The sequence below is a fragment of the Monodelphis domestica genome, chromosome 8 (assembly GCF_027887165.1).
Source record: "Monodelphis domestica isolate mMonDom1 chromosome 8, mMonDom1.pri, whole genome shotgun sequence".
Taxonomy (NCBI): domain Eukaryota; kingdom Metazoa; phylum Chordata; class Mammalia; order Didelphimorphia; family Didelphidae; genus Monodelphis; species Monodelphis domestica.
The window spans coordinates 100,686,313-100,974,670 of record NC_077234.1 but is presented as its reverse complement, the minus strand read 5'-3'; the positions used below and the strand labels follow the sequence as shown (position 1 = coordinate 100,974,670).

The following is a 288,358-nucleotide window of genomic DNA, read 5'->3' as shown; positions in this document are numbered from 1 at the left end:
ACTCTTGGTAAGTAGATTAGATGTTCTTGTAGGATTCAGTCTCATTGCAAATTGAAAATCTAATTACAAACTTTTTTCCTCCCACAGATTCTATTTGATATTAACATGCCGTTTTATTTTTCTGGTAAGTCATATGAAATGTAACTAAGTTTATTCAGAGGTCCCTGCTCCACCTGCTTCTTTCTCAAGAATAACCATTTTTCACTGATATCTGCAATTAAGCACTGAAAATATCTATGTACTTGTTATTGAAATTAAGGGGGTGGTTGATAAAACAGGATGGATCATCAAGCAGGCATCTGCATAAATTTTAAAGAAATTATGCTCAGTTTACAATGTAAACCGTGGTATATTCATCTAATGAATTAGCAACCATGTAGAATTGCTATTTCCCAATTTTTCCATCTATTTATTACTCTTAAGTAATGCTATTCACATTGCCTTATTAGAAAGTTGTTATTAAATCAAATGATAAGCAAACAAAACTCAGTAATAAAAAAGAAAATGCATTGAATAATAATTCTTTGAATATTTCATCTTCTCAGGGTACTTTAATACATAAACCAGGTCAAGTCAATGAGCATTTTTTAAGCATTTTATCAAGTGTGTCTGATTTTTCCTGACCTCATTTGGGGTTTTCATGGCAAAGATACTGGAGGGGTTTTCCTTTTCCTTTTCTAACCTCATTTTATAGATGAGGAACTGAGGCAAATGCTGTTGACTTGCTCATATTCACACAGGTAATGTCTAAGGCCATATTTGAACTTACAAAGATGAACTGCCCCTGCCTTTGCCATGTACTATACCCAGTGTTAAATGCTAAAAATACTGACTAAACTACCAAACAAACAAAAAACAGCCCCTGCCCTCTGGGAGCTTACATTCTTCTAGGGGAAAATAATACACAAAAAGAGGCTGAAGGGGGAAGGTAACAGAAAGGTTCTATTTAAGGAGCAAGGTGGAGAAAATACAGAGAGTAGAGATGAAGGAAGGCATGGCTGGCCTGCGTGCTTTCCTTAAAATGTCATTTCAGGGAGGAATTAGACAATAGGACAATGAGGCAGAAAGCAACTTAGAAATCTTATCCAATGCTTCATCACTCATTTTACAGTAATAGAAACTGAGTCCTAAGAAAATAAGTCACTTTATCAATATTATACAGATAATAAAAAGCCAAGTTAAAATTAAAACATAGGTCCTCTGAAATTGAGTTTTTCCCAACAGACTAAGACTTTCTCCTGGAAATCACGTTTGTGCCCTAATTTTGCATGCCACTACAGTCATTGTTCTGTCTAAACACGGGGTAGTAAGAAGACAGAAGTAGCTATTTTCAAGGATGGCTCAAAAAGAAGTAAGTGATTGAGAGTGGTACCAAGAATAAATTGCACTTACTAAGTGACTTGACTCAGGTCCACTCTCTCAGAATTATCTGCGTCTCTTTCTCTTTTGCCCTTTATAATTTCTACAATCCCAAACCTTAGTATCTCTTGGGATATTATGAATTCTCTTTTAACTGTAGCACACTTCCCCCAAATCAACTTGATTAGAAAGCAAGCTCCTTGGTTGCTACAGAAACTTCAGTTCCCTTACCCACTAAAATTGTGGAGACCAGTTTGATCCATGCTGATAATGCTAAGTGTATATGAGCAATATGAATGAATAGGAACTAAATGAATATGAGAAGGAAAACTCATTTCAGAAACCACCCTTAACTCATTAATGCATTCAGCAATAGACCCTTGAAGTTTCTCATACACAAGCACAATTTTAATAATTCTTGCTGTTGGTACAATTGTAAGAATTGGGTTCTAAACTTCTCCCAGTTAGAAATAAAGCTTCCTTCCTTAGTCCTTGCCTAGAACTTTGTAACTATCTAATGTTCTTATAATATTCTATAACCCATTGCAATATAAGGATATTCATAATATTTATATTACATCTTAAAAATGTTATTTAACTCTCATCCCCCAGATTATATTTGTACTCTCATCTGTGGCTCCATAAAGCTGTAGCATGCACAGTGGCCACACATTAATAAAACTATCTCGGCAGACTGGCTAAATCAGGTTGAGGGTGACCAACAGATCTCAAAATAGTTGGTAAATTAGGGGGAATATCTACCCAAAGTAAGTGAAGACACCCCCTACGGAAAAGGACAGATAGAACAATTCATACCAATAGTCATGAAAGAAGCTGAAGCAATCACTGCAAAATGTTCATAATGAAAGCCCTTAATTCCTAGTGTTGTTGTGAGAATCAAATTAGATAATATATATAAAGGGCTTAAAAGAATGACTTGCATATAGTAGATAGTAAACAAATTCTACTATCACTATTATTATTTTTACTAGTATAATAATAAATATTATTATTTTATTACATAGTTCCTGATCTCCAAAAGAGTATATCCTACTTATACTTTGGAAACAATGAAAGAGGCTATTCCATGCCAGCATAAGTGATGATATGTGCAAAAAACACAAGAGACAAGGAGAAATATACGTAGACTGAATGAAAAAATTCCAGATTTTTTTAGTTTTTATATAGAGTACATGAAAGCTAAATAGGTAGGTAGGTCAGATTTTGAATGCCAGCTTAATAGTTTATACTTTACTTTATTTGGTAGGTAATCTGGTAGGGGAGCTCCTGAAGAATTTTCAGAAGGGGAGTGATATAATCAGAGAAATACACTAAGAAATCTCTAAATGCACTACATGGTCCAAAGACAATTACATAACTGAGGAAATTTGTGTTGGACAAGATGGTAGTGAGGCAGAGTGATTTGAAAAGGGGAAAAACAAAGTATGCAAACAGAATATAATTCCTAGGGAGGAAAAACACTGGAAGAAGAGTTGGCCTATTATCCTGGTAAAGACATTTGTCAAAGATAATTTGGATGCAGGATACATTCAGACGCACTCTTACAAAGTTTTAATGAGAGTTCATATCATAAAGCATCCAATTTTCCAGAATTGTGCCTATAGAGCTCTCTTTGACATTGATATATTTTGCTTTGATCTTGAATTGCTTCTCTGCACCCTTGTTTGGGGGTGGGGGGGGTTATTAGTAATGATTAAAGTTACAAAATACAGACTATGGCTTTACTCAAAAAACTCTTGTGAGTTCTAAGGGAAGGAAATGACAACTCCAAGTTGCCTCTTTGATAATGTGCTCTCTAGTGTCTTCCAACTCCTCTTCTACCTTTCAGAAAATGAAAGAATTTACTACACTTACATAAATAAAGGATGGCTTCCTAAACCCTGGAAAGGTCTTTCTTGAGCAGGCAGTCACAATAATCATGCCAATTCGGGCATCCTAAGACAGTAGATCAGTACTGCTAAGTGTCTAAGTAAGCATCCTCTAGAGAATGGAATTGGATTTCCCCCTTCTGTTTCTGCTTTCTTCCTAGGATGTAGTATAGAATGTCTAAGATGCCTTCAAACAGCTGACTTAAGGTAGAGGGTTGCATATTAGCCTGAAGAGTCCTTGGAGATTTCTTAAACTAACATCCCTATATACTGTGAAGCCTTTAAATGAGCTGGTAAATTGGTCCATTTCTTGTGCCCTTGCTTCTGTTGAGATCATTTGAAGAGCTTGCTTATGTAGGTTTCCTAGGTCATCATCGTTATCAAATAGCGTTTAAGTGCCTAAATGTGCATGGAACTACACTGGGCACTTAAAAGCCAATTCAATGGACACGGCCATTGCCACTGAGGGCTTTTAAACTAAAGAACAACCATTTGCAAAGACAAAGAACAGCCCATCTGAATACCTGAATAGATATTGTTAAAACAGATATTTAGAGAGTTTTAAATAACATTTTGAAATAATTTTGTTGGAGTGGGAGAGACAGCCTGGTGTAATGGATAGAGAACAGGCTAGGAAATCAGGAAAACGTGGTTCCAAAGTCTGCTTCCGATACAGACCTAGTTATATGACCATGGACATGTCACTTAATCTTTTGGTCCTCTAGACAAATATATGAGCTCCTTACAAAATACTTATAAAATAAAATATGAGGTACTATGTGTCAGTGCCTGGCACATAGAATGCACTTCACAAATCCTAATTCTTTCTTCCCTTCCTTTCCATTGACACCATATATATTATGCATAAACATAGTTCATTTCATTTTATCTCCCTCATTAGAATGAGAACTCTTTGAAGACAAGGTGTGTGTATATCTATATATATGCTGGTTTTTGTATATTCAGCACTTAGCACAGTGCCTAGAACTTGTTTAGGACTTAATAAATGCTTGTACATTGATGACTTAAGGAGTTCCCAACAGTGACAAAAACATAAACCTTGATCGAAAGTAAAACAATATTGTGGCACATCACAAAAATTAGAATTTCTAATTATATGTTAAGTAAGGGATAAAAGTAGCTCCTAGAAGATCTGGGATGTATAAATAGACCTAGAATCATAACTAAAATAGATCTGGAGCAAGTCAGTCACTCAATAAACATTTAATAAAAATTGACCATATAAAAGGCACTGTGCTAAGTACTAGGGATACTAAAAGAGACAAAAGATCGTCGCTGCCCTCAAGGCACTCACAATTTACAAGGCAACAAGCAAACAAATATGTACAAATAAGTTAAATGAAAGATAAAGAGAAAATCAAAGAAAGAGGGAAGGCACTAAAAGTCCAGTGTTCTCATTTTATAAATTAGGAATCTGAAGCTCCATATTAATTGACTTTCTCGAATTTACCCTAGCTAGAGGCAGAAGCATAAGAACCAACATGCATGTGTTATTAAAGTCAAGAGCTCAAAAAACAGAAAAGCTTGTGCTTCCTGAAAATAGGAAACTTGTGATAAAGTGCTCTTCAGATACAAAATATTTCCACCCTTTGCCAAAGGAGAGCCATGGAAGAAATAAGAATAAAAGATTTTGAAATTCTTGGAGTACAATAAGAATAGCATCAATTCCAACCAATTTTTAATGTAATTTTTAACAAAGAAAAAATTGAGTTTCATTATCTTAGTAACAGGCCATTTAGGACAAACCACTCAATTTATAGGTGATCAACTTGAGATCCAGGGAGCTTAAGAAACTTGTCCAAAGGCAAAGGATATGAAGATATGAATCTTGTGTTTCTGACTCCAAATGCAGTGTTCTTTCCAGTATATTTTACTCATTCCCAAAAGTCTTTAGGAAACCAAGTGTGTATTCAAATATTGCCCCAGATATTAACTATCTCTATAATATTGGGAAATAACTCACCTCACTAGGTCTCAATTTCATGTTAAATGAAATGAAAGGAATAGTTTAGAAGAACTTTACCGAAACCTAATAGCTCTAGATCTATAATTCCATTATCTCTTTTGTTCAGATTTTAAAATCATAGGAATAGGTTTGTCCAAAAATATTTTCATATTTAGATAAGTTAGTCCTCTGGAAAATTATAAAGAAATAATTGAACTTTTCTAATGAAAGTTACTGTAGAAATACAAGGCATTATTAATGCCCTTACACTTATCCCTCCTACACACATTCTCTTAATGTTCATTAATATAGAAACAAAAAGAATTAAGTCTCACTGTCTGGAAGCAGGCATGTAATCAGGAACTACAAGAGGGAAATGAACTCAGATCTTCATTCAATGAAAAAAAACAATAAAAATTTGAAAGGCAAAGTATAAATAAACACCTGACATATAAAATTCTGAGGCAACCAGTATAAGAAACTCATGGTCTTGTTGATAAAGCAAAAAGCCATCTTGTCAAAGAGGCATGGGTATGAGGTATTTTTTCAATTCCCAATGATATCAATGCCAAATATTTTTAATAACTTAAAGGTAAATAATTATGTAATTCAAAGTCCAACTCTGTAAGCAAATGGCAACCAATCTCTGACACAGATTACACTTCTTTATTTTGCAACTCATTCCCTTGTCAAATAGTTCTAATTTATATTAATATATGTATATCAATTTATGTCTATTTACATGTATAGAGATGCAAATATACATGCATACAAATTATAACTACCTTACAATGGAATGAATTGCAGAATAAATAACTGAATTCTTTACTATTTGTGTGTATGTGTGTTTGTGTGTTTAATGAAGTGCTTTTCAGATACAAAATATGCCAAATTTTACCCTAAGGTGAGCTATAGAAGAAATAATAATAAAAGACTACAGAATCCCAGTATTGAAACATAAGCATCATCAGGTCCAACTCTTCTTTTTCTTTTGGTACATTTGAGGAAATTAAAATTCTTTATCTTTATTAGAGGCGACCTAGTACAACCCACCCAACCATTTACCAGTGATGAAGCAAAGATTGAGAGTTTTAGTAATTTTATAAAAGGTATACATATAATAATGAACAATGTGAATGTTTACACATATTTACACATATATGAAGAAATACATTACCTAAACACTTGTCCTACTTTTACCATCTGTTTCAATATAATTCAGTGTTTGCTTAACACAGTCATCTGAAACATAATAGGTACTTGATAAATACTGATGGAATTTTTTCACAAAGGATCCCTTCTATATTATCCTAATATTTTATATGAGAACAGAAAATTGAAACAGTGACAGCACCAAAGACATTCTGTTTATAAATAGAATTTAGGAAAGTACAATAAGGAAATGGTATATATAATTTGATGAGTATATACATACACATTCCCAAAATTTGGCTTAACTAAGCTTGTCTTTTCCCTGTAGTTCAGTAGATTCAATGCACCATTGCCCTTTTGTGTGGAAGAAAAATTATACACAAAATAATGATCTTAATAAATCAGAATTGTTACTCAATTCTGCAGTTTGCAGGCCCTTCTGAACCTAGACTGCACCCTATTGACAATCTTATAGAAAGTATTTACATTCCACGTCCCCTCACTACCAGAGCAAATTCAGAAAATGCTTACTCTCTCCTCTGTCTTTTCATTTTGGTTTAGATTTTCCCAAGTTTGATAAATTTGTTTGCTCATCTTTAATTTCATGGTCTGCTACAATCACTATAGGCACCCTAGAAACATCTTGGCTATCTCAAGGAGTTAAAATTCATAGATAACTGGAGCCAACAAAAGTTCTAGACTGTGTTAGCTTTTGTTAGTTACAATATTGCCTCCCTTAAAGGGAAAAAAAAAAGCAGGTGCTCAAACTTGAACTTCCTTTCATCAAGCCCATCTTACCATTGGCTAATAAACCATTATTGAATTTCTTTATTAAGCTAATGACAAAAGAATTATTTCCTGACTATTTGGAGCTTCTGCTCTGATACTCTGCTTTGAGAGTCTATAATAAATCTTTGCTCATCTCAGGAGTCATACTCATGGGGTAAGATTATTTATTGGATGATTTAAAAAAATTTTTAAAACAAATTTCATTTGTTTTCCAAAGTAATATTATCCAAATTGTCTTACTCTCTCCTTTCCTCCCTAGTCCCGGAGCTGGCCAGCAATTTAGACTGGGTTATATATGTATTATACAAAATACATTTATTGGACATACTTTAAACTTTGGCTAAATTCTTTACAATGATGTGAGAACAGCCCAAGGCTCCAGAAGATGATGTTAATGGTATACAAGTGCTAACAGATTTTTCCAACCAGGAGAGTCTTCAAGACATGGCAAGGTGGATTACTGGAAAAGAAATTTTGGGACCACAGAATTTCTTAAAAGATATATACTAGAAAGTGGGTGGGAGTTTCAGTGAATTGAAAGCCAGATCCATAGACAGGAGGTCCTATGTTCATATCCAGCATCACACACTTCCTAGCTATGTGACACATGGGCAAGCCACTTAACCCTTTTTGCCCAGCAGTTATTGCTCTTCTGTCTTGGAATCAATACTCACTATTGACTCTAAGAAGGAAAGTGAGTTAAAAAAAATGATATCTACTAAGTTAAAGAAGGACTACAGTATACTGTAAACTACAGACCTTAGATCTTAGGCTCTTAGGCAGGCATAAACAGCCATCATGTAGGGAAGAAACCTTCTTGGAAATGAAACCTGACAATGTTCTCTGGAGTTTCAGTAATCATTCAGAAAGCATTTATTAAGTACCTACTACATAAGTGCACTGAGCTAAGCATTGGGAATTTAAAGAAAAATATCTTCATCATCAAAGTCTTCAGCAAAATCAAAGTAAAGGGTCCAAAAAATGGGGTTTTAGCAAATGAAATATCACTGAAGAAGCTGTATTCCCATTTGTGGTATTATTATAGCCTAAGGACCATTGGGCCTTTCCATTTGTCTTATGGGTAAAAGCTCCTAAATGAGTTCCTTCTCCTTATGAGAATGTAAACTCATTGAGAGAAGGGACTAAATTTACTTTTCTCTCCCCTCCCCCCAGTTTCCCATGTTAAGAAGAGGGTCATAGTATGTCCTTAATAAATGCTTTCTTCATTCATTCATGCATTCATACACATCATGGTATTGAACATGGAAGGCTGTATAAGGAATCATAGGACCTTAATTTGAATCCCTGGCTCTTCCACCCACTATTTACTTGACCTGGAACAAATCACAACACTTCTGGGCCTCAATTTCCTAATCTATAAAATCAAAAAGGTGGAATTGATAACTATTTTGGTCCTCTACAGCTCTAGATATATGCTCTTATAATCTGTAAAAGAGAGCTCTTCAGAAATAAAACATCTTTTGAATTATTTTAAACATTAAGGAATTTCATAAATACTAATGCATATAATATGTCTCTTTTGACAATTACATTATTGAAATACACACACAAACATGTATCAAACTTTAAGTCATTGTGATACTATTTGTAGTAAGTCAGATAAACCAAGAATTACCTATCAGTCTGTGAGTACTTATTTCATTCCTCCTTTCTAGCACTGCCCTTTCCTTTCATCAATAGTTCTCAAGGGAAGAAAGGGATACATTTTCCAGGTATTATATTGGTTCTTCCTTTCTCCAAGAGTTTGGGGCTTCTTCAGCGATACATTCTTAAATCTGTCCAAGGACAAGGAGGGGATGAGGAACTTCTTTCAGAACTTCCATGTTTTCTGACAATTTGTAGTTGTCCTACCTATGTCATGGCTGCCTCCTTCAGTGAATAAATGAATGAATAAGTAAAGCATTTATTAAAAGTACAGTCCTAAGGACCAGCCTGAGTTAAGGAAATCTCACCAAAAGAAAATCATACACAGAAATCTTTGGAGACCATCTGTCGAATGGTGGAGTATACAATTCTAACTGATTCATTAAGTTTCACATAGACGGAATCACAGATCTTTTGACAATGAAACATATTTGTGGTGCCTGCAAGGAGCCACAGCTTGAAGGAACTCAGTGATAGTCTTATCAATGGATGAATAATTCAATCTTAAAAATGCAGAGTGATGTAGCAGTCTTGCACTGCCATGGACAGAGCAAATAATTTACACAATTCTCTTTTGACCTCTTTTAGATGTATATACATGAGACATAATTAAGCACCAGAAACTTTCCATTATCACTATTAATATTAAAGGGAAAATATCACTTGGAGGAATGAGAATATATCACCACCAGTTCAGTTCAAAGTAAGATTTTTTTGTGTGTGCTCTCTTTAATTCAGACCAATCAGACAAATATGTTTAGTATGCACAAAGCACAGTGTTAGTTACAAAAGACACCATGAAAAAAAAAAAAACCTCCCTTCTCAAAGAACTTATAAATGTAGATTTAATATTCTTTTTGAAATTCAGGAAAATAATGTAATTAAAGCACCTTCCCACTTCACTTCACAGTTTATATACACATTTGAGGGGATTCAAAGTATAAATGCATACTGCATCTGTTTCCCCCCCTGTATAGATTGATTAAACTTCAATATTAATTAAAATTCTTGAATTCTATCCAGGGATGAATTCTTATCACTACAGATTTTTCAACTATATTATACTAGTTTGTTTATGAAGCTTAAAGATCCTCAATTTGTATGATTATATCAAAGATAAAGTATCAGTTAACTTATAGATTCAATACAAAAATTTACAAAACACTCAAGAGTTTAACTAAAATTTAAGACACAATCAAGTTTCATTCTAAATTGTTTGGGACCTTTTTTTTATATGTAACCTTTCCTTTGTCCATGCTGTCAGTTCTCCTCCCTCTACACATGCATCTCTGGCTCTCATCCTACTCTGTGTTTTGCCAGTAATGCAGTCTTTTGCTTGTCTGCTGTTCTAGAGGACATTCAAACACATTGGACAGAGATTGTATCAAATTCCCCTGTCTTCCCATTAGCCAACAAATTCTTTCTGACAATAAATAATAATGGTAATGATTATTGTGTTACTGATACACAATAATAAAAACAATAATGATGTTAATAATGTCCTGACAGGAAGCAAAACATCCATTTCACAGTACCTGCAGACATCAAAGCATTCCTCCTGGCATAGAGACATTCAAATTTCATTAAAGCTGTTTGGTTTATCGCTAATTTTACTGTCATCTAGAACCCTGGCCAAACATTTGAATGGCCTCCTGGTAGTTTAAACTACTCCTCATAGTAAGAATTCCAAACCAATTTAAACCAATTTAGCAACTGGTGCATTGACTAGCAAAAATGTCTCCTAAAACCTCAGCAATGACCAACATACAAAGGCATCAGCTGAAAATTTCTTTTTATCAAATTAGTCATCCTAACAGAGAATCATTTTGGAACAGTAAAAGAGCAGAAAAATTTCCAGGTATGCTCCTCTACTTAATACCTTTTTCAAGGCTGTCCCTGTATGAGAATGCCTGTGAATTTAATGAACATGGTCTTACTAACTTGGACAGTAGAAAGAACACTTGATCTGAAATCAGAGGACATCTCTGATGTATATTATTTCTGGCATTTGGAGTAAATGACTTTCCTCATTTTTACCATCAGATAAAATTAGAATTGAACCAATTTGCCTCTATGGCCTTATTATCTATTTAAAAGATATACTTATTGGAAACTAAGGTAAGGGATATTAAGCATTTTACCTAAAAGTTACATAAGTTATTAGTAGGAGAGAACTCTGGTTGTTTTAACTACTACAAGGTTTTTGCTCCTATACCAGCCAAGCACCCACCATTGAGAAAGAAAGATATTGATTGTCCATTGTACTATCAATGGACCAATGATTATGTCATGTCCATTCTCCAACCAACTTACTCTCAGAATTGATGGGCTTCACCTTGTATCTCAGAATCAATTTAGAGCCAACACCCCAATCCCCACTCCCCTCCCATATTCTGAACATTTTTCATTTCTATCTTGAGGAACAATAAATAGACACTATTATTCCTAAATAAATATGCTAATCAATTCTATTTACTATCTCTATAATTTTTCTTGGTCCAATAACCCTTTTCTGGCTACCACTCCTCTGTTTTTATTGTTGTTGTTGCTGTTTTCTTCTTTTAGAATATAAGCTCCATTAGGTAATGGACTGTCTTGATTTTTGTACTTCTATCTCTATTCTTTAACATAGTCCCTGCCATATAATGAAGACTTAATAAATACTTTTGTTCATTTATTTATCCAAGTAGCTATTAAATGCCAAATAGTATAGTTGTTCTGAGTAAGTATTTCTCTAGATAAGAGTTTTGTTGTTTTTTTTTTTAGATAATCAGAGAAGGTACTATAAAATTAATGAATTTTATTGATATAAATTTTAAAATACTAATCTTGAAAACATGATTTAAACCCTTTGGATATTATTTTCCTGAACTCCTTTTATATTTTTTGTTCAGTAACATTAAAAAAAGAAAAACAATATTTTGGAAGAATCTTTATAAAAGTTCTGTTCTGATAGAGCCTATATGGGTGCAAAGATGGTAACATATTGTTGAAGACTGTAGAAGTGGATTGAATGCATTGCCAGTTTCTACTTTCCTGAAAAAGTCTGAATTCTGATGTGTGACAGATTATATATGTCTTCTCTCTGAACACCATCTATACTAAGTGTGGGAAGACTCCCTATCCCTAGTAAACAAATCACTGGATTATAACTTATTTGGCCAAGGGACCACAAAAAAAAAAGAAAGAAAGAAAGAAAGAAAGAAAAACGCAAAATAGCTATTAGTTCTAAGTATTCCATACAAATTTCTCCTTTGGAAGTGGCATAATGAAAGGGGAGTAAATGGTAGATCATATTAATAATCATGCATTTTTTCTGTTTCATTCTCCATAAATGTGATTTTAATTGACAGTGTTCTAATTGTAAGATCTTCATTTGATGGCTAATGAATCAACATAGTTTTAGGAGTTGAATCATAAATATTTATATCTTTAATATAGGGATTGACCTATGTGGGGAAAAGGTTAGCTCTTAAAACATGAGCAGACATTTCATGCCTGATTCCAGTCCAAATAAGCATCTGGAAGTTTGAGAAAAGACTGTTTCTCAAGTGATGTGTTACTAATCGAATGGTACTGTATAACAAGTCTTCTAATTAGCTGCAAAGCAAGGAGAATTGATAATACAGGGTTTGCTGAGTTTGGATTGAGTGGGTGTATGAAAGAAGTAATCCCTCTATCACTCTCTTTTTATTCCTGGCTGTGAAGATGAAGAAATGCTTTGAGTTATTTTCACGAGGACTCAGTATGGGAGGTATGGTGGCTATAAGTGTGGTTTCTTCTATCGCTTTCTATTCATTCTTTCCTTATCTTAGAAGAATTATTATTGGGAAATGGGAGTGTCCAGGCAACTTGTGATTTCAGGAGATCCAAAAGACCAATAAAAGAGCACCATATCCAGAGCTAAAAGGTAGAAATAGAATTGGGGTGGTGATAGCCAATGTAGGGGGGACATGGGGTTTAATTGAAATGATTGAGGAAACAATGGTTTGAACTTCTGATCATATCAATTGATTAAGCAATGAATGTCAGGTGCCTAACAAATCAAAAACCAACCTCCTCAGCTTGGCACTGGAAGTGTATACAGGGGGAAATAAATTTATATGTTAAAAGGAAGCAATTAGCAGGATATAAACTAGAATACAAGATTAGGTCGTCTGATTTCTAATTGGAGAAAGGATCAGAGACTTTGTAAGTTAGGAGGGAAAAAGAAAATAGTTGCAATTCCCAGAAATCCCCCATCCCATCAAAGGTCTGTTTTCAATCAAAGAACAAGAAAATAGTAATAGAGCCAGTTTTCAAATAGGACATGGATTGCTTGATATATATAATCTTGAAAAAACACTTTGCATCAATCTACAGATCTGACTGGGCTTGGTCAGCATAGCCTACATCCTAATGTAAGGATCTCTAAATCAACAGGTGAAAAAGGTCCAATTTGCCAGCCATGCAAGTTTTCTCACAAGACATAAACTGAACTAGACCCATAATTTAATAGAAATGGAACTGAGCTAGGTTCAGAACTGAGTCAAAGATGGAGTCAGTGTGGTTCACTCAATTACCATAATTCCCTCAACCTGTATGGCAGAGATAAGAACTTGCTATGGGTATCAGAAAGTCATGAATCAGCAAAACCAGATATTCTATAAAAGGGGGAAAGAGTTACTGGCTTTGTAACTTACTACTTCACTTCTCTAAGTCTCAGTTATCCTCCACCAGCCACCTTTTAACTCAAAACCTACAAAATTATGATATAAAGATAAATGACAAATTATATTCAAGAAGTGGTATAAAAGAGGTATTCAAACAAAAGTGTAACTAGATAAAAAAAACAAAAGGTGGCTGGTCATTCAGTAAGAGGGTTGCATCCTAGATGGACAGCTCATTTGTGCACCATGAGTACCTATATTTATTTAAACGACCTAGGTTTAGTTACCTAGTATGTGAATGGATGGTAACTATGTAAGATTTGTGGAAGAGAATGCACAAGAATCATACAGGATGAGAAAAGATAGATGGGATGAGTTCTGCATTATCTCAGATACAAAAAGTTTCGAAGTTTAAATATGAATCAGAGATCTAGTAAATAAGCATGCCTATACTGAGATAAAAACTAGTCCTAAACTGGGACTTTCTTTTTCATTTTTTAACTGTTGAATTTATTTCTTAGCTAAAACTCTGGGAGGTTCACAGTCTTTAAGAATCTTAGTCTGTTTCCCTTCTATAAGACAGAGAAATCCCTAGAGTTGATTTCACCCCAAGAATTGGGTGTTCTGATAGTTCCTGCAGGCTCTCATAGCTTTGGTGATTATAAATGGCCTTTAGCTGTTCTGGTTCTCAGAGGCTTCCAAGTGTGTTTCTTCTGGGTTTGCTGAATCTCAGCTTGTTAAAAAAAAAAAAAAAAAAGCCTGTAGGCTTGCCACTGCTTTCTTCCTTTAGGCATCAAGTCTTTAATTATGGGTTTACTCTCTCAAAAACCTTGGTTAACCCCTCAGCTGTTGTTTCCTTCTGTTAGTGTCTTCCAGGTCTAGGGAGACTATCTGCATTCTCCTGTCCCTTGTCATCACCTATCCCTGAAATAAATGGAAAAAAAATTGTGGAAAATAGAAAAAAAAAAGTCTGCTTTCCTTATTATTTTCATGAGGCATATAATTCTCTGTTATTTTCCCACAATAAGGGGAACCTGGGTAATTTAGTTTCTATATTACTCCTTTTTACTCACTCTTACCTAAGCATCCTTGTCAAAAGAGCCTTAGTTCAAAATTCTACTAGACACTCAGTACCCTCCTCTTTTTTCAGGAATCATTTAATGAGCATTGAATTTTGACTCTTTACTGCTGAAAGAGACTTCACCTTTTACCATAATGTTTAACCCTGAGCTTCTTTAAATGTCTTTTAAGTATGAAATCTAATTAAAAAAAAGTAGACACCTACTATTGAATCTTCTTGACTTTTCTCTAGCTGTTGGCACTGCCAATCACCCTCTCCTACAAAGTCTCTCTTCTCTAGATTTTTGCAATTATTCTTTCGTAGTTCTTTGTCCTTTCTTTCTAACAACTCCTTTTTATCCTTTGTTGGATCTTTATTCAGAAGACATCAATTTCCTGATTAAGTGTATTGGCACTGACTTTCAATAATACCTGGAATGTCTCTTCTCTCCGCCCTCCACCAGCCCCTACCAATCCCAGATTACCTAGTTACCTTCAAGGCTCATATCAAATCCACTTTCCTCAGATCCCACTCCTCCCTTCCCACCCAAGTGGCCTCTCTCCACTTGTTAACTAACTGAATGATTATAAAATTAGTCTCTCCAGATTCACTGATTCAAGTCTGACCCCATTTCACCAAGAATTCTCACATTGGTCTCATTTTCCCTACTCATTGGCTTGACATTCTAGTACAGAGGTTCATTACCTCACTTGCCTCAAGTCTGTCCTGCTTCTTTCTAATCCATCTTCCATATAACCAGCAAAATGGTGCTACTAAATCCCAGATCTGACCACATCACTCCCTTACCCACAAGACTCAGCCATAGGATTAAATACAATCTATCTGTTTAACATTTACATTGCTTTTAAATCCTTGCTTCAACTTTAAGAGATTTATTATACATTTCTCCTTTTCATTCGTTCCATGGACCAGTGAAAATATCCTCCTTACTATTAATCATAGGTTGCAACATTACATTTCACTTTCATGTATATCCTAGTATTGTCTGATCCCATGCCTAGATCCCCAACTCTCTTTTTTCCGTGCTGAGCTCAAGCATAATCTATAAGAATTCCTTTTATATACATTGAGCAATTAGTGCCTTCTCTTCCATGAACCCTCCAAATTACATGGTATTTACTATTTATATATTTTGGATTAACTTCAACTTAAATATGATTTATTCCAGAAGAATATAGAAAGGATTTTTTTTTCTTATTGCTCTCTAACACCTGGAATAATTGCCAACACATTGTTAGCATTTAATAAATCATTATTGAGAGTTTAATTATAACTTGGGCTAAATTAAAATCATCTGATCTCTGTTCATCACCTACTCTGTACCCCCAAACACAGGTCAGGCTTTGATTTGAAAAAGAGAAACATCCTTGGGGCAGCAAGGTGGCCTCAGTTGATAGAAAGCCAGACCCAGAAACTGGAGATCCTGGATTCAAATATGACCTTAGTCACTTCACATCTGCTAACTCTGGGCAAGTCATTTAAATCCAAATGCCTAGCCTTTATTGGTTCTGCCTTGGAATCAATACTTAGTATTAATTATGAGACATAAGGTAAGTATTTTTTTTTGAGAGAGAGAGAAAGAGAGAGAGAGAGAGAGAAGCACTCCCAAGGTTACTGAATTTAGACATGGCAATCATATAGCAGCACAAGAGGTGAGAGATGGAAGGGTCCTTAGAAAACCATTTCTAAAGAACTTAATAACTTCTTATTTCTAGTTCAGAAAACCCTCTTTAAATGCAAACAAAATAGGGCAAAGAAAATATGACTTCATAATATTCCATAAAATGAGAACCAGAGAGGTTAAGTGATTTACCAATGGTTCACAGAATTTTTATGAATATTCACCAGGAAGATTTGTCACAGTAATTTCATAAGTTCAAACACTTAAATTTGGAAGTTACCTTAAAGTGGTATAACAAAAAATGGCATGGAATTCCAGCTTCTCATTTTATTGATGAGGAAACTGATTTTATAAATAAGGAAACATATTGTTAAAGTGACTTAGCCTGGGTCACATGGGCAGTAAATGGCAAATTTGAGATTTGAAACTTCCTTCTTCTGGCTCCTAATCCAACCATCTTTTCACTAAACCATTGGTTATTTCTTTTGGGTTAAACTTCAGTACATTGCTTGTTCCTTGAAGGGCCAAGCCCTCATTAATCTATATTCCTCAGAAAAAATTGTCCAACTCATGGGCATTATACAGAGTTGATTATTCCATCCTTAAGAGAGCCTTGGAGGGAGTTATTGCAAATATTTTCACCCTTCGTCCTATGCCAACCTACTAAAGCATTCCCTCTGTAGGCTGATAAATACCTAATCTCCCTCTGCCATATTCCTTCTCTCTCAGTCTCTCCATTGACTCTATTCTTCCTTACAAGCACATTGGGGATATTGCCAAGAAGGGAAGAATCAAACTCAACAGACTCATCCTTTCTGTTTCTAAAGGAAAGTCTTTTAAAAATATTTCTTCTTATAACTGTGGTACAGTCTTTTAGACTAAATAACCAGAGAGACTCATTATTTGCTTCCCTGCCTTGGCACTGCAGGAAGGAAGAACCTGTTACAAAAATCATTTAAGCTTGTATAGATAGTGGTCTGAGATGAAAGAGATGAACTTTTGTATTTATGCGTAGCTAGCTGTTATATGGCATTTTAGCATGAACCTAAAAGTCATTTTGCATTTCTCAAATGTCGCCAATCATCTTAAAAAAACAATTTGGCTTTGGCAAAAGTCCAAGGGCCCTTTTCCAAGCTCTTTCTTCCTTCTTTCTCTCTCTAATCCCTTGTTTATTTTCCTAGAATCTTACATCTGAATGTTGCTGAACCCTTTCCTTTTACCTTGGGAATAGGTTATTTTGTAAATGCTGTTTGATGAGCAAGGGAACTTTGATTCTTTGTAAAAAAGCCTATATTAGGTATTTTCTTATAAAAGAAGTAATTTGTCAAGAAGAGTAAGCTAACTCAATTCCCAGAAGGTCAAAGTTTGATTCAGAAACCCAGAAGCCACTGAATACTATATTTGGTTAGATGTTTCCTTCCTATACTAAATGTATACTGCTTTTTTCAATACACTTATCTACATCCAGTGAGATTTCAGGGAAAACTGCCTCTCTAGGATAAATTCATATGATCACACATATGCACTAAACATTACTAATTCTATTCAGATTTTTCTGAAATTTTTTATTATCTAGTGTGATTACTTAATTAAAACAATATTTTTTGTTCAGAGTACCATTTAATTTTCACTAAACTGTATTCTGATATTAAAATATGGAATATTCTTGACAACCTTATTTTTGCTTAATAAAGAATTGATTTATACCCATGCACATGAATTAAGAGGGGAAAGCATGGTATCACAGCAGAAATGGTGATCCTCTGTTTCTAGTTCAAACTCTACTAATTATGTAAGTCTTGGGACAAATGATTTTAAATATTCTAGATTTTTTTCTCAATTGTAAAAATGAAAAGAATCTGGATATGTGATCTATATCATCTTTATTTTTAATGTACTTTAATGTGTCTAAAGTAGAATTTAGGACTTCCTGTCAAGATGGCGGCTTAGAGAAAGCTAAAGTTCAGATCTCCGGACACCTTTCCCTACGGAACTCAAAGTATATGCTCCTAGGGCACCGAAATTCAAAACGATCAACAGCATAGACCCCGGGAATCCTCCTCCTGGACTCCTCCTGGAATCAAAAGGTACGCCCCCCCCCCCCCCCCCCCGCAAAAGCCAGAACCTGAGATCACTTGGACCTAAGGGGTAGGCAGAAGGAAGGTCCCAGGACCCATCCCCCCCAACCCAGAGCGAGAGGAGCAGAACCAGGAGAACATTGTACACAGAGACTAATACACTGTGGTATAATCGAATGTAATGGACGTCTCCATTAGTGGTGGTGTAATGTCCCTGAACAATCTGCAGGGATCTAGGAGAAAAAACACTATTCATAAGCAGAGGATAAACTGTGGGAGTGGAAACACTGAGGAAAAGCAACTGCCTGACTACAGCGGTGGAGGGGACATGACAGAGGAGAGACTCTAAACGAAACTCTAATGCAAATATTGACAACATGGAAATGGGTTCGAATCAAGAACACATGTGACACCCAGTGGAATCACGCGTCGGCTATGGGGGGAGGGGAGAGAAAAAGAAAATGATCTTTGTCTTTAATGAATAATGCTTGGAAATGATCAAATAAAATATTATAAAATTAAAAAAAATAAATAAAGTAGAATTTACATGAAAACTGTGCTATTATAGAATTCTTTTTGAATACTATAAATACTTTTAGAGCCGTCATGAACTATCATTTACAGTAGATATTCACAAGTCCCTGTTAAGAGAGGTTTATGGTTCATAGAATGTCGGATTAACCAGCTTTTATTCAAACTCACTTGGATTAAGTTGAATGTTCACTTTCGCAGTTGTTTCTAGTCTTTGGTGTATTTTGGTCACAAACATACAGTAGTCTATTAATTGCTTAATATGATGTGTTTTTAAGTTGAAGAAGTTACATAGTTGCCTATGTCTAATGCTTTAAAGCCTAGTGAAGAGAAAATACTCAACTGATTCATCTTTTTTTTCTTCTTCTTCATAGAAAACAGAATGTGCCCAGTGCACCTGGCCTTACTGGTTGCTTCAACCAGAGTCTACTGCTGGGAATCTGTGGACAACAGCAATATTTTCAATCTAATTATCTTCATTCTATTTAAAATGAATCTAAATGAATGATACAGTGTTATTGGGGGAAAGGTTCAAATGATAATGAGAAAGTCAAAATAAAAATATGTGTTCATGTTGACCACATCACTGAGAAAGAAAAACGATGCATCTGGTACATAGGAAATTATATTGGCAACAATTTGCTTTATTCTATGAAAAGGCATGAAAATGATGGTTCTTCAACAGCCATGGAAATGTACATGCTGAGTAATTTGTAGGAAAATACACCCTCTGGGCTATTTTTATAATCCTTGCCTGGGAAAAATTTCCTTCAAAGTAAAAATGTTTGCTTCCATAATAAGATCTGTATATCCTGGAACTCATTGTATCATAGAAATTGATGAGAAGAAAAGAAAGACTAGAAAAAGAGAGAAGAATGCAACCACTACATTTTGTAAATGAAAAACTGAGTCCCAACTGCTTACCTATGGAGTCCAAAAAGATACTGTCAGAATAAATATATAATTATGTCTTGATTTCCAGTTCAGTGTGCCTTTTGCTCAATAAATATTAATAAAAATAAAATAAGCAATTCCAAATTGTTCAAAGGTTTAAAAAACACTTTGTGGATATAATTTCATTAGATCCTTATAATAATAATTTAATGAACTAAATGCTATTATTATCCCTTTTACAGTTGAGGAAACAGAGGTTGACAGAAATAAAATATTTATCTCAGAATATAAAGCCAGCAAGTGTGTGTCAGATTTTAAATTCAAGTTTTCCTTACTCCAAACCCAGTGCACATTCCACTGTGCCACCTAGTAGCTTCTCTTTCAATTTCAGTTTTTCAATTTCATTAAATATTTATTAAATGATTACTATAAGCCAGGCACTTTGCTGAACAGGGAACTTGCAATCTAATATAAAAGACAACAAAGGAAATGACTGGAAAGTGGAGTGTTTGTGGGTGTGGGAATGGTATATTGTTATGTGGCATTGAAAGCAAACACAGCTACAGATGCAAAATGGCTTAAACTGAGTTTCTATTTTCTGCCCTTTTTAAAAGAAAACTTTTGAAGGAGTTTAGTGCTCTATCCTCCACCCCTCTAATTAGAGGGGAAAGGAAGCTGAAGGAATTAAGGTGTCTCACTTAGCATTAATTAGGATTAGTATTTAAAGCTTGATTAGCAGCTTGATGATGACTGGTTATGCAGTGGATAGAGTTCTGAGCCTGAAGTCATGATAGATAATCTTCCTGAGTTCAAACCCAACCTCAAATACTTACCTGCTCTGTGGACCTAGGCAAGTCACTAAACCCTGTTTGACTCAGTTTTTTCACCTGTAAAATGAATCAGAGAAGCAAATAGCAAAACATTCCATTATCTTTGCCAAGAAAATGCCAAATAGGTTCACAAAATATAGGGTATGATTGAAAATAACTAAACAACTGATGAAATCTGAAGCTATCAGCTTATCCTGGGAGAGGTATCTTGTTGAGACAAGTAGACTTCCAAATATTGAGGTATTTGTGATATTATAAATGTTGGTAGTCTCCCTACATGGAACGGAGTATAAGACATTCTTGCCTTTCCATTTAATGATATGCTATTTTTATGTTTCACTACTCTCAAAATAATAAAAATCACCTAATAACCAACCTCTCCGTAATGAACACATATACACTTAGTTCGTCTTTGAACAGAAATTTTAGTTTGCTGACCAGTCTTGAAGCTCTTCTAGCTTGGTACTTGTCAGAACCTGTATGTCCAAAGACAGCATCTTGTAGCACAGAAGTACATACTGGATCATGAGACTTTCAAAGCTTCTTAAGCAATGTTTCAATATAGATATAATGAGAAAATTTTATTAAAATCTTTCAAACTACAATAAAGATTAAGTGACTATTAAAATCATATTTTAATTAAAATGCATCATCCCAACTTCTCTATTTTAAATTATTCACTAAATTCAACTTCTGCTTACTTTTACCAATGCACTTGCTCTACTTTCTTTAGAAAACATAGAGATCAGTTATGACTAAAAGATAGTGACTATGAAAGTGTCAAATATTTTCTTGTCGTTATGAACACTTTTTTTAATAATTCAAAGAACTGTGAGTTAGCCAGTGACAGTATTCTTCCCACCGATGCATATCAAAAATATCCTGTGTCTTATTAGATGGTCTTTGAGTGATACCTTTGCCAAAAAGTTCATTATTATATGGCCAACCCAGAGATGAGTCTCTACATCCTTGACTTGCTGGGGTACATTCCAGATATCAGACATGTAAGTCATCATTAGAGCAGGGAGTCTCCTATCATCTCTTAAAAAGAACACAGAGCTCCATGTATTCCACAATAAGGCATCAGAATGGAGTCTATTTTGTATTCTAATTTGGATCCTATACAAACTTGGACAGCTTTCTTGATCTCTGGGAGCAGTAACAATATGCTTTTCTATAGGTTGTATAGGTATTCTTTCTTTATTCTTTAATTATTCTTTCTATCAATGTCTCTGTCTCTCTAACTCATTATCCACAATTATCCTAAAGGTAGATATAGATATTCTTCCTTCCACAATTCTAAACTTCTTTTTGAGTGATCATAGATGTGGTAGAGTGAAAATTAAATGTTCCACACAAGAGTAACAATTGTGTAGATAATGTTGAGGAGGAGGTTAACATGAGTGTGTGTATGAGAGAGAGAGAGAGAGAGAGAGAGAGAGAGAGAGAGAGAGAGAGAGAGAGAGAGAGAGAGAGAGAGAGCATACCTATTTTCCCCTTTAACTCTAAGGGACCTCCTAATCTTTCTACAATTAATTCATATAATGGATGAGGAAGTTGTTCTGGTCCTTATTGGTATTAAATAAGATGACAAAAAAAAGAATAGCCAAATATGATATTAACAGACACTATCTGGCAGGCACCACCATAAGGCTAAATCAAAGTAGAATAATTTGAGCACAGAGTAATTCTAACTAAACCTGAATCTCTATTCTTCTTTCAAAGCCAGTGCAATGTCAGCTAGGCTTGGTTTATGTAGCAAGGGCCAGTGGTTTAATGTATATTTTCCAGAGGAAAAAACAGAAACCACAAGTTTGTTATCTCAGTTGAAAATGGAAGTAGATGGCTTTGTAAATCAGGAAAAGATATCTATCTCTATAGCCCTTTAAAGATAATTTAGAAGTGATACTTCCCATCAATCCTTAAACTCTGCATTGAAGAATAACCAGCAAGTCACAATTAAGTTACCTTAGACAAAGGCATGAGGCAGTATATTAACATGGAAAGACCTTTGAGTTTGTAATCAGTGGATATGGGTTCAGATACTGATTCTGGGACTTAATTCCTTGAATACCCCTACCTGTAACTTCATATTTATGGCTTCCAGTTTCATCATTTGTAAAGTGAGGGAAATATATAACCTCTAAAATCTCTTACAGATCAAAATCAATGATATCATGAAATAAAACTATTTGAGGAAACAGTATTTACAAAAAGATTTTTTACATAAGTATTTTTTTTCTGTCCAAAGCAAGCAATGATTGGGTGAATAGAAAGATCCTCAGAAATTATTGTAAGGCAGAATAGGATAGTAGAAATAGCAATAAACTAGAGCTCAGGAGTCCAACATTCTAGAGCCTGACATTGAGTAGGCCAATCTACTTTGCCTTGGCTTACAAGTCTGTAAAAAAAATTTGAATTGTCTGATTGAACTAGATATTGCTAAATTCTCTTCAATTCTATTATATCAGTAAGAAAGCAGAGCTAATAACCTCAAACTCTCATAAAATAAATATAGAGAAGTAACTTGTACTGTCTTAGAAATAATTACTTACCATATACACACATTCAAACACAGATGTATTAGGATAATGATTAACTCCCCTCTCTGGCAAATATTTTTATCCAGTTATCATTTATTGAGTGCATACAAAATGTAAAACACAGGAACAGGTGCTAAAGGGAAAATTAAATGGAAAAAAAAAAACTTGCTCTCAAAGAGCTTACATTCCATTTGTGAAACAAAATGTTTACATAGAAATGTAAATACTAGATATTTTTTTTTCTCTAGCACTAATATCTAGACAGATCAAGAAGTCCTCCCATAGGAAATGGCATATGTTAAGCCTTAAAGGAAGACAAGCATTTTATATGCAGAACACTCCAATTACTTTAAGTAATATTGTTAACCATTAATATGATGCCTTTTTATGAATGTGTCTCTGTGTTATACAGACAACCTATCTCTGAATTTAGAGATATTAGGCAACTCTACATGATTATTTGTTCAAATGAATGATTTTGATTACATTAAATTAAAAAGGTTTTATACAAACAAAACCAATGCAACCAAAATTAAAAGGGATGCAAGAAACTGGGAAACAATTTATTACAAAAATCTCTGACAAAGATCTAATTTCTTGAATTTATAGGGAACTAAGTCATATTTTAAAGAAATCAAGCTATTCCCCAATTGGCAAGTGGGCAAGGAATATGAATAGATAGTTTTCAGATACAGAAAACAAAACTATCAATAATCATGAAAAAGTATTCTAAATCCCTCCTGATTAGAGAAATGCAAATCAAAACAACTCTGAGGTACTATCCCATACTTAGCAGATTGACCAATATGTCAGTAAAGAAAAACAATAAATGTTGGAGTGGATATGGCAAAATTGGGGCACTAATGCTGGTGGCATTGTGAATTGATCTAACCATTCTGTAAGGCAATTTTGAATTATTCCCAAAGAACTTTAAAAGATTGCATGCCCTTTAATCCAGCTATAGCACTGCTGGATTTGTAACCCTAAGAGATAATAGGGGAAAAGACCTGTATCAAAATATTCATAGCTGAGCTCTTTGTGATGGCAAAAAAATTTGGAAAATGAGGGGATATCCCTCGATTGGGTGGTGACTTAACAAATTGTGGTATATGATGGTGATGGAATACTATTTTGCTATAAGGAATGATAAACTACTTGATTTCTATATGAACTAGAAATACCTCCATAAATAAATACTGAGCAAAATGAGCAGAATCAGGAGAATATTGTTCACAGAAAGTAAAACACCATAGAACCATCAAATGTAATCAACTTTGCTACTAATAGCAATGGGATGATACACGAAAATCCTGAGGGGCTTATGAGAAAGAATGCTATCCACATTGAGAGAAAGAACTGTGGGAGTAGAAACACAGAATATAAAAGATATGATTTATCACTTGTTAATATGGGTATAGGATATGTGGTTTGGGTTTTTTAAAGGATTACTCTATTACAAAACAGTTCCTAACCAAGATTAATCTTTAATTTTCTTTAATTAATTTAATTAATCTTTAAAATTCAGAATGGATTCTTAGGCTGCTTAGACTTTGGAAAAATAATTGTCTTTATTGTTAGTATTTTATTTTTTTACTTTGCCAAGGATTTGGCATTTGTCACAATTCCTTGAATTTTTTTTCCAGTATCAGAATCAATTTGGGGCCATCAAACATAGCTTTTAGCCAATACTGACATGAAAAATTTACAGGCATGCTGCAATCAGTGTGGCCAAGATAATATTGATTTCTGGAATAACAATATAATTCTGATATAAAATGTATCTTTTCTAGGAAGATAATTCTTTTTGACAGCTTGTGAATTCTTTGATTTTTCTTTATCCCAAAAGATTTGGGAGTACTCAAAGGTCTAACCAGGGGAATAGGTATCAATAGTAGAAAATGAGAGAATCCAAAGGCTAGCGGAAGGCAACGGAAGTTAAACTTTGGAGGATTACTCTAATTCTTTGTTTACATATTCAAAGATACAGACAGAAATACCCTAGAATACAATTTGAGAGACTCTATGTCATGGACAGACTTACCCTGTACACAAACACTGTCCAGCTTGTGACTCTGTGTATATTGCATCACTACCTAAGATTTGTTTTCCCATTAAGAGAATAGTATGGATTCAGAACCGTGCTAAACTGATACATCATATAAGAAAAATTGTTTGTGGACAATAGAATTAAAACTCAATATACATTCAGTTGCTTTGGCTGAGGTCTTTACATATAGGGGTTATCTCAAGTCTCACAATGCCTTCAGAACTTTTCTCTTTCCAAAGGAGTCACACAACTTTTTTGGTGAGTTATATCCAAAGATTCCAAACAGCCCAGGGATCCACATTTAAACATTACTATTCTTTTTGTTCAATCCACTCTTGCTCTCTGCTTTACTACCAACTCCTATGGTCAATATGGTGTATTGGTAGGTTTTAGTTTGGTTTGATTTTGTTTTGTTTTACTAGATATCAGGGGAAAAATAAATACATTATATGTTCAAGTTTAATCTTAATTATTAATATTTGCTCCAATGCTTCTTAAGATAATCAACAGAACAATAAATCAAGCTTTAATTTGTAGCTTTTGGCCAATTTCCAATGTGTAAATGCCCAATTAAAGTTTAAAAATTGCATTTCATAAACTAGAACAAGCTAGTTTCAGCTTGGAAATTTTTCATCCACTCCCTTTATATGTATTAATAGGAGTATCTAATCAGTGAGCAACTTCAAGCCTCTTTGATCCCTTCAGAAACATAGCTGATGTGTTTCCTTGTGTCTAACAATGCTTTAAAAATATACCATAAGAAATGACAAACAAGATGTGAGAACAAAAATAAAGAAAAGGCAGTAGAAAAGGATCAAAAGAAAGGAAAAGAAAGGGTCTTTATTTCTGAATGAAAAGGGTCTCTTCTCTGGCAACTCTCCCCTCAGATTCTCACTGGCTCCAAGTACCCTTCCAAGGTCCACCCCCCTGGTGTGGGGTAGGAACCCTGGGAGGTACACTGCATACTGGGAGATGTAGTTCCAGTATACATTATTTTTCTCAAAACTCACAAAGATGGTCACAAGAAATCCTGGAAAGACTTATATGAAGTGATACAAAGTGAAGGAAGCAGAATCAGGAGAACATTGTATACAGTAACAGCAATACTGTATGATGATCAACTAACTATTCTTAACAAGCCAAGGATCCAGGACAACTCCAAAGGACTTATGAAAAAAAAAAGGGGGGGGGTATCTACTACCATATAAGAAACAGATGCAAATTAAAACACTGTTCCACAATGTATTTTGTCCATGAATCTTTCTCTAGTTTAAGTAATATGTGTCTTCTTTCAAAAGATGATGAACAGGGTAAGTAAGATGAATCATATGATAATATGTGTACAATTTATGTCATATTATCTACCTTCTTGAGGAGAGGGAAGAGGTGGGAGGAAGTAGAAAAAAGGAATGAGACAGATTTTTGGACACAACTAATAAGAGAATTTGTTTCTCTTGGATAAATGTGTTTAATATAATTGATCACATATTTATAACAAATCATTTTTATTATATTGTTAGGTTACTTGATATTGTGTTATATATAAAATTAAATAATAATATGTATATATATATATATACATATACATATACATACATACATCAGAAGAGAGCTTAGAAAGTCATGGGAATTTGTATCACCTAACATCAGTTGACTTCGATTTTTCTAATAATAACAAAATTTGAAGTGATATTGTATTCTTAAAGTCATTCACAAATTCCTCAAAATATATCATTTTCAATAGTATATTTAGCATGAGATGAAATTTGACCAGAAAAGATGGTTAAATTGTCAGATACCTTTCACAATATTTTCTCCTAAGACTTTTGGACAAAGCTGTAAAAACCACTATAAATTTTTCCCTTAGTTTTATTTGCTGCTTTTTGTTTTATATCATTGTAATTTCCATATATTTCTCATTCCCTCAACTTGCCCACAATAAACATTCTTATTTAATGAAGAATAATGAGTAAAAATATTGGGAAAGCAATCAACTCTGAGAAAATCTATAACATTGCAGACCTTATGCTCCAAGAATATGAATATTTTCTAATTCTGTAATGTTCAAGACTGGTATTTACAAATTCATAGTGGTCAGCTTCATTTTTAACATTGACTTAATTTATAGCATTCTGTTTATTATGTATGTATACATCTAAATATTTAATATGTAAATATATATGTATATACATTTGTTTTCTTGGTACTACATGTTTCACTCTGCATCAATTCATACGTAACCTTCCATGTTGTATATATCATCTCTATCACATTTTAAAACTATAATCAATTTAGATTTCCCCCAACTAATAAGTACATACTTTATATATATTTTAACTTATAAGGGATATTTCTATTGTTGACTTCCTTGATGTATATCACCAGTAGTTCCACTATATATTCTTCAAAATAATACCCCTAGCCTAGAGGTAAAAATGAAAGGTCATATGGTAAATTGAGAAAGAATGTTGAACAAAAAGTCTTCTGATTCTAATTATGATTCTATCCTTAAAATAACTGTCTGACCTTAGGCTATAAACTCACTTCGCATTTCTGTACTTCTTTTGCTCATCTACAGAATTGGACTTGATATAGCTTCTAAATGACAGACTTTCTATTCTTCTCACCCCTTGTTGGGATAGTGCAAAAGATCTAATGTTCTATCAGAAGTTAATACCCAAGGCAGTCCTAACTACAGGCCATTGCCAAAAAATAGCCCAAGTTACTCCCTGAGAAACTAGCAGCTTACAAAACTCAGACAAGTGTCATTCCACATAGAACTTCTAACCTAAAATTTAGGATTGTACCGTTTACTCTAAAAAGAAATAGCTGAAGAGGATCTTGAACATTTACTCAATCAAAGTAACTTTAAACTAATTACATATATGGGATATGCTACTCCAATTGAGTCAGAATTAAATCCTGAAATCTAATGCCACTTCAAGAAATTGGAAACCATAGACCACTGCTAAGATGGAACCTAAACAGTTCTCATGTATAGAACCTATAGTCAATCAAATCTTTGCATTCTTTCTTAGGAAGGACCTAACAAAAATGGAACTTGGTCAATCTTATAAGCAACTAATTACTTGCACAATGTCACACATCTCTGATGTTTATTATCTATGTGACATTGTGCAATTATTTTAATCTTCTTCCCTCAGTTTCTTCATTTGTAAAATAAAAAGTTTGGCCTAGATGTCTTTTGAGATCTGTTAAACTTTGAATCTATCATCTTAAAATGATTTTAAACAAATTGCCAACCTTGAACTCATTCTTGTTACCACAATATTGTTACCCAAATGACTTTATCCAGTAATATATCCCTATAGAAGAGGAAGCTGGGATGAGGATAGTCTTGAGATACTAACCTGAATATGCATTTTGTCTGTAAACCCGAATTGCAAACATCACACATTCTGTTTTGTGCAGTGACTGTACCACAATCCTAGTAGGGAGCATAAAATATATAACCTAGAAACCAAGATACCCAAAGGATAGGGAAAGATACAGCACTAACTCCCATGATTGCCTTCCCAGAAAGACTGGTATGCTAGTAGAGTACATAAACTCAGGAAGAGAAAAGCAAACCAATCATTGAGATAAAATATTGTTGCTCCCTGCTACCTAAAAAGCCTCATCTGGGTCCATTCTTTTCCCTCATTTCTGTAGCTTCGCACCTGCAATGTCATAAAGGGCCAGCATCACAAATCCTGGGGAAAGATTGTATACCTTCTCCCATTTAAACATACTAACTGCTAAGAGCTAACATATATGGTGAGAAATACTTGCCCTTCCCTTTTGCAAACTATTCTACCAAAAACTTTTTTCTTTCTTTCTTTCTTTCTTTCTTTCTTTCTTTCTTTCTTTCTTTCTTTCTTTCTTTCTTTCTTTCTTTCTTTCTTTCTTTCTTTCTTTCTTTCTTTCTTTCTTTCTTTCTTTCTTTCTTTCTTTCTTTCTTTCTTTCTCTTTCTTTCTTTCTTTCTTTCTTTCTTTCTTTCTCCTTCCTTCTTTCTTTCTTTCTTTCTTTCTTTCTTTCTTTCTTTCTTTCTTTCTTTCTTTCTTTCTTTCTTTCTTTCTTTCTTTCTTCTTTCTTTCTTTCTCCTTCCTTTCTTTCTTCCTTCCTAACTTGCTTCCTTCTTCCCTCCCTCCCTCCCTCCCTCCCTTCCTTCCTTCCCTCCCTTCCTTCCTTCCCTTCCTTCCTTCCTTCCTTCCTTCCTTCCTTCCTTCCTTCCTTCCTTCCTTCCTTCCTTCCTTCCTTCCTTCCTTCCTTCCTTCCTTCCTTCCTTCCTTCCTTCCTTCTTTCCTTCCTTCCTTCCTTCCCTTCTGTCTTCCTTATTGTCTTAATTTCTTCCTTCCTTTCTACCTTTCCTCCACAGTTCAATTATTTTGCTTTCTCCTGTGATAACAAATGGGGGGAGGGAATTTTGCTGTGTATTAGTAAACAGGCATAGAAACAAGAAGGCCTTCAACATGACTGAACTTTATTGCTGCTAAAGGTACTATGGGAAAAGCTTTGTCCTAGAAATTGCTGCTGCCTACAAAGATTAGCTCTCAAAAGGAACAAAGCACTAAAGAAGTAAAAGGAAATGAAAACTAGTATTACCCCAGAGCATCCCATGGTACGAATGTGAAGAGAATAACAGTTATGTGCAATGAAAAGAACATTGAATTGAGAGCCAAAGGACCTGGATTCAAACCACACTTGTGCTAGCTACGAACCAAGCAAGTCTTGTAACTGCTCTGAGCCCCATTTTTCCCATTGATAAAACAAAGATTTTGTTAGATGACTTCTAAGTTCTCAAGGTGGCTATTTGGCACATTGGATAAAAGACTGGACTTGCCTTCAGTAAGACCTGAGTTCAAATATTGGCTTAGGCACAACCTTTATGATCCTGGGCAAGTCACCTTATCCATCCTGCCTGTTTCCTCATTTGTAAAATGGGAATAATAATAATTGCATATGCCTCCCAGAGTTATTGTGAAGATAAAAATGAGTTAATGTTTGACAAAAGTTAAAGTACTTACATCAATGCTAGTGATTATTGTTAGTTATTATTATTATGGTGATGATTATGATTATATGAATAGCTTTCTTTCAGGTACATCTAAGGAAAGAAGCTGTTTCTTTTGTTTGTTTGTTTTCACCCAGCATTTCCTTCATGTTAATTTAGAGTAGATAGATGGTTGAGATGCTTGGTATAAAACACAAGATAGTGAGAGACTTTTTGGGAAGACAATGATATTAATGGTCTTTGCAGAAAAGTAGGAGTGGAAAAGGGCATACTGCTTATTCACTCTTTTCAAAGTCCCCTTACTATCTTAGCTGATGGTCTGAACTCCCAATGAGTTTATTAAGGCACTGTGAGGTCCTTCTATCCTCAATATTATAAATCTCTCTTTGCCCTCAATGATCTTCTAGTTCTTTTGTTCTAGTCTCAGAGAGAGGATGAAGGTGGCCATCTAAGGTATAAACTCTTTACCTGTGTCCTTGACTTCATTCCCTTCTAGTTATTTCACAGTCTTATTCTCTTTATCATATCTTCACCTTGTTCCTTCTCTTATGCCTCAAAATATACCTTTCCCTGATACCTGTACTCCACAAAAATATTAACACTATTACTAACGATAATTACTACAATCACCACCATGACGACAATTAAAAAAATTAAAATCTTCACATTGTCTTTCTGTACTTTTATTCTCTCCTGATATGACTGATAAATATTTGTTTGGAACTGGATTCCCAAAACAATTGTCTCAAGGGGCTACAAGAGATTGAGATGATTTTTGGAGGAGGAAAGAGTTGGCCAGCATCTGAACTATTTTATGAAAGTGGGATGTGAGAGGCATTGCATATGAGATGAGAAAGAAAAGCTCAAAGAAGATCTCTAAATTCAGGCTCCTTCCTCAAGTGGTCACATCCCTAAGAGAAAGAGGGACATAAGTTATAATTAGGGTGATTCTAACATCTACTCATCCCACTGAGGTAATAACAGAATGGAGGAGTTATAATAAAAAAATAAATGAGTTCATAAGACAGAGATTCACAAACATTGGCCCTAACATCTTCTCTCACTTGAAAGCTAGCCTCTAAGATCCTTTGATCTCATAAAGTAGTTAATTCTGCTCAGGACCTGGGGTTCTTCCTTTTTTAAAAGACTAGCTCTAAATCTCTTGAATTTGAAGACACTAGAATAGCCTCAATAATGGTATATGACAGGAATTTGGGGTTCTTTCTAGGAATCTAAATTCTTGAACTTGGCCTCTAGGAATTTTCCTGTCAGGCCGTATATGTTTTGCTACATCACCAAAATAGAGTGGGATGGTGAAGCTCTATGTGAGACTAAGTTCCCCCTCTACCCTGGAACTCAAATTCATACCTACATTTGCCTATCTTTGGTCTCCTCTAAAAAAAGAGGAAAAGGCAAAAATAAAGTTCTGAAGTCAACTTCTTATTTTATAAGCCTGGCATAAAGAAGTGATTTAAACTCATCTCTAACACAGCTACTAGCCCATTCCATTCTATGAGATAAAAATCAAAGTCTCAAGCCCAAAGTCTTACTCTACTATGAGCTCATTAGATAAAACTGAGAACACTTTTCAACAAATTCCAACATTTTATTTTTATAATATCTTTTTTCTCAAAAGGAGGGATGTAATCATTGTTATGTATGTAAATACACATGGGAAAATATGTGAAGGCATTAAATAAAAATCATTCAATAAACAATTTGAATAATACATACATTGTAGTGTGTTCTATAGACTCTAATGGAAATATAAATAAATGCCACTCCTATCATTAAGGAACTTATATCCTAGTAGGTAGTAAGATGGGAAACTAGGTAATACATTCATTAGAATCCTTTTTTTTGGGGGGTGGTGTTTAATGATTTATTTGTAGTTTTTTAAAACCTTTTATTTCATTTAAAGTCAGAATATTGTATGTTTTTCCAACCACTTTACAAATATTTAGTCATTACAAATTTCAGTCATTTCAAAATATTCCATATTGTTACAGAGGCTGGCACATAAGAAAAGTGCCAGGCTGAAGAATGTGTGGAACTGATCACCTTGACAGGGAAGGGGCCCCAGGAGATTGGAATCTGGACAAGGAGAAACTCTGGCTGGTAAAGGATTTGGGCTCTCAGTCAGGAGAAGGTGAAGAGAGAAGGTTGATTAAGACTTTCTCCTGAGGGTTACCCACTTTTCCTGCTTGTGACTGAAATCCTTCCCCCAACATTTCCCAATTGAAAAGTCTATTGAAGAGGAAACTTGAGAAAGACATTTTAAATCTCTGTCTGGCTTTACCTCAGCTCCTGTTGCCCTGAGTTTGGACTGTGGCCAAGGGGCCAAACCCAGGGTGAGTCAACCTGACTTTCTTTCAGGGGGCTCAGGCTGCCAAGGCCTGAGTTCCCCCCCAACATCAAGGAGGGAGGGAAAAGGGTTTTAGATGGAGACAGGGACCCCCTTTTCTCCACTTTCCTCTCCCATTCTTTCCCTGCCAGTTATTCATTAGTTATCTGTTCTCCAAGCTGTGAAAAAGTGTGAGTGAACATATCAAGGAGAGACCCTTTGCTCTTGAGTAGTGGAGGGGGGACAAGAGGGAGCAAGAGCAAATCTAGGAGAGCAGCCTTAGCTAAAGAGGGAAGGCAGAAGGGGGAAAATCTTCAAACCCCCTCTCCTCTCTCTGGGCCAACCCTAAACATCACCTATCTCCCCTGAATCCCACTTTGAGAAGGGAGGTCTCCACTCTTTCCCCCACTCAATACTGAAGGACCAAACCCCTCAAATACAAATTAATCTCCCCTCAAATACAATATTTAGCTATGACAATTTAGTATAACTACAAAATATACTTTTATTATGATTTCTTTCTAAATGCACTTTAAAGTCAAGTCCAAAATATGTAACCTTGTACTATTACTGGAATTGATTCACAAATTAAGTTTACCATTTTTCAGCCCTTTATTCTGTTAGAAATTGGCTGTATGATTTTGTAGGCATCTGGGGGTAAAAGAGCCAAATAAACTGGGGTTTGGAATCAGGAAAATATGAGTTCAAATTTGGCTTTGGACTCTTAGTGAGTGAATAGAGTGATGGGCCTGAAGTCAGGAAGACTTCCTGAGCTCAAATCAGGCCTCAAATACTTACTATGATTGTGTGACCCTAGGCAAGTCACTTTACGATGTTTTTATCAGTTTCCTGTAAAATGATCAGAAGAAGGAAATCATAACTTCATTAAACTTTCTGAAGAAAACCCTAAATGGGGACACAGAGTCAGATATAACTGATAAATTACAAAATGTACTAGGATACATAAATGCATTTCTTGAGGCCTTAATTTTATGAGAATCTATTTCCACAACTCAGTTTTGTAGGATACATAAAGAATGCTCATTAATTATTCATCTTGATGTTGACTATCATTTAGCATTCTTTCAAAAAATATAAATATGTGAGTACCTAAGTATTATATAAGTGATATATATTGAAGTATAAAGTATAAATTATTCATAATATATCATGTATCAATTGTTTTTATATTTTTAATATGCATTACATGATATAATCTTTTAGTATGCATTTATAATTACATATAGGGGATAGAATTAGGATACATAATTTGTATGTTTGTGTGTAAAATATATTTACATATATGTGTGTATTTGTTTGAGAAACTGAGGAAACTTGTTTTGCTTGACTACTGATATTTGTTTAAAGAAATGCTTAATTTTCTTTTTTTTAACCTATGGGGTATGGAGTAGGATAGAGAGAAAATACATTTTTGTTAAAATTTTAAATAGGTGGAGATTTTACATAAGTGAAGTATTTTAGACACTTTCAAATAAGGCCACTATATTATTTCTTAAATTATTTAATTTTGTTATGAAATATCTCTCTATCTCTCATGAAGTGCTTTTAATCTGTAAATGTCTGTAATGTAAAAATAAAATACACCAATAAAAATTTGAATATGTTTTACATGTATAGATTTATATGATTTTATAAATTTTGTATAATATTATATACATAGTCATAATAGTTTTTACTCTCTACTATAGATCAGAGTTGTCAAATTCTAAGAAAGAAGGCTCCATGAGACAAAAGTCCCAACTGAGTTTAGAATTACATTAAAATGTAAATGAGGGAGGCTTAACAATATAAATAAAAATACAATAAAAATGTCAATTTTTTATTTTCTAAGTCAATTTGATACCACTGATGTAGGTAACTTATGTACAGATTTTAAGGTAAATGCTATATAATATATAGTATAAATTGCAATTGCATACAATATGTATATTTATGGTATTTATATTTATACAATGTCTAAATATGTATGGGTGATTATATATATCTGTGAATATGTTATATATTATACTTCATATTATATAATTGAAAATCTGTTACCCTAAAAAAGAACTATATTTCCTGGGAGCCCACTGACTTCTTGTTGTTATGTACTTCCTATAGACAGAGGATATTGGGCGTGGGAAGTGGAGGGTCCCGTCTCTTGGGCTTGAAGGCAAGGATGGTAAGTGTGGGGATTTTGAAATGACTGATTAACCACGGAAATGGGGTCTTTATTTTGTATTCCCTTTATTCCTTTATTTCTAATGATCTTTAATAAATCTCCTAAAATATAATATTTTATTATTGAGAACTAATTTTAAAATTTTTATAATATATCTATTAGGATTGAGTTATCTAGATATAGACATTTATATTTATGTATCTCCCATCTAAACCACAGAAGAAAAAGGAATATAACAGAAAATTATTTGCCTTGGAGTCATAAAATCCTAGATTCCACTAATGGATCTGCCATTTGCTAGCTTTAATTGAGTCAATCAGCTTCTGGACCTCCCAGTTTATAATTTAGGGATGTTTAGTAATAACCTCTAAGATCTCTTCTAGCTTCAACAGTTTATTAATTTATAAATCCAATATGCTCTTTGTAAACATTGGTTAAGTTGTCATGTTTGTGTTTTAAAATATTTTCTATTAAAGAGACAGATAAACATTTCATCTTCTGTTCAGGGAACATAAGTTTGAGGGGAAAAAAAAGAGTATTGGTAACAGGTAGTTATCGTTCAGTAATTTTACAGTCATATTCCACTTTTGGTGACCCCACTTAGGCAAAAATACTGAAGTAGTTTACCATTTCCTTCTCCAGCTAATTAAAATTTATATTAAAATTTTTCTTGTCCAGATTACATGTAGATACAATTTTAATAATAATTTTTTATATTTTTGCAATACATGTTCTTTCCTCTATCCCTCCCCCTACTCTTCCCAAAGACAATAGGTAAAATGATATGCTTCAATCTGCATCAGACTCCATCTATTTCTTCCATGGGTGTTGGATAGTCTTTTTTGTCATGGTTCTCTTGAAGTTGTCTTGAATCCTTTCATTGATGTTAATAGTTAAGTTCTTCATAGTGGATCATCCTACATTATTGTTGTTACTTTGTACAATTCTCTCACTTTTCCAGTTCATTTTACAGATGAGAAATGGAGACAAATAGAGTTAAGAAACTTGTTCAGGTTGTATAGTTAATAAGCATATGAGGCTACAATTGAGCTAAGAAAGAAAATCTTCCTGATATCAAGCCTGCTACTGTATACCATTGTGATAAATAAAACTGACTTCTGTGGCCCTTTTTTGTTAAAGATTACTTTGTTTCACCTACTGGACTATTAAAGAAGATATTAATTTTTAAGAAAAACTAATCTTTTCCTACTTTATTTTTTTTCTACTTAGGATGGTATAGCAAAAATAGCATTGGACTTATCATCTCAACATAACTTGGATATTAAGCAAAATATTTAGAATAGTCCAGAAGACAAAGATTCATTATATTTATGCTACATATGCTCACAATATTCCAAGAAGATAGAGAAAAAATATGTTTAAAATGATTTGTAGACAATTGTCATAAGGATTTCCATAAGAAATACTATTTAAGTTTTGTCTTTAAAAGTAGGTTTAAAATCTCTTTTTCATTGAGTTTCTGCTTAGGACATACTCTAAAAGAGACAGTTGTACCTATTCTTCTGTCACTGTAAGGTAACTAATTTCTTTACTTCTAGGTTTTTCCTCCTTTCTAATTCATTCTATGCATGGATACTAACTTAATTTTGTAATAATAATAACAATCTATGACACTTTAAATTTGCAAAGTGCTTTACATTTGTAATATGATTTGATCTTCATAACAACCCTCTAAAGTATGTGATATTATTAGCAACTACATATTATTTGACAGATGAGGAAACTTAGGTTGAAAGATTAACTCTTTTTATAAATCTTCCTTCTTAAGAACATCCAGATTCAGTTCTTTAGCATCCAAGGGCCTGAATTATCTCATTTCTTCAACTATCACATTTCATCTTCCCATATATAGGATCATAGATTCACAAGTATAAGGAATGATAAAGTTTACTGCATTCAACTCCTTTATTTTACAAATGAGAAAACTGAGGCCAAGACAATCCAAGTGTTTTTCCCAGAGCCACATAGCTATTAAGTATCAGAAGAAGAATATATATATATATTCTCTCCTCCAAACACATTGTTATACTCTAACCTAAATGTGTGTTGACAATTCTGTTTCCTTCTCCCCAACACTATTTAGAATATCCAATTGCTGAGTTCTTTAAATTCAGTTTAATTAAATGAACACTCGAATCATATCAGCTTCAGCATGAGAAGAGTATGCCAGAGTCGATAGAAATTAGAATTAGAATCAGGAAAACCTGATTAGGCTTGTGACCAAAATAAGGCATTTAATCTATCTGAACTGGGTTCCTTCTGCTATAATGTAGGCATAACAATACCTGTATTACCTATCTTATAGAGTGGTTTTAAGGCTCAAATGATATAAACTAAGTTATGTGTTAATTTATTATATATATATATATATGTTATATTTTATCTAAGTTATATGTTATCATTATCATACAATATCATCACAACTTCTTAATTCCTGTAGTATTTTTTCTGACCATTCACTAGGCACAACAAAAATGGTGCCTACGTTGTATTTTTATGTATGGATCCTGCTTACCCAATGAAATGTTTTGGTCATGTCATTGGCCAGTGAATACTTCATTTCACCTTTTTTTAAGATGAAGTAACTGAGGGGGAGTTGTCTGAGTCAATTTTCCCATGTCAAACAAACAGTAAATGTGATGTAGCTATTAATTGAACATTGATTTACCAATGGTGCAATGGACCCCTGATAAGAAGATAAACCTATATTTGAGAGCTACAGAACCACCATGAAATCAGTTGCCCAAATCTGCTGTTTGATCAATGCTTTTAGTATTATGCTAGTATAGTATAATTATTGATTAAGACTTTACACTAAGAGAATAAGGTTCATAGCTAGATGATTTCCTTTTCAAAAACTTTTTAATGCACAAGATTTTGTGGAATCCAGGCAGTAAGGGTTTTAGTTGAATATGAACTATGAAGACAATGCAGCAGATGAGTTATGATTTCAGTATACAAATCCAAGATAGTCCCTGCCCTCGAGGGGTTAAATTCTAATGTATACACAAATCTCTTCTAACAACATACACATATTTCCTTAAGCATAGAATAGAAGGTATACAGCTTAAGATCCTAAGGCACTAAAACTGAGATAAGGAAAAGCCTCTAATAGGTGGTAGAATCCCAGCTCTATTTTAAATTGGTTGTGAGAGGCAGAGAGAGATTAGAAGTAATAAGAACTACCACCAGTCAGTATAAAGTCACTGAGAAATGACACGTAAGAAGGCCCATATAGCTGGATCCTAGAGTGTATGGAGGAGAATAATGTGGCAAAAGTAAAAATACACAGGAACAGTCAGGTTGGGATGAGTTTATAGTGAATCTTAGAAAAAATAGGAAGCCCAACAATCAGAATTTATTGACTAGGGGTCAGGAGTACTGATAAAAGCAGGCCTCCATTTTAGGAAAATCATTTTGGCAGCTCATGTCAGACTCTTTATTCTTCATCTACTTATTTATTCTGCTGAATCTCTGCTGATAAATATCTACTCTTGGATTTTCTTCCCAGTAGTTAGATTCTCTTCTGACAACTAACTTAGATTCCCAGAGTAGGAGGTACCTCAGACAGCTTTAGTCCAAACTCTATTTGAAAAAGAATTCCTTCTATAATAGACCTGAGGAGATAACAGTTTTTTAGGTTAATCCCCTTGCTTTGCCTTAGGGTTTACTCATTCCCAAGGTGTGCAGAGTCCCATGAATTAGAGTATTTCTAAAGCTTGAGAAGAAGGAACAAGGGCAAGTATGGATCCTGAGGAAGTACTTCCTAGAAGAGGTTGATGACCAGAATCATGGTGCTAATTATAGCTATTTAATACCTTACAAAAGGGAATAAGCAACTATAAGAAGGAATAACAGAATTTTAAGGAAAAGACATCAATGCAAGAGTTCTTCAGTTTCCCCTTGGAAATATACCAGAAGATCATCAGTGTAAATATTTTCAACATGCTATATAGGACCATTTGAGAGCTTGAAGAATATGGCTAAAAAGGAGTATGGAAACCAGAAGAGAGAGGAATCCAGGACAACTCCTAGTCTTGTAGCCTGCAGGACTGGGAAGATGACATTTTCCTCTCTAGTGATTAAGGAGGTATTATGGAGAGAAAGCTAAAGGTAGAATATAAGTTCAATTTTTGAAAAAAATTTAAAATATCTACTGGACATCAAATTTGAAATGTCTGAAAGTCAGTAAACAAGAGAACATTATAGATAGTAACAGAAATATTTTTGGAAGAATAACTTTGAATAACCATTTTTCCATTACCAGAAAACTGATAAACAGAACAATGCATTGTATGGCTTTTCACACTCAGATGATGTATCTATGCATATATGTATATATCTTTTTTAAATGGCAATCCTCTCTAGTGCCCTGTGAGGAGTGAAGGAGACAGCTTAGAAATTAAAATGTAATAAAAAATTAAATTGAATTAAATTAAAGAGAAAGAAAATCAGAAACTCAGTTCAACTTCCAAGTGACCAAGAATGTTTCTTCCAAATGCTTTGTAAAAATCTCTAATAAGTGGAAATTTACTTACAATCGTGGTTCATTCTGCTTTTGAGCAGCTTTAGTAGTTGGGAATTTTTCCTTACATTATTACTAAAATTAATTAACAAGGCAAAATGAGAGTTATAAGAACAGGTTTAAAGATTTGTTCCCATTTTCAGCTTTACATTCTATACTTCCTTTTAAAATTATTGTTTTCATTAGAAGGGCCCCTATACTGTTGGTCTAAGAATACTTTGGAAGACACTTTCATATAGTGAAAACCTTTGTGATAAATATTTGCAGTTGTTTTCATTCAGCAAATGAATCTGGTGATGAAAGATAAAATACTTTTTGTGCTTATGAAAAGACCAAAGAAAAGGACTTTAAGAGCTACTCATTTCAAAAGTTCCTCTTGTAACTGATCCATGTTTTTCCACCACTACTACTTCCCAATACTTTCTCCCTCCATAAATTGACTTGTATTTTCTTTTCTATTTATATGTATTTTCCAGGAAAACTGTTGCTCCTAAAAGATAACTTATTTGTTTTCTTGTATTGCCAGTTCAGTATATTTTCTTAGCCTGAGTAGGTCCCAAATAAATATCTGCTGAATTGAATTGAAAAGGCTTTTCTTCCAATTCAGCCCTCTATGAGCAAACAGATGCAAGCATACTAATGTTTCTTCAAGGCAACAGCCTTACAAATACTTAAATTAGGTCAGCATTCTTAAACTTTCCTAAATCTTCTCTTTTCTAATCTAAATATTCCAGATTACTTCAACTAATCCTTATAGGGAATTGGTATTTTGATTGACCTGATCTCAATATATTCCATTATATCAAATTTAGTTCTAAAAAGGGATACCCAGAATTCGACATAGCAATAGATACATGGCCTTATCAATCATTGCGTTATCTTTTTTTTATGCCCAGGATATAACACCATTAGACTTGACATTCATTAAAACATATCTTTGCTACCATTTCTCCCATGGGGGCTCTTGATTAGCCACAATTCTCACTAGCTTCACAGATTGATTTTTTTTTCCTTTTATTAACTCAAGGACTTTGTAATTATTCCTAAAAAATTTCAACTTAATTGATTTGAATATCTTACTCTAGCCTTCCTAAATCTTTTTGAATCTTGACTGTCAACCAAAATGTTAATATTGATATGTTTTGTCAATGTGGAAATCTAGAAGTCCCCAGTTTATTTAGTTGGGAGGTAGAAACCCCAGGTTTTGACCTTGTCACAGGAGACTTTTCCCCCTGAGGGAAGGTCCCTCTTCACCAGACAATAAACATCCACTTCAGCTTTGGAGCAGTAGGTAGCCCATCAGTCTCACAAGCTGAAGGTCCAGAGTTCCATCCTGGAAAGGAGGGTGTGATATACTGGGAAAGACTTCTGGAGACAAAAGAGCTACTTGACTTCAGATGGGGTCTACCTCCCACCTAAAGTGGATGTTTATTGTCTGGTGAAGTAGGACCTTCTCTCAGGGTGAAAATTCTCCTGTGACAAGGTCAAAACCTGGGGTTTCTTCCTCCCAACTAAATAAACTGGGGACTTCTAGATTTCCACGGTGACAGTTTTATAAAGATCACGAGCAAAGAATTAATTAGGCAAAGAATTGACAAAAATGTTAAGTTGCATAGTCCAAGGTCGAACCCTCATAAAATTACACCAAATAGCTCTCTCTAGGTCTTGGCAGGCTCATTAGTGATTTCTTTTTTTTTTTCTTGTCATTGAAATGGTTTCAAATATACTTCATTATATATCATCATCTAGCTCACATTTCCCCATCTTATACACAAGGAATGCAAAAGAACCTCTTACATATTTTGCTGAAAACTAGGCATATTAAAGCTACTTCAAGGTAGCAACTGTCAACAATAGAAATGAGTTTATTTTGTTCCCTACTTCCCATTATAAAAGCTTGCAAACCCTTCTTTAAAAATGTTCGTTGATTTATCTAGATATCAAAGACAAATTTACTGGTCAAGAATTTGAGGATTTAGTCTACTTTTCTCTTTTGCTCTTCATGATAAAAGATATACATCTCCCACATCCACACCCAGCCTCTCTCCTTTTCTACATAATCTTTTTAAGACAATTGTTTCAGCAATCTTATGTACCAGTTCTATCAGCCAGTTGGAATGTATATTGGAAAGATCTAGTGATTTGATTACATGGAAACAGCCAAGTATTCTCTTATCATTTCCTTACTTATCTTTGGTATCAAAAATGCATGTATGATTTTTTCATAAATACACTAGAATAATTATTTTTCTTAATAGAAAGACTCTCCATGGTCCTTTCTTCAGTGTTCCATAAACAAGAAGTGGTTCCAATCCCTTTCTTGTTTCTTGATTACCTCATAAAGTTATTGTTATTTTTGTTGTTCTTTCAAAGCTCTCTTTGTTGTCTTTTGTATTCATCACTAACCTCTATTTTTTGGGAGATTAAATGCTTCTGATACCATTTCCACATATCTTTATAAATTCATCTCCATTATAATTTGCGACAGCATTACTAGAAGTAAATACATTTAAAAATGTATAATTAGGTCAGTATTTTAATGAAAAGATAATAATGGTAAGAACTTACTCACCAGACTCAAACTAAATGTTTTAAACCAATATAGTGTAATATGGATTTTCTTTTCCTCCTTCTTGTGATTGGTCCAGTTCAATGAGGATTTTATAGGGTATCGCTCTAAGTTATATTAGACTTAGGTCAACATTCAACTGAATGACTTCTTTTTAAAGCTTTCTGCTTTTTCCCCTCTGGATGGCATGTCAAAAGCAAATTTTAAATGATACATGAGATGAAATGCCCCTGTTGAAGAAACAATGCTCAAAGATTTGCAGCTACCCTTTTTAAGACCATGCTCTGACAATTCTCTCCTTAAATAATAGACAACTGCAAACATGAAAAAAAAGTTCTAGTTCCTTTCATGTTTTACTTGTCTCATCTCTAGAGTTCATTCAATAGGAATATCATAAGTCAACCTATAGTCAATATTTCAAGTAAAATGATAGATAAAGGCATCATTCAGTTCCCATTGCTTTTAAACTATCTAGCTCTTGGGAGGTAAGATAACTACTAGCTTTGTAAAGTCAACTTTATACAACTCCTTAAATATAGAGTTGAGTAAACTTTTGTGATCTCCATTGATTATAGGAATGAACACTTTTTGCATGCTTTTCCTCACTTTAGAATTGAAAGTTCACAAAACAAATGCCCTCTTCTCTCTCTTCATCATCAATACAATGTACTTAGAAAATCTGTATTATATGCATACTTTATGAAAAACATTAGTCAGTAAGGCATTCATGACTGTTCTTGAAAAGTTTGTGATCTACGATGAAAATGAATTACTTTGAGATAGTGCTTTGCTTTTAATAAAGCAGTTTCAAATCAATTATTTCATTTAATTCTCACAACAATCCTATAAGGTAGGCAAAACTGAAACATTAATCTCCATTATAGAAAGTGAAATTAAAGTTTAAGGAAATGTACTAATTTGCTTCCTACTACTTTGGCAGTAAATAAGGCTGGACCTAAAATGATGGTCTTGACCCTTAGCCCAGTGTTCTTTTAACTAGTCCACACACTATCTCTCCTCTGCCATACCATACATTACTAGAATGCATTTTTCAATCTCTTGTAATGCCCCTACTGCATTCTACTTTGCATTATATGTATTTTTCTATATTCTTTTTTTTTTTTTAAACCCTTACCTTCCGGCTTGGAGTCAATACTGTGTATTGGCTCCAAGGCAGAAGAGTGGTAAGGGCTAGGCAATGGGAGTCAAGTGACTTGCCCAGGGTCACACAGCTGGGAAGTGTCTGAGGCCAGATTTGAAGCTAGGACCTCCCATCTCTAGGCCTGGCTCTCAATCTACTGAGCTACCCAGCTGCCCCCTTTCTATATTCTTTATGAAGGACTTTAGGTCTTCTATTGTTGAGGCGGAGAGAGAGATAACAATGGAGAAAGCTTTAATTAAATCTAGAATTATTTGTCCAGAAATTGCCTTTTACCCTTTCTCATTGAATAATCCACTTCTTTATGAAGAATACTAAAAAAGAATTTTATTAAACAATCAGCTTAACTTTATTTGAGGACAAACTTGTTATAAAAATAAATACAGCAAATATATAAATGATGCTATTTTATCATATCGTATCACATATTATCAGTTATTGATGAGACAAACTTGTTATAAAAATATATGCAGCAAATAAATGATGTCATTTTATCATATATCATATATTATCAGTTATTGATGAAGCAGAAGAGAGGGAGAGGGAGGAGACTAGATGAATTCTCCATGTAACAGCAAATTCTAATAATGATGGTCACTGTTTAGGTAGTTCACTATCAGACAAAGCTCCTATTTTATTCAGCTCATTATTTTATTCAGTTAAGGATAGCCAATCCCTTCCTCTGAAATCAGTGGCAACCAGTGAGGTTCATGTACCTCAGGAATATATCTAGGGGTTCACTGGAGTCAACCTCAATCAGCTTCTGAAGACCAAACATTAAATTTTCAGTATGAGTATTTATACCACATAATTAGGCAAATATTACAAATCAGGAATTTGTTTTGTTGGTATTTTAGATTTAAGAAAGTAATGGAGAAAATCCCTGGCATAGAAAAGTTCCTATTTTCCCTCAGGATCCCACTTTTTATGATCTTTCAATCTATCCTTCTTGATAAAAACAAATTATTCTTTCCATCAAAGCCCTTGGAGCTAAAGGGTTATAATTTTTTTTTTCCTATTTGGTATATGAAGATGCCAAGTACATGTACTATAACACTTAACCTCCCCAATCTTCCCTTTCTGTAAATCGAAAGCATTGGATTAGATTATCTCTAATGTCTACTCTAGTTGTTTTTATGTTCCTGCATAGACAAACTCATTGAACTATCATTTTTTTAACTGTACCCTTTCTCATTGTTTAATGGAAATTGAAGACCCTTGTGACAAATCCTTTATTCTTTCAAGTTTTACAAAGAGATTAAAGCAGAGGATCAGAAATCATATCTTCTAGTGCTTTCAGTATTGAAATATGATTCATCCCAGCCGGACAACTTGAAGTAATTGAGGCCGGCAATATAGCACACCACTTTTCTTCATATCTCACACTCTATTAAACATTTTGGCTTTCTATCTTTTCTAGTTCAGAGAACATGTTCTTTGGAAGATAATATGGAAGCGAATCTATTTACCCCAAGCCATAATCTCCCCCCCCCCATTGTCCTCTTTCTTAAACAAATGCTATTATTTTTAAATGAGAATTAAAAAACTATTTGAATTCATGGAAAAAGATTATTCATTTTTCTTGAAAGGATTTTTTTTTGTATTATATAATGTCTCTTCTTTTCCTCTTTTGTATGATTTAGAAGTATTTTAAGGCTTTAAACTTTATAAATTATAAACACTATGATGGCAATATGTTTTATATATAACTTGATAATTTCCTCAATATTTGCTGAAAGTTGAAATAATGAATGAATCATATAGATAATAGGATAGTTTATAAATTTATAAATAAGATAGTTTACAAATTTCATTTAGTTATTAAATTCTAAAGAGAGGACAATGCATAAAAATTGTGTTCCTGAAAACTTTAATATTTTTTTGAAATTGTTATAGGTCATACTTTCTTAAGTATATTAATTAGATAAATAAAACTCTGATAAATCATCTTTAGCAAATAATTCTCAAATTTGTTTTACAGGGCAGGGTAAGGTAACATGTTATAGTGAGAAATCTTGAGAAGCTTAAAAGATACTCCACCTCTCCTGTTCCTACTATCTCTCCTACCAAAAGTTACCTTATATTTGATTTGTACGTTTCAGAAAAATGGATGGATAGATAGATAAAAAGATAGATATTCAAATTTCCTATATTATTTGAATGTAAGTTCATGTAATGAATGTGATGGATGTAATTGAATGATGTAATTGAACCTGATCTCTCATTTTTCTCTTTATAATCCTAGTTAACAATACTTACACTACAGCATTTGTTTAATAAATGCTTCCTGACAGATTGATTGATTGATTAAGGAAAGCCTATAGGAAGTAATCATCTGGCAGATGTTGAGGAATAGCATAGGTAAGTGGAAGAAAGAAATACTGGTATTCCATTCCACTTTTTCCTGGATACACTCCAGGGTTATGATTCCTTTATAGCATTCTTCCTTGAAGCAAAACAAAACAAAAAAAGACAAATACAAATGATTTAAGCAAAGAACAACTTTCAGACTCCCTGATAACACAAATTCATGCCAGAGATGGTAAAGTCCCATTTCTCCAAAATTTTGGCTTCTGTTCAACTTTTATATAAAATCACTTCTATTTCAAGAAATTTAGAAAGAGCAGAAGTTTCTATGTGATTACCAGCTGGACAATAGAGCAATGAAACCATCTGGGCTAGCCTATACATGAAAACTGATCATTCATTTGTAGTTATATCTTGAATGTTCCCAATGACTTCAGTAACATTTTAAAGTGTTTAAATAATGACTAGAATATGCTTCCTTGAACCTGACATATTTTGTGAAAAGCATTAGAGAGAGATCCACATCTGAATAGAATGACAAGTCCCCTTAGTTTGAGAATACTTTGAAACAACCCCTTCGTTCTTTCAAAGATATACTTCTTATGTCTATCATCCAAGTTTTTTGACCTAGTTAGACTTCTTGAGACTAGTATTTTTGGTTCTGTTGCTCAGATAAAGCATATGTTACACATGAGAAAGAAGACCGACATCTGTTTTGTCCAGATAGGCCAGTTGGGTTCTCCACAGATAACTGACAAACTCCATCAGAGACTCTAATTAATAGAGCAATAGTTTGCTACTGCTAACACATTTGACCCAACTGATTTGTTGTATGTGTGTGAATACATGTTTGTGTGTGTTTATGTATGTGAACGAAGTAGCAATTTGCTATTCACCTACTCTCCATTTATTTGGCCAACAGTCCAATTTTGGTGTTTTTTTTGTTTTTGTTTTTTTTTAGACTATCAAATAAAGAACAAAAAATCAAGAGTTTTATGACAACTTTCAAACATTATGGACATGACATTTAGGGTGACTTGGAATTAAGGAGTATCCATCTGGGATTATTTCACACCATCCAACATTTTCATTTGAGAATTATCAATTTAGTACGGCATTGAAAAAACTACCCTTTCTTCCCAGACAGACAGGAAATCCAGCTTAATGAGCCTCAGAAAGACTCCTGAACATTGATTTCAGTCATCCCTCTTGTGTGGTCAGAGTTAGAGACAGAGATACAGAAAAGGTAGTGAGCTTGTCATGCAGCCTCAGTGATAGATCATGAAAAAGAAAGCTTGCATATTCTAGTGATACCCAAGAAATATACGTATATATATATATGCACATATATCTATATGTACACAGAAGTGTGCTGGTATATATTTAACATTGTTTTTCAAGCTTTCTGAGAATATGTGTGCATGACATCCTTTTAAATTCAGTCTACATTATTATCACTTTCTCTATCACTTCATTAAGTACAATCAACAAAATATTAAATCAACCCTAATTTGAAGCATTTGTTGATTTTCAAAGGGCAAATTCTCACACTGAAAATTTAATAAGTTCTTAAAATTTAGTCCAAGGTGTCTACAGTACTCTTACATATCCATATCCATGCATATACACACCTAAAATATATATATATACTGATATATACAAATACAAACATGCATCTACATATAAATGCAAGAACATAAAATATATTCACCTGAATATACAATGTATATGTGCACATGAGCACATAGAATATATATATATGATATATTTTCCAAAGGAAGTTATAAAATAAATTGAGGGTATGTTGTGTAGAAAATTTAATTATATGAAAAAGATTTTCAGAAGATAATAAGACTTGAATGTGCGGCAATTTTCATGGTGAAGAGAAAACCATTGTTGAAAAGACAGCAGGTCTATTAAAGAACTAGAGAAATAGTCAATATCTCATTAACAGAAAGTTCAGTTCAAAGAAACCATCTTACTCTATGTAGAGAGACTGAAGTAAGCACTGCCCTACAGTCCATCTTTGTAGGCCATGAAGATGACAAGAAAAAGAAAGTTGGAATTTTGTCTAAGAAGGTCATTTGCAGAATTCTGGGATTCACTGGCATTTTCCAAAGCCTCACAGAAAAATCTTTGTAATCCTATTCTTTCCTTTTTACCATCAACACTTCCTCATATCATTCCTTTTGTTTCATCATTAGAATTAGATGTGAAGAGTTATAAATAAAGGAGAATTCTGTTAATAGGACTATGGCAGAGAGACAGACAGATAGGTTCATGTATATATACTATGACATTTAGGTAAATGAATACTTTTAATCTAGAGAAATAAAAAGATTTATCAGACCAGGTTTATCTATTCCCAATTAACAACAAGTCCTTAAAAAGGCATTTAAGACAAACTAGGTCATTTTGAAATATTATATAAGTTCACAGGTAAATGCCAGTTCTATCCTCATTTATAGCTTTTTAAAGGTCTATGATTTCTGTTTGTTTTTTTTAATAGGAAAAATGAATTTGAATATGAACCACAATATAAGAGGTGAAAATATTTAATTTACATCAAGGACAATGTTGAAATGCTAATCAATATGTCTATTTTTATGTAATCTTCAAGCAAGGCATATAATGGAAATTAGTAATTCTTATGTAGAACTCTAGTATTACTCACTTTCTATAAATGAATTTATTATGAAATGTACTTTACTAAAACCAGGTCATCTCATAAGCAAACAGTGGTCAAAATATATTGGAAATTTTAAAAATAGGGCCTTTCACTTAGTGATTTGCATGCTAAAACTCCAAAGAATTAATCTTAGAATTTAGTCCTTAAAAGATTGTATTTTTAGTTAAGAGGTATCAGAGCAAAATGTAAGACCTAGTCACTGACACAAGATGCGATATGTATCTCTACAAAATATGCTTAAATTCTCAGTGTTACTGGTAACTCTCAAAGCATATACTAGTTGTCTACAAGTGATCTCTATAGTACTGACAATATTTATGATATCATGAATTCAGAGAAAATAATTTTGTTGGTAATTGTGATGATTCCTCATCAAAGTCCTATACTGATGCTATATCATTATTTGAAGATGACTCAAAGGCAAGGAAAATAAAGCATTCAGCTTTCCATGTTTTTCACATTTGTGGCACACTAAAGTTCTGGGCTTAGAATGAGAAAATTCTGAGCCCAAATTCAGTGTCACATACAACTGGTTACATGATTCTGGTTTCATGGAGATAATAATAATAGCACTTAACTCCCAGGATTTTTGTGAGGATTAAATAAGATAATATTTTGTGGAAAATTAATATTAATTTGTATCTTTTTATTTATTTATTTTTTGGTACCCAAACACAACCTTTGGATTTTAAAGGGGAAGAAATTTAAATTTAAAATTGAATTAACAGAAGCTTCTACCCCTTGGCTGAATTAGGGTGGAGAAAAATTCTTTGTTTATCTGTAAACAAGCCTCTTGGATAGTGAAGAATCTAAGTAAGCTAGGCAGAGTCAGGCACAGAAGAGTGGATGTGCAGTGTATGTGGCCATTCTAAATGTCACATAACTTTCCAAGGATCTGGAAGACCAGCCTCTTGTTCAGAATAAAGTCAAAGACTTGGAGAAGAGATACCATGAAAAATAGGAATTGGAGTAGGGGAAGGAATAGGGTCTTTTCCCCTTGGCATCTCAAACTGAGTAGGCATGTTTTCTGGCATGGACTAGTCTAGGGGCTGGGACCAGATCACAGACCATTCTGGGAAAGGTAACTAAGGGAGCTGCCTGCCACATTTGACTGGTGCCTTTTCTTTCTCTGGCCCACTTTTTGTTATTTAACAAATAATTGTAAATTAAGATAAGGTTTCTGGAGAATTTTTATGATAACATTTAAACTTCACAAATATTGAAATGATATGAAAATATTAGCTATTCTTCTTCTTTGGTATTTTTATTATTACTACTATTTTTACAGTACAAAGAAGGCTTTGAATATAGGTCCAGCAACAAACTAAGTCACCAAAGTCATAAAACTGAGCATGCTCTTTGACTCAGCAAAATCACTACTAGGTCTATATTCCAAAAAGATCAAAGATAAAGGAAAAGGACACACTTGAATAAAAATATTTATAGTAGCTCTTTTTTGTTTTGGAAAAGAACTAGAAACAGAAGGGATGCCCAACAATTGGGAAATGGTTGAACAAGTTGTGGTACATGATTGTAATGGAATACTATTATGCTATAAGAAATGATCACCAAAAAAAAAAAAAGACATAAAAGTGAAGTGATGTAAAATGAAGTGAGCAGAACCAAGAGAATCTTGTACAAAGTAATAGCAATAACGTATAATGATCAGCTGTAAATGACAACTATTATCAGCAATGCAAGGATCTAGGAAAATTTCATGGGACTCATAATTAAAAATGCTATCCAAGGAGAAGAATTTATGAATAAATAAGAGAGAAAGCATTATGAAATGTTAAATGGATAATTTTGAATATATTACATTCATAATGTTTTTTGTAAATAAAATTAATGTAATCATGATTAAAAGGAAAACAGTAGGTTAGGGAAATTTTTCATAGACCGTTTTTCAGATAGTATTTTCATATCTAAAATATATAGGTAAGGGTTTTAAAAAAAGTAAATAAAAAAAGCTATATATTTACATATATAAATAATTATATGAAAAATGTTATAAATCTTTACTGATTAGAGAAATGCAAATCAAAACAACTCTGAAATATCTCATACCTATCAGACTGGTGAAAATGATAAATGAGCAAAATGACAAATATTGAAGGGGATGTGGAAAAATAGGGATACTAAAATACTGATGGTAGAGTGACCTTTTCCAACCATTTTGGAAAGTAATTTGGAATTATGCTCAAAGAATTAAAAAACTACATATACCTTTTTGACCCAGCAATACCACTGTTAGACTTATTTACTATGATGATCAGGAAAAAAGAAAAGAACCTATATGTTCTAATATATTTATAGCAGTTCACTCTGAGGTAGCCAAGAACTAGAAATTGACGGGATGCCAATCAACTAGGGAATAGCTAACCAGACTGTGGCATCTAATCTTGATGGAATACTGCTGTGCAATTAAAATGATGAACAGGTTAATTTTGGAAAATATGAAAAAATCTGCATGAACTTATAGAGTGAAATGTTAGATATAACAACATAGATGTCTAACTCCAGAGAACGATATGATAAATTTATATAATTTATATATTTATATATATAATCTATAAAATTATAGAATTGTGCATTTTATCACTTTGTATATTTCAAAAAATGTTTATTATCATAGGATTGTTAAACAAGATGAAAGGTTTTGTCCATCTTTCAACACATCTTTTATGATTGTGAAACATATATGGAATTATCCAAAAATTGACATAGATTTCCATGTAAACTCTCTGAATGAAATTTGCCTTACTTTTAAGTGCTTTTAATCAAGCAAAATTGTATCCTCAAGTTATTTTTTGTTATTGTATTGCTACAGAGACATTCAGAAGAATCTCTGCAGTGGAGAAAAGCTCTACCTGTACAGAGATATCATGACTCAAAGCACTTCCAAACTTTATCTCTTTTGCTTTTGTTCTGTTCACATATGCCTACAGCTGATCTACTCCTCATTTAGTTCCCAGCTGAGCTTCTTATTGATAGTCAGTGGCTTGGCTGGATCCCAAGTCCCTGCCTTTTTGAGTTTGTTTTTTTTAACCCTCTTCTTTTTCTTCTCTTTAGTTCTTCAGTTCAGCTGTTCAGCTGCTACTGCCAGCATTTGGAAATGACTGGCCCCATTATTACATAATGTGTGTTGGTTTCAGCAAACATTAAGTACAACTGTTGCTTATTATGAGTTCCTCTTCTTTCACAGTCAGTGGGGCTGGCAAAGTGCCAAGTGCCTTTTACCTTCTACAGCTGGAGAACCAACTTCACAATGCCTATTCCTTGTTTTGCAGTTGTTGAAAATAATTAGCATATAAAATGGTGTGACCATAATGCTTTCTCTTCTTTTAAATGGACTATTATAGATTATACACATTACTAACTTAATGGATGTGTTCTTTTATCTAATTTCAAGTCACCTTCTTTAAAAAATCATGATGATTATACTGAGAATGTAATATCATTAAATCCACAACATAGAGAAGTTATGAAAACAGAGGTGATATTTTACAACAGTGAACTGACATGGCAAGGGCTTGCAAGGAATTGGAACAAAATAATCATCTGTGCTATACACAAGATTGCTTAATGTCTGCTAGATTTGAAATCAGAGTGCCCAGGTTGGAATTCTATCTTGTCTGCTTACTACTTGAGTGACTTCAGACAAGACAAGACATTTAATCTTTGGGGACTTCAGTTATCTCCTGTCAAATGGGGAGGAAGGAGATCTTCTAAGTCCCTTTCCTGTTGTAAAGTCTAATCTCAAGGGCCTACAAAAGGAGCAGAAGAATTAGAGTCAAGTGAGCTCCAGCAGTACATAGTCTTGTTGTGTTCTTTGGCTGTGTTCTGGGGCGCAAGCTCTGCAACACATTAAGAAAGGCTCAACTTAGCATATGAAGGAAAATGGCATGTGTGCATTCTCAGGACCCTGTAGGTAGGTATTCATGAGAGCACCTCCAAGGTGCTTAGATGGTGACAAGAAGGTCACGGCCTCATTTTCTGAAAAGAGGTCATCCATTTGCTTTTGGTCTTGGGAATTTATATATAAGAAAGACTAATGTGTACAATTAGGGATGATGGGTAAATGTATGAATCAAAAGCCTGTTTTATCTCTTTGACGAGAGATAATTAACTTAATTCTGTCTCTGTGATTAGTAATATCTCTGAGCCCTAGGAAAGTATAAATTAATCTCACAATAGCTTCTCATTCTGAAGTACAAGATGTAGGAATTCAAATACACTTTTATGAACTCAAGGACACAAATGATAGTCTTCAAACAAACAATTCAAACCCAAACACACTATTAGTAACTGCCTTTGCTCCTCTTTAATGTTCTTGTAATACCTCTCTCTCTCTCTCTCTCTCTCTCTCTCTCTCTCTCTCTCTCTCTCTCTCTCTCTCTCTCTCTTTATATATATATATATCTTTTCACCCACCCCCCACATATATATATAGAGAGAGAAGATGGGGTGAAAAGCTATTTTTCAAAGGAAATGTATCATTCTCAGAGTTAAAAAAAAATTCTACAAAATCATTAAAAGGGAAGGGTAGTTAAAGAAACAGAAACCTCGACTTCATTAGAAGAAAGAATGCACAAACTGGTGACTTTGAAATAAGAGTTACTATTACATAGACAGTGACTTGCATTTATAGCAGATCCCAGCAAGGACAGGCAGTTTTGGTTCTTTTTAAAGCAAACTGAAAAGTTAGGTACCTTAAATCTCATAGTGAGTAGGGAGCTTAAGTCATTAGGGTTTGACAACTCCTAAAACTAATTCATAGTTTTCAATATGAAGCTACCTTGCACAGCAGATATCTCAACAAACTAGTACCTTCCACTTGAAATTGCCTACTGTATTTATATCCTGTATGAATGAGCATAGCTCTTACATATTGCTTCTACTCTTATAACGTAAGCTCCTTGAAGGCAGGAATTGTGCTTTTGCTTTTCTTTGTATCCTAAGGACTTAGCAAAATGCCTGGCATTTAGTATTTAATAGAAGCTGACTGACTGACTAATTAATTAAAGTGAGGAGGAACTTTATTTTAGTCTTGCCACTGACACATGTTGGCTGTTTGACCTTGGGGGAGTCATTAAACCTTCCATGGTCTATAAACCTGGTAAGACTTTAATTGCAGAGAAAAGGTTAAATTACATAGTAAAGCAAGCGCTCTCTGTCAATAAAAAGCTAGTTTTAGTCCCGCTTCTTTAAAATACAAATAAGCCAGTTTTCTGAAAATCAATAAGAAAGGATTTGTTATATACCTTTGAGATAATTTAAAACAAAAGTAGGTTGGTCAACAGTAAGTGTAAACCCAAATACCTGTCAAATATATCTAAACAGTAGGCAGGACAAAAGCTTTGGTTCAAACATTGTTTTACTATTATATGTAGGACCTTGGACAAATTATGGAAAGTCTCTGGGGAACCACCCAGTTCTCTTAAAATCAGAGGTTAGATTATATAGCTTCTAAAGCCTACATCTCTTATTCTGTTATTCTATGATTTTGAACAAATCAATCAGTTCTTCTGGTCCTTACATTCTCAATATATGTATAAAGAGATATACTAGATGTTTCTAATTTTTTTGAGCTTCAATGTTTGAATCTCAAAGACATATTCAGACATATATCCTAAGGAGACTATTGTATAAAAGAAAGAATTCATAATAGTTGTAGAAGCACTTTTTTATAGAAACAGAGAACTAGAAACAAAATAGATGCCGATCAATTGGAGAATAGCTTAAAAATTTTGAATTTTATGCATGAAATGGAATAGTACTATGCTATAAGTAACAGTGAATATGATGAATACAGGTAAGCATGGGAGGATTCATATGAACTGATACAACATAAGTAGAACTAGGGAAACAATGTATTCAAGTTCAATCACAGTGTAAAAGAAAGGAGCAGACAGCAAACAAATAATATATAATTTAATAAATAGATAAGTTAATAAACAAGTTAATAGAGAATTAAATAAATTGTAATTGTAATGATCAAGTTTGGACCAAACCAAAAAATAAAATAAAATAAAATAAGGATCCACCTCCCTCCCTTTTTTGCAGATGTAAAAGACAATAGATATGGAGCACAGCATGTTATGCCAGAAAGACTTGTTCAATATCTTAGTTAATTTCAGTGAGCTTTATTTTGTTCTACTGATGTTCTTTTTCTTTATTATAAGGAATGGTTCTTTGGAGTGAGGTGTGAGGAAGAATATATTGACAAATGAAGGTGAAGTGATGTAAAAATAAAAAAAAAACATCAATAGGAATTTAAAAAACCAAATAAAAGGATTAGATAAACTGTGAGGTCTATTAGAGCTCCAAATGTAATATTTAAAAAGAAATCTAAAGGATTTTTATTCATGTGTCTAACAGAAAAGCTGATCTGATTTCACAATTTCTTTTTTATAGAGAATAACCCAATGATCCATTAACAAGAAAAACTCTTTCTGACCTTCAGCCTCAAAGTGCCCTTGATGAAAAGAGAAGTTATTATTTTCTGCTATATAATAGTATCAGCTCTCAAATTTTGTAAGACTGACTCCAATAATGCTATGGTGCCTTACAAGGAAAATTCAAGAATATCTAGGTAAAGGGTTCCTATAATATGATACACATAGGCATACTTTATTTAAAGGAAAAACAGAGTTTGCTATTGCTGAATTTTAATTTCAGTTCTTTGATGGATTCATATGTGATATTACTTATGTAAGTACTCCATTTGCATTTAGAAATCAAAACTCTTGTCTTCTCATCTTCAACCCCATTTCTCCATTTCTTCCATAAATATTTCCTAGGGAATCTATCCAATTCTATGAAATTCTACTCTAAGTCTTTTGATATATTATTGATATCAATGGAATATCAAGACTATCAATATGAAACATTTTCATGATAGCCCCTCCTGCAGTTTTGTCCTGGATGTCTTCACCATTTTTCAGGCATTAATAATTGTGGGTAGTATCTCATAGTCTTTTAAACAACAATTATGATTCTATTGGACGGCAAGTAATTTTGATTCTTCTAAGATTGTAGTATTCTATAATGCATCACTACATAGTATTACTGAGAAATTAAATAGTTAAAATGGGTTTGTAAATCAGGAAGAATGTTGTGATAGATTTAAATGAATAACTCCAGGTTCTTATTTTCCATGGAGTTTATTAATAATCACTTGAAATAGAGAAAGCAGATATATAGAGATTTAAGTCTAACCTAACCTAACCCTGACCATGTTGTTCTCCACAGGGCTGTCTCTCTCAGCCATGATGTTCTACTGTCTGCTCCTAGGGAATAGAGAGACTAGGCATGTCTTGCATCATACCTTCTTTATCCTTTCTCTTGACTTAGACCTGTAACCTTTAGTTCCAGGTCATGTTCCTAGGGCTCTTCACCTGTGACATCTGTTTTGAGAATTCATGTGACATCCAGCCACTCAGCAAGGTGGGACAAGCTGGAGGGAGGGGAAAGGATTTTATCTACAAAGTAGGAATTGTTGGTAGCCCAGTACTATTTCCACACATACCTTATGAAACATAAATTAGGAAGAAGATGATTCACACTCTTACATATCCATCTCTTTCCTGAGCTGGATGTCCTGCCTCAAGATATTCCTTCTGGGAATTTCTACCTGGATGTTCCACAGGAATCTAAAACTACAAAACAAACTCATTAGCTTTTTCTTTTAACTATTCCATCCTCCTAGCTTCCCTATTTCTGTTAAGGCCACCATCATCTTTCTAGTTACTTGAGTTTCCAACTTTGAGGTTGTATTTGAATCTTCAATACTTTTGTATCCCCTCTCTCACTCCACAGCTGATAATTTCCCAATTTTTGTAGAGTGTAGTTGAACAAGATCTTGAAACAGTATGTCTCTCCATTTAAATAGGCAGCATCCTAATTTAGGCCCTCAACACCACTTTTCTGGTATTTAACAGTAACCTCCTGATTTGTCCCTCTGCCATCTCCAATACATTCTTCACAGTCAAAATAATGGTTTTAAAGCCAGTGTCTTTCTATTAGCTCTAGGGTAAAAAAAAAAGATTCTTATATTTGGCATTTAAAGCATTTATTTTATTCTTACTTCACTTCATATATTCTAAATTTCAGCCAAACTGATTTATTAGTTCTGACTTCATACATGACTTTTAATTTCCTAACCTTTTGTTTTTGTATAAGTTTTTCTCCACATTTGGGATGCTCTTCTAGGTCAGTCAACAAACATTTCATATGTACTTACACTTGGCCAGGCACAGTGCATATAATACTGTGCCCTGATTATACAAATACAAATAGAAAGATGGCTTCTGCCCTCAGAGAGCTTACATCTTCTGGGAGGAAACAGTATATAAAAAGGATTTGAAAATGGTAGTGGAGTGGGAAGGGCTCCAAATCTCTATTGAGGGTTAGGGTCTAATTGCCTTCAAAGTTTAAGTTAAGTACCAGTTCTTAGCAGAAGTTATTTTTTTTCTGATTCTCCAGTGTGTTAGTTTGCCTCCACAAAGATTGTACATCTATTGTAAAGTTGAATTGTGGGGTGTGTTCCCATGTGAAATGTAGGTGGAGGTAGGAGTAGATGTACATAAAGTAATTTACTCCCCCTCTTTGTTAAATGTTCAGGAAGTTTTCCCGACTACAACAAATGCATGTTCCCTCTAATTTGGCTTATGTTCCCCAAGGCTTTGTTGATATTTTAAGAATGTAAATCATCATTCATATGTAATATTTCATAAATGTATCACAACTCTGACTTATAACATTTTGTTCCCACCTTGTATTTTATTCTAGGGATTAAATTTCCAAATATAGTCCAGGTAAAGCTCACCTGTCATTGTCTATTGAAATTATTATTTCCTTCAACATTTCATGTGACATACAGGGGGAAAAATACTTATGTCATACATGAGAATATCTTCACTGCAAGAAAACTTATGTAAAATGACAAAGCAATAGAATTCCAGGGTAAAATATCAGACATATGCAAGATTCCTGAAAGTCATAATATTAATGAATGAGTTCACACATTTACCTTTTCCAAGGGAACCTTCAAGACTGCAGAGTTTAGACTTGTCCCAGAGGAAGGAATGCTCTTAGAAGTCATTGTCAAAAGAGAGCTGCCTTCATCCTCTTCCCTGGTAGCCAATTTTAGTATTAAAGTGTGGAAGTCTATTGTATCCTTATACTTAGCCTGGCTTTTAAGTACTTCTTATAAGAAATTATTTTTATCTTTCCCCCGTAATCTCTACTTTGCAACCTTCCATATCATCTCTTCTCCAGTTGTACATCACTAGGTCTAATTTCATCTTTTCAGCATCACAGATGTTTATGTTATTGAAACCCTTCCAACCTGAGAATGAGAGAGCCAGTCTCTTTTGATGAGAGGGTAACTCAAGTTTGGTGGATCATCTTGCATGATGTGATCATATGACATAACTCTCTCTTAATAGTAAGGGAATCTAAGCAGACTTTTGAAAGAGACATATTACTAAGGCACTTGATAACAGTTGTTATTTTGTCATTTAGGCACTTCTCAGTACTATGATTCCATGCTGTTGAGAATTTGATTCCACAATAAAATCAGGAAAATCCAAAAGTTTCACCAACTGGGTAGGTAACCAGTGTATATGCCTCCTGTACACATTTACATATGACTATCAGTCTGTATGTATGTATGCATATCTATTAGTGTATTTTTAAAAAAGGGTTTTTTTTTAAATTTTTTCTTTTTTTTTTTCATTTTTTTATTGTAAGTTATTTATTTAGTCAATTTAGAACATTATTCCTTGGTTACAAGAATCATATTCTTTCTCTTCCTTCCCTCCCTTCCCTCCCTTCCCTCCCCCCACTGTTCCTGTAGCTGACTCACAATTCCATTGGGTATTACACGTGTCCTTGATCAAAACCTATTTCCAGGTTGTTGGTGTTTGCATTAGGATGTTCATTTAGAGACTACATCCCCAACCATATCCCCTAGACCCATGGAATCAAGCAGTTGTTTTTCTTCTGTATTTCTACTCCCACAGTTTTTCCTCTGAATGTGTATAGTTTTTTCTGGTAGATCCCTCCAAGTTGTTCAGGATCCTTGCATTGCCACTAATGGAGAAGTCCATTACATTTGATTGTACTATGGTGTATAGGTCTCTGTGTACAATGTTCTCCTGGTTTTGCTCCTTTCACTCTGCATCAATTCCTGGAGGTCGTTACAGTTCCCATGGAATTCCTCCACTCTATTATTCCTTTGAGCACAATAATATTCCATCACCATCATATACCACAATTTGTTCAGCCATTCTCCAATTGAAGGGCATCCCCTCATTTTCCAATTTTTTGCCACCACCAAGAGCACAGCTATGAATATTCTAGTACATGTCTTTTTCCTTATTAACTCTTTGGGGTACAAACCCAGCAATGCCATGGTTAGATCAAAGGGAAGACAGTCTTTTAGCGCCCTTTGGGCATAGATCCAAATTGCCCTCCAGAATGTTTGGATCAATCCACCAGTATTGCATTTATGTCCCTACTTTGCCACATCACCTCCAGCATTCATTACTTTCCTTTGCTGTCATGTTAGCCAATCAGCTAGGTGTGGTGATACCTCAAGGTTGTTTTGATTTGCATCTCTCTAATTATAAGAGATTTAGAACACTTTTTCATGTGCTTATTAATAGTTTTGATTTCTTTAACTGAAAATTGCCTATTCACGTCCCTTGCCCATTTATCAATTGGATAATGGCTTGATTTTTTGTACAATTGATTTAGCTCTTTATAAATTTGAGTAATTAGACCTGTGTCAGAGGATTTTGTTATGAAGATTGTTTCCCAATTTGTTGCTTCCCTTCTAATTTTGGTTGCATTGGTTTTGGTTGTACAAAACCTTTTTAATTTGATATAATCAAAATTACTGATTTTAAATTTTGTGATTTTTTTTCTAACTCTTGCTTGGTTTTAAAGTTGTTCCTTTCCCAGAGATCTGACATGTATACTATTCTGTGTTCAACTAATTTGCTTATAGTTTTCTTCTTTATATTCTAGTCATTCACCCATTCTAAGTTTATCTTGGTGTAGGGTGTGAGATATTGATCCAAACCTAATCTCTCCCATATTGTCTTCCAATTATCCCAAAAGTTGTTTTTTTTTTTTTATCAAATAGTGGATTTTGGTCACAAAAGCTGTCTTGCTGAAAAAGATAACTTCTTTATGAAATATAGACTATCAAAATTTTATGTGAAAAAATTCTAAATAAAGGAAAATACACCTATAACAGGTCCTTGAATCAGGGACCAATTAAATTAATTTCTATCCTACAAGCCTGAAAGACAAATGCAGTATTATTTCACTTACCCATTTGCAGCCAAGACTACAGGAAGTTGCCATACTTATACATATTTTTTCTCTCTTATATAGAGAAAAAAGGATTAGATTTTTGTGTGACAGGGAAGTGTCATTCCCTGGTCTGATTTTACCTTCATTCTCAAGGATAGGGAGAGCCAGGATCATAGTCAAACTTCAGTACTTGTTTGTGAGTATTTCACAAAGAGAGTGGATACAAAGTGTCTTGTGTCTTAACATATGTCAAGAGCCACAACCTCAAGTGTCACACTAGGTACAATTCCTTTTGTATTGGCTTAGAAGTTCATCAATCCCATCTGGATTAGTTTGGTCCTTTTTGACCTTGTGCTCCTTGACACTGTGCAGATTTTCATCAATTCCATTGGGATTGGTTGGTCTCCTTGACCTTATGCTTCTTGGTACTGTATAATGGCTCTTTTTTTCCCTTCTCTTGGAATCAGACGCAATCATTAATCAGAGTCCTGTAATATTTATCAATAAATGGTAGGTTTCCATAGTCTAAAGATTTTCAGTATATAGTAATATTATAGCAATATATATTTAACTTTTATTACTGAAAAATAAAAAATTTAAAGGAAATCTCAATACTGGTAACATATTCTTCAAATACAAAAAGGAGAGAAAAAATAAAACTGAAACAGTATATTGGATGTGCAAGCAAAAACAATAATAAAATAGTTTTAAAAATAAAAAATATAAAGCTTACAATCATTGACTCACTTTTTCAGCTAAGGAAAGGTAGAATCCAAAGGTTTCTCACCCCCAAAATGAGATCCATTTCCTCTTCCAACTTAGCCATGATCCACTCTCTAGGAGTGCAAATGATTTTCACAAAGTAACAGTTTGTTATAAAGAACAGTAGTGCAACAGGTAATGCACATTCAAAAAGTTTCAAAATCCCCAAAGTCACAATAGTCCATTTAATGACAATAGCAAACAAACCCACCATCATTAGGATTCACATGAGTATGCTATGTGACTTTTAAAACTAATGGGCACTTGTCACAAGTTTTTCACAATGTTTAAACCTTGGCTGAGATATTTTTTAAAGAATCTATTATTGCCTCATTACCAAAAAAAGTGGCAGAGGAGTCTAGAAACAACCAAACCTCTGTTCTGTTGATGTTGGGTCTAGAAATATTACCCAGTATCTAGATCATTCTGGTGGAAGGGTATAATAAGCTGAAGAGTTACAAATAAGAGATGCTCCCTCTTAGGAGCCAGACCCTAGAAGCAACTTTCCAGCTACTTTGGTATGAGATTGTTATGTCCCATTCATTCGTATTTTTATAAGTGTGGAGGTAGGGATTATAATAGTGTTTCACTTCAGCTACTAAAATGTACCTCTTGGTACAAATCAATCAGAGGTAGGCAAAATGATCAGTCAGAGTTGTTAAAATTAAAAATCATGTCAAAAGACCCCTTAAAATTGGTTTAAGATATTTAACTCATTAAATTTTTCAAAGGTTGTTAGTCAGGTTGAGTCCATCCATTATCTCTGTGACAATTAAATGCAAAATGGGGGGAAAAATCTGTTTATGGGCTTTACAATATTTTGTGCAGTATAGTTATAGGGGAAAGGTAATAGAATATGTCTAATAGTTGAAACACAGTAGATTAAAATGATTCAGTGTAATAGAATAGGATTAATCAGATTAATATATGAATTTAAAACAACAAAATTAAATCTTAAAGCAGATAATCGGCGAAATACAATAAAATACAGAGATGTTCATAAAACAATGGAGTCTGAAAAGGCATAAAATCTTCACCTCCAGTCTCTTTAAAGTTCCTTTCTCTATCAGATCAGATTCCTTTTCTCACATTTCTGGGATCTCCCATAGTGAGGGAGAAAATGGTTTTGAGGAATCACAAACTGGATGAATCTCAGAGACTGAGCAGGCCCAAATGGCAAATGGTTGTAGGGAGATGAATTTCTCCTCTGAATCTCAGGCAAGATAAGTGAAAGGATCAGTGTACTCATAAAAAAAAAATCCTAAAACTGGAAGCTTTTTGAAATACGTAATGCACTGTTCTTTCGAAGAGTGCCCCGTGCTTGCAATTTTTACTTCCTGTTTGGAAGAGTATCTTCCTTTCCCTTTCCCCCTAAGGTAAAATGCTAGGGAGCAATTTGTTTCCCCTGCCATGTGGATAGGGATACCCCAGTTTTTACCAGATGACCTGAGAACAGCTCCAACGACTCCTAGCTTCTTGACTACAGAAATCAGCAGCTCAGCAGGGGCAGCTACCAAGGTTGGAGGTCAGAGGGGTAGGGGTGGTGCAGGGGCCAGAGCAGGAGAATGAGCAAGCAAGATCAAGAAGGTCAGGAGTGGATGGCTGAGACAACCCAGGAGGCTAGATTGGCAGCAGTAACAGGAGCATAAGCAAGAAACAGGCCACTGGGATTTAGCAATCAGATCAAGCAGACATCAAGAGGAGCAATGCCAGAGGTAGTAGCAAGGAACTGAGGAACACAGGCTCGCTCAAGCAAATGGGTGAAATGACTTATCTCTTAGTCAAGAGTCTCCTGGCTAAAAATAGCCTGGCCAGTAGGGAGGGCAACCAGCCAAAAGGTGGGGATGGCAGAATTAAAGCAGCAGCTCCAAAGAGAGTTTGGAGTTCTCTCAGAGTTGCTAGGGTGGCTGGGAAGCCTTGGCAAGAGAAATGCTACTTATAAAATTTTATCTAGGCTATCTTAAAAAGATTGAGAAACTTTTTCCAACTTCTGGTGGCCAAAAATGTAAAACTAAACTTAAATCTCAATAATAAAAATATTATGTTTTAGGAGATTTATTAATGATCATTAGAAATAAAGGAATAAAGAGGATACAAAATAAAGACCATATGCCCATGGCTGATTAGCCCATTTAAAAATCACTCTTACTACTGCCATCATGCTCACTGTAAGCCAAAGAAGCAGGACTCTTTATGTCCCTGCCTAATATCCCCTGTCTACAGGAAGTATGTAAAGACAGGAAGTCAGTGAGCTCCTGGGAAATGTAGTTCTTTTTTTTTAGGGTAACATATTTTCAATTTCACAATGATGATGCTGTTGATGATGTTATGATGATGATGATGATGTAGATGTTAATAATGTTGTTCTTGATGAAGATGATGTTTGTGTTGATCTTGATGATGACAATTGAATTTGGAGTTGGAGGTTTACCTTCTATTTGAACCTTTCTGACCCTTTCTATTATAATGATTAAAATGTTCTTGGAGACTCTCTCCAACTTCTTTCACCCTTCCACTGTATTGGTCTTCTCCCCACCTCCCCCTATGTACTTATTTATGCAAAATATATTTACCCCAATTTATCTCTTTTTGCATTTCTCTTAGAATTATCCTATTTTATTTTTGACATATCATCCTATACAGTTCATCACTGTACCCTCTAAGTATACTTCTAGCTACCCTGATGATAATAACATTTTTTAAAAGTTAACAATATCATCTTTTCTTCTAAGAATACAAATTATTTGAGCTTATTGGATCCCTTGAAAATTATTTTTTCTCATTTTTTAATTACCTCTTGGTAATTAAATTCTATGTTTGGGCATCAAATTTTCTGTTTAAGTCAGACTTTATGAATGCTTGGAAGTGTTCTGTTTTATTAAATGTCCATACTCTATCCTGCAAGAATATAGTTAGTTTTTCTGGGTAGTTGATTCTTAGTTGTAGACCCAGTTCCCTTGCTTTCCAGAATATCATTTTCCATGCCTTCTGGTCCTTTTTTTGTGGATGCAGCCAGGTCCTGTGTTATCCTAACTATGGTTCCATGATATTCGAATGGTTTCTTCTTAGTAGTTTGTAGTATCTTTCCCTTGTTCTGGTAGTTCTTGAATTTGGCTATAACATTCCTGTGCATTGTCAATTGGGGATGAAATGCAGAAGTTGATCTGTGGATTCTTTCAGTCTCTACTTTTCCCTCTTCAAGAATGTCAGGGCAGTTTTCTTAGATAATTTCCTATAGACTGATGTCCGGGCTTTTTCTTTTGTCATGATTTTCCAGTAGTCCAATAATTCCTAAGTTGTCTGTCCTATATCTATTTTCCATGTCTGTAATTATATTAATGAAGGGTTTCATCTTTTTCTTATTTTTTTTATTCTTTGGCCTTGTGAAGTCATTAGCTTCTAGTTGTTGGATTCTAATTTTTATAGGCTGAATTTCATCCCTGGAATTTTGTTCATCTTTATCCTTCTGGTCTGTTTTTCTTTGTAGGTCATCTTACATTTTCTTTACCTCATTTTCAAGCTGGTTAATTCTGACTATCAAGATACTTTTTTTTTTTGGTTTGTTTAGGTTGTTCCTCTGTTTTCAGATGACTTATTTTGCTTTTTAAGTTCTTTTCCCAATTCTATTCAGCCTCTTTTAATTGTTTTTTGAATTGTATTTTGAGTTCTTCCAAAGCCTGTTTCTAATTCACTGAAGTTTCTGTGTTTTTGCTTGGTGTTCTATGATCCTCCTCTATTCCATTTTCTCTTTGTTCATTGCCTGGATAGAAGCTGTTGATTGTAATTTCTTTTTTTATTTTTCTGTTGTTTTCTCACATTTGACCCTTCTTTTCCCCTTGTAGTTGCCTTATCTCTTGCTCCTCTCATTATGTGTTGGATCTGTGGGTTTGGGTTGTTCTGTCTTACTACCTTTGTATTTTCTGTCTCCTATTCCTTGAGTGCATGCTTTGTTCACTTCCACTATATATACATTTTCATTTTTTTCAAAGAACAACTCAAGTAACACCTACATATGGTCCACAACACTCCTAAGTGAAGTCTAAACCAAATTAAAATGAAGTTCCTATATAATTTTGTGTTAATGAATTAATTTATATAAAATAAACATTTAGTTTTCTAAATGAAGGTATAGTACATACAGTTTGTACCTCTGATTTCTATTTCACTTAGATAATACATCAAACCTTTCTTGATGGTGGTCAAATGTTAATGCTTTTACCACCACCAAATATATACCCTGTATTGAACTTCTTTGCACTTTATAATATATACATATATAAAATTCATTACTATAAATACACTATAGTAAGGAAATTAGTAATATATTAATAAGTTCTGATAAGGTGAAAAATTTTATAAGATTGTCCCAGAGACTGAAGAGTGGATGAGGCAGGAAAGAACTCTGTGCATGAGAGTAGAACTTTGAAGGAGTAGAACAGGCAGAGTTCTGGGAGAAGTTCATCTCTAGCCAACACAGCTTTTGCTCTCTGGATATAGCTCTGCTATGATAGGAAAGAAAGAGAACTCTGAAACCATCTTGAGGGGTTTTCACTTTCCTTACTGTGGAAATTCATGATGAAGAAGAAGTTTTCAGATCTGTTACTTTGAGAACTGTTGTGAGAGGAGAAGACCTGCTTGCCTGGACTCTGAGTGTCATCTGAGTCACACTTTGGTCAGTTAGCCTCAATATCTCATAAACTAGAAAACAACTGCTCCCAGAACTCTGTATGCTCTACTACTCCTTCAAAGTTTCAATCTCATGCACAGAGTTCCTTCCTGCCCCATCCACTCTTTAGTTTCTGGGACAACATTACAAAATTCTTCACCTTATGAGAACTAATCAATATATTACTAATTTACTTTCTATAACACACACACTATATAAATATATATACACACACACATATATATGTATATATACATATACATACCTACTGTGGAAAGGAAACAAGACTGAAAGTTGGTGGGGGAAGGGGCAACTGAAAGTGGCAGTTGGGTCTTGTGACTAGCACTTCCTTCCTGCCTGGTGGTCTTCCTTTCTGGTGTTGGAGAAGAGAGGAGCTTGTTCAGCCCAGTCTGATGTGGTGTGCCTCTTCTTGGTTCAGCCTGAAGATTCAGGCCCAGTCACTTCTGAAGGTCAGAACTGTTCTCGTTTGCTTTCTGTCTACTCCTAAGATTCTGAATTAGACAAAGCAGGACTGATATAGAGTAGACGGGAGTGGGAGAAATCCTCTGCCAGCCTCTGGGGCCTGGCCTCAACTCTAAAGCTGAGAAAAAACTCCAATCCCAACTGATTAATAAACTTTATATTATTTGAACTCTCAGTCAGATAAGTGGACTATCTTTTCTGGGCATAGAGGTAGCTGAACATCAGTTCAGTCATTCAATGACAAACAGACCTTATTGGACCCCTGCTACTTCCTCTCAGCAGGGTCATCTCTCTCCTTGGCCTCACTGAGCAATATTCCCTCTCTCCCCTCAACTCCTCCATACCCCCATACAAACCTCCCAGTATCTCCCATTTTTTCAATCCCCCCATTTCATCCTTTCACTATAAATATTACAGTTTTTGGCAGAGCCAGCTAGGTTTTCCAACCTATTTTGTCAAGAATTTGGGAAAAAGAAGGCAATTGGAGTTTCAGAGAAGTTGGGCCTGCATACATTTCAAAAGCCTGTGTGACTGTGAAAAGTAACTTTTTGAGAGCAGTGTTGAGTGCAACTAATCTGCCCAGTGATGCCACACCCAAAAGAAACCACTCCTCCTGAAGGGAGGAGGCAACTCTTAAAGGGCCAGACTTAAAAAACATTTTTTTTCTGTTGCAAAAGACTTTTCAAGATACAAGATGGCAAAGAAACTATTACTTGCCATGAGTTATCTATCTTGGATTGGATATTTCTTTTATATGTTTTCCAACTTATTTTTTGTCACAATTCTGGATTATATTTATTTTCTGCTTAGCATCTATGAAAGTTTGCAATGGCTGAATATAAGTACATATCACTTGATTTCATTCATTCCCACATATGCTGGAGCATTATTCTTCTTAACCCAATTATACAATGCCCTAAAAAAAGGTGTGCATCTAATTTATGGAAAAAAAGCAAAAGATAATGAAATGGCTGTGATGATTTTAGCCATGAAGGAGGAGATGATGCAACTAAAGCAAATGAGTGAGCAACTGACTGAGGAGGAACAATGTTGCACCTAAAAATAACAATGTAGTTAAGCAAGAAAATACAGATGGGGCTGAAGGTGGAATACCAATATTGCCACTAAGAGATCAAACAAGCCTACAACCACATAGCAGCATAATTCATATTAAAACACATAAACCATTTACAACAGCTGACCTTGAAAGTCTGAAAAAATGGATGCCTTCCTGGTTTTCAGAACCAATTAGATGTTTAAAAGAATTTAAAAGAGCAATTAGGTTTTATGATCCAGATTTCCAGGACACTGAAATTCTTCTCTCAGAATTATTTTCAAAAAGGGAAAAACAGTTCCTTAATGAAACAAGAAACAATCCAAATTTAACATCATAGCCAGAATAAGGAACAGACTTAGAGTTATCTAATAATGAAAATCTACATTACCTAAGAAAGGCCAGAGAAGGCTTATTAGAGGCAATGATAAGTTTTTCAAAAAGACTGGATATTTGGAGACGATTTGAGAAATTGAAACAGGAAAGTGGGGAACATCCATCTATGTTCCTCTATAGAGTGATTGAAGTAGCAGAGGGTATGCTTGGATTTGAAAATTTAACTGAACAAAATCTCCAACACATAAAGAGACAATTTGTGAAAGGCAGTAACACACCTATTAGATCATATTTTAAACTTCAGTGCCCAGATTGGGAAGCACTAAGTATGGAAGATTTAAGAAAAACTGCAACTTACATATTTCCAGGTCATAAAGAAATGCTAGAGGAAAAGGATGAAATAATAAAAGAGCTTAAAGCCAAGATCAAGGGGGCAAATAGCACAAGTAAACATAAAGAAATTGAAGAAATAAAACAAACAAATAAATAAATAAATAAAAAGGAAAAAAAAATGTAGCCACTCTACAATCATACAAACCCTCAAGATATTACACACAAAACAATCAAAGGAGAAATGTACCCAGATGTTTCCTCTGTGGGAAAATGGGTCACATGGTTTGAGACTGTTATTTAAAGGCACACCACACCAGACTGAGCTGAAAAAGCTCCTCTCTCCTCCAACACCAGGAAGGAAGACTGCCAGGCAGGCAGGAAGTCCTAGTCACAAGACCCAACTGCTACTCCTGGCAGGAAGTAAGTGCTAGTCACAAGACCCAACTGCCTCTCCCTGTTGCCCCTTCCCCCACCAACTGTCAGTCTTATTTCCTTTCCACACTACATTTGTATATACTATGTCCATTCATAGAAGGTAAAATATGAAATACTTGAAAAAAGGGATGGGTTATTTCTTTTGAGGGGAGAGGGAAAGAATATATAGTATCTAGCAGAGAGCCTAGCAATAAAAGTCAATTATTTAATGCTTATGAATTGATTGATAGCAAAGTCATAATTTCCATAAGAAAAATCATATTTCACTTTAAATCTGTCTTTCAAATTTCACTATTTTTGTTTAAATAGTCCTAATCATATATGTTCACAACCACAAATTCATCCTTTACTCTATCCTTTCTCTATCTCATCATCAGTTACCATATTCAACCAGTTTCCTTTCTATTCATTCCAAATCCACACTATACCTCATATATGTCAGGCAATTATTCAATAAGAATTTAAGTAGCAATTACTACATGCTGTATATATTGCAAGATGCTATGAATATAAAGTAGAAGTAAAATAATCCAAATTTTAAGGAGCTTTCAAGACAGAGGAAGTATGTGTGCATGTTACACAGATCTACATGTGTGTGTGTGTGTGTGTGTATATATATATATATACAGATATATGCACATACACATCTACAAGTACACCCAATATACTATATAGATATAGGAATATGAAATGTGCAATATACAGGTATATATGATATATAATATAAATATATACATGTGTATATACATATATGCACAGATACACATATATAATCATGTATATAAGAAGATTGGGGTGGAAGACACTAAAATTTGAGACATCAGAAAAGTGATTTTTAGAAGGTGGTATTTTACCAAAGTCTTAAAAGATATTGAGGATTTCAGGAGGCAAAGATGAGAAAAATATATATTATAGTCATGAACAAAGGAATGCAAAGGTATTAAGATGGGAAATGGAGTATTGTATATGAGAAACAATTAAAGGACCGATTTGGAAGATAGGCAGTATAAATGAAAATAATCTATAAAAAAGCTAAAAAAGATGATTGACACCCTCTTGTGAAGGTTTTTTAATGCCAACAGGGCAGTTTATATTTTATTCTATAGGCAAAACGGTGTTATGTGAATTCATTGAGTAGAGCAACAAGACATGGTCAGAACTTCACTTTAGGAAACTTTTCCTTGGGGCTATCTGGAGCATTGGATTGGAATGAGGAGAGATGATGATGAGAAGTCAATAAGGGGCCATTTAAAATAGTTTAGTGACTGTGGCATAGTCGAATGTAATGAACTTCTCTATTAGCAGCAATGTAATGATCCAGGACAATTCTGAGGGACTTACAAGAACGAACACTATTCACATCCAGAGAAAGAACTGTGGGAGTAGAAACACAGAGGAAAAACAATAGCTTGATCACTTGGGTTGATGGGGATATGATTGGGGATGTAGACACTAAACAATTACCCTAGTGCAAATATCAATAATCTGGAAATTTGGTCTTGATCAATGACACATGTAAAACCCAGTGGAATTGCTCATTGGCCATGGAAGAGGGGAGGGAGGAGGGGAGGGAAAGAACATGAATAATGTAACCATGGAAAATACTCTAAATTTAATTAATTAATTAATTAAAAATAATAATAAGTAAGTTTAGCAAGAGCTGCAGAGGGTCTAAACTAGGCTTATGGTTCTGTGTATGGAAAGAAAGGAAATAAAGAAGAAATTTTATTGAGGTACAAACTAAAATTTTAAAATAATTAGATATGTTGATTGTGTGAGAATGAGGTCTTGAGGATGACTGAAGCTGACTATAAGAATTGTAGAATCCATGCTCTAGAGCTGGAAGAGAACTGAAATGCCATTTAGTATAATAAATATCTTCATTGTAAAGATCAGAAGATAGGACCAGAAATCATGGTACCTTGAAAAGAAATAAGGAAATTCAGGAGGAGAATACATTCTATGATGACATGTTCCATTTCAACTATGTTAAATTTGATGTGACTGTGGAACACCTGGTTTGTGATATCCAATATGAAGTCATTTATATGGGTCAAAAACTCAGGAGAGAAACTAAGGATGAATATAACCCAGAGAGTTGTTTTCATATAGTAGATGATTAAAGGCATTGGGGCAAATGGGTACCAAGTGAGATCAGAGATAAAGATAAGAAGACAATCGTATTAGACTATGTGACAAAAAGACTAGTCTTTCATATATAATTATATGTTATATATTATATAGAGAAATATAATGTATAATGAAATTATATAATTATATACATAAACATCCTTAATAAGTATCAATTCTAAGACAGAAGAGTGGGAAGGTCTAGGCAATTGAAGTTAAATGCTCAGGGTCACACAAATAGAGAGTGTTTGAGACCAAATTTGAACACAGGTCCTCCTAACTGCAGGCCTGAAAGTCTTTCAACTGGGCTTTGTAACTGGCCCCACCTATTATTTCCTCCATCTTTTTTTTTTAACTCATAACTTCCAGCTAGGCAATTCAGTTAAATAACTTCCTCAGAGTCACACAGCTAGGAGATGACTGAGGCCAGATTTAAACCCTGGACCTCTGGATTCCAAGCCAATCTAGGCTCTGAGTCACTAAGCTATCCACAATGGTGGAAAGATTAATTATGCACCAGGGGTAGAACAATTACAGATGTTTACTTTCCCTCACAGTTCTATTTTTTTTGGACTTCTTTGAACTTCTCTATAACTCCCATCAAGTCTCAGTAAACTCATTAATGGAAAATCTCATCATCTTGTAAGAACCAGTCATCCTTGTTACTTGGACCTCATCTCTGCTCTGTGCCCCTCAGACTGGAAGGCAGTGCCAGGAATTCCAACACCTCATTTTTAGAAGGGAGCCCAGGACAACTATCTCTTCATTTAGTTCCTGACTGAGCTCTTTTGGACTGCTTCTTCATGCCCTTCATGATAAGTCTCTTATCCTCCCTAACCTTCCTTATCAGTTTCCTTTTGGGTGATGACTTTTCTCATTACATGATAAGCTCCTTAGGAACAGGGACTGTCTTTGCCTTTGTATCTGTATCTTCAAAGAGTGCTTAGTCCAATGTCTGGGACATAATTGGTATTTAGTAAATGTTTATTGACTGCCTCCACAGGCCAAAATAACAAGAAGTCTCACATAGTAACAGCTATATGAATCAACATAATGTAGAACATGAATCTAGAAGTCAGTTCTCATATCTTTATTCTTCACCATACAGCTAAGGATATTTTCCCACCCATCAGACTGGCATTATGTTTTATACAGCAATTTTCCTTCTACTGTTGCATTGGCTGTTATCAAATGCTGCCCCTGTCCTCAATGCAGTATTGTGTTGGAAAAAAGAAAAAAAAACCATCATTATCTCTTCTTCTCAGAACTGGTTAGGGGGAGAACTAGGAGAACAGAATTGGGTTCTGCCTGTGGTGGCTTCCCTCAGGCAGAAAAAAAAAATGAAGGGGAACTGTTAGCAGTATGAAGAAATGCATGTGTGGAGCTACCCCTACAGAAAAGGGGACTAATTATTGAGCTATGGCCAATCCATTATCCACTCCTATTCCATAAGTTCCTCAGTATAAGGGTAGGGGATGAGGAAAAGTTGGTTGCCCAACTTGAAAGGAGCCTGAGAAGCTTTGAGGGATTGAAACAGTAAACCAAATGAGTAAGAGGAGAGTAAAGAAGAAAAGATCTCAAGATGAATATTCAGTCACCAACTCAGGGCTCAGGAAGATGGGTCAAAAAGAAAAAAAAATAAGAAGGAATGGTTAAACAAATTGTGGTATATGCTTGCAATGGAATATTTTTGAGCCATAAAAAATGAGAAAGAAGATGATCACAAAAAAAGTAAAGTGAAGCAAAGAGCATAGAATCAAGAGAAAGTTGTCTACAGTAACAGCAATAATGTATGATAATAAATAGTGGATGACTAATATCATCAAGGCAAGGATTCAGGACAAACCCAAGAGATTCAAGGCAAAAAAGAATATCCACTTCCATAGAAGGGACAGAGTACAAATGCAAATTGAAACATTCCATTCTTTCCTTTATTTCTTTCCTTAGTTTTTGTACAGTCTGAGCAATATGTATATTTTATCACAATATGATGAATATAGAAATATTTATTATATGATCTGTTTAACACCTAAAAAAGCAAATATGTAAACATGTTAAATTGAGGGGCTAAAACATAATTTACTAGATATCAGGTGAGAAAAAATGTTACAATCATACTTTGAGATAAAACAGAAAAAATACCTTAAGGCAGAGTAAATTAAGGAAAATACACAAAAAATGAAAAATACTCCAAGAGTAATATTAAAATACTATACTCTAAATGTAATCATTTTAAATCAGAAAAAGAAAAAATACTGAATTTCAAGGCATACATAGTAAAGATTTGAACAATAGCAGGATACTTTAATGTCCTTTCTCAGATTTGAACAAATCTAACTAAAAGGTAAAGAAAAGAAAAAATATAAAATATAGCAAAGTGATAGAGGAATTAGAGCTAAAAGTTGTGGCATTTTCTGAAAGAGACTGGTTAAGAATATGTGCATTTCTTAGCACCAAATTTAACTTTTCCAAAAATTTTCCATGTATTTAAGAAAGCAAAGACATATTGAAAATAATTGTAAAAAATAGAAATAGTAAACATATCCTTTAAAAATTAATCAATGAATTTATTTTTATAACACAAAAATGTAATAAATTCAGGGATTATAATCAAAATAATATCTTCTATATAATCTTACAAATGAAAGTCTAAATGGCCAGCTGGCCAAAAATAATAGAAACAATTTACAATTATGCAAAAGTCATTGATAATGAAGAAATGAAGTGGAAATATTTTTTTTGAATATTGCTAAAATCATACTCAAGGGGAAAATATATCCCTAAACATATATACCTTTAAGAGAGAAGGGAAAAATTAATGAAGTATTTTTATTAGAAATTTACTATGTAAATTCATAATAAATATAAAGAATGAGATATTGAAAATTAGAAGATAGACAAGTTCAAGATAAAAACACTGTTGAAATGATAAGCAAAATTACAAACTTCCTTTGAAAAGGCAAAAATAAACCTCTGAAAAAGATTAAAATACTCAGTTTTTTTTTAAAAAGAGGGCAAAAATATCAGATCAGCTAAATAATAAATGGACAAGCTTAAATCATAAAACCAAAAGAATGCAAAGAATGATCAGAATTTACTATTCATAGCTATCTCTTAAGAATACCAAGAACACAAAAAATCTTGAGGGATTGGCTTAAAAAACATAAAGTATACAAAATGTACATATTTTAAGTAATCTATTCTCAACAAGGGAAATACTACTAGCCCAAAAAAGAGTGGCAGAAGAGGACTTGATTCTGACAAAATTATTAGAGAATTTATTTCAACCTTTTAAAAAAAATCAAGACTAATTCTAAGCAAAGTATTCTCAAAAAATGAGAAAAAAGTTCACTACCAAACTCTCTTTAAAAACATAGGTTTTACCTTAATCAGAGTAGGCAAGAGTAAAGAGGCAGAACTTTGGGACAATATTACTAAAGAATAGCGTTTTACAAATATAAAATTCCATTGACCTGATCACTTTGATTTACCCAAGATTTCATTTATTAGGATCTTCTTGGGTTGATATATATATCAGCAAAAAAAAAAAATCAACTTAATCAACAATAATAAACATCAAAGCTTTTCACCTAAGGTTACCTCAATAGATAAAGAAAAAGCCTTTTTTTTTTTGGCAATACAAAGCCCATCTATGCCAAAACCCCAACAAATTATAAGCATCAAGATTCTTTAAAAAACATCTAATATATCCATCAAAAACCCATGATTATTTTGACTATATTAAAAAGTATAACTTTCTTAAATTTTCTTTTAAGGTTGTCACAGTCTATTTCCTCCCCCCTTATTTATTTAGTTTCATCTCTAGAAGATATGTAACTTTCCTACAAACCCCACACTGTCTGAATTGTCTACTAAGTATCTTAAATTTTTATACTTCAATAAATCCACAAACTCATCCATTGGGAGTTTTACTTCCTCAAGAAGTATAGATTATTAGAACTGTGCAATCCTGGATATTTTCCTCTACATTCTTATTGCAAATGCATTGACTACATAAACTAACCATTGGTTTATCTCTCATTCTTTTTGCCCTGTACATGTTTTGTTTATATATTTTATTTTGCTTTTACTGTTCAGTTTTTCATTAGTAATATTGTAAAGTATATGATTCACAATATACTTCTTAGTACTAGTAGGGCTCTCCAACTAAAATATGTTAATTCTTTATTCAAGTCTTTCGAATGTGGGTAATTGTTTTAGGAATTGAATTTATGTCAATAAATATTCAGAGATCTACTATGTTCAAGTTACTCTTTTGGGCACTAGGCATGCAAATAATAAAAAGAAAAGTGACAGGAACAGATTTACGCAAAAACTAAGAATTGTGAAGGATGAATTACTGAAGGAAGAGGGAGGACTTGGAAAGAAGTGTTAGAGGTAAATACAATGGTTTTGGAGGAGGAGAATATGTTCTTTATTTTCTACAGTATTCAACACAGTGGTCAAAGTTTAAGGGCAGTCAATAAATGCTGTTGATTGATAGATTGATTTGGAAGAAAACCTTCAACAGTTCACCTTGAAAATAATGAATATTTCAAAATAAAAAATAACCAGCTGAGAAATATTTCCTTCTCTAAAAATTTTCTAAAATTACCCTGTCATTGTATTGTTCTACAGCTACAGACAAGATTGTTTGTTTGTTTTTTCTATATCTTTTCTCTTTAGCAATATTTTATTATGTTTATATTTAATCACAGTTTCATTGTAGTTTTTTGTGGGAGGATTTCATAGTATCTTTTGATTATTTGCCAATACATTTTTCTCTGTAAGTTAAAGTTTATAATAGGCTAATTTCTCAAAGAATACCATTAATTCTACAAGGAAAATCTCCATGATTTGGCATTACAGATGCTTTGCTATGCAAATGATTATGAAGTATTAAAGATTTAAAGAAGAAAATCTTTCAAGAAAACACAATATCCAATGCACACTTCTATTAGATTTGAGTCAAACAGGGCATTATCTAAAATTAATTACATGAATTATAGATAAAGAATTCCATTTTTGAGTCACCATGAACTTATAACAAAACAATGAAATTATACCTGTGTTAAAATGATAGCTTCTGGACAACCCAAAAGGAATGAAGGTAAGATTATTTTAGACTCCACCATCAGGCTACTTAATACCATAGATTATCTCCCCCTCCCTTAATGAATACTTCAATCGGTAGAATTTATTATAAAGCATGTCACTGAAATACCATTTGGATGCAACCTGATTCAAAGCATATATTATTGCCATTATTTTTAGACTTTTAAAGGAAGACAGGAGAGGAACATGAGCGTTTAGCTTTAATAGGTTGAGTGGAAGGACATTTTTTATTTTTTTTTCTGGGTGTGTGTATATGTGTTGTTTATTGGTAACATATTGATTGTACCAAAAAACTACTTAGGTAGAGCACAAAAGGTACTTTTTCAGGAAATTCTTCTTTTGTATAAAGACAGAATAAGTAAGAAAATGAGTTTCTCATCATAGATGGAATATATGAAAAGATAATGACCAACTCTATTTTTTCTGTTTTGAACATAATTGAACTAATAATGTATATCATGTATTCTCCCTGAGCTTCAGTTTCCTCCTTTGTTCAACGGAAGAGATTTGATTAGCTAGCCTCTGAGTTCAACTTAAGTTTATGATTGTAGGCTTAATTTCAGTGTATATTTAAAATTGTACTATTGTTGTAAATACATTGGTGAAATCTCCAACTATGCAGAAGGCATTAGGACTTAGCAGTAAAAAAGTGAAGTGGAAAATTAGGTCATGCTGGATCTACTACAAAGAAGGAAAGTACTGAATGTGTCTGAAGAAGCAGTAATTGTATTGAATAGTAGCTGTGATGCTGTGATACTGCGATGCTAGAAATCATTAGGGCTGATCATAAATCAGACATCTCTACAATCAATCCTTAATCCCAGGAAAAGAATGCAGATGTTATAAAAACATTTTTATTGCATGTATGAATCTTGTTGGTAGAAATGGATATTTAGAATAGTCAAATATACTTCCTATTTTAAGAACATTTTAGGAGTTGCATGCCTTATGGCTTTAACATAATGTTATTTATTTCATGTATGAAATCACAAATCACATATGCTTTTCTAATGCAAGGATGACTTATTTAACCTAGAGGTCTTCCTCAATCTTCCTTCCTTACATATGCAAATCAGTTGTCAAATCTTTTCCTTTCTACCCTATACATCAATAAATAATCACTGAAAATCTGCCTATGAGGGAAGAGATAAGAGATGAACAAAAACAAAGAAATGTTAAAAAAAAACCCAACAACTTTACCAATCCTCTCCTAAAATAGATACGGGTGAAAAAATAATAAAAGAATATAGAGGCTTTTAGTTTCAAATATAATGTCCTACACAGAGTAGGATCTAAGTGCATGTTTGCTTAGTGTCTTAACTAATGAATTTAATGCAAAAAGACAGAAGCCTTATATAGCTTCTCATATCATCACAACATAATATAACAACTCGGAATGTTATCATTACATTTTCACGAAACACTTACATTGTGTTCATGGAATTCTGTAATTCATGAAAATATGCTCTAGACTTTATGAAGTATGTGTGTATTAGATATTACACTAATATATGGATATGAGTATTCACATATATGCATATACATATTTATACATAGGTATATGTGCACTTATGTGTATATAAACAGTTTATATATACATGAATATTACATTTTTAATAAATCTTGTCTAAGATTTTGCCATATCTATAAAACTGCTAGCTACTGATGCTATATGTAGTATTAACTATTTTTAAGAGACATCTTAATTATGATCTCAAAGACAGAGCATTTAAAGCATTTAAATGAAATTAAAATAATAAATTAATAAATAATGCAATTGAGGAAAAGGTAGAAATAGAGAAAGAAATGAATATGACTACACAAGTTACTCTCGATTGAGTTGTGATTAAAAAAAGTAATATGGAAAGAGGAGGACAATACAAGAATGAATACAAACAAGAAGAGATTCGCTTTATAAAAAAATGTAATATATCCCCTGGGGGGGGTTTAAAGTGAAAAATGTATTATCCCTATCATAAAGTATGATGAAAAGGAGTTATCCAAACAAATTAGGAAATGGTTAATGAAAGAAACAGAGACATACCCACAGAGACATATAGACAAAGAAACAGAGAGTCAGAGAGATCTCAGGTTTGCCACATATGATTTTACCAAATCTGATGTCCACTACCTAATTCTTTTGATTTGGATGTGCATGTATGATGCCAATGGAAAGAGCCTAAAAACTATTGCTATCAAACTTAACATTCTGGAGAAGAAATTATAAAATTTAGACAGGTGGTCTTTTTATGATTGCTGCCAGTTGAAAGTAGGGGATTCAGAAGAGAAATGTGAATTGGGGGGAAATGAACAGCTGGTTAAGAAGATGGTATTTAAAAAGAGGATCTGAATTTCTGAACCACAGCTTGAAATATAGTTATGATAGATTCTTGGCCAACAATTAAATAGGCTTAATTAGGGCTAATAAAAAGTATATTGGTCTAGAGACTGGTGAAACTATTCAAGAAAGCTTTAAAGTAAAAAGAGAAAGGACACTAAAAATGAAGCTACAACATGGCAAGACAATTAGTACTAGCAAAAAAGCCCAATAATTTACAAGAGTAAAAATAAAAGCAGGGGGACAAAATATAAGCAGTGGCCTCAGGTGTCTATATATAAATGACCAACTTTTGGCTAATAAGTAATATCGAGGATCCCAATGCATTTAGGCAAATTTTATTTCACTGATATTATTGAAACTAGGAAGTAGGGAGATGGGACTCACAAGTGGCATAAAATCACAACAAAATATACATATTTCAATACACAGAAAAGATATTGCAATATCATTAGTAAGATATAGGAACTCTCCATAAGAAAAAGAGCCAGGCTTGGAGAAAGGAAGTCCTGGTTCAAATTTGGCCTTAGAAATTTCCTAGCTGTGTGATCCTGGGCAAGTCACTTAATACTCGCTGCCTAGCTCTTGTTGCTCTTCTGTTTTAGAATTGATACTGATATAGAAAGTAAGGACATTGCCAAGCAAAAGCTGGATAATCTTTGATATGTTGTAGAATAGTTTTCTACAAGGGAAGGCAATTTAAATAAAAAAAGGTATCAAAGATGCCTTCTAATTAAAATAATTTATTATCCTTACAAGTTTAAAGAAGAGTTTTAGAAATATTTCCAGGAAAAGACAGGTTGTTGCTTTAATTTCAAATTCCAGATAGATTTCATATATCTATTTCTCTTTTGTCTTCTTACCCAAAAGAATATTGTGGTATTTAAATTGCAATTGAATATAAATCATATCATTTCTTATTAATTTTGTGGTCAATACAAGTATAAAACTGTATTCCCTATCCAAAAGCATGTCATGTTCAGGCTAACAAATTCATATTTTGCGTATTTTCTACATGTGTGAGAAAAATGCATTACCTGTTGAGATGTTACTTTTAATATAAAAAAATCTATGTAAACCTTTAATTATTTAGATGTCACTTCTATTCTTGTAGTTCTCCAGGGTCATCATGATGAACATCAGCTTTCATTCTACTGTATACGGCTATTAATACAGAATTTCCATGGGATGAATACTCAATTTGCTATCTCTAAGTTTAGAGGTCTGAAATTAATAAATGAATGAATGTTTTATAGAGTCTAAGCAATGGGAACATGCATAGTAGCACAATTATCCCTGTCTTCAAGGAGATTACATCATAATAGAAGCAGGTAACACACATAGGGGAATGTTGACCTATAACAGGTAATTAAATTGTTTCATTTTTTGCATTAACACAATAAAATTTATACTCTATTAAAAATAGAGGCTTTTTAAAAAATTGCTGATGGAGTTACACTAAGGCACTATTTCACCGTGTATAAAGTATATTATAGAGTTATTTTCCATGGCACATTTATTTTTCTGGATAACAGGGTCTATTTTTCTTCACTGCAGATAAAATGAATTTGGCAGTTTGTATATGGAAAATGTTGGCTGTGACATTTTCTATCAGACTTCCTTCTTCTGCTTACAACTTCTGCAGAAGACAGAATCCTGCCTGTTTCCTGACTTGCACCTATGTAGTTAATTTATCTATGGAGTGCCTCAACTGACTTTAAACTGGGCCCTGTTGGTTCTTAAGCAGTGCTTATCCTAAAAGGTATTAGTGTATTAATCATGAAGAATTTGATTGTTTAAGCTTGTCCTAAAACATGGATTCTATAAGCCTGGAATCATATACTCATAATGTACCATAGCTGGAACCAATCATTTCTCTGGTCCACTTTATAGAGAAGACTTAATTCAACTTGAAAGCATGCCCTGATTGATCACAATTCATCCTTAGACTAAAAAATAAAATAAAATGTAGATCCATTTTTCCCTGATTTCTAGGCTTGGTGGATTGTGTAAAAATGGAAGAGTGGGGAAACATAGGTAATATTTAAATCTTATTGAATACCTCTTCTCTATTGCATATCAAAGATACGCTAAAATTTTGCTACAAACTTGTCACTGTACTGATGAATTTCAGTATTATATGCAATGATGAGATTTTCAATAATTGTGTTTTTAATAGTTGATTGTGGTAACATCCTCCGCTTCTCTTTTTCCCAACTCATCTCACCCCCATACCCACACAGAACTGAGAGAATAAGTAAGCAATGGAAAGTTGATTTCCCATTTAAACTTGTATTCATGACTGATTCATTTCTGCCTCATCTTCTCTTATGTTTCTCTTGTCACTGAATTGCCCTGTTTTTCTTCTCATTCAGATGATCACCAGTATGCAAATATGGTCCCAGAACATTAAAAAAGCACATACATTAAGCATGTTAAACATTCACTATACATCCAAAAATTGCTCCGGAGTTACTCCCAACAGAGGGTCCCCATCTCAAGCTAATGAGTTTTAATGTATGATTTTCTTGTACCTTGCCTTTCTTTACACATCAATCTGTTCATGGCATCTGTCATGCAAGCAGTAACAGGAAAACCGCTGGGGCTGTCAATGAAATGACACCTTTCTCCTTTACTAGAGCTGGAAAATGATGCCCAGATTTCTCTGAAATTCTCTAGGCAAAGTGTGTCTTTCTTTTAAAACCAACACCATCTGCCCAGGCAGACGTTTGTGAGCCAATTGTCACATAAAAGATTTCAGCTGATCTCTGATGTTCAGGCTTGTTATATTAGGTTATCAAGCTTTCACTTAACTAGATGACTTACCTTGCACATCACAAATTGAAGACGGAAGCAATAGAAAGCAATGACATGGGTTAATTTTAACTGGAATCTGGGATGCTATCACAGGGGACACTGATTTACAGTCAACAACAGAGTCCCCTGACATTTCTTTCAACTATGGAAATTCTAGTCAGATATTTTGTCTTCAAGTTGAATTAAAAATAAAATTCCTTAGAAGGAAAATAAAACTAGTCCATCAAAGGACTGATCATAAAAAAGCTAAGATATGGTAAACTATGGACATTTTAATTTAATATCCTTTTCTCCACCACACTTTTGTTCTGGAAAGGAGAATAGAGGTAATCCCAAACAATTTAATGTAACCAAAACGTCAGTAATCAGCAATGGTGAAGATATATTTCCTTTGTCATCTTCTCTCATTTTGTAAGTTATTTGTTTTTAAGCAGATGGGGTTTTCAAACTTAGTGATGTCTTTCTTTGTCTCTTCTTGCCACTTTGATCACATAGCGATAAGAACTTATGGAGTTTTCATAAGAACTTGCCTTTTAATTAAAAAGAATTGTGGTATGAAAAGAGTAGCTATCCAGGCAATTTTATTTTTCTGAAAGTAACTAGTAGTAGGATTAAAAAAAGATATTCTTTCAATCACATCATAGAACACATACACAAACACATACCCCTATGTATAAAAGATTTCCTTGACTACTTTCAGGGTTTTTTCCATAGTCCTTGAATCCTATTTCATAATGCAGCTAAAATGACTTTCTCCTAACACACAACATTTTATCTCTCATCTCCATGTCTTTTTACTTATGTAGAATGTACTGTCTGGTCCTTTCTGATTTGTAGAATCCTTCCCTTCCTAAAAATCCTCAGGGAAAGCACAATCTTCAACATGACACATTTATTACTCTCTATATAAGTCCTTCCTCACTGCTTTGTATTTATTATAAATGTAAGACAGCTGAGTGTTGGCCCTCCAATCACGAAGATCTATGTTCAAATCTGGCCACAGAAACTTCCTGTATAGTCCTAGACAAATCATTTAACTTCTCTCTATCTCAATTTCCTCCACTTTAAAGTGGAGAAGAAAACTGTAGCTCCTACCAAGGGCTGTTGTAAGGATAAAAGAACATTTGAAAACCTTAAAGTACTATTTTAATACTAGCTATTATTATTATACTTATTTTCTTGATCTATGAACATGTGTATGTTTTCTCCCCCAATAAAATTTAGGAGTTCAAGGACTGATATGGTTTGTGTGTGTGTGTGTGTGTGTGTGTGTGTGTGTGTGTGTGTGTGTGTGTGTGTGTGTGTGTTCCCAGAAACTAGCACAATGCTAAATTTAAAAAAAATTATAAGACAGTGAGTTCCATAGGAATTATTAGTATTTGTATTCAGTAACATGATGATAATAAAACACAAAGACATTTAAGAGAGTTATGAATATAGAGTCACTTTTGCAAAATCTGATCAATTCTGAATACCTGATACATGCCTTGAGTTATGCTAAGAACAGAGTTCAAAGAACAGGATAGCTAAGGAGGAGATAACCCAATATGCAATGTGGGCACCAAGAGAAGAGAAGGAGAGACACACTAAAACAGGTTGGCATTCAGAGTTAGCTGCCCTTTAACAAAGAGGGTAGAGTGTTTTTTTTATTAAAAAGCTGGTATCCTTGACTACCTGATAAACATAAGACAATAATGCAGTGCATAATGCAGACAGGCAGGTGGCTACTTGAAAAAGAGTTCCAAAGATAATTAAAGGATGCATGAATCATGTCTAAGCTTGCTGAATCTTTCTTTCAAGTTTAAGTTTTGGAATGCATACATGTATCATTAAATGGTGAGTGGGACATTAACTTGTAAGTGCAACATTAACGTATGAGTCTTCTAGAGTTATCCTTAACAAGGAATTCTTTTTGGCCAAAGATCTTGTCTCATCCCACAGAGTGGGACATTAACTTGTATTAGGACACCAGCTTATGGATGCAACTTTAACTTATTATATGGAGTGTTAGCTCATAGAGCTTCTGATACTATCTAGGCAAGAGAAATGCCTTTGCATCTTGCTTTTCCCTGTATCAATACTTTGGTATTGATCCAAGAGTGACAGCTTCAGACCCTTCCTGAATTTGGTTGTCCAGCATTCATCCACATAGAATTTTGTAATGTTACAGTGGTAGAGATACACATATATGTTTAATATATGTATATGCATATAATATACTTATAAGTATGTTGTATATATGTACACATATATGTCTATATGATATATGTCTATATAATAAATTTTGTTTTTGATATCTTATGTATCATATATAATATACTTATATGTAATAAATATAATAAAATATTCAAATGTGTATATAAGTATAATGAATTTATTTTTTAAAATATACACATATACAGACACATATAATGACCTTCACTGGGACAATGTTATATAGGATAGAATAGACCTATAAAAGAGATGTGTATTCCTTTAGTATTCTATCAGGCAATGATGATTTGTAAGCTCCTTTTCATGATTGGCTATAGTGTACCATTATTAGCAATAAGAAACTTGGCTTTGGTTTAAAAATATGTGTGTGTATGTATGTCTCATACTACCAATCTTGATATCTTGAATCTAGAATCAAATATTCAAAAAATGAACCTGTAGGTTACTAATAACAAATCATTTCTCAAACTCAAAATAGAAAAATAAAATTCATTTCAAATTTATGTTTTAGTCAATCACAATTCTTCTTTCATAAAAATTATTTTTTTCTATTTCAAATCATTTTTTTTCTCCCAGGATCATTTTCACTTGTTGGGCCTGTTACTCCCTACATTATTTATTCTTTAAACTCCTCTTTCCACATATCAGGTTTTTATCTCTTTCTCTTCTTTCCCCCTCCAACTTTCATCATTTAAATGCTCTCCTTAAATTTTTTCATGCAATATCTGTATCATATCTCGTCCCTTCTTGCTAGACAGCTAAGTGGAACAATAGGTAGAGTGTCAGGAAAACCTGAACTCAAACATTGCTAGAGGCAGTTGCTACCTGGGTGAACCTTGGCAAGTCACTCAGTCTGTATCTGCCTCATTTTTTTTCCCTCTAAAATGGGATAAAATAAAAGTGATCTTTCTGGGTTGTTATATGAAGAAAAAATAAGAGAATATTTGTAAAGAACTTCATAAACCTTCAAGTGCTATATAAATGCCATTTGTAATTTTGGTTGCTATCTCTCTTGGTATCTAATGATTTTTTTCCATTCTCTGTAAAAATCGATTACTCACCAATATTCAGATCAAATTTCCCTTATCTTTATAATTTATTTTCCATTCCAGAATGTGATAATTAAGTCACAGAATCTATATTATTCCTATTTTTTTTAACTTTTTAATCCCACATATCTAATCTGTTGCCTTCTGCCTTCACAGCATCTCTCTTAGAAACACCTTTGACTTGATTCACACAACAAGCACCTTGGTGCAGTCCTTTATCACTTTTGGCCTGGACTACTGCCACAACTTCTGTTTGGTCTGCCTCCTTCCAATTTCTCCTCATTCTAATGCATCCTTCACTAATGATCCCATCATTTTCTTAAAGTGCAATTTTAATCTTATAACCATTACCCTTAATCAATAAACTTCAGAGGCTCTCTGTTACCTCTAGCATCAAATTTAAAATATTCTGCTTGCCTTCATAATTTGGGTCTTTCAGTCTTTTCTGATCTTACTCTTTACTCCTCTTTCTGTTTTCTAATCTCATAATTCTGGCCTGACTATGGCTTATTGCACATGAAATTCTTTCTCTCACACATTGTAATTTTTCATTGATTATCTCCTATTCTTGAAATAGTCTTTCCCCTCATCTCCATTCATTAATATCCCTGGCTTCTTTCAATATTCAAATCTCATCTCTGAAATGCTCTTAATGGTACCCCTTAATTCCAGTGATTTAATTTTATAAATCTTGCATGCACAGAAAATACCAATGATATAATAGAAAAGTCAACCTTAAATCCTTATGCAGAAGAATTCCAACCAATAGTAACTGCCCAAGAAAAAGCAAACACAAACATTGTTATGCCATCCTTAAGTCTCCATGATAATGCAATTCTATTGCAAACTGATAATGAATTGCAAAATGAATGTTCAAAGCAACAAGAAAAGTCTGTAGATGAAGAACAAAACTGGGATTTGAACAAACTAGAAATAGAGGCACCTATGGTCCAAGTGTGCCAACAAAATGAGAACACAGAACCAACGGTCATAAGAGTGGGTAATGAGATCTACCCAGCTCTTATTGATACAGAAGCAACTAAATCTGTTTTAAAAACATCTCCTGAAGACAGCCAAATCACAAGTTATATCCAAGTTAAAGAGCTTGCAAAAGACTTGGGATATATAGAAATCACCAAGCAAGAGTCAATGCAAGACATGAATCACACAGAATCACTATATTCAATAATGTTTGATTCAGAAAATGAAGAAGACCAAGAACCTTATGAATATATCAAACCTTACAATCAAGATCACAAAGCTTTACAAGAGGAGGAGATGGATGATTTCATTAACAACTCAAATCAAAAACAAACGATCCAATCAGAAGAGTTAGTTAAGGAAATAAAGTACACAATCACATTAGAAGCAATGCTGGCAGCATTGGGAGTCAAGAATTACCAAGAACTTTGTGAATAGTATGTGGAAGTGGATAAAGTGGATAGAAACACTAAATTTGCAGTACAAGAAAATCATATACCTGATCCAAAACAAAAGGAAGAAGAAGCAAACAATGTAATGCTCCTATCACATCTTCCTTTCTCTGAAATAGAACTTCTCACAAACTCGTCTGTCAATTAATAAAATATATACAAGCTTATAGACAAGAATAGTAGAATTGCATGAAATGGGCTTTATACAACAAACAGTACCCCTGAATTACAATTTGCACAACATCAAACCAGGAGATATGGTATACTTTAAAAATTTCAATAGAAAATTGGCTACAGACATAAAATGGACTGGACCACATGAAGTATTGCTTACTACCCCAACAACTATAAAAGTTGCAGGGAAAGACTCATGGTTTCACTGTTCCCACGTGAAACCAGAAAAAGTTCAACACCACTGTAACAGACATCAAAGATAATTAGACAACAGATAGGGCTGAGAAATGGAAACAAAAACTGATTAACATAAGAAGTACAACACAAAGAAATAATAGTGACACATAATGTTCGAGACAACTTTCCATCCCAGAGGAAAAGCAACCCAGAGGAAAAGCAACCCAGAGGAAAAGCATCCCAGAGGAAAAGATTTTAAACCAGCCCAGAGGAAAAGCATCAAGAAAAGATGCTAGAGGCAAGAAACAAAGAGGAAAAGCTGAAATGGACAGCTAAGACTTTGAACTTTGTAAATTTGTTTATACAAGAAAAGGACAGATCAAAAACGAGACTTATATGTAAAACTGACTGTGTTAAAATAATAAAACCAAAGTAATTTCACATATTAGGGAAATAGCATGCATCACTACATAACATGGAAGAAAGAAGAGATCCATCAGTCCACATGAGAAGTGGAGATCTGAAGAAACTTGATAAGTATTAATTCAACACACTATTAGACACAAAACACAAAATTACTGACATATTGAGAGACCTTGTTTATATAAACAAGTGTCTGAAATTGTATTTATGCAAAATGTAAATATGTATATAGTTAGTTCCATAAGGTCTTAGGCAAATAGAAAGATCAATAGATATCTCTATTTGACTGACATCATGATGTGGAACAATATATATTATTTTATTATATGTAAATAATTTCTATACATAATGTATTAGTTTTAGTTAATGTAGAGTAAGTAGTATTAGCACTAATATTCAAATAAATTTTTTGTAATAAGTTTTGTTCAACATGTATTGTACTGAATTTATTGTAAAACCCCAAAACTACCCTTGCCCAAACTTTCCTGCTAAGAATTCCTTAGAGTAGATTTAGTAAATTGGTAACTATAATATAAATATGTGACCTTGGGAAGGTCACAACAAAAAAAGGGGACGATTGTGGGAAGGAAATTAGACTGACAGTTTGTGGGGGAAGGGGCCAACTGGGAGTGGCAGTTGGATCTTGTGACTAGCACTTCCTTCCTGCTGGGAGTGGCAGTGGGGTCTTGTGACTAGCACTTCCTTCCTGCCCTGGGGGACTTGGCTTCCTGGTGTTGGAGGAGAGAGGAGCTTGTTCAGCCCAGTATGGTGTGGTGTGCCGCCTCTTCTTGGTTCAGCCCAAAGATTCAGGCCCATTCACTTCTGAAGGTTAAACCTGTTCTTGTTTGCTTTCTGTCTACCCCGAAGATTCTAAAAGACAAAACTGGACTGATATAGAGTGGAAGGGAGTGGAAGGACCCTCTGCCAGCCTCTGGGGCCTGGCCTCAGGTCAGAAGCTGAGAAAAATGCCAATTCCAATTGGGTTTTAAACTTTATATTATTTGAATTCACAGTCAGATAAGTGGACTATCTTTTCTGGTCATAGAGGGAGCTGAACTTCAGGTCAGTCATTCCAGGACAAACCGTCCTTATTGGACCCCTGCTGTTTCCTCTCAGCAGGGGGCATCTCCCTCCTTTGAATCACCAAGCAATATTCCCTCTCTCCCTTACTTCCTCTATACCCTGCTACAAACCTCCCATTATTCCCCATTTTTCCTATCCAATTTCCTTTCCCAATAAATATTACATGTCTTCCCCATTAGAATGTGGGGTCCTTAAGGCAAGACCTGTTTTTACCTTTCTTTTTGATCCCAGAACTCAATACAGTCCCTGCCACTTGGTATGCACTTAAGGAATGATTGTTCACTGACTAAGAGACTGAACCATAAAACCTAAGAATTGTAGAAGATCTTGGGTATCATGTAATACAACTTTCCACCCAATTCATGAAATTCTTCTACAACATACTGACAATAATTGAGACTCTTGGGATTTGACTCCTAATGTCATTATTCAGAATATATCACAACCAATGTCTGTTCATAACCATCTATCTTCCCCTAGGCTTTCTGACCCCTTCCCCTGTTTGTTGATCTAATCATTATTTGTATTCCCCCAGGCCATCACCTTTATACTTGCTATACACTCTGCCTTTTTCTTTTTCAACCCTTCGGCCAACTAACTCAATTTTATATTCTCTTCCATCATTGATTCTTGTGTTCCTTTATCTTCTCACTAATCAGGCTTTACTAAGCCCCAACTGTATATTATCCCATATCAATTGCTTCTTTTGGTCTTGTTATCATGCTGTTGAACTGAACTGAAGAAAATCAAGACATTGTGCTGAATGGAAAAATAGATAGTATCATTCCAAGTCTTCCTGCCTTAAGTCTTTCCCCTCTCTAATCCATCTTACACTCAACTACAAGTTTTCAGAAGTATAAGTTGGTCCTTGTCATTCCCTCTTTCCCTATCACTTTAATCACTACATCTTTCATTTCCCCCTCATTAATTTGTATTATCTAATTTCAAGTGGGCTCTCACTGCACCGCAGCATATATTCAATTCCTCTTTATTTGACAACCTATCCTACTCTCCGCAGTGGCCATTTTAGTGTTCTCATATCTCCTCAAACCTCCCACCACATCTTCAACTCACACTCTCCTCGCTGAGGACCTTGCTTAATCTTTCAAAAATAAATAAAAATAAACGAATGTTCCCTCTTCTACTTTCTTTCTCAGATCATATCACTCAATATCTTTTACTCTTTCCTCCTTCATTCCACACTGAAATGAAGAGGTGATCCTTTTCTTTGCCAAAGCAAAAGCCTTTTCATGTGCCCTTGATCACATGACCGCTTGGCTTCTCCAGCAAACTATCATTTCCCCATCTCTTTCTTTGAATTTCTACTACATCTTTCTGTGCTGTTTACAAACATGCTTATGTCTCCTTTAGCCTTAAAAATAAAGAAAAACAAGAGAAAAGGAGAGAAAAAGAAAAAACTTATCTTCAATACATGCTATCCTCCCCACTAATATTATCATATATTTCTCCTTCCTTTTTAGTGCTAAACTCAGTGAGAAAGACATCTATAAAAGCACCTCCATTTCCTATCCTATTTCTGTTTTCTAAATCCACTGATACCTGGTGTTCAAATCTATCATTCAACTGAAACTATTCTCTGTAAAATTACCAGTGATTTCCTAACTGCAAGGATTCTAATTCTAGAAATCTTAAGATCTTTTCCCAATCTGGATTTTCCTATAAATCTTTCCCATTTGTGAAACTTCTGATCACCTTCCTTTCTGGATAATCTCATCTATTCTCATCTGGTTCTTAATTCTTTTGCTGATATCTTGTCAAATTGTCCTGTCCCTGCCTTCTTTCTCTTTTCTCTCTCTGCTATATCACTTGATAATCTCATCCTCTCTTGTAGGTTCTATGATCATTTCTTCAATGACAGTTGATTCCCTGATTTTTTATCTCCAAAGCAAGTCTCCATGCTGGGCTAGAATCACAATTCTTCATCTGCCTCTTAAACATTTAATATTGTATTCCAGTGGACATCTTCATTATTTTAGGACCAAAATGAACTTATTCTGCCTTCTCCAAAGACTCCTCCCTTTGATAAACTTCTCATTTACCCAAGACTATAGCATTAGTATAATGTTTAATTTCTCAGTCTTACTCCCTACACCTATGTAATTAATTGACAAATTTCATCATTTCTAGCTTTACTGAATCTTTTTATATATGTTTCCTCTTCTCAATTCATTCATCCATAGCTCAGATTGAGGACTTCATTGCCTATCAATTTGATTATAATAGTCTTCCTACAATTTCTCTTCCTTAAACCTCTCCTCACTATCTTCTGCTCAACTACCAAGGTGATTTTTCTGCAATATAAGTTTAACTATGTTTAACCCTTTCTCCCCATCACTTCAACCTCAACTATCATTATTTAGTAAAATCCACTGGCTTCCTGTTACCTAGGAGATCAAATATAAATTGCTTTTTTTTTTTTGACATTTAAAACTCTTAATTATAAAATGGTCCTTTCCTAATTTTCCCTTCATCCTACACTTTACTTCACCCTTCAAGCTCTCTTCCATCTGTCAATATTAGTACATTGAAGTTTCACAAACCCAACATTGTGACTACTATTTGGTCTCTGTGGCTTTTTACTGGCCATTCCACATGCTTAGAATTGTCTTCCTTTCATCTCTGTTTCTTAGTTTACCTGGATCCTTTCAAGGACTCAAATCCAAACTTCTGTAAACATTTCCTTCACACCAGACTTCCTCAAAACTCAACTATTAATGTTTTTTTTTTTCCCTTTCAGATTACTTCCATAGCTATCTATGAATAGGGAGATTCTAAAACTTGGAATTCAAGTATCCTGCCTCAGTCATTAATAGACTTTGGGGCCCTGGGCAAGTCACTTAGCCTATATAAGCCTTATTTTCCTCATTTATTAAAATGAGGATAATAATACCTGTTTCACAAAATTGTCAAAAAAATCAATTAGATAATACATATAAAATACTTTATGAACTTTAAAGTATTATAGATATATTAATTGTTATTGTTATATATTCTGAATATATCTTTTATAAAGCTAAATGTTTATCTATTGCTTCCCCATTAGAACATGAAATCCTTGAAGGCAGTAACTTCACTTCCCTATCACTTCCCAATATTCCTGGCACATGGGAAGGAAATGTTTAATAAATAATTTTTTGACCAACCCACTGACAAATACAATAATAAGCATGTATAGAGAGGGGGGACATATGTGTCAGCTCTATATTTGGAAAGTTAAAGATACTCCTAGAAGATTTTGTGGTAATAATACTTAATTATAAAATGTTTCTTTAATATTTAATTGATTGTCTTATATAGTTATTTGTTGCTCTATAAAAATAGCTAGATCAGAATATTAAGAGTACCTTCTACTTTTGTGATATTTTTCAAGTTCTTTTCAAATTTCTAAAAAATTAAAAAATAGATTATCTATAATCAATAATAATTCATCAATAATCTATTTTTAAAAATATTTTTGTCTTCTTAGTTAATTCAGTTGTAGTATTAGGTCACATAAGTTCTTGAGAATTCAATAATAACTAACATTTCTAAAGCACTTTTAAGTTTTGCAAAGTATTTTACATGTTATATCATTTGATCTTCTCAATAATTCTGTTATAGGTGCCATTGTGATCTTCATTTCATAAACAAGGAACCTTGAGACATTAAAGCTTAAATGACTTGTCCAGAGACACACAACTATGTAAATATCTGAAGGAATACCTTAATTTTTCCTGAATATAACGGCAGCACTCTATCTCCTGCTTCTCCTCTCTGCCTTGAATAGACATTAGGGATTCCAGCATTATAGTGAATATAGCATGCATAACACAAGAAAAGGTTTTTCCAAATGCTACTCCAAAGTGCAGTAAAGACTTCATCTGCTCCCTTCCCCCCTCACCTGTGGACTTTAAGAATATAGAAGAGAAAGTTTACTTTACTCCAAGATTTGTTTTCATGAGAATATTTGCTCCTACATATTCAGAAGTGGCTCCCAATAGCATTAATATGACTTACTAATCTTCAAAGACACTCTGGTTTTTATTCTTTGTAAGAGCCAAGACAGAAATGAAAGCTTTCAAGTTTGTTGATTCTGAAGCTGTTCTGATTTTCTCCACACCGCAGTAAATGCCCTCTCTCTGATTTGACACTGGAAATAAGAAAGCAAATTCTGTCAACATAAGTCACCTGAGGAACAACATCTGTGCTTGTCTTGCTCATGGTTTTCGAGTACCCCAGACGTGCGGAATAACTGAACTCACTGGACTTATACCAAGTTATCTATCTCTGATGGCTGGAATGCTATAAATTCATACCCAAAACCATTATATTCTCCTGAAATGCTGCAGCTCCCTAGATAAAATGGTAAATTTTCCACAGATTTTCCTGTCAACTTCAACCTGGAGGTAGGATTTAGGATGGTTACATTTCTCAGCCCACTGACAGTGAGAGATTTCTTCAGCATCCTTAGAGCACCCTTCTACCAGCTTAGTTTAAAAAAAAATTTTGGTAATAAGATTTTGCTGTAACTGTTCCAAAAATGTTGTCTTTAGGCCCTTCCTTTGTCAAAAGAACTGATAAGTCGTCTTTCGGCATAGACTGAGTTACAGTTTCTTGTTAAGTAGCCTTCCGGTCTAGTGTTGAGCAATTTGGCAGCTCTCTCCTCACAGGCTCATTAACTTAGGCTGTTGAAGTCACTCATTTGAGGCTTGAAATTGAGTTTCTGAGGGGAAAAAAAATCCACATTATACTTTAGAAAGACCAACATCCTTTTTGAATGAATATACCAAAAAACCTTGATTAATAAGGATCTATTTTTTAGACGTCTTAAAAAAGTAAGAAATAAGTGCTCAATAAAATAATAAAATAAATATTGAAATGGCAAATCATTACAAATACTTATTTATTGATTAACTGAAATAATCAATTTTTCTTTGGAATATTAAGTGATGGGCAAGTAAAAGAAGATGAAAGGGATAAGAATCCAAATACACTAGAGGTTTCCTAATCCTTTTCTTCAGTTTCCTTGCCTTGTGCCCTCTCTGGGAGTGAAATTGTCTTTGGGCCCTTCAATAATTAAGCTCTTTAGATGGGTTCATGCCATATATAATATTCTGCTCCAAAGCTTGTAGTGAATGAGAAGGGAGACTGCCAGTGAACCTTAGGGGCCTAAATTGGTTCTTGCCTCTTTTCACTTATGTCTGAAAACTATAGCATATTATTGTCCTGAATATAGACTGCATCCATTAAAAGAGATACCATTGAAAGTAAAATACATAAAGATAGATAAAACTACGAAGTGGAAAATATTTAAATCAAGTTACCATATGAAATATTTACTATGGAGGCTAACCTATTAGAAAATTGAGGGAGTAAGAGGGGAAGCTAACAATATTATAACAGAAACGTGTATGTATTATCTGTACACATATCTACATGCAGCCATATACACATAAACAATAGAGGTTACCCGCCCCATTCAGGGAATCTTTGCCCTCCTTGCCTCTACCTTATGGGACCTCTAGCTTCCTTCAAGGCTCAGCTCATTTGTCACCTCCTTTATTTGTCTTATCCTGTCCCACCTCTTGCCTTTGATAAACATTGGAAATAACTGATTTATGTCCATAATATATATTTTGTGTTTACTTAGTTGCATCTGCATTTTTTCTTTTAATAGAAAAATAAGTTCTTTTAGATAAATCCTTGCTTGTTTGTTTGTTTACTTATTGTTTTGGGGGGTTGTCTATGTATCTATCCCCAGTGCCTAGCAAGAACTAGTCACTTAATAGCTACTTATTAGGCAATTAAATGCTTGAATGAGGCCAGAGCAGGAAATGATAAAAGTCAATCAAAGCATTGTAGGGTACATTAACAGGTCAGATGGTAATGCCCAGGGATCTGGAAGATGTAGTGTCAAGGAAAATGATAAGACCTGGTGAGACAGAGAACATAGTAGTAGCACAGATGGTAAGACCTCATGGTGCCCCATGTTACTTTGTGACATGGATATTCAAGCTTATGCTGTTTTAAATGCCATTATGTATACAGAAGAAAAAAAGAGTCCTAATTCATGTAAAAAATGCTAATGAAACACTATGTTTCTATATAAAGAATGATATCAGTTTGAGAAGTTTGGGGGAAGAGAAATATTCTTTGAGAGGTAGATGCCCATGATTCTAAACATTCTTCAAGATTAATTCCAATGGGTCAAGTGAAAAAAAAAAAGCAATAGAAGCTACAGACATATAATGGAAGCCAGCTTCTCAACAAATCCCAGATTCCTAGTTTGACTCGCTAGAAATTTCAGAGAATTTCCTCTCAAGTGAAACTGAGGTCTTGTCATCTTGGTTTGAGTTAAAATCTTTTCTTGCCTCCATCAAAAAAGGTCATTCATTCTTTTTCATTTTCCATAAATATTAATCTATATAATTTCTTCAACTTCTATTTGCTGTTTTACTTGGATAAATGAATTCACAGCTACCCTCTACTATGATGGTCTTTTGTGTAACCAGAGTTTTGTGGGAAAGATCCTAAGGCTGTGCAGTTAGTACTCGTAATCAGTAAAGGGGGTTTCATTTTGGACCAATCATATGCCTAGAGCACCAAATTTAATTGGGATAAACTGACATAATTATGGTCCAGTACCCCTCTCAGTGACTGTAGAAAAGAATACTCTGGTCTTTTTCTGCATCTCCTTGTAGCAGGAAACAAAATCTCCTTTAGAATGGGGTGGGCAGATTTCAAAGATATCTAATCTTGCTGTCCCCCAGTTCATTTTTATATAAATTTAGACAACTCATATGGAAATATATGCCTTGTATGAGGACTGGTTTCTATATTGAAGCCAGTCAATCAGTCAGGAAAACTTGTGTTTATTATTTGGCATTAACTATGTTGAATAAGAAATAATTATAGTTGGAGATTCCCTACCCTTTCAAATGTTTTAATAGCCTATGTCTATCCCAGAGGGAAGAAGGGAGAAGCAAAGTGAGGCTGGTCCATGACCTTTGGGAAGAGAGAGGGAGGAAATGAGGCTTTAGGCTCCCAACTAAGAGGCTAAGAATGAAGATAAGGGGATAAGCAAAATGCTAGAAGGGGACTAAGGGCAAAGATGAGAAGGATAGTAGAGGGTTCCCAAAGTGCTTATTTCTCTAGAATCTCCAATTCCAGGTAGAGTTTGGGCATCCAATAGATTGAATTAGGAAAATAAATTAAAGAATAAAAATGTACTGTATATAAAATGAGTAGATTCAGTTACCTAGAAGTTAGTCCTTAGAGATGGAGTCTAACCCCCTCATTTTATGATGAGAGGTTCAAACACTTACTCAGTCAGAAAGCTAGTAACTTTCCAAAGTAGGTTTAGAGTCTAGTTCTCTTTGATTCAAGTCCAGTGTCCACTACACTGACCACTCAATGCAAGACATAGAAATAGCTGCAATATGAAATGGAATCCCAAATTCCTAAGAGGTCCCTTGAGAAACTGAGCCAAAAAAAGTCGAGTGACTTGTCCAAAGGAAAGGGGATGTTTTTTACGCTACGTCTTCTGAACTTTAAGTACAAGACTACTCATATTTTCCAGAGCCTTTTTCCATATGCAAAAAAGTAGTATATTCATATTGAGATTATGGGTTGGCATAAATAACCTATGAGCTCCCTCATTGCTTTGAGAGTCCATAACTTTCAGATAACTGTGAAAGAGCATAAATCTTAAAAAGTAGAAAATTAAAAAAAAAAGAGGTACCATTAAAGAAAACTAATTTCTGATTTGATAAACATGGAAAAAGTCACCAAAAAAGTCAGTGTCTGAACCTTAGAAACCCAACTGTATCTTCATAGTATTTCCTTCTTCCTTAGATCATTTCTTAGGTTCACCCCTTTCCCTAAAGCAAAACTACAGATTCCTGGGAGCAACCATTCCCTTCCAAGATGGCAACAATTGCAATATGAAAAGGGATCCCAAATGATACAGGGCTTCCATCTAATTCTGCTTTAGCTCTTAAGCATATACAAGACCTCCTACATCAAACCCTCCAGTTCTACACTCCATTCATTGGTTTCCTTAGCCCCTGACACGTAGAAGAGAACGATCATTTATTACATGCCTACTCTATGTCAGACACTGTGCTGAGCACTTCCCAAATAGTATCTCATTTGATCTCCACAACAACTTTGGGAAGGAGGCACTACTATTGTTTCCATTTTACAGTTGACTAAACTGAAGTAAATAGAGGTAGAGTGACTTGCACGTGGTCACACATCTAGTAAGTGTTCAGACCAGATTAGAACAGAGATCTTCTTGACTCCAGGCTTAGCACTCTGCTCTATCCTGATGGATAGGAACATGAGAACGAATTGACTGTCACTCTATCAAAAACAAAAACAATGGGAAAAAATGTGGGTACTTATAGACCATCAGTTTTGACAGTGCAAAGCAAAGGATTTAGCCCTTCCTGTTGCTACTGCCTGGAGGTACACTTGTAGAAAATAAACAAAAAAAATAGTTTCCTAAGGTAAAGCTTAGAAGGAAAAATAAATAAATAAAGCACCATCTGCATCAAAGGAAAATCTGAGAAAGGCTGCGCTGTTAGACTTAAGAACCACCACAGCCTTCTGGAATTACATGGCCACCTGTCACAACTGCATTTGAGATTTTCCTGGAACAACAGGGGTCTGTCAGATAAATAGAACCTATAGCATTTAAATGATTGGAGACCCTGAGGCCAGCCCCAACGAACAGTGAATTCTTCTAACTAGAAATGACAGAAAGTCATCCTCTTGTTTTCCATGGCTCCTAATCACATTTAAATCAACCCTGCAACTACCCTCTAGTTCCAGGAAAGCATATATCAAAATGCATATGCAATTAACAGCAATGATTTATGTTTTCAGGGCACATTGCAATGATAAAATACTTTCACATACAGTCACAACTCTGATGGAACAAATTTTTATTATTATTTATTATTATTATTATTATTATTATTATTATTATTATTATTATTATTTCCACTTTAGAGATAAAAAACCTGAACCTTCAGAGAGTTGACATGACTATTGAGAACAGGCATTTGACACAGGTTCCAGAGAAAAGGTAATGATGCTTTGAATTAAATCTCATTCCTGAATTCAAGAATCTTAAATATGAAAGCCACTTACAACTTAAAAAATAATTTTTCTTTTTTGTTTTTTAGTTTGTTTATTTGTTTGTTGGTTGGTTGGTTTCATTTTGGTCCTGATGTGTTATTTCATTGGCATCAGCTTACTTCTGGTAAAGAAGCTCCTTCAACTACTGATAGCTGGTTTGTAATGTCAAGCCTTAGAAAATCTCCCAGAGTATTAAAAGGCCCATGAGATCATAGATTCCGGTTTAAAAGGAATGTTAGAGACCAAAGGGTCCAACATTTTACAGATAATGAAATTGAAGACCAGGAAGTTTAATGATTTGCCTAAGGTCACATACAATTAATAAGTAGAGTGGCAGAAGAAGGAGTTGATTTCAGGGCCTCCGAATCCCCATTCTGAACTTTTTAACTGCATCATGCTGTGTAGAGCATGCACAGTTAATATTATTAGAGCCCAGGCTTATACTGAGGTCTTTCTAACAGCAAGGCCAACTCTCTACCTTCTAAATTATGCTGCTTCCCAACAGAAAAAATAAATATAATTAATTTTTTAGGTCTGAACCATTTAAAAGCAATTAACCATTCTGTGAACTAAAAATACAAGAATCACTTTAGATATGACTGAATATTTTAAGATTCTTTTTCAGGGGTTGATTTTAACTCATAGGCTGAAGAGAAGGCAGACCACCTACCTGAGATGATCATAAAAATTCCAGGAAGGCCAACTTGGTTATCTCCCATATATCTGCAATACAAAATTAGAAAAAAAAAAAGAATATCACCTCTAATTAATGTAGATTAAGCTAATAGATTTACTCAACTTAGAATATAAGAGAAATAGAAACTACTTCTTTTAGGGAGAACATTTTTAGTCAGGATTTTGGTTTCATTTATCAATCACAAGATTTTACTATATAAGTATCTGGAAACAATTGTCTTGCTCAGAACTAACTAACTCCCAAAGATAATAAAGTGCTATCAACAGATATAACACTGTCTTCCAAACTCTTTGCCTTCCCTGGAGTTCTGCTAGAGGTCTCACACCCACATTTTTATCAGACTCAATCATTTTTTCCCCTTCCTTAAATTCCAACAGTTGTGAAACATACAAAGAGTCACAGTGTAGCAGGAAAGAAGAGACAGAGATTGACAGCTTCTAAAATAAAGCTGGGACATGTTTTTTTAAGGGCTTTCATGGTATTTAAAAATATAAATACTCCAACAAAATATTTTTCATACAGATCATTTTCATGATTTTAGTGGCTTTCAGCATCTGAGAATGTTTGATCAATTACACATTAGAGCCCACTGAAACGGAATTATCACATTTTCTATAGAAGTAAAAAAAGTAAAAAGATTACTTTTCCTGCTTTTTGAAGCCCCATCATCCTTTGATGGAACTGCCACTTATTTTCCTCCTCCATTTTCTTTCCAAACTTCTTAGGAGATGGCATATGTCTTACTGCCTTCCTAGTACATCGACTAATTGCAGAAATTCTTAGCAAAAGATGTCACATTTCAAACTGATACCAGTGGTAGAAATGTACAGCTAGAGTATTAAAAATTGCATCAAATTGCCAGAGTCCTAGAATTTAGATTTCTGAATATCTCTCCTTTTTCTCCTACTATATTTGGGGACTTCTTATTTTTTATATCTATTCTGTGAGCCATATGCCAAACCTTGATGACTCTCAAATACAAATTGTAACATTGTTTTGATGTATTGTCTCTACTGAGTTTGGGCCTCTCAAATATATTGGTGACTGCTAACAATGTCTTGGTTTTTGTATGGGAAAAGAAGGAATCCCCTTTAGAACTCCATTCACCCTATAATACACCAAAGTGAGCAACCAGAGATCAAGGAAATATTTGATCTCTTCTGGATCTCATATTTCCTAGTCTATTGCAATGATCTCCCAGCTGGTGTCCCCAATTCCAGTTTCTCCTTTTCCCAATCCATCCTCCAAATAGCTACCCTGATCATGTTCATAATGTTGAGATCTGACAATGCTGTTTCCATGATTAAGAATCTTCAGAGGCTCCATATTGCCTGTGGTATAATAAAATTCAAAATCTTCCATATATCTATTAAAACTTTTCACAATTCGACTCCAACCTGCATTTCCAGCGTCATTTGTTAGTACTCCCCTTTATATCCTCTATGTTTTAGCCAGACTGGTTTATTGACAGCCCCTAAAATTAATATTCTTTCTTCTTTTTCTTTACATTTGTATTTTCTCTTCTAACCTTTGGAATCCTTCATTTTCTTCAAGACTATATTTGGATGCTAACCCTTAAGAAAGGTCTTTCTGAAACAACTAGTGTTCTCTCCTTCCTCATATTCTGATCTGTGTATGTACCCATGTTCATATGCCTCCAGTAAAATGTGAAGTCGTGGGGTACAGGAACTATTTTCCTCTTTGCCATTGCCTTCTTATTCCATCATATTAAATTGAATCAAGTTCTTTTCCCCTTTGTAAATCTAGAGAAGCCTTTCTTTTGAGTTCCCACAATAAATAACCTGCTACTCTCTAACCCAGGTGTCAGAAATATGGGCCACTAATTACACCTAATATTATATTTGCAATATTGTCATTTGAAAGCATTTAGATGAATCTGTGATTTCTTCAATATGATTTATTCAAGTGGCTTACTTTGGGGAAGAAGGAATATTCCCATCTCTCTAATGGTGTAGATGGCAACTCATACTTATCTTCTCCCACTATATGACTCTTGCTCATTTCCCTTGCTACGTCCTCTCCAGGGAATAGTTCAATAAATCTATGGCAATCCTCAAAATTGTGAAATGTTATACCAGTACCAAATGGATGATACATTCTATTCCTTAGTCTTATTGAATGACTGGCACACTAGTCATGTCTTATTATATACCCAGTGCACTGAAAGTTAGTCTTTGAATGATTCATATCCTTAATTTTTCAGAGATTGTAGGATTCCTTAATTCAAAATCACGTGCCTTCTCAAGAATTCTGGCATAAAAAAAATGTTTTATGGAGAATCTTTACACCATTTAAAGCACAACATAATTGCACAATCAAAATACACACTATCCTCTTTCTCACATCTATCTAATCCCAGGGATATATAATTCAGTGCTATCCCATTCAATTAAAATCAATAAATAAATATTAAAGCCCTAATAGGCAAGGGATTATGTTAGATACAAGAGGAAAAATACAAAATAATCCCTGATTTGAAGAAGTTGAAATTTTTATGACAATAATATTTAAACGTGCCATTTTATTAACAGAATGTTTCCACATATATTGTCACCGTTGATATTCTGAACAATCTTGTGAAGTAGATAGTATAAGTATTATTATTTGTCATTCATATTTAAAAGATTCAGAGATCAAGTTTCATGACTGTTATTTAACTTGTCAAAGGTGACACAGAAGAATCAAAGAATTTTAAAATCTCAGAATTGCCAAAATCATTAAGTCCAGGCTTTATCTGAAGGAGGATCTCTTCCTTAAGACTCCCTTCATGGAATCAACCAGCCTCTGCTTTTAGCACTCCTGTGAAGGATAACCTACTGCTTCATCAAGTTTACAACTTTACAAAAACTTCAGATGTGCTCTGGTAGAATGTAGAAATGCTCTCATCTATGTGGAAGCTAGGGAGTGCATAAGACAGAGCACTGCGTCAGGAGTCAAGAAAACCTAAGTTCAAATTAGGCTTCAGACAATTATTAAATATGCAACCCTTAACTACTGCCTGCTTCTGTTTTCTCAACTATGAGCTTTGGATAGTAATAGCACTTGCCTAACAGAGGTTTTGTAATGATCAAATGAGACCACATTTGTAAAGCACTTAACATACCTGGCACATAAAGTGTTTCTTTCCTTCCTTTCCCTCATCTAGTGAGAGAACCAAACCAACTCCATTTCATATAATCACTAACATTTTGTGAAGTTGGTGGAACCAAGTCTTATTTTCCTTATTTAAGTCTGGTCTTCCTGTAAGTCACATAATTTTAGGAAAGTTATTTATTGTTATGTCACTAACTGTTGTGTAATATGCAGGTGGATGCAACTTACAGTTTTCTAACTGGAAAAACAATTTCTAAATCTAAAAATAATTACACTAAAATAATAACTGTAATTTATTATAAAACTCCTTGTAAATTTCTCTTCAAGATCCTTGTTCCTATGCTGGATCCTTGGACCCAACGTGTTCTGACATTGTATAACCTGCTAATAAAATGTATAATTCAGAATTTGTTTCTTCAGCTATTAAATTATTTGCAATAGTTTTTTTGGGGAGCCAGGCAAGAGGATTAGAGAGAACCTTTCTAAAGAACTCCTTATAATGTTCTACTTGGTTTCTCACTGAAGGATTAATCTACAGAAGGTGACCATGAGGTCAGATTACCCCTCAATTTCAGTCCCCAAGATAAAAGTAAGCCTCCACTGATGAAGGCTCTTTAAGAGATTAAAGAATAATATCAAACTGAAGGGAATCCATTGGAAAAGTTTCTCAGAGCATGAGCCCAGAGGAAGTACGTTGTTGTTCCCTATTAGGGTATGTGAAATTTGGTCTAAAACTCTGAGAGATTCAACCAATAAATTGTTTTGAACTCAATTTAGTACCTTTGGGATATGAACTTCCAAACCAGATGGGATTCTGGTTCTTTCGGGCATCTCTGAATGCCCAACACATCCTGGATATCTTCTGTATCCTGTCTTGCCTGCTCTTCTGTTATCAACAACCCCTTTATGCCACTCCTTCTCCTGTTTCTGCCTCCTCTTCCCCAATATCTGCATACTCATCTTATTTTCCTCCTCTATTAACAGTAGATAAATCTCTCATGAGTAAGAGGTACCTTCACCTGGTATTTTCCTCTTTCAAGAAAGACTTGTATATGCTAGAAGCTAAGATGACAGAGTAAAGGATGCTTTACTCCCCTGATCACCACACACACACACACACACACACACACACACAAATAAATTACCTCAAAACAAAGGAAATCATAAGGAACATTTCTCACTAAGGAAAGAAAAAAGTGGCATCACAGCATCTATGATGTGTGAACATAGATCACAGAAGAACTCAGACTAGCCCAACATACTACTCCTCCTCAGAGATAATGGACCTGTAGAATGGGAATGAGCCCAGTCCAAGACATTTGACAAAGCTATAGAAAGCAGAGAGGGAAGGGCAGGCGACCAGATCAGCCTAAGCTACTCAGCCTGGGCAGCAATGTCATAGAGGGAAGGAACCTATGCAGTCCCATGTGGCAGCAGAGTACCTGAGGCAGTAATATGATGAAGAGACTGAGGCAGGAAAATCCAGAGCAGGGGACTTGCCCAGACCAAAACACTTGGCAGGGGCAGAGAAACTGAATGGCAAGGACCAACCCACCTCATAAAGCAACAGGAGAACTGATAACAGAGGGTGTTGAATCTAGTTGGACAAATTTATAAGATAATGGCAGGATAAGTAGAAAAAATGGGCAGAAAGATTAAAAAAAAACCACTTAACCTTAGAAAATAACTTTAATGACAGAGATGAGCAAGATATGAACTCATAAAAGAAGTGATAATACAACACTGCCCAAAATAAAGTATGTGAAACCTCAAAGGGAAATAATAAAGGATGTCAGCTCCCAAATGAACCCCTGGTAGAACTTGAGAAGAAGTTAAAAAAAAAAAAAACAAATAATAAGAGAATTGACAGAAAAAAAAATCAACAACTGGGGGAAAAATGAAATCAACTCCCTTAAAACTAGAATAGTCCAAAAGGAAATGGAGGCTCAAAATACATTTGAAGAAAACAACTTCCTAAAGAATAGAATAGGCCAAATGGAAATGGAAGCAAAACCAAAAACCAAAAAAACAAACAAAAAGAACTGAAGAAAACAACTTTTTAAAGAGTATGATTGGCCAAATAGAAAAGGAAACAATAACTCAGGAAAAAAACAACTTCTTAAAATTATAATTGAATCAATAGATGCTAATGCATTCATAAGACCTCAGGAAACAATAATCCAAAATAAAAGGAATGAAAAAGGAAGAGAAAATTTAAAATAACTCACTGCAAAAACAATTGGCTTACCTTGAAAACAAATCCAAGAGAGATCATCTAAGTATCATAGGTATACCTGAAAGCCATAATAAAAAAAAAAGTACCTGGACATCTTATATTATAAGAAATCATCAGGGAAAGCTGCTTTAATATCCTCAAACAAGAAAATAGAGAAATGATACAATTCACCAATTGTCTCTTGAAAGAGACCACAAAATAAAATACCCCAAGACTATTGGAATCAAATTCCAGAACTTCCAGGCCAAGGAAAATGTACTATAAGCATCCAGAAGGAAATAATTCAAATATCTTGGAGCTATGATCCATATTACACAGGACCTAGCAACTTTTCTCTTAAAGGACCAGATATTCCAAAAGGTAAAGGATCTAAATCTATAATCAAGAATTATATATATACATATATATATATATATAAACTGAGCATAATCATCTGGGATGGGGAGGGGGGAATGATAGTTAATTAAATAGAGGAGCTTTAATCTTTCCTGACCAAAAAAATAGAACTGAAAAGAAAAATTGATGAGCAAATGCAATGGTGCTATTCCTTGCCAAGACAATCTCCTCTATCTAGGCCCTTAAACTTATTCCTTTTTCTCAGAGAGAACAAAATAAAACAGAACCCCCTTGGCACTCTAACCATCAAACCACCAGCATAGTACATGTACCCTTCCTTTCACTGAAAAATTCCCAGAAAGAATAATGTATACTTCGACCTCACCACTCATTTACTTCTTGATACTTTGCAATCTGGTTTTCCCCTCTACTGCTCAACAGGAACAACTCTTTTCAAGGAAAGACATGGCCTCTTTTTCTGCTAAATCTAACAGCTTTTTTTTAGTCCTTATCATATTTGACCTCTATGCAGCTTTGGATACTATTTACCTCCCTGCACACCTTTTATTTCCCTTGCTTTTCTGACACTGATCTCCCTTGGATCTCTTCCAAATATCTGTCTACTCCTCCTAGATCTGCTTTGCTAGATCAATATTTATATCCTGTTCATATGATAGGACTCTTCCCCTCAGGATTCTGTCCTGGGTCCTCTTCTCTTTTCACGAGACCTTGGAGAACAGATAATTCCTCAATTTTTATAACCTGCTATATTTTATCACTTGAATTCCAGTCTCACATCATCAACTACTTGATAGATATACTGTCATTCCCAAAGGCAAATTAAACTCAATATATTCAAGAATCATTTCTTCTCCTCCCTCCCTCCAAAGCAACTTTCCCCACCTTCAAACTTCCCCATTTTTCTTGAGGGTATCATAATTCTCTCAACCACTCAGTTTCATAATTTTTCTTTGTCTCTCTCTTCCTCTACCCTTTACCAATGCCAAATATTCATTATTTTATTTTCACTAGACCTTTTATATCTGTCCCCTCCTCTCTACTCACAAAGATGTCTTCTAGTTCAAGTTCTCATCTTCTCTCATAAACTATGATGATGACCTTTTAACAAATCATCCTTCTCCAATTTTATCTCCATGCCAATCCAGCTTCAATGAAATTGCCAAAATCTTCTTCATAAGTCACAGATCTGACCATAACACTCTCTCATAAAACTCTCCAGCAGTTTCCTCTTGCCTGTAAGTTCAAATACAGATTCTTTATTTTTTAAAACCCTTACCTTCCATCATAGAATCAATACTATGAATTGGTTCTGAGGCAGAAGAGCAGTAAGGGCTAGGCAATGATGGTTAAGTGACTTGCCTAAGGTCACACAGCTGGGAAGTGCCTGAGTCCAGCAGCTTCCATCTTTGAGCCTGGCTCTCAATCCACTGGAGCCACTCAGTTGCCCCTACAAATTCTTTAGAATGTAATTTAAGACCTTCCACATTCTGAAACTCATTTATTTGAATAGGCATAGTACCCCCCCAGTAACTTTAGCAGAAAGCCTTGTATAAAATACTCATTTAATATAAGCTTTCTTAATTGAACTGTCTTTGGGTTTCATCTTATTAGATTTGGCCTGTCCTATTTAAAAAAAATATATCTTTTTGAATATTCATTCATTTGACCAACATATTATGTTTCTCTTCTAGTTTTGTTATAGATAAAAGTAATAAATATCCCAGGACAAAAACATAAATCCTTGAGTACTCATCCAGAGATTTCCTTCCACATTGACATGAAACCATTAATATCACTTTGGAATTTGGAATTTAGCAGTCTCAGAATGGACCTGGTTGTTTTATGTTTTAGCTATATCTCCCCATAATTTCATAAGAATATTATGAGAAATTTTGTCAAATGCATTGCTTAAACTTTGGAAATCTTCATCAACAAGATTCTTCTAAGTGAATAAGTGAATATCTTTTTTCTCCAAGGTTTTCAAGTTGGTACTTTAAATGTCTATAATAATTACTAAGCTATGGGTAAAAAACAAACAAAGCATACTCTCTGTGCAGGTCATTCAAAATTCTCTCATATCACTAAGCTTTTAGTAAGTGAGATAAGTAAGTTTCAGAAACAAGACACATTCTGACTTCAAGTCTGTTGCTCATTCAATCAGGCAACACTATACTTTCCATTCCTTCCTTCCTCCCTCCCTTCCTTCCTTCCTTCCTTCCTTCCTTCCTTCCTTCCTTCCTTCCTTCCTTCCTTCCTTCCTTCCTTCCTTCCTTCCTTCCTTCCTTCCTTCCTTCCTTCCTTCCTTCCTTCCTTCCTCCCACCCTTTCTTCCTTCCTTCCTTCCTTCCTTCCTTCCTTCCTTCCTTCCTTCCTTCCTTCCTTCCTTCCTTCCTTCCTTCCTTCTCTCTCTCTCATTATTTGTCTGGGGAACAAAGAAGTGAAGTCCCTTGTGTAAGATCAATTGCAGAGTCAGTATATGAAGCAAGATTATTCAGTATAATATATCCTACAATAGAAAAGGCTAAGTCACACAGCACCTTGGTATAATGCTATCCTCCAGTCCAAAGATCATAGATTTAGAGCTAAAAGAGACCTGAAAGATCATGCATTCCTCTTGACTCTTCAGATAAGGAAAATAAAGGTCAAAAAATTTAAGAGACTTGACCAAGGCATTGACAAAGGTACGATTTGAACCCTAATCAGCAGACTCTTTAACCAATTATCTTTTTCATTGTATTAAATTATTATTTCCTTGATATTTTTGGAATTCTAGTCAGTAAGTCCTTCAGGATAGTAGCCAAAATAGATACTTATGACAAATCAAATTTTACCTGCATACAAACATTTTAATTACATGTTCCTTTTAGATTTGGGGGGTACATATTTCCTTCACCTTGATACCATTTGGCAGCACAAAATTACCACTTTGCTGTATCTATGCATCCAAGTGAATCAGAAGGCTTGATCATTATTTAATGAATATGGGACCAACCAGAGATTATCCCAGCAAAGGCAGATGGTTAAATTACTTTGGAAGGTTATGGATTGGCTGTTTAGAAAATCCAAATTGTGGTCTGTTTCCTGTTAGTAAGGTTTTAGAAAGAAATCCAGCTTCCTTCCTCTCTCCCACCTTCCCTCCCTCCCTCTGTCTCTCTCTCTCTTTCTCTGTCTCTTTCTCTGTCTGTCTGTCTGTCTGTCTGTCTGTCTCTCTCTCTCTCTCTCTCTCTCTCTCTCTCTCTCTCTTTCCTGTATCTTGATAAGAAGTTGTCTTTAGTACTCAAAACCTTTAAAACATTTTATTATAATATTATTCTTTGATGAATAGAAGCTGGTTGACCTAGTTACCTAGTATGCATCCTAGTATCACACTGACCTTAGCATTACTCTCCATTTTCAAATGTATTACTATCTCTCTGAAATGAATGCAGCATTAGCTATTATTCAGTTTGATCTTTTTCTTGTCTTCTATATCTGCTCTGTGCATTTCTCCATGTCCAAAAGGGTTATGGACATCAGGAGGTTTATTTGTTTAATTATCTCTATTAAAATCCTGGCTGGCCCTGATGCTTTGTACCTATGTTGCTCATGTCTCATCCCTTATGGTAGACCTACATTCTTCATATGTAGGTACAATCTAAGGTGGTCTTTTCCATTTTACCTTACTGCTTCCATATAATAGGTAATTAATAAATTGATTCATCAATCAAAAGCATTTAATAATGTCTGCTGAATTTTCATTTTTTAAAAGAAATTACTCCCTATTAAGTAATTATAAAACAGTATCTACTTATTAATGTTTTTATGGATTAATTGAATTATTGATGACGAATTTGCTCTTTTAACTTTAATTTTGTTTTTGTTCAGATTTATTTGAAGGTCAAGACCAAAATGATTTGGGGGCAGGACTAGAGTCTTGAGGAAAACAACAGTTCCTCACAACCTTGAAATTGGTTGGAAATCAACCTCTGAAACCATGTGAGGGGGAAGCAGATTGACAATCAGATTCTGAAAGGCTTTAATAGGACTTCTTGACCCTAAATCATATTAAAGCATAGGATGTTGATAGGGATGTTACCAGAGAAACTTAAAGACATTAAAAGTCATATTAAGTATTTGAAGACTCTAATTAGATGTCTATCTCTTTGCTATTCCAGAAAAATGTATCCCTGGGATCAAAGACTACAGAAGCTGTCAGGCCTCTCCTTTATGGAGAAAAAACTACTTTTCCTCATTTTGAAGACTGAGTGAATTAAATCTTGCATTACTAATAGGGTAAATTCCTAGAAACTGGGTACTAGATACAAAGTGAGAGTTAGCCCACTGCTCTTATGAGGAAAAAGTACCACCTTAGCTGATAAATCTAGTTGAAAGCTAATAGGTGGCAGTAAAGAAGGAGAGAGGAGTAAAAACAATAGATTATAAAACATTCAAGAAGCAGATCTATCAGAGTTGAGACCCAGCAAGAGGAATTCCGACATCATTCAAACATTACATCAACATCATTATCAGAGAAATTTCCCATCCATGTGTGTGCCCTCACTGCATTTGTTATGTATAGATTTGCCCCTCCATATGTATAACATGGTCACATTTATTCCCTATGTATGCCTTTCTTATATGTGATAATTATCTAAGTTTGGGGGGGGGGATTATGGGGGAATAGTAGGAAACAGGAGAATGCACCTTTTTACTTTTCCTACTATGAAATTCCATTAAATGCCTTTGCTTAATACCAATTGGGTCCTGTGCCTAACTAGTAAAAAGAAACCTATTAGTGGGCAGTGAGGGAGAAACTCATGGACTAAACATTTTTTTAGAAAATGAGGAGCCATTGTGTACCTTGAAAAAGGTTAATTTTTTTTTAGCCTGAGGGACTGAGGGATTGCTCCAGGTATTAATACATCTTATAATTTTTTTTTATTTTTTTCATTATTATACAGTTCTTTTCTAGTTTGCCCAGTACCTCTGCAAGTAACACCATGTTGACTCACTTTTGACTCACGTTCAAGCACACTAAATGAGCTATCTTCCTTTTTTCACAAAATATGTAGAGAAAGAAAAATCTCTCTTGTGGTTGCCTGTGAGAAATTCATTCCTTCATTTAACTCTAAGAGGAAAGAGATAATAATATGCCTCACTAGTAGTAGAACATGTCTCGAAGAGGTATATTTTGTTCTCTGGTTCGCTGGTTCCTCCTTTCTCCCATCTGCTGATTTTCTTCCCTTTTTCATACCTCTATTTGCTCAGGGATAATTCTCCCAAACCCTTCTTTGCCCACATCTTTCTTTCTGTTGTTGATGGTGTCCTCCTTTTGTCCTGGTTATTTTCCCTGGCTGCTTTTCTTCCTGCAACAGCTTTGGGATGTGGTGATACATTTTTCATTTAATTATAATTTCTTTATCATGCAAATTCCAAGATTAATAATGGTGGGAGCAGATAAAAAGTCTCTTGGAGTTCCTGCAAATTCACCACAAGATACACTAGACGAAATCATTCTATATTTCTACAGATTTTTATCAACACCATTAACTAGAATTAAAATTAACATCTTGGCTAGGGGGAGGAAAGATTTTTTTTTTTTAAGTCATCAGGGACAGTTAGTTTCTAAAGTTAGAATTGTAGAGGATATTTGGCAGTAGTATTTTCAAAGATGTGCTAATACAGTGAATTAAATTCTTAAAGTACTCCAGGGTTTCTTTCGTACAATGGATGGAAGAGAGAAGGGGAACCGAATCCTTATTATTTAGCTATCAGTTACTCATTAAAATGTAAAATTACTTCTCAAATCTATATTTTACTTTAAAATTTTTAGATATTAAATTTTTCACTGTCTGGAAGTGACAGAAGACCTTTAGGCTTTTTCTTCTGAAAAATATTATTTTCCAGTATCCAAATTCTCAAATGGAATCATTTAAATCCAGTGATAGAATGATCAATGACCTTTATTATTTAATTGTGATGGGAATGGATACAGAGATCAATTGAAAGAACAATTTTTCTTCTACCATCAAAGAAAAGGAATCTGATGCAAAAAGCAGAATCTCATTCTTGGACAGCTAAGAAATTAACACAAGTAAGAAAGGAAACTCAGGGAATTGTATATCCACAATATAGTCTATGCAATGTACACATATTATCATTTATAGAGATTTTCACGATATAGGGAAACATAAAAATTGCCCAAAAAGGGCAGAATACTGTCTTTTATGCAGCATATATTATATGTGGTTCAGTTACTGTCAACCATTTAATGGTGAATTACACAAAATACCATTTGATTTTCACCAAATTGCTGAACTTCGTAGCTAGTTCATTCTTTTAGAAGAGTAAATATTATAGGACTTATGGTGGTTACTCTGATACCCAAAATACTTAATGATAATGAGCCATAACTGTAACATCTCACATAGAACACATTGTTTTGTTTCTACTTCATTTCATTTTTTTAAAAATAAGTCCAACCAAAAGATTGAGTAATGAGTCCTTTAGTGCATCAGAAACAACGAAGAATCATTTCAAAAGCCTTATACTCATATGAGCAATGATGTTCTTCCAGTTAAAGATGATTTACATTCATGAGCTGAGTGACCATGAACAAGAAACTTGAAAGCTATATGGAAAAAGGCATGACACAATTTCTCTTAACTTTACTTTTCTCATTAACAAAATGAGGAAAAGATGTGCTCTAGCATAAGAAGAATCTTAGCCTTTTTGTGTCTTGGATCTCTTTAGCAATCTACAGAAATCTATGAACCTCTTCTCAAAATAATGTTTTTTTTTTCCAAATCCTTAAAATTAAATACATGGGATTATAAATAAAATCAATTATATTTAAATACTTACCACATATTTTTAAACTTCATACTCTCAGGTAAAATGTTCCTGTTATCTATCCCCAATAGATTTTTTAAAAGGAAAATACATTTTAAACATCAAAAGATTTGGCAAATATAAATTCTGAATACATACAAATTTACTGTCATGCTTAAAGAACACTATATTGTAGATCTTATTTTGGGGGTTCCCATAACTCTTCTATGTCAGAGGTGGCAGGATGTACATCTAGGTCCTCTTGACCCCGAGGAAGCTCTCTTAAACATTACCTTTGCTGCCTCTCTCTTTTCATGTACAATTTTCAATTTACAAAGCATTTCTAACCCAACAATTCTGTGTGATTGGTAGTGAAAATACAATTTAACCAACTTTACAGATGAAGAAACTGAAATGTTTCAATGATTTGTCCATGGCCACAGCTAGTTAACATCTAAGCCATAATTTGAATCTCCCTCTTCTGATAACAAGTTCAGTTCTCATTCCACTGCACTATGCTTCTACTGCCAACAATATTAATATTGTTATTATCAATATCAATACTGATAGCAAAATGGAATATTTTCTACTTGTAAGTAGAGAGGAGTAGCAAATCTTTTTCTTATAATGTTAGATCTTCATGATGGATTGAGTTAAATCTTTTGAAAAAATAAAGATAAGAAAAATGTAATTAAATATCACATAATTTTTTTATATCAGTACTTAGGTATTTCAGAGTTTTATCAACATTATAAAATTACAATAGTGAAATACTTTGCAGATTCAGTAAAAAGAACATGATATGGGAACATTTGGATTGCTCAGTGAATTGAGAGCCAGGCCTATAGATGGAAGGTCCTGGGTTCAAAGTTGTCCTCAGACACTTCCTAGTTGTGTGACCCTGGGCAAGACACTTAACGCCCATTGCCTAACCCTTACCACCACTCTTCTGCCTTGGAACCAATACACAGTATTGATTCTAAGACAGAAGGTATGGGTTTAAAAAAAAAACATGATATGCCTAATTGTCAAAATTTGGGTTGAAATTGAGTTCTTGGTAAACAATATACCATCCAATTGAAGTAAGATATATGTGAAAGAGGGCATAAGAATTAGGATGAAAGAATAAATGTGGCATTCAAAGATTTTTTTTCAAATTTTTCATATACCTATCTCTAGTTACATGATTATTTTTCTGGATGGTGATAGTTAAGGATATTGTCAGAGAGTGATAGAAAGCAATTAAAGACGTTCTAAGGAATAAAGCCCTGCTTTTCCAAAGGCATATTTCAAATTCTCAACTTCTTTATTGGTATTGGCATAGTACCCTAAATATCAAAACTCTTTCCTCCTACAAGCACACAAAGAATATTTTTTGTATTTACTCCATTTCATAACATAGAGCCTCAGTGTCTCAGTTTTGATACCATCCTCCAAAATGGAAGTAACATTATTTCTTAAGGGAATATATTGTATACATTTTTTGAAAAGCTTTCTGAGTTCCTTGTCAGAGTGAAGTAAAGACTGAAGAGTAAGAGTAAGAATAAGAATCTAGTTTAAAATAAGTAAAAGTTAAGATATAGGGACAAGTTCACTGATGTGCAAATTGTAATAATAAATTATACTTCTTAATAATTTAGGAAATATTTGTATAATTGACAAATAGCAGTAAAGATCAGGATCACTTAAAAGTGACATCATTTCCCTTTGTGCTTGGTCGTACAGGAGTCATAGACTCCTGTGACTGTCTTTCTTCAACCCAATAATATTTTGACAGGATATAATCTCCTCCATATTATTTTACATTTGTTTGGCAATATGTCAAAGGAGCTATTTTGAGACCTTCAAGAATTACCTTCTATTAAAATCACAAAGTCTCAAAGCAATCAAAGATTCAACAGAAAATCTTGCTTAGTACATCTTGTTCTCTTAATGCAAGTTGAATGGGCCAAATGTTATGCTGTAATCTGATTGGGCCATGCTCAGGAAGACAGTCATAGTCTCAAAGGGGTTTCATCACATTGAATTAGTTTGAGCCCAAGTTTATTAAGTTATAGTCATAACAGAAGTCCTACTTCAGAGGAGAAAAAAATCCATTGCTTTTTCAATAAGAAGGTTTTGCCGTTCCTTCCTCATGTGTTCACGAAGAGACAAATAGTAGGCTTTTGCCGTAACACCTTGGGGTTTTAAAATCAAAAACATTATTCCTGTCAGTGATAGACCTTAGAGTGAAAGAAAAGGATTGTGCTTTGCAATGACAATTGTCATGGGATACTAGCCAAAGTACAAAGGTCCTTCGTGAAGCCAAAGATAGGTATTCTTACCTGTCTTGTTACATTACTCAACTCACATCAGATCTAATAACTTGTGCTTCAGCTCAAGACCCTGAACTACTTTGTCAAGTATTCCTGCAAAGAACTCTTTAGAAAAAGAATCTGGGTCCAGGACTGAACTGGTCCTTAGTACAAATCCAGAAAACTTTCACCATGTTAGTTTAATAAGCAAAATTTCCAAGACAAGACTTGCTAATGGTACAGAATCTGGGGAAGAGATATAAAGAAGGCAATATTACAATATGGTCTGCCCTATTCTGTTCAACTCAAATTACATGTAAGAAAAACAAACAAACAAAAAACTTTCCTTGAAGTCAGGGGTACAGAAAATATTTCCTCGTTAAAGTCCTGAAGGACTTGGACTTGAGAGAATTTTATATAACTATCTAACATTTCTTTCTTTATACTTCTTCCTTTCAGTTTGTTTTTGCTTTGATACTATATTTAAATCTTTGTAATAACCTGTCAGGAGATTTATGATGCTATAATAAGAGTAATAATGTAGTTCTCTTTTAGACTTAGAACATATTAGTATCATCTACTAGAGGATATCCTTACAACTAGTAAGTAGAATATACTCTGGATTTAGTCTCCCAATCCCTACCTCTACAGAAAATTCAGGTTCCTAGAACTCAGGTAGCTGCTTGGGTCCTCAAGGTTTTAGGGGATCCTGGGAGAGGATTTCACTAGCCTAGTCCCTAGTCACTGAAGAGGGTGTTTCTAGTCACTAGCTCCAGCTGGTGTGCTTACTCCCACTGATTATCAGTTAATATCAACTGGACAACCAGACAATTTTTAATCAGTAGTATTTACTAACGTGGTATAGTAAAAACACTGAAGAGAAAAATCTGTGACATACTCCTCCTAAAATATCATGTCATAGTCTCCCTCAAGTATTTAGAAAATCCAAAGGAAAGTTGGCTGAAGCTTGGAGCAAACACATGTGGTGAAGAAGATAATATCTAGCTCCTAGAAATCCTTTATTATAGACTCCTCAAGATGTTACTTTTCAGTATAGTTTAACTTTTATGGTGAGCTCCTTGTAAAGTCATCAAAAGTACCTTTTCTCAGCATGTCTAGTTTTTCCAGGATGCAAGCCCAGATACTGCAACCAGCCACTGCTGTCATAGGAAGAAGATGCCAAATACACAAATTCTCCAAAACTCACAATGTCTTCCTCTAGTCAAGTGGAAGGCTGGCAGAGAATTCAGAGTTGCTAATCTCACTCCATCACCCAAATAATTTATTCCTTTTTTTAATTTGGATAATTTTATTTAATTAATTAATTTAGAATATTTTTCCATGATTGTATGATTCATGTTCTTTCCCACCCATGCCTACACCCCCCTCCCGAAGCCAACGAGAAATTCCACTGGGTTTTACATGTGTCATTGATCAAGACCTATTTCCATATTATTGATGTTTGCCCTAGGGTGATCATTTAGAGTCTACATCCCCAATCACATCCCCATCAACCCATGTGATCAGTCATTTGTTTTTCTTTGGTGTTTCTATTCCCACAAACCTTTCTCTGGATGTGGAGAGCATTCTTTCAAATACGTCCCTCTGAATTGTCCTGGATCATCGCATTGCTGCAAGCAGAGAAGTCCATTACATTTGATTGTACTACAGTGTATCAGTCTCTGTGTACAATGTTCTCCTGGTTCTACTCCTTTCACTCAGCATCAATTCCTGGAGGTTTTTCCAGTTCCCATGGAATTCCTCCAGTTCATTATTCCTTTGATCATAATAGTTCAATTCAATCAACAACAGATACCACAATTTGTTCAGCTATTCCCCAATCGGAGGGCATCCCCTCATTTTCCAACTGAATGATTTATTCTTGTAGGACTTGATTGGACTGTTTCTTCCTGGATAAGCACTCAACTCTCCTTGATTCCCAACATATCTGTACTTTATACAAACTCACAAGGAGGAACCAAGTTTCTTCAGTCTATATCAAAACACCTGTATAGTATGGCTGTATTTTATCCATTGGCTTTCAAGGACTTTCAGAACTACATTAATACTTTTGATTGAATGAATGATTAATTCAAAAGAGGTATTCTCAACTGGTTAAGGGACAATTTACTGAAATGTTATAATAAATGGATTGATTCAGTCTCAAATCTTGTTCTTACCTAGTGCATACTCTGATTAATTCAATCAAAAAGTCAGGGTGATGGGAGACATTAGCTGGTAAAATAGGTAATTCACTATTTAATCCTATTCATTCTACCCCTAACAATATGTCACTTTATTCACTCATATCTTTTACCACAGCAGCACACTTTGAAAGACTTATATTACCACTTGAATGAACTATTTAAATAGCCGTCATTGAAAAATATTACTTATTTATATTCTCTTCCTACTCTACATCCCATTCTATATTTATTCTGGTTGATTGTTGCCCTTTCTACTCAAAGAGGACCAAAATGACATAACTATGGGTGATGTCTTTTGATTCCCAATACAACACAAATTGGATTTAAGTGAGGCAGAGTTGTACAGTCCTTGGCCTCACTCTGTCTTCAAGATTCATCAAAATCTGGTGGCATGTCTAAAGTCAAGATGACCAGCGATGACTGGGATGCAGTAGATGAACTTGACTTTATCCAACAAAGCTATAAGCACTCCACAGTGCCTGCTTCCACTGCCTTTATGGCCATTGGAACAAAATGTTTTCATTCCCTCTTTGTACTAGGGGGAGTCTTCACATGCCTGGGCAAGAAACCTTTTCCAACTCAGTGATAGGCTTAAGCCTTTTTGGTTATCCTCAAACTGGTTTAGTGCTTCTTCAGAGACAATCAGGATGTGGCCATTTTGCTTATTTCTTTTTCTTGGAACTACAGATGAGAGCTGGGTGGCAGATGGACACCAAATGCTACTAGTATTGGTGAGCCTTTTAGAGATCATGTGCCCAAACTACACCTTCAAGTCACCTGTGAGACCCCTACATTATCCTAGAGAGTGGAGGGAGGAAGTGCTCACACTGGGCTGCTGGACAGAGGGCTGAGGCATGCAAAAATATTCTCAGTAGCAGTGGGGAGGGGAAACAGAGCAGCCCCCTCTGTGATGCCAGGGTATGCATGCAACATCTTGTCAAGATGGTAATAATCTTCCTTCTATGCACATTTCTGCATAAATCTCTTAAGTACACTTTTAATTACTATATTCATCAACAAGCATTCAAAGCCTTAGGAAAAGTGTATTATTCCACTTTTGGGCCATACTACTCTCTTTAAAGATTCCATACTCCAATCAAGTTATCCCCTCAGCCTTAAATATTCCATATCCTCTCCCTATTCTGCCTTTGTTTACCTTATTCCATTTGTCATAACTATTTTTGAGTTGTCCTTCATTGTTTAATTTTCCTTAAATGCATAAAACTTCCTCCATTAAAACTTCTCTGATATACTCTAATCAATATGACTTCCATCACTGCCTCCACCTCAAAAAACCTCCCCTATTCCATGTTTACAATTCTTGAAATTAGAAAAATTTTAAGATGATCAATATTAAAAAAAAAACAGTGGGTAAGCATTTATGTGAAGAAACAATACAAGGCCTGGAATACTAAAGAAAACCAATGGTAATTTTCATTTCTAAAATCATTTATTTAGGCAAGGCTATATAAAAACTCTTTTCATAAGTCCAAGTGAGACTACCAAATATGAACATGGTTAAGAGAGTTTAAAATTTCCATATGAAGGATGTTGTGTGACATTTTAAATCCCAACAAACCTGGAAAACTTGTCCATATTGAGGGAATGATAAATTTATCATTAGGTAAGGCTTGAGGCAATAGACCAACTGGCAGGCTATTACAATAATCAGGGCACAAGAGGCCTTGAGATGGAATGTCCTGTGTTCAAATGTGACCCCCGATACTTCCTAGTTGTGTAACACCAGGTAAGTAATTTAATCTCTGTTGCTTAGCTTTTACTACTCTTCTGCATTGGGAAAAATTCACAGTGTTGATTCAAAGTTAAGGATTTAAAAAAAAAAAACAATAATAATCAAGGCATAAAGAGAGGAAGTCTTGCACTAGAATGGTGGTGGAATAAGAGGAGAGAAGTGGGAATATTACAAAGATGCTGAAAAAGTGATGCAAATAAAGTTGCATAAAGTTTTGTTTCAAATAATTTGTACAACAATGGAGAATGTAATGAAAGTCTTTTACACTGACTGCTAGAAAAGATGAGACAAGAGAGATAACTTCTGGATGAGTGCTTCAGAGAAAGTTTCATTTGTAAGGGGACACATAAGCTGAAAATTATTGCAAATTTATAACTTAAATTTGCAGAGAGGGTACAAAAGAGTAATGTAGAGATAGGGTATTCCTTAAATGAATACCTGAGGCGAACAACAATGAATTGAAAAGGATGCCACTGAAGCTGAATTTGAACTCAGGAAGAGGAGTTTTCCTGAACTGACTAACAGCCCTCTATCCACTGTACCAATTAGGCACACAATGACTGAATGACAAATGGAAAAGAGAAGAAAATGTTCATGTTGACCTTTGGCTAGTCACTTTTCATTTATGGTATTGTAGATTTTTTTTTTTTAAGATTATTAGAATTTAAGTTTTCTTATTCAAGAGTTTATGTCTTCTTTTCTGCCTTTCTTCTCTTTTGAGTCCTTTACTAGTTGATATTCTTCTTTTTCCTGTATTCTGATGCAATAACTATTTGCTTGCATGGAGGAATTCATGCCAGTAAACTGGTCCCCCCCCCCCCACGACATAAAAGCTAAAAGAAGAAATCCTCTAAAAATATACATGCAATCTCTGGGCCCAAAATTTCTTGGTTGTTTATAATTGAAACTTACTTCTTTCAAAGGGCTATATATTCTGGAGGATTGTCCATCAAGTCAATGAAAATAAGAAAAACGTGGAAATAAATATTAATATTACTTGAAAAACTCCAATTCTATTTTAAAGCTTACATTCCATGGACTTTGTCCTTATTCTTCTTAGAGTTAAATTCTCAGAAGTCAAAACATGAGTAAATTAAATTATATGCATGGTAGTTTGATCAGAGAATTCTAACATCAGGACTTGTGAAAAAATAGTTTGCAGTTTCATTATCAGACTCTACACAGAGATAGCTAACTGGGAAGTATAGAGGTATCTTCTAGTACTTCCTAAAAATTAAGTTCTTCCACTCAAGGAGAAATAAAGTGACCCATTTTTAGAATAATTCAGAGTGAATCCTTACTCAAGTTTTATTGTTGTTGTTGTTGTTGTTGCTTTTCCCTCAATTCCTTTGTTCTCCAGAATGACAGCATCAATTTACTGATTTCATTCTCAAATCTTTTTTAGAGAGTCATTGTAAGAGGCAATAAACACTGAATTCATGCTTTAATGTAAATTGTTTAAACTATTGAATAATTGCTATTAAATTGCTTACTGTGCACTGGTAGCATTTAATTCATGACAATCTTACTGTTTTTTTTTTTTAATTGAAAGCATATATTCTCTAATGTCTTTATTTCACCTATGCCATTGTTGCTGTAATTACATATGTGACTACTTTTTAAAATGTACATAATATTTGGAACCCAGAACTTCCTTTATCTATTCAGATATTTCTATCAGTTTACTGATTAAACTCCCTGGAAAATAAATAGTTACCTCCCTAATAGCTCATAGGATCATAAGATGACCAGTCTAGGGCTAGAAGAAGTGTGAGGGGAAAATAGGAACCATTGTAATGAATAAGGGATAGGAAAAATGCATGGATATCATCTGTTAGAGGAAAGGAGGAGAATTTAGACACAAACCCTGGAAGAAGATTCTGGAAGGAGAGGCTGTGCACAGGAAGATCTTGGGAGTTACTGAGTTTAATGGTCACTCCTGAACTGACTTTTCTCTGAGCTGGAAGGGAAGACTTTTGTTCTACCATCTCCTGGGAACAGACTAATCTTGTGGAAATATTAGGAAGTTTCTGGGTTTGGAGAACTGCCTTGGAGGAGAGCTGTCTTTCCCTGAAGTGCTGAGACCAATCTGGCAGAGACAACTTGGTTAAGGTAAACCCACCCATGGGGTTTTCACCTGGGACTTTGGGTTTACCTGGGAAGCCAACCCCAGGCTTGGGAAAGGACTTAGTCTTTCCTCTTGAGCCTTTTAGAGACAATCTAAAATATTTAGGTTTAGTAAGATAGTCAGATGATTTTGGGTTTAGATAGCTCAGGAACTGGTAGGAAGGGCTTGAGAAGACAAAAAAGACAACCCTGTGATGGAGAGCATAGAAAAGTGGCAGGTGCTAGAGCTATATATAGATTTAGGACATTAACTACCATTTCCCTAATCCTCAATAAAATTTGTTTTTATACTATCAAGGGGTTGTACTTTACTGGCCCTGGGAAAGTCCCTCGTTTTTTTTTTCCCCCTAACCCTAACCCATCTAGGTCATTCCCAATCAATCTATCTCCTTTTGAAGGTAGATTTCTCTTTCACCATAATCATTTCTCATCATGATGAACTAATAAATGTATAAACTCTCCAATCTCCTGGTAGCCTAATAATGAAAAGTAAGGAGAAATAAAATAAAACAAACTATATAAAGTGAATATTATCCTCCATTGCTATAAAAACTACTTGTGACCTTAAATTTAAAAAAACAAACAACTGTATTCTTTTCTAAATGATTACCAACTTCCTGAAATTTTGTCAAAAAGGGACCTCTTTCACAATTATTTAAGTTTTTGGCCAATTCCTCTTGTTTCCTGACCTTAAACATGGAATGTCTTCTCATTCTGAAAATAGATATTGCTAGCTGGATGACAAATATTCCTCTAGTAGTCTCTTTTTCTTCATTGAATGATGCTCTTTTCTCTACTTATTCTCCTGTGAAAGATGCTACCTCTCATAAGTTATTGCAGAATATTGATGCTTGTGTACTACAAATGGGTCTCAAAATTTATGAAAATTAAATTTGTACCCTAAGAAGTGGAAGCTGTTATCAGTAATTCTCTTAGAATATTAATGTTTCTTTGTTTCCAATTTGTTCTCCTATCTTTGACTCACAAGTGGTCTTGCTAACAACTGGTGTGCTTCTCCCAAGGGGATCCCATTTCTCTCACTAGAAAAAATTCTCTGATGAAAGCCTGTAGGCTGCATGATCCAACCTCCTCTTTTTTACAGGGAAAGATAATGAGGCCAAGACTTATTTTGGTGGGGTTTTGTGAGGGTTTTTCAGGAAATGAACTAGTATATCTCTCCAGAGGAGATATTCTTTTTGTATTCTACACACATTGACTTACTGGAATCCCACATTAAAAATGAACACAACTTAAATTTATAAATCATGTTTGGTCAAAATTATCTTTTGCCTTATTGAAAAGTAAAGATTCCCAAAGGACAATTAGGAAAATGCTAAGTTCTTTTGGCAGAGCAAATATCCATCAATTAAATGCTTTAAAGAAACAACAAGGTAATAGAGTGGCTACAGTACTGGACCTGAAGTTGGAAAAACCTAAATTTAAATTGAGTCTCATAGTCTTACTAGCTCTTTAACCCCATATAAGTTACTTCACCTCTCTCAGCCTCAGTGTCTTTACTCATAAGATTGGGATAATAGCCCTAATCTCACAGGATTTTTGTAAGGAACAAAGGAACTGTTATATGCAAAGTGCTTTGCAAACATTAAAGTACTATTTAAACACTAATGATGATTATTAATTATATTAGTATATTATTAATAATAACAAGGCAATCGACAAAAATCATTTGCACTTCCCACCCCCAAGTCTGATAAATGAATGATACAAGTGTGAAGCAGACACTTAATGAAATGGTATACCAATATAATCAATGACTCTTGGCCATAGCAGGTCTCTGCTTTGAGGAAAAGATTTTAGTTATTCTATAACTTAAACTACCTACAAGCTGAAGAAGTCATCCTTTAGAAAAAGGTAGAGTTTTTAAAATAACAAGAGCTTCTATTTCTACCTGCCCAACACTCAACATTTTCTGTGTAATGCATTGTAAGTAAACTACACTATATTCTAACATAACCTGTTAGGACATGTCACCTTGCCACCTTGACCATCCTTCCAACGGCAATAACAAAAACATCTGTTTTCCAAAGAGTCAGGTGAAGGAAGAAAGGAAAAAACAAAAAACAAGCCAAGATATCAACATTTTCTATCTTTAATTATATGGGGGAAGGGGAAAATTGGAAGCACTTTTACATTGTTAATCAGCAATATATTAGTCCTTTTAATCTGAATCTAGTGACATAAATTTCAAATCATCATTACTTATTTAATCAGATTGCTTATTAACATCATCACTATTGTTTATATATATGTTATGACCCACATTATGACTTACTAAGTATTGACCAAAGTCTTTTGGACTTCCACACACATTTAATGGGGTCATAACTAAAGAACTGAAATGCTTTATCTTAGGAATTGCATGGAATGCCTACAATCTCTATACATGAATAGATTAATGATCCTCATTTTTAGGAAGGGAAAACTAAGGCACAAAGCACTTGGGTGATTTTCTCAAGGTTACAGTGGAGAAGGTAAAAAAGTCTGAAGCATGCACTTAAAATCAATGAATGAAGTAAAGCTATATTTCAATGAATTCAGATTATTTTTCTTCCTGGGATAATGGAATGTCAAAGGTGGAAGAACCTTAGAAATCATCTCTTCCAATCCTCCCACTTTAGAAGGGAGGAAAATGAAACCTAGACATGTTTAACGGTTGGTCCAATTTCATAAAGGTCTCCTAATTTGCATCCCAATATATTATGAACCAAGCATATCCTGTTCTCCTTTTTCTCAAATTCATTTCTGTAAATGTGGAACTTGGGTAGCTATTCTGCACTTTTGAAAACATTGAGTTCAGAAAACTCTATATCATCTTTATTATAATGATCATTTATTCCTATCTAAAATTATTTTCTGGTTAACAAACTGACAAAAGCACAAAGATTTAAAAATCCCTAAAATTCTAGTAGCTCCAATTACAAATTTGAAAAAGAAAGCAATTTTGGAATTATTTTGTGAATAAACCAAATTTTTACACTTAATAGTTTTATGACTAAAATCATGAATTTACAAGTCAAGAGATCATTAGCAACCTTAGAGAAAGCAATTTTAGGTGAGTGGGAGGACTAGAAGTCAGACTGACTACTTAATAAAAGATAAGGGAAGTCAGAAGAGAGAGTGGGAGTTGAGGAAGAGGAGGCAAACAACTATTTTAATATGTTTAGCTATGAAATAAAAAAAATATGAGTATACCCTGAAGAGATATTGGGGAAAAAATGGTCAACCATGGAATCAAGACTATGAAGGGAAGGAATTAAAGTTGGAGCAGGGAGGGATGTAATAGGAGAATAGGAAGGAAAAGGTGGGACTAGATAGCAGTCATGATCAGGGAGAAAAATAAGTTTAGTAGTGTAATGGGTATAGAGTTTAACAGATAGAATAATGTGCTCAGAGAAAGGAATTTCAGAGTTTGGGACACAGAGGTACAATTATGGGTGTTGAAGGGGCTGACTATCTTTGTAGTGTATGAGTGCGGTAGATGGTTTGAATCATAAAAGAAAGGCTACTGCATGATTATACCAAAAGGGAGAGACAGTAGCTTTACTCTTCTTTCTGATGCAGTGCTTCAGAGGGCACAAGAGAGAATACATCCAAAGTGGTCAGGGATGCATTATCTTTTGGTCTCCAAAAGCACCAGAACATAGAACATACATACATATATATACACATATATATATGTATATGTGTGTGTGTGTGTGTGTGTGTGTGTGTGTGTGTGTGTGTATAGTGTAAGATATAAGTAAGATCAGGGCTGACATTAATAAGGATGATCATATAGAGAGAATTTGTTCTCTGTAGGAGTTAACTTTGGATCAATGGGTTGAGTAGAACAAGAAGGAGGAATGGCCCCATCCTAACATTAGGAATGGCTATTTAATAGTCACTCTTGGGATTTTAATAGATCTCATAGACATTCTAGAATCTTTCTGTATTACTAAGCATGAAGTCAAACACAGGTCTTTGTCTTTGACTCATATTTCTCAGATGCCAGGAGCAGAAAAAGCATAAAATGGAAGGAGCTGTTGAGTCTCTGTAGGCTAGACAAAAATCATACTTTGAGCTTACCCTAGAACTTCATCCTTAGATAGCATGGGTAAACACACCCCCATTATATATCCTACTTGAATAATAGGACCTTTTCTCTCAATTTTTGAGACCTCAAAGTCTGGCAAGTGGAACAATGAAGAGAGTACCAGTCTTCGAATCAAGAAGACATGAATCCAAATCTGGCCTCACACATTTGTGGCCCTGGGCAAGTCATTTAATCTCTCTTAATCTCAATTTCTCCACCTATAAAATGAAAGGGTTGGATTCAATTGCCTCTGAGGTCCTCTCCAGATTCCAAATTTATGATCTTATGGTCCCATGAACTTTCAGTGTACTTCGGGCATAGAATCTGGTGATTTTAGATTACCTTTTGGAGTAGATATTAGTTGTCCTGAACACTTAGAGGCTGAGATCTGAAACAGATGTGTGGTGTACAAGCTTCCGCTGGCTCCCAGAAGTTGGGGTCTCTGATTGTCCTAATACCTTGGGGAGGAGAAAGAATAAAGTGGCAATTAAATCTGCGAACTCTGGGTGATATGTCATGTAAGTTTTGTGTGACTGCATAGAGCCCAGTGAAGAAGAACAGTAGAATCATTCTATTTCCCATTCCCAGAGGATGCAATCCTAAAAAACACTTACATTTGTGAAACTGTCAATGACTTTCATGGGAGTTCTGTTAGCAGAAGGAATGCATTAGAAATGCATTATTGCACCCAGAGGAAATATTTTGTCTTTACACTTCATGTTCTTTTGGTAACTACAAGTACGGATGACTTCCTCTATGACTAGGATTCAAAGGGGCTAACTTGTAATGTCACAGATCCCCAGACTTCCATCACAGAATTTTCCTCCAAAATTTTGGAATTTCACGTGCATGGTCTTTCCATTGAACCTTTGATGTTAAACCTAAATCAATATCTTTCTTCATCCCTTTAGTTAAAGAGAGGGTGCCTGCCTTCCTATACACTTCAAGTTCCCATTGCCCTGTGGAATATTTAAACTTGCTGGTTAATGAGGGAGCAATGCCTATTAGCTCAGAACCTAATGCTGCTAACTATTAATATCGACTGCTGCATCAGATTAAAGAGTAGAGAATGGGCTAAATTAATCGCCTGTCCTGGGGTCCCCAGAGAACCAAGAAAATGTGTTCTTCAGTTTACCCCAGGAGTGTATTCCACTGGTGCCAGAAGAGGCATAACTTTTCAAAGCATTATGTCCTCCTCCTCATAAGTGCCTGAGCTACTTCATTTTTATCTGAGCAATGATGCAGGACAGAGGTGCTGGCCAGTTCTATGGCAAAGAGAATCACTACAGAAAAAAATCTCTCTTTCAGATACCTGCCTCCTGCCCCCAATCCTTCATTTAAGAAGCATCCAGCCATTTTGTGTAAATGTTGATGTTAAGCTCATCTTTGGTAGTTATTTTAGGGAGGGAAGAGGAAAGCCTGGAACAGCCCTGATGAATTTAATGAATATCTAGCCTGAGAGGAGGAATATAGGAGCTGACAGCAGCAAAATTACAGAATCAGAGGTGTCTGAAACCTTCAAGAAGCCCTAGCTGACATCTTCCGGGCCAGGTTTGTTGAAGGAGCATGGAAATTTCTGCATCTACATTATCTACACCAGGTCAAATTACAACTGGATTTGGCTCCTGGGTAATACTCAGAAATTCCCACAGAGAGGGTTATAGACAGTAAACCTATTCCTGGGTAAGCAAGTCAGGGCACCCATTTCCCATATAATTACATGGAATGAGAATTTGATACATGACAGTAATTACTCAGCTGAAGGTGCAATTAGCCATTTGTGACCTCATTCTGAGTGGCAACTCATTAACCCTTAATGTCAAAAATGTCAACCTTCATCAAAACACCAAAGAGAAGTACTACCCAGCCAGCTAATACTTGTTCTTAGCTAATAATTGTTGAATCTGTCTTTAGGAATAGGAATATATATATAAATTTGTATATATATATATATTTTTTTTTAACATCAGCATTTGTGCTATCATTTAGAGTCTGCATGGATGTGTTGTGTTTATTTGTGTGCATTTGTTTGTTTGTGTATTTGTGTTGTAACTGCATATACACTTTCACTTCTCCAAAGACAAAGTTGTTTAAAATGTGACCTTGGTCAATGAAATGAGTTTAGAACACTTTATAAAACAGCAACACTAAAAACAAACAATTCTGAAATCTGTATTATCAACACAGTGACGAGAGGACCAATGATGATGAAATAGATTATTCATTCACCTTCTCACAGGAGGTATAGGATTCATGATACAGAATGAGAAACATTTTTAAAATGTCGATTGAAGAAATTTGTTCCAATTGAGGGGGGATATAATGAAAGACAACTCTGTCAAATATATATGGGGAAAGTAAGGCACCTAAAGCTGAAATGGGAGAACCATTCAATCACTGAATGATGATACCTAATAGACTAACATGAATATCTTCAAAACATGATGTTAATACTATACTAGAGAGAAAAGTTGCAGAATGTTTGTAGGGAATCGATTCCAGATGAAAAATGATCATGAAAAAGATTATATGGCAAAAACAAATAAAAGTATCTGTAAATAGGATCAATTTGTGAGTAAGTCAAAACTCTGATTCAAATAGAAAAGTAATCCCTGCAGAGCCTCTGATTGCTTTGGATTCAGCACTGTCCAGGAAAGGCAATGCTCATGAAATTGGGTAGGCATCATAATGTACTATATATTTTTTTAATCTAGCTTGGATGGTTTGAGAACCTACACTTAATCCTAAACTGCCATAATAGCCTCCTAACTGGGGCATTTTGTTTGGTCTTTTGTATTTCTAATCCATCTTCAAGACAATTACAAAAATGGTCCCCCTAAATTATAAATTTTTCCATGGGATCACCCTAAAACCCTCTCTTTTGACTTCCTATTGCTTCCTTTTGCCTCTAAGTTAAACCATAATTTCTTCAAATAGACAAGGTTTCTCACAATCTGGATCCAGCCTATATTTATAAAACTTACTTTATGCTACTCTCCTTTATACACTATATTTTTTATTCAAATTGGTTTCCCTGCTCTTATTTGAGCATAGTATCTTCTCTTTCTCCTTTTTGCCTTTAGAGATGCTCTAATACTTGGCTGGAATATACTCTGTCATCACTTCCACCTCTTAGAAAGCTTAGGTTCCTTCAAAGCGCAGACCAACTGGTACTTTCTATGAAAAGCATTTCTTGATTCTTTATTGGGCATTATTTTCTTCCTCTACAAATTTACTTAAATTTTTTTTAAATTTCCCAGATTTTATGTTAATATGATTTTTATTTATAATTTTCTAATATTGTGCAATCCATGTTCTCTCCCCTTTTCCCTGTCTATACCCCAAGACAGCAGGTAATATGTTATAGGTGGTACATATGTTGCTGTACTATATATTTTCATGTAGTGAAAAAAGACATATATCACTTCCAGTAAAGAAAAAGTCATGGAGGAAATAAAAAGAAGTCCACATTCATACTCTATCAGTTCCTTCCATAGCAGTGGATGGCTTTTTTTGACATTGCTCCCTTGGAGTTGTCCTGGATCCTTACATTTCTGATAAAAGTTATTATTCATAGTTGAACTTTGTTGTTGTTACTGCATATAATATTCTCTCGGTTCTACTCACTTCTCTTTGTATCACTACATAAAAGTCTTTCTAGATTTTAGAGGGTTTTTTTTGCCATTATCTTGTTAATCATTTTTATGGCTTAATGTATCCATTACATTACAATCATATATTGGGTATATTAATCATATACCTGAAATATATGGCTATCTCCAAATGGAGGTAGATTGTTTAAGAAAGTTCTAGATGAATTGAAGATGAGAAACACCCACTTAGGGACCTCCACAGGGCCAGTAAAGCACAAAATCCTTGGACTTCGGAAACCAAGTTTATTTTGATAATTGGGGTAAAATGATGGGTAGGAAGGGGTCTAAAACTACAGATCTAGACTCAACCCAACTTCTATGCACCTTGCAAGAGGTACTCTTCATTGCTTCCTTAGGTCCTGCCTATCCACTCCCTGCTCTTACCTAAAACCCCAAATACTATCTGATTATCTCCTAATCTAACCACCCAGATTATCTTTAAGAAGGCTAAGGAGACAGGACTCACTAGTAACTGGAATCCCCTCTCAAGCCTGGGGTTGGCTTCCTATATAACCCAGAGTCGCAGGTGACAAACCTTTGCCAAGTTGATCTTTGATTGGTAGCTCTCAGACAGGTTGATCTCTGTACTCCAGGGAAAAGGCAGTCTCATCCAATGGCAATTCTCCAACCCAGGAATCCCTAAATCTTTCCAAAAGATTAGGTTTTCCCAGGGAATGCCAGAGCAAAAATCCTCCTTCCAGCTTAGTGGAAAGCCAGATCCAGAGTGACAGTCAATGCCAGTAAAAACTCCCTAGATCCTTTTCTCCTTTCCGAATCTTCTCCCAGGGTTTGTGTCTAAATTCTCCTCCTTTCCTTTTAAAGCCATTCCATACTTTGTCTCTATCCTTTATCCCTTACATTCCTACATACCCAACTCATTCAGCCATTACTCTTTCCATAAATTTCTTGAATTAATTTATTTTTGAACTTGTGAATAGATTTCAAGTAGAATCTAAGCACCTTGAGGACAGGCAGTTGTTTCTCCCTGCCTCCTAAGTACCTAGAGGAATCCTATATGTAGTAGGCATTTATTTAATGGTTATTGAATGAATGAGCATAGGTAATTTTAAATTTTTTCTGAAAGGCAGAAGAAATGTTTTATCAAAAAACTCTCAAACTCCATTGCATTTTGAGAGAGCAGATAGATAATATAGTGAACTAGCCCATCAGTCATCAAAATTGACTCTGTTACATGTGGTGTACAAAGCTCAGCTTGCCTATTGACTTTGACATTAAAACTGACTTCAGCAAAATTTCAGAAGGGGTGTTGATTGTCAGTTGATCAAAAAGATGCCTGACTGCAGAATCATTCCAAATTATTCTAAAGGTGAATTTTGAAAAGGTGGGCTGCATTAGACTTTTAAGGAAATATAGAAGCACAGGCATATCACTGCAATTGACTCAAAAGGCCTTTAAAAACAAATCTCATCATGTACTGACATGTTCTTCAAGTTTAGAAGCATGCATTTGACTTCATATCTTCCTGTCACTGAAGAAAGAGAATTCTGCACTGACGTATTTGGCTCTCCTTTCAATCCATGAAGATGAGAAATACCCCTTTGATACTGGCCCAACTGTTATGAACCAAGATGGGCAAAAATGGTGAAGCAGCTTGTTGAGAATTCATACATCATATTAAATGGTAAAGGGACTGTTACTCATTAATATGAGGCAAAGAAAAAGTGATGGATTCAGAACTTGTGTCACCCTAGGAAGACATGATGTTTGCTTTGGTTCACCACACAAGAAAATCCAGGCACAATTCAGTTGCCTTGGACTACACAAGGCAAGCTCAATATTGCAGGGTTTGTTTGTTTTTTCCCCAAAAAATATACCTATGGCCTCCTATAGCTTTATATATGCTTTTAAATAATACATTGAGGCTCAAAAACAAATTTTTAAAGGACATTTATTTAGATGGTTAAGTGGATAGAAAGCCAGACATGGAGACAAGAGGTCCTAGATTGTAATTTGGTTTCAGATACTTCTTAGCTGTGTGACCCTGAGCAAGCCACTTAATCCCAATTCCCCAGCCCTTACCAATTTTCCCCCTTGGAACCAATACACAATATTGATTCTATGACAGAAGTTAAGGGTTTAATTGTTGTTTTTTAAATGTAATAATACGTTGAGCCCATATTATCAGCTTTTTTTTTTCATTTGGAAAATAATGTTTTCCCATTGGCTCAATCTACAATTTATTCTTTATAATCCTGAATATTTTAATCAGAATTAAGGAGATGAATAGCCAGTCTGACATACATCTATGTAACCTGCTGTGTTTGAAATGGGACCAATTTTTATTCAAAAACCATAAATAGGAAATAGTCTTAGGTTTTCCTATTGAATTACAAATAATAGACTACAGGAACTTTCCCCATAAATTCCACATTTTTGGTGAGACTATATCATTATTTGAAGTGTTAACATGGTCTATCACAGTAATGTGGATAAGTACATGCTAAAAGGATATTTTCAAATTAAAGATTTTTCAAACATCTAGCAAATGATTTAGCTAATTATAATTATTATTATATAATTATGTTATATAAAATATAATTATATATAAATACATATACATACACACATATATACATAACTGGCAACAATAACAATTTTAAAAGTTTGACCAAAATTAACTAATTAGAAATTCAAAAAGTATTTTTCAAGTAACAAATAATATTTTTTTTTCAAACCCTTACCTTCTAGCTTAGAATCAATACTATGTATTGGTTCCAAAGCAGAAGGGCAATAAGGGCTAGGCAGAGGGCAGGGGTAAGTGATTTTCCCAGGGTAACACAGCTAGGAAGTGTCTGAGACCAGATTTCAACCTAGGACCTCCTGTCTCTAGGCCTGGCTACCTAGCTACCCCCAACAAAAAGCACTTATTTCCAAATAATTATATAATTTCAAGTTTCAAAATCGGGAAGGTTTATATTTCAAAAATGGCATCAATTTTTTTTCTCATGTGAAGGGATTTTAGTAATATTTACTTTTTGGAAATGTCTTTTACTCAAGACTAGTTTTAAATTCAGCACATCTAGTATTAACCTTTCAAATATCAAAAACATATTAAAATATTATATCAGGCCAAAACATATGGAAATCTCTATGTTATGCCAAACTTTCAAGAGGTGATGGAAGAAAACAACAAAAAAAGTGTATTTATATACTCAAGCAATGTGTGAAAAAAGCTAAATTATATTTATTTATTTTTTTAAATTTGTTTTGTCTTAGCTGTATAGCTAATTATAAAACTATAGAAATGCTTGTAGAGATACTCATCTGTTCATGTCCAAAGTGGTACCTATTTATTTATACTTGCCCAATCTGATTGAAAATTCTCATGTTCCATAGATCCCTTCAATGTGTCTGTCCAAGTAAAGTTTGGTCCAGTGGTTTCATGTATAATCTTAGAAGGCTTGGCTAAATCCAATAAGCTCAGTTCAGAAAGGGCCAGGCAGAATCTCCTGTTTGAAATAAAAATTAGTTCCTGAAATAAAATAAAATGGAGAATTTTATAGATAGTATATTTGTGGGGAAAAAGACAGAGTTTTAGTGGGCTGAAAGTTCAGTATGGTGGAAAAAAAAGGTAAGATTTTAGAATACTTTAGGTATGGCCTTGTGTCTTGTATTAGGAGAGTGATAATTTTTACATTCTCTGCCATGGAAAAATCACATTTAAAATTTTTTTCATCCCAGGAAACCAAAATGGGTTCAAGAATCTCTTTTTGGAGTAACAAGTAAAGGAGCTGTTAGAATTAATTCTATCATTAGCTTAATGGCAACAAGAAACATCACTTCATAGAATATAGAGTCATCTTCCAATTCCTTACTCATGAATAGTATTCCAAAAATAATGATAGATAAAGTCCATATATGGACATTAATTGAAGAGAAATTGTAATAACTATAGATTACAAAAATTATAGTATAGTTTGATACTTTGATATTTCTATTCATTGTTGGGCATAAGTGATTGTGACAATAAATATACTTAAATTTATGGATTAGGATTGAGAAATGAAGGTAACTAAAGACTTTTAGGCTGCACAGAAATTTTATAATTACATTTAATGAATACTTTTTATTTGTGTAAATAATTGGAAGTACTTATGAGGTAAGTACCATTATGAAATTAGGTTAAATTTATTTTTCACCATTTTTTTTAATTCACCAATCTGATTTATCTCACCAAAACTGAAATAGACTTAAATAGACAATAAACAATTCAGTATGAACTGGGAGTCATTCCTGAATCAGCTATTTATTATAGACAGCCAACTTGTTAGAGCAAAGATCAAAATTACTATAAAAAAAAGATAATTGAAAAGGCAAAATAGGATATGGTATGAAATGAAACAAATTCCACTAATGGTAGAAGATATACTCTTGGGGCATTAAGTTTAATACCGAAAAGCACAAGCAGAGTTGGGGGAGGGGGGGGTGGAGGTTGGCTGACTTCAGTCATCCTCCAAATGAAATACCCTGGAAAGAACTCACCAATGGAAGAATGAGGTAAGCATGGTAGAGAGATGTCTCAGGGTAAGAATACAACAGGTATGGATAAATATTTGAGGGTAAGAAGGCTCTTGTAGCTAAGGGAGGTTCCACAGTGAGACTGTAGTTGAGGCATAGTTTTAATGTACAGAAAATTAAAAGCACATTTGGGAGAAAAAGGAAATTTGACCAGCCTGGGTCTCTCCCCAATATGAATGATGCCATCTAGATGGAGCCAATTCTATTCTGTAGAAGTCACTTGGAGGACAGAGATAAAGACTAGTGAAAAGTGAATTTACCAACAAGGGAGAAGGCTGAGAATGATTTGAAATTAATTGTCAGATGGGCAAGAAGTTTAAAATAAAGGAATATAAGGATGTGTAGGGTTGCCGGATGATTTAAATAATCAAATATCTCAGGAGGAAAATGTACAATAAAGTGTTTCATAGTACAAGCATATACATATATATATAAGTTGTACATATATGAGTTATATATGTATATAATTTATGTTTTCAGTTATATGTGGAGACAATTTTTGACAATTGTTCTCTGACATTTTAGGATTCAGATTTTCTCTCTCCCTCCCTGAGGCAGTAAATAGTCTCATACACGTTGTACCAGTGCTTTCATGCAATACATATTTCCATATTGTTCATGCTGTGACAGAAGACACATATCACACAGACAACAAAAAACTCATGAAGGAAATAAAGTGGAAGATGGTATGCTCTGATCCAACAAGGAACATAATAAAACTGAGAGGATGTATCTACCAGGACTAAATGGATCCAAATATCTCTGAATAAGTATTGAAAGACAAAGGAAATTGAACTAAAAAACCTAATAAGGCAGAGGATCCTGTAGATCCAGAAAATATGGAACCACAGAAGGATGTTATTGAAAGTTAAAGAGAGAAACACAAATCATGAAACCAAAATTGATTGTTTGCAAAGGAGATATGATTAACAGAATAGAAAATCTTGGCTCCACAGTGTTATCTCTCCAAAGGGGGAAAAAAAGAAGAAGAAAGTTTTATTAGGGAAACAATCTATAGAATTTAAAGATAATCTAAGATTGGAAGATAAAAACAACATTGTTTTAAAAATAAAAAATTTACATATAAGCAAATCATATTGATTTTAAAGATGTGTTGCATAGAAACAGGGATTAAGGATCTCTGAGAAAAATGAGAAGTCAAAAATTCCAAAAACCATAATGCAAGAAATAAAGCAAGAAAGCAATTCAGAATTTCCCAAGAAGAAAAGTTCCAATCCCAAAAAAATCCACAAGAAAAAACAACAAAAAAAGAATGGGAAATAAATATACTTCAGCTTCCAAGTCACAGTGGTTAAAATATAATAATTCCAAACAATTCCACAACCAAAGAATTTTGACAAATAATACCAAACTCTAATTAGAATCACATCCTAAAAGAAAAAAGAATCAGCAGATGAAAAAGCTAGTCTAAACAAATTTAATGAGAGAGAAAATGAAGCAAACTCATTTCTAAAAATTGTAAGGAATTGAAAGAAATCATTTGAAAAGAATAATGAATTCTGAGTAGGTTTTATAATGAAATTTTCATGATCAAGTAGATTGAAGCAAGCACCCTTGGTTTAAAATATCACTGTTTCATATGTGTATGTCAAGGAGGTTGTAATGGTGCTAAATAGAACACATATAGTAGAAGAAGCTTGATTAAATTGATTATTCATAGATAATATCCATGCTATACTTGACACAATTATTAGTTCTTTGAAAGATTGAGGAAAATATCAAAGGCTTGGAAAAAAATGATTCGATCTTGTTAATAATGAATAAAAGATGACAGACCAAGCATCATTAAATAGCAATTATGGAAATAATTACCAAATGCATGGAGGTCATTGTAGTAGATATCACTATTAGGGAAATTATGGTAATAGGAAATGCTAAAGCCATAACACCAGGAAGCCAACTAGGGGAAAGACTGGATCCTGTGCTCCTCCCCCAACCCTACTTTCTGTTCGGTCCCCTGCAACTATCTTGAATGTTCTTCTCAGAAATAGTAAGTTTGAAGATTTCCTCTAATAACTAACTTTCATAATTTAATCTTTCAACTAAGAGGTCCTTTATTCTTTTAAATAGAGGTGGTAAGGTGAGGGGAAGGGGTGAGAGGAAAATAGGTCCCCCTAATTTTATAAGTTATCCCCGTTGTTTGATGATTGTAAGATGTATTCAAATTCAGGAAATAGCATTATCTTCCCTAAGGGGAGATGTTAACAGCAAAGGCTGATGGGTTTTCTTCTGAACTAAATCCAAAAGTCTTTTCAGCACTCAGTCATATGGATAATCAATGACCAAAGATTGAGTTTTTCTTCCAACAGCCAGAGAAGGAAGTGAAGTTCAAGCAGTTGGGCTTCCCTAACTGCTCCCTTCAAGATTCCATTGGAACTCTTGTCTCCATCTCAGTTGATTGGCGTTTTACCAAGTTCCAAGCCTCTTGCTTTTCTGCAGATCCATTTGTCACTTCTCAAAATCTTCCTTAACAGCATCCAAGATGAGGGTAGTAAAAGCAAAGAGAGATATTTTTACACAAGCTGTTTTAGAGTGGTTTACAACTTTACCCTCATGTAAATGACTGAGAGGCTGGGTTTTAGGGGTTTTATGCATGAAGATCCACAAGCAGGTATATATGGAGGATCTCACCATCTATAGGAAATTCCTTTTCAAATTAGACTATGGATTAGCTGTCCTGAATGACTATGGAAAACACAATTGGTGAGATTATACTTCATTGCTTAATATTTCATCTGAAATCTATGAAATCTGGGATCTTAACAAGGTTATATTTTTAAAATAATTTTGAAAAAATATTTTTGCATGGGATGTAAAGAAAACCTTTAAAGGGTCTATTGTAACACTAAATTATTATTATTTTTTCTAAACCCTAACCTTCCGTCTTGGAATCAATACTGGCAGAAGAGTGGTAAGGGCTAGGCAATGTGGGTCAAGTGACTTGCCCAGGGTCACACAGCTAGGAAGTGTCTGAGGCCAGATTTTAACCTAGGACCTCCCATCTCTCAATCCACTGAGATATTCAGCTGCCCCCAATACTAAATTATTTTTATATTATACTATACTATTGTATTAGAGATTTTTAAAATATTCAACAAAGAATGAACACATTCGCATCTTATATTCTAGAATTCTTCCAGGCAATTGAATGATTTCCTCTTAATTACTACTGTCCTCATTTTTGGAGGCTCTCAATGCATTTGTAGATTGTTTTCATAACATTTTTAACATGTAAACATAGGAAAATAGCTTGGTATTTGATGAAATTTCTCTGACAATGCAAATGGACAATGAATTGGACACATAATATATCAGGAGAAAAGAAGGTTGAATTACCCTCAAGTAATTGAATAGTCCTTTTAATGACCCATAGATAATCCTGGAAATGAATGCCCATTGTTTTGATATAAAGTGATATTAGTGTTGCTATAGGGCTATGAGTCACAGAACACAATAATCTCCCAAATTTTAAAATGAGTTTCACTTAGAGAGTAATGGATGAAAGCAGGCATCAGCACACAATAAGAAATTCTAAAGAAAATAGATAAAAGGATGTCATCAAGATCATGTACAACTAAAAAAAAAATGGGAGGGCAACATAGTCAGAGAAGCAGTAGTCAGATTGTGTGTGTTCTACTATGAACCTCATAATATCAGGAGTAAAACCTTAATGCCCCCTGAATATTTCATCAATCTTCTGTGGCAACATATGGAAGAATTTGAACAAAAATACATGGGATGCTGAGGTATGGATGGAAAGAATTTCCACATGTATCAGATCAGAGATTTGTTTGACTATTGGGACAAATTATAAAAATAACTTTACTTTAAAAAAACAGTTCACTTTCAGTGTACCAAGCGTGTAGAAAATTCATTTAAAGAGTATTGTGTTGAATTACTGAAATAACAAAGAACTGTGTAATAATAGGATGAATCCTATCTTTATTTCCACTACCACCACTTTCATTGCAAGGGGAAAAAAGAGAGAAAATTTCATTGTATAATAAAAAAAGAAAAAGAAGCATTGCTATATTTATTTATATTTTGACTGCTTATAGAAGGTTCTCTTTGTAAGAAATATCAATTTGTCATGTCTCAACTAAATGCAACAGTTCAAATCAACAAATATTTAAGTGCCTACTTTGAACAGAATTGTGCTGGTATTGTGGATTATAAAGTTAAATATGGCATATACTTTTTCCTCATGTAATATAGTAAATAATCTAGTAAAACAATAATAATACATGGCCATAATTACATAATTTAAAAATTGGAACAGTCCTCAGTGGTCGTCTTACCCAACTAATATCCAAAATTAATCCTTACTATAGCATACCTGACAAGTAGTCACATAGTCTTTCATGGATGATTTTCATTGAGGAAGAGCCCAAATATAGGTGATTTTACTATTTTTATAGCTGCATTTGTTAAGATATTTCCTTTGACATTAATATTCAATTCGCCTTTCTGTAGTCTCCAACCATTGCTCCTGGGTCTGTCCTAAAGGGACAAATGGGACAAATCTAACTACATTTCCACACAATAGTCCTTTAAACATTTGTATACAGTAATAATTCCCTGACCTATATTTTGTGTTCTCAAGCTATGAACCCCAAGTCCTTTTAGCTGAGCTCCAATATAATAATGAAGGTTAGAAATGGAGGAAGCCAGAAAAAAAGGAGAATAATAAGAGCTGAAAATCCCTATTGACAGTGGGCTAAGAATCTTGTGAATCTTCTTATGATAATTCATAGAACACAAGAATGATAAAAGTATAATTTGTGTTCCAAAGAAGGAAAGATCACTTCTGATTTCAGGACTCAGGAAGGCTTCATGGAGGACACTGATTGCATTTGAGCAGTTTTGACTCTAAGCTCCATGTAGGAAGAAACTTAATGTTTTCCAATCAACTTTGTACCTCTGATGCTTAATGCAATATCTGTCACATAGTAGGTACTTCATTGCTTGAGAAACAAATGAATAGATAATGTTTAAATAAGCAATTAATTAATAATTGCAATCAGAAAAAGACTACCATGCAGGTCAAATGAACTTTAGTATTAATAATAAATGCCTGAAGAACTGGCTAATATACCTGACAAAAAAAAAAACAACCCAAACAATCAAAAATGGCCACTAAAAGAAGTCCGCAGTCAATATATGGTAGTATTCTTTAATCATGGAAACATTAATAGTTATATTCTTATTACCATATTAATCATACCCATATTATCAGTGACTGCAGACTATTTATTCATTAATCTATGTGTATATTAGTGTATGTATATGGGGGGTTGTTTAGTCATTTTTTAGTTTTATCTGATTCTTTGTGACTCCATTTGGTGTTTTCTTTGCAAAGATAAAGAAATGGTTTGCTGTGTCCCTCTCCAGCTCATTTTACAAATGAGGTAACTGAGGCAGCAATATAGTTGCTATACCTATAGGCATGGAACGAGGAAGGTTGATAGTTCTGATTTCAAATATTGTCTCAGACAATAACAAGCTTATTTTCCCTGGACCAGTCATTTAACCCTCTTTGCCTCTATTCTTCTTCATCTGTAAAATGGGTGGAAGAAGCAAAAGGCAAATCACTGCTGTATCTTTGTCTAGAAAACTGCACATGGGGTCATGAAGAGTTGGACATAATTGAAAATACTGAACAACATGGTACAGTAGCATACAATAGGTAAAAACATGCATGTGGAAATTAGTTCAGAATCTGACAGAATTCTACAAAATGTCTAATACTACTTCCTTCAATAGAACATGAGTTTTCCTCTGAGGCCTCTTACCCAAATACTGATCATACCCAACCCTGCTTAGCTTATGAGATCTGACAAGATCATAGCCTGAGGTAGTATGGCTGTAGGCAAAACAAAAAAATTGAAAAGTAATCAGAGATAAAAACAAGTCCCATGATAATGAATAACATCATATATCTAGAATAGAAACTTTTCAGAATAAATTTCCAAGTCCAAGAAAATTATGGTAACTGTTAAAATAGAATTCTAAATAAAACAATAAAAATATTGAAGATAAATAGCACTTACATGCTTTCCCTTTTCAGCTATATATACTGAGTAAGAAGAGGTTAATTAAGGCACATTTGATAGATGAAAGTGAGAAATTAATGGCAGGAAATAGACACACTTGTATAATTAACTGAACAGAGTTTCATCCCACCTTCAAAAATAATAATAATTAGAATAAAACTTTTAAGACCAAGTTAAAAGTTTGAAAAAAGGTATTTGTGAAAGCTGAATGTAAAGGAAAAAAATATTAGTCCATATTATAAAAAGGTTTGGAAATGGTCCATGAAAAATACTATTAAAAGCTAGTAGAAATAAGCTCAAAGTTTTATTTATTTATTTTGTTTATTTTTTAAAGTTTTACTTAATTGATTAATTTAGATTATTTTTCAAGGATTACAAAAATCATGTTCTTTTCCTCCCCTTCTCCCAAATCCCTCCAATAGCCAGGGTACAATTCCACTGCATTTTATATGTGTCATTGGTCAAGATCTATTTCTATATTGTTGATATTTGCAGTAGGGCAATTATTTAGGCTTTATAGCCCCAATCATATCCCCATTGATCCATGTGATCAAGTAGCTGTTTTTCTTTTGTGTTTCTACTCCCACTGATCTTCCTCTGAATGTGGATAGTGTTGTTTCTCATAAGGCCTTCAGAATTGTCCTGGATCCTTGCATTGCTACTAGTAGTGAAGTCCATTATATTCGATTGTACCACAGTATATCAGTCTCTGTGTATAAGGTTCTCCTGGTTCTGCTCCTTTCACTTTGCATTAATTCCTGGAGATCATTCCAGTTCACATGGAATTCCTCCAGTTCATTGTTTCTTTGAGCACAATAGTATTCCATCACCAACATATACCACAATTTGTTCAGCCATTCCCCAATTGAAGGGCATCCACTCATTTTCCAATGTTTTACCACCACAAAGAGAGCAGCTATGAATATTTTTTGTACATGTGTTTTTCCTTATTATCTTTTTGGGGTACAAACCCAGCATGCTATGGCTACAGCAAAGGGTAAGCAGTCTTTTAATGCCCCTTGGGCATAGTTCCAAATTGACATCCAGAATGATTGGATCCCCTCCAACATTTATTACTTTTCTTTGCTGTCATGTTAGCCAATCTGCTAGGCGTGAGGTGGTACCTCAGAGTTGTTTAGATTTGCATTTCTCTAATTATAAGATATTTAGAACATTTTTTCATGTGTTTATTGATCGTTTTGATTTCGTTATCTGAAAATTGTCTATTCATTTTCCTTACCCATTTATCAATTGGTGATTGGCTTGATTTTTTGTACAATTGATTTGGCTCTTTATAAATTTGAGTAATTAGACTTTTGTCGTAGTTTTTTGTTATGAAGATTTCCCCCCCCCCCAATTTGTTGCTTCCCTTCTAATTTTAGCGCATTGGTTTTATTTGTACAAAACCTTTTTAATTTAATGTAACCAAAATTATTTATTTTAAATTTTGTAATTTTTTTCTAATTCTTGCTTTGTCTTAAAATTCTTCCTTTCCCAAAGATCTGACAAGTATACTATTCTGTGTTCACCTAATTTACTTATAGTTTCCTTCTTTATATTCAAGTTATTGAACCATTTTGAGTTTCTCTTGGTGTAGGGTGTTAAATGTTGATCTAAATCTAATACCTCCCATACAGTTTTCCAATTTTCCCAGCAATTTTTGTCAAAGAGTGGATTTTTGTCCCAAAAGCCAAGATTTTGGGGTTTATCATAGACTGTCTTGATGAGGTCACTTACCACAATTCTATTCCACTAATTCTTCCTTCTGTCTCTTAGCCAGTATGATATTGTTTTGATGATCACTGCTTTATAGCATAGTTTGAGATCTGGTATTGCTAGGCCACTACCATTGATATTCTTGATTTCTTTGTTCATACAAATGAACTTTGTTATAGGTCTTCCTAATTCAGTAAAAAAGTTTCTTGGTAATTTAATGAGTATGGCACTAAATAAGTAAATTAGTTTGGATAGGATTGTCATTTTTATTATATTAGCTTGTCCTACCCATGAACAATTAATTTTTTTTCCAATTATTTAGATCTAGTTTTAAGTGTGTGGAAAGTATTTTGTAGTTGTGCTCATATAGTTCCTGTGTTTGTCTTGGCAGATAGATTCCTAAGTATTTTATATTGTCTAGGGTGATTTTAAATGGAATTTATCTTTCTAAGTCTTGCTGCTGAGATGTGTTGGAAATATATAGAAATGCTGATGACTTATGTGAGTTTATTTTGTAACCTGCAACTTTGCTAAAGTTGTTGATAATTTCCAATAGCATATTGGTGGATTCTCTAGGATTCTTTAAGTAGACCATCATACCATCTGCAATGAGTGATAGCTTGGTCTCTTCATTACCCATTTTAATACCTTCAAATTCTTTTCCATTTCCAATTGCTACAGCTAGTGTTTCTAGTACAATGTTAAATAATAAAAGGTGATAATGGGCATCCTTGTTTTACTTCTATTCTTATTGGGAGTACATCTAGTTTATCCCCATTGCAGAAGATATTTGCTGATGGTTTTAGATATATACTGTTTATTATTTTTAGGAAAGACCCTTCTATTCCTATACTTTCTAGTGTTTTCAATAAGAATGAATGTTGTATTTTGTCAAAGGCTTTTTCTGATCTATTTAGATAATCATGTGATTTTTGTTGGTTTGCTTGTTGATATGGTCAATTATGTGGATGGTTTTCCAAATATTAAACCATCCTTGAATTTCTGGTGTAAATCAAACTACTATCGGAATGAATGACTCTCATGATAACTTGCTGGAGACTTTTTGCTGGTATTCTATTTAAAAATTTTGCATCTATGTTCATTAAGGAGATTGGTATATAGTTTTCTTTCTCTGTTTTTGACCTGCCTGACTTTGGAATCAGTACCATATTTTTTTCATGAAAGGAATTTGGTAGAACTCTTCTTTGCAAATTATGTCAAATAGTTTGTATAGTATCGCAATTAGTTGTTCTTTGAAAGTTTGATAGAATTCACTTGTGAATCCATCAGGCCCTGGGGATTTATTCTTAGGGAGTTCTTTGATGGCTTGTTCAAATTCTTTTTCTGATATGGTGTTATCTAGGTATTCTATTTCTTTTTCTGTTGACCTAGGCAATTTATATTTTTGTAATATTAATCCATATCACCTAGATTTCCATATTTATTGCCATATAATTGGGCATAATAGATTTCCTCTTCAGTAGAGTTGAGGTCTCCCTTTTCATCTTGGGTACTATTCATTTGATTTTCTTCTTTTCTTTTTTTGATTAAATTGACCAGTACTTTGTCTATTTTATTTTTTTCAAAGTACCAGCTTCTAGTCTTATTTATTAATTCAATAGTTCTTTCACTTTCAATTTTATGAATTTATCCTTTAATTTTTAGGATCTCTAATTTAGTTTGTATCTGGGGGTTCTTAATTTATTCACTTGCAAGGTTTTTGATTTGCATGCCTACTTCTTTGACCTCTGCCCTCCATAATTTGTTAATATATGAAGGATAGAAATATCCTTCTGAGTATAGCTTTGGCTGTGTCCCATAAATTTTGAAAGGATGTTTCATCATTATCATTTTCTTCAATGAAATTATTATTTCTATGATTTGTTCTTTAACCAATTTTGAAGAATCATATTGTTTAATTTCCAATTAATTTTATGTGCTTCTCCATGTATCCTTATTATTATTTATTTTACATTATGATCTGAAAAGGTTGCATTTATTATTTTTGCTCTTTTGCACCTGTTTGCCATGTTTTTATGCCCTAGTACATGGTCAATCTTAGCGAATGTACCATGTGTTGCTGAAAAGAAGGTATATTCCTTTTTTTCTCTATTCTTCTCTACATATCTATTAAGTCTATTTTTTTAAAGATTTCATTCACATCTCTTACCTCTTTCTTATTTTGGGGGTTGATTTATCTAGATCTGGTAGAGGAAGGTTCAGGTCCCCCACTAGTATAGTTTTACTATTTATTTCCTCCTCCAACTCCACTAGTTTCTCCATTAGAAGTTTGGATGCCATACCATAATTACTGATATTTCCTCATTGTCTATACTGCCTTTTATCAGGATGTAATTACCTTCCCTATCTCTTTTGATCAGATCTAATTTTACTTTGGCTTTGACTGATATGATTCTGACTCCTCCCTTATTTTTCTCTGTTGAGGCCCAACAGATCTTGTTCATGCCTTTGATCCCTATTCTGTGAGTATCTCTCATATGTGTTTCTTGTAAACAACATATGGTAGGATTTTGGTTTCTAATCTAGTCTGCTATTTGCTTTTGTTTAATGGATGAGTTCATTCCATTCACATTCACAGTTATGATAACCACCTCTGAATTCCCCAACATTTTGATATCCTTTCCTAGTTCTGCCCATTCTTCTTTCACCATATTTTTTTAGACCAATGGTTTGCTTTTTTTTCAGTCCCCCTAATCCCCACCCTTTCATAGTCCTTTTTCTTCCCCCACCCTTTTTGGTCCCTTCTTCTTATTTATTTTAGTGTCTATTAAGTTCTCTCCCCCACATCTTTCCCTCCTTTTTTTTACTCCTTGCCCCACTTCCCCCCTTAGTTTTTCCCTTCTGGCTTTCCCTGTAGAGTAAGATAGACTTCTACACCCTAATAAATCCAGATGCTCTTCCCTCTCAGAACTGATTTCACTGAGAGTAAGGTTTAAGTATTTCCTATTAGCAATCTCTTCCTCTCCTATTTATAATACTATTCCCCCCCCCCCTCCTTCCCATGTGACTCTTTGTATGATATCAATTATCCTATTTATCTTATTCCTTCAAGTTTATCTTGGTGCCATCTTCTATTCCCCCTTCCCTTTTTCTTCCTTTTATTTTGCATATCATTTTAGACCACTTATTACCCCAATTTTTACCTATGAATGATTCTTTGAATTACTATAATAGTGAATATAATTTTTGAGAGTTACAAATAACATTTTCCATATATTAATATACATAATGTTATATTATTAAAGCCCTTAAAGAAGTCAATTTAAATAAAAAAAATTTATCTTCCTTTCTCTTTCTTATTTACCTTTTCACGTTTCTCTTGATCTTTGTGTTTGGATATCAAACTTTCCACTTAGTTCTAATCTTTTCTTTACAAATATTTGGAAATCTTCTACTTTGTTGAATGTCCATAGTTTCCCTTGGAAGTATATAGTCAGTTTTGATGGGTAAGTGATCCTTGGTTGAAGACCCAATTCTCTTGCCTTTCTGAATATCATATTCCAAGTCTTGTGGTCCTTAGGTGGGTAAGCTGCCAGATCTTGTATGATTGGTGCTCCATGATATCTGAATTGTCTTTTTTTTTGGCTTCTTGTAAAGTTTTTCCTTAGCTTAGAAGCACTTCAATTTGGCAATTACATTCCTGGGGGTTGTCATCACTGTGGTGGTTTTTCCTTCCCTTTCCAGTCAGAAATCTGAGTGAGCAGGGCAGACTCTCTGTATATGGAGCTAAGGAACTAGGTTTTTGCCTGAGGCCACCTTTGGAGTCTCTGGAGATTCTACTGTTTGCAGTCCTCTCTGACCTATTTCCTCACCCAAGGTCTGCATTCTTCTGCCTGTTGGGGTCTCAAATCTAGTTATTCTCAGGGTCACATCTTTGGTGGTCTTAGTCAGCTGCCAAGGTCCTAGAGGTAACTCTCACTCGCTCACTGATTCTAGCACATGCTGACTCTGAGTCTAGTGCACTGGTGAGGTGGAGGAGGGTAGATCAGCTCATGTTTTGGTGGAAGGTATTTCACCCCCTTATAGTGTGGAAATACACAAATCCAAAGTACCTTCAATGCTGTGCCCTTCTTTGGAGTCCCTTTGTTTATATGAATTCGGGGTTTTTTGCTTTTTGAAGTAGTCTATATTGGTAGGCACTTAGGAAAGGCAGATTCCTGTGTCTAAACTGAAGCCAAGTTTATCCAGAAGTTCCTATTTATTTTTTTTTAAGACTGGACATTCAAAAATATAGCCTTAATCTATTCTTTCCAAGTACTCTACAACAATAAAATTCTATGCAATTCAAGTAATTATACTCCTAAAGTCACAGAACCCTAGCATGAGAAAGATCTCCAAATGGAGCTTGTTTATCCATCTAGCCATTCCCTCCCACTTTGAATATACCCCCATGCTTATCCAAACCCTATAATTTTTCAAGATACAATTTAATTTCTACTTTTGCTACAAAGATTCCTTCAATTCTGCCAAACCACAGTGAATTCCTACAAAAATTATTGACTTTATCTCTGGATAATGATAATGATGTTGATAATTAACAACTACTATATTCATATAATACTTTAAGTATACAAAGAAATTTATAAATTGATATTATCTGATATTCATAACAACATGTAAGAGAGGTGATATCACTGTCCCTATTTTGAAGAGGAGGGTCATTATACTTTGCTCAGGGTTACAGATATTTTAAACTTCTGAAGCAAGATTCAATCTCAGATCTCCCTAAAAGTTATTTGGTCCTGAATCTAAGACACCATCTAGTTATCTTGATCATACCCTGCAAAATAATGCTAAATGCTTCACTAGATTGTGAGGTATTTATGGACTTGGACATATTGTTGGAGACACAGTAGGTGTACACTAAATATTTGTAGTATGTAGGGAGGGGGGAAATGAAGGAAGGCTAACCCAGGGATTAAGAAGTCGATATTGTAAGGTATTATATCTCAATTGAAAATGAATAGCTAAGTCAAAAACATGTTTTCAAATCTATTCAGTCATTTCAGTCTTGTATGACATTTTGTTACCTCATTTGGAGTTTTCTTGGCAAAGACACCAGAATGATTTGTCATTTCCCTCTCTGACTCCTTTTACAAATGAGGAAATTAAAGCAGAGTTAAGACACTTCCCTAGAATCATGCAGCTAATATCTAGATCCAGATTTGAAACCAGGTCATCCTGACTCCAGGTGTGGGCTTTAGTCACTAAGTCACCTAACTGTCCCTAGAAACTACAACAATAACAACAACAACAAAAGGTAAATCCAGTAAATTGACCCTTTAATATATTTCATCTTAAATATTTTAAATATCATCGTCAATGTGCTTATGTACATGTCTACATTAATGTATATTCTTTCTCAGCCTCCAGTTCCTCATTTGTAAAATAGAAATAATCATAGGATTAATCTCACAATGTTGTCAGGTAGGTCAAATGAGAAAATAAATGTAGTATTTTGCATACATTAAGTCTTCTATAAATGGCTCACTGTTATTCATACATTAATGTGCTAAAATGATGGTACTTTACCTAGAAAGATATCCCTTCAAATACTGCATGACTAAGCTCTTTGACCTTGGGAAAGGAATTTTTCCTCTCTTTGCCTCATTTTCCCCATCTATAAGATGTGGAACTTGGCCTCAATAGTCTCTAATGTCCTTTCATACTCCAACTATAATTGAGTCACACACATACACACATATATTTATTGACATGGATGTACACTATATATACACAAAGTTTCCAAATATACAGTATATACAAAAACATAGATTCAAAGTATATGTTTAAGAATATACATGAATATTGTTGCTATATGCTCCATGTCATCGGGCAACCTTAGGCATTCATAGATAATTTAGCACTCCTATAATCTACATAGGAAGTCTTTCAAAGTTATTACCCATAATTTTTTCGAGTAAGAAGCCTCCAAGGAAAGTATGTCTGTAAAAAGGAGTGACTCAATGTTCATATATTCAGAACATTTATACAAAGTTATCCTCTGGAGCTTAAAGTTTTAAAAATTAGCTATGTCCTGGGCAACATCTCTTCTCTTGTTTAAGTAACACTAATAGATTGTGAACATGTCAGTGAAATTGATAGAGGTTGTGCAATACTTTGTCCTTTGATGTCTGTATTGGTCAATAGTACTTCAGTGTTAGGATGGACAGAATGCCAAATGAGAATCATGTCAGATACATTTTGTAGGCTCAGCATTCTAAAGGATAACACAAATATTCAATAACAGATATTCTTTGGGTAAAAACTCTAAACTCTTTATCCTATTGTAGTTGTTACAGTTTTTTGTGGTCTTTAACTTGCAATGATGGCATTTTGCAAATAAATATCAAGGTTTGCAGATAAAAATGGAAAGCAAACTTTAACCTTCTCTAGTCTTCATTTTGTTATTCACTTGTTTCAGTTATGTCCAGTTCTTCAGAACCCCATTTGGAATTTTCTTGACAAAGATATTGGAATGATTTGCCATTTTCTTCTCAAGCTCAATAGACAGATGAATATCTGAAGCAAATAAGATTAAGTGACTTACCCAAGCTCACACAACTAGTAAATGTTTGAGGCTAGACTCAGAAATATTAATCTTCCTGACTTCAACCCTAATACTGTATCCCACTGTGCCACCTACTTACATTCCATTATTTATTATAGTGATACAAAGTAGGTTTAAAAGATGAAAGTATTATTTCAATTTACTTACAAGTCTGAATACACAATCAAGATCAAACTAAGGTAGTCAGTAACTTTATAAGCTTTACTATAAAAAAGAAAAGTGAGAAAGTGGAAGTAGGAAAAATAAGGGAAAAAAGAAAGAAAAAATAGTTTTCAACCTGAATATTGAAGTGTAGGCAGGACTTATTTCTCCATTATCATCAGATGATTTTCTATTAAAAACCCCAAAGCATGTGGACACTGTAGCTAGTACTGTGAGAGTGGGGAAGGAAATTAAATATCAGACTTAAATCACATTCTTAAAGGGTACCCAATTAGGTTGACTAGTACAATATTCAATTTGAACACCAGATGCACTAATTGCCAGTTTTCTGGCCTCATATAATTCATTTTATCTCTATTCACATTCTTGATAAAAACATTAAATTGAGAACTGTATTACCTCTTTTGGATTTCTATAGACATAGCGGTTAAAAAACAAACAAACAAACCAGATGTTGCCTAGGAAAATTAAGCATACACAAGTGTAGTCAATTATATGGGGTTATTTAAGAGCATCATGAAGTAGCCTCCATATTGATATTGATCAATTTGGAGGTTGAGAGACTGGAACTAGGAACTAAGACCCTATATTAGAAAAACGAGCTAGAATTTGTCATGAAAGCAATTCTTGTTATGGATAGAAAAATTCCAAAGGATGACCGAACAACATATTGGATCACAGAGACCCCTCTCCCATCCAACCCTGTAATGATGCAATCATCAATTACATATTTATGTTGTAATGAACCAGTAATAATTTATTAGGTTGGCTATCAAATTTGCAAATGGAATAGTGTCAGTAGGGAAAATTAACATGTTTGATGATCACATGATGCTGAATCTTTAATCTCATGTCAGTATTCCTAGTGATTAACATGTGTATAAGCAATTGATGATTATCAAGTGTTTACTATCTAACAGTGCTATGTATGAGTAAAAAGAATGAAAGAACCCCAACTTACAAGGAATTTATGTTTTAATGGGAGAGACATGAAGTTCATAAATACGTGAATATATATGGACTGTAGATATGTTTGAGAAACAAATAGAGTAAATAAGTGCAAATGAGTACAAGAAACTTAAAGTTATTTTGAGAAGGAAGGCAGAACTTCCAGGAGACTAAAAAAAGCTTCATGCAGAAATTGGTTCTTGAACTTCATCTTAAAAAGAGAGAGAGAGAGGAATTGTAAGATGGGGAAGCAAAGTGCATTTCATCTGTTTGGAATGGCCATGGAAAAGGCATGAAGACAAGAATATTGCATAGAGTAAGGAACAGAGAGATGGCAGATTTAGAAGAATCAGTTTACAATTTAGTAGCAAAAATTTTGTCCAATATGGCTTAAAAGATCAGTTTCAGAGAGGTTGCAATGGAATTTAAAAGCTAAAGAGGGGAGTTTAAAGTGAGTCGGAAGCACTTATTTTGATTGGGTACCATAATCATATTGGCATATATCTTTGAAATAACTTTGGCAACAAAAGTTGAATGGAGTGTATTAGAGAACTGAGTCAAGTGGACCAATTAGGAAGCTAGTGCAAGGCAGGCAAACCATCTAGGAAACAGTATTTTGGGCATAAAATGATGAAGGCCTAAAGAAGGTGATGGCTCTTTGAATAGAGAGGTATCAGAAGAAAGAGATTTGTACTGTTAAAAATGAAAGATTATGTAATGTTGAATTTGTGGGATAAAAGTTGAACATGATGCTAATATAGCAACATGGGAGACTGGGAGGACAGTAGTACATTTCTCATTATCATAGTTTTTCATAAATCCTCAACAATAGCACAGCAATTGTATCTGTTAATTCTTTAGTTCTTGAGGTGTAATTTATTCAAGTCTAATAAGGTAAACTCAGAGCAACCTAGAGCTCTCATACCATATGCTTAATTTTATTATACTTCAAATCCCTGCTGTCTTCGTGTTCTATTTTTCCCAATAAAGAAAATAGGAAAAAAATCAAACAAAAATCCAGTATTGAGTAATTTTGTCTTCTTTTCATCCTTCTATCCTCTCCTAGGATAATAATTTCTTTTTGTTGACCTTTAAAATAATCTTCCCCCTTCCAACTCCATGGTCATTTGGATTTCTTTAACATTCATATAGTCCTATATGTGATTTTACTTTGATTGTTGGCAAGTTTGACACTAGATTTACAAGGGTCCTTATTATTCTTTTACTTGCAGGATTCATTTTGTGTTCATCCTGTTCTTGCTCCTTTATTTGCAGATGAAAAAAGAGAGGCCAATAGATGCTACAATTGCTTGTTAATAGCAAAAATGATCAGAATTCTAGTATGTTCCCTCTGAGTTAGAGCTCCTTCCATACATCCTCTAAGATCTCTTACTGAATACTGAGCACTATGATAAGAGGAAGGAGGTTTAAAAAAAAAAAGAAATACTTTGTTTTTATTGTTATAATTCTACTGGCACTTATTTTGCCACCAATCACTTATGTGTGTGTGTATACATATATATACATATATATATATATATGTATGTATGTATATATATTTAATTCTGGTTTATTTTCAGGAAGGACATTATCTACCTCAGCCCCTAAGAGAGTAAGAAAAATGAAATCTCATTTACAAACATATAGTGCCAAGGAAAACAAATTAATGTATTGGCCATATTTTTTTAAATTTATATTTGTATTCTGAGTCCAACACTTCTCTATCAAAAAGAATATAGCATGTTTCATCACACTCACACACACTAAAAAAGACTAATTAAGTTAAACTTACCCAGTGCTTTCAATGAAGTAAACTCTTGCCCAAAATGCCTCAGTATGAGATGGGAATATGATAACTGTGGGAAAGGAAACAAAGCATGGAAGATAAAACTGAATTTCAAAATGTTCTCATCTAAGCAAGAGAAATGGGAGATAACAGTGGGTTTAAGAGCCACAGTGTAAGCTTGACCACAGTTTAAAGACCAGGTCATTTCAGCACAAATTTATAGCTAGTAGCACTTATATGAGGATGTGATAGCAATTTAGTCAGGATAGGGCCTTGATCTTGTTTTGGAATAATGACAGAGTATGAAGACAATATAATTTCTAGGCTTAAGCACAATACATTTTAAAGGGAATAAGATAAAAATTAAATTTACATGTGGAAAAGTTAAAAAGTTATCAGAATGAATCACAAAACAGATTATTTAAAATTACTTTGTCTCCAATGAGTTATATTACAGTTTCAAAAATAACTCAAGATATAAAGATAGAAGGAAACTAGTTAATTTTATTCAGGGTAAAGTATATCAGGATTAATTCTAATTCTGATGATTGAGTATAAGAAAGTAAATTCATAGAGATAGATAGATAGACAGACAGGCAGACAGACATAGATGATTAGTCAGATAGAGAGAGAGCTAGATTTGGAAAGTCAGATAAGCACTTTGAAAAGCAAATGTCTAAGAGGGAAAGGTTTCAAGATTAAATCTGAATTTAATTGAACTAAATGATATAAATTTTCTTTTGGAAATCTAGATTTCATTGGTATAGGTTACACAGTGGAAAAAAAGTTCTCTGCCAATACAAATCAATACTTCTCTACCATTTGTAATCTGTAATCTTTGAAGATTCACCTAAGGTTCCTGACCAGTATGTGTCGGAAGTAGGATATGAACCTCTGACACTAAGACTAGTTCCATAGTGCCATACTTTGTCTCTTATGTTACCCTTTATATGATAAATTAAAAAGAATGATGAATTTAGAGTCAAAGAACCATGGTTCAAATTACAAATTTGATACTTGTGACATTTGACCAATAATTTAACATAATCGAGTTTCAGTTCCCTTTATTATTGAACTAGTATATTTAAGAGGCCTTGTTACTCTAAATGGAAATGTATTCTCTTTATTAGGGGGAAATCTCATTGCCTCCATTGGATATTAAGAACATGTTAGAACTATACAGTTTAGAGAGAATATAGCTCACTAGCACTGGGATAGCTTAAGAAGTTTAGAAGGATGCTGGAATATAAATTCCCACTTTGAAGGAATTGAACTATTTTTTTTTAAATTTGTGCTCTCATTATATAAGGGTTTTTTTTTGCACTGAGGAATTCTAAGTATTAACTCCCAACAGAGGTAAAGATTATTATACTCCAAAATCTTAAGACATGGTTAAATAAAAGCCTTCTCTCTCTCTCTCTCTCTCTCTCTCTCTCTCTCTCTCTCTCCATATACATATGTATATGTATATATGTATATACTCCCCTGAAGGCACAGTAGATAGTACATTCAAATAAAAAAGGAAGAATGAGCTTAAAGCAGTGATTATTCCAAATTGACTACTCACAAAGTTGTTGAACTTGTTGCTCCTGAACCACAAGAGGTGGGCAAAAGTTTAGTGTGCTACCTCACCCAGATTAAAATGTAATTGTAAAATGTTTAACAAAAAATAAAAAATTTAATGCAACATAGAAAATATTAACATGTGGCAGGAAGGGATCATTTCTATTTAACTTTGACTCCTGTGGCTCACTATAGAATTGAATACATAAAGGAACTTGTGGGAATCTAAGGTATAGACAGATGGCTTGAAGTCAGTATGGAAAGCCTGAAAATTAATGTAATGATTTTATATTTCATCTGGTAGTCAATGAGTAGCCACCATGGCCATAGAGCATGAGAATTGTTAATATATTAGAACTGTGTATCAAGATGATTACTTTACTAGCAGCATGAAGAATGGTTTGGGGAGGGGGAAGATTAAGGTAGAGGGAACCTTTTAGAATTGGTAATGAATCTGCTTGTAAATAAGGATCGCTGTTCTAGAAAATGGTGATTTTTCAATAGATATGGAGAAAAATAAAAATTATGTAGAGATTTAGAAACTCTTGCACTTAAAGTACTTACGCCTATGCTCTTCTATATTCTAATGTACAGCACTGTTTGGGGAATTCATTCTCATACTTGCTATTAAATTAAAAGGTATATGAAGAGAAAGATTTTATAGTTTTTCTTCTTTGTAATCTTGGCTCCTAGGATAGTGGTTCCACACATGGGAGATACTTGATAAAAACTTGTCAAAGTAAATCTATTTTGTGATAATTATTTTTAAAGTCCACAAACTCATAGATTTAGACATGCAAGGGACCTCCCCAGCTCCTCTGACAAAGGCCCAGATGTTCTCTTGCTCAAGAGATCAAGAATCTAGACAGAGGAAGAATTAGATTTAGGACCTTAACTTCAAATCCAGCCCCTTTTTTCCACTGGAAAGAGATGAAGGAATAAACAAATTCAAACAATTCCAAAATATTCAATAAACTTTAAAAAAATCAATTTCCACCTTGCCTCTGCAAGATGCAAAACACTTAGATATATTAAAACACCTTGAACTAAGATGGATTTTTAAGAGAGATATAAAAATGTATGTTTGGCATTATGTAGATTATTATAGAAAAAGAGGCAAATAGATGAAAAACAAAATGAAAACAAGACTAAATAACAGAGAGGAGAACAATTTTATGTTGCTTATAAGTCATAGTGACAGAAATTATCTTGTACCTAGAGGCTAGTAAGTTATGATTTCAGCCAATATGTTTAATATGGAAATAAACCAACTGAAGGGTATGTAAGCATCCATTATACTAGACAAAATTAACATTGGTATGTAATATTGGAAATTTCTATTTCTATTCTTTGTTCATATTGTAATTGCTATAGAAAGCAAAAGAGGCATCCAGCTATATTGACAGTGACCATATGAAAGCTAATAAATAAGAGAAATAACCTCACATTCCCAATATACTCCTGATTAGTTTTCAAGAAACTTATTTCCTTCTCTTAATGACTACTTATTCAAGGTATATTAAATTCACTCTGAACTATTAAAAAAGAGAGTATTGAGATTAATACAACTGGATATTACCTACAGAATTTTTAAAGGATGACAAAAATATATTTAGGAAATGAATGATGAATTTTAAAGCAATTATGGTAAAGTATACTAAGAGGATGGTTTAACCAAAAGTAATATTTGAGGTACTGTAATTATATAGAGAAAATAACTTAACAGAATCATGTTCATTTTGACTTAATGAAAAAGACTAGATACTACTTTTCTCAAATAGTTTCAGGATATTTTGAAAGTGACTCAAAACAAAATGAATTTTGATAAAAATATAAAGCATAAAATTTTTAGCCAATCACCGTTTTATCCTTTTTTCTTCTTTTGTTTTTAAAGAAATAGGACCTCATAGATATTGTCTATCATTCTAAGCATACAATAAGTAGATCTAATAATTAGCTGTTGATTTCTGCATTGATATTTCCACAGCAGTCTACTGAAACTCAAAAAAAAAAAAATAAAAGGTCTACCTTAACAATGGGGACCAATATCCCCTGAAAAACCTAGGCCTGAACCTAAAGCCTATCTATTTACCTATTTCACATGCCAAGTCCACAAGCATTTAATATGAACCAGGCATCATGATAAATATTAGAGATGCAAAAAAGAAGAAAAAATACAATCTATTTATTTGAGGAGCTTACATTCTAATAAGAGAAACCAAAAAGCAGAAGTGGGAGTGTAAGTGGAGAAAATATCAATTTGAAGGAATGCTAACAAAAGACGTTTGGGGAGTCTGGAATAGGGTGAAAAGGGCAATGATGGAATAGACATGATGGACCTGGAAGTCCTTCTTCAAAGTAGAAATTCCAGGAAAGGAGATCACTGAATGAAGGGTTATTTCAGTGTGAGAAGCCTGCAGTGGTGGAGATATCATTCTAGGTTGAGAAAGTTATTGGAAGAGGTAAGAAAAAAGTCTTGAAAATCAGAAGCATCTCAGAGAGGAATAAATAATAAGCACAGTTGTTGATACTCTATAATTTACTAATATATATATATATATATATATACATATACATACATGAATACATTTCAGTTATATGGTGCTTTGTTTGAATTATGTTTTGATTTTGAAAAGAAAGGTGGCTTCTTCACAGAAATTTTCCTAACAAAAAAAGCCAACATAGAAAACTGAGCTGCTGAGAGCTGACATTGCCCTAACCTATAGTACTAGAATCTTTATAGCTTGGGAAAGTAATTCAGTATACTTGGAGCTAGGATCAACATAGGTAAAAGCTAGAGATCTTCCTTTTATCCTACTAAACAAAGCAATAAAGAATCAGGACCACAGTAGCTTAGAATGACCTAATGTTTTTGCTTCAGACATCAGTTTTGGTTTTGTGAAGTATTTGGGGCTGAGTGGACCCAGAGAGTAAGGGTGATTATGTTAACCTTATGAAGAAAACATTTAAGTATAGATGGTAGGTTAAAGTATAGATTTATAACAGGAATTTGAAACATTCAAGCAGGTAGCCTAAAGCTATGCTGGAGACACAGAAGTATCAGATCATAAATATTTCCTAGGATTACAAACCACAAAAAGAAGGAGGAAGGAATTTTTTTTTTTAAATCTTGCCAGGAATGAACAACAGAATAGACAGTGTTTTGAGGAAGAAAACAAATTAATATTGTTTAACCCTTATTCTTCATGTCAAATTTAAATATTAACTCCAGAGGTGAGATGGTTTTCATGCAATTATATTTGCTAATAAAATATATACGATCTATATTTTACATTTTAAAAGAAGTCAGGAATCTGAATTTTGAAGACCCAATATTGCCCTATCACTTTACAAACAAACTTCACTACATAGTGTACAAATTACAGGCACATGGTTCCTGGAAACAGAAAGGTTATGTTGGGGCATATTTATATGATAAGTTTGACTTATTTTAGCCACTGCACACATCACACCATAGACAGAAGGGTATAAAATTAATGCAGACTTTTTCTCACTTAAAATTTTTTTGTTTTCAGGGAAGGCTTATGTGAACTGATGCAAAGTGAAGTGAGCAGAACCAGAACACTATACCTACTAATGAGAATTAGGTACTCTAAACATTACTATGACTTAAGCAATTCTAAAAGATTTATGATAAAAAGTTCTGTATGCCTCTAGAAAGAGAACTGATGAAATATGAGTGCAAATGTATTCTTTTATTTAGAATATTTTTCCATGATTAAATGATTCATGATTCCTCACCCCCTTTCTTTGAAGAATCCCCCCCCATATTTTTCTTAGGTTTGTTTCTCTCTTTTTTTAACATGGATAACATGGAAACGTTTTACATGATTTCACATGCATAATTAATGTCATAGTGCTTGCTGGGTGGGGGAGAAAGAGAAAAAGAGAAAAATTTGGAAATTTAAATTGTTTCAAAAATAAATGTTCAACAATGCAAATCTTTTGATCCAGTAATACCACTACTAGGTCTGTATCCTTGAGAGATTAAAAAGGGGGATGAAGGATCTTCTTGTACAAAAATATTTATAGCTGCTCTTTTTGTGCTGGCTAAGAATTAGAAATTAAGGGAATGTCTACTAATTGGGGAATGTCTGAACAAATCCTGGTATATGATGGAGATGGAATATTGTGTTATAAGGAATGAAAAACAGGATTATTAAAGAAAAGTCTGGAAAGATCTACATGAAATGATGCAGAGTGAAATAAGCAGAACCTGGAAAACATTATACACAGTATGCTATGGAATGATAAACTATAATAGATTTAGCTGTTATAAGCAATACAATGCTCCAGGATGATTCTGATGGATTTACACGAAAGGCTATCCACCTCAAGAGAGAGAACTGTTGGAGTCAGAATGAAGATGAAAGCATATGATTTTTCAATTCTTTAATTGGGTTTATGTGGGGGGGTTGTTTTATAAGATTACTCACAAAAATGATCGATAATGGAAATAGGTTCTACATGATAATACATGTATAACCCAGTTTGAAATGCCTGCCAGCACTGGAAGGGGAAAGGGAAAGGAGAGAAGGAGATAAGTTAGGTCATATAACAGGAAAACTTGTGTGGAAAATTTTTATGATATGTAATTGGTAATATATAAACAAAACAATTTTTAAATAATGTTAAAAATGAAGTTTCCTATTATTCCAACTTTTAAACAATCATAATGAAATAACATTCTTCCTCACATTTGATCTTCAGATGAAGATGCAGTTATCTCATTGAATTCATTTATCCAGGGGATGAATATAGAGTTTGTGTGATAATTTCAATAATAATAATGATTAGCATTTACATAGTGTTTTAAGGCTTCCAACATTCTTTATCACTTTTTATTTTCACAACAACCTTGGGATAGAGATTCTATTAATAGCTCCCATTTCACAGATGAAGAAATTGACTCTGAGACATGTTGAGTCTTATCTAGGATCACATAGAGCATAAGTCTCTGAGGTAGGATTTGAATTCAGGTTCACCTTACTATTGAATCCATCACTTTATTTCCATTATGAACCAGGTAGCTATATCATTCCTGGCTATGTAACAGTGGGTATGGACAAAGATACTCTTAGTGAGTCAGAGATATGAGATACAAGATAGAAACAACAATTTAGGTTCATAGTCTGAAGAGGCACTGTGAAAGGTTAAGGTTAGTACTTATTCTGCCCCTGCTACAATGTAAGTAACAATATGACTTCTCAAGTTTATACCTTTAGAAAGAAGGAAGGAGGGATCTTAACAATAAGAGAGATCCAGACCTACGTAGGGAAACATGACTATCTCCCATATCTCTCTCAGAGCTACCCCTCTAAACCCTAGTTTATAAACCAAAGGACTCAAGTAAACACATATTTCTTGATCAACTGCAGGAACTTTTGAGAACTGAAACTAAATCTGTAAAACAGTTTACAAAAGAGTAGTGTGACCTGCTTGTAAATAGGCACTACTTGAATCTAGCCAAAGAAGTAAAGAATAGAAATAGAAATATTTCCGTTTGCAATTGGTCACCAACCATAAGAATAGTCAGTTCCTTCTTGCCTACTCCCAAGGTTTTACCTTCCTTTCAGCTTTGAAAAAAGAAAAAAAAAACACATTTTGGGCTACTTTAAGCCTGCCACACCTAGTACCAATTTCAGACTGTCCTCATCTCCACTCTCTACTTCTTCTGGACTGCTAGGGGAAGCAACCAGCTCTCTCTCCTTTTAGAGAGTTTGCTCTGCTTTTCTTCTTTAGTGCAGCCCAAATTCTACACCATAGACCATGTCCTTACCTTGAAAAGTGTGAGGAGACTGCAAATCCTACATTCTATGAAAGTCTGGTCCCTTCTCTCCTACTTTCCAGAAACCCCTGATACATTTACAACTAAAATGTCTTCTGTAGAAAGGAAAGTGGGGCTAAAAAGATCTGCTCCAATCTTCTTATATATTTCTCTGTACCATCTGAGATCCAGGCAATAGGCTAAAATGACCTACTTCAACTGTTCTTTACACAGGGCACTCTAGCTCTAATTTAGCCTTGTCTAAGTGTTTTCTCCTTTATCCAGGTGTTTTAAGTTTTAAGTTTTTTTTAAACTTAGCTCAAGCTTCACAGTCTCATGGAGACCTTTGCCAGACCTTCCCCCTCTCCCAACACCCCACCCCACAGTACCGATAACCAGCACTTTCCCCTATTTTCTCAATAGGTAGCTTACTTCTTGAAATTAGGGGCTTCCCCTCCCTTTTGGGGGTGGAGGTAAGGGGGAAAAGTGTTATTCTCAGCCCTTAACCCAATGCCTACCACACAGTAAGGACTTAAGTTCTTGCTGCATGAATGATTGTCTTGTCTATTTCAGTACATTTCAGAAACTCGAGTATCTATTGACTGAAATGAAATTTGGATATTATCTTGAGGTTGCATATGTATAGGATATTCCCACAATTCATAATCCCAGATAACTAAGAACTGACAAGGTCCATATTATGCCACTGAAGAAATTTCTATGTGACCATTGCTGACTTCTCAGGCTCTCGGTGCTCTGGGAAATATTCTAAGACACTTCCATATAAATTAATTTAAAAAAATACATCCACATAGGCTAAAAAAGGAAAAGTTGTCCAGGCAGTGACAATTAAGATTTCTTTCAATGAAAAACAAAAAAGATAATTAGCAAAGAGCAATGAAATTATTAGCTCATCTTTAAAATGCTGAAACATGAGAAGGAAGATGGAAAACAAAAACAAAAAAAATGAAATAAATAAAAAAAATAGAATTGTATTTTGAAGATTACCCATGTTCTGTTTCTTGTGGATATTAAAAAGGTTTTTTTTTAAATGTGAAAAAGTTCTTTGTAGATAATTATATAATCAGGGAATTATCCATCATACATAGAATAGAAATATTAAGAACGATTTGAAAAGTTTTGCTTAGTTACTTGGGAATAAGATATACATGTCCAAATATATGTATTTCATAGAGGATACCAAATATATTCAAGTTAGAAATTAGATTTTATCAGAGGATGAGAGCTTATATTCCAATTTGGTTAACAAAGAATAAAGTCAGCATTTATATAATTCATAGACAATCACTACCTAAACCTTTGTTATAGTATCTTCTTACTGTATAATTCAACTCAGCATTTTAAAAATAAAACCTTTTATTTATGTTAAGAGATTATACAATTTTATTCACACTCTTTTTAGACTTTAAGATCAAATATGATACAACCAAGTTTTGAACTGGAAATGTCTATAGAATTACATTATTTTCTTTATTTCCTTTCTTTTTTTAGTAACTAAAAACCTTCACCTTCTATCTTAGAATCAATACTTAAGTATTAATTTCAAAGCAGAAAAGTTGTGAAGGCTAGGCAAATGGGGTTAAGTGACTTGACAAGAGTCAGACAACTAAGAATTTTCTCAGGTCAAATTTGAACCCAGGACCTCCCATCACTAGGCTTGTCTTTTTTACCTACCTAGCTGACCAAAAATTACATTATTTTCAGAAGAAGCTATATTAAATTCAGTCAATATAATATCCATTAAATATAAAGTATCCATTAAAGAAGATATAAAATAATTATTTGGTATGGTCATTGCTGTCAAGTACATTTCAATTTAATTTGCCTCACATAGAGACAGTAAAGACATTACAAGGAAATGAAATATCAAAGATAACTGAGTGTAGAACTTTGCAGTATGAACTGAATGAAATAGCACAGTGCTAGGCACAAAATAGGTTTTTAATAAATCTTTATATAACAAATATATCAAATTATTTGAATGACATTAAAATGAAATGACATACAAATATCATTCATTAGCAAGAGGGAATTTATTTAGTCCAAATATTAAAAAAATAAAAAGACTCAACAAAGTCATAATCCAATTGGGACAGCAGTCACCTTTTCTTTTTATTGAAATAGGTCCAGACAACAGGGTATGGGAGATTTCTAAAGTATAAAGAATTCAAATTTCACAGAGGCAAGAAAGCATGTCAACATGTTCTGAAACCAAAAAGAAGATGCCTTAATGGAATGTGGTCTAAACATTAGACTCATGATCCAATGAATTATTGGGGATAACTTCCTTGCCTTTTAGAGAAAGAATAGTGTAGACATGTTAGGAATAAGACAGAGCTGTCTACTTTGATTCTGTTTCACAAGTCCTAATTTTACTTCTAAAATTTCTCTCAAATGCCACTCATTATTTCTATTCTCACTCTCCCCATATCTATTACCATCCACTTGCCTAAGTGGATGTTTACCTAAGTGGTTTGTTTATGTTTCTCCAAGAGTTCTCCTTTCCTTCATTGCCAGATTAATCAATTTCATGCACAGATCTGACCAGAGCCCTTTGCTCTTCATCTTATTCATCTTCATCATCCACAACATGATATGTGCCTATCTTTCCTGGCATGGGTCAGTGTGATGCATCTTACACACATTTCCATTTACAGAACATTCTTACTGAACTATTATCTCTCATTTCTAGATACTTTGCTGCAACCACACTTTTCTTCAGAATTGTTTCCTATGGTTGGTGTTCAATCTATTTTAATAAGTAGCTATCAAATTCTGTGCAGAATAATATGCTGAGAAGTGGGCAAAATACCAAGTTTAGAAAAGACTTGATTCATCCTGTCATAGGTCTTATAGTCAGGCAGAAGGAACATGATATACATGTGTAAACAGTTAGAATACATTAAAATCACATATGAGAGGAAGAAAAAATGCTAAAAGATTTCAAAGGAAAGAAAGGTTATCACATAAAAGGGAATTAGCAAAGCCTTATAGAGGGATGTAGTATTATTTGTGATTCATTGGATAGTTAGGAATTCAAAAAGAAGAGGCAGCAGAGGGGATTGCAGGAATAGGGAACAGGGTGACAGTACAAATGAAGTGAGGAAAGTTGAGAAAGTTATATAGAATTGATGTAGTTCAGTTTGACTGATATATAGAATTCTTGAAAAAGAGTGATATGAAGTAGGCCTAGAGAGGTAGGATGGCATTAAATTATAGAGGGTGTTAGACTCCAGACAAAGGAGTTTAAATTTTATTCTCTAAGCAACAGGGAGAAGAGCATCATATTTTTCAAAATACTTTCCCTTGCATCTCTGCCTTCTGATGTTTGAACACCTACCTGTCTTTTAAGACTCAATTAAAATTTAACTGTTCCAGATACCATTCCTGAACTACTCTTTTCCCATTTGAAAATAATCCTTCTTTTCTCTGAACTTGCTTGACATTATATTTCTCTAGTATACTATTATTATATTACTATATAATTATATATTGTTATATAATGTTATTATATTCTATTTTTCCCTATATTTATCTATGTAACTGCATACCAGTATATGTATCCTATCTTATCCTTCTCATCCCAGGAAACTAAGGACTGTAATAATCAATATATCTTTCATAGTATACTACATTGAACATAGTAGGTATTTAATAAATAACTGTTAAATAAACGGATGGTGATTTTTTTCCCTAAACCACTAGATTTCTCTTGATGAATACAGAGGTCTAATTTAAGATCAATTTCTATTACTTTTTTACATTTAGAGGGAAAAAAATCAAATGATCTCTCTCGCCTTAATTTTCTTTTACTTTTAAATACTTTTTTTTTCTGTAAATGGTTCTAGGCATTTCAGATAAGATTGCAAATTGCTACAAATAGCTAGAGGCAAGCTTTATCTTATTTCTATTTCATTATGTTAAAATATGTCTGCACATCAAATTATTATTTTGGTAAATGTTATTATTTAACGTGTATTTAGCACTAACAATGTGTTAGATACTGAATAAGTCACAGCTCATTTCTTCCTTTCCTTTTAAAAATCTTTTGTTATGGCCAGCTTTGAAATGTTCTATCCTATTGCTTTGGCATTATACCCCCACACTCATTTTTCCGAGAAATATGATCAAGAGAATGGGCACGAGGGGAACACATTTCATTGACAAATGCAGAGCAAAAGGGGAGGTTACTGTTTCAGAAGACTGAGAGATTAACATACAAAGATAGCTATGGGAGCAGAGCAGAAGCCCACAAGGAACAGCATGGGGGGATGGGGGTGTCCCTCTGCTGTCCCCAGTTCCATAAATAGTTAAGTGGGTTAGATCTGAATTGACTGCCCTCCAATTCAAGATGTCATGTCAGGCAGGGTTCAAATTATATAGTCATAGACTAAAAACTGACATGGAACTAATGAAAGACTGCCCCATTACCCATGAGGCATGACAGTGGGCTGGTTTAGATAACTGAAATCAAAGTATTTTCTGATTTTATTGATAAGGAATAAGGAAATAATGAAGGACCAAGAATCTGAACTTGAACTGGACCATAACAAACAAGTGACTGGAGAGAGAGACAATGATCAACTCCGGGTAAATTGAGCCTTAACATACTTGCATCTTGGGAGCTGAGGCTGTACTGGTAGTCCAATTGGTTTTCACGAACAATAATTCAAAATATATCATTTTAATTTCAATGAGAAAAATAAATCATTGATTTAAAGGAGGTAGTATGGTATAATGGGAAGAACATGAAATGTAAAGTCATGAAGCATGGGTTTATTTCATAACTGTCACTTCTACACACCGTATTGATGAGGAGGATTGGAATTGAATTGGACTTCCATCCAATTCTAAATACATCATCCAAACAACAATAAACAAAAAACCTCTCCACTAAGATGTTATTGTGTTCACGTGCGAGAAAATATTCTCTCATAAAAATTATAAATTCAGACCATGATTTTGTAATTTGTTATTATTCAGATACTTCAGTTGTATCTAACTCTTCATGACAGCTTTCGGGATTTCCTTGGCAAATGATACTAGACTAGTTTGCCATTTCCTTCTCCAGCTTTTTATAGATAAGGAAACTGAAACAAATAGGGTTAAATGACTTGCCCAAGGTCACACAGTTTCTGAAACCAAATTTGAGCTCAGGTCTTCCTGACTCCAGGCTCAGTACTAAAACCATTTTGTCATCTAACAGCTTACCTCATTAATAATCTGCCTCCAAATAAACAAAACTGAACATGATCCAATTATAATAAGAGTAACGTTGGAGAAGATTTATGATCAGATACTTAGAATTTTAGAAAATTTATGAGATTATCTGCTACAGAACTTTTAGCTCTTCCTTACTTAACTTCTAAGCACAGGATTTCTATGTATAATTTCAAGAACATTCAGATGGGTATCAATAGATACTGCTTTTCTTTGCCCTGAGATTTGCTCATTATTCTAAGTTTTATCATAACTACATGCTAGTATGTATTGAGCTTATAGGCTATGGACCTTCTAAAGTTCTTCATTTTCTGTCAGACAAACTATCAGGGATATGACAGAAGCAGCTAAGTGAATGGGAGAGAAAAATCACCTAAATTCACCTCATAGCTATCCCTCCAAGGATATATCTAAAATTAGATGTATTGATCTTTACTTCCAGGAATAGAAAATACTGGTTTTCAGAAACTCTTTAAATGTGCAGAGTAACCATAAATACTTTCTAAACATCCTTTCTTTTCCAATAGAGTTCCCCAAAGGAAGCTCTTTTATCTCTGAAAGTATAGACAAGAAATCACACTTGTCACTGATTATTAGCTTTCTTAGGCTAGGCAGGATGAGAAAGTTTGAATGAAGGTCATGTCCTTTCAGTATTGGAACTAGCATTTTCCTAATTAGCTAAACATGTATCATGAGGCTACAGAATTGGATAAAACAATATGAAAATACCTAGCAGCATCCCATCACAAGTAAACTAATTAAAAGGTCTAAAACTGAGAGCTTCAAAATCTAGCTAAGACTATGCTAAAGAAAAAGTGGTGATCTATATTGTCAAAAGTCCTTCATAAGGAGTTCAGATCGAGGACACAAGGGATACCCAGAGGAATCACGCATTGCCAATGGGGGGGATGGGAGGCAGAGGGGAGGAAAAGAAAATGATCTTTGTTTCTAATGAATAATGTTTGAAAATGACCAAATAAAATATTTTTATGTAAAAAAAAAAGTCCTTCATAAGGTGTTTCATAGACCAAGAAAAAAATTGATTACCAGTCAAAAACAAGCAAAAATTTGAGAATAGATTATTAGATATTTCTTTGGAAAACAAAAAAAAATATTAATCTATGTCTATTATTTGGCTGAGAAACTCTTCATTTGCTCAGTCTATATTAAGCAAAAGCATTTTAATCTCCTGCCTCTGCTCATTCTACAAAGAGTTACAGTGAAGGTAGAGTGATAAGATTTTTACTTAGAGTGTTTACATCTAGCACAGGAACTCATTCCTGCCCTAAGGGATTGGCTATGTCAGGCCTCCCCTGGCTGTTCTATCTAGCAAGATATTGCTCTTTTTGTAAATACCTAGGTCATCATCCCCTTGGTTGTCCCATATCCTCTCTAATGCTTAGAAGGGATCAAGAAAAACTCCTGGGAGAGCACCCCCTCATGCTACTTCACACCCCCATTCCTCTAGCTTCTTAACTGACACCAATGAAAGAATTCCTAGTGATCACTGTGGTCCAGTATGTTTTTATAGTCATTTTTATTTCCCATGGCATAAATTTATGTTATTTTTGTATATCTACATATCCTCAGTAAACATTAAGGATTTTTTAGTGTCTGTGTGAATTACTATTTTAGCTCCTTAACTTTTTATTGTTTGGTCTTACTTGCCTTTTGAATGAGAAAAAAGCCACTTGTTTATATATTCAATTTGGAAATACATTTATATAATCTATTTAGAAAGTAATGATTGAATGACTGATCTGAATATATATATATATATACACACATATATAAACAGAAATGATTGTTTTCATCATCAACACATTGTCAACAAGGCATTCTCTACACACCACAACAAAGTATTTGTGTGCATCCTTCCTTTCTATTTGAACATATTTCATTTGCTTTGATGGTGTAACCATGAAAATATGGTTTGCCAAGACTGTGAATTGCCAAAACTATAAAAGTTTCAGCCAAAGTGTAAAGATAATTTTTAGTGTCTTGATTTGTATTAAAAATAAGTGGTTGCCATGGGAAAATTCCCAAATATGAAAATACCCAAGTCAGCTGCGTTTTATGGAGATTTTAATTAATACAAATGAAGGAATTAAGGGAAGAGAATAGAGAGAGAAGAGAAACAGTACAAAGGGCCTAGGCCAAATGGCCTAAGCCTGACCCTTAAGGGAGAGTCAGCCTTTATCACTCACCACAAGATCTTCTCAAGCAAGCTCCAGTCCTTCACTGAAATCCTCAATTCTTGAACTGAGCTCAGAGACCCTCCTCTGAACTCCTTAACTCCTCCTCCAATTCAACTTCCAAACTGAACTAAGTTCAGAGCCAATTCAATTGACTTCCTTTTAAAGAGAATTTTCTCTTATGTCACCTCCCCTAAATTTTCACATCTACCAATCATAGTAGACGCTTTTTCCTAGGACTGCCTATTCTTAGTTCCCATCACTCTTTAGTTCTTACCTTCTCTGGGTATATTAGCCTTTTGTAAGTTGCTTGACCTTTTAGTGATTAATTTAACCTTTATAGGTACTTAGCACCCTTTTGTATTATATCTAAAAATAGACCACCTAGCTTAAGGTTTTTGCTTCATTATAAGTATGAGTTGGGGACTTTTCATTGTTCAATCAGGAATTTATAACTTTATCTTCCCCTAAGGCATTGTCTGAGCAGGGTGGAGTAATTTTAAAAGTTCTCAATACATTCCTGATCAAGTATTACAAGTGTTACAATCAAGTGTTACAATAGGGGAATAGTTTAAACCAAATCTTCTAAGGTATAGTCTGAGAAATTTTAAGATTCACAATGGATAACACATGTTTGGGAGATGGTAGACAAAGGCTAGAGACAAAACTGCAATCATTGACTAGATTATCAAAGTCAACTAAATGAAGTTAATTTACCCATGTGGTATTGCTACATTAGTTTAATCTTATTAGATTCATAGACTTATGAAATGTTAGAGCTGAAAGGACCTTAAAGATCATCCAGTCTAATTTCTGTATTTTATAGATAGGGAAACCAAAGGCCAGAGGGATGAAGGAGTGCCCCAGCACTAATAAATGGCTTGGATAAAAATTGAACTAAGCCCTTTTATTTCTAAGTCCAATACTCTCTCCTCCAAAACGTGTGCCAGTCCTTTCTTAAAACATATTTGTTTGAACTCTAATAAAAATAACAGCCAAAACAAGTCTGAAAAACTTAATAATTGATATTTCCTAATTGAATAATTCATAATTATTTAGGGACCAGGTAAGATGAAGTCAACAATACAAGTGGCTATTGTAAGTGTCTAATATGCTTGGGGTATTGTGTTAAGTATAAAGAAAGTAAAGAACAGCTCCTCCCCTCAAGGAACTCACAGTCTAGTGGGGGAGATCACATGCAAACAACAAATGCATTAACAAAATATATTGGATAATTACAGATAAAGAAAAAATGTATTGATTTAGTAGTATTTCTCCATTTATACCATGGCATGAGTCACTATGTTTAAATAATTCTGGGTGGACATGAAACCAAATTGAAATAGAAAACAACATCATATCACTGAATACAAAGGGATAACTTCTTTGTGCCTGCTCATCACTGGGGAAAAAATTGTTAGGGTTAAGAGAAAAAGGGGATATTTTGTGGCAATCTCAGAGGAAGAGTGTGAGAGAGTATGTGTATGTGTGTATTTATATATATATATATATATATGTATATATATATATATATATATATATAGTATATGTATATACATTTCTATATACCATGTATATATTTATGGTATCCATATGAACTTGAAATTTTCTTCATTTCCACTTAGTTTTAAGCTCAATGGCATTGCATGCAATAAACCAGAAACGTAATACTTTCACAGGTATCCGTCCCTAATGTTTCCATAAACACATTGGCTGTAGAGAAGAGGTACTGATTAATAAATACCGTGCTTCAATGCAGTTGTGTATTTCAGGCAATTTCAGTGAGTGAATTGACGGCTCAGATTAAACTCAAATTCTGACCTCACAGCTCTACAAATGAGCTGCTCTTCCAACTGTACCCACCTTTTTATCCACACACCCTTCACTTCAGCTGTCAGCATTCTCATTAGAGAAAGGACCACAGTCAGAGCTGGGGCTTCTGTAACTGCCCCCACATACACCTCCACAGGAACTTCATTGTCACCCTTTCTAATTCAAGGATTTTCTGTTAGAATACCACATGTTTATCCACCATCTCTTTCCCTGGCTTCCTCCATCCCCAACCTGACCCCCACTCCTCGGTTCCTGAAGCATACACAAAAGTATGGTCTGGCTTTGTAAAATTAAGATGTGGTGTCTCTTCACCAGGGTCAGAGTCCCAGCACTATGCACCTTAGCTCACTCACTGCACTTGGCTAGGACAAGCCGACTTGGCATGAAAAGGACCACCACTCTCTTTTTTTTTAATGATGTAATTAGCTCTCATAATTTATCTGTTATCGTTGGTTAACCCCTCTATTCTACTGACTTCAAATTCCCTAGTCTCTAGATCAGTGCCATTAGGATTTTCAACTTTCAACTACCAACTAAATAATTGAAAGAAGATGTTTTGGTCAGGAAAAGGTTTCCTCATTATAAGATCCCTCAACACAAGCAAAATGTAGATAAAGATCTCTGAAAGGTCCTCAGTCCTATTTTAAAAAGTCACTGCAGCAGAAAGAACTTTTAGGTTTGGGGGTGCAAATACCTTAATTGTCATCATGAAATTTTTGTTTTGATAGAAATCCCAAATTTTGCTGTTTATTTAGCCCATGTTCTAGAAAACTCAGAAGAATAATGTTAATCCTACAAAACCATGCTTTGCATTATTTTGTCACACTATACAAAACATTTCTGACAGCCCTTAGATTTTTTTCCCCTCAAAGATGTGCAGCCTTTTAAAAGAAAATAAACCTCCAAGCAATCAGGAAACTCCCTCAAAATAAGATTTTCCACTCATTTTTAAATGTTTTCACAACTCGAGAATCCTAGAAAATATTCACCTCTAATAAATTTAACTGCTTTATTTGGAAATTATCTTTATTTTGCTCCTCTGTTCCTACTGATCTCTCAGAAGTTAAAAAATCTACAGAACCATTATCAAGTCAAGGTATTCCAGTGTCTGACATGATTTTGATCTATATTCTTTGAGATTCCAGAAGTAAAAGCACAGAGTGAGGAGAAAGATCAGATCTCGACAGATATATGACTGAAAAGAGCTTTGTACCCACCAAAAAAAGACATTCAGACTTCACAAAGATCCACCCATAAAGGAGACCCACCAGGTAAAAGACCCCTTGGTCTAGGAGCCTATTTGATTAAAAAGAACAAAAGCTCTCCCTTGTGACTACATGAGGAAGAAATTTATATCACTGCTATTTCCATGACTAACCAATTGGTATTGCTCTCCCATCTTGTAAACAAACATGAAATGACTGAGATTCATTTTAAAGATCATTATGGAAGAGCCGAGATAGACTTGATGAAATTTCGAAATGGATACTTAATCAAGTGAATACTAGCCAAAAGAGAGAGAGAGAGAGAGAGAGAGAGAGAGAGAGAGAGAGAGAGAGAGAGAGAGAGAGAGAGAGAATAGAGAGAGAGAGAGAGAGAGAGAGAGAGAGAGAGAGAAGGGCAGGATTTTCATTTCACAACACATGAATATCCCTGTTACAATACAGCTATCTTTAACCAGAATTATGTCGGTAACTCCCTGCACACTGAAACAAAAAATTCACTACTAATGTCTAATTTGATTTCCTTATCAGGCAATTAGTATATTATTAAAAATTCACGGCAGGGTCAATCTACTGTTGATTTACATAATTAAGTTACCTTCTCTCAGTTAAATCAAGGGTGTTTCTGTAATCATTTCTAGGGCACAGTTGGGAGTGTGGGAATGAGACAGGTCTTTTCCCAAAACAAGCTAAAGTCTATCTAGTTCCATGCACCCCCCTTTTGTTTGTATTCTTTCCTGAAGTTCAAGTTGTCAGCTTGTGGCATGAGATGCCCAGTTCATTTTTATTCCCTCCGTGGCTAGCGCCGAAATATCTGTAAATAAATAGTTATTTCTTTAATACACGCTGAAAGCATACTTAGTGCTTGCTGAGAAGCTACTTGCTGCCTGTCAGCGAGAAAAAGAAATAAACATTAGTGGAAAAAAACCTCGTGAGGTTCAGAGGTTTGGTTTAGATAAGGAGGCAAAAAGTGTTTTCTAGATTGTATTAAAATCTTTAAATCTCTCGAGTCCCGGAAGTTTAGCTGAAGGCTTCCTCTTTAGATTTTTATTACTTTTGCAAGTGAAGAATAGTCACTCAAGGGAGTTTGGCACTTCTCATTTGGCTCTCAGCCAAACTCAGAAAATGCAGAAGCACGAAAAAAGATTTATTTTAAAAGATGAAGTTTACTGCTTACAAAACATTTGACTTCCATTTATTTCTATTGCTTAATACCAACTCTTTATTAAGTGCCCATTGTATGCATAACAAGAACAGATAAAATGTCTGCCCTATGGTCTACCAGAAAGAAGCTGATATTACATTTAGGAAAGAGTATCGGAGTACTTATACACTGTTGGTGGAGCTGTGAATTGATAAAAGTCATCCTGGAGAGTAATTTGGAACCATTCCCAAAGGGCCATAAAACTGCACATATCCTTTGACTCAGTAATACCACTACTAGGTCTGAATCCCGAAGATGGGTGAAAAGGACCTACTTGTACAAAAATATTCATAGTATTTTTTTTTTGTGGTACCAAAGAACTGAAAAGGGTTGCCGATCAATTTGGGAATGACTGTACAAGATGTGGCATATGTTTGTAAGGGAATATTATTGTGTCATAAAAAATGACAAATTAGATGATTCCAAAAAAAAAAAAACAAAACCCAAAAACATTTATATGAAGTGATGCAAATTAGAGTGAGCAGAACTGGGAGAAAGTTGTATTCAGCTTCAGCAATAATGCACAATGATCATCTGTGAATGACATGATTCAAGACAATGCATTAATTCAGGAGAAATCTAAATGACTCATGATAAAAAAAAAAAGAGAAAAGGTCCTCTCCTGACAGAGAAGGAATTGATAGAGTCAATTCAGATCAAAGCATACCTTTCTTCACTTTATTTCTTCAATGAGTTTTTCTCTAGTGTATGCAATATGTGTCTTCTTTTACAAGATTATGAATTATGTATTATATGATAAAACATATACAATATGTCATATTATCTTCCATCTTGGGGACAGTGGAAGGGTAGGAGGGAAAGAGAGAACATGGATCACAAAATATAAGAAAGTGATCATTCAAAATTTTATCAACATGTAAAAATGTTAAACATTAATTTTTAAAAGAAAGAGTACCTGGAAATATAAATGACTGCTCCTCTAGAACAATACGAGAAGAGTGTACGTCTCAGAGAATAGCTGTTATTTCTAATGGTGCTGTGGATAGTGTTTATTTTTGTTGGTTATGATGTCTGAACCAGTTTTGCATCACCACCAAAGAAGATTAAAAAAAAATTCCTTTTCAAAATGTATGGGACACTTTTAATCTTTAATCTTGACCTTTCTTCACAACTGATACAGGGTGTGCAAACATGTGGTTGTCCAGTCATTTTTCAGGTAAGCCCCACTCTCCCTGGATCCTTTTGGGGTTTTCTTGGCAAAGATCCCCAAGTGCTTTACCATTTACTTCTCCAGCTCATTTTCCCGATGAGTCAGAGACAGAATTTGAACCCAGGATCTCTGATTCTCTTTCCAGTGAACACTCTTTTTCATCCCTCTTTTTTTAAACTCCAAAGATATTCTAGTCATTATTTCATGGTTCATTTTTAGAATAAAAGCTAAAATATTTATTTGATAATTAATATGGGCATTTTATTTTTTAAAATGACTTAAAAACAATATTCCAATTTGTTTGTAGCAAACTCTTCTTCCATAAACCATCTCTTTTCAAAGAAAAGCTTTTTGCAAGAAACTAGTGAATAGCTGGAAATGAGTTCATAGCCAAAAGGGGAGAAAAACATTTTGCTTTATATATGCTTCTTCATTATTTGGGTAACCTTTTACTTCAACACTGAAAATAGTTTTCCATATTTGTTTTGAGTCCTAATCCAGATTGGGATTCTGATTCCTTAATAATGGCACATCACTGCTCAGAACAGGGGCCAGCCAATGACTGTGAGTGAATATCAACAGTCTTGTTGGTTTCAGCATTCAGGTGGACTACACACTTTCTCTAAGTTGCTAAGCAACATTTAGCAAAGAAGTCAAGAGTCAGGCTGTAACTCTTCATACACGTATTTTCACTTTCAACTTCAAAGGTGAAAGTACTTCTTGTCGATGCAGCTTTTTAATGTAAACAGTAGCAACAGCCCTAAAAATATCTGGATGAAGACCTAAAATCAGACAAAGACTGTATGATATTTCAGAATAACTGTGTGGGGGGGATGGAGAAAGAGAGGGATGGAGGGCATGAAACTATTCTCGGAATTTAGGAGGTGGCATATTAAAAATAGCTGCTAAAATGCTCCGTTATTACCAAAATCTGTCATGATTTCCCCCCTTATTCTCTTTTTTCCAGCTCCCATTATAAGTGAGAGGCACCACCAGATAAAATAAGGACAGAGAGAATTTTTGATGAAAAGTCAGGGGCACACCTTAAAGGTATGCCTGGAAGAATGTTCATTTGAACAGGCAGAGAGTCCATGATTGACACTCTGCATAAGGGCTTTGAAAGTCACATCTTTGACATGCCATTCGTTAGAAACCCTATTATAATAACTGACAGCCATACCTAGCAGATGTACCAAGGAAATGTTGTGCCAATTTATTTCCTAAAAACATTAAATATAGTGAATTTTAATAGGAAATATGCCACAGAAGAACTTGGTGTTACTGTTTCTTGTTGACAAGGTGGGGACTGCGTATCACGTGAGAAATTCTGAAAGGTATAAAGGTTGCAAGTGACAAAGAAGATATCAAACACGTACAAGAGATACACAGAACTAGATGAAAGGAATCCTGGTCACCACAGTCTGTTAAAAAGCACACAATCTTTTTAGGTATAAGATTTCTTAAAGAGGGACACAAGAGAGAGGGTCACAGAGTGGGTAGATGTTTGGCCTTAGATTAAAAAAGAACTGTGTTTTCCCAATCAATGACACATTCTTACTCTCTGACCATGGACAAGCCATTTAATCTTTCAGTGTTCTAGGCAGTAGTTTAAGACTAAAATTGTGTAAGTTCTATGGGTATAGGGAATACTGGTCTGCAGTGAGCGGAAGGATTTCTCCTATCAAAGAAATATCCCACATACATGAAATTACAGGTCCAGCCCTTAGTCTTAAGAGGAATACATTACAGAAGCATATTTAGCATTCTTAACAGATAATCTTTACCCTTCAGACATTCTTTCTTAATAAGCCAGGGTATACCTGAATAATAAGCCTTCTCTATATTGAAAATTCCCCTTTATAAGACAAAGGATCAAGATTCAAGCTCCAGAGAAAAGAAATATATGCTCCTCCTTCTTCATGTAGCTAATTTAGATCTCTGCTCTTCTAATAGTTGAATAACAGATTTTTTTAAGAGATCATGATAGAAAATAGGAAAACATAAGAAGCTTCAACTATAAAAGTCAGCATTTCCATTTGCTGGACAAGTCTCTCTCCTCCTCCAGCCTTATTTATATATCATAAATGAGGCTACAGTATTTTAAAAAATAATTCATTTAACATGGCATTAGAAAGCCATGCTACTTGTTTGTGACCTTTTCTAAACTTTCTTCTCTTTTTTGTATTTTATAAATGGTGATTGAGGCTCTTCTTTTTTCTTTTTTTTTTCTGGATGGACTCTGAGGAACAGAATAATTTGGGGATATACCACTCTACATGACCTGGGGGCTTAGGAGGAGAGGGACAGTTGATTGACTTTACAATGGTAAGAAAGGAAAATGAGGAGTTCCAGACAGGAATGACAGTAAGGGGCTGATGCCCCACAATGGACACAAAAGGGAAAGACTCAGCCCAGGGCTGGGCCACCTTGGTAATGGACCTTAGCATAGGGGGAGAAAATATAGGGACAAAAGAGATGCTTAATATTGGATGGGATTAGCTGTTCCCACCCAAACTACCAGGATGTCCATTGTCTGGTGAAGAGGGACCTTCCCTCATCAGGAAACCTCTCCTGTGACAAGGTCAACACCTGGGGTTTTTACCCTTAAACTAAGTGAACTGGGGATCTCTAGATTTCCATGTTGACAATATATAGAAAGGGTTTACTTGGTTCTGCTGGTTTATGGGTCTAAATCCTTTCCTTTCATCATTTCTTAGGCTATGATAATAAAATTTTGTATTATATTCAGTCATTTCCCCAAATGAAGGGGGCCCTTTTTGCTTATAATTCTTTGCCACTATAAAACAAAAAGATTTGTAATAATTTTTTTTCTCTCTCATTCTTTGATCACTTCAAAGTATATACCTAATAGTAGCATCTTTGGGTTAGAAGTCTTCCCACTCTTACTAACTGGCTATGACCCAGAAGTCTGAGAAACACAAGGAGATGAAAAAGAAAAAAAAATGAATATTTCTAAGGGATAATAGAAAAGATTTAACTTATATTTTATATACATCTACACATTCATTATGGGAAACATTCTAGTGTTATCAACCTTATAGATCACAAAGCTGTAACATACAGGGGTGAGGGGATTTGTAAAAAAGTATCATGCTAATGGACTCAGTTGTTTTCTGCCCTCTTCCCATTTATACCTCTGACATCTTTCCTTTTACTTATGTCTGGGCACCTGAAGGTCAGAATCATTTTGACTTCTTTCTGTTAAAACCCAATTACAGTATCTTGAAGATTTAGAATTCCTCTTTTATCTTTTAAGACCACATGCATTTCAAACCTAGATATCCTTAGCCATCTGATAGCTGCAAATTTAAATTGGCACTAATAACATCAGGAGGGGTATTGTCTAATAATGGCCTTGAACCTTGGATCTGACAGCAAAACCTCAAGTGTCTGCTGTGGTTTTGATTCTAATGGTTTATAGAGACCATTATGCTAAACATAGGAATCCTTAGAGACTGGCACCCAGAAAGGAGGACCAGAAGGCATGTCTCCAATTGACAACTAATGAATTAATTAATCCAAGGGGTGTGTATTTCTTAGGAAAGATATATGTGTTTCTGACTCTAGAATGCAAACACAGATTTTTTAATGTCTTTCCAACCTGAAATTGCAGTCTTATTTTTCTGTGGGGGAAAAAAAAAACTACCCTTGGAAATTTTAATGTAAAATTTGTCAGAGAGAGAGAGAGAGAGAGAGAGAGAGAAAGAAATAAAGAGAGGGGAGGAGGAAAAGGAAAGGAGAGAGAGAGAGAGAGAGAGAGAGAGAGAGAGAGAGAGAGAGAGAGAGAGAGAGAGAGAGAGAGAGAGAGAGAGAGAGAGAGAGAGAGAGAAAACAATCTCAAAGACAATTCCCTAATCCTTACAGGTGGTCCTAGTGCCCTAATTTTGGTACTACCTTCCCCACTTGCTTGGGACTTCTCGTCATTGGAATTGCAATTAGAGAATGTCTGTACAATGCCCCTAATTAATGCTAATTTATGCCCGTTTAGTGACCATAAAAATGTGTCACCAATTTTTAATTGCAAGGGAAGTGTAGATAGATGAAGGTGCTAAAGAATTAGAGTGTCATTTCATAAAGGGGCCTTTAGGAATAATAAAGACCATCTGCCTTGTCAGGTTCCACTATCTGGAGATACTGCTGTACCTTAAAAATCAATGATAAATAAAAACATACTCTAAGAATATAGAGGGTAAATTTTGCCCTTCTTCACAATTTGTATCCAACCAGTTAAGGAGAAACTTTGTGAAAGACAGCTTGCTTCAAATGCTGACTGCTCATTTTAGTATTAAGTTTTACTAGTAGCAAAGCATTTTTATGGAACAAAGGTGACATCTATTATCCACTTAGGTCTCAAGAGTATATTTTTCATAGGTTGTTAATTAAATAGTTCAGAAGGTAGTTTGTGAAATGTATCAAGTGAATTCTTTATTTATGTATGCCCCAGATTCCCAATATTCACATACTTAAATGAGAATTTCATGTCAGTAGGTTTTTGCAGACTGCAGCAATGCTATTTCTAGAAATCCTAAGCTCTCCTTTATATATAAGAGTCTTGGTTCTCTAGTGACTTCATATATCTAGCTAAGCACACCTGCTTGCCTGAGCTTAGAGGTAGCTGCAGAAGACACCATACTTGCAGTAGAACCACATTCATTTTAATGCCTTCAACAGAGATGCTGCTCTCTAATCAGGTGACCTGTTCTAAGTAGTAGATTGCCTTGTTACCATAGCCTTTTGAATCTTGTATAAAGTAGATCATTCCTTGCTCTGGGAAATTTTTTAGATTGTCTTTGGATTAACCATTTGGAGCAAGTGACTTTCACATAAGAGTTTTGAAGAATTCAAGGGTAAGCAAGTGTTGGTTAAAATGTATAATGTGCCATTATAAACAGGTACAGTACCAGAGAGCTATGCAATTGACCAACATCTCTCATCCATTAAAGGGGTTTCAAGATAAGATTCTGAGAAACATGGACACAAAAATGGGGAAATCTATAATCAGTGGTAAAAACCATTGATTACTTAAGCAAGCACAAATAACTGGAAGTAGAAAAGTTTTTGTCAAGAAAAAACTATATTGCATTCATTTGAATTCTTTGAAGGTTTAAATAACATGAGGATAAGGAAAAACAGGGGAACATGATATCGATTTTTCAAAAAGCTTTTGTCAACATCTAAAATTAAAAGCTAAATTTTTTTTAAAGTTAATATAAGGAGGCAGCTGTGTTGCTCAGTGGGGTGTGAGTCAGGCGCAGAGATGGGAGGTCCTGGGTTCAAATCTGGCCTCAGACACTTCTTAGCTGTGTGACCCTGGGCAAGTCACTTAATACCCATTGCCTAGCCCTTATCACTCTTCTGCCTTGGAAACAATACCTAATATTGATTCTAAGATGGAAGGTAAGTTTTTTTTTTTTTTAAAGTTAATATAAAATTGGAGAAAAATGATTTGACATTGATGGGAAACATTTAAATGCAAGTTACAAAAACTAAAGAGGCTTTTTTGAATGTAAAAGTATTAATAGTAGAGATTAATGCCTAGACCAGTTTTGTATAATATTTTTATTAACGTACTGAAAGATATAATACAGAGTGAGTGATGGAGATTTGGAGATGACAATATGCTCTTTTAGTTAAATATCATGTCTGTGAAGATAAACTTTAGGGTACTCACAAGGCTTTGTGCGGAGACAGAAAAATGATAGATGAGCTTCAATATGAGAATTTAGAGAAAAAAATAGAAACAAAGTGTAACCTAACTGACTGTATACTATCAATTATGACCCAGGAAAAGGGACATGGGAATCTCTGCAGATTTTTTTTTTTTTGCAGATAAAAAATAAAATATATTGCTATAGTTAAGAAAGTAAAAATAAGAGCTGAACAATTTCATAGAAAGGATATTTTTGTTGTTCAGTTGTTTTCAGTCATACCCACCTCTTTGTGACCCTATTTGGGAATTTCTTAGTAGAGCTGCTGGAATGGCTTGCCATTTCCTTCTCTAGCTCATTTTACAAATAGGGAAACTGGGCAAATGGAGATACATGACTTGCCTAAGGTCACACAGCTATTAAATGTTGGAGGCCAGATTTGAACTCAAGAAAGTGAATCTTTCTGATTTCAGGCCCACCACTCTTACTACTGTGTCACCTACTTGCCCTAAGAAAGGATATTATCCTGGTAAAAATCAGCATAATCATCAAATCAAATAAATCATCAAAAAATGGCAATCCCCCCAACATGGCATGACGTTTCCTTACTGCTTCCATTCAAAGACACACATGAACTATAAAAATCTAGAATTTTTTCTAAAACAATCAAAATGATCAATAAGACAAAGTTATCTGCTCTCATTTGGCATAAAATTTTGTGCTCCCATTTGATTCATTTTCACATTTTACTTTGTAGTATAATTATTGTTGGTTATGTCATATCTCTGTTAACTTGTTTTAGCTTAAAGCATATAGTATGATGTCTTGTATATAGCAGACATTCAATCAATGTTTATTTAAGTTAATTAAATCAAAAGAAATGAGAAATTTTCATGTGAGCAAGGAAAGACTCAATTGGTAACCATCTTTACTCTTGAGAAACTAAGACTCAGAGGGGATTTACTGTCATAAGATTATAAAACAGTAAGTGAAACCATAGGATCTTAAAATTTGTGTCAGAAAAGACCTCCCAACCCAAGTCCATGAGCAGAAAGTTTTAGTAACTTGACCGGTATATTCTGTATCTGAGATATTCTATTCACTCTCCCCATTCGCCTTATTCTCCATATTTTGGCGGTGGTGTTAACTGTTTTGAATTCTTCATGACCATATTTTGGGAGTTCCTGGCAAAAAGTTTGCCAATTCTTTTTTTCAGCTTATTCCACTAATGAGAAACTGAGGTAAAGAAGGTTAAATGACTTGTCCAGGGTCGCATAGCCACTAAATGTCTAAAGCTGGATTTGAATTCATAAAGATGATTCCAAGCCCAGTTCTCTATGACACTCTGGTTCTCCTCCTCATTCTCATTTTTTTTTCAGTGTCATATCATGTTTTAAATCCTTTTGGTAAGCAGAACTCTATTTTCTGCCTCAAGACAAAAAAATCTGTATTGTCCTAATCTAGGTGCAAGTACACCTCCATTAATCCAATTAATTTAGCCATGATTATGCAGTGTTAAAACAGAAAAAACTCAATGTACTCAAATTAAGTAGCAAAAGAATGTCTTATCTCTTCCATTAACAGTTAAAGCCAGTATCATACATCTTTCTTCACTGGGCATTAGAGCTCCCCAATCTCTCTTTAGGAAGACAGACAATAGACAGCTATTCTTTAAGACTGTGTCTTCATACTGATGTTTTCAATTATCTTTCTGACCAAATTTCATATCATTGAGAGCAATGACATTTTCCTGCATGTCTTCATCCTCAAAACCTCAAGGTAATCTTCAAATAGATTCCTTCATCCCAGAATCTAGAATCCTTCCCAGAATGGCTCAGACCTGCCCCTCCTTTCTTATTCCCATTTAGTTTCCTTACATTTTTATAAATATTATTTCCTCCTGCTCATTCTTCCAAGCTCCCCCCAATTCTTCACTCCCCCCAATCTGGTTGTTCTCACTCATTCCTAAATAATTTTCCAAATCAGCACCACATTATCTCATTTCACTCTTTCTATCCATGCAATGATTTTGTACTGCCCAAGGGTTTAAATGCCAACGTTTTAATATTACATTCAAAAAGTTGTAATAAGTTAGCTCAGTCCTCATCTTCTCTTATCTGAAGTCACATCCCAGACCATACCTTCTTTTCTGGATAAATTCAACTTGGTATTGTTTCCTATACTTAAATCTCCCATTTCCCTACAAGTCCAGAAAGCACAAACCAACCTTCTTTTTGATGTGTAAACATCCTTTTTCCTTTTTAAACATCATAGCCTAAGGATTCTTTTCTTATTTTCCCTAATTAACCCTCCCGCTCTGTTCCTCACAATTCCTTAATTATACTTTCCTGAACAGATCAGTGTCAGTCATGTTTATAGTGGGCTGTTGTGTGACTTTTGGATCCAGTTTTCTGGGGCCATGATTTTTTCAAGACACCTACAATACAGGCAGCTGAGTGACTCAGTGGGTCTCAAATAAGGAAGACCCGAGTTTAAATTCATGTTCTGACACTTCTGACAAGTGGGAGCCTAGGTATCAGAACCACTCTCTGCCTCAGTTTCCATAGCTGTAAAATGGGAATAATTATAGCACCTCTCTCATAGAATCATCAGAAGGAGCAAATCAAATGACATAATATTTGTAAAGAACTTAGAACAATGCCAAACACCATGGTAGAAACGTAAATGATTGTTCCCTTCTCCTTCAATGAAAAGACAAGGACTGTGTCAAGAATCAGGATTCTAAGACAGATGAATGAATCATGGATAACTTAAATAGGCCTATATGATATTTGCACATAATATACACATGAAAATTATACATGGTTGTAAATATAGAAACATATAACAATACACATATGTGTGTATATGCACATATATACCTATTTTGTAGTGTATTTGTACATGCATATACACATGAAACCCCCAAGATTAGCACTTGTTAAATATCCTTTGAAGGGGCAGCTGGGTAGCTCAGTGGATTGAGAACCAGGCCTAGAGATGGGAGGTCCTAGGTTTAAATCTGGCCTCAGACACTTCCCAGCTGTGTGACCCTGGGCAAGTCACTTGACCCCCATTGCCTAGCCCTTACCACTCTTCTGCCTTGGAGTCAATACATAGTATTGATTCCAAGACGGAAGGTAAAGGTTTAAAAAAATATATCCTTTGAACGCTCAGGAAATGCTTATTGCTTTGATGATATTAGATGATCCCCAATGAAAAACCCAACCAACATTTATTGAGTGCCTACTATGGGCTAGGTTCTGTGCTAAATGCAAGAAATAAAAAAGACAGAAATACCATAGTCTCAGCTCTAAAAAGGCTCATTTCCTATCAATTGTGCTGAAGGGGCTGAGTTTGTTTTCGTGGTGTGTGTTTTTTGTTTTTTTTTTTGGTTAAGGTTAAGCAAATGGTTTCATTTTTTTTTCTTGACAACTTAAATAATAAAAAGGCCAGTTTTATTCTCAGACATTTTAAGGATACTTAGTACATTCACTTGGCTCCCATGAGGCTCTAGGGCCTTATCAAAAGATAGAACAGAGGCAGGAAATAAAAAGAGAGGAAAGAACAGGACCAAACCAGCCCCAAAAATAAAAAGGAAAGAAATCAAAGGAAAACAAAAGGAAGATTTTTCTCCCTTTCTTACCAAATTCCCTATGGTAAGGTTTTTAATGCTTCAGAATGTCTTTGGAAGCAAGGATGGTTATCTCATTCACATCAGCAAGGCTATCCTGGGGATTTTATTACAAGAGATGTGAAAAGGATGCCCGAATCCTGTTTCCGTCCAATTCAGGGTCACCTCTAGCTACAATGCTTTCTGTGTTTGGGCAAACAGTTATACAATACATACCCTCTAATGGTGTTTTCTTTTCCCTTTTATTAGTTAAGGACATTAACAAAAACTAGAGCTTTTTTCCTCCTTGAAATGAATCTCATAGTCAATAGGTTAACAAGAACATTGAGAGGATTGTAGTGTATGGCTTTGGCTGGTAGACATTGAAATGGATGGTATTACCCATGAACAATTTTTTACTTTAATTCCTTGTTTTTTCTTTCATTCCTCCCTGATCTGAGTTTTTGAAAGAACTCATACAAGGTCAGTTTAATAGAGACAATATATTGTTTCTCCTAATATCAAAATGTACCTTTTCAAAACATATAGGCTATTATGAAAGTAGATCAAGATATTTGGCTGTGGACTTTAAGATACTTAAACCCCTGACTGCCAATAATAAAAATAATCAGTCAGCAAAGGAACTGACAAGTGGAATTTTTATAGCTGCTGGCATGCAGAGATTGTACTAAGAGATATATTCTTGAATATATGGAATAAAAGAGAGGAAGGCTGATCTGTATGGAAGCAAGAAAAGTGTGAAGTTTAGATAGCCAGCTAAATTTCAGATACTTGGGAAGGAAGCAAATACACTGAAATTGTTTATGGTTCTTAACGGATTATTTAGGTGCTTGCTGCCTCATGATAACATTGGTTATGACACAGAGTCATTATGGCTATATTGATGAAATAATGTCTGGAGATGGACCGATAAACACTCCAGAAATGGTGTTTATGATTGGGGAAGCGGTGCTAGTTGCTTTCTGGCTTCCTTGGAATTAAAGCAAACACCTCTGAATACAGAATGTGGGAGAAATTCAGACTGTGATAGGAAAGCTTTAGATAAAGAAAATGAAAGAACCCAATTCAAGTGTAAAGGGCAAAGAAAGCACATACATATACAAGCCTGGACTTTTAGGCACTCCTGTGTTTAGCAGATGATGCAGAGAAGATGGAGGAGGGGAAATCAGAAGACCACAGTTCAATGAAGATCTGTAATTGATTAGAATGCCCACAGCAGTGTGAGACAACTGGAAGAATCAATTAAAGATTAGAAATGAGTTGTGATGGCAAGCAGAAAGCTCTTAAAAATCAAGTGCCACCAAACAACATAAATGAAATCTTGAAAGCTGAGGGCCTGATGGAAAGGAGAGTTTATGTGAATGTTCTCCTGGGACACTTCCTTTGTACACTGACTGGTACTCTCGATATAATTTCACTTTCTCCTTATACAAATGAGCATAGAAAATATACATACATTTTACACATGGCTTCCCATACTTACACACAGGTAGCACTTCTAGCTTCCATGTTTTCATTGTTATCAAGGCTGCCAGGAAAGGGAAAATTGTTTTCAATTACAGGTACAAAAGGGGAAGGAGGGGAAAGCTAAAATAAGGTCCTACATTTTAAACTCTAAAGTCTCAGTTTCATTCACCTGAATAAAAGTCATAGATTTTTGAGAGCTCACTACAGTTTTCATATTAGAATATAGTCTTCTGGAGGAAAAGGGCATCCTTACATAACAGAATATTAGAATATAACACACTTGAGGATAGAGACTTTGTCGATTTTGCATTTGCAGCCCCAGAACATAGCACATAATTTGACATGTAGTCAATAACATTATAAAATGCTGTTTATTCATAACATTGCCAGAGTTAAGATTTACATTGTAATGGAAAGGAAAAAATATGAGTTTGATACAAAAAAGAAAATTCTTAATGAAATCATTTTTATTTGTTTTCAGAAGTTTTCCTTCTGCTTACATTTGACTTTGTACTGGATGTTATGGGCCCCTGAGAAATCAAACCATCTAGACAGCTAGAAAACTATACAACTTCTCACATGGCCCACTTGCCCCTCATGTCATGGTGGAAAATTATTCTTTGGTGCAAATAGCAAAAGATACAGATACAAAACTATCTATTCTCTCTTTAAATTTAAAATGTGCATTCAATTAAGGGAATATTTTATTTGCAAAAGTTGTTCCTTCCAGGTAATAAATGAATTAAAAGTAACTATTCATAGAAGGCAACAAAGTGACTCAGTAGATAGAGAGCCAAGCCTTAGAGATGGAGGTCCTGGGTTCAATTCTGTCTTCAGATACTTCCCAACTGTTTGGCCCTGGCCAAGTCACTCAACTCCCAATGTCTGGCCCTTCCTGCCCTTCTGCCTTAGAACCAATATTGGTTCTAAGGAGAAATATAAAGATTTTTTAAAAATAACTAATGTGGAAAGGAAAACTGTGAATCAAGCTTTTATATTTCTACCCACTGAGATGGAACAAACATCTTCAATAAGGAGAACAGGTTGTGAAAACATAAGTTGTAATAAAAAGGCAAAATCTTTGGTTCATAATGTAAGGGGTGTCTTGGGAAGGGGTTTATTTTTAAAAGAGTTGTACTGGATTATTTAAGAGTTTGGTCACCAGGAATTTAATCTATCCCAAAGATATGTGTTTACAATTTATTTACAAAATATAGAAGTGTAAAGTAAGAAAATCAGAGAGTGGATAAGGTAAGATATCTAGCCTATGCACTAAGTAATTCACTCCTGGCCCCTAGCCCAACCCAGGCAGGGAGAGTTGGTTATTAGCTGGCCTTGGCAAAGCCAAGGAACTGGGCAAGTCTCTTCATAATAATCCAGCAGTTAAGAGTCAGCTTTTTCACTCACCATGTGTCAGTTCAAAGGAAGAGATTAAAGAACAGCCTCACCAGGAATAGGGTCTCAGGTCCATTCAGCACATTCTTCACCAGCCTCTACTTCAAAGAATGAAGAACTACCAGAAGAACTCACTCAGTAATTTGTTGCTCCCTTTTAAAGACACTTTCTCTTGTGTCACTTCCTGTGTCTTCTTCCACTTTTATAAGTGGAAAAATCATAGTCTAAAGCCTTGCTTAGGACTGTCCAGGAGACAGTTAGTCAATTCTGATTCATCACCCACCACTGCACACGTGGGTCACAGACTTTGCACTCAATGATTAAGTGGAATGTCTATATTCTTGGTGAATAGATATAAAAATGGGCAGATCTTCCTACTCAACTTTTAAGTAAGGTGTTTACACTTTTGGTGATTAAGCCTAAAAATAGGCAGGGGTTAAAATTTAATCTTCACAATCAAGGGAGAGTTAATAATTTTCATTTTCACAATAAGGGGAGAGTTAGATTTAATCTTCACAGTAGAATTATGATGGGAATGAGTATAAAATTATTTTATTCAAGACATGAATCATATATCCATTGAATTTCAAATAAGTGGCTATGCAGATTCCATTTGATATCCTCCAGTGGTGGAGAACTCACTATTTTCTGTAGTAATGTGGTGATTCCACTGCCAGATATCTTAGGTTTGAGGATATACATTGTATATGTCAACCATAACCCACTTTACCTATGAGCAATGGAGATAGATGGGGTGATCAAGGGGTAGGGGCCATTTGAACATAGAGTGTTGATAATAGATAAGCAAAATGGATTTTGTGGGAAATACAAGCAGTGTAAGGGATGTATTCCATTTCTCAGCCTACAGTTATAAACTCTAATCTTCTATCATACTATATTTAAAAGGTAGCAAGGAAACCAGAAGGGCTAAAAAAAAAGTACAGGACTGCATGAATGCACAATGGGAGAAGATCTGTATAGCTTAGTATTCTGTTATATAATAAAAATGTTGCATATATAATTTGCATTGCATCTATGGAGATGCCTTTAAGAACCTGCTTTCCCTCCAGTTACCTGGGAATGGGCCATAAATATTCAAGCCAAATGTGTCATAGTATGTAAACATCAAAAATATAGTCCATTTAGGTATGCTCCCCTTCACTTTGGCTGTAGTTATTTCTATTTATGAGATAGTTTCATCAGTATGAATTCCTAATATGTGCAGGAATGCATCACTTTAGGAAGAAGTGAGATCTTTTGATATGTTTTCATTATTACATTTGAAGATCATTAGCTTAGAAAATAATAAATGCTAATGTACAAAGTGTCTCTATGACATAGACTACAGATTAAAAGTCATCTTTTCTGACCTCCCAATTTTACATTTGAAACAATTTTCCAAAGCAATAAGTCAGAGGACTAAGGCATCTACAGGATGAAGAGGTAGACATGGATTTTAAGAAAATCATAAGACAAAATATTAGTTAACGTTAACATCACACAATAAATCCTGACCTCAATCAGGGCTATTTGACATTTCTATTAATGATTTAAATGAAGGTATGGGTGGCATGGTTTTCAAAAATGAAGATGCAAAGGTGGCATATATAGCCCCCATATTAAATGACTGACTCCTTATTCAGAAATATCTTGATAGAATAGAATATTTCATCTAACAGGAAAAATTAATAAGTATGAATACAAAAGCTTGTGTTTGGGATCAAAAATCAACTTCACAAATAAAAGCTTGAACAGATATACCAAGATTTCAGTTCTTATGGAAAAAAAGATATCAGATTGTGTGTCTGTGTGTACATAAATTTTGGTGGGAGGTGTTCTGTGTGATGAATACAATCAATGAAATGATATAGCACTCACTGAGGTAATTCAATCTCAGGCTGCATTAAGTGTTGAGGACGAATGTCATTATAGATTCTCTGAACTCTTTCCTCAGAAGATCACATAAGAAGAATTGAATTCATTTTAGGACACTACATTTTAAGGGCATTGAGAAGTTGGAAAATGTCCAGAGGAAGGTAATAAGGAGGATGAATGGCTTTGAAATTATACCTTATGTGGATCAAGTGAAGTGCTTGGGTGTGTTTAGTCTGGAGAAGAGAAAACTTAAAGGGAGCATATAGCTATCTTCATGTACTTGAAAAGATGACACTTGGAAGAGAGTTTGGACTTTTTCTGTTTGATGCTGGGAATCAAAACCCAGTAGATGACGTTACAGAAAGATACATTTCTGTGAGAGGTAAGGAAAAACTTCCTAAGAATTAGTACTGGACCTACAGTCAGGAAGACCTGAATTCAAATTTGACACTTCTGCCTGCCTCATTTTCCTCATCTGTAAAATGAGGAGAATAATGACACTTATTGCCCATGATTGTTTTGAGGATCAAAAGAGATAGTATTAGTAAAGGGCTTTGCAATCCTTAATAGAATTCACTGCTTGGAATATAGTGGATAACATTACTAGAAATCCTCATATAAAAGTTAGGTCATAGGTGGCAAATATTCAACTGGCTTGACTACTGAGTACAGCTGGATTAAGATTCAAAAATCTTTAGGAAGTATTTATCAAAAGAAATAAAGATATAGCTATAATAAAACAGAGATGATATTAAAATTTAAAACTAAGTAAATGTGCTACCCACAAGGATCCTTTTTTACAGCTTCATGGTCCCCATTTCTATTTGAGTTTGACACTACCAGGTATGGTAATCATCTGCACAAAATACCATAAAGAGAATTCTTGCTCAGATATAAACTAAATGGCCACTTTGTGAAGCATAGAGCACAAGGTAATTATATTTACATTTCTGTTGTGAATAGTAATTTTTCATAAGTTTAAGATATATAATTGTTGTGGCTCTCCAGGTGAGTAAAAATCTATCACTAAAATATTTAGCCCAGGAATAAGCATTTATTAAGGTTACTATGTGCCAGGAACTGTGCTCAGCTCTGGGAATAAGAAGGAAGACAAAAAGAAAACTATAAATATATTTGTAGAAATCCAAGACTATTTAATTCATTCATTCAATCCATGGTCATTTCATATTTTAATGAGGTTGAGACATATTATTGAAAAGAAAATAATACAAAAACAAGTGGTCTTGCATATCAGTCTTATAATAGTAGCTCTTAGTTCTATAATAGGATTTTATGCTTTTACAACAATGTTGTCAAACTCAGGTAGAAACTAGGGACACTATACCATGTTAAAAGATCCCTGGAGGTGAATGTTGACTTTGTTTCAAAATGTAATATCTCTAATTTATCATGTTAAATATCCCTGAATCCATTTTAATCTCATTCAGGCCATACTTGGGAATATTGCCAAGACAAGTCTGATGCCCTACCAGTGTAGTCCCATCCTTGTTAGTGAACAGAAAGTAACTAGCAACATAGTTCCATTTAACTAATTCACATTAGTTAGAATTAATAACAGTATATTTGTATCAAAGATACAGCAAGAAGAAAAATAGAAATCTCCCCCCCTCAGACTTCAGGGGTCACACTTTCTCCTTTACTTTATTGCTCCCAGGGAAGAGTGACCATAGCATTACCCAAGTTCTTACATAGCATTGGTCCCTTCAGGATTATAGGGTTTACATTCTTGGACTCCTAGAGGCTCATTTTACCATTCAAAATTTACAAAGCATCTTAATCAAAATAACAAATGCTGAGGCAGGCAAAGAACTGAAACCATACTCATGAGGCCACCTGTTTTCCTTATAGGATTGTCTCTAAAAGAATTCTGTCATCAAAGTAACCAAAACAAGATCAGAAATCTACTCAGAAATCACCTGAAGAGAATGAAAGAGAAAGAGAATTCAGCTGATGCCTTTTTGAAAATCCGCAGGGCCAATTATAGAAATTCAAATTCACATATAGTTAGCCAACCAGATCTAATTATAGATTCAATTCAAGAATCTCTACACTTGAGCAAACATCTTTCAAGGAATTTCCATTTCATGCCATGATGAAAATTATAATAATAGATATAGATGGGCATGTAGGTGGCATAGTGGAGAGAATGCCAAGCCTCCTAAGTCCACATTTGTACTCAGACACTTACTAGCTATGTGACTTTGGAAAAGTCATTTAACTCTGTTTGCTTCTGTTTTCTCACTTGTAAAATGAGTTTGAGAAGGAAATGGCAAAGCATTTTAATATCTTTTCCATGAAAATCTTAAACACAGATCATGAAAGATAAGACACAATTGGAAAACAATTTAAAATGTATAGCTTTTATTTTAATCAAAACCAATTCAAGAGTATATGTATTTGAGCCAAAATCTCTTCAAGGAAATTAAATTTTCTGCCAGATGGTAATGATGATAATGAAGATAGCTAGATACACACACAAACACACACACTGAAAATGTTAAAATTAATGACTGTACTTAAATTATATGAAATAACATGGTCTCCAAAATTATTATATCTCATGTGAGAAGTTTATTTACCAAAATAGAAGGGAAACAATAGAGAAATGTGGAAGAGGTTAGAGAAAATACCTATACTAGTCCTCAGAAAGGATTTTGTGGCTTTATAGTGGTTTCCTGTCCTTGCCCCTCTTCATAAGGGCCAATCACAGTTTCTGATTTGTCCAGCACTGCCTGGGGCAGTGTCTGTGGGATTGACTTCTCACCTTTAAAGGTGTTAACTCTCCTTCTAGGATTCACAGTTTTCTGATTTGTCACCTTTGGATTCACATGTTTCTGAGCATGTGAACTCTCCAAAAACTTCAAAATGTTCTGGAGTTAGAAAAAAGGGTAGAGCTCTCTAGTATCTTACTCGCTTCTCACCTAGCACTAAGTAGGGTATGAATTCACTAAGTGGTTTGCAAGCTCCTCCACCTAGTTCAAGCTTGTGTTGATTCAATCAAAAGGTAGACAAAGGACAGTTTATTCTGTCTTCACAATCTAGTCAGGTACTTAAGTTATTGTTAATCAAAGTTTTAACTCTAACTAGGTAAAGAGAATAAAAGATTCCCTTTTCACAAGTGTAAACTCAGAATAAACAAAGACAACCAAGAATTTCCTTTCAAAATACATAGATATGTACATATATATGGTTATTTATAACACATTATTGTAACTTTATAAATATAAATGATATGTAGATGAAAGATTTACACAGATTTCTAGTTTTATTTTCTCTAATAAATTTGTAATTTCCTAATCATCTGGTCATAAATACCCTATTATTCAGTTATTTTGAATTATGCATTCAAGAAAGAAAATATATTTCATTATCACTTTTATATTTAGTTGATCATCCAAGGTAGAATTACTTATCTCCTAGAGTATGTGATATGCATTATTCAGAAAATGTTTGTATATTTTCTATTCCTCATTTAAAATGTTTCATATAATCATGGACGTGTGTCTTATTCTTTCCATTCATTTTTCTAGAGTGTTTTTATTGATTTCCCATGATTATTTTTCTGTGCAATATTTTTCTATGTGTAACCACATATAAACAAATTAATATAAGAATGAATAGTTAGTATAATAGATAATTGATAGTAATAGATAAACAAAAATATGAATAGAGAATGATTATAGAATGACAAATGAAATATATTGATAGATGATAGACAAGTAGAATAATAAATAGATAAATGCATTTATTCCATTGCACCTGACTTGTACTTGGGATGATGTAGTTATGATTAAGTTGTTGACACTGTGAACATTTCAGCAATTCTTGTGACTTTTTTTGATAACTTCACTGATAAAGAATATATTTCACTTAAGACTTCATTTCCATAACTATAAGAAAGTAGTCATAAAAAATGATACTTAATGTCCAGTCCAGTTCTAAAATTATTATATGATGCTCCACTGAATGAGTTTCTTGCATCTAATTCTGGTTACAAAATAGATACCCTCATCAGAAAGCTAATGATCACATTTTTGTTGCTTTTCAGTAGTCAACAGCCTTAATACATTATTGAAATGACCTAAAACATTTTAAATGGTATTATATGCCATGCTATATTTTTCAGCTTTATGAATTTTAGAAGAGGATCTCCTATGTTTGAAAGAAATAAATAAAATGGCAATATAAAGAGAGAAAGATACCAGAATATTGGTTTTTCATCATAATTGTATTCCTTATGAAAATATGGTACAGAGAGACACTCTCATAGATCACTGGACTTGAAGAGAGCAAGGAATGGATTATATATGGTTCTGCCTCTGACACATACTGGCTGTGTGACTACTGACAAGTTACCTCATCTCTCAGTGCACCTAACTATGATATTACACAGGATTTGTCTGACTATGATATAATGAGATGAATATCATCAATGAATCAAATTCCATTTCTGTAGCTAGCTACCTTGATTTCCTTGGGCAACTCAGTAAACCACTATGGATATTTTAAAAACGGTAATAAAAAACAAGTTATATCTCTATAAAAAAGGAGATTGGATCAGAGTATCTCTTTCCTTCTAATATTAATTATGTTCTCCAATGATCCTATTGACATGGGCACTGTACCCCAGAAACACAGGGGAACTATTATCAGGGAAACTCCCTTGCCTTTGCGTCCTTATGACTCTTAACCTAGAAACACCCAATGACCCCTCCTATGGTCCCAAGATGTTTACCCTCTTTTGTCCTCTAGATTTAAGATGAACAAAGAGATGAATCTTTAGGCCTCCAGGCAGACCCCAGTCAGATGACCTCCTCACCCTCCCAAATACCTGAGGGACTAACACTCTACAGGTCAAGTCTATATCTTGACATAGCATCTGTTGTAAAGAGGATAAAAGCCCCAGAACTGATGTCGTCTGGAGGAACAGCCTTTCCATTCATGCTGTCCTCCCATGAACTGCTCCCAATATTGCTGTCCCACCTTGCTATCCTCCTGGCCATTCTCAACATTACTTTCTAAATTAATAAATCTCTTTTTTGTTTTTAAGCTAAGTTTTGGAGTCTTGCATTCTTGCAAAAGGTATCCTTCCCGAACCCCAAAGGTATTCTTCCCATCCATAACATTTTGGTATCCAGAAGAAAGAGGGAAACCCCAGGGGTACACATTGACCCCCATAACACTATGATATGTACATTGGTTTAGTACACTTTCATGGGAAGAAATTCCTTTAACTAAGACCTCAGAGTTTCAGGGTACAAAAACAAACATACTAGTGCATATGCATATGAATGCATTATACTTTCATGGATATATGGGTATAGTTATATGAGTGATATACATATTGGAGATTTTGCTTATTGCATTAATAAAAAACTAATGCTTGTGTTAAGGATTAGTGGAATTGCCTTATTCTACTTTCTTATAACCGCACTGTAGGTGACATTGTTCATAATGTATTCTACCATAGTTTTGTGTCTTCTACTATTATCTGGATCTTTGGTATTTTACAAGCACATTATATATATATATATATATATATATATATATATATATATATATATATATATATATATATATATATATATATATGAACAGATATATGCATATATGCAAATATGTGAATGTATGTATATATATGACATATATATATATATACACACAAAGACTATAAGGCTTTGTTAATTCCTAAGTGTTAAACATTTTATATTAAATAGGATTCATTTTAACAAACAAGTGGCTATACTTATGTATGTGCATATATAAATGGGTATATATATATATTTAAATGTATCTATAATCATAAAAATATAAGACTTCAAGAAAGAAATGATCATTTAGGAGTAAACATCAACAATATCTATTTATTTATAAGAGCAACAAGTAATGCAGTCATTCCTACAATTCTTCTTTTTGGGGAAGAGATTGGGGAAAGTCCTGGGTTGATGATTTCATCAGACTGGCAAACTTCCTGCTCTGAAAGGAATCAACAACTTGTCTGTTGCCTCTAATCTGAGACTTGATGGGTATAATGAGAAATTAATTGACTTGCCCAAGATCTTATAACCAAGCAGTAAGTGTGATAGGTAGGACTTGAATTCAATTCTTCACTTTATGAATCAATCTTTTATGTTGCTCTTTCACTGTTCTTCAATACATTTTTGTTCTTGTTGTAGAAACATAGAGTTAGAGATAAAAGGGAACTCAAAGTTCAACAAATGAACTTGACTTTTATTGGTATCAAAAAGGAGACTACAGAGCTTACTAGACTTAAGCAAGAGCACATAAGTACTACGTGATGGGCCCAGAATTCAACATCATTATCTGAATCCACACTCAATGCTTTTTCCTCTATAATTCTTTGCCATGTGTTTCCCCCCCAAAGTATAAGAGTATTATGCTGTTAAGGAGAAAAAAAAGATTCCTATAGCTTGTTTCTTATTTGGGGCAACATAATTATAACTTCCTTTTAGCTCCATTATTTTTAGTAGGGTTTTTTTTTTTTTTAATATATGAAGCATCTGTGATTTTGTTGGTACTTTCTCTACTGATATCATCATCTCTTTACATAGTCCATGACTGTCAAGAATTACTGGGACCCTTTCCCTTCACCTCTTCTCATAACTTCATCATACAAGATGGTGATGAAACTCTCAAGTAAGCTAGTTAATTCCTCACACATCAGATGTGCCACTTATCACCAGTTTCATATTCAAAGCCTTCTAGCATGGTTAGACCTTAATTGAGTTAATGCTCTCATTCTTGGTCTTCAGGAATTAAGATTCATTCCCAGACCTCAATGAGGCATTGGAGAAGATTGTTTTGTGCAAGATTCTTTTTAAACAGTTTAAAAGAGAGTTGGAAAAACACAACACATTCTAACAGGGTTGTGTGTTGTCAAAAAGTTTCACAGGGGCCAAATGCTGCTATCAATTAAAACAAAATACTTGACTAACCTTCATTATGTTAGGTTTCTTTTCCTTCCCAATATTTTGTTACACTGTTATCCAGACTAGTCCAATTATTGTACTAAAGATTAATACAAGACTCTAAGCCAGGGAAACACGAAAGAGGAAGGGAGCTTAATACAATTAGTCTTCAGTAATTACTCTAAGCCTTAAATGATTCCTTCTCTTTAAATGGTATTATTTTTTGAAGAAAATGTTAAGAAATTGAAAATGTTTAGGGGAAACAATTATTCTGAAATACAAAACACTAATAAAGTTTCCTTTTTTATTCTCTTAATGTTTGCCTTTAGTTCTTTAAAGACAGATGAATAAATTTAATTCTGTGCAAGCAGTAGGTCATAAATTTTTGGTGAATTGACATTTCTCTATTCTGGATTGGAAAATGCTAATAAATTTGTATATTTTTAGATACTGAACAGTTATGGTTTGTTTATTCTTGTATAATTTAATAAAAATAATTAATCCAAACAAATAAAAATCAGTGCAGATCTTACTATCCTAAACCGAAGTTTATTTACTTAGTGACAAATGTGAACCAATGATATCTGTCCCTAAGTTTCTAAATTAAGGCATATTGGACAAGAACCTAATTCAAAGGGAGATTATGTTTGTGAAAGTAATATCAGAATTTCTTTTTATGGAAAATGTCTGTAATCAGGCAAAAGAATCAATAAAGATATTTTCTCATGCTCTTAGCTTGACTCTGGTCTACAAAACAGAGCACAAAGATCTGCATAAGCCAGAGGCATGAAGTTAAGATCAAGGCAGGTCTAAAGAAGGTTCAGAGCATGAAAGGAGTCTGACTTGGGTTACTCCATAATCCCAGCCCTTATCAGAAGAAAATCAAAGAAATAAATACTTCTCCATCCATGACTTCTGGGCCAGCAAAGTCTGATAACAAGAATCTTCTTTATTCCAGAATACCTTTTCTGAAGTTATAGGTGCTTCTGTGGCTCATTGATTTACTTTGTTTACAACACAGAGCCAATGAAGTCATTCTTCGGGGTAACAGCAATATCTTGGCTCTGTTCCAAGGGCAACAACTTCAGCCTTAAACCACTCAGGTGTATTTTCAATCAGAAGGGGATCTGTTTGAAAGTTGTGAAGCTAAGGTTGATATATAGAAATAAGCAAATCACACTTTTATATATTTATATATCTTTGTGTCAAATGATGCCTTCTCTAATGGGAGGAGGGAAAGGAGTTACCTGAATATTTTAATGTAACAGATAAAAAATTAAATGAATAAATTTAAAATTAACTTAAAAAAAGAGATCTGAGTAAGGTAGATCAATGTAAATTCATCACCAATGAAAGAAAGGCACATGGAAGTTCGGGTCCTATAGTTGAAAAGGTGACAAAGCAGTAAGAGGCCTCATCTTCGTAGATGAACATCATGTTACATATTTAAAGATTTATGGAGCTCTTTGGGATGCAGTGATTCTTGGTTATGATGAAATAAATTACAATAAGCTATATTGATGGAATGCCTGCTGGGTACAAAACCTTTGCTACATAGGTACTCTTTCTACTCATAAGTTATTATAAAAAATGGAGCAGAGATTATACAATAGTTAGGTTTTGAAGGCCTCTTTCTCCTTCACCTGTCTTATTCTCTCTGCAAACCTCATATAGTTTCAAAGAAGTGAGAACAGAAGTTGTGTTGCATTTGGGAATGGACTGACTCCTTTGCTCTGTTGAGTATACAGTGCCCTCTGCTGTTTTTCATTTTAGCCTGTGTTCCTCTATGCCCAAGTTTGTCTTGTCTGACCTTGATATCTCAGCTCCCTAAGGAAAGGAACCGAATCTATTTTCTATTTTGCATGCAAGGCCTTGAAAACCGAATGCTTAATTAATAGCAAATAGCATTATTAGCAATGCTATTATAATGAGAATGGAGCTAATAATAATGAGACAAACATCCATTTTCATACACTAAATCAATTATTTAAACACCCTAATTAAGAATTTTATACCTCGTGCAGTTCAAGCTTGACCCTATAAATAAATTATTATTACTAATAACAAAATCCAAACCTACATCCTTGCCACTGAGACCCAATAAAGTGGAAATTTAGCAATGGCCTTTCCAGTCACCAAGAATCTGGACATCAATGAATGGGCTGGCAAGTTATCATGGTCTCGGTAATTGCTCTGAAGAAGAACAAACTATTTTGGGCAGGGGGATCAGAAGGGGATTAAAGCAGTGGTACAGATGACATTGCCTTCCCTTAAGGACAAGTTTATATTTATTGCAGGAAGTGCACCAAATCTTATTCTGCAAGGGAGAGAAACAACAGGAAATTTAAGAAAAACTGGACCAATGAGAAAAAAGGCCCCACTCCAAGGGTTTATGCAGAAAAAAAGCCAATACAATTCCAGAGATTCACTGAAAGCTATCCAATTCATATGTATGTGTGCATATACATATACATGTATATATAGCTACAATAATATGTTAAACTTGTTAGATTTTTATCCATATATTAGAATAAATTATCAAAATATCAAAATTGAGTCTTTAATATGAATAATTCACACATACAGTATCTTAAGATTTACATTTATCTCAAAAAAAGGCAAAGGAACAACAAAACAAAGCCTGTTAAGAAATGGAAGAGGAACTATTACTCCTTCCTTTCTTACAGATAAGTAAATTGAGGATCTGAGAACTGAAAAGATCTTAATGAAAGCTTACCCAAGGTTACATGGCTCTCAAGCAAAATACTTAGCATTGAAACCTGACTATCTTCATTTCTAATAGAGCACACTTAATACCACTTACACCTCATCTCCTTTAGGTCTCTAATGAAAGGAAGTCTAGAAGGAAGTAAAAAGTCAAAACTTTGATGTTTCAGAGAGAAAGAAAATATAAGCAAATAGGTCCTCAGTGATCACAAGTAGAAGAGGAGGAATCCCCTAGAATGATAAGGAATGATGAGGAAAAGAGCCAAGAGACTGTGAACAAAGGCATGGAACAACAAATCTTTCAGTGCTTGAAAATTATTTGAAAACTGTCATGATCATATTTCAAACTCTCTGTAGAGCATAAAGACAGTATACCAAGAACACAGTGTGAAAAAAAGGATAGGTATTAAATAACAGGGTTTTATCTTGGAAGAGACTTGGAATAATTAAATCTGATCTTTAGTAAGCAGCAGGTACTACCCCCCCAAAATGACAAATTGGTCCAAAATCATTTTCACCACATAGAAATGAAAATTTTCTGGAAATGCAGTAGACACTAATAAGTACTTGATGATTTGAAAAAGTGAGTAAGTGAAACCTGAGTCTGCAAAAGAAAAGAGACTGGAGAAAATCAGCAATATTAAAAAAGATCTGGAAAGTCTTATTAAAAGCAAAAAATGAGTGATCAAGGAAACTGAATAATGAAATTACATAGATAACCCCTAGCTCCTAGTGAGTTAAAGGAAAATCATAAGGAAATATGCAACCTATATAAGTAGAATTAACTGTGCATTCAAAACAATTACACAAATAAAAGGAAAACCAAGAAAGAAAAAATCTCAGTAAATAACCAGAAGAAAGGTGATTAGAAATCTCAACAACAATAAGATGACTCTAGAGATTATGTGCCACCAATTGAAATGATGTGGGAATTTTGAGCAAAGTGTTTTAAAAGAACAAACATGTCATAAAAGAAGAATAGCATAGTTATAAGAGAAAACATGTAAGGACAGCATAACAGAAATATCACCTTTTATTTTGACAGTTTTGCTTTACTGATGTTGTGAAAGGTAGACAAATAGTACTGAAAAAAAACTAAACAAAAATTACCAAAGAATATAACAATCTCATCTTTAAAAACTTGGAAAATTAATCAGAAAAAAATGAGTCCAATTATTCTCAAGTGACCAAAGATATATCTAGACTTTATTCAGATTTTTTTGAAAATACAAAAATATCCTTGCTTCTGTTCTGATTCACAGGGCAAAGTTAACTTAACAAGTTTCTTTTCAGGTTTTAAACACTGTTTCTTCTTTACAAAAAATAATTAGCCATGGTACAAGATGTGGAGTTAGGGGAAATGAGTTCAAATCTTAGTTCTGTTATTTTATTGCCTGGTAGCCTTGGACAGATAGCTTTATATATCTAGCCCTTTATTTCCTGAACTGAAAAAGTAAGGGGGGCAGTAAGTAAGATAACTTCAAGATAGAAGTTTATAATTCTATGATACAGGCATGCAAAAAAGAAAAGACCTATTTTCTCCACCAAGAGACTTTGACAGTGTCTTTGTAATGCTTCTTCTGCCCTTTGTGTGAGTGTTTACCTTGAGTGAGTTTTCCATAAGCTCTTTTTGACATTTAAAGATGGCTAGCCCATTGGAGTAGAGTTTAAATGAGTTTAAATGCTTGGCAGTTCAGTTAAAGAAATGGCCTCAGTGAGCAGTATCATTCTGTTGTATTTGTTGACTACAGATGGTAGCTCTACTTTGACTCATTCCATATAGTATAGATTTCTTGCTAGCTGTCTCTGCAGAGAATGCTGGGAGCACATGTTGCACTACTTTAATTTGTGAGAAGATGAGCTCACTATTGAGGCACCACGTAGCTGACAGGTCATACTTTAAATTAAGTTTCCTAAATAAGAATTTAATCTAGTTTCAACCAAACAGTTATTAACCACTTTTAATTAGAAAAAGCGGGGCTGAACCTGGGGTATTTCCCTCAGCTTCCCCTAGAAGGGCTCATCATTAGTCACTTGTGATAGCAGTGCTTCCCTTCAGTCCAGGGAGAGTGCAATCACCCTTGAAGCAAAACTCAAGAGAGAACAGAAATACCTCAGAGATGTGCAGTTTGGAGGATTCAGCAGATCTGCCGTTTGCTTTGATTTGGGATACTTCTGACTTTTCTTAGTAACTGGACAGCCTCAGTTTTGGAAATCATACAAATGCCAGGTCACCTACTATACCCATAAACCATCAGGGAGCACTGTCTACTAAGGGGAAGAAAAAATAAAACACGATCATTAAACATATCTCAGGTGCCATGCTAAGCACTTCACAAATATTATCTCATTTAACCGTCACAATAACCCTGGAAGGGACATGCTGTTATTATTCCCATTTTACAGTTGAGAAAACTGAGGCAAATAGAAATGGGTACTGATCAATACTCTCACGTCAACAGATAGTATTTATTAACATCCATATGCACATGACCAGACAATAAGGCAAAGAAACTTTATTCTGTCTCATTTGTCATACCTACAAGGAACTCAATAATTCTGATGGCTTTAACCTCAAAAGTCTCCTCTAACTCTAAGATATTAGAATTTGATAAAACTTTATTAAGTTGCTACCATGTGAAGGCTACTATGCTAGGTACCAGGCATCCAAAGATAAAAATTAAATACTAGCCATCCTCAATAAACGTCCATCCTCCTAAAGGAATGCAAAATATTTGTAAAAATAAGTAAATATGAGGTAATTTGAGGATAGGGAATACTAGTTGTTGAAGTAATCAGGGAAGCCTTCATGGAAAAGGTGCTACTTTGAGCTGAACCTTGAAGGAAGGGAAAGATTTTGAAAGGTAGGGATAACGGTGAAGTAAACTTAAGACAGCAATTTATTTCCATTTTTCAAGCACACAGAGGATAGAATCTAGGATTTTTGAATTTGGGAACAACAAGTAACCCAGTATAGCTAGAACATGGAGAAAGTGAAGAAGGATAATGTCAAATAGACTGAAAGGGAGGCTGGAATCATAATGTAAAGGGATTCAAATGCCAGGGTGAGAACAGGAGTGGTATAAATGGGTTCTATCCTTTCAAGTTTCAAAGGTCATGGCAAAGACTGGTACAATGCATAGTTGTCTCTCCAGAGAAAGGGAGGAGGCTCTCTGCTAGTTTTGTCCTGCTTGTATATCTATTCTGAATGCAGCAGCCTCAAACAAAGAAAGTATTAAGGTTTTATTTATAGGTTTATTATATTCAATTTCATTTGCAGGCCCTTTTCTGAATGTTATATTCACCCAGTAACATTTAAGGAAATTGAATAAAGGTAAATTTGAAATATAGAATAACTTGCAAAAAGCAGTTTAAGAGGAATCTTAGAAATTGCTTTTGTTTAGATATAAACATGAGACTTAATTGTTTTCTGCTTCTGAATGTGAGGCTTGGACTATTAAAGCCAATTGATTCCGATATCCCTTATAAGATGCAGATGCCCAACTTTTCTCCCCAGGGGCTAGCCCAATATTTTACAACTACCCAGCTTCAGAAATCTGCTTCTGGTTATGCCTTTTAAAAAATCTCCTTTACTCTTTTGACAATTATAGGAAGCATTTATTTTATAAGTTTAAAAAAAATGTGAATCTATCAATTCAATTAAATAATACACATTTATTAAATGTGTCTGATGCATAGAGCACTCTCCTAGCCACTGAAGTTGGTATAAGGATTAAATAACAGGTCTTTTAGACACATAATATCTTATTTTTGCTTCTTGTTTCCAGCATTAAGCATGGTGCCTGGGATTAGTTGGTATATAATAATTACTGAGTGATTCATGGAACTTACCCTCTGCCCCTCTAGGTGAATATGATCCATATAAGGATGATTAAAAAATATTTCATGGAGCAGTTGGGTGGCTTAGGGGATTGAAAGCTAGGCTAAGAGATGGAAAATGCTAGGTTCAAATCTGGCCTCAGATGCTTCCTAGCTGTGTTACCCTGGACAACTCACTTAACCCCCATTGCCTAGCCCTTACTTCACCTCTGTCTCAGAAACAACACATAGTATTGATTCTAAGATGGAAGGTAAGGGTTTAAAAAAACATTTCATTAGTGCATGTATTTGTCCTCCAGGAGTTTACATCCTTCTAAAGGGAAATAATATGTGCACAAATAAGTTAACATGAGGTAATTTTATGATAGGGAACACTCAGGAAAGCCCTCATGGAAGAGGGGATATTTTGAGCTAAGCCTTGAAGGAAGAGAAAGATTCTGAAAGGCAGAGAAAGAACTAAAAAAAAAAAATCATAACTACACTAAACTATAGGGGGATCAGGAAAAGCTTCATGGAGAAATAAATGGTTGAGACTTTAAAGAATGAGTAGGAGTTCAACATTTAAAGAGTAGTAGAAAGAATATTCAAAGCATAGCAAATAATCTGAGAAAAAGACTGAAGACAGGAAAGTTTACATGATTAGGCTAGTATGAGTTACCTGAATCACAGAGGATAATGATACATAGTAATAAGGGATAAGGTTCAAAAGCCAGGATCATGCCAGTTTGCAGAAGGCTTTGAATGTCTGGAAAAGCAGTTTGAATTGTAATTAGTATGCAAAAGGGAGTCAGCAGATTTTTGAGTTGATATATGATGTAATACAAATAGATGTAGTAAGTAAGAATAGTCCAAGTAAGACCCAGTATATATTAATAGGAGAAAAATGGAAGCAGGAAGACTTCTTAAGAGTCAATAGAACTAGCCTGTATGAGTAACAAAAGAGATATAAGATGGTGACAAGAACAGTAAAGAGAAGATGGATGGAAAAGATTTTGCAGAAGTATTGATTATAAGTTGTCTATTTTCTTTTTTTTTTTTTTTAAATATATTTTATTTGATCATTTCCAAGCATTATTCGTTAAAGACATAGATCATTTTCTTTTCCTCCCCCCCACCCCCCATAGCCGACGCGTAAGTCCACTGGGCATTAGATGTTTTCTTGATTTGAACCCATTGCTTTGTTGATAGTATTTGCATTAGAGTGTTCATTTAAAGTCTATCCTTTGTCATGTCCCCTCAACCTCTGTATTCAGGCAGTTGCTTTTTCTCGGTGTTTCCACTCCCATAGTTTATCCTTTGCTTATGAATGGTGATTTTTTTTCTCCTGGATCCCTGAAAGTTGTTCAGGGACATTACACCGCCCCTAATGGAGAAGTCCATTACGTTCGATTATACCACAGTGTATTAGTCTCTGTGTACAATGTTCTCCTGGTTCTGCTCCTCTCGCTCTGCATCACTTCCTGGAGGTTGTTCCAGTCTCCATGGAACTTCTCCACTTTATTATTCCTTTGAGCACAATAGTATTCCATCACCAACATATACCACAGTTTGTTCAGCCATTCCCCAATTGATGGGCATCCCCTCGTTTTCCAGTTTTGGGCCACCACAAAGAGCGCAGCTATGAATATTTTTGTACAAGTCTTTGTGTCCATTATCTCTTTGGGGTACAGACCCAGCAGTGCTATGGCTGGGTCAAAGGGTAGATATTCTTTTGTCGCCCTTTGGGCATAGTTCCAAATTGCCCTCCAAAATGGTTGGATCAGTTCACAATAAGTTGTCTATTTTCAAATGCTATAATGGAGTGATGACTTCAGAAGCAGAGGATGTAATATATTCAAATTTCAGTTTGTAAATTAAATACTTAGTACCCTTTTTAAATTGACTAAATAGCTTTCTGACTACCTGAAAGAAAAAAAATCATCTCCCACATTTTTTAAGATAAGAAAATTAAAATATGTCATCTAATCTTTATAGCTATAAATCTGGACAAAGAGATTGTATCTATAAACTTCATTGTATTTTTCTTTGAATTACTCAGACTCTATGTTTACTAAATCATATATTTATCTCTTATAAAGAAGGAAGTTCTAGGAACAAAGATGGGAAAGGGTACTTTAAATTTAGCAATATGCCTATACTTTTCTTTGACAGGGATGATGTATAGATAAATGAATTAAATTACTCAAGAACTCAAATTAATAATCATTCTCTAAACATTAAGTATATTTGTATAATATTTATGTATATAGATATACATAGATAATATGTGCATTTGTATGTAATAAGTAAATTACATTTAAATACTCAGAAAATACTATGTACATATATATTTTATTTTATATTTCTTTCTTATAATGATTTAGTAACCATTATTATCTTCCAAACATGACCTAGGGACATGGCAGATATGAACAATGTGTTTGAACTATCAGTTGTATGTCATGAATACTTTCTTCAAGGAAACAATCAGAATGTACTGGTCCTGTGAGTATCAAATAGCTAAAAATGTTATTTATTGTTTTGCAAAAACATGAAACAAGTGATTAGAGAAGTAGGAACCTTTTAAAATCAATTATCTGCATATTTAGACCACAGACATGCTAGAAAAAAAGATTAAAACTTCTTTAAGTAACTAGAAGTAATTAGAAAAAATATATGACATGCAATGAAAGCAACCACAATATGAAATATTTTCATAATGCTGACCAAAAACATTATTAGTCATAAAATACTTCATGTACTTTCCAAATGGAGAGAATTGGACAAATATCCTAATACTGGTTTAAAATAGAAATTCATTTCTAAAAACATACAAGTAAATGCCCATACTCCATAAATTATTCTCAAAAACAAAGAAGGAAAACACTACCAAACTCTTTTCATGAGACAAATATATTCATAATATCTAAGCAATGGAAGAATAAAAGAAAGGAAGTATTAATCAATATCACTTAAGAATATTGATGAAAATAGTCAATAATATGTTAGCAAAATATTGCAATAACAATATTTGGAATAAAAAAATAGAAAGGAAAGTCCCATTCAGAATAATTATAGCATACATAACAATCAAGGAATCAATCTACCCAAACATATGCAGGAAATATAAATAAAATTATGAAACACTCCTTAAAGAAAAAAAAAAGATTGACAGAAAAAAAATTAAGGAATATTTGTTGTCAATGGATGGATGGGCTATTCCTTTATGAAAACAACAATGAAATTACCTAAATGAATTTTTAGATTTATGTTTAAATAAATATTTTTAGGAATTTCTTCTTAGGAATAGGATAAATAATGACAGGGAACAATCAAAAGAAAAAATAAAGGTATAAAATCTAAAGGAAATTAATACTTAAAAGAAAGAACAAAGGGAAAATAATCTTTCAGTCTTTTATTACAATTTAATGCAGTAATCATTAAAACTACTTGGTACTAATCAAAACAGTGATAAGTAGGTCAAATGAAACTGAATAGATAAGGAAGATTCAGAAATAAGCAAATTCAATAACCCAGTATTCTATAAGCGAAATAACATAAATTACTTGAACTTCCTGTCTAATGAGAAGATTTGGGGAAATTAGGAAGCAGTTTGACAGAAATTATATTTAAATAAGGATTTTATATCATATCCTTTGATGAGGTTAAAATTGATAACAGCCATAAATATTAAAGGACACTGTTAAAAATAAACAGGAAAACCATGTTAGGTGGCTTTCACATCTAGAGTTAATGAAAGAGTTCTTAATCAAAAAGGGAATTGAGCCAATCACAGAAGATGAAATTGATCGTTTTATTTACCTGAAGATGAAAGGTTTTTTTTTTTTTATTAGCAAATTCAAAGCAACTAGGAAAATAATTCTGAGGGTGCACTTCATAATTCACAAATTAGGATAGGTTACAGAACACACGGAGAGGTTCAGTTGGAAGGGCTACAGAAAGAAAAAGGTACCTTGATATTTTGTTGATCCTATTCTGAACTGGAACATCTAAGCTAAAAAAAAATTCTAATATTGTTGCTATCCTTAGATCCTGAGGTCCTACTGCTATATATATATATATATATATATATATATATGCCAAAAAAAGAAAGACATTTCCATTTGTACTAAAATATCCTTAATAGCCCATTGGGAGTAGAAAATAATTATCACCACCACCTAACGTCAAAGTGGATATCCATGAATTAGGTAGTGGTATACTTAAGGTAGAGGAGGAATATGACATAAAGTCATGAAATGTATTTATTCATATGTAAACTGTTACAGATCAAGTTTACAGTAAACTGAACCAATTCAAATTCTAGGTCTTTTGCTTCCCAAAGCCCATTCAATCAAATGTATCTCCTGTGGTAAATATTTTAGAAAACCTGAATTAGAGTTTCAAAAAAATAGGCAGAAAAAGAGAGTTTGCAATACATCTCATTGATGGGACTATGCATATTGACGAAATCATAGTTTCACTGAAGTCTTATAGTTGATAACAAATGCTTTTTCAAATCTCCAATTGTACCTAGTAAATATCCAAACAACCTCCTGTTGTTTATATGACCTTCCTTGACCATCTTCCTCTTGACACTAAATTTTAAGTCAGAAAGTGAAGTTATTTTCTGAGGTAATATGATTTATTTACTCAATGTCATGCAGCGAATAAATGCCAGAACCTAGAAATGAACTTGAGTATTTTAAGTTTCCCAGTGACTGACTAATTAATTAACTCCACAGAACTCTATTCTACGCTGACAATCTATCATGCCTGTTATTTCTGACTCTCCTGACCCTCCCATGGTTTCAACTCTTACAGCTCAATTCTTGTATTTCAAATTCTACATGTCCCCCCCCCCCACATTCTCTCAGACAGCCTATCATTCTCCTAAGAAACCGAGTCACAAAGCCCTTGAAAATCCTAGAGTGACAGCTAAAGTCGTTCCCTGGAAATGCATATTATTAATGTCCTGTGAGTGCTTCTTCCTCTGAATAACTACCAGATTTTGATGGCCAACAACAGAGAGAAGTAGTCTTTCATTAAGGATAGTTAGCAATATCTCTGACTGTCTCTCTTTCTCTCTTTATCTCTCTGTCTCTCTTTTATTCCTGAAAGATAGCAGATTAGGCAGTGTGAAAATCTTTTCCCTTACCAAATGTTAGTCCTCAAATTGTACATTTCTAGGCGAAAAAGCCAGAAAAAAAGAGAATTCTGATCTTGAAAAGGGAAATTAAAAATAATATTCACAAGAGAATAGACTGTGACAAGAATGATCTGTGCAATGTATGTTTATATTCATTGCTTGTGAACAGTATGTATCTCATCCTGACTCGAGCTCTGGTTCTATGAAACAATGTTCCCAAAGTCAATATGCAAACACTGAGAAGTGCTGATACAGAGAATATGAAGGTGCCTGAGTATTGACTAAATTGTGGTCTTCAAAAACATACATTGTACTTATACATAGAACCATAGGATATTAGAGATAAGAGCAGAAGAATTCAGAGAGAATGGGCTGAATTCCCTGGCAGACATAGATCTTATGTATATCTATTGCTTAGTGATCACCTTGTTCAAAAACATTCATTTTATAACTCAGGGTACAGAAGTCCTATTTGGTGAGAACAATTCATATTATTCTATCATTGATTTTTAATATTAATCTGTAACACTGCATTTTATGTCTAAGCATTTTCCTCATTCCTTTGTCCTGATACTCCTAGGAAAGTCCTTACTTCCTTGCCTCTGATAATCTTCTAAAACTGCAATAATTAAAACAGAGAATGCAAGTTCCATTGCTCTTGGCTTCAGCCAAACATGTCCAAAAGTTGCATGGTCACATCCTTGATATCTTCCATTAAGATGAATGATGAAAGTCAAACTTAACCAGGCCTAACTTGCTTTCTCCATCTAGATTACTAAGGATATTGGAATTCTGTGATAAGGCATGTGGTGACTTCTCTATACCACCATGAAGGATTTGGGGAGGGGCTGCAAAATATTAACCCAACTCCTTATTATATGCCCACCAATTAAGATATCTTATGCTGTCAAGGGGTGGGTTGAATTGTTTTTAAATGATTAAAGGCACTGGATGGATTGTGTCTTGTTGCTGAGAGAATAATTGATCAATTAATTTATATATTGAGCATTCTAATAAGTAAATTAATTAATTAATACCAAGACTGCTAACTTGGAGTTTTTAATCATAATATAGGTTAAGTGACTTGCTTGAGGGCACACAGTTGTTGACAGAAATTAGAATACAATACAGGGAAAACTGCCTCCCTCTCTAAGCTCTTTCCATGATATCAAATGGAAGTTATCATTTTGATCTGAACTCAGGCAATGGTACATCTAGGCTTCATCCATACAATGAAATGGTTGAAATGAAAGATAACTATGTAGTTGCTAACTATTTTTAAAAAATGATTCAATCTTATTCATAGAAGTCAAAATTTGAAAAGAAACAACAATGGTGTGATCAAAAGATAGACTACTGTCATCCAGTAGATAACCTACTATTTAGCTTATTTCTTTTCAGTTCATTAAGAATTTCAAACAATTTTTGTTTATTTGTTTCTAACTTTACTATGTCTGTTTGCTATTAAACCTATCTTTTCCCTTCTATTAAATTCTCATCTCTTTTCCCCTTGGCTTTATCTATTGTTTTTTTTTCCTAATGCTTTTTTATTATCAGGTTCTTATTATGCATAGTTGTACAGTGCCCAGAGCATTGGGATAGTGGGAATTCTCTCCACAAAGCAATTTTTTTTTTATTGTTGTTATGTATGTCTCAAATCACAGCCATTTCCATGGTAACAGACAATGATTTCAAAAAGACAGGAGACATGAGATGATGGAAAGAGCTCTCCCAACAAGTAACAGTCTTGAAACTTGGAGAAGGCAAGGGTTCATATTGTTCCTCATCTTAAAAAAGAATGAATTAAAAAAGATGACCTTTAATGGTGCTTCTAATTCTAGAAATATAGTATTCTATGGGTTTCATTATCTAGAATCAAGTAGAAAAAGTTTCTAAGTCAAGCACAAATATTTCAAATAATTAGCATTATATTGCAAAAAAGAACCCTCAGGGTAGGAAGTGATCCTAAGAAGCATGCTAGGAGTCCAAAAAAAGGTCTTCTAGAGTCTTCTTTCTTTATACAAAACGTGTTCTAAGCAGCCCCTCACTGCAACTACTCAGCTTAAGGGCAATGTTCCACAATATTTGTAGAATATTCTCTTCTTTATGGCAGAATCTGAATTTCTCCTTTTACTATATCTTTTCTAGACTCATCAATGATATTCTTTGTCTTCTCTCCACCCATAGGCAAGATGAAACATTGAATAGGTATGAATATATGTAAACATTCAAATATATATTTATATATCAATATATGTATATCAATATGTGTATGTTCAATTTCTCCCTCTATAATATTTACCTGATATGCAGGTGTATGTATATGTGTGGATAAAAAGCAAGAAAAACCTAGAAATCAAGAGAGACAGAAATAGATAATTCAAATTCATATCTGGAATTCCAACCCAATGACTATATGTAACTGGATTTCCCCTTTTCCTTCACTTCATAGACCTTCTGTAGTACCTATTTAGGTAGCAAAATAACAATTAACTAAAGTAAGTTATCTTCAAAGAAATTTTAGTTTACTTCTCCCTTTTCTCTCCTTTATTCTTTTGATACCCCAAATAGCTTACCCACAAATGTGTCATAAAAAATGTGGCATTTATCCCTGTCCTTTTAACATGAATATATTCATTTAATTTCTTAATATTCTCTTATTAATTATACTTATTTACCTTTCTAAAATCACATTTATTTTATGAGCAAATGCTTTGTTATCTTCTGGTTACTTTTTGGAGAAATTACTCCAATTTGCACAGTTTGAAAGTCCTCTATTTTGCATGGTTAATTGTTGAGTGAGTTCACTTTAACAGGATATTTGGTGAATATTTGTACACTTCATGTTTCTAAATACATTATTGAAATTTTCCTTCAATCTTTTGTGGGGATTTTGTTGAGAAATATGAATTTTTTCCCTATATGTCTGATATATTTTTCCCAGGTCTCAATTTTAATTATGATATTTCTTGATGGGTTTAAATTTTGGTTTTCTTCCACCAGACTCCTATTTATTCTATTATTTTTGGTTCCAATCAATTTAATACTTTTCTTGCATGATTTCTTGCAATATGTTCTTTAGACTTTTCAATTCATGCTGCTATTATTGGAGACCTTCAAATTCTTTTTGTATTTCTCTTCAAGCATTTAGAAATTCCTTTATTCTTGCAATCCTCTTGTTTTCTGAGTTGTTTAGTAATATTATTGTTCAGTTGTTTCTACATTTTTTTAGTTCCAAGTCTATAGTTCTTTTTCACCTAGTGCTCTAAATTCTCTACCCTCATTCATTTTTGATAATTCCAATTTGTGTTCTGGTTTTCAATTTGATTTTTCTTTTAATTGTATTATTCTTCAAAATCACTCAAGTCTTACATTTTTTAATGTCTGATGGTACCTTAGAATTTATCATACTTCGCTTTCATTTCAGCATTTCTCAAGTTTAATTCCTTCACTTCATAATATTTTAATTCTATTGTATCCTTTCTTGATCTTTACTCATTTTTCTTTTTCTTTAGCTACTCTGCCAATTTTTCTCAGATGCCTTTCCTGGGATAAGATCTTTCCTATCATCTCTTTTCCGCATATAATTTATTACCTCTATCTGTCCTGTTCCTCACTACTAAAAGATAACGTAGATAAAAACTGGTTGGAATACCATTTATATTGACTTTCTGTGAAGAGGACTGAAAAGAGTAGTATGTGACCTAGTAGATTTCAGTCTAGAATAGCATCCTTTAAGAAAGAATGTATGAAGTAATATTTTGAATAATTTTCTCTCAAGAATATAAAAGAACAGTAACTCTGTTTGAATGACCCTGAGAAAGCCATTAGATACATCTAGTTTCATTTTGTTTTTATATGAATGGGAGTCAACTGAACAATCACTTGTTAAGCATCTATTATGCGCTAAACTCACAGAAGAGGCAGATAGGTGACTCACTGATAGAAAAGTACTAGGCCTGCAGTCAGGAAGACCTCAGTTCAAATCAGACCTCAGATACTTACTAGGTTTTTGAGCTGAACATCTGTTTGCCTTAATCCACTGGAAATGCAAACTAGTATCTCTGCCAAAAACAACAACAACAAAAAAACAAAAAACAAAACAAAACCCCACGTGCTATCACTGAGTCAGAAACCACTGAAGGATCAAACAATCACAAAGTACCAAGTACTGTGCTAAAGTATGGGAATATAAAACAGAGGACAAAAGGTTATTGCACTGAAGAAGCTCCCAGTTTAATGGGAGATACAACATGCAAGCAATTGCATACAATCAAGATGCATACAGGATTAATTTGAGATGATCTAAGAAGGAAGGTATTAAGATTAAAGAGGATGAGGAATGACTTCTTTAGAAGGCAAAGAGAATTAAATAGCATTTCTACTATGATTATTGTCCTGATTATAGTTTTGCTTTGGACTTATTTGCTATATTAATAGTAAGGGATGTAGGATAGAGAATTCCTTTTTGCTTCTCTTTTTTTCCCTAAAGCTGTTTTGTTTCTTTATGATGTTCATTCCTTGCTTTTTTAAAGTGAGTTAGTACAGGAGAATTGGGCCATTCCATAATCCTCTCCCTTGGACATCTTAATGGAAGTACCTTCAAATATTTTGGGATTTTGAGTTTTTTGGGGGGTAGGGATGCAGGAAGGATTAAATTATTAAAAAAAAAACAATAAACATGGTGTCATTTTATATTGTTTACATCTTTCAGTCAATTTTGTGTCAGTGAAATTGTGGTCTCCAATTAATAATTGCTTATCTATTTCCTTCTTATATTTGTAAGAAAGATAAGCTTGGGTGAATGCATAGTCCATTTCCATTAGGAATTTACACAGATAAGAAATTCAACATCTGGGTCATTACTTGCTCATCTTTTCTCACTTGCCTTCCTCTGCTTCCCCCAATAATAGTATCCATGATGTTTTGTTAGTTTTCTTTATTTTAGATAGCTTGAAAATTGATCCCTGAACATCCAATATCAAAAGTAAAGAAAATGAAGTTTTTGTTGAAATATTCCCTTAAAAATCTCTTTTGTGAAAGTCCACGCATCATATCTCTAACCTCCAACCAAGTTTTTAGCCATACATTTCTAGAACTCCCATAAGGGAGAGCCCACCAACCTCCTGAGATAGCCCACTTCTCTTTTGAATAGATTGAACAGGAAGATTTTCCTTTAAACAAGTTAAACTTGGGAAAGCTATGTTCAAATTCAGTTTACCCATTGGGATTGTAAGAATGTCTTTGTGTCAAAAGACTTGTTTTACATTCAAGAAATCAGAACAAAATAAAAGTTCACTTTATAATGGTGATCATCAATAACAATTATGTAAATAAAGGGTTTTTTCACCCTAGATTCACTTTAGTAGAATAAAAGTTTACAAAGCTGAAAATTAGTTATCTTTTTCAGTTTTTGTGCTTTTAAATTTAACTGTAAATACCCTTAGGTCATCAGTAACAGAGGATAAACTATATCTGTTTCATTTTGTGAAGTCTTCTTACTTTACAGAAAAATAACAAGTAAATGTTCTAGCAAACAGCAAAGAAGACTCATTTGATTTTGGTTCCTGTCAGTTGAGTTTAAGTTTTGCAGGGGTGTCATTTTAGCTGATGGTAGAAATGTAAAAAATTTATGATCAGGAACCATAGCATCTGGAGGGAAAATCTAAGATGTCTATCCTTCAATAACCTCATTAAAGAGATGAGAAAGAGATAGCTCCATTTGCGTATCTTGGGGAAACTTGTCTTCAGGTCGAAGTTTATAAACTGCTAAGAACTTGCTATTATGTACCCCCTTGCTTCTCATCTAGGAGAAGGAACCATGTCCCTCAAAATGTTTGTTCCGCCTATTGATTTACAACTTGGCAGAGAAACCTAGGTTAAAATAATGTGATTGTCAACAGACTGAGGACTTCAGAGTGTGGAAAAACAAATGTTGAGGTGAAATGCCCCATTTTCGACTTGGATATAAAAGTTAGAAATGGTTCTGTACTGATCCCAGGGAAAATCTTCCTTGTTTCTTTGAAAGATAAATACAGACCATCATTTGAAATATCAATATAGTTAGTTTTCAGAGACATCTGACAGTGCTTTATGTATAGAATGCACTTAAGTATAAAGCGGGATTGAATGATACTTTTAGTTCATTGGTTTTAAGTTTATACATACATTATTTCTTCTAGCTTTTTACAATACAGTTCTTTATCCCCCAACTAGACCATGAGCACAGGATTGGAGACGTCAGCCATTGCTTCACTCTTCATCTGGTTTTGGAGGTTCTCCACAGTAAAGGTAACCATGGAATGTGAAATATTGCTGCGCATTTCACAATTTCAGAATTATTATCTAGAGTCCATATATATGTCAGGCTTTGACCTTCTGCTTTTGTCTATTTCTCTTCTAATAAGTATGTATAAACACTCACTCCAGTTTAATAGATTGTTTCCTTTTTTCTGCCTTCAAGATCATGTTTACCTTTGGTATTTCAATTTCTCTTCTGTTCTTTTTCCTTTCTACTGACTTTACCATTAGCCAAAGATAGCTAATCTCTATTTTCATTGATAAATTACACTGGGACCTGTTATTATTGATTTCTTTTCCTTTTTAAATTCCATTTTATTTCATTATTGTTTTATTCCATCCCTTCATTTCTGTTTTATAAAGGTAAAAATTCTTAAACACTGTATAATTCAGCAGTCAGGATATTCTGGTCTGATCACCCTACGAGGGGCTTACTTTTCCCAGATTGTGGACAGCTTTTTCCAGTTTCCCATAGTATACATTTTCCTGCTGGGCCAATTCAAATGATCGCCATTCTCCCTTGACCAGAAAGAGCTGCCCTTGGTTCTATAGTGCAATAGGAGAAAAAAAAAAGTGACAATACCTAGATTAAAGGGGCTAACTGGTAGACAATGCAGAGCCAGGGTTCCTCAGTAGATCAAATTCTGCAGGCCTTTGCTCATAGGTCTTAAGGGCCTTTGCTTACTGTCACTGCTGATTCCCTAGAGCTACTGCTTTGGCAAAGCAGTTAGGACTGTGTCATGGGGATAGTTTATCTATTTATGTGGCTCTCTATTAAATTGCTAGAAGGCAGACTGTCAGTCTCATGGATGTGCCTCACATCCTAGCTATTGGCAGAACCTCTCTGTCCTCAGGGATCATATCATAGGACCACCTTCTAGTTGAGCCAATTTAACAATATACTTCTGGTATTTCCCTTAAAGAAGTATATAGCAAGTTGTATTATGATGAGATTTTAGTGTATTGTTTTATTTCTAAATATTTAAAATATTTAAAGTTTATCTGAATTTATTATTTGAGTTTATAGTTGATTCTTAGAAAATTGCTCATAAAAAGGCCACTATGGGGCAATTAGGTGGCTCAGTGGATTGAGAGCCAGGTCTAGATATGGGAGGTTCAGGGTTCAAATCTGGCCTCAGACACTTCAAAGCTGTATAACCCTGGACAAGTCACTTAACCCCCATTGCCTAGCCCTTACCATTCTCCTGCCTTAAAACTAACACACTGTATTGATTCTATTGAGGAAGATAAGGGTTTTGAAAAGAAACCAAAACAAAAGAAGAGAAATGAAAAGAAATATAAAGAAAAGAAAAGAAAAAGGTCCTACCAAAGCTGTGTCCTCTTCTTCTGACTAGTTGGTTTCTCTAAGAACCCCCAATTTAAGAAAGCTTTGGGTATAGTCTAAGATATTTTCATTCCTCTACAGGCTGTTCTTCTGACTCATCTCCACAGGACTTTTTCTACCATGTTCCCCTGCCAGATACCTCCCTCCCTCCTGTTTTTAACTTATTTTTACATGTTGCTTTCCCCATTGGAATATAAGTACCACAAGAGTAGCAACTGTCTTTCTGCCTGTTTCTGTATTCTCAACACTTAGCACAGTGCAGTTAGGTGAAGCAAAGGATATAGCAGTAGTCTTGGAATCAGCAAGACTCATCTCCCTGAGTTCAAATCTGGCCTCAGATACTTAATATCTGTGTGATCCTGGGCAAGGCATTTAATACCATTTGCCTCAGTTCTTTAACTGTAAAATGAGTTTGAGAAGGAAAGAGCATATCACTTCAGTGTCTCTGCCAAGAAAACCCCTTATAGGGAAACGGAATTGGACACTACTGAAATGACATGGCAACAACAAATTTAATGCTAATTGATCCTAGAAGTAATAGGGAACTACTGAAATTTGTTGAGGAGAATGATATATGGCCAAACCTAGGGTTCAGGAAAATCACTTTGTTAGTTGTGAGCAGAAAGTATTGGAGAGAATGGGGAGAGTCTTAAAACTGGAAGATAAAGTAAGAGTTTATTACAATAGACTAGGAAAGAAGTGAAATAATCTAATTTTTGCTGCAGGACCTTGTTGTATTAGCATCATTAGCCCAGGAGACAATGTACAAAACAGGCGTAGTAGTCAATGTAAGACTCCCCAGTAAATAGCTATCAATACCATCTAGTAGTTAATTTTTAATATGCATTTCTCTTTTCATAAATGATTTGGAACAATCTTTCATGTGGCTATTAATAATTTTCAATTCATCTTTTTTAGAACTGATTGTTTCCTGTTTTTCCAGTTCTTAATTCTGCAGCCCACAGAGGTGAAGGTGACTTGTTCAAAGTCACATAAGCAATTATAATGAGGGAGCCCAAACTCAGAATCTGTTTTTTTTCCCTAGCTACAAATACAGTTCTCTCCCTAGATCTCATTCTTTTAGAATATAAAGTATAATTTCTTAAAATATATCATCCAGATCTGGGGGAAAAATTCATTTTCGTCTTTCCCAGCCCCCCACCCATTCTCTTCCTCTGCTTCATCCTCAAGTATTTCTAGAAATACTTTGATAAACAGCAAAATGTCGTTCTTGGGACTTTATTTTAAACCGTTGCACTCTGCAGGGTGGCCCCCTGAGAGTCACAGCTTGCGCAGGTACCAGGGAGTCTATGATCCTCCGGTCTTTATTCTAGGACTGGTAGAACGTGACTGAAATTGAAATACCAACGGCTCCTGAAACCCACAAGGAAGCCGGTTCTTTGTGTCTCCTTGGGGTGAATGGTGGTGAATAAACTTACACTGAAAAGCAGAAAGCTTCGGTGAGGAGCTGCAGAATAGCCTCAAGTTCGAACGTTTTCCAAAGCTGTCTCCTCCCAACAAGTCAGTGGCCCCGACCTGCCCAGAAAGTTTCCAGCCACCTGCAAGAGCCTGACTACCATTGCACTTTATCTGCGCATCTGAACAGTAAACACAGTGGGAGGGGAAGTCGGAAGGATGGAATTACTGGCAGGTGTGGCTTGTTAGCAAATGTAAAACTCGGGGCTTTTCGAGAAGATTTGCTAAACTCTAGGGTTGTCAGCAGTCTGTAAGTTCTGAGTACCAGGCCCTGCGGTGATTTTCCCTAGTATTTTTCTGCCCGTGGCATAACTTATATAAAATCCCCAAAACTCAAAAGTCTGCAGTTTTTAAAAACAAACTGTTAACCAAGTGAGTGGCAGCATCTCCGGGCGCCTGTAAAGATTCCCTTCCTCTTCCAGATCCCCAAATTCTCCATGAACAAACAGGTACATTTCTCCACAGGTGTAACTTGTACTCACTTTGAGTGGTTGGCACTTTCCAAAGGGCCATTAAATCACTTTCTGGCCAATTTGCCTGAAGAAAGAAAGTATTAATTTGGGGCTGCTGGAGAAAATCTTCATGCTTTGTCAAGCATTGTTGGAACATTTGGTGAGCTCGGGACAAATATTTAGCTTAGGGAGACACTTGCCAGGCTAAAGGTCTTACAGTGAAAAGGGCAGTTGGAGTTTCTTCTGCCTGGAATAAAGCATCACTAGAATCAGTAGTATCCGAAGAGCACATAGAATCTGTCAAAGAATTTGTGGTCATTTTCCTTGGGCGAAATGAATGGGGAAGAAAAGGAAATTCAAGCCTCCAAAGTTCAGCTAAAATAATAAAATTAACAGATGTTTTAAATATTAACTGTTTTCCTAATTGTGACTATATAAAATGAATGAATTATTAATGGTGAGAGACAAAAGAATATGAGCTGTCTAGAGAGGTGGATTCAACAATTCAGTTAAGTATATCTTGCAGACCTGCTCTTTGGAAGAATTTTCTGCCAAATGTATGCTCCAAGGCTCACCTGAGGTGATGCATTAACATTCTGAAAGCTTTTACCTAAACCAATAAATGAAACTCCCTTATTAGCCACAAGCCCTGTAGCCTCAGTAACTCTGCCCATTAATTAACAAAGGAACACAGGAAAAGGTGGGGAGGGGAGAAAGGGCAGGAAAGACAGAGGGCAGAAAAGTCTTTTCACTAGTATTAATTCTCAGCATAACAACAAAAATGAAAACTAGTGATTGATAGGTACTCTTTTCAGAGCAATTTGTTGGAACCACATATTGAAATAACATAAACCAGTTGATCAGTCATATGTATTTGTGTTATTGATGCATCCACTCTTACAATCCTTAGCTGATAAGTATAAATATTTATGTAACATTTATAAATCCTGTTTTGGAAACCATACTTATGGTTAGTGTTAGACTGAAAAAATGTGATGGTAATACTTTGAGTAGATTATAAATATGTTTCCTAATGGTAGTTCAGCTCACACATGTTAATATAAAGGGCAATAATAATGAGCTCATTTTTCCTCTCAGAAAGTAAAGAAATGGCTGGGTTTAAAAGATATACAGCAAATCTGGCAATGAAAAATTTATTAACCAGCAGCATCAGAAACAGATCATTTTTCCCCTTCATACACAACTGATTCATTTGGATAGGAAAATGTCAGACTGAAACACAAAAGCAGCTGGGCAACATTTACGGAGAATGTTGGTTACTCATGCTATAGATGAGTGAATTTAGCAATCTTAATATCTGATAACGGCAGTGTTAGAGAGATTCAATAATTTTCCCACAGAGAAAAATATCAGGAGTGGGAAACCCAAATATCAAGGAGTTCTAGGAATCAGTGATACTAGGAGCCAAAGGTGGATTTTAACTTAGCAATAATGTTTCTTGCCTTATTTGTTATTACAGTATTTGTACCTTCTTCTTGCCCCTAAAAGATGGAAAACTGCTCAGTAATTCTTAAATTGATAGTCCCCAGGGATCCAAAAGGAAAACCAGATGGTTACTGCCTCAAATACTAATGTAAATAATTACCTCAATCCCTCTGGACTCATTCTTCCACTTCCCATTGGAGTAGCTAGTTAGGTTCCCCAGAGACCAAGCTCTGACTCTAAGGAGTTAGGGTTTCTGGTATGGTTATTCCTAAAACATCTTCCACATGCCCCCAATCTAGTACATTCTATGACAGCTTTGAAATAAATTAGTATTAACAAACAAGTATTTACTGAGGAGTCTGTCAAAAGAACATTAGTCCTGGGGACAATTAGGTGGCTCAATGAATTGAAAGCCAGACCCACAGAAGAGAGGTCCTGGATTCAAATTTGACTTCAGACACTTAATCCCCATTATCTAGTCCTTGCCACTTTTCTGCCTTGGAACCAATACACAGTATTGATTCTAAAATAGAAGATAAGAGTTAGAAAAATCAATTCCAATACTATCTTCTCACATTGAGAGGTGTACTTTGCTTATATACACATATAAGGTCCCTGGAGAGAGTGGGTTAAAGTACCAAAGAATTAAGGCATAGATATAGATAATAAGGGCTAAGGTGGACCTAATGACTCTTCTCTTCTTACTATGAGGCCTTTTCTTTTCTTTTTTTTAAAGTTCCTACCAAGTTTGCTTTGGGGTAGGGAATCAGTAGTAAATGGCAAATCTCTCCTCTCATTCAGGTCACAGATCAGTCCATGGCTTGTGTAGGAAGAACTAGTCATTGAACTTCTATACTGGCTACTTATGGTTCTCCGCCCCTCCTCCCCAGCTACTAGTTTATAATCTCCCAATGTCAGTGGCTCCCTAGAAACTTCTCTCTCAGAATCTTTTTTTTCAGAATGTTACTTTTAGATACTTTCAGAATATTACCAAGATATTAAAGAATGAATCAAAAGAACCAAGGGATCACAGATATTGACACTATATGTGTGTGTGTGTGTGTGTGTGTGAGACACAATGATATGAGACACAAGATAGCCACTGACTTTTCCCTGACTTGTAAGCTCACAATAGTTTTTACCTCAGTTACTGCCAGAAAGAAAATGAATAAGAAAAAAGTCCCAAAAGAGAGGCATCTTCAGTTTTATCTCCTCAATGGACAAAAAGACCACCAAGATACCACTGTCTAGAACCAGTCTCCTAAACATTCCTAGATGGAAATGAGTTCATCAAACCTCAGAGTGTTAGATTGGAGCTAGACAAATAATATGGGGAATAATATTCTATTATATAAAACATTCAAGAACAGTAAATCCAAATAGATTTTCATGAACTGGTTCTCATTGATGAGTTCTCCATTGTATAATAACTACATTTATAAAAATAACAGAAAAATATCATTATTTGAGTTATATAATATATGAAGTTGAAAAACAGCATCCATCAGAAAGGCTAATGTTTTATAATTTTGGGCAAGTCACTTCACTGGAACTCAATTCTTTGCTTAATAATAAGAGCCAACATTTACATAGTACTTGATCTGTTCCAGGCACTTTGCTAAGTATTTTACAATTATCATCACTTTCAATCCTCACAGCTTCCCTTGAAGATAGGGACTATAATTATTCCCATTTAACTGATGAAGAAATTGGGACAAGTGGAAATTAATTGACTTGCCAAAGGTTATACAGCTAAGCAGGTGTCTGAGGCTAGATTTGAATTCAGGTTTTTCCACCCTCTAGTCTCTGCATTTTGTCCTCTGTGCTGCCTAGCTTACTAAAATAAGAAGGTTTCAAAGAAAGTCATTCATTGGGAGTACTGGACTAATCCTGGTACTAGAGAAAATGATGATGAAGTACACAAGCCTTCTCTCAAGAAAAAGTATGGGTCTAAGTTGGAGTTGGTTGCATAGACTAATAACACTGGATAACCAGTTTTTCATTTGTGTTGGGTTTTTTTTTTCTTAACAGGCAGAGACCAATTGGGTGGAGTTTAAAGGGGAAGGACTTGGTATAAAAATGAAATCAAAAATGTCATTTTTTAATGGAGATGGACTAGATGGTCACTAAGTTCCTTTTCAGTTTTTCTAAGTCATGTCAATTAACCAAGGATAAATTTTAAATATATATAGTGTGACAAGTCCTTAATAAGATTTGATAAAATACCAAGAATATGTTTATTATGTAGTATTTGCTTTATTCCCCAAATGACCTGTACAATTGTCTATTGAAAATGCTCTCTCCAGTTAGAGCTAGAGATTAACTGTTGAGAGTCTGCTACATGATAATTGATGAATGGCTCTAAGGAGAGAAGTTATGTTGGGGGTGTGCCTTGGACTTCCCCTCTTAAGCCAACCAATACTCACGTCAGACATAGTTATTTGTTGTTGGTTTTTGTTAGTGTTTATTTGATTGTTTTACCAGAGTGAAGCTCTTGCCACAAGACCAATTGTGCTCCTATAATCAAATTCTTAGGTGCCCATAAAGAACTGAATCTGAAAAGGATTCATTCCTTCTATTCACTACAACCCTGCAGAAGTTCCATATTCATAGACACTTATCAGAGAGTAGGAACACACACAGATACACACATACACACATATGGCAATGAAGAATGTATTCAGGGAAAATAAGTATCTAGGACAACTCCAAAATCTGCACAATAAAATTTTATGCCCTTAATATTTTCTGGGGATATTCTGTCCTAGAAATTCTCTGTGGGCAAAACTGTTTCTCTGCTGGTTCATTCTCTTCTGGATTCCACAGAACTCCTGCTGGGCAAAATGACTTCTCTATTATTCTTGGGTCACTGAAGCAAAGTCAAGTTTCTGTTTTTGTTTTTACCCAATTTCTCTTAGTAAGGCACTGAAAAAGTTTTACTCTTTTAGTGAAAATATCTCTGTATAGCCCCCACCAAAATATCTCTAAAGCTCATCTTTCTCTCACCCTTTCCATTCTCTGGGCAAGGGAGGAATAGCTTAGAGATTTGCGGGTCTGTAGATGGTAACAGAGGGCAATAATGATAAACCTGCCCGACTCCTGACCAGAATTCTACTTAGTTCAACTAGCCTCTAAGAGCTATTGTATTCTCTGTCCATAAGGACAGACACCTAAGAGTCTTCCTGGTTTCATACAGGAAGCTTCTCAAGTCTCTCAAATGACAACTTTAAGAATCTGCTCTTTTGCAGACTGGATGCTAGAAGCTATAATGGCAGAGTAAAGGATGCTCTTCTCCCCTGCTTCCTCCACATACATACATACGCACTGTAGCAGTCCACCCCTAGCTATGGGCAAGGGAAACAGTTAGTATGTACAGAGGGGCTTAGAAGAGAGCATGCTCAATCTTGCGCATGGCTAGGAAAGCCTCTGACCCTTGACCCCAGCTTCCCCCAGGTTAGGCAGGAAAACAGGTTTCTTTGTGTTCACCTGGCTAAGAGAAACCACACCAATACCTTGTCGTTAACCAATGATAATCATCCCTATGTATGGCCTCTGGCCAAGCTCCATCTTTAATTCCTTTCCTTATCTACCTCTCCCACCTGGGACCTGGCCTTCAGCCAGACACTTTCTTCTCTCTATCATGTCTCCGATCTGTGTGGTATTAAATTTGGATCTTTGGAAGGGTATAAGCCTTCTGAGTAGTCCACTGATCGGAGTTTTTGCTGTGGCTCCTTTGTAATCAATAAGGCCTGGATTTCTGACTCATTCCTGCCACTTCATATCTCTAAGTTGGCTCCGCCATCCCCCTCGTGGCATCCAGAACTTCTATCCTTCCTCTATCTTCCTACCTTGAGGCTTCTCGCTGGCTCAAGAAGCTTCACACACAAAGAAAATAAACTGCCTCAAAACAAAGGAAAGCAGATGAAATACACTTACCAAGATAAAAAGTGAGAGCAGCCCAAGCAACACAGCTTCTGTGGAACCAAAAGAACTTAGACCAACCTAACACTGCTACTCTGGCAGTGGAAACAAAGCTGCAGAACAAGAAAGAACACAGACTGAGTTGTGTAAGTTGTTGTACAAGTAAGTACAAGTGAGTTGTGTGAGTGAGTAAAGAACACACACAATACAGGTATAAAAGGCAGAGAGAGCAGGGTAGGATACTGACAGCCTAAACCACTCCATGTGGGAAATGAAGTCACAGAAGGCAGGAGAATTGCATCCTCCCACATGTCAGCAGAACACTTGAAGGCACAAAGCATCAGAGTGAGGGACCCATCCAGCCTAAACTGCTATGCACAGGTATTATGCCCACAAAGAGGGCAGGAGCCTAAATAATCCCATGAGGCAAAAGTGGCTGAGGCAGTAAAGTGGCAGAGGAGGGGACATTCTTAGCATGAACCACTCTTGGGTAGCAAAGGCACAGAGGACAGGAAACCTACTCACTCCCACATGACAGCAAAGCATCAGAGGTAGTAAAGCATAGAGCAGCAGAGGGGATGACCAGCCTAGCCTAAGTCATTTTGCACAGGTAACAAAGGTAGAGAGGGAAAGAACCTAGGCACTCTCACATGGCAGTAGAGTTTCTGAAGAACCAGAGACCAGATCTCAGGACCTGATCAGCCCAAGGCATTTGGCAAGGATAGGGAAGCAGTAGAACTAGCTCATCTCATAAAACAGCAAGGAACAAAATAGCTATAAGCCTCTCCAGAGAAAGATTTCAAGGCTATCTCCTCAACAGACACACCATGGAAAACAAGGGAATCTGGGCCTACCCCAAATACCAGAGTCTATAAGCTTGGAGCAGTGCTCCCTCTTCTCCAGGGTCAGAGAAGAATCTCAATAGATTGATAAGATAAAAGGGAAAAATAACTAGAAAAATGAGCAAAAGACAAAGGAAAAATCTGAACTTTGAAAGTTAATTTAGTGATAAGGAAGACCTATAAAAATGGAGATTTGAACCCAGGACTTCAATTCCCAGAAGTCCTTGGTAGTTCCCAGAATTCCCTAAAATCTCACCGGAGATACCCACCTGGGCAGAGAACAAAATGAATATTTAAACTGACTGTACCTCCTACTTGCTCTCTCTCTCTCTCTCTGCTTCCATTTCTAGGCTCACATGTCTCTCTACCAAGCAGGCAAAATGTAGTGAGTAGGTTGCACGTGCTTTCCTTAATTTGTATTTCTTTATTTCTTAATTCTAATAATCTTTAATAAACCTCTAAAAATATAATACTCTTAGTAGAGGAACTAATTTTAATTGTTACAGACCATAATCAAAATCAGAAAAGAAGAATGCCAAAAAGGAAATATATGCAGAAATAAAAGACGACATAAAAGAATGTCAAACCCCAAAAGAGCCCCTTGAAGATGTGAAAGGGAATTTTTTATTCCCTTTGTCTATTTTAAGTTAATCAATTGGGAACTGGAAGCACCCCTATTTAACATTTAGTAAGTCACTAACCAAGAGAGTTCAAACTTATTTAGTCTTTAAGACTTAGTTCTGAAAGACCACAAGTATTGCCCCTGGGGAAGTCCTGGACAAATTGAGAGACTGTGATTGGTTCCTGAGATGTGAAAGCCCACAGTGAAAAGAAGGAGAAACCAGAGAGACGGGAAGTGATGTGGAGAAAACTACTTATAAAAGCCAGCCAAGGGCATTCTAATCAATTCTGCTGCCTTAGAAGCTCTTGTGGAGTGAGGACTTCTGCATCAGTGTCTCTGCATTGGAAGGATTCTTCTGCCTTGGAATTCTATGTTGGAGATCGATTATGTGCAGGTAAGATTGTTGCTAAAGAGACTACCATGACCCCTGGTTGGAAATTGGGACCTAAGGGAGCCTTTGTCTGAGTTGAGCTGGATTTCTTTGGATTGGCAATTATAGGGTATTTAGCTAGGTAATATTTTCCAGATCCTTTGTTTCTCTCTTTACTATCTCTACCCTGCTGTAATAAAACTACTAAAGCTACTAAAATACTAATAGTTTAATTTTTAATTTTTATAAACAGTCACCACAGTAATTCTTTTTTAACTATTATTATTTTTTTCAAATCAAAGTTTTACTTTTTACATTTGGTTACCCAATTTTACTTATTACAAAGGACTTGGAAAAAAGTTAAAAATCAAATAATAAAAGAACTGAGGGAAAAACTCAACAGCTGGTAAAAATAAAAATTTTTGATCAAGAAATCAATCCTCTAAAAGTAGAACAGGCCAAAAAGAAATGGAGGCTCAAAAGGACACTGAAGAAAATAACTCACTAAGGAACAAAATTGACCAAAAGGTAATGAAAAACACTCCTCAACCCCCCCCTCCCAAAACAAACAAAAAACACTGAAGAAAACAACTGCTTAAAGAATAGGATTGACCAAATGGCAAAGGATACACAAAAACTCAAGGAAGAAAACTACTTCCTAAAAAATAGAACTGGACAAATAGAAACTAATGAATCCATAAGACAGGAAAGAGTAAGACAAAATTAAAAGAATTCAAAAGTTGAAGTCTAAAATAATTCACTGGAAAAATAACTAACCTGGAAAATAGATCCAGACAGCCATAATTAAAAAAAATCTGGATAACATATAATAAGAAATCTTCAAGGAAAATTGCCCTGATATACCCCTATAAAAGGTAAAAATAGAAAATTAGAAAAACTACCAATCCTCAAAGAAAGCCCAAAATAAAATTCACTATTACTATCACAGCCAAATTTTAGAACTCTCAGGTGAAGGAAAAGTACTACAAGAATCCAGAAGGAAACAGTTCAAATATTGTGGAGCCACAGTGAGTACTTTGCATAGTAGCTTCTACATTAAAGGACCAGAAGGCATGGAATATGACACTCTGAAAAAGCAAAGGATCTAGGACTTCAACAAAAATTACATATGCAGTAAAACTGAGCATAAACTTCCAGGGCAAAAAAAAAAAATTGAAATTTAGAAAAACTGAGGAACTTTCAAGTTTGCCCACCAAAAACCAAAATTGAAAATAAAATTTGTTAAGCAAACACAACTCCAATAGAAGTATAAAGAGGTAAAGTGAAAATTTAAGTGTTTCAATAAGATTAAATTGAGTATAGTCATACCTGGGATTCAAGAATGAAAAAATCAACAGTTTCATTAAATAAAATGACAAAGTGACAACATAAAATGTATGATATACAGTTACAATTACACTTAATAGGAAATTAATATCTAAGAGTTTCATTTCTCAAATGAAGAACTGGTTCAAATGTATAAGAATAAAAAGCATTCCTCAATCGAAAGATTGTCAAAGGAAATGTACAGGGTGTTCTCAGTGGAAGAAATTAAAATTAACTATTATCATATAAAAATGTTCCAAATCACTATTGATTGGAGGAATGCAAATTGAAATACCTCTGAGATACCAACTCCAACATATGAGATTAGTCAACATGACCAAAAAAAGGAAAATGATGAATGTTGGAGGGTTTATAGGAAAATTTAGAAAGAAATACACTGAAGTTGGAATTATGAAGTGATACAATCAATCTGGAGAGCAATATGGTACCTAGCTCCAAAGGTCATAGAACTGTCCAAACTCTTTTTATACATGTAAAAATTAAATTAGTCTCTAGTAATAGAAATATTATATCTAATGAGGTTTATTAAAGATTATTAGAAATCAAGGAAAAAAGAAATACAAAAGAAGACTTCCAGGTAATCATGGCTGCAAACTAGATGCCACACACTTCCTCTCCCAGGCACCGAATGAAATAGACTACATCAAAGGAGCATAAAAATCACATTTGGAGGAACAGAAGGACTCCCCAGTACTCCCCAGTACCCCACAGAGGCGAAGGTACGTGGGGTTTAAATATTTCCACACTATAATAAGGAGGGAAAGCTTGCACAGAAAAGTGAACTGAGCCACCTTTCCTCCCCCCCTCCCCCACAGCTCCCCCACCAAACCAGAGTGAGCTACCAAAGCTCTCACTGGGACAGCGAGTGAGTGAGGAACGTCTCTGTCAGGGGGGTCACTCCAGGGTCCTTGAGATCTGGGGACTGCCAGGAAAAACACGGGAGAATCCTGCACCAAGCAAAGGGGGCCCAGGGAGCTATACTCGGGGCTTTGAACTGAGAATCTGGGAGGAGCTAAACACCAGGGATGGACCACACGCTGATTATCTGGGCAGAGCTGAATACCTGGGCAGTGTGGCTGTGATCAAAGTCCTGGTGCTCTAAGAAACCTCAGAGGCTGGGAAGAACTAGTCTGAGGCAACCTAAATTCACAGAAAATCCGCCCACATCACCCAGACCCCAGACCAAAAAGGAAAGGGGAATAAAACCACCAAAGGGATGGCTCACATGGCCTCCAGGAAGAAAGGGGAAAAGGTGACTATTGAAAACTTTTATGGTGGAAGTACCCAAGGAAAAGAGGAGATTGAGGATGAAATCCAAAAAAAAAAAAAAATTAGATCATGCCTCACCAAAAAGGAAACTATCAACAAGCTCTGGAAGATCTCAAGCTGGAGCTTACCCAAAAGATGGAAACCTGGAAAGAAAAATGGGAGAAAGAGATCAGCAGTTTGACAGATAAGACTGCTCAATTGGAAAAAGAGCTCGAAGCATCCAATACAAAGGCAGACAAAGCTGAAAAGCAAAACCAATCCCTAAAGACCAGAATTAAGCAACTCGAAGAAAGTGAGATCATAAAACAGCAAGAATCAATAAAGCAAAGCCAAAAAATTAATGAATTAGAAGAAAACACAAAATATCTCACTGAAAAAGTCACAGACCTGGAAAACAGAGGAAGAAGAGACAACCTCAGAATTTTCGGTCTCCCAGAAAAACCAGAGATAAACAATAATCTCGATGTTATTCTACAGGAGATCATAGAAGTAAATTGCCCACAGGTTCTGGAGCAAGAGGGCAAAATAGAAATGGAAAGGGTTCAAAGAACACCCTCTATACTAAATCCCCAAAAGAAAACCCCTAGGAATGTAATTGCCAAATTCAAGAGCTTCCAAGAAAAGAAGAAAATCCTACAAGAAGCCAAGAAGAGGAGCTTCAGATATAGGGGGGCTCTCATAAGGATCACATAGGACTTAGTGGCTAACACACTAAGAGACTGCAAAGCATGGAACATGATATTTAGAAAGGCAAGAGAGCTGGGTCTCCAACCAAGAATCAACTACCCAGCAAAACTGACTATATACTTCCAGGGGAAAGTATGGGCATTCAACAAAATAGAAGATTTTCAAGCATTTGCTAAGAAAAGACCAGAACTTAGTGAAAAATTTGATATCCAAGCACAGAAAGCAACAGAAACATGAAAAGATAAATATGAAAGAAAGGGAAAAGGAGATAAATCTTATCTTTTTCTTTAAGTCAAACTCTATTCTATATGGATTACATTTACATCAAATTGTATATATTAATATGTGGGGGAAATGTTTTGTGTAACTCTAAAAAATTGTATGCATCATAAAAGTTGTTAGAAGAAACATGCATAGGGAAAGATTGGGGCATTAAGAAGATTTGGGGAAATTGTGGGCAAAAAAAGTGAAAGGGAGGGGGGAACCATCGATAACACTAAGATTTACTTCAAGAAATAGGGGGGGACTTAATAGAATAATCTTTCCCATATAAAGATACACTGGGAAGGAGAGGGGAAGAACTCTCATAGGAGAAGGAGAGGAAGAGAGCATGAAGTGGAATTACTTAAACCTTACTCTCAGTGAAATCAACTCTGAGGGGACTAGGGGGACTGACCTAAAGTAAATCACTGGTTCAAAAGGATATAGCTAAAGAAGAAAGGTCAGAACTATGGGAAGATATCAAAATACCAGCGAATCCACAAGTGACAATCATAACTTTGAACATGAATGGGATGAACTCACCCATAAAACGTAGACAAATAGCATATTGGATTAGAACCCAAAACCCTACCATTTTTGTCTTCAAGAAACACATATGAGGCGGGTTGACACTCACAGGGTTAGAATTAAAGGTTAGAATAAGACCTTTTGAGCCTCAACTGATAGAAAGAAGGCAGGAGTTGCAATCATGATATCTGACAAAGCCAAAGCAAAAATAGACCTGATCAAAAGGGATAGGGAAGGTAAATATATTCTGTTAAAAGGGAGTATAGACAATGAGGAAATATCACTAATCAACATGTATGCACCAAATAGTATAGCATCCAAATTTTTAATGGAAAAACTAGGAGAATTGAAGGAGGAACTAGACAGTAAAACCATATTAGTGGGAGACTTGAACCAACCACTATCAAATTTAGATAAATCAATCCAAAAAATAAACAAGAAAGAGGTAAAAGAAGTGAATGAAATCTTAGAAAAATTAGAGTTAATAGACATATGGAGAAAAATAAATAGTGACAAAAAGGAATACACCTTCTTTTCAGCACCACATGGCACATTCACAAAAATAGATCATACACTAGAACTATTGACCTAATAAATAAGACTAGAAGCTGGTACTTTGAAAAAACAGACAAAATAGACAAAGTACTGGTCATTATTTCAGTAACCTAGTGTATGATCTATTTTTGTGAATGTGCCATGTGGTGCTGAAAAGAAGGTGTATTCCTTTTTGTCACTATTTATTTTTCTCCATATGTCTATTAACTCTAATTTTTCTAAGATTTCATTCACCTCTTTTACCTCTTTCTTGTTTATTTTTTGGATTGATTTATCTAAATTTGATAGTGGTTGGTTCAAGTCTCCCACTAATATGGTTTTACTGTCTATTTCTTCCTTCAATTCTCCTAGTTTTTCCATTAAAAATTTGGATGCTATACTATTTGGTGCATACATGTTGATTAGTGATATTTCCTCATTGTCTATACTCCCTTTTAACAGAATATATTTACCTTCCCTATCCCTTTTGATCAGGTCTATTTTTGCTTTGGCCTTGTCAGATATCATGATTGCAACTCCTGCCTTCTTTCTATCAGTTAAGGCCCAAAAGGTCTTACTCCATCCTTTAATTCTAACCTTGTGAGTATCAACCTGCCTCATAAGTGTTTCTTGAAGACAACATATAGTAGGGTTTTGGGTTCTAATCCAATCTACTATTTGTCTATGTTTTATGGCTGAGTTCATCCTATTCATGTTCAAAGTTATGATTGTCACTTGTGGAATTCCTGGTATTTTGATATCTTCTGTAGTTCTGACCTTTCTTCTTTAGCTATATCCTTTTGAAGCAGAGATTTACTTTAGTTCAGTCCCCCTAGTCCCCTCCCTTGAGAATTTTCCCTTTCTAGCCCCTCCCTTTTTATGCTCCCTTCCCCTCCCCCCTCTCCTTCCCTTGCTTTTTTATACTCGCTCCCCCTCCCCCTCCTTAATTTCCCTTTCTTTCTTACCCTGTAGGATAAGATAGAATTCAGGATCCCACTGGATCTAGATATTCTTCCCTCTCAGAGTTGATTTCACTGAGAGTAAGGTTTAAATAATACCACTTCATGCTCTCTTCCTCTCCTTCTCATATGAGAAATCTTCCCCTCCCCTTCCCATGTGTATTTTTGTATGGGAAAGATTATTCTATTTAGTCCCCCCCCAATTTCTTGAAGTAAGTCTTAGTATTGTCAAAGCTTCCCCCCCTCCCTTTTCCTTTCTTTGTCCTCCCTTTCACCAAATCTTCTTGATGCCCCAATCTTTCCCTATGCATGATTCTTCTAACTACTCTCATCGTATATACAATTTTTGAGAGTTACACAATACAATTTCCCCACATATTAATATATATAATTTGATGTAAATATAGTCCTTATAGAAGAGAGTTTGACTTAAAGAAAAAGATAAGATTTATCTCCTTTTCCCTTTCCTTCATATTTATCTTTTCATGTTTCTCTTGCTTTCTGTGCTTGGACATCAATTTTTCCACTAAGTTCTGGTCTTTTCTTAGCAAATGCTTGAAAATCTTCTATTTTGTTGAATGCCCATACTTTCCCCTGGAAGTATATAGTCAGTTTTGCTGGGTAGTTGATTCTTGGTTGGAGACCCAGCTCTCTTGCCTTTCTAAATATTGTGTTCCATGCTTTGTGGTCTCTTAGTGTGTTAGCCACTAAGTCATGTGTGATTCTTATGGGACACCCCCTATATCTGAAGCTCCTCTTCTTGGCTTCTTGTAGGATTTTCTCCTTTTCTTGGAAGCTCTTGAATTTGGCAATTACATTCCTGGGTGTTGGCTTTGGGGGATTTAGTATAGAGGGTGTTCTATAAACCCTTTCTATTTCTATTTTGCCCCCTTGCACCAGAACATGTGGGCAATTTTCTTCTATAATCTCCTGTAGTATAGCATCTAAATTTTTGTTTATCTCTGGTTTTTTGGGCAGACCAATAATTCTCATGTTGTCTCTTCTTCCTCTGTTTTCCAGGTCTGTGATTTTTTCAGTGAGATATTTTGTGTTTTCTTCTAATTCATTAATTTTTTGGCTTTGCTTTATTAATTCTTGCTGTTTTGCATGCTCACTGTCTTCTAGTTTCTTAATTCTGGTCGTTAGGTACTGGTTTTGCTTTTAAGCTTTGTATGTCCTTCTATTAGATGCTTCTAGCTCTTTCTCCAATTGTGAAGTCTTGTCTATCAGACTGCTGATCTCTTTCTCCCATTTTTCTTTCCAGAAGGTTTCCATCTTTTGGGTAAGCTCCAATTTCAGTTCTTCCAGAGCTTGTGGATAATTTCCATTTTGGGAGGCATGTTTTGATTTTGTTTGAGTTTCATCCTCTTTCTCTTCTTTTCCTTGGGTACTCCCGCCATAAAAGTTTTCAATAGTCACCTTTTTCCCTTTCTTCCTGGAGGCTTGATTTTGGGCCATGTGAGCCATTCATTTGGTGGTTTTATTCCCCTTTCCTTTTTTGTCTTGGGTCTGGGTGATATGGGCGGGTTTTCTGTGAATTTAGGTTGCCTCAGACTAGTTTTTCCCAGCCTCTGAGCGTGGGCCCCTGTGCTCAGAGTGGCCACCCCTTTGCTCCACGCAGCCTCTCAGCGCAACTGCCCCTTTGCTCCGCACAGCCTCTCAGTATGGCCTCACATTTGCTCAGCACAGCCTCTCAGCATGGCCGCCCCTTTGCTCAGTGAAGCCTCTCAGCATGGTCGCCCCTTTGCTCAGCACAGGATTTTCCCATGAAACCGCCCTGAGAGGTCCTTTCTTTGCAGTCTTTAGATCTCAAGGACCCTGGTGTGCCCCCCCCCCCCCGACAGAGATGCTCTTCACTCACTCGCTGTCCCGGTGAGAGATCTGATACCTTACTCTGGTTTGGTGGGGGTGGGGTTGGGGGGAGGGGAGGCTCAGTTTACATTTTTGTGCAAGCTTTTCCTCCTCCTTATAGTGTGGAAATGTTCAAGCCCCTGTACCTTCATTTCTATGAGGTACTGGAGAGTCCCTTTGTTCTTCCAAAGGTGATTTTTATGCTCTTTTGAGGTAGTCTATTTCGTTCAGTGCTGGGGAGAGGAAGCGATTCACATCTAGATTGCAGCCATGTTAACCCGGAAGTCCAAATCTCCATTTTATACCCAACAATACCACTACAAGTTCTATATCCCAAGGAGATCAGAGATAAGGGAAAAAAAAGACCCACCTGTACCAAAATATCTTTAGCAGTTCTTTTTGTAGTGGCAAAGAATTAGAAATGGGAGTTATCCATCACTTGGAGAATGGATGATCCAGTTGTAATAGATGGTTGTAATGGACTATTATTTGGCTTTAAAAAATGACACATTGATCACACACACACACAAACACACACACAAAATAACTCTTGGAAAGACATATGAAGTGATGATGCAAAGTGAAGTGAATAAAACCAGGAGAACAATGTATACAATAACAGAAATATTATAAAATGATTAACTGTGATAGACTAAACCATTATCAGCAAGCAAGTTCACAACATATCCACAAGGAACACATGAGGAAAAATGTTATCTGCAGCTGAATAAGGAACTATTGGAGTATGGTTATAGTTCAGAGCATGCCATCTTCTACTTTATTTCTTCATGAATTTTTTATTATATATATGATATGTGTCTTTTGTCATGATGTGAGCAACTTGGAAATATGTATTGCATTACTTAAAAGAATTGATATAACCTATATTAGACTATATATTCCTTCATGGAGGAGTAAAGGTGGAATGGTTGGAGAAAATCTGAATTCTAAAATGTCAGAAGAGAAATGTCAAAAATTGTATTCATGTAATTTAAAATATAAATAAAAACTATTCCTTAAAAAAGGAAATTTTTCTTTTGAGTCTCCTCTGATCTACTAAGAACAAATACTAGGGGGGTAATCTCCATAATCACCTCCTCTGTTCAGGCTGCTGCAACTTCTTTTCATTCTTCTGATTTCTGTTCCTTTTATCTTTTCATTGTTTATTTTCATATAGTCATTTCCGGGGTTTGTACTGCCTCAAAACAGAGTTTCCTTATAAATTATCATACATCTCTAACTCATGTTGAAATGTTCTTCAGTTCCTTCAGGTATAATACAAATAATAAATATTTCACTTAAAACTGACAAAAGTCAAGGGTAAATTTATTGCTGGACCACATTAACTTACAGCTGGAATTCTTACCATTAGCCAGCAAAGAGAGAGATTTGCCTCTCAGAAAAAGTATTCTCTTTTATACTTCTCAGAATAGTTTGTCTCTCATTTGTCATTTTTTCTGATTAGCTGTGTTTCTGTTCAAGTTGATTTTATTAATGGTCTACACACAACTATTCCATTTTTGCCCCTTTCAGGAAAGAAAAATGTTTCAGAAAAAAAGGTAATGATACAATACAACCTAATAAATGAAAATAGAAGGATTTTAAGCAATCAGGGATTCCAAAGCTCAATTTCAGAAATGGAGAAGCTGAAGCCAAATGAAGTTTAGTCATCAAATACTGAGTAGTAGAATCAAAGTTTGAACCTAGATTCTCTGACCCTCAAATCCCATGGTCTTTCACATGCTGCTGTTAAACTATATCTGGTTTCACACATGGCAGGCACTTACTAAATGTTTGTTAAATGAATAAACACATGATGTAGTGGAGAAAAGTGTCATATTCAAATATAGTTCAAGATTTATGAGTTCCACAAAAAAATGCTTGATGTTGACAGCAGTAATTCACTATTGAAAGGAAGGGGGATTTATTTAGTAGCAAGAAAATGTGGGAAAAATTAGACAAAATTCTTTTTAAGATGAGCAACCTACAAGCTGAATGGGAAGTAGCCAGAGGATAGGTAGAACATCTATCTTATTTGTCTTAATGAAATAGGGAAGAATAGTTTTCTATATGGCCACTTTTCCTTAATTTCTTTAACAACAAAACCCTATTTGAAGATAAGATTTTTCCATATATATTGACATTATCACCATTTTTACAATTCCAATGTTGCTAATCTTCATTACTCTTGTATCCTATCCAAATCATCCTCCTTATGATGCCTCATGGTAATTTTCTTGACTAGAATCAATTAAAGCAAGATAGCAAGCATTTACTATGCCATTGCTATGTGCCATGGTACTGTTCAAAGTGCTGAGGACCCCACACTCCAAAAATATTTCAAAAAGCAAAAATAGTTCCTGTCTATAAGTAGCTGACAATCTAACACAGGAAATGACATGCAAATGATTATATACAACCAAGACAGATAAAACATGAATTGGATATCATCTCAGAGGGAAAGCATTAGTATTGGAGAGTTGGGGACAGACTTTACAAATATGAGATTTTTAGCTGACACTTGAAGGAAGCCAGAGAAGTCAGAAGGTAGAGATAAGTAGGGAGGACATTTCGGGTATGGGGCATAAATGTCACACAAATTGAAAATGTCTGGAATCAGGAGATAAAGTGTCTTGTATGTGAATAATCAAAGGGACCACTGTTGCTGGACAGTAAAGTACGTATAGAGGAGTAAAGTGTAAGAAGATTGAAAAGCTTTAAAAACCAAGCTGTATTTTATATTTGATTCTGGAAGTAATCGGGATCCATTGGGGTTTATTGATTCAGGGCAGGCCATATCACATAATCAGACTTGTTCTTTTAAAAGATCAGTTTGATAGCTCTGAAGGATGGATTTGAGTAGGGAGATACTTTAGACAGAGAGATAAACCAGGCTGAAATGACCTTCAGCACTCCACTCTTACCAAATCCTACCTTCATTAAGGAGCTATTCAATTCTTCCTCTTTCAAGAAATGTCTTTGCCAATTTTTTTCAAGGTAAGTTTGGGGAGGGAGAAGAGTAAGGTTATGTTTTTGAGTCAGTATGTGAAATGGAATAATCAATGGCTTAAAGCTAGAGGAACAGCAAAAATATGGTCTAAGTATAAAAGGGAACTTTTTAAAAGCACTCAATTGGAATGGATCAATGGATATTTCCCCATATGTATCTAGGGAAAGAAATTCTCAGAAGGATAGACAAAGTGATAACTCAATTTATCATAAAGTCTATACCCCATTACAAAACTCATCACCATTATAATTTGTCACCTAAATTCATAAATACATAAATCTATACTTATTGCAGTTGAAAGTTAGCTAAAAACATTGGTCCAACCTAGTGAAGACTACCCCCCAGACAAGCAATAGCGAGTGCTGTAAAGATGTCATCATTTTCAACATTTCCTTTGGGCATGATAATGCCTATATTTCTTTGTGCAAAAAATAAAAATGCAAACTCTTGGGTTACCCTTCTGCCCAAGAGTTTTTTTGCAACAATTTCTACCAGTCAATTTATGAAGTCCTTTTGGTTAAGATGAAATTCTAAGGTAATAGGAATACCACCTGGCCTGTGGACCTCCAGATACACACATGATTTGTCTCTTTTTTCCCTTCAAAATCAACCACTAATTTGGTCCCCATGCCATATAGTCCATTCTCTTTGAAATTGTTGGACAGAGGATATGCCTTTGAAATCATTTGACTACAAGTATGCTCCCAAATAAACTTCTTTTCAACTGGAACAGGCATTTCAAAGGAAAAACACATGTCAATGTAGAATCTGCCAAAGTGAGACGAAATAAGGTCTGGAATTAGAAGGCAAAGAGATTGTGTTAAGCAAGGACCAACACGTTATACTTGAGTCCACAGCAGTAAAATAATTTGTATATTGGAAGAGGAACGATTACTGATATAGAAATAACTGACTGACAAGATAAATCCCCACCAGAACATGCTAACTGTAAGTAAAACTCACTGCTCATTCTTTAAGCTTCCCATTTTTATACCATGAAAAAAATTATTTGTTGCCCATGAGAATTGAACAGGGTAAACATTCACACACAAGACCAACCTACATTCTACAAAGCTCATTAAGTAATGGTTATTGCTGGCATGGCTAAAAGAATGAAAAGAAATATGAAACTTTATTTCTCTTTACACAAATTAGATTAGAAAGACAAAGTAAAAGATCAATGAAAAATTTACATAGTCCAAAACACTAGAATTTTCACCATTGTCATTGTATTTTTTTTATCCCAGTAACATTATCTTACATATTCACCAAACATTTATTAAATTCTTATTAGGTTCAAGGCTTGTTTGGCAAGATGACTTTTGTTCAAATCTAACCTCAAATGCTGATTAGCTAAGTTGCCCTGAGTCAATCACATCATAGTTCATTGCCCCAGTCAACCCTTTAAGACTCTCATTTAACTCAGAGTTTTATCAATTCTTTGCGTTGAGTCTTCACATTGAGTTCCTTACACTCAGGAAACATAATACCTGAATACCTCCAAAGTCTCAGCTCCACAAAAAGATAAACACATCAAAAGAATACCCGAGACTGCTTTAGGTACACTGGTAACATTAGTTATTCAGACAATTATTTTTAAGTATGTTCTAAATAAGAGTAGCTGCATTCCTTTAAAAATCATTTTATTTTTAAAAATCAAGTCTTGAAGAAGTGGAGAAAACCTTCATCTGTATGTAGAGAGAAATCTGAAATTGATACTTCATTAGGCAAGTGGAATTCTTAAGGAAAATGGAAAGGAAAAGACACATAATAATAATAATAATACATATTTACCTCCAGTCAAGCTAACAGCCCATACACTCCAAATCTGGGCTTCCTTTCTACACTAGAACTCTTTTTTTTCCAATGATACCTTTTCTCAAATTTGTTGGATTTGTTATTACAATGGAAAAAAAGAAGCAAAGGCTGAAAATTTTAACCTTGATATTTTCAATTTATGTTATCACTTTTAGATTTAAGTTACTAGGTGTTTCGGGTGATAGAAAAATTATATGTAGATTTTGGTATTTCCTTTTCTATATTATATTATCCTTTTCAAAGCTGTAAATTAGTCTTTGTTTGGTAGGCAGTTAATCATGCCTGTGTTTCTTTTTTATTTTTTGATTTGAGAGGTAGCTATAGCAGCAAAACTTGAGGTAAGAAGTTTGGTATGAATTATTATCAAGGGAAATATTCCTTTTTTATTAGGGAACCAAAAATGGAAAATGATGAAGGACTTCTTACAAAGAATAATATAGGAAATCCTCTAGATTCTCAGGTTTGGGGATTCTCATATTCAAGTACTCATAAATGTGGTATCTCTTTCTATTACATAGATCAGAATGTAAGCTCCCTGAGAAGAGAGGACAATTTTTTCCCCTTTGTATTCCTTGGCCCTAGCAGAGCACCTGACATGTAGAAGACACTTAACAAATCTTTAAAAAAAAGATTTTCACAAATGCTTATTTATAGATTTGTTGATTTCCTATAGCCAGACTAAGGAACCACACAGAGAAAGTCAACTGCTACTGCGATATACATCCCAGAGGCTCAAGCCACATAGATTATGCCCAAAGATTCTTTTTTCATTCACCTCCCATCTCAGCAGTTCCTCTCTAGGAGTCAGAATTTCCTAAGCCTAAAATTAGAGAAAGGGCCTCCTTTGAACAATCCTACCCTGAGTTTAGATCCCTTACTGGGAGTTCTCACACTAATAGCAAATGCTATAGGTCTTTTCTACCTGTGTGTTTCTGGGAAGAAACTTTAGGAAAAAAGAATAGGAAGCTGATTGCAGAAGCTGAATTGTGGGAATCTACTCCCTCATCCCCCTCTCTTTAACCCTTTACAATAGCATGGGAGAGCATCTGCCATGAAATGCTACTATATCTTTCCAAATTGGAGCATAGCCCAATGAACAAGCGATCACTAGGGATTTGCTAGCAGTTCAGTCATCTTGAGTTGTGTCCAACTCTTCAAGATCCCATTTGGAATTTTCTTGGCATAGCTTCTCCAGTTCTTTGCCATTTCCTTCTCTAGGTCATTTTATAGACGAGGAAACCAAAGCAAACAGGCTTAAATGATTTGCTCAGAGCCACACAGGTCGAGAGTGTCTGATGCCAGATTTGAATTCAGGAACACGAATTTTATTTGGACTCCAACTCCAGTATTCTATCCATTGTGGTACTCAGCTGCTCTATACAGTAAGTAGGAGAGCAAAAAATATAGAAAACAAAGCAGAATACTGAATCAGTTAGTTGATAAGCATTTTTTAACCTCTTAAAACTGTGCTAAGGTTTGGAGGTAAAAGCAAGGTGATTGCTGGCCACTGCAAACCCGATAAAAACGAATGTGAGAACACTGTCAATGCCAATTGCATCTCAGGTACATGAGTTGGGTTCTCCTGCTTATCATCTGATGCCTCCTACTCTCCGTGGTTCAATTTCACTCCTTTTGTGCTCCAGTTAGTGAATCTTCTGTTCAAACATGTACACCAGGACTCAATAGCTTATATGTACAAGGGTATTTTTCCAAATTTGATAGCATACATTTTTTTTAATCACCAGAAAGATCTGCCAGTCCCAAATGAATCTCAGTTAACAGAACTACTTAATGAATATGAACAATGATCTCATTCTCTGTCTTATACCTAATAAGAACTATTGTCCTATGATGAAATTCCCATCTAGGAAGAAGGCTTCAGAGATTTAGAACTAGAAGGGAAATTACTCGTTACAGATTCTTGTCCTCTTATTTCATAGATAAGAGAACCTGAAGCCCCGGGAAGAAAGCTGATTTGCCCAAGGTTACTCAGGCAGTAAGTCGTAGGACTAGCATTTTTGTGGTACTACCTTAAAATCACCAAATGTCTTTTAGCAAGAGGTTTCTTTTCCTTTTTCCAACAAAGGCATCACCCAATCAAATTCAGGGCCACCTGATTTCTCTATGATACATACCCACTTAGCCTGATTAAAAAAAAATGTAGGGCTAACTCTAACAGACTAGCTATAATAGCCAGAGAATCCTATTATAACTTTAGAATATTTTAGATGCCTTATAGCATAGCCTAGTGAACAAAACATCCCTCGGGATACACATGAGGTAGAAGAACACAAATACAGACAGACAAGAAAAGTCACCAAGGAACATCAGATCCCTGGAGCCACACAGCTCTCTCACACAGTGGTCTTGCCTAATTCTGTCTTTCCCTGCTTTCCAAACAAATAGCTTTGCAACTACAGAATAATGGACCAGAGTATAATGACAGAAAAGTTCCAAGGTTCAGACTGTCACTGATTTTATATGTTACCTACTGATAACCTTAGAGAGGAAGAAAAGACCAGTGCCTCTACTAAGACCACTGGCTGCAACATCCCTAGTTAACTAACTACCTTGCCAGCCTAATTGTAGTAAAATGTAATGAGAGCATGAGTCTAAGAAATACAGGAAATTCTTATGTTGTGCTTGTTATTTCCATGTTGATTCAGTTCAAGTCTCTCCTCAGAACTGCCAACTTAATCTGAATGTTTCCAAAAATAATTCATCATTTACTAAATAATTTATCATCCAGTTCCCCTTGCCCCTTCTTCCCAATTTACCTAGTTTAATTTGTGCCAATCAATTTGTTCCAAGTCATTTAGAATTGGAACTTTGAAGTCATCTTTTGCTCTTCCATTTCCCTCATAAACTACATCCTATCAGATAACAGTTTCTTAATCCTACAACCACCAGCCGAGCTCTTGATTTCACTTCCTTTTCACACACATGGCCAATCCCCTAATTCAGTCCCTCATTACCTCTCCCTGACTTAATGGAACAGGCTCCTAACTGATCTCCTTAGCTCTAGCCTCTCTCCTTTCTAATCCATCCTTCACATAGCAGCAGCAAAAATTAATAATGTCTTTAGTGAAAGGTCTTACTGTGCTGCTCTCCTGCTCAAAATATTTCAGTGGCTACTAATTGCTTCTAGCATGGAATGCAAATTCCTTAGCTTGACATTTAAGACTCTACAATCTGGCTTTTTGGCTTTATTCACATTATTCTTTTTTGTATTCTTGAAATTCCTACTGAACTGTACTACTTGTTTCCCAACCTTGATATGCCACCTACTTTCTGCAATGTATGTTCATTTTGTCTCCATGTTTTAGGATTCTTTTATTTCTTTGAACTTCAGTTCAATTGTCTTTTCCTCTATAACACTTTTCTCATAGTCGCCTCCCCTTTCCTAACCCATCTGAAATTATTCACTTCAATTTCTCCATTGCAATAGGATATATTCTTCACATTCCTTTAGATCTCTCCTTTGCCCTCATGACACCCTATTTTATTTATCTGTGAATATATTATATTCTCTTCATGCAGAAGCAAAGAAGTGGTGTAACAGATAGAGTCCTGCACTTGGAATCAGGAATTCCTGAGTTCCACTCTGACCTCAGATACACTTATTTACTAGTTCTGTGTCCCTGGGCTTGATCTCTGCCTCAGTTTACCAAAGTATAACATGGGGATAAAATATTTAATCACCCAATCTATTATTGTAAGAATTAAATGCGGTAATAGTGATAAATTAATACAGTACCTGGCATATAAGTATAATATGAATTTCTTAAGAATAGAAACCACATTGTTGTTTGTTTTTAATCTTTTTATTGTAGGAAAAGGAGGAGGGGCAAAAATAGAAAGATGAGGAAAAGTATGGGGAAGAGGAAGAAAGACAGAGAAGAAGTAGAGGAAGAAGAAAGAGGAGAGAAAGAAGAGAAGGAATTACTTTTTATTTACTTTACAAATATATCATATTTATTTTGATATATATTATTTTCCCTCCACTGAAGTTTAAGTTCCTTCAGGACATGGATTGCTGATTTTTTTTTCTTTGAATTCCCAATGGCTAGAAGAGGTGTCCACCTATGGTAAACACTTTAATAATGCTTATGATGAATTGAATTAAATCAAACCCAGTCAACTTAGTTGCCTCCTAAAGCTGTTTGGAGCTCTGTGAATATCACTCAGGTACTTTGGTGGGCTTGTGATCTCACTGATACAGATTCTTAGGGCTAGTACAAAGCAAAACATTTATACAAAGTGTTATAATGTACAAAGCACAACCATGATGTCTCATTCTACATGATCCTCTTCTATATTCTCCTACAAATTCTTCTCAAAAGTCCAATCCAACTCACTGGCCACTTTCCTTGGAGTCTTTGGGAAGCAGTTACCTTTTCTCCGTAGTCCCTAATTTTCACTAAATGACTGTCCTACCTCCTTTTTCTATCATACTTGTCTTCAGTTCTAGTTTTTACATGCAAATCATCATTGTGTCAGATTGTGGGTCTCTTTATTGTTCTTTCTGTCCCAGCAATTTTGCTTCTTTGCCAGTCACAGTGATCTATGATTTACAACTTTGTGTCCTCACCAGAAGGCTATTGCTATTCAATAAATGAATTTTAGTAGGATCCTGCCACCAAAGACCATTGTAAGTAAAATTTTATTATCCAGCATTAATGTTGCTCTTTTTCTGTTTTGGATAAAAAATGACCATAGAAGTAAGAAGAAACATGCTAACAAGTATCTTTAAACCTGAAAAAGTACATTTACCTTCCAAATTTGCCTGAATTAATCCTGGGAATGAGTTTATATATAGCATACCAAGAATATGACACCTTCTATGGAGCCACAATTTGCCGGTTCTACCTAAAATTCTCTCTAAAAAAGTGGTTCTTGAATACCCATAAAATTTTTTGAATCTTAACTACAAAATAATCATTGTTCAGGTAAGAGTGTCTTTGAATTCCTCAATATCTGACCTCTGGTGCATCTTCTCAAAGTATGAAAAGGATACATAATTTGAGGAAAAATCTGGCCTATGCATGTAGTCATTCTAGACATTTTGTGACTCTATTAGTGTAACTATATTTTAGATCTAATTTGGAACACATTATTTTCATTTGAGTGAGACAGAAAATGATTAAATTGGTTTTGTTCTAAAAACATATAGCCTCATTTATTTTGTGAACTCTGCCTATAATGATTTGCATTTCATTGTCTCTACTGCTAGCTGACATCCACCATAATATAATCATTTCCCTCTAGTTTTGTTCTATTTCTTTTCTCACCTCCTCTTAATTACCCCTTTTGTACCTCTGCCTGTGGTCTCTGTGCCTTGAATGCATAGAGGTACCAATTTCACAACCCCTAAGGCTTGTCAGGTTAAAGATTAATGAGCAAACTTTACCCAGAGGCTTTAGAAAGGTTAAGCATAATTACAAATGGGTATTTTATGCAATGTTGGAGATATGCAAGCTGCTTCTCCCCCAAAAAATGAGAAAAAAAGGGAATGGAATTTGTGAGATTCATGTCAACCATGCGTATCTTCTGAAAAAAGAAATAAATTAGTATGAAACCTGCAAAGACCTGGGAAGTCCTGCCCTTTGTTTTAAGCATGTTTATAATTTTTTTTTAAAGCACTATATGGTAGAAATTAGGCTCAATCTCCAGCCAACAGTAGCATTGATTTTTAATTTTACCTTCCTTCTTTGCTTTGTAAAAGCACTTCACATACCTTTAAAATAAAATGAAAAGACATAGTCTAAAGAGCTCATGTCACTGAACATTAATTTCAGGAAAAATAAGGTAACCTTGATCAGAATAATTTGTAATTCCCATTTGAAATATTACAGCACATAGTGAAGTGAACCACTTTCCACAAGCCAAAAAAAAGTCTTAAAGCCTTTTCAGAGGTGCAGGTTATACAATTACTATAAAGTATGAGATGAACATATGGTCATCCCAGCACCATAGGGATTGTATTTGGATTATGGTAATTAAAAGAAATGCAGTCAGTGTTTTACTAATTATAAAATTTATCAGGGTTAAAACATTAATGCTTATGTGTCAGAAAGCTATTGACCTAATTGGCTGTTCTTTTCCCCACAATGTTTCAGAGTAAGGGAAAATGTTAGAATAGAACTCTGAAATGGAAAAGCAAGAATATTTAACTCTATATGGGGAGTGAGGGAGGATGGGATTGGTGCTTTGTGAAAATGGATAAAATGATTCTTCGGGCATATAAATTCAGGAATAGAATGATTTCATTTTAAAGAAAAAATATTTCTAAATTCTGAGACCCAAAGACCTTTATTTTAATTGAATTGCAAGGATTTGACAATGTCACATTTTTTGCCTGGCATTTTAGGGCCATGAACTCAGGAACTCTCTCTTCTTTGCCCAGCAGGGCAGGCTTACATTATTTCCACTGGGGGCCCATGAAAGAATGCTCGCTATCATCTGCAGGGTAGAAGAATCTGTATGTACTGATAGCTATTATAAATTGGAATTTTTCCTATATGTTCATATTCATAGGATGATAGGATTATAGGCACAGAGCTGAAAGTGAATGAAAGAGATCATCCAGCCTAATTCCCTCAAGAACCCAAGATCCAGAGAGGTTAAGGAGCTGTCTGAGGTCCTACAGCTACTAAATGTCAAAGGTACTATTTGAATTCAGGCCTTCTCCACTCCTACTATAATTCCACCATTTGTTGAATAAAAATCTTAGGGGAAAACAAAAGGCCATTGACTATGAAGTGAATGATAAATCATGGCATCCTAGGTAAGTTGCCTTTGGGAAAAGTCCTACACTACATTAAAGACAAAGAGATTTATCAGCCCAAATCCAAAGGTTAGAATGCTGATAAGGAGAGATTTTGAGTATTCATTCAGGGAATCAACATTTACTGAACCTAGACTGGGACCAGAATTGCAGGGCTGTTCCACAAGGTAGCAGAAGCACCATAAAGGTTAAAACCAAGGGATTGTTGAGATCCCTGGAGATAGTGTTACATCCTTAATGCTTTAGAATATGTGAGTATAATACTTTATAATAGAATGTGGTTTCCATATTGGAAGAGCTCTTTCCACCTACATAGAGAGTTGGTCTTCATGAGTTAAGTGTGGCCAACAAAAAATTTTTCTACCAGTGTTCAAGCTTCTGTTGATAGACTTTTCTGAACTCTGCTAGGTTGTTCCTTAAAAGGTAAATTCACAGTCCATTATTGGACAACATATAAAAACACAAAACAAACCCAATTTCTCTAGCTAGTATGAAAGTGAGTTTTTCCTCTCTCAGTTTTCAAGAGCCCAACATCAAGGAGCATCTAGGTGGCATATTAGGGTGCCAAGCCAAGAGTTGAAAAGACCTGGGTTCAAATCTAGACACTTTCTAGCTATATGACCCTGGACAAATCATTTAGCCCTGTTTGCTGAACCCTTTGCCCTTCTGTCTAACAGTTGTTACTAGGACAGAAGGTAAGGGTTTTAAAAAAATAAGTCTCTCATCTACTGGAAAAAAAAAACCCAACAACTTAAGTACATGTATTGCAAAGATTGACATATTGGGACAGCTAGATAGATCAGTGGATGGAGAGCCCAAAGACAAGACGTCCTAGGTTAAAATGTAGCTTCAGTCACTTACTACCTATGTGACTCTAAACAGGTTACTTAAACCCAATTGCCTAACCTTTACTACTCTTTCTGCCTTGGAACCAAGACTTAGTATTCATTCTAAGATGGAAGAGAAGGGTTAAAAAAAGTATCCAAAACCAACTTCATTTCTTGATGAGGCATCAGTGTGAGCCTCTTTATCCTTAAAGTTTCATGTCTATTAAAAAAGAAATACTATTCATAATTCAGAGTTGAAATCGTGGTCACCAAAGATTTGCTTTACTTTCCACCAGCAAATACAAAGGAAACTGCCTTTTGACCCCACAGAATTAAAGAAATAAACCTGTTGTCAATAACTTTGCCATCAACCACATTAGTGTATAGAGCTCTATAGTCATAAAAGTAACACTAATTTGTTACCATTCTGCTTGAAAATCAAAGAATAATTTTCTCATTAAATACATTAATATTCAGATAAGAGGTTCTTAACCTTTTTAATACCGTAGATCTCTTTGGCAGTCTGGTGAAGTCTACTAATCTCTTCTCAGGATAATGTTTTTAAGAATCATAATTGAAGAAAAAGCAAATTTTCTTTTAGAAGCTAGTGAAAATCAAAATATATTTTCCCACTTGATGTGATAGAATCTTTTAAATCTCTCCATTAAATTGTGGAAGATCTGTGGCCTCCAGATTAAGAAATCCTGGATTAAAAGGATAGATTTCTATGATCCCATTCATGGTGGGTGAGGACACAATGTACACAAGAGAAAGAATATTATCTTTGGAATCAGAAGACTTTTGTTTCCAATTCTACCTCTGGCACTTACTACCTAAATGGCCTTGATCAAGTCACTGAAATTCTTTATGTCTTGGTTTTGTCATCTATAAAATGATAGGATTAGACTAACTGGTCTGTGAGGTCCCTACTAACTCTATAATCTTATGTTTCTATGACAGTCTCTGCCACACTAAAAATATTCCACTTGGACATAGACTTTAATTGTTTAAAACATTTTCTTTTCAACTCCTTTGTAAATCAAATATTACAAGCCCCACTTTGCATTTGAAGAAAGTGAAGTTCAAATAGTCTAAGTGATTTTCTCATGGTCTCACAGCTAGAAGTGTTAAAGGTAGATTTAGAAGGTAGGTTTCCTGATGTCAAGTTCCCACTCTTTCCACTACTCCTTTCATGCAGGACCATAATTGATTTTACTATATAACATCTAGGAATAAAAAAGAGACTTGAGTTGGAGCCTACCATCTAAATCTTTATAGGAAAATTGGATACTAGAAAGCTATCTTGGGAACACTGAAAAGAGATCCACAGAAATATTTATTTGTATTATGAATAGCTAAGAAATAAAAAAAAAATAAGTGGGAGACACAAAACAGCTTCATAATTTGAAAAACTAGATAACAGATTATAAAAGGGCATCTTCTTTAAACTTTTTAAAAAGAAAATTTGTTTTAAGTAGGCAACAATTAAGACTTTACAATCCTCTGCAGCCTGCAGAAATGACTAGTGTAGTTTTCCTTTTGTGTTCTTATTAATGATAATAATTGTACCTGATTCTTTGACAGTTGAGTACTTTGGTCATTTGAGTCCCACCCCTAATATCCAGTGATCTGATGAGGAAAAATTTTCTCCTCACTTCATTTCCTGCTGAATGCATTTAGACCATGTTTTTGGCTGAATAGTCTTCGAAATTATAATGACAGATAAAAACAAATAGTAGAAGGAGAGGCATTGGTTTAGGCCAGATACTACCTATGTAAATCTTAACATATTCTTTTTCCTTCAATTAATCATTTTCTTTCAAGTTTTTGATATCAACCATGATTTTTCATTATATTCTCAAAAGAAGAAAAAAATGTCAATGGAAAATAAGTGCTTTAATTTAGTAGCACATAATGAAAGCAAGATGACAGTCTAAATCAGAAGGAATCATTTTTCCACTCCTAAAGATTTTCGTTCTTTGCTGTAATTGTGGGTCAGAATTCAAAAGAAGTTAAACAAGATCAATCAAGAAAACAAAATGGATCAAATGGGTCATGAAGGAATTTAATAAACGAGCAATAATATGGAATAGTAATTGTTATATAATAATTGTATAAAGTGGGTAGTAAAAACATTATATGACCATTTTTTAGATGAAGAAATTGAAGTCTAGAAAACTTAATTTGTCTAAGGTTACCTCACTCGTAAATGGGACAGTTGGAAACTGAAATAATTTCTTTTGGCATGAATATAATGACTCTAATCCACAACATTTTACTGACTCTAGGTCCTGCAGATCCTCATGGTAAACTTTAAAAGCAGTTTATAATAGTTACAAATTGAAACATTTTAAATATATTCATATCTTGAAATATTCAACATCTTTAGCCAAGTTGCAGTATGTAAAATGAACCCAAACATGTCATCCACATTTCTTTAAAGTACCCTCAAAGTCCAGTATCAAGAGTCAGAAAGATAAATTTCATTTAAAATAATTATAGACAATATAAAATATCTGTGAGCCTAACTTCCAAGGAAAACCCAGGAACTATATGAACACAATTATAAAAAAAAAAAAAACTTTTCAAATAAATAAAATTAGATTTAAACAATTGGAAAATATTAATTGCTCATAGATAAATACAGCCAATATAATAAAAATGACAATTAAAAAATATTCAGTGCCAAACCAAACTACCCCCAAATTATTTTATGGATGTAGAAAAAAACTTAAAAAATAATCTGGTAAACAAAAGGTCCAAAATGTCCAGGAAATCAAAGAAAAAATGTGAAAGAAAATAGCCCAACCAAACCAAATCTCATACTCTATTACAAAGTGGTAATCATCAAAACCATCGAGTAATGACTAAGGTATAGAGTAGTGGAATAGTGTAATCAATTTGCCAGAAATGAGCATTATAATTTTCTTTTTCATGAATCCCAAACCTTAACTTTTGAGATAAGAACTCATTTATTATTTTATGAAATCTGTTGGGAAAAGTGGAATACCATAGGGCAGAAAATAGTTAGAGACCAATATTTCATACTATACATCAAGATAAGATCAAAATGAGTATATAATTTAGAAATAAAGGGTGAAACTATAAACAAATTTTGAAAGCATGGAAGACTTTACCTGTCAGATCTATGGATCAGGGAAGAATTTTGAGTATTACATGATATAAAATGGATAATTTTAAATAGATTACATTAAAAGGGTTTTTCACACACACAAAAACAATCAATGCAGCCAAAACTAGAAGGAAAGAAGAAAGCTAAGGGAAACTTTTACAAGTATCTCTGATAAACACCTCATTTCTCAAATGCTTAGAGAACTGAGTCAGATTTACAAAAATACATGTTATTCCCCAAATAATAAATGGTCTAAGAATATGAACAAGCAGTTTCCAGATGAAGAAATCAAAGTTATCTATAGTAATTTAAAATGCTCTAAATCACTCTTAATCAGAGAAATGCAAATTAAAACAACTGAGATACTACCTCAAACTTCTAAGAGTGGCTAACTTAACAGAAAGGAAAATGACAAATGTAGGAGAGGATGAGGAAAATATTGGACCCTAATGCACCATTCATAGAATTGTGAACTGTCCAACCATTCTAGAAAGCAATTTGGAAATATGTACAAAGAATTAAAAAATATGCATAAATTTTAATGCCATAATACCTCCACTAGATCTGTATCCCAAACAGGTCATAAAAAAGGAAAATATGCTATTTGTACAAACATTTATAGCAGCTCTTTTTTTGGTGGAAAGTAATTGGAAACTGAAGGAATGTCCATCAATTGGGGAACAGCTGGACAAGTTTTCATCTCTGATTGTGATGGAATTCCTTTGTGCTATAAAAAATAATGAGTAGGATAGTTTCAGAAAATCCTGGGAAAACTTATGTGAACTGATATAGTATGGAGTAAGCAGAAACAAGAGAACATTGTACATAGTATCAGCCATACTATTAACTATTAACATTCTATTAACAGCTGTGTTACTTAGCTATTCTAAAGAAAACAGTGATCAAAAAATCCCTAAAGGACTCTTGATGGAAAATGCCACCTGCCTCCAGAGAAAGAACTGATAGAGTCAGAATGTTGAACAAAGCACTTTACTTCTTCATCTTTTTTCAAGTTTCCTTCCACAAAATAACTAATATGAAAAAAATATTTTACATGATTGCACAGGTGAAATATATATCAAATTACTATCTCTGGGAGGAAAGGTAGAAGGGGAAAAGTATTTGGAAATGTGGAGAAGAGAGAAGTTATAAGAGAATTTACAAGGCATTCATGCAAAGGACAGAAGCTGTCAGTCAAATGAAAATTCCATTTTGGAATATTACCAGGAAAAGCATTTGAAGCCAAGCCAACGGCTGAACTGGACTAAGAGGTTTTTGGCTTCTGGCTGATGGTGGTGACTGAGGCTGAAAGGCATTTTGCTGGCTGGCTGATTTGAAGACAGAAAGAAGAAGAAAAGACAGTGGTCCTCATATGTCTCTGACTGACTCTAGTTTATGCTTGTGACAGAATTGCCAATACTCTCAATATCCTCCTAACTTTCATTGTGGAGAATAGGGATATCCACTCCTCTTACCTTATCCTCTACCCTTGTCCCATCTTCCCCAAATAAACCCTTACTTGAGAAAAGAAGAGAAAAGAGTATTTCCTCTGAAATCTCATAGCTCACAGAAGAAAGGGGGGAGGGGAAGCTGAAAGGCTTCTGAAGAGAGGGAGGAAACCAGGAGGTACAGGAAGGAAGGTAGGCAAACTTTGATCCATTAGTTATTTAGTATCAAATATACACCCCCTAAAGTTTCATCTATTACAGAATTCAAAATTAAAAAGAAAAGGAATATTAAAATTATTTTTCCATGGAATTGGAGAAAAATAATTTGGTTTAAAAATATGTTCATATCTATTGTATTCCTTACCCTAGAACTTACATTAGATCAAGGGAAATTTCATCAGCTCTGTTGAATATTAAAACTCCTAATAAAATTGATATATTTTATAAAATTCAAAGCAATAACAAATCTTCAAGTATTTCTTAAAGAATGCATGGCTAATTCATTGTACCCTCGTATGCTGTTATGGAGCCCTGGTAGGCTCCATGGAGACACAAAGGAGTCATAGCTTTGAGATTTTATTATGTTATTTGTTCCCCAATGCACATATTATATGCATTATTATACACATTTAAAAGCCAGGGTAATCATAGAAAATCACACACATTCACATGTGTGTGTGTGTGTGTGTGTGTGTGTTTATTGTGGTCACATTGATGTTACTCTAAGAGGTTCTCATTTTTATCTCTAAACTTATCTAGTCTAAGTTTGTTAATTTTGCTTATTCCTTAGCAACAGTCAAACTGTAGAAAATGTGAGAGTGATACGCATTGCAAAGTTTTATTAAAATTATGGCAATCATCTTGGAATCAGGGAGCCCCATATTCAAATCCCACTTCTGATACTGCTTAGTTTGTGACCTTCAACAAGTCATTAAGCTCTCTGAGCCTCAGAAATTCCTTTTGTCCTACCTATTCTAGACTATACATGGATAGAGGAATTACTCACACTTGTAACATGCAAAGAGAAGGGAGAGAATATAGACCTTCGTTTTGGCTCTGATATTTACTCTATGGATTGGCTTTGTGCCAGTTACTAACATGGTCCTCACTTCTATAAAGTTAAGAAGTTTGGATAAATGATCTCTAAAATACCTCTGAGCTCCTCTAGTCAATGATTCTAGGATATGACTGTTGCTTTCAGTATGGTATTAGTTCCTCTCACAACTGTATGATGTACATCCTAAGGTTCGAACTTTTGCATCTACCAATTAGCATTGCCCCTGGGCTAAAGGATTGAGGCTTTCCTCTCTCTTCCATTCCTTGAGAGAATCTGGACACTTTGCATGTGATTCTTGAGGTAACCAAATTACATAAAAGCAGTGTCAAATGTCCCTTCTGGTATTCTTTGGATTATTACATTCTGTCCTGGCCTCGTGGGGAACTTTTACTTAAAGATCATGATTTGGCTCAGGTTAAGAGTCCACACAAATGGCAGAGCAGAAAAGCGCTCAAAGTACCATGTAAATTAATATGGAGTAGTTACAAGCAAAAAATGGGATGCTTAACAAACACAAAAAGGCTTTCACAAATGAACATCGACTGAAATACTTGAATAAGTAAGGCACAAAAATAGCAGTAATAATTACTCTTTTTGGAAGTTTGAATGGCATTTTTAAAATCCTGTTGGCTGAATTCCTCAGACTCTGAAGAAGCCAAAGATTGGTAAGGATTTCCTCAATTCAACCCTAGTGAATACTCTGATCTTAGTCTTCCAGGGCTAGGTGAGTTCAGAGCTTCTAGAACAGCCCCGAAGGGCTGTACTTATCTACTGTGAATTGTCTTGAGTACCACCCTGCCCTCTGCCTCTGGTATATCTCCTACCTCAATACCACCTCTGTGGACCTTTGGGTAATAAAGAGATTTAGGCACTTTCCCCACCCAGAAACTCTCAGAAGCTCATCCTTCTTCTCTAATGCCAGCAAGTCCTGAAAGAACCAGAACCCAGAAAATGACCCTGGCCTTTAGGGACCTCTTCAAATGCACCCAATTGCCTGAGCCACAACCAAAGAGACTTCTCTTTACCAAGAGTTTAGTAAATTTGATGCTGGCCAGTTATATAGTCTCTATCTTTGCTTCAAATCTCCCCAAGGCCTTTCTGTTACAGGACATTTCTTGAAAAAAAAAAGTCTATCTCTTCTACAATAAAAATGGTCTCAGTCAAGTATGCTGATGCTTGTTTACCAGTCCTTGTTAAACACTTTCATTGTAGGGGGAAGTCACTTCAGAAAATGATTAGAATATCAAGAAGTGGATAATTTAGACAGTCCACCACAGAATAGTCAATCCACAAACATTTATTATACTTCATATATACCAGGGAAAGGTCATATTATGGAAGGACAATCTGGACTTTTTAGTCTTTTTTTCCCTACAAAACTGCCTTCCCTTCCTACCACCATTCAATCTGGGAATAGGAAATCAGAGAGTTGCCTTTTTAAGAAACCTAAGTAATCAGTCACAGGAATCTAAAAGCGAAAAAGAACTCATGTAGCGAAGCCTGAGCCTAACATAGACTTTTAGAATTCCCTGAGATTCTCATAAAGATCTCCTGGTTATACTTGTATTTTCTATGTGCATATATGATGCCTGTTTAGCGGTGCTTCACTGAAATACTGCACAATACCCAAATACACCTCCTACTAAGTACTAAGCATTGTGTCATTTACAAAAGTGGTTTATTCGTGCTAGTGTTATTCTTTCTGTTTTTAATTCTCACAGTGTAGAAAAGGTTGCTGTAGCCTTTGACCAATTTCCTTGTTCACAAGCTGGAATCATTATAAAAGACAAAAGGTTATTATGCTCAATGATTTGGATTCTATAACCTTCCATTGCCTCGAAAAATAAAGCCTTTCATAGTTTGTTTCGAGATTATATGAAAAGTCATTGTAAGAACAACTCCGAATAGTAGAAGTTCTGCAGTTCCCACTATCCAGGGACTGAATAGTATACGTAGCCATCAGCAAGAGTATCTAACTACATCACATCACTGCATTAAAAGACAGAAAATGCAATATCCAAGGTGGTGCTTCTTTTCATCACCATCTCTGGTGCCATATGCAGACAGCACTCAAATGAACCGGAAATGCTTCCCCTGGTACTCAAATGAAGTAGAAACAGCAAACTCATTCACAACCTCATACTTACCAAAAAAAAAAAAAAACTGTTTACTTGGGATGGCTTTCAAGCTATTCAGGTACTGGTGTGGGAAGAATGCATTTTTAATAAAACTAACATTTAAAAGCAAGGAACAATTAGACCTAATTATGTAGAGAAGCAAAATGTCAATGCAATGTGTATGCATCTTTTTATATATTTTAAGGGGATAAATTTTGTTAGAGGAAAATGCATCACTGATAAAAGTGACTGATCACACCTGTTGTTTTTAGACCTGAATTTCCAGCTTTGAAGGGCCCACAGAGGAGGCTTGAAGAGAATAGTACAGATGCTGATGTCCCCGTGGGAGAGAAAGCATATGTAGTCACCTCAGGGTTTAAAATGAATAAATGGTTTTGAAAATTATTGGTTAAAGCAAGGTCACTAGGATGGAAGAGCAATTTGCTATGCAAAACAAAGAGAAGGGGAAATGTGGTCCTGAGTTCCTTATAAATCCAGATATTAAATTTGGAAGATATCGTTCTTAGTTCAAGGATATAACTTGACAATTAGAGATTTCTGAGTTGTAATCTTTATGGTTTTTTTTTTTGGAATTTGAAGTGACAGTCAAACTTTAATGAAACAGTCACAGGTATTAGAGACCCAGCACACACATTGTATATTCTAAATACTAAAACTACTCAAGAAAAATAATATGATACAAAATAACTGCCTACATTAAAATTAGAATACTTAACAGTTTATTCAACTTAATACCTATAGGGAAAAAAATCAACAAAATCAGATGGTAAACAAATTCCATACTGTCTCCAAAATGCCTTAATGATGCCCATACAAGTATCTGCAGTGTTCCCGTGACACAAGAAATAAATCAAAGAAAATATCAATTCTCAGAACTTACAATCAACACCAGAGTAAGACCCAGTAATCCAGGATGTGTAGGAGTCTACTGTGGTGAAACCAAGAAAAACTCAAACCAACAATGGATGAACAAACTAAGTGAAAGAAAGGTGCAATAAAGGCCAATTATATTTCCAAGGGTATATGCGATCAATACATGCAGCAAATTTAAATTTCCCAAAAGAGAAAGTATGTACAGCAGTTTGTATATTGCATTAGTCCAAATGAAAATACATTCGTAATTTATTATTTTCATAGATTATTACATTATAGTTCTTTTTTCATACAAAAGCACACACTGTTAATTTATAAAATGACATCCGAGTGGATGAGGATTGTTCTGCATTCTGTCCCCCCCATTTAAATTCTTTAAAAAAAGAATGTAGGTCAAAAAATATCTTAACTTAAAAAGAAAATTAATGTGGGCAAATGGCAAAAGTACTGATGGAAAAATTCTTGTTTGAACAGGATGTCAAGCTATAGCAGCAAAAGACTCCAAAGAATATTGGAGAGGCTAATTTGTTGTCTACAACTGTGAGTACCCTGTTCATTGGGAAATGGCTGGGTTTTGAGAGCATTCCATCTTATTTTAAGGCGTCATTTCATAGGTTTAACTGACTACAACATGGGGCATGCATTACTATACTTCCAAAAAAGCATCAAGGGGAATCATTATTTTGGTTTACATATTCATAGGATTTACAGTGACTTTCCTTATTTTCTCTTCATTTTTCCAGCAGTCTAAATAATACATACAAATTCACATGAACGCTTTATTACAATTTTCTAAATTAAAATATTAAGTTCCTTTTAGCCTTTGAGATGCTTATGCTGCTTCATGTAAATAGCAATGCAGGCTGAAAAATCTTCCACTCAAGGAACTGGACTGTGGAACAGATGATTTTTAAACTTCTGAAAAGAATTTCAAAATAGACCATGAAGGAAAAAAGTGTTCATTAAGACCCAGTGCCAAGGAATTCACCAAAATACATACCCATTTTCAATATTATCAAAAGCATGTCAGTATGCAGGCACTGTAACATTGATATTAGCAGACATATAAACCTATGAAATTCATCACACTTGTTCTCTTAAACCACAGGGTAGTCTAAAGTAAGTCTAAAAGAACCAGATGTATGTCAGTACATTTGATTCAAATCTTACAAAATAAACTTTAAATCAACATTAGGGAATGTTGAAACTGTAGGACTGATTAAAAAATAACCAATATGTAAAATGTTACTGAAAATTTAAATTAATATACTATGAAGAGAAATGTATAGACTTCTCACTTTGTGTATTTGTGAATTCACAGGTGAACAATTAACTTCTTAAAAATGTCTTTCTATTCTAAATATCTCTCTCTCAATTAATGCAGCCACAGCAAAATATAACTGCAATTTCAAAGCATGGCCCATCAACTATATATATATCTATGATGTGAAAAATATTGCACAATTTGGTGCTCTAAGAAGTTGCTTTACGCTTCTCAAAAACAGTTAAAATTTTATTTATTAAAAAAAATTTTTTTTAAACCCTTACCTTCTGTCTTGGAGTCAATACTGCGTATTGGCTCCAAGGCAGAAGAGTGGTAAGGGCTAGGCAATGGGGGTCAAGTGACTTGCCCAGGGTCACACAGCTGGGAAGTGTCTGAGGCCAGATTTGAACCTAGGACCTCCAGTCTCTAGGCCTGGCTCAATCCACTGAGCTACCAAGCTGCCCCCAAGAACAGTTAAAATTTTAGCAGAAAACAATATAGCAGTACCAGATTTGTAAAAGTATATTTTATAGTTTATAGCCTTTTACCACTATCACTCAAATTTAATTTGTAATTATAAATAAGCATTGGTGGCTTTTTACAACTTATTCTAAAGCAGAGGAGAATAAGCTACCAAACACAAGCCTCCACATTTGTGAGCAAATATACTTCTTTACTATTATATGTGACAGGAAGCCAAAGCCATTCTTGCTAAAACAGTTCTTTATAAGCTTAAGAAATACATCATATATATTCTCTATGTTAGTAAATTTCCTTTAAGGATTTGAAAAAATAACAACTTGCATTTGAAACAAGCATTTCTGAAAAGTTTTAAATGGGCTATAGAACATGTAAAAACTTTACTTGTTCACCTTTTAAAACCAATATTCAAATGGAAAAACAAATTGGCATGACAAATCTCTATGCTTCAATGTACTTGAGAGAATACAGTTTAAAATGTCCAATTTGCTCCGGCAATCAATCATTTGATTCAACTTTAGTTTCATAATAATCTTCATGGTTTTTTTTTTATTTTTACTTATTTTTTAGAGTGGGAAACATGATTTATTTTGCTCTTACAATTGAGATATTTTTTTCCTGAGAAGCTAATATGTAACAGAGATTTTGATTTAAAAAACTCATGACCATAACATTGTTTAAATGTTATGAAATAACATAATACAATAAAATGACCAAAATAAGAAACCTTTGTTCTGACATGATATTCTAGTTGCATTCTGAATGACTGACCACATTTTAGAAAATGTTTAGAAATGTCATTCTCTTCAAACTGCCAATAACATTTCTTTCTTATAGAATGCATTAAGAAATATTTGCTTAGGACTATTGTCTAAAGTAAAATAATGATACTTTTTAATTTTTTAATAATAAATAGAGCTCCAAACACTCCAGTTGCACACAGAGTCACAGCATATTAAATTTAGGACCTTCTTCTTGCTTATTATTGTTTGACCTAATATCCAATACCTGAAGAGTCTTCTTGAGGAAAATAGGCATGCAGTTCACTTCTAAAATGAAGCATTTACAATTAAACAGTATTTTTAAAATGCCATGACTTTTGGAAACACATTTTATTATCATTTCAAACTTTTGGTATAATCAATCTGGGGTAATTTTTTTTAAATTTTAGATTTTAAGGAAAAAGAATGAATGTTTCCATTTAGTGACCCTTTGGTAAATATTTACAGTGATTATATGTGAATTCTTTTTTGATAAAAATTCTCATATTTAGTTTCTTTTTTTTTTAAAATATATTTTATTTGATCATTTCCAAGCATTATTCGTTAAAGACATAGATCATTTTCTTTTCCTCCCCCCCACCCCCCATAGCCGACGCGTAAGTCCACTGGGCATTAGATGTTTTCTTGATTTGAACCCATTGCTTTGTTGATAGTATTTGCATTAGAGTGTTCATTTAAAGTCTGTCCTCTGTCATGTCCCCTCAACCTCTGTATTCAGGCAGTTGCTTTTTCTCGGTGTTTCCACTCCCATAGTTTATCCTTTGCTTATGAATGGTGTTTTTTTTCTCCTGGATCCCTGAAAGTTGTTCAGGGACATTACACCGCCCCTAATGGAGAAGTCCATTACGTTCGATTATACCACAGTGTATTAGTCTCTGTGTACAATGTTCTCCTGGTTCTGCTCCTCTCGCTCTGCATCACTTCCTGGAGGCTGTTCCAGTCTCCATGGAACTTCTCCACTTTATTATTCCTTTGAGCACAATAGTATTCCATCACCAACATATACCACAGTTTGTTCAGCCATTCCCCAATTGATGGGCATCCCCTCGTTTTCCAGTTTTGGGCCACCACAAAGAGCGCAGCTATGAATATTTTTGTACAAGTCTTTGTGTCCATTATCTCTTTGGGGTACAGACCCAGCAGTGCTATGGCTGGGTCAAAGGGTAGATATTCTTTTGTCGCCCTTTGGGCATAGTTCCAAATTGCCCTCCAGAATGGTTGGATCAGTTCACAACTCCACCAGCAATGAATTAATGTCCCTACTTTGCCACATCCCCTCCAGCATTCATTACTTTCCTTTGCTGTTATGTTAGCCAATCTGCTAGGTGTGAGGTGATACCTCAGAGTTGTTTTGATTTGCATCTCTCTGATTATAAGAGATGTAGAACACTTCTTCATGTGCTTGTTAATAGTTTTGATTTCTTTATCTGAGAACTGCCTATCCATTTCCCTTGCCCATTTATCAATTGGAGAATGGCTTGATTTTTTGTACAATTGATTTAGCTCTTTATAAATATGAGTAATTAAACCTTTGTCAGAGGTTTCTATGAAGATTTTTTCCCAATTTGTTGTTTCCCTTCTGATTTTAGTTATATTGGTTTTGTTTGTACAAAAGCTTTTTAGTTTGATGTAGTCAAAATTATTTATTTTACATTTTGTGATTCTTTCTATATCTTGCTTGGTTTTAAAGCCTTTCCCCTCCCAAAGGTCTGACATGTATACTATTCTGTGTTTACCCAATTTACTTATGGTTTCCTTCTTTATGTTTAAGTCATTCACCCATTTTGAATTTATCTTGGTGTAGGGTGTGAGGTGTTGATCTATTCCTAGTCTCTCCCACACTGTCTTCCAATTTTCCCAGCAGTTTTTATCGAATAGTGGATTTTTGTCCCAAAAGCTGGGATCTTTGGGTTTATCGTATACTGTCTTGCTGAGGTCGTTTTCCCCCAGTCTATTCCACTGATCTTCCTTTCTGTTTCTTAGCCAGTACCAAATTGTTTTGATGACTGCTGCTTTGTAATATAGTTTGAGGTCTGGGACTGCAAGGCCCCCATCATATGTGTTTTTTTTCATTATTTCCCTGGATATCCTTGATCTTTTGTTCTTCCAAATGAACTTTGTTATGGTTTTTTCTAAATCAGTGAAGAAGTATTTTGGTAGTTCAATGGGTATGGCACTAAATAGATAAATAAGTTTGGGTAGGATGGTCATTTTTATTATATTGGCTCGTCCTATCCATGAGCAGTTAATGTTTTTCCAATTGTTCAAGTCTAGTTTTAGTTGTGTGGCGAGTGTTTTGTAGTTGTGTTCATATAGTTCCTGTGTTTGTCTTGGGAGATAGATTCCTAGGTATTTTATTTTGTCTAAGGTGATTTTGAATGGGATTTCTCTTTCTAGTTCTTGCTGCTGAGCTGTGTTGGAGATATATAGAAAAGCTGATGATTTATGTGGGTTTATTTTGTATCCTGCAACTTTGCTAAAGTTGTTGATTATTTCAATTAGCTTTTTGGTTGAATCTCTAGGATTCTTTAAGTAGACCATCATGTCATCCGCAAAGAGTGATAACTTGGTCTCCTCCTTGCCTATTCTGATGCCTTCAATTTCTTTATCTTCTCTAATTGCTACTGCTAGTGTTTCTAGTACAATGTCAAATAGTAGAGGTGATAATGGGCATCCTTGTTTCACTCCTGATCTTATTGGGAATGCATCTAGTTTATCCCCATTGCAGATGATATTAGCTGTTGGTTTTAGATATATACTGTTTATTATTTTTAGGAATGACCCTTCTATTCCTATGCTTTCTAGTGTTTTTAATAGGAATGGATGTTGTATTTTATCAAAGGCTTTTTCTGCATCTATTGAGATAATCATGTGGTTCTTGCTAGTTTGCTTGTTGATGTGGTTAATTATGTGGATGGTTTTCCTAATGTTGAACCAGCCCTGCATCCCTGGTATGAATCCTACTTGATCATGGTGAATGATCCTTCTGATCACTTGCTGGAGTCTTTTTGCTAGTATCCTATTTAAAATTTTTGCATCTATATTCATTAGGGAGATTGGTCTATAGTTTTCTTTCTCTGTTTTTGACCTGCCTGGTTTTGGAATCAGTACCATGTTTGTGTCGTAAAAGGAGTTTGGTAGAACTCCCTCTTTGCTTATTATGTCAAATAGTTTGTATAGTATTGGGGTTAACTGTTCTCTGAATGTTTGATAGAATTCACAGGTGAATCCATCAGGCCCTGGGGATTTTTTCTTAGGAAGTTCTTTGATGGCTTGATGGATTTCAATTTCTGATATGGGATTATTTAAGAATTCTATTTCCTCTTCTGTTAGTCTAGGCAGTTTGTATTTTTGTATATATTCATCCATTTCTCCTAAATTTCTCCTAAATTGGTGTATTTATTGCCATATAATTGGGCAAAGTAATTTCTAATGATTGCCTTAATTTCCTCCTCATTGGAGGTGCTGTCCCCCTTTTCATCTTTAATGCTGTGAATTTGCTTTTCTTCCTTCCTTTTTTTAATTAGATTGACCAGTACTTTGTCTATTTTGTTTGTTTTTTCAAAGTACCAGCTTCTTGTCTTATTTATTAAATCAATAGTTCTATCACTTTCGATTTTATTAATTTCTCCCTTAATTTTTAGGATTTCAAATTTGGTTTTCTGCTGGGGGTTTTTAATTTGATCGCTTTCGAGTTTTTTCAATTGCATTTCCAATTGATTGATCTCTGCTCTCCCTTGTTTGTTAATATGAGCTTTCAGGGATATGAATTTGCCTCTGATTACCGCTTTGGCTGCATCCCAAAAGGTTTGAAAGGATGTTTCGCCATTGTCATTTTCCTTGATGAAATTATTAATTGTTTCTATGATTTCTTCTTTAGCTAAACGGTTTTGGAGTATCATATTGTTTAATTTCCAATTGGTTTTAGATTTGGTTTTCCATGTACCATTACTAATCATTATTTTTATTGCCTTGTGATCTGAGAAGGCTGCATTCATTATTTCTGCTTTTTTGCATTTGTGTGCTATGTTTCTGTGACCTAATGTATGGTCAATTTTTGTGAATGTGCCATGTGGTGCTGAGAAGAAGGTGTATTCCTTTTTATCCCTATTTATTTTTCTCCATATGTCTATTAATTCTAATTTTTCTAAGATTTCATTCACTTCTTTTACCTCTTTCTTATTTATTTTTTGATTTGATTTATCTAAATTTGATAGTGGTTGGTTCAAGTCTCCCACTAGTATGGTTTTATTGTCTATTTCTTCCTTCAATTCTCCTAGTTTCTCCATTAGAAATTTGGGTGCTATATTATTTGGTGCATACATGTTGATTAATGATATTTCCTCATTGTCTAGAGTCCCTTTTAACAAAATATAATTACCTTCCCTATCCCTTTTGATCAGGTCTATTTTTGCATTGGCTTTATCAGATATCATGATTACCACTCCTGCCTTCTTTCTATCAGTTGAGGCCCAGAAGGTCTTACTCCATCCTTTAATTCTGACCTTGTGGGTGTCAACCCGCCTCATGTGTGTTTCTTGAAGACAACATATGGTAGGGTTTTGGATTCTAATCCATTCAGGTATTCGTCTACGTTTTATGGGTGAGTTCATCCCATTCACGTTCAAAGTTATGATTGTCATTTGTGGACTCCCTGGCATTTTGATTGCCTTCCCTAATTCTAACCTTTTCTTCTTCGGCTCTACCTTTTAGTCCAGTGATTTACTTTGAATCAGTCCCCCTTGTCCCCTCCCTTGATGTTTCCCTTTTTAGTCCCTCCCTTTTTGTTCCCTCCCCCTCCCCCCTCTCTTTCCCTCCCTTTTTGTTCTCCCTCTCCCCCTCCCCCCCTTGGTTTTCCCTTCTCCTTACCCTTGTTGGGTAAGATAGAATTCAAGATCCCAATGGATCTGGATGTTTTTCCCTCTCAGAGTTGATTTCCCTGAGATTGAGGTTTAAGTAAACCCCCCCCTCTCTTCCTCTCCTTCTTATAGGAGTTTTCTTCCCCTCCCCTTCCCCTGTGAATCTTTGTGTGAGAACCATTATTCTATTTGGTCTTTCTTTACCCCCTATTTATACATTACATTTTCCCCACATATTAGTATACATAGGTTGATATAAATGTAGTCCTTATAGAAGAGAGTTTGAGTAAAAGAAGATAACATTTTTCCCCTTTCCTTAATATTTACCTTTTCAGGTATTCCTTGCTCTTTGATTTTCGGTATCAAACTTTCCACAGAGCTCTGGTCTTTTCTTTGCAAAAAGTTGGAAGTCTTCTATTTTGTTGAATGCCCATACTTTCCCTTGGAAGTATATAGTCAGTTTTGCTGGGTAGCTGATTCTTGGTTGGAGACCCAGCTCTCTTGCCTTTCTGAAGATCATGTTCCATGCCTTACGATCATTCAGCGTAGAACTTGCAAGGTCTTGTGTGACCCTGATTGGCATTCCTTTATATCTAAATTGTCTTTTTCTGGCTTCCTGTAGGATTTTTTCTTTTGTTTGATAGCTTTGGAATTTGGCAATTACATTCCTGGGAGTTGTCTTTTGGGGGTTTAGTGTAGAAGGTGTTCTGTGAGCTCTGTCAGTGGATGTATTGCCCCCTTGTTCTAGAATCTCTGGGCAATTTTCTTTGATTATATCTTGTATCACCATGTCCAGTTTGGTGTTTATTTCTGGCTTTTCTGGGAGTCCAATTATTCTTAAATTTTCTCTTCTCCCCCTGTTTTCCAGATCTATCACCTTGTCGGTGAGATATTTTATGTTCTCTTCTAATTTCTTGGTGTTTTGGCTTTGCTTTATTAGTTCTTGCTTTAAAGCCTGGTTTTCTTTTACAGTTTGGTCAAACTGGTTTTGTAGATGCGTGAATTTCTTTTGCATCATTTCCCACTTTTCCTCCCAGAGGGCTTCCATCTTTTTGGTCCTTTCTGATTCAAATTCTTCATGTGTTTGTGGAGAGTTTCTATTTCCTTTGGAAGATTTTGGAGAATTTTCTTGTATATCTTCTTCTATCTGCTCTGTATTTTGTATTTTGGCTCCATAGAATGTGTCCAGAGTCGCCCCTTTCTTCTTATTTTTCTTGGTATTTTGGGGCTTCTGTGCTTCTGTAGAGTTTGTCATCTCTGAACGTGGAGGATTGGCTTTTCTTGTCTTTGTCTGGTGATCAGAGGCTTTAGTCCTGGGCAGATGTTGGTTCTATGAGCGTTCCCTGGGTTAAACTGAATATGCCTCACTGGAACTGGAATGGAAGGGTCGGACCGCGAGGCCACACTCTCCCCCTGGCTCGATTTCCGGAAGTTGCCTTCAGAATCCCTGGCCATGAGGCTGTTTCGTCGGCCTGCGGGGGGATGGGCTGCCGCTTCCCCAAGCTCCGAGAGCACAGACTTTCACTGAGACTTGGATAGCAGGATCCAGCCCGTGAGGCTGTCTTGCCCGCCCTGAGGGTTGCTGTTGTTTTGACCAGCTCTCTGCAGCGGAGGCCCCAGGCAGTAACTTTCACCTGGACCGACCAGCTCTTTGCAGCGGAGGCCCCAGGCAGTAACTTTCACCTGGACCGACCAGCTCTTTGCAGCGGAGGCCCCAGGCAGTAACTTTCACCCGGACCAACCGGCTCTCTGCAGCGGAAGCCCCAGGCAGTAACTTTCACCCGGACTGGGACTTGGGTAGAAGACCCTGAGGGTTGTTGTTCCTCAGACCCTGCTCTCTGAGCCCGGCGCGGCTGCCGCTTCCGGGAGCCTTGGACTCTGCGCTCCTACCCCTGAGGTCCGAGGGATCTCAGGTTCTGGCTTTTAAGGGGAGCCGTACCTTTTCAACCGGGTCCAGGTCCAGGAGGAGGGTTCCCAGGGTCTGTACTGTTGATCGTTTTGAATTTCGGCGCCTTAGGAGCTTCTAGTTTGAGATCGGTCGGGAAGGGTTTTCCGGAGATCTGAACTTCAGCTTTCTCTAAGCCGCCATCTTAACCGGAAGTCCCATATTTAGTTTCTAAAATATGAACTAAGTCCTTATCTCAACCTAGACTAGAATTTCCCAAGCTGGGACTCCAGACTTCTCCATGGGTTTGAAATTTCAAGGTGTATGGCTTGGCTTATACAACTATTTGTCCACATAGGATCTCAGGATTTGGATGTTGGCTTGGGCATAGGTTCCCAAACCTCAGTCAGCAGATGTGGGGAGTTGGGATTGTGTCTTGCTCTTGCTCATGACTTATTTTTCCTCCTTGCTATAACTTCTTGTTGGCTCTGTTCTCTTTTCACTCCAGTGCTCCATATGTTCTTTGCCTACCTTTTGGGTTTTTCTTTTCTTGAAAGTTGTTTTATTCTGTCTCCTTGTAGGTTCTTTCACTCCTGTATTCATTTTTTGTGGCAATACTTTAATCTTGGTTGGAGAGGATTCTGAAGGCATGGAACTTCTCTTGATCACTCTGCCATCTTGGCTCCACCCCCATACTGGTCTCTAAAATATGGAAGATTCACCAGTTCTTTCTCTCCAGGCCAACTTGAAAGGTTCTGTTGTTGTTCAGTTATTCTCAGTTGTGTCCAACTCTTCACAGTCCCAGTTAGGGTTTTCTTGGCAAAGATACTAGAGTGATTTGCTATTTCTTTCTCCAGATCATTTTACAGATGAGGAAAGTGAAGCAAACAGGGTTAAATGACTTGTCAGGATCATAGAGCTAATAATTGTCTAAAGCCAGATTTCAACTCAGGAAGATAACTATTCCTGATTCGAGATCCATCACTCTATCCACTGAGCCACCTAGATACCCTCCATTTGAAAGACACCATAGTTGAAGTCTATTAAAACCTTGATTTAAAATCTAATTGCTCAAGAATTTATGTGGTATCTCATTCATAACTAGATATTTGACTTGTATTGAGTCATGATGCTCTTATATGGTGGATAAAAACACTGGACTGGCATCAGAGTACATGAGTTCAAATCCTGCTTACAAGACTTACTGTATGACCTCAGACAAGCTACCTCATCTTCCTGGGGCACATTTCTTCATCTTTCCACTGTTTTTACACTTTATTTCCCACTGTGTACTCTTCCATGGCCTCCTGGCTGTTTCACAAACAAGACCTGTGTGTGGTTTTTTTAAGGCAGAGTGAGCATTAATTGTCTTCATTAAACATTGAACAGATACTATAAAAGCAGCATGATGGAACTGAACACTAGCTTGAGAAAGAAAAGAAGGAAAAAGAGAAAAGAGATGAAACCAGGCAGAGGAGAAACCTGCCACTGAATTCAGATATATACCTATTCTAAGTCATCAACACTAGTGATTGGTAAGAAGGTAAAGGGTTTTTATTATAATTAGATTGAGAATAATGTGCAAAAAATGAATGGAAAGTGTTTGATGCAAATGAAGTTAAACTAGAATGAAAAACTGGTGATTCATTGAGATTAGCGGAAAGATGGAATTTAAGAGTAACGGCTCAAGAAAGCTAAACAAAAAAGTTCAAAGAATGGTAAAAATAGAAGGGTTGCCTAAAGTTGTGCCCATCTTCCTTTTCCCCACCACCCTAAAATATTTTTTCTGTGCTTATCTGTATACATGTTGTTTCCTCCCAGTAGTCTATAATGATCCAGTGAGCAGAGACTGTGTCATTTTGGCATTCTATCCCCAGTACTTAATCCAGTGTGTGGCACCCTGTAGGTGTTTAATGAATGATTTGTTGAATTGAATTAAATTAAATTTTTGACACAAGAAGTGAAATAAGAATCAAAGTTTTCAGAGATTTTCCATTAGACTGTTTTATTTTTTACCTTTTGCATTAAGCATCCTTGCCTTTGTAAAATTTGTCCTACTCTTTTTTCTAACATATTTATATTCTTGTATTTTGATAGTGCTTTTTAAAAAATCTAATGTATTAAATATATCAGTTTTGGCAAGTAAAACATAGTTGGGATCTATTGTGTGAATGTGTAATTTGGGGTATATTAATTCAATAGCTTAGGATAAAGGCAATGTTTCAGACCATAATTAATCCACATGATGGTCTTGTGGCCAGATGATGGCCTTTGGAAAGAAAAACTGCTTAAGCTTAAAATTCCAGCAGATCTCTGCATGCTATAAGGGCAGAAAGACTTAGGCCAGATGCGACCCTTTCACAAACATACACCGTGCTGTGTGGATCTGGCTGTGGACACAGTTTGCTAGTCTTATTTTCAGAAAAATATATTCTGTGTTTAGCCAATTGCTAACCTCTAAACAATATCTAGCATTCTTTTTCTTGTTCAGAGGGTTCCAGCTAGAAAACAACCATAACAACCTCTCTAGTGGATTTCTCACTAATTATCCCTCAAACTGGGAGCAGTGTTTGCAAAAGAATATTTGCTTGTGCTGAAAGATCAGGGACCAGTGAACAGTGTGAAAGATGCTGAACTGGGCAAGACCATTAAAAGTAACATATATCACAGATCTGAATTAAACTCAGATTTTGTTTTCTCAATCTATGTAAGAATTCCACGAGTTTAAAAGGAGTGCATGATATTAGTAATTTCATATATTTCATTCAATAGAGGCCACGAAAAATTAATTCTGAATTTCCTCTGCAATTTATTGTCAACATAATTCATAAGACATTGCTAGTTCTTTCACTTTTCTGATGTACTAAGTGAAGTGGATTTCACATAGGCGGAATTACTTTTATACTGCTTCCCTAGATCTAAGCAATTCAGTAATATCTTTTGTTTCTTCCATTTTGATTTTTTCCCCATTGGTCTCTTTCTTTCTAATACAGTACAAGCCCTCATCATTTTAAGACTAGATTATAGTATTAGTTTTTAATTGTCCTCTATGTTTTCTTATAGAATAATCTCCATAAAACATCATTCTTTTCATGTAAATCTTCTACCCAGAAACTTTCAATGTTTTTCCACTTATCTACAAGGAAAAGCACAAACTCCTTTGCTTTATTCACTTCCATGTATGTTGGTAGAGGCATGAAGAGTGAGAGAGAGGACTTGTAAGCCAAGATGCAAGAACCAAGGCTGGGGACCTGGCTGTCAATCAAGAAGAAGGTTCCAAACGGAATGTTCCCAGGAGGAGAGGCGGTTGAGCTGGCCAGGGGGAGAAACTTGTGACTTTGTCTCTGTCCCTCTGGCTCTGGGCAGTTGAAGCTGACCAGGGGAGAAACTGGACTTTGTTGTCCTCTTTTAGGGAGTTGAAGCTGGCTGAAGGACACTTGGGGTGGCTTGACTTGACCTTGAGTTATTTGACCAAAGGAAGATCTGATTCTGTCTCTCTCTGAGATTAGACTGACCAACAGTTGGAGGAAAGCCAAGCTGAAGGAGAGACTTTTCTTGGTGGCTGACTGTTGGGAGGGAAGCAGCTGAACTGATCTTATCAACTTCTGTCACAAACTGAAGGACCCTTGAGGGGGGCTTCTGGAGTTAAGCTGAGAGACCTTGCTGACTTTGTGAAGAAGAAAGAAGATTTTAAACAGTTATTCTCCATCTCTCTAACTATCTCAGAGTCACAGTTGTGACTGGACTACTTTCTCAAACCCTCAAATTCTCCCTCATTTTAGATTAGGAACATCTTCATCCCTCTTACCTCAGTTTCCTATCCTGTTATCCCAATAAACCCCATTACTTGAAAAAGGAAAAGAAAAGAGTATCTTTATAGCTCACTCAGGGGGGAGGGAAGAAGCCAAAGGCTTCAAGAAGAACTGGGAAGTGAGGGAGGCAGGAAGGAGAGGGTTGGAGAAGGGAGGGAGTGAAAGGGAGGAGGAGGTTAGAAAGATATACTGATCCATCAGCCATCAGTAGGGATCAGTAGGCAAACCGCAGAGCATTCCCCAGAGCAGTTCCCCTGTGTGGCAGCATCTCTGTACTAGCATCCCACAGTATTTCTCATTCCTACCTCCACTACAACCAAGCAGTCTCAGGTCCCCTCTAGCAGTTCTTTAGTAAGCCAGACTACATCCAGTTAGTTCAACCAGAAACAGTTTCCTCAGTCTACCATTTCTGTTTCTTTTGCAATGACTGCTGTACTCTGGCTGGCTGTGACTGGAGAACACACTTAAACATATCTTATTGCTAAAAAATACTAACCATCATCTAACCCTTCAGGAAGTTGTAATCTTCTTTTCTCATGAAGGATCTTGCCTTAATGTTAATGGCTGCTGATTGATCAAGGTGGTGGTTGCTGAAAGCTGAGGTGACTGTAGCAATTTCTTAAGGTAAGAAGACAATGAAGTTTGTCCATTGGTTGACTTTTCTTTTCACTTCAAGACCAAGAGGCCATTAAAGGGTTATTAATTAGCCTAATTTCAATATTTTTGTGTCTTGGGGAATAGGAAGGTCCAAGGAAAGAGTGAGGGTCAAAGTACAGCAGGTAAATGGAGCAATCAGAACATGCATAACATTTATGGATTGAGTTCGCCATCTTACATAGGCATAGTTCCTGGCACCCCAAAATAATTACAATAGTAACAGCAAAGTTCATTGCATACAGATCATTATAACATATATAATTATGATGAAAAAGTTTGAAATATTCTGAGAATGACTTGAACATGACACAGGGACATTATGTAAACACATGCTATTGGAAAAATAGCTCCAAAAAAACTTATCCAAGGTAGGATACTCACAAGTCGTCAGTAGGTAAAAAACACAAAATCTGTAAAGTACAAAAATGCAAGTATAATGCAATTAGATATCCCAGTACTGGCAGTTAGCTAAGTCTTTTTTTCTTTGAATTTATAGATATTACTGGGTTTACTACTAATTTGACACAATTACATACACTGTAATGGCATTATCTTTCATTGGACCTGCACAGTTCTTTAACCTTTAATACATATATTTTTTTTTCTCTTTTTCTCTGGAATGAATGCTTTATAAGTGATAGTTTTCCATTCATTATTCCATGTGTCCCCTACAGCATCTAAGATAATGTGATGTACATGGGTTCTCTGTCAATAAACAGTTGAATAAGATAGTTCTCCTTCTTTCCATCAACCTCCTGTAAGTGCTTAAATTAAATTATTAAAGTAGGTATTATTCAATAAATCAATCTACCTGCATTGATTGGATACTTCCTCTAGATCATGCACTGTACTAAAGCACTGGAGATTTTTTTAAGGGAAAATTAGTATCTTCTTTCTGGGAGGATATATGCTTTTTAAAGGAAGAGACAATTTATATAGATAGATATATAAGCAAATATAGATATATAGATCAATATTTGCATGTGTATTGTAGCAAGGGAAGGTAAAAGTTGCAAGAATGATTGACAGGGATTGAGACTTAGGATCTTTCCTGAGCTGATTGGGCCAGAATTCCAAAGAACAGTTTGCCAATTGATACAGTCTGGAGCTGAAAGGTGAAGAAGGAAGGTATGTAGCTGAGAATTCTTGAAAATCCATCTAACAAGTAACTGGCCTTTGAGGATCAACTGACTGAGGTTGAGACAAAATCTCTGGCCTTCTAGTGGACAGATCGACTGGGGAAAAGACCTCTACCTTGCTGAGACCATCTGAGGACACCACAACTTAGATTCCTGATATCTAACCAACCATTGACTCTGTGTGTGAGAGAGAGAGAGAATTCTGGGTTTAATGTGGGATTTATTCTTAATAGTCTTTAGTTAAGATAGTTAGATAGTGTAAGCATAGATAATTAAATATAATGGGTAAAAGTCAGATGCTACCCCTCCCCCTTATTCCTTTCCCAACAACTTTCCCTTTTCTGTTAATAAATTTATTTTATTTATGTGATTCCTCCCTTGTGTATAAACCTTTCCCCTTTCCTAAAAACACAATAACAGTATTTCATGAATGCATGTGTTTATGAGCATGTATATATGCACCTGTGTCTAGATACATGCACATGTATGCATGTATATCTCAGTACAAAACAAGATAATATAGAGCAAATAGAAGATAACTTTAAAGAATATGGCACTAACAGCTAATATGATAATTAAAGTGTATATATTCAAATGAGTTTAAGTTTTTGTTTTGGATTTTCTACTTAACCTCAGGTCCCAAAGGAATGAGGCAAAAACAAGGCAATATGTCAGAGGAAAAACGCAATGTATAACACTATATTCCAAAGTTTTGGAGTCAAGGGGGAAAGGCAACCTGAAAGTGCTGGGGAATGAGTAGAGGAAACAATGAGAATTAGACAGAGAGCATTGAAAAATGTGGAGAAAAGGGGGCTACTTCAATATTTTGCTTATGGTTCTACCTACCCCCAACTGTACTAACTCCTTCTTCCACATTCTGTCTCTAGGAGCGTCTATGTCAGGTGGTGGATGGGACTTCCAAATAAAGTTCCTGGAGAGAGGTAATATGCATACATGATATATGGAGTGTGATGGTTCAGGTGGTGGGAAAAGGTTTGAGGGCTACACAAAGAAAGTGTGCTCCACCAGTGAGGAGGAAATATCACAATACACCTTCCTCCCCCAGACCCAAGCATATAACATTGGTGGCTCTTTCTGGGACACTCATGGCTTCCTCCACCATTCTTTAATGGGTGTTACATTAATGACTTGCATGCTTTCATTAATTATTGTTATTAGAGCATCCAAGTGTTAGGATCATAGGGTCATAGATTTAGAGTTGGAAGACATGTTAGAGGTTGTTGAGTGCCAAATCCTTATTTTATAGATAAGGAAAATGACGTTCTTAGAATTCAGCTGACTTGCCTAAAGTCATACAGGTAGGATATAACTTTTATCTCTTTTTCTTATAATCTCAGATCTATCACATTACTCCAATTCTATCTTTCTCCCAGAACCATACTTGTTATCATCAAATACATCTGATTTCTTTGTATCTGAACACAATTTGCCCTTCCCCTTGTTTTTTATTTTAAATGTTCTTAATCAGGTCTTCTAATTGTTTATACAAATATGCATAGTTCTCAGCCTCTTTTGAAGGTACTCATTACCTATGACAGTGTCATGCCTATATCTCTAACTTTGACCCCCCCAAAAAAAGAAATCCTGTTCTCTGACACCATCTTCTCAGATATACATCCTTTTGCAAACCTCCTATTCTCTCTTCAAACATCTCAATACTGAACATCAAAAATAAAAATACCACCCATGCACACAAATTCTTAAATTTCCTGATCAGAACTTTTCAAATGCCCTAGAGTTCTATTTTTTTATAATCCAACAGGCATTTGTTAAGTTTAAGCTGTATGCTGTTTAAGGTACTAGAGATCCAAAGACAATATACAAAGTCAATTTCTGTCTTCAAGGAGACTATATTTTACTAGTCCAGCAGTTCTCAAATGTTTTTGATTTTTATACTCTTTTAAAGGATTAAAAAAATTAAACTGTATTTATTGTTAGTTTAAAATTGTCTCTTTCCATCTATTCCCTCCTCTATTCATGTAGAAGGCAAGAAATATGATATTCATTATACATATGAAGTCATATGGTATCTTTGGGGTATTTAGGGAGGACTAGCATCTCTGGTGTGATCAAATGCCCTAGAGTTCTGCTTCACTTACAACACACAACCAATTCCTTCTGGCACATGAATTCCTTCTATACACATTATAGAGTTTAGGATTTAGAATCAGGAAGATATGCATTAAAATATTTCCTCAGATACTTATTAACTGTGTATCCTTGGACAAGTCACTTAACTTCTGCCTGCTTCAGTTTCTTCACCTAAAAATTTAGGATAACAACATCTATTTCATAAGACTGCTACAAGGATAAAATGAGATATTTATAAAGTGAATTGCAAGTCTAAAAAAGGCATTCAAGTCCTAACTATTATTTTTGTTATTCTTATTGTTATGCCATCATAATTCCTATATGCTTTGTGAGTAGTGAGTTAGAAAAGACTAAGAAGGATCTACATCAAAACCTGAATACTATAGCTATATATTTAGAGCTGGCAGGTACCTTGAAAGCAAGGCAATATATTTCTCCCACTTTACAGAGGAAAAACATAAGACTCAGAGAAGTTAGTGACTTTCCTAAGTTCAGAGAGTGACCTAGTAACTATCAGAATTGGTATTTGAACCTAGGTCCTTTCTCTAGTTCTTTGGTCCATTAGAACTTCTGGTTCCTCCAGGGAAAGAAAGTTGGAAATCCTGGGAAGACAGTGAAAGATGATGTATCCTATCGGTAGATATTCTCTCACTATGCCCAAAAAAATGGAAGTTAAAAATTAAATATTGAAAAAATAATTTTAAATGAAATGTCTGTTTTCATATGGCTAGGGGTAAAGAATTACATGAATTAGAATTAAGAACATTTTTTAATGTGCACACTAAAGGATAATGAGAAGACAAAGAGTATTAAAAGCTAAAGGACCTAGGAAAAATATACAAAGAATCAGAAGAAAAGGTAAAAGAAGAGAATTATTATTTCTGAAGAGGAAACCTCATCCTATTTTCATAAGAAGGCTACTGGAAGCAATCACAAACTCAAGTATGGTAATGGTATATACAAGTTTAATAGAATCAACATGTCCAAAGGATATAAAAGAAGATGTTTAGCTTATCAAGCATAGAGTAAGAACTAACAGTTAAATTTTGAATGGGAGAACTTGCACTCGGTCTTGATTTGTTTTGTTGTTTGTCTAGACTTAAGAAAGTAATAGAAAAAAATGGTAATAATGTAGATTAAACTTAAAAGTGGGTTGTACATACTTTTCCTTTTATTTTTGGAGAGCTAATTATTATACTTTTACCAGCATACCCTAGATCATAGTGATCTTAGGACCATAGTGCCAGTGCAAAACCATTTGTTATGCTATACGACAAAACTATAATCTAGCTGCTTCTGGGGCAGAGTTTACTTTTCTGTAGCATTTCTTTTTTTTTTAATAATATTTTATTTGATCATTTCCAAGCATTATTCATTAAAGACAAAGATCATTTTCTTTTCCTCCCTCCCACCCCCCATAGCCGACGCCTGATTCCACTGGGTGTCACATGTGTTCTTGATTCGAACCCATTTCCATGTTGTCAATATTTGCATTAGAGTGTTCGTTTAGAGTCTCTCCTCTGTCATGTCCCCTCAACCGCTGTAGTAAGGCAGTTGCTTTTCCTCGGTGTTTCCACTCCCATAGTTTATCCTTTGCTTATGAATAGTGTTTTTTCTCCTAGATCCCTGCAGATTGTTCAGGGACATTACACCACCACTAATGGAGAAGTCCATTATGTTCGATTATACCACAGTGTGTTTGTCTCTGTGTACAATGTTCTCCTGGTTCTGCTCCTCTCGCTCTGCATCACTTCCTGGAGGTCGTTCCAGTCTTCATGGAATTCCTCCACTTTATTATTCCTTTTTGCACAATAATATTCCATCACCAACATATACCACAATTTCTTCAGCCATTCCCCAATTGATGGGCATACCCTCGTTTTCCAGTTTTTGGCCACCACAAAGAGCGCAGCTATGAATATTTTTGTACAAGTCTTTGTGTCCATTATCTCTTTGGGGTACAGACCCAGCAGTGCTATGGCTGGATCAAAGGGCAGACAGTCTTGTATCACCCTTTGGGCATAGTTCCAAATTGCCCTCCAGAATGGTTGGATCAGTTCACAACTCCACCAGCAATGAATTAATGTCCCTACTTTGCCACATCCCCTCCAGCATTCATTACTTTCCTTTGCTATCATGTTAGCCAATCTGCTAGGTGTGAGGTGATACCTTAGAGTTGTTTTGATTTGCATCTCTCTGATTATAAGAGATTTAGAACACTTCTTCATGTGCTTATTAATAGTTTTGATTTCTTTATCTGAGAACTGCCTATCCATGTCCCATGCCCATTTATTAATTGGCGAATGGCTTGATTTTTTGTACAATTGATTTAGTTCTTTATAAATTTGAGTAATTAAACCTTTGTCAGAGGTTTCTATGAAGATTTTTTCCCAATTTTTTGTTTCCCTTCTGATTTTAGTTACATTGGTTTTGTTTGTACAAAAGCTTTTTAATTTGATGTAGTCAAAATTATTTATTTTACATTTTGTGATTCTTTCTATGTCTTGCTTGGTTTTAAAGCCTTTCCCCTCTGTAAACCTCAAAATTCCTTAGACTTATAAATGTTGGAAATTTCACCATTGGGATATTTCATACTTGGAAAATTTCTTACTGATAGTCTATTGGAATGGGAACTCCATTGGCATGGGAGGTTCCTTCTCTTCCCTTCTTAAGATTACTTTAGGACAGAAACCCTTTGCTGAACAATGGAAAGGACTTTGACCTATGCTTAAGCATAGAACAGGAATTTCTTTGAGTCTTGGTTGATTTTAGAATTGATACAATGGAGATACTTGGAATAAATCTCCACCCTATTCAGTCCTAATAGGATTGAGTAAGGGCTGCAGCCTAGATCAAAATTTAATTATTCCAACCTCTACCATACTCAAGTTAACAGGATTTAGAAAGGGCTGTAGCAAAGGAGTAAAGATTTAATCATTTGAAAATATGACCTTCAACAGACATGTGCAAAAGCCAGAAACCTCTGGGCGGTCCTGGGTTAAGCTAGAGCCTCCATTGACAAGGAAATTGATGAACAGGGATTGGTAGATGTGAGGACTGAGGGGAGGCAACTTGGATGGTTTGCTGAAAAGATAGGGGGGCTGGAGACTCAGGGAGGTTGTGTTGTGGAGGTTGAGGAGTTTTGGTCGGTGTGGTTGCTGGGCTCTGAGAAGGCTTGCTCTGAAGGAAGCTGAAGGTGGGGGCCTCTGAGACTGTTTCTCCATTTTGGTCACGTGAGTAATAGGGACTGATCTCTTTTCTTTGCCCCAGCTATCTAAGGGCTTGGGCCTTTTGGCCCAGCCTAAACAGAAGGGGTATTTAAGCCCTATTCCCTTCTCTCCCTTTTTCTCTCTCTCTATCTCTAATTCCTTTCTTACTCCTATTGTAATTAAACTCCAAAAAAGGCTGACGGCTGACTTGAGTTTTTCATTTAGGAATTACATAGCTGATTCCTTGGCGACCTTAAATTAATATATATCAGTCTTTTAAAGTGATTCCCTTGTAACACCTCCCAAAGGTCTGACATGTATACTATTCTGTGTTTACCCAATTTACTTATGGTTTCCTTCTTTATGTTTAAGTCATTCACCCATTTTGAATTTATCTTGGTGTAGGGTGTGAGGTGTTGATCCATTCCTAGTCTCTCCCATACTGTCTTCCAATTTTCCCAGCAGTTTTTATCGAATAGTGGATTTTTGTCCCAAAAGCTGGGATCTTTGGGTTTATCATATACTGTCTTGCTGAGGTCGCTTTCCCCCAGTCTATTCCACTAATCTTCCTTTCTGTTTCTTAGCCAGTACCAAATTGTTTTGATGACTGCTGCTCTGTAATATAGTTTAAGGTCTGGGACTGCAAGGCCCCCATCATATGTGTTTTTTTTTTTTTTATTTCCCTGGATATCCTTGATCTTTTGTTATTCCAGATGAATTTTGTTATGGTTTTTTCTAAATCAGTGAAGAAGTATTTTGGGAGTTCAATGGGAATGGCACTAAATAGATAAATAAGTTTGGGTAGGATGGTCATTTTTATTATATTGGCTTATCCTATCCATGAGCAGTTAATGTTTTTCCAATTGCTCAAGTCTAGTTTTAGTTGTGTGGAGAGTGTTTTGTAGTTGTGTTCATATAGTTCCTGTGTTTGTCTCAGGAGTTAGATTCCTAGGTATTTTATTTTGTCTAAGGTGATTTTGAATGGGATTTCTCTTTCTAGTTCTTGCTGCTGAGCTGTGTTGGAGATATATAGAAAAGCTGATGATTTATGTGGGTTTATTTTGTATCCTGCAACTTTGCTAAAGTTGTTGATTATTTCGATTAGCTTTTTGATTGAATCTCTAGGATTCTTTAAGTAGACAATCATGTCATCCACAAAGAGTGATAACTTGGTCTCCTCCTTGCCTATTTTGATGCCTTCAATTTCTTTTTCTTCTCTAATTGCTACTGCTAGTGTTTTTAGTACAATGTCAAATAGTAGAGGTGATAATGGGCATCCTTATTTCACTCCTGATCTTATTGGGAATGCATCTAGTTTATGCCCATTGCAGATGATATTAGCTGATGATTTTAGATATATACGGTTTATTATTTTTAGGAATGGCCCTTCTATTCCTATGCTTTCTAGTGTTTTTAATAGGAATGGGTGTTGTATTTTATCAAAGGCTTTTTCTGCATCTATTGAGATAATCATGTGGTTCTTGTTGGTTTGCTTGTTGATGTGGTCAATTATGTGGATGGTTTTCCTAATATTGAACCAGCCCTGCATCCCTGGTATAAATCCTACTTAATCATGGTGGATGACCCTTCTGATCACTTGCTGTAGTCTTTTTGCTAGTATCCTATTTAAGATTTTTGCATCTATATTCATTAAGGAGATTGGTCTATAGTTTTCTTTCTCTGTTTTTGACCTGCCTGGTTTTGGAATCAGTACCATGTTTGTGTCATAAAAGGAGTTTGGTAGAATTCCCTCTTTGCTTATTATATCAAATAGTTTGTATAGTATTGGGATTAACTGTTCTCTGAATGTTTGAGAGAATTCACTGGTGAATCCATCAGGCCCTGGGGATTTTTTCTTAGGAAGTTCTTTGATGGCTTGTTGAATTTCTTTTTCTGATATGGGATTATTTAAGAATTCTATTTCTTCTTCTGTTAGTCTAGGCAGTTTATATTTTTGTATATAATCATCCATATCACCTAAATTGGTGTATTTATTGCATATAATTGGGCAAAGTAATTTTTAATGATTGCCTTAATTTCCTCTTCATCAGAGGTTCTGTCCCCCTTTTCATCTTTGATGCTGTTAATTTGCTTTTCTTTCTTCCTTTTTTTAATTAGATTGACCAGTACTTTGTCTATTTTGTTTGGTTTTTCAAAGTACCAACTTCTAGTCTTATTTATTAAATCAATAGTTCTATCACTTTCAATTTTATTAATTTCTCCCTTAATTTTTAGTATTTCTAGTTTGGTTTTCTCCTGGGGGTTTTTAATTTGATCTCTTTCGAGTTTTTTCATTTGCATTTCCAATTGATTGATCTCTGCTCTCCCTAGTTTGTTAATATATGCACTCAGTGATATGAATTTACCTCTGATTACCTCTTTGGCTGCATCCCAAAAGGTTTGAAAGTATGTCTCACTATTGTCATTTTCCTCGATGAAATTATTAATTTTTTCTATGATTTCTTCTCTAACTAAATGATTTTGGAGTATCATATTGTTTAATTTCCAGTTAGTTTTTTATTTGGTTTTCCATGTACCATTACTGATGATTATTTTTATTGCCTTGTGATCTGAGAAGGCTGCATTTATTATTTCTGCTTTTCTGCATTTGTGTGCTATGTTTCTGTGACCTAATGTATGGTCAATTTTTGTGAATGTGCCATGTGGTGCTGAGAAGAAGGTGTATTTCTTTTTATCCCTATTTATTTTTCTCCATATGTCTATTAATTCTAATTTTTCTAAGATTTCATTCACTTCTTTTACCTCTTTCTTATTTATTTTTTGATTTGATTTATCTAAATTTGACAATGGTTGGTTTAAGTCTCCCACTAATATGGTTTTACTGTCTATTTCTTCCTTCAATTCTCCTAGTTTCTCCATTAGAAATTTGGGTGCTATATTATTTGGTGCATACATGTTGATTAGTGATATTTCCTCATTATCTAAAATTCCTTTTAACAAAATATAATTACCTTCCCTATCCCTTTTGATAAGGTCTATTTTTGCTTTGGCTTTATCAGATATCATGATTACCACTCCTGCCTTCTTTCTGTCAGTTGAGGCCCAGAAGGTCTTACTCCATCCTTTAATTCTGACCTCGTGCGTGTCAACCCGCCTCATATGTGTTTCTTGAAGACAACATATGGTAGGGTTTTGGATTCTAATCCATTCTGCTATTTGTCTGCGTTTTATGGGTGAGTTCATCCCATTCACATTCAAAGTTATGACTGTCATTTGTGGACTCTCTGGCATTTTGATAACCTTCTCTAATTCTAACCTTTTTTTCTTCGTCTCTATCTTTTAGTCCAGTGATTTACTTTAAATCAGTCCCCATTATCACCTTCCTTGATAGGTTTCCCTTTTTAGTCCCTCCCCTTTTGTTCCCCTCTCTTTCCCTCCCCTTTTGTTTTCCCTCTCCCCCTCCCCCCTTGGTTTTCCCTTCTCCCTCCCTTTATTGGGTATGATAGAATTCAGGATCCCAATGGATCTGGATGTTCTTCCCTCTCAGAGTTGATTTCCCTGAGAGTAAGGTTTAAGTAAAAATTCTCTTCCTCTCCTTCTTATAAGAGTTTTCTTCCCCTCCCCTTCCCGTGTGAATCTTTGTGTGAGAAAGATTATTCTATTTGGTCTTTCTTTTCCCCCTATTTACACATTACATTTTCCCCACATGTTAGTATACATAGATTGATATAAATGTAGTCCTTGTAGAAGAGAGTTTGAGTAAAAGAAGAAGATAACATTTTTCTCCTTTTCCCTTTCCTTCATATTTACCTTTTCAGGTATTTCTTGTTCTTTGATTTTCGATATCGAACTTTCCACAGAACTCTGGTCTTTACTTTGCAAAAACTTGGAAATCTTCTATTTTGTTGAATGCCCATACTTTCCCTTGGAAGTATATAGTCAGTTATGCTGGATAGCTGATTCTTGGTTGAAGACCCAGCTTTCTTGCTTTTCTGAAGATCATGTTCCATGCCTTACGATCATTCAGAGTAGAACTTGCAAGGTCTTGTGTGACCCTGATTGGCATTCCTTTATATCTAAATTGTCTTTTTCTGGCTTCTTGTAGGATTTTTTCTTTTGTTTGAAAGCTTTGGAATTTGGCAATTACATTCCTGGGAGTTGTCTTTTGGGGGTTTAGTGTAGAAGGTGTTCTGTGAACTCTGTCAGTGGCTGTATTGCCCCCTTGTTCTAGAATCTCTGGGCAATTTTCTTTGATTATCTCTTGTATTACGATGTCGAGTTTGGTGTTTATTTCTGGCTTTTCTGGAAGTCCAATTATTCTTAAATTATCCCTTCTACCTCTATTTTCCAAATCTGTCTCCTTGTCAGTGAGATATTTTATGTTCTCTTCTAATTTCTTGGTCTTTTGGTTTTGCTTTATTAGTTCTTGTTTTAAGGCCTGGTTTTCCTTTTCAGTTTGGTCAAACTGGTTTTGTAGATGCGTGAATTTCTTTTTCATTCTTTCCCACTTTTCCTCCCAGAAGGCTTCCATCTTTTTGATCATTTCTGATTCAAATTCTTCATGGGTTTGTGGAGAGTTTCCATTTCCTTTGGAAGTTTTTGGAGCATTTGCTTGTGTTTCCTATTCTATCTCCTCTGTGTTTTGGATTTTTTCTCCATAAAATGTGTCCAAAGTCGCTCCCTTCTTCTTGTTTTTTTTTTTTTTAATTTTGGGACTTTTGTGCTTCTGTGGAGTTTGGCATCTCTATCTGAGTGGGGGGGACTAGCTTTTCTTAACTCTGTCTGGCTTTCAGAGGTTTTAGCCCTAGGCAGATTGTCTGTTCTATGCAGTTGTTGTTTTGTCTTCCCAGGAAGCCAGGAGTTGCTGGTGTGTCCCTGTTACTGTCCTCCTCTCTTCGGCACCCTCCTGATGCTTCTCCGTTGCCTTACTTCCATGCTCTAAGCCTAGCTTGGCCCTTGTTCCTGTGCCTTAGTCGGCCAGATGAGCCTGCTCTTTGAGGGGGGAGGGGCCGAGGCTTCCCAAAGCTCCATGAGGGCTCCTAATGAGATTAGCTTTCCCTGGGTTGAATTTAGTATGCCTTGAGGCAGGGAATTTTTTCATGAGACTCTGATGGAAGGATTCAGCCAGGAGGTTACAAGCTCCCCCCTCTCTCTCTGTTTCCTGCTGTCTGGGTGCCAGCTCGACTGGGTTAGGTTGTTTTCAGGATGTGGCCTTCAGAATAGCAGGCTCCCGAGGCCCTTTTGCCAGCCCTGAGGGTTGCTGTTGTTTCAGAAGGCCCTGCTCTCTAAGAGGGAGGGGCCGAGGCTTCCTGGAGCTCTGGGTGAGGGCTCCTGATAAGAAGATTAGCTTTCCCTGTGTTGAATTGAGTGTGCCCTGAGGCAGGGACCTGAGACTCGGATGGAGGGATCCAGCCAGGGGGTTACAAGCTCCCCCTGTCTCTGTTTCCCTGCTGTAACTGTGCCCCCTCGACTGGGTCAGGTTTTTTTCAGGATGTGGCCTTCAGAATAGCCGGCTCCTGAGGCCCTTTTGCCAGTCCTGAGGGTTGCTGTTGTTTCAGAAGACCCTGCTCTCTGAAGGGGAGGTGCTGCAGCTTCCAGGAGCTCTGAGGGCTCCTCCCAGGGGGTTAAGAGCTCCCCCATCCCTCTCTGTTTCCCTGCTGTCTGGGTGCCCCCTCGACTGGGTTAGGTTGTTTTCAGGATTGTGCCTTCAGAATAGCAGGCCATGGGGCTCTGAGGTTGCCTCTGCTGCCTGGGACTCGGACTCGGTGGTCTGGGTTGGGGGGGATGGGTCCTAGGACCTTCCTTCTGCCTGTCCTTTAGGTCCGAGTGGTCTCGGGTTCTGGCTTTTGGGGGGGGTGTACCTTTTGGTCCAGGTCCAGGTCCAAGAGGAGGACTCCTGGGGTCTATGCTGTTGATCGTTTTGAATTTCGGTGCCCTAGGAGCATTTGGTTTGAGATCGGTAAGGAAGGGTTTCAGGAGATCTGGACTTTAGCTTTCTCTAAGCTGCCATCTTGACCGGAAGTCTCTGCAGCATTTCTTAATTATTATATATTATAATTCTATCTGTTTCACAACTCCTCAGGCTTACCTCCTGAAATCTTGAGAGTAATCAAATGACCCCTTGGGCAACCAACCAGTTATTTCAAATATGAATTTAACACTAATAGTACTACACTAGAAACAAAACTGATAGGCTATAGAGTAGAGAGGGAACTTTTGAATCAAATGACCTAGTTTTCAATCTCAATCTGACCACTTACTATATTTATGACCCTAGTCAAATAATTTTACCTTTCTGGGAACCAGTTATATGATTTATATAATGAGAAGGAAAATAATTCAGAATCATATCTTGTCATTAAATTGTTCAACCTTTGACCCAGTAACCCCACTATGTGTCATATACTACAAGATCTAAGACAGAAAAATGGTTTCATGTATATCAAAATATTCATAATAATTTTTTTGTTGGAAAAAGAAATATAGACACAGAAGAGATCTCTCTTTATATATATATATATATATATATATGTATATACATATATAAATGTTTTATTTCTATGTGTGTATCTTGATATTTTCTACTCATAAAGAAAACTTAAAACATGAGTGTGTGTGTGTGTAGAAATAGAGAGATTGTGGAGATATATGTGGAGATATGTAGATAAAGATATCCATATCTCTAAAGCTATAGATGCACATATATAAAGAGAGAAACATCTCTATATGTAATATAGTGAGTGCCTATTGACTGGGGGATGTCTGGACAAAATTTTGTATATAAACATAATGTGAAATTGTCTTTCAGTTAGGATTAATAAATATTAATAATGATGAGAAACATGAGAAAGTCATTATTAATTTTTCAAAAAACCCATAAAAGCAAATGAGAATAATACAATAATGTCAATGAAAAGAATTTAAAAGAAAGTCCAAATTTGAGTAAATATAGATGAGTTTTGGTCTCAGGAAACAGATAATATGGCAAATAGGAGAACAAAGCAGCTGAATGTTGTCATGCAAGGTCAAAGTATTTGTTGTTTTTGCTCAACTGGTTTCTTAATTAAAAGGGAGGGATCAGTGCTGGGCAGTGAGGGCAAAGTGTATCAGGAAATGAACATGATTACAAAAAAGAAAAAGTATCTGTAGAAATTAAAGAAAAATGAGAGGGTTGAGCTGGTGTTATCTTAAGTTCCTTCTAAGTACAGCTATATAATACTATGACATCAATAGCAAAAGAACTTGAGGCCATGTAATATATGAAGATCATTTGAAGGAATGGAGGATATTTAGCCTGGAGAAAATGCAGGCTTGGAAAAGGAATGATGTCAGACTTAAACATTTAAAATGTCTAATGTGGATGACAAATTGAACTTCAGCTTTTCACCAGGGTCTAAAGTTAGAACAAAATGCATAAGAGTTTTAGTAAAGTAAATGTCTAGTCAAAATGATGGGGGAAAAGTTATAGCTTCCTTGAAGGAAAATAAGCTTATTATTTTGCAAGTCTTCAAAGCAGAGAAAAGACAATCATTTACATCAGGTATAGAAAAATACCATGTTTTGGATGAGTTTTAAACTGAATGACCTCCCAAGTTTTTAGATACTATACTACTAATGGCTTTCCCCAACAAAAGACAAAGAGTAAGGGGTAAGAGGTTCTACTGTTTGCTCCTCTCTGCAAAGAGCTCTTCATATATGAACATTTTCAAAAAATGTTCCAATTATAAAAATATTTTATTAATTACATAAAAAATTTAACAATTACATGAAAAAATTGAACACTTAAAAATTTTAGAGTTCCAAATTCCCATCCTTTCTTTTTCCATTTACTTACTTGGAAGACAAGCAATTTGATACTGATTATACTCATGAAAAACTTCATATTAGCCATGTTGCAAAAGAAAACTCAAATGAAATAAAACATCAAAATATACTTCAATCTGAATATTTAATGAAGTTGATAAAATATATTTATAGAGAATGAACTTAAAGTGAAAAAACAAAAGCAAACTATTTTGTTCAAATGTATCTGAAATGGATGACATTTTGTAATACAGATAAGTTGATCCAATGAGAGTAATTCTGTAAATAGAGCTGTCAGGGGTCATTTTAATATAAAAGGAACATATAATCATACGTTCTATGTTACAGTATACACAGGTTTTAGTTGGCAGAAAAGCAGAATATTATTAACCACCTTCAGTTTTTCACCAAAAATAAAATGCACCACATAATTAATGTATGTGGTACAGAAATATGGTTCCAATGACTTATGATTCTCCTTTAAAAAATTATACAATATTCCAAAGTGCTTTATGGAGCATCTAATTAAAATATAGTGGTAATGGAGTGTTTATATCCAAGTGAACAAGACTGCCATTATGTAGCTGATATAGAGTCATGAAAAGCTTGCAGCAGTGTCAATTAATTGGCCCTGTAAGTCAGAAAGGAAATAATGACTGGTAAACAAAAGCTATTTTAAAATAATAAGATAGAATAAAATGGAAAGCATATAATAATTGAAAAGTAAGTTCAAGAAAAATTCACACATAAAGATAAAATAATTGACTGCATTTATATAGAATATTTAGATTTGTATAGCACTCCACAATCTTTGCTTTTTTGGAAGGGGAGGCATAAGAAAAGGAAGAATTATATTGCCTAATTTCACTAAATGAGAAGGAACAATACAGCAAAAACATATCTTTTTCATAGTCAGAGCAAGACCTTACAAGCCCTTGATCAGTAGATTCTGGGGTTTGAAACCTACCCTCTATTCCCTCAATTTCCCCACATTAATTATTTCAGTTTCTTCATATATAAAATGAGAAGATTGGTTGAAATAAGCAGTTTCCATTTAGAGATTTTTTTGGTAACTTCTGGGGGTTCACAATAGCCATATGGGTTTATACTAAAATATTTTATGCTACCTTCAGCAGTACTTACCCAATAATGTTTTAAATATATATATATATATATATATATATATATATATATATATATATATAGTTTTTTTTCCTTCATTAAAACCTACAAGGGTATGTTTGAATCTTCATATAGTTATATCTGTAGAAATTGAAAGCCATTATGATTAAGTGATTACATCAAATTGACCACTTCTCACTAAGTCCCCCTCTTCTTGAAGTTCCCCCAACCCATCATCAAATTGTTTTCAAACCTCCACCAGAGCTCAGGGATAGTCAAACTTTTTTCTTTTGTATACTGCACACCAGAGAAATGCTTTCATTTCCTTCCTTTATATTCAGCTGCATAATCATGTAACCAAATGTTACAGGCATTGCATCCTTGCAGAAATATTTCAGGATATTTTAAAACAGAGATTTTTAGTAGCAAAGAAATGGAAATAAAGAAATATCCATCAATTGGGGAATGGCTGAACAAATTGTAGTACGTGATTATAATGTGTCATAAGAAATAACAAACAGCTGATCACAAAAAACCTGAAAAGCTTTAACTAAAAGGATGCAAAGTGAAGTGAGTAGAACCAGGAAAACATTATGGCAATAAAGTACAAGGATCAACAACAAATGACAACTATTATCAGTAAGGCAGAGATCTAGGAAAATGCCAAGAGCTTCATTATCCCCCCCAAAAAATCTATCTACTGTCATAGAATATGGGATTAACTCTCCCCTGTCCATTTTTAGATTTAATCACTAGAAGCTATATACCCCACTTATCCTTAAGTGGGGCAGGGCTGTGACCCATGTGTGTGAAAGTGGGTGATGAATCAAAATCAACTGACTGCCCCCTGGGCTGTCCTAAGCAAAGCTAAAAGCTGTAATTGGTCCATATAAAAGTGGAAGGAAGGCACAGGAAGTGATGAAGGAAATGGTCTTTAAAAGTGACAAGAACTTCCTATGAAGAAGTCTTTAACTTTCAAGTTGACCCTGGAAGAGCTCCAACTGAGGACCTAGGACTGCTTCCTATTTTTCCTTTGAACTATCATGTGGGTGAGTGAAAAAGGTTGACTCCTTTCCCTGGTTTGTTCTGGAGACACTAACCTCCAGAGAGGCCCCTTATCTCAGAGGAGGCCCTATTTAAATTACATATGGGCCCCCTTTGATGGACCTCTTAAGCCCTGCTGTTTCAAACCAGGCCAGAGTAAATACCTACTCTCTCTGATTTTCTTATTTTCATTCTTTCTCATTTTGTAAATAAATTATCATAAAAATCATTTGGAATTGAGCAATAATTCTTGATGACCACACTCTTAAATATTTTATCCAACCTTTGATATTTTACCCCCTTACATTCTGGCCCTTATACCTCAGTGTCTGGCACATAGTAAATGCTTTATATTTCTTTAATTGATGGATTAGTTTATTTTAAAATGTGGGCAAAAATTTCAAAAAAACCTCACGTCCCTCAAGTTACATCACATTAGTGGTATTCAAGGAAATTAATGAAAGATAATGTGAATATTATAGATGCTGATGCACCTTAAGAAACTGAAGCAATTACAGCCGAAGGGCAGATCATTCCCTTTACCAGAGGACAAAGGATAATAAATACATAGAGCCAGAGTGACTGTTGGATATTTATGATTGTATTTTCTGATTCTAAGAATATTTTGCCAATCTCTATGTCAAAGGGAATCTCACCTACTTATGATCAGAGGATTAAAAAATACCTGGCATTTCTTCATCCAGGTCCCTTTTCCTTTCCAAGTAGTTCCACTAGTCATTCAAAACCAGTCTGGATTTAGAACAAAGCTGATTTCGGCGGGGGTAGGTCCTTCTGCTTCTTAGAGTAGGTTTTGGCTTCCTTAATGTTCTGGGTTACTCTTAATTCAGGCCAGTACCCTGAGAGTCTATGTCTGATATTGTAATGAAAGGAGACAATTTGTCACTTAACATTTAATAAAAGATTTACTTAGCCATTCCATGAGAATGATATTCAACAATGATATACATCAGACACACTAGGTAAATTCAGTCACTTTTGACTCTAAATTGCTCATGATGGTCTATCACCCAAGCAATGAAAAGTGCCTGGAGTTTTGTTTTTGTTTTGTTTTTGTTTTTTCTTTTAATACTCAGGTGATGATGAGCAGGAAGTGATGCCAGAGCTAGAGCCTTTAGTCCTCTCAGTCAAGTATCTCTCAAGGATTCTTTCAATACCTTTTTTAAAGGGAAAAAAACTAGGTTAACTTCCTTAGGTAGAAAGATTTAGTATATTGTTGCCTCTCTGTGCAAAATAATGCTTTTAACAAAAAAGTATTGTGGATTAATAGAAAGTAGAGATCACAAAAGTGTTACTTGGTGTGTGTGTGTGTGTGTGTGTGTGTGTGTGTCTGTTTGTGTAAGTAAACATTCCATTAATGGCTTTCATACTAGACTTTAACAAATGAATGGTTAGTTTAAGGTGAATCTGGCTTCTCTATGTTGTATGAATTCCCTGTATCTGACTACCTTAGATACCCTTAATTGTAGATACAGGTTTTCTTACAAGAACCAATTACTTAAATGAGCTGGTGGTTTTCCATTCTTTGGTTCCATCTTTCAGTTGGAATAATTCTAGCCATTGCTACTTTGTATATCATCAGCAAAGAGAAAATTCCTAAAGCCCTGAGATTTTTAAAAAGTTTGGTTTTATAGTGATTTTTTTTTACTTACAGAGGTTGTGGACCGAAATATCCAAACCACTCAAGATAAAAAATCAGATAAACATTTGCTTCCACAAACTACAGCTTTCCCAAATGAATGAATATTGTTCAGTTTGTCTTGTCCTTTTTTATTTATTCTCCACTGCCTTCAGCTTCTTCCACGCCAAAGTCATCATTCTACTTCCTAGATTCTTTTTACTTATATAATTACCTGCCTACAAGTATGATTCGTTATTGTTACAGAACTAGAGCACCATTTTTTTCAACATTATTCACTTTGTAGCAGTCAAATATTAAAGTTAAGTACCCTAATAGATGATTTTTGGATAAGCACATTCTCTAATAAATCTAAAATATGAAATTAATAATAATAATAATAATTTGACATTCAGAGGTAAATTTTGGACAAATTTATATATTTTTTATTTTAAGCCCTATGTGATTCTGTTTTCTTCATCTACAGACTTGTGAGTCTCCAGTAGTTCAATGTAACTAAATTCTTTCTGGTTTGACCTAGGTTTGTTATTGAAAATTGTAATAGTCTGATTTACATGATTCATTTTTGATCCCTAATTGACTGATCCTTATGAAGAAATAACCAAATCTTATTAATACCTGCAGTCCATTAGTATGAGAGACAGTCAGTTGACCTCTGAAATGAAAAATGAAAAATCATTACATTTTAAAATGTAATCACATTCTTAAAGTAACTAGCAAAGAAAGCTTTGTTTATTATTTAGCTATTGATAAAATCATATAAAAGAACACTGTTAATAATTCCATCTCCACTTGTAATTGGAAATTTTTCTATAATTGGAAAGTATTCTCATTTTTAACCTGTACATATGCTTGTGTTCTCCATTAATTTGATCTGTATTGAAAAGCAACCATAGCTGGTCAGACTTTCTAAAATTTTCTTATTTCAGCCTCATGCACTTATCCACCCACATACTATTAAGACTTTTAGTTATTTTTTCATTTAGAAATTATATCAATAATTGGGAATAACCTCCCCACCCTCAATAAGTAAAACTAGTGACTTGTAAGTTAAGGAAATTTCTCTATCTGCACTTAGCCAAATACTAATTTAAAAGTAATCATATTTTTTTCTGGAAAGTTTTAAAATGCATATCACATTCCCAGTTGCAGAGGAAAGAACTAGATGTCTTGTCAATATACTTTCCAGATATATGATGCTAACATAAAAATTATTCATTGAAAGTATTAATAGAAATGAAATTATTAATATTATTAATAATAGAAGCAAATAGAAGAAAGTATTAGTCAAGTGGAAAATTGAACATAAAAAGGGTATACAAGAGAGTCGACAACTTAAGCTATGAAGAAAAGAAGCATGTTCTATACAAATAGCAGAGTACTCATAGACAAAATGAGATTTGCTACACATTAGTAGCTGATAAGTCTTGCATAGTATTAGCTTATTGGAATTAGATACATTAGCATCTGGCAATAGCATTTCCTAAGTGAGACATTGGTACTTTTTCTTTTAACCGGTTGTAAATTATGTGCTCCCTCTTTGAGTATTCATTGAAACTGACAGTTGTAAGCATTAAGAATCCAGATTTGATTTCCATGTTCCTTGTGACATCTACTATGTGTTAAAGGTGGATTGGGAATTAGTCTCACTTGTATAAGCTCGGTATAAAAACAAGCACAGTTGTCCAAAATGAAGCCTTTGAAACTCAACCAGTAGATGTCTACAAATTTTTCCTTGAATGTAAATTCTGAGGAATCATGTAAGAAAAAGCAAAATGCAAACAAAGCAAAAAGTTGAGTAAAAAGAGTATTTGTACAGAAATACCATGAATGTTAAAAACAAAACAAAACACAAGACTAATTTAATTATTTTTAGACTTTAGGTCCAAGAAACATATAGTGAATATTACAAGATTATTTTTCTGACATTTGGATATTCTATTTCTTATATTTCCTTGAGATATTCACTAACTTGACTTCACCAGTATGCTTTCACATGGGAAAGTAAAATAATCCATAACTTGTATTTCTTCAGAAGATCCTCACTCTAGGTTCTGGTGCTTCCTAGAGTAAACAATGTACATCGATAATTATTTTAATAAGTTACCAGGTAAGAATGATTTCATTACAATATTTTATCCTTTAATAATATCCTATTTTCTCTAATTACATTAAAAATCAATTTTAACTTTCATTTTAAAACATGTTGAGTTCCAAACTTTTCCCTCCTCAGCTTCCCCTCTTCCTCTGTGCTCTCCCCAACTCTCTGAGGCAGTAAGTAATATGATATACATTTTGTATGTACAATCACGTAAAAAATTTTCCCCTATTAGTCAATTTGTGGAAAAGATCTCAAACAAAACAAAAGAAGAAAGAAAGTGAAACACAGTGTGTTGCAGTTTGAAATTAGACTTCAGTTCATTCTCAGATGGAAGATGGCATTTTTTATCATGAGTCTTTAGGATTGTCTTGGATCACCGAATTGCTGAAAATGACTAAATGGTTGAGTTGTTCATTAAAAAATATTGCTGTCACTATGTACAGTGTCCACATGGTTCTGCTCACTTCATTTTGTATCACTTCATATCAGTCTTTCCAGTTTTCTTTGTGATCATTTCGTTTTTCATTTCTTATAGCACAATAATATTCTATAACAATTACATAGCACATCTTGTTCAGCCATTCCCCAGTTGATAGACAACCTTACAATTTCCAATTCTTTGTTACCATAAAAAAGAGCTGCAATATTTTTGAACAAATAGGCCTTTTTTCTCTCTTTGGAATTCAGACATTGTTTGCCCAATTTTAGAGTCTTTTGATTTTAGCTGCAAATTGCTCTCCAGAATGATTAGATCATATACAACTCCACCAACATTCTATTAGTGTCCCAATTTTCCTGCATTCCATCCAACACTTATCATTTTTCTTTTCTGTTTATTGGCCAATATGAAAAATGTAAGGTGGTAACTCAGAGTACATAATATTAAATTTTCTTAAAAGTAATATATTGTGTCAAGTTATTTTACTACAATTTAGTGATAAATTATTAAAGTTGTATTCACATTTTATAAATGAGGAATTGAGGCTCAGGTATGTTAAGAGATCTGCCTATAATTCATACAATTAGTAAAGTGTAGAGTTAGGTTTTAAACATAGTTTTTTTTGTTAATTTTTCTTAAACTTTTACATTCTGTTTTAGAATTGACATTAATAATGGCTCCAAGACAGAAGAGAAGTTAGGGCTAGGAAACTGGAGTTAAGTGACTTGCCTAGGCTCACAAAGTCAAGAACTGCCTGATGTCAGGTTTGAACCTGGTACCTCCAGTCTCACACCTGGATCTCTACCCATTACGCCGCCTTGTCCATTCCTCAACCTGACATATTCTGATGAAATGCTTAGTTTACCTAATGCTTTACTTTGAAAGATTTGTGATTTCAGTGGTGTGGTTATTCCCTCCATAATTTCTCTACTTTTAATTTTTTTTGTTTTTGTTACCTTTTTTATATATAATACATAGCATAAAAGGATAAATGTGACTTGTAAATATGCAATACATTATAATGAATATTCTTATCCAAGAGAAACAACTTTTGCATTATCTATGTCCAAAAACTTGTGTATCGTTTATTTTTCTCCTCCTCTTTTTTTTTTAAACCCTTACCTTCCATCTTGGAGTCAATACTGTGTATTGGCTCCAAGGCAGAAGATTGGTAAGGGCTAGGCAATGGGGGTCAAGTGCCTTGCCCAGGTTCACACAGCTGGGAAGTGTCTGAGGCCAGATTTGAACCTAGGACCTCCCATCTCTAGGCCTGACTCTCAATCCACTGAGCCACCCCCCCCTGCTCCCTTTCCCCTCCTCTTGATTCTACTCCTCACACCCTCCACAAGAAGGCAGGTAACGTGATATGTTATATATATATATGTTATCATATAATATGATTCCTGTTCATCATGTTGTGGAACAAGATGCATATTGCTTATACTAGAGAAAAATTCATGCAAGAAATAAAGTGATGAATATTATATATCAATCTGAATTTAGACTCCCAAATGTTCCTTATCTGGTTGTAGATCTTTTTTCCTTATGAGTACCTTGCTGTTGTCCTGGATCGTTGCCTTATTAATAATGGTTAAGTCATTCACAGATGGTTATACATTATTGTTGTTACTGTGTACAACATTCTCTTGATTCTGTTCATTTCACTTTTTATTATTTCTTATAATTCTTTCAAGGATTTTTTGTGGTCATCTTATTAGTTATTTCCTCTGGTACACTAGTATTCCATTAAAACCATATACTACAACTTGTTCAGCCATTCTCCAAAAAGATAAATATTGTAAAGGATAATTTTAGCATTGTGACCTAAACCATATTAATTATTGGCCACCATGGATATCCCAAATAATAAAAAAAAAGTTACTCAAGTCAGTCTGGAAATTTATGGTGATTTAATTAATATAGTGGAAAGAAATTTAAGAGGAAGGGAGAAGGCAAAGGGTGTAGAATTTCTTCCACCTGGCTTGTGCTGGGCGGGAAGATTAGAGACTCTAGAAGGTAAGGTTTTGGAGAGAAAAAGAGGAAGTAATCAATTTGAACTCCAAGAAGGCTCAGCCATGATGCCTGAACCAGAATTAGCTCAAGGGCAAACTCATGGCTGAAACCCAGACAAATAGCTGCCACCACACCAAGATGTTGGGACACAGCATGCTGCCAGCCAGAGATGCCTCTCTGGGAAAAGAGACCGAAGAGAGCAAGTGACTTGTCCTATATAGATGGTTTTACATATCTTTCTTGCATCTCATCTGTACCAATGTTAGCTTAGCTTGACTTAGGACAGCCTAGAGGTCTGTCCTCTGTTTCTGCACATGTCTGTTGAAGGCCATCTTCTTAGATACTTAATCCTTGAGTATGGGTGCAGACATTCCTGACCTTGTTAAAGGAAGTAGGGTGGAGCAATGTAGAGTTCCCTAGACTTGATTCTGTTAAACCAAGTATCTCCATTGTTACTAATCAGGAGATAGCTAAATCAGATCTTCTAAAGTACAGTCTGAGTAGGGTGGAGTAGTTTTAAAATTCACAATATCACTTCAGTTTCTAGTTCATAGCCTCACAAAAAGAGCTGCTAAAGAAATTTTAGAACATATAGTTTCTTTTCCTTTTTCCTTGATCTACCTTTCTTTGTATGGTAGAGGCATGGAGAGAGAGAGGACTTGTAAGCCAAGATGCAAGAAACAATCTGGGGACCTGACCTGTCTGTCAATCAAGAAGAAGGTTCCAAAAGGAATGTTCCCAGGAGGAAGAGGCAGTTGAGCCTGACCAGAGGAGAGGAATTGGGATCTTGGGACTCTCTCTCTAGGGGGTTATTGAACTGAGGAGGCTTGGTCTTGGTCTCTGGCTTTGGGAGTTGAAGCTGACCAAGGGAGAAACTGGAACTCTGATTCTGTCTCTGGCTATGGGGGTTGAAGCTGGCCAGGGGGAAGAAGCTGAACTGATATTATTTAGTTTATGTACCAGACTGAAGGACCCTTAAGGGGGGGTTCTGAAATTGGTGGCTTTTTGAAGAAAGATTTTTAACTGTTGCCCTCCATCTCTGACTGTCCCTCTATTATAGTTGTGACTTCCCAAGCCCTCATGATCTTTATTTTAGATTAGGGACTCCCTCATCCCTCTCACCTCAGTTTCCCATCCTGTTTCCCAATAAAATCCCTGCCTTGAAAAGGAAAAGAAAAGAGTATCTTTATAGTTCACTCAGTGGGGAGGGAAGAAGCCAAAGGCTTCAAGAAGAACTCCCTTCAAGAAGGGAGACAGGGAGGAGAGGGTGAAGGAGGGAGGGAGGGAGGGAGGGAGGGAGGGAGGGAGGGAGGGCAGGAGGAGATTAGGAGAAATATTGATCCACTAGTCATCAGTAGGGATCAGTAGGCAAACCGCAGAGCATTTCCCTGAAACATTTCTCTCTATCTTTGTGGCAGCATCTCTCTCAGCATCTCTCGATATCTCTCTATCTCCATATTACCTCTATCCCCATTGTAACTAGGTACCCTCAGGTGTGTCCCCATACTTAGTAGCAGCTCTCTCTAGTCACAAGTCAGACTACTTCAGTCACGGCAGCAACCAGAAATAGTGTCACACAGATTACCATTTCTATTTCATTTGCTAAGAATTATAATTAGAGCCGCTGGCAGATTAAACTTTGAGCATTCGGCACTAGACCAATTCCCTTCACATGCTCATATATGTCCTTGCTTAATAAAGATTATCTTGATTTTAAAGATATCAGATCTGTTCTGGGAAAGTGAGACAGTATTCTCTGGGAGTCTCAGAGTCCCAGTGTGTTTGCTCTCCTTTGAGGGAAAGAGCGATCTAAGTTCTGACAATACTTCTGTTTACAAAAGGGATCTGAAAAACAAAAAGTTTGCAAACTGTTTACCTATGATTTTAATGTGTTATCAGAAAAAAGGAACCTTTGTATATCTCCATTTTCATGCGATTATTGATTTCCGTACTTCTTGTATACACTAAGTGCCTCTTCTTACAAGAAAGTAGAAAAGATGCTTTTTCCTTTATTTTAAAAATTAAATTATAAGACTTAAATTCTTTAGACAATCAACACTCTAAAATAGATTCAAGACTCAGTCTATATTTAAACACATACATTATCTTCTGTCAGTCATGAGCAGCTGAAGAAGGATAGACCATTTAGGAAATAGTCTCACAGTTTGGAAAATTCCTTCACAATTTATTTCTTTAATAATGCTGATATACTCAATTCTGGCAGCAAAAAAACAAAAACAAAAAGCAAACAAAGAAAATACTTGCTAGATTTCCAGAATAATAGTTGTAGACTCCCCCTCCTGGTGGAAAGAGTGTTCATTCAGCCCACTTTCATATTGATGGGCAGTCTATAAGACAATGGTAGTCCTCTGGTTCACCTGAATATCATCTCCTATATAGACTTTCTAGTGTAGTCATAATATAGAGCAAGAAGTCCTACCTGCCCTGGATTTAAGTAACCTTCAAAAATTCCCAATTGTAAATGGGAACCTTTCCTATCATTCCTGAGCCCTACCACATTCTAGGTACAGAGGAAGATGGGAATGGAGCAAACTCTCTCCTAGTATTTTTTCTCCCATGCATACATAAATAATTGATAAATTCAACCCTCTTGTTCTGTATTGATTTGCCAAAGAGTCTTTATCGTTTTTCTCTTTTGAGGAAGGTGGGGGGGGGTGGGGGAAGAGAACAGGAAATTGCTGATGATCTCAGTCATTTAGTTCCATCTGTACTTTTTTGGAAACCAGTTTCCCTTCAAAGGGGAAGTACCTTTATTTGCCAACTGTTGAACTAGCTACACATTCCTGTATAAATAAAATTCTTGTTATTAAGGCAAGGAAATAATATAATTGTATATACTTTAAGATATAAAAAGAGGAATTGAATTTATCAACTATTTATGCATCCATGGTAGCAAGAATGATAGAAAGGAGCTTATTCTACCTCCATTTTCCCCTGGACCCAGAATGGTGAGGTTTAGGAATTGTAGGGAAGGTTATTACTGATAGTTGGGAGCTTAAAGGCAACTTAAGTTTTGGGCATACAGAGCTTCCTGTTCTGTATCATGGCTATACTGGATAGTTTTCCTAAATGTTCAGATGGACTGTCTTATAGATAACACAAGCTTTTAGGTAGTTCCACATGAGGTAATGTTAGCAAATTTATTTTTTGATAATTATAGGTATCCTCTTTCCATATAGACATATAAACATTTCAACCTTGATCAGTCCCTTAAATTTTCTCTTTCTTATTTCTCTTTTGGGACTTCTCTTGTGTCTTGTATTTGGAATTCAAATTTTTTTGTTTAGGTCTGACTTATTCCTCAAAAATGCTTAGAAATCTTCCATCTTATTGAATGTCCATTTTTCCCCCCCTGAAAGAATTTACTCAGTTTTGCTGGATAGGTGACTCTGGGTTGTAAATCCAAATTTTTTGCCTTCTTGAATTTCATATTCCATGACTTTTAATCCTTTAATATAGAAACCACTATGTCCTATATTATCCTGATTGTAGCTCCATGGTATTTGGATGGCTTCTTTCTGGTTGTTTGAAGGAATTTTTTCATTAGCTTAATAGTTATTGAATTTAGCTATTATATCGCTTGAAGTTGTCCTTTGAATGGATTTCTTTCTGAAGGTGATCTGTGATTTTTTTTCACTTTCAATTTTATTTTCTTGGTCATGGATCTCTGAGCAGTTATCTTTGATAATTTTTTGTAATATGTTGTCCAAGATTTTTTTCTTCATCATGGCTTTCAGGTAGTCCAATAATTTTTAAATTGTCTCTCCTAGATCTATTTTCTAGGTCAGTTGTTTTTTCAGCAAGATATTTCATGTTTTCCTCTATTTTTTTTTCCATTCCTTTGATTCTGCTTTATTTTTTCTTGATTTCTCATGAAAACATTAGTTTCTAGATGGTCAATTATTATTTTTGAGGCCTGGTTTTTGTCAGTTTTTGGTTCTCCTTTTTCAATTGGCTCATTTTTCTAGCATCATTTTCATTTCTCCTTGCATTACTTTCATTTCTTTCCCCCTCTTTTTTGCTGCTTTTCTTTTTTTTCTTTTTCTTTTTTCTTTTATTTGGTCATTTCCAAACATGATTCACTGGAAACAAAGATCATCTTATTTTCCTCCCCCCACCCCACTCCCACTAACTCTCCCTCTTCCATAGCCAACGCACAATTCCACTGGGTATCACATGTATTGTTTTTTCGAACCCATTTCCATGTTGTTGGTATTTGCATTAGAGTGTTCATTTAGAGTCTCTTCTCAGTCATATCACCTCCACCCCTGTAGTCAAGCAGTTGCTTTTCCTCTTTGTTTTTACTCCCGCAGTTTATCCACTACTTGTGGATAGTATTTTTTAGATCCCGGCATATTGTTCAGGGACATTGCATTGACACTAATGGAGAAGTCCATTACCTTCGATTGTACCACAATGTATCATTCTCTGTGTATAATGATTTTCTGGTTATGCTCCTTTCGCTGTGTATCACTTCTTGGAGGTTGTTCCAGTCTCCATGGAATTCCTCTATTTTATTATTCCTTTCAGCACAATAGTATTCCATCACCAACGTATACCATAATTTGTTCAGCCATTCCCCAATTGAAGGGCATCCCCTCTTTTTCCAATTTTTGGCCACCACAAAGAGTGCAGCTATGAATATTCTTGTACAAATCTTTTTCCTTATTATCTCTTTAGGATACAAACCCAGCAGTGCTATAGCTGGATAAAAGGGCAGACAGTCTTTTATCACCCTTTGGGCATAGTTCCAAATTACCCTCCAGAAAGGCTGGATCAATTCACAACTCTACCAGCAATGAATTAATGTCCCTACTTTGCCACATCCCCTCCAGCATTCATTGCTTTCCATAGCTGTCATGTTAGCTAATCTGCTAGGTGTGAGGTGATACCTCAGAGTTGTTTTGATTTGCATCTCTAGGATTATAAGAGATTTAGAACACTTCTTCATGTGCTTATTAATAGTTTTGATTTCTGTATCTGAGAACTGCCTATCCATGTCCCTTGCCCATTTTATAAATTGGAGAATGGCTTGATTTTTTGTACAATTGATTTACCTCTTTGTAAATTTGAGTAATTAAACCTTTGTCAGAGGTTTTTATGAAGATTGTTTCCCAATTTGTTGCTTCCCTTCTGATTTTAGTTACATTGGTTTTGTTTGTACAAAAACTTTTTAATTTGATGTATTCTAGATTATTTATTTTGCATTTTGTGACTCTTTCTAAGTCTTGCTTGGTTTTAAAGTCTTTCCCTTCCCAAAGGTCTGACATGTAATACTATTCTGTGTTTGCCTAATTTTCTTATAGTTTCTTTCTTTATGTTCAAGTCATTCACCCATTTTGAATTTATCTTGGTGTAGGCTGTGAGGTATTGATCTAAACCTAATCTTTCCCACACTGTCCTCCAATTTTCCAAGCAGTTTTTATGAAATAGTGGATTTTTATCCCAAGACCTGGGATCTTTGGGTTTATCGTATACTGTCTGGCTGAGGTCACTTACCCCGAGACTATTCCACTGATCCTCCTTTCTGTCTCTTAGCCAGTACCAAATTGTTTTGATGACCAATGCTTTATAATATAATCTGAGACCTGGGACTGCAAGGCTCCCTGCCTTTGTATTTTATTTTCATTATTTCCCTGGGTATCCTTGATCCTTTGTTCTTCCAAATGAACTTTGTTATGGTTTTTTCTAAATCAGTAAAAATTTTTTTGGAAGTTCCATGGGTATGGCACTAATTAGATAGATGAGTTTGGGTAGGATGGTCATTTTTTTATATTGGCTCATCCTACCCATGAGTACCACTCCATGGGACCCCTGTGCTCAGCGCATGGTTCTCCCATGAAACTGCTCTGAGAAGTTGTTTCCTGGCAGTCCCCAGATCTCAAGGACCCTGGAGTGCCCCCACAGACAGAGACGTTCCTCACTTACCTGCTGTCCCAGTGAGCGCTCCAGTAGCTCACTCTGGTGTGGTGGGGGAGGTGGGGGGGGGGCAAAGGTGGCTCAGTTCACACTTTTGTGAAAGCTTTTCCTCCTTCTTATTATTGTGTGGAAATGTTCAAACCCCCCATACCTTCGCCTCTGTGGGGTACTGTGGAGTCCTTCTGTAGTCTATTTTGTTTGGTGCCGGGAAGAGGAAGCGTGTGGCGTCTAGATTGCAGCCATGTTTACCCGGAACTTTTGCTGCTTTTCTTAATTGGTTTTTGAAGTCTTTGTTTTAGTTCTTCTACAATCTGTGTCCAATCCATAGTTTTATTTTGTACTTTGACTATGTTTCCTTTGTTTTCACTGTCCCCTTCTGTGTCTGTACCTTGCTCTTTGTCTCCATAAAAATTCTTTAGGGTTAGGTCTTTTTTTTGGTTGTTTGCTCATTTTCCCTTTCTAACTATAGATAGACTTTGGGGGATGATGTGATGGTCTGAGGACTGAGAACTCTGAGAGACTCCTCCCCCAATGATTCAATTGATCCTTGAGATGCTGATAGCTTAAAGACTTACCTCAGACTCAAGTGTAAGCTTTTGATCTCATTCTGATCTTGATCAGGTCATGATCAAGTTCTAGCCCCAGGCTTAGGCTCAACATCTTGGTCTCACTGTGTTTTTGATCAAATCAGGCACACCCTTGATTGTACTGTCTTGGAGCTTCTTCCTGAGTGTTAGGCAAAAGATTGGTACTTAGTACTATCAGCCACCCCACAGTATAAACTGTCTTTATCCAGAGTCCATATTATATTTCCCTGGTCTGGGGCTCTGGACTTCTCCACAGGTTTGAAATTTCAAGGAATATGGTTTGGCTTGTACCACTATTTGCCTATGCAATCTATCAGAGTCCAGATGTTAGCTTGAGCATAAGTTCCAAACCTCAGGCAGAAGATGTGGGGTGGAGAATATGGTTCTCTCTTGGCTTGCTCTTCCCTCCTTGATACAGCTTCTTGCTTGACTCTGCTTTCCTCTTATCTCACTGCCCCAGATATTATTTGATTACCTTTTGGGTTCTTCTTTTCTTGAAAGTTGTTTCACTTTATCTCCTTTTTGATTCTTTCACTTCTATATTCATTAAGTGGTGATATTTTAATCCTGGTTGAAGAGGATTTTCATGGTGGCATAGGCTGCTCTCAATTACTCTACCATCTTGACTCTACTTCTGGAAGTCATTAAATGTATTAATGAAGGATATTATATAATATTTATTCCCAATTTTAAGTATTAGTTTATTTAGTTATTATCTTATCTAAACATAAA

General features: G+C 34.9%; 4 long non-coding RNA genes across 5 annotated transcripts; 1 reads left to right on the top strand and 3 right to left on the bottom strand.

Annotated features, from left to right (window-relative positions):
• Positions 1 to 89,860: 89,860 nt before the first annotated feature.
• LOC130455784 (uncharacterized) lies at positions 89,861 to 121,539 on the bottom strand. The gene is made up of 3 exons (XR_008913896.1): positions 121,429 to 121,539; positions 96,070 to 96,122; positions 89,861 to 90,978 (listed from the first exon to the last, which is right to left on the bottom strand). It is a non-coding gene; the product is annotated as an uncharacterized LOC130455784 (long non-coding RNA).
• Positions 121,540 to 132,784: 11,245 nt separating this feature from the next.
• Positions 132,785 to 209,271, bottom strand: LOC130455921 (uncharacterized). The gene is made up of 4 exons (XR_008914197.1): positions 208,544 to 209,271; positions 146,563 to 146,626; positions 133,636 to 133,799; positions 132,785 to 132,830 (listed from the first exon to the last, which is right to left on the bottom strand). It is a non-coding gene; the product is annotated as an uncharacterized LOC130455921 (long non-coding RNA).
• On the top strand, positions 201,173 to 236,713 carry LOC103106099 (uncharacterized). The gene is made up of 5 exons (XR_001624267.2): positions 201,173 to 201,667; positions 205,676 to 205,750; positions 230,438 to 230,493; positions 232,331 to 232,585; positions 235,035 to 236,713. It is a non-coding gene; the product is annotated as an uncharacterized LOC103106099 (long non-coding RNA).
• A 37,191-nt stretch (positions 236,714 to 273,904) lies between these two features.
• Positions 273,905 to 278,611, bottom strand: LOC107649857 (uncharacterized). 2 transcript variants are annotated; one of them, XR_008913973.1, is made up of 4 exons: positions 278,529 to 278,611; positions 277,165 to 277,201; positions 275,575 to 275,760; positions 273,905 to 273,986 (listed from the first exon to the last, which is right to left on the bottom strand). It is a non-coding gene; the product is annotated as an uncharacterized LOC107649857 (long non-coding RNA). The 2 variants fall into 2 exon arrangements; XR_008913972.1 differs by having other exon boundaries at positions 278,519 to 278,610.
• Between the last annotated feature and the right edge of the window lie 9,747 nt (positions 278,612 to 288,358).